Source organism: Patagioenas fasciata, chromosome 26 (assembly GCF_037038585.1).
Source record: "Patagioenas fasciata isolate bPatFas1 chromosome 26, bPatFas1.hap1, whole genome shotgun sequence".
In the NCBI taxonomy this organism is placed as follows: Eukaryota; Metazoa; Chordata; class Aves; order Columbiformes; family Columbidae; genus Patagioenas; species Patagioenas fasciata.
In genome coordinates this window covers 2,701,226-2,936,739 of record NC_092545.1, presented here as the reverse complement: position 1 = coordinate 2,936,739, position 235,514 = coordinate 2,701,226, and the positions used below count along the sequence as shown (strand labels likewise).

The 235,514-nt window shown below is 60.0% G+C and overlaps 18 protein-coding genes and 1 long non-coding RNA gene across 35 annotated transcripts; 6 read left to right on the top strand and 13 right to left on the bottom strand.

Moving 5' to 3' along the window:
• Nucleotides 1-2,577: 2,577 nt before the first annotated feature.
• On the top strand, nt 2,578-11,833 carry AEBP1 (AE binding protein 1). Its single transcript, XM_065856586.2, has 21 exons — nt 2,578-2,857; nt 2,955-3,401; nt 3,625-3,696; nt 4,214-4,285; nt 4,385-4,471; nt 5,274-5,372; nt 5,531-5,617; nt 6,274-6,354; nt 6,431-6,505; nt 6,588-6,697; nt 6,782-6,924; nt 7,011-7,095; nt 7,185-7,329; nt 7,422-7,510; nt 8,069-8,192; nt 8,264-8,460; nt 9,663-9,842; nt 9,914-10,256; nt 10,461-10,600; nt 10,676-10,775; nt 10,850-11,833. The coding sequence occupies exons 1-21, from the start codon at nt 2,626-2,628 to the stop codon at nt 11,416-11,418; spliced, it is 3,477 nt and encodes a 1,158-aa protein (XP_065712658.1). The 5' UTR covers nt 2,578-2,625; the 3' UTR covers nt 11,419-11,833.
• POLD2 (DNA polymerase delta 2, accessory subunit) lies at nt 11,780-19,270 on the bottom strand. Its single transcript, XM_065856589.2, has 11 exons — nt 19,148-19,270; nt 18,357-18,605; nt 14,849-14,970; nt 13,797-13,920; nt 13,612-13,726; nt 13,322-13,520; nt 13,156-13,236; nt 12,579-12,736; nt 12,335-12,462; nt 12,146-12,247; nt 11,780-12,068 (listed from the first exon to the last, which is right to left on the bottom strand). Exons 2-11 carry the CDS (start codon nt 18,574-18,576, stop codon nt 11,911-11,913), a joined length of 1,407 nt encoding a protein of 468 aa, XP_065712661.1. The 5' UTR covers nt 18,577-18,605; nt 19,148-19,270; the 3' UTR covers nt 11,780-11,910.
• Nucleotides 19,271-20,923: 1,653 nt separating this feature from the next.
• GCK (glucokinase) lies at nt 20,924-29,871 on the bottom strand. Of its 2 annotated transcripts, XM_065856588.2 has the most exons (10): nt 29,803-29,871; nt 26,292-26,454; nt 26,034-26,188; nt 25,725-25,844; nt 25,539-25,634; nt 25,160-25,259; nt 24,417-24,600; nt 24,044-24,199; nt 22,780-23,013; nt 20,924-21,214 (listed from the first exon to the last, which is right to left on the bottom strand). In XM_065856588.2, exons 1-10 carry the CDS (start codon nt 29,845-29,847, stop codon nt 21,070-21,072), a joined length of 1,398 nt encoding a protein of 465 aa, XP_065712660.2. In that variant the 5' UTR covers nt 29,848-29,871; the 3' UTR covers nt 20,924-21,069. The 2 variants fall into 2 exon arrangements, with proteins under 2 accessions (XP_065712660.2, XP_071655446.1); XM_071799345.1 differs by lacking the exons at nt 25,160-25,259; nt 25,539-25,634; nt 25,725-25,844; ... (1 more) ...; nt 26,292-26,454; nt 29,803-29,871 and having other exon boundaries at nt 24,427-24,516.
• A 1,426-nt stretch (nt 29,872-31,297) lies between these two features.
• On the top strand, nt 31,298-38,645 carry YKT6 (YKT6 v-SNARE homolog). 3 transcript variants are annotated; one of them, XM_065856711.2, is made up of 8 exons: nt 31,298-31,439; nt 32,704-32,825; nt 34,974-35,056; nt 36,394-36,494; nt 37,089-37,193; nt 37,302-37,367; nt 37,846-37,947; nt 38,255-38,645. In XM_065856711.2, the coding sequence occupies exons 2-8, from the start codon at nt 32,722-32,724 to the stop codon at nt 38,288-38,290; spliced, it is 597 nt and encodes a 198-aa protein (XP_065712783.1). In that variant the 5' UTR covers nt 31,298-31,439; nt 32,704-32,721; the 3' UTR covers nt 38,291-38,645. The 3 variants fall into 3 exon arrangements, with proteins under 3 accessions (XP_065712783.1, XP_071655468.1, XP_065712784.1); XM_071799367.1 differs by having other exon boundaries at nt 31,330-31,455; XM_065856712.2 differs by having other exon boundaries at nt 31,331-31,489.
• Nucleotides 38,646-40,051: 1,406 nt separating this feature from the next.
• CAMK2B (calcium/calmodulin dependent protein kinase II beta) lies at nt 40,052-58,837 on the bottom strand. Of its 9 annotated transcripts, none has more exons than XM_071799309.1 (21): nt 58,692-58,837; nt 56,346-56,440; nt 53,728-53,787; nt 53,165-53,219; nt 53,003-53,068; nt 51,243-51,315; nt 50,639-50,741; nt 49,763-49,846; nt 49,191-49,285; nt 48,757-48,879; nt 48,585-48,668; nt 48,132-48,174; nt 47,541-47,615; nt 45,492-45,532; nt 45,339-45,410; nt 43,762-43,806; nt 43,381-43,429; nt 42,291-42,366; nt 42,003-42,097; nt 40,607-40,841; nt 40,052-40,528 (listed from the first exon to the last, which is right to left on the bottom strand). In XM_071799309.1, exons 1-20 carry the CDS (start codon nt 58,754-58,756, stop codon nt 40,609-40,611), a joined length of 1,632 nt encoding a protein of 543 aa, XP_071655410.1. In that variant the 5' UTR covers nt 58,757-58,837; the 3' UTR covers nt 40,052-40,528; nt 40,607-40,608. The 9 variants fall into 9 exon arrangements, with proteins under 9 accessions (XP_071655410.1, XP_065712651.1, XP_071655411.1 ...); XM_065856579.2 differs by having other exon boundaries at nt 45,492-45,529; XM_071799310.1 differs by lacking the exon at nt 43,762-43,806.
• A 2,154-nt stretch (nt 58,838-60,991) lies between these two features.
• NUDCD3 (NudC domain containing 3) lies at nt 60,992-89,622 on the bottom strand. Its single transcript, XM_065856869.2, has 6 exons — nt 89,380-89,622; nt 87,059-87,345; nt 73,465-73,597; nt 68,274-68,417; nt 61,718-61,906; nt 60,992-61,196 (listed from the first exon to the last, which is right to left on the bottom strand). The coding sequence occupies exons 1-6, from the start codon at nt 89,575-89,577 to the stop codon at nt 61,086-61,088; spliced, it is 1,062 nt and encodes a 353-aa protein (XP_065712941.1). The 5' UTR covers nt 89,578-89,622; the 3' UTR covers nt 60,992-61,085.
• Nucleotides 89,623-91,526: 1,904 nt separating this feature from the next.
• On the bottom strand, nt 91,527-92,610 carry LOC139825648 (uncharacterized). Its single transcript, XR_011735851.1, has 2 exons — nt 92,157-92,610; nt 91,527-92,044 (listed from the first exon to the last, which is right to left on the bottom strand). It is a non-coding gene; the product is annotated as an uncharacterized lncRNA (long non-coding RNA).
• Nucleotides 92,611-96,227: 3,617 nt separating this feature from the next.
• NT5DC4 (5'-nucleotidase domain containing 4) lies at nt 96,228-100,200 on the bottom strand. The gene is given in 18 exon segments (XM_071799343.1): nt 96,228-96,844; nt 96,927-97,028; nt 97,163-97,339; nt 97,433-97,493; nt 97,573-97,624; nt 97,760-97,930; nt 97,998-98,064; nt 98,181-98,283; nt 98,285-98,382; nt 98,490-98,573; nt 98,644-98,697; nt 98,808-98,901; nt 98,996-99,053; nt 99,144-99,235; nt 99,338-99,433; nt 99,512-99,629; nt 99,703-99,776; nt 100,100-100,200. Coding segments are annotated over 18 exon segments (1,617 nt in total). The 5' UTR covers nt 100,165-100,200; the 3' UTR covers nt 96,228-96,793.
• A 1,305-nt stretch (nt 100,201-101,505) lies between these two features.
• On the bottom strand, nt 101,506-109,821 carry SLC20A1 (solute carrier family 20 member 1). Its single transcript, XM_065856610.2, has 11 exons — nt 109,691-109,821; nt 109,042-109,526; nt 108,803-108,943; nt 108,635-108,720; nt 107,172-107,268; nt 105,662-105,781; nt 104,033-104,284; nt 103,201-103,750; nt 102,934-103,119; nt 102,534-102,618; nt 101,506-102,159 (listed from the first exon to the last, which is right to left on the bottom strand). The coding sequence occupies exons 2-11, from the start codon at nt 109,355-109,357 to the stop codon at nt 101,998-102,000; spliced, it is 1,995 nt and encodes a 664-aa protein (XP_065712682.1). The 5' UTR covers nt 109,358-109,526; nt 109,691-109,821; the 3' UTR covers nt 101,506-101,997.
• Nucleotides 109,822-111,619: 1,798 nt separating this feature from the next.
• On the bottom strand, nt 111,620-116,782 carry CKAP2L (cytoskeleton associated protein 2 like). The gene is made up of 8 exons (XM_065856549.2): nt 116,662-116,782; nt 115,852-115,918; nt 115,219-115,285; nt 114,133-114,896; nt 113,522-113,732; nt 112,867-112,930; nt 112,506-112,650; nt 111,620-112,430 (listed from the first exon to the last, which is right to left on the bottom strand). The coding sequence occupies exons 1-8, from the start codon at nt 116,681-116,683 to the stop codon at nt 112,187-112,189; spliced, it is 1,584 nt and encodes a 527-aa protein (XP_065712621.2). The 5' UTR covers nt 116,684-116,782; the 3' UTR covers nt 111,620-112,186.
• A 434-nt stretch (nt 116,783-117,216) lies between these two features.
• Nucleotides 117,217-118,858, bottom strand: LOC136112229 (interleukin-1 beta-like). The gene is given in 6 exon segments (XM_071799356.1): nt 117,217-117,715; nt 117,804-117,949; nt 118,052-118,222; nt 118,331-118,591; nt 118,594-118,652; nt 118,739-118,858. Coding segments are annotated over 6 exon segments (891 nt in total). The 5' UTR covers nt 118,780-118,858; the 3' UTR covers nt 117,217-117,502.
• A 1,709-nt stretch (nt 118,859-120,567) lies between these two features.
• OGDH (oxoglutarate dehydrogenase) lies at nt 120,568-152,918 on the top strand. Of its 4 annotated transcripts, none has more exons than XM_065856789.2 (24): nt 120,568-120,675; nt 123,861-124,110; nt 129,287-129,475; nt 132,576-132,678; nt 136,774-136,818; nt 139,186-139,301; nt 141,788-141,942; nt 142,819-142,965; nt 143,306-143,396; nt 143,720-143,899; nt 145,334-145,462; nt 146,313-146,492; nt 147,007-147,159; nt 147,577-147,679; nt 147,830-147,958; nt 148,743-148,893; nt 149,226-149,353; nt 149,439-149,617; nt 149,744-149,815; nt 150,275-150,397; nt 150,848-150,920; nt 152,210-152,373; nt 152,452-152,606; nt 152,692-152,918. In XM_065856789.2, the coding sequence occupies exons 2-24, from the start codon at nt 123,889-123,891 to the stop codon at nt 152,810-152,812; spliced, it is 3,108 nt and encodes a 1,035-aa protein (XP_065712861.1). In that variant the 5' UTR covers nt 120,568-120,675; nt 123,861-123,888; the 3' UTR covers nt 152,813-152,918. The 4 variants fall into 4 exon arrangements, with proteins under 4 accessions (XP_065712861.1, XP_065712862.1, XP_065712863.1 ...); XM_065856790.2 differs by lacking the exon at nt 132,576-132,678 and adding an exon at nt 132,365-132,455; XM_065856791.2 differs by lacking the exon at nt 136,774-136,818.
• Nucleotides 152,919-153,700: 782 nt separating this feature from the next.
• ZMIZ2 (zinc finger MIZ-type containing 2) lies at nt 153,701-160,885 on the top strand. Of its 2 annotated transcripts, none has more exons than XM_065856820.2 (19): nt 153,701-153,846; nt 154,517-154,623; nt 154,721-154,835; nt 154,923-155,125; nt 155,208-155,400; nt 155,482-155,733; nt 155,810-155,983; nt 156,075-156,140; nt 156,214-156,385; nt 157,057-157,201; nt 157,788-157,998; nt 158,082-158,187; nt 158,890-159,047; nt 159,133-159,200; nt 159,290-159,358; nt 159,464-159,708; nt 159,789-159,964; nt 160,068-160,271; nt 160,385-160,885. In XM_065856820.2, exons 2-19 carry the CDS (start codon nt 154,592-154,594, stop codon nt 160,490-160,492), a joined length of 2,697 nt encoding a protein of 898 aa, XP_065712892.1. In that variant the 5' UTR covers nt 153,701-153,846; nt 154,517-154,591; the 3' UTR covers nt 160,493-160,885. The 2 variants fall into 2 exon arrangements, with proteins under 2 accessions (XP_065712892.1, XP_065712893.1); XM_065856821.2 differs by lacking the exon at nt 153,701-153,846 and adding an exon at nt 153,998-154,016.
• A 508-nt stretch (nt 160,886-161,393) lies between these two features.
• Nucleotides 161,394-163,622, top strand: PPIA (peptidylprolyl isomerase A). The gene is made up of 5 exons (XM_065856813.2): nt 161,394-161,552; nt 162,614-162,644; nt 162,755-162,843; nt 163,019-163,191; nt 163,306-163,622. The coding sequence occupies exons 1-5, from the start codon at nt 161,484-161,486 to the stop codon at nt 163,439-163,441; spliced, it is 498 nt and encodes a 165-aa protein (XP_065712885.1). The 5' UTR covers nt 161,394-161,483; the 3' UTR covers nt 163,442-163,622.
• Nucleotides 163,623-165,477: 1,855 nt separating this feature from the next.
• On the bottom strand, nt 165,478-167,784 carry LOC139825639 (uncharacterized). The gene is made up of 7 exons (XM_071799281.1): nt 167,697-167,784; nt 167,370-167,423; nt 167,180-167,278; nt 166,855-166,962; nt 166,575-166,637; nt 166,119-166,266; nt 165,478-165,590 (listed from the first exon to the last, which is right to left on the bottom strand). Exons 1-7 carry the CDS (start codon nt 167,782-167,784, stop codon nt 165,542-165,544), a joined length of 609 nt encoding a protein of 202 aa, XP_071655382.1. The 3' UTR covers nt 165,478-165,541.
• Nucleotides 167,785-170,487: 2,703 nt separating this feature from the next.
• CIMAP1A (ciliary microtubule associated protein 1A) lies at nt 170,488-172,874 on the bottom strand. The gene is given in 6 exon segments (XM_065856786.2): nt 170,488-170,574; nt 171,459-171,596; nt 171,793-171,914; nt 172,101-172,202; nt 172,467-172,667; nt 172,753-172,874. Coding segments are annotated over 6 exon segments (756 nt in total). The 5' UTR covers nt 172,859-172,874.
• A 6,583-nt stretch (nt 172,875-179,457) lies between these two features.
• LOC139825638 (uncharacterized) lies at nt 179,458-186,406 on the bottom strand. The gene is made up of 11 exons (XM_071799278.1): nt 186,334-186,406; nt 184,697-184,938; nt 183,858-183,911; nt 183,438-183,578; nt 183,109-183,219; nt 180,521-180,592; nt 180,355-180,426; nt 180,194-180,253; nt 179,793-179,864; nt 179,625-179,696; nt 179,458-179,519 (listed from the first exon to the last, which is right to left on the bottom strand). The coding sequence occupies exons 1-6, from the start codon at nt 186,404-186,406 to the stop codon at nt 180,581-180,583; spliced, it is 633 nt and encodes a 210-aa protein (XP_071655379.1). The 3' UTR covers nt 179,458-179,519; nt 179,625-179,696; nt 179,793-179,864; nt 180,194-180,253; nt 180,355-180,426; nt 180,521-180,580.
• An 84-nt stretch (nt 186,407-186,490) lies between these two features.
• Nucleotides 186,491-189,935, bottom strand: LOC139825652 (uncharacterized). The gene is made up of 12 exons (XM_071799358.1): nt 189,867-189,935; nt 189,706-189,765; nt 189,305-189,376; nt 189,137-189,208; nt 188,972-189,031; nt 188,782-188,880; nt 188,434-188,511; nt 188,249-188,344; nt 187,924-188,031; nt 187,644-187,706; nt 187,188-187,335; nt 186,491-186,658 (listed from the first exon to the last, which is right to left on the bottom strand). The coding sequence occupies exons 1-12, from the start codon at nt 189,868-189,870 to the stop codon at nt 186,610-186,612; spliced, it is 909 nt and encodes a 302-aa protein (XP_071655459.1). The 5' UTR covers nt 189,871-189,935; the 3' UTR covers nt 186,491-186,609.
• A 3,166-nt stretch (nt 189,936-193,101) lies between these two features.
• On the top strand, nt 193,102-194,741 carry DMAC2 (distal membrane arm assembly component 2). 2 transcript variants are annotated; one of them, XM_065856741.2, is made up of 6 exons: nt 193,102-193,155; nt 193,487-193,626; nt 193,883-193,963; nt 194,044-194,177; nt 194,255-194,417; nt 194,499-194,741. In XM_065856741.2, exons 1-6 carry the CDS (start codon nt 193,138-193,140, stop codon nt 194,659-194,661), a joined length of 699 nt encoding a protein of 232 aa, XP_065712813.1. In that variant the 5' UTR covers nt 193,102-193,137; the 3' UTR covers nt 194,662-194,741. The 2 variants fall into 2 exon arrangements, with proteins under 2 accessions (XP_065712813.1, XP_065712812.1); XM_065856740.2 differs by having other exon boundaries at nt 193,487-193,650.
• The last annotated feature ends 40,773 nt before the right edge of the window (nt 194,742-235,514 follow it).

Here is a 235,514-nt window from a genome sequence, read left to right as displayed (position 1 = left end):
GCACTGGGCGGCACTGGGAGCGCTGGGCGGCGCTGGGAGCGCTGGGCAGCACTGGGAGCACTGGGAGCACTGGGCAGCACTGGGCAGCACTCGGCGGCACTGGGAGCGCTGGGCAGCACTGGGCAGCACTGGGAGCGCTGGGCGGCACTGGGAGCGCTGGGCGGCGCTGGGAGCGCTGGGCAGCACTGGGAGCACTGGGAGCACTGGGCAGCACTGGGCAGCACTCGGTGGCACTGGGAGCACTGGGCAGCACTGGGAGTACTGGAAGCACTGGGAGCACTGAGCAGCACTGGGAGCACTGGGCAGCACTGGGAGCGCTGGGCAGCACTGGGAGCACTGGGAGCGCTGGGCGGCACTGGGAGCGCTGGGCGGCACTGGGAGCTCTGAGCGGCACTGGGAGCACTGGGCGGCACTGGGAGCACTGGGAGCACTGGGAGCGCTGGGCGGCACTGGGAGCGCTGGGCGGCACTGTGAGCTCTGAGCGGCACTGGGAGCACTGGGCGGCACTGGGAGCACTGGGAGTGCTGGGAGCACTGGGCGGCACTGGGAGCGCTGGGTGGCACTGGGAGCTCTGAGCGGCACTGGGAGCACTGGGCAGCACTGGGAGCACTGGGCGGCGCTGGGAGCACTGGGCAGCACTGGGCGCACTGGGAGCACTGGGAGGCACTGGGCGCACTGGGCAGCACTGGGCGGCACTGGGAGCACTGGGCAGCACTGGGAGCACTGGGAAGCACTGGGCAGCACTGGGAGCACTCGGCAGCACTGGGAAGCACTGGGCAGCACTGGGCAGCACTGGGCGGCACTGGGAGCGCTGGGTGGCACTGGAATCACTGGGAGTGCTGGGTGGCACTGGGAGTACTGGAAGCCCTGGGAGCACTGGGCAGCACTGGGAGCACTGGGCGGCACTGGGAGCACTGGGCAGCACTGGGCGCACTGGGAGCACTGGGAGGCACTGGGCGCACTGGGCAGCACTGGGCGGCACTGGGAGCACTGGGCAGCACTGGGAGCACTGGGAAGCACTGGGCAGCACTGGGAGCACTCGGCAGCACTGGGAAGCACTGGGCAGCACTGGGCAGCACTGGGCGGCACTGGGAGCGCTGGGTGGCACTGGAATCACTGGGAGTGCTGGGTGGCACTGGGAGTACTGGAAGCCCTGGGAGCACTGGGCAGCACTGGGAGCACTGGGCGGCACTGGGAGCACTGGGCAGCACTGGGCGCACTGGGAGCACTGGGAGGCACTGGGCGCACTGGGCAGCACTGGGCGGCACTGGGAGCACTGGGCAGCACTGGGAGCACTGGGAAGCACTGGGCAGCACTGGGAGCACTCGGCAGCACTGGGAAGCACTGGGCAGCACTGGGCAGCACTGGGCGGCACTGGGAGCGCTGGGTGGCACTGGAATCACTGGGAGTGCTGGGTGGCACTGGGAGTACTGGAAGCCCTGGGAGCACTGGGCAGCACTGGGAGCACTGGGTGGCACTGGGAGCACTGGGCGGCACTGGGAGCACTGGGTAGCACTGAGAGCGCCGGGCGGCACTGGGAGCGCTGCCCCCCCGCACAGGGCTGGGATGTGACTCACGGGACCCGCGTGTGATCGGAGCGGGGGGGCGGGCTGGGGTTGGTGGGGGGGGCTGAGCCGCCACGTGGCCACCGCGCGGCCCGGGGGAACCTGCGGGACCGGGGGCACAAACACCACCCCCCCACCCCCACTGCACCCCCGGACAGGGCCCGCCAACCCCGGCCGGGGGGTCACATGTGCAGTGTCAACCCCTCATGAAGTGTCCCCCCTAATGTGTAGTGTCCCCACATCTTAAGTGTCACCCCCCGCAATGTGCCGTATCCCCTCAATGTGCAGTGTCCCCCCTGTGCAGTGTACCCCGTTTGTGTTATCCCCCCCGTGCAGTGTCCCCTGTGCGATGGCCCCTCGTGCAATGTCCCCTGTGCAATGTCCCCCCGTGCAATGTCCCCTGTGCAGTGTCCCCTGTGCAGTGTCCCACCCCTGCAATGTCCCCCCGTGCAGTGTCCCCCCTGCGCAGTGTGGGCGCTGGTGCCGGTCCCAGCGCAGCGCTGCCGCGGTCGGACGGGGCTGCTGCAGTGCCAGTGCCAGTGCAGCCCCCATCCCAGGCAGTGCCAGGGCGGTCCCTGCTCTGTCGCTGCGGTGCCGGTCCCGGTGCAGTGAGTGCTCCCGGTTCAGTCCCGGTCCGTGCGGCCCCGTTCCCGTGCAGTGCCGGTGCAGCCCCGCTCTGTCAGTGCTGGTGCAGTGGGCGCTCCCGGTGCCGGTACCGGTGCAGTGCCGGTCGCGCTCTGTGCAGCCCCGGTGCCGGTCCCGGTTCAGCCCCGGTCCGTGCAGTGTCGGTCCCGCTCCCGCTCTGTGCAGCCCCGGTTCAGCCCCGCTCCGTGCAGCCCCATTCCCGTGCAGTGCCGGTCCCGCTCCCGCTCTGCGCAGCCCCGGTGCCGTGGGCGTTCCCGGTGCGTTCCCGGTCCCGTGTCCCCCCGGCCTCTCGGTGCCGCCTCCACCTCCTGCCCCCGCCCCCAGCCCATCCCTCCCCCCCCGGCCCATCCCGCCCCCCCATCCCATCCCATCCCATCCCGGCCGGGCTGTCGGTTCCGGGCCCGGGGCCGGTGCGATGGGGCCGCCCCGCTCCTGCCTCCTGCTGGCGGCCGCGCTGCTGCCGCTGCTGCCGCCCGGGGCCGAGCCCGAAGCCGCCGCCGCCCCCCCCGCGCTCACCGACGCCGAGATCGAAGAGTTTCTGCGCGGGTTCCTCGGGCCCCGGGAGGGGGGGGACGGCGACGGGGACGGCGACGGGGATGGCACCGACTTGGGCTTCATCACCGAGCTGGGAACCGGCACCGGCACCGGTGAGCAGGCGGCACCGGGGCTGGCCGGGGGGGCAGAGGGAGGTGGGGACGCCCCCAAAGCCGGCGGGGTGGCTGATCCCCCCTCACCCCCCCCCAGGCTCCCCGGAGCGGCTGCTGGAGCCCGAGAAACCCAAGAAAGGGAAGAAGGAAAAAGGTCCCAAACCCACCAAAAAGCCCAAAGAGAGACCTCGAGGCGCTAAGAAGGACAAGGACAAGAACAGGGACAGGGACAGGGACAGGGGCAAGGACAAGCCCCCCAAGAAGCCCAAGGAAAAGCCACCGAAAGGCTCCGAAAAAACCCTGAAAGGCTCTGAAAAAGCTCCAAAAGGCACCGAAAAACCTTCGAAAGGCTCCAAGAAGCCCAAGGAGAAGCCCCCCAAGGCCACCAAAAAGCCGTCTGGTAAGAAGACACCGGAGCCACCAACCGTCCCACCGGAGCCCCCCAGCCCCCCACAGCCGCCGCGGGGTGAAGATGACATGGGGACACCCCAGTTCCCGGAGCTGCCTCCGCCCTACGAGGAGGAGGAGGATGGAGGTGGCCAAGGTGAGTTTTGGGGGATATATGGTCACCACCAGCTGGGTTTAGGGGTGGAATTGTCACATCACGGTGTCACCTCCTGTCCCTGGTGGCACCCCATGGCTGGCTGGGCTTTGTCCCCCATGTGGGTCACCTCCCTTGTCCCCCCAGCCTTCCTCCCCAAGAGGGGGGTTTCTTTTGGCTGGGGGGGCAGGGGGCGCCGCCAGCCCCTCAGTGTCACTGTCCCCAGGGGAGCCAGAGGAGCCACCAAAGGAGCCCTGGGAGCCGGGACGGGAAGATTGGAGCCCCGAGCCGGAGCCTGGTGAGTGTCCTGTCCCCATGGACACCTCCCTGTCACTGCGGCCACCTCCCTGTCCCCAACACCTCCCTGTGCCTGCACCCACCTCCCTGTGCCCGGGAGCCACCTCCCTGTTCTCCAGTGTCACCTCCCTGCACCCCGATGTCACCTCCCTGCACCCCGATGTCACCTTCCTCCTCCCAAATGCCACCTCCGTGAGTCCCAGTGTCACCTCCTGGCATCTTGGGGCCACCTCTCTATCCCCAAGTGCCACCCCCTGTGCCCCAGGGCCACCTCCCTGAGTCCCGGTGTCACCTCCATGCACCCCGGTGTCACCTCCCTGTGCCCCAGGGCCGCCTCCCTGAGTCCCAGTGTCACCTCCATGCACCCTGGTGCCACCTCCCTGCACCTTGGGGTCACCTCCCTGAGTCCCAGCATCACCTCCTGGCATTTTGAGGCCACCTCCATATTCCCAAGTGCCACCTCCCTGCACCCCAGTGCCACCCCCTGTGTCCCTGCCCCACGTGTCACTTCCCCGCAGACGTCCCCGAGGAGCCGGAGCCACCGACCCTGGACTACAACGAGCAGCTGGAGCGGGAGGACTACGAGGACTGTACGGTGCTGGGGGGGACAGCTGGGGACAGAGGGGGTGTCCCCCACTTCCCCTCCACCTCGTGTCCCCAGGGTCACTGTCCCCCCTCTCTGTCCCCAGTCGAGTACATCCGGCGGCAGCAGAAGCCCCGCAAACCCCCCAGCAGGAAAAAGCCCGAGAGAGTCTGGCCCCAGCCCCAGGAGACGCGTCAGTGCGGTGACAGGGGGACAAGGGACAAGGAGGGGGGACAGTCCCCTTGGGGACCCGGGGGAGCGTCATTTCGGGGCACCCTGGAGCTGGGCTGGACGTGGGGACAGCGCAGAGACGTGGGGACAGCACAAGGGCTGCGGGGAACCCCATAGGGGTGTGGGGATCTCCTGGGGACATGGGGATCCCATGGGGACATAGAGGGGTCCTGTGGAGACATGGGGGACCCCACAGGGACATGCTGACCCCATAGGGACACAGGGGACCCCAATAGGGACACTGAGACCCCACAGGGACATGGGGATACGACAGGGACTTGTTGTCCCCATGGGGACACTGGGGACCCTAAAGGGAAATGGGGACCCCATAGGGACACTGGGATGCCACAGAAACACAAGGGACTCCCCAGGAATATGGGGACCCCATAGGGACACGGGGATCCCACAGGGACACAGGGGTCTCTTGGGGACACAGGAATCCCACGAGGACATAGAGGGGTCCTGTGGGGACATGGGGGACCTCATAGGGGCACAGGGGTCTCTTGGGGACATAGAGGGGTCCTGCAGGGACACAGGGGACCCCAATAGGGACACTGGGATCCCACAGAAGCACAGAGGACCCCATACGGACCCCACAGGGACATGGGGACACCCCAGGGACATGCTGAACCTGTGGGGACACAGGGGACTCTGCAGGAACATGAGGACCCTATAGGGGCTCAGGGGACCCCAATAGGGACACTGAGGCACGGGGACACCCCCATCCTCCCCCATCCCCATTCTGTCCCTTTCTCCCTCCCCAGCGAAGCCGGAGGTGCCACCCCCACAGCCACCCCCCCCACCCATCCCGGTGACCGAAGGGGACTACGATGACACCTTCGAGCCACCCGACTACGATGACCGTGAGTGACGAGCCGGGGGGGCTGGGGCAGCCCAGGACCCCCATCCCTGGGGGGCTTTGCCTCGGATCCCCTCCCTGTGCCCAGCTGGGCTCCGAGCGGTGCCACTCGCCCTCCCTTGTCCCCAGACGGGTGCCCCAGTCCCCCCTTTGTCCCCACAGTGGCGTACGGGCTGCCACCCCCCCCAAAGCCCAGGAAACACCCAGAGAAGGAGGAGATGGAGACAGACGAGGAGAAACTCAAACCTGGTGAGATGGGGCATGTCCCCAGGATAGGTGGCATGTCCCCAGGGCAGGTGGCACATCCCCGTGGTGGGTGGCATGTCCCTGTGGTGGGTGACACATCCCTGGGACGAGTGGCACATGCCGGGTGGCACATCCCCAGGTGGCACATCCCCAGGGTCAGTGGCACGTGTCCAAGGTGAATGGCACATCACCAGGGTGGGTGGCATGTCCCCAAAGCACGTGGCACATCCCCAGGGTCAGTGTCACATTCCTAGGGTTGGTGGCACTTCCCTGTGGGGGGTGGCACATCCCTGGGATGGTGGCAGGTCCCCAGGGGAGGTGGCACATCCCCAAGGTCAGTGTTACATCCCCAACATTGGTGGCATGTCCCTTGGCTAGGTGGCACATCAGCAGGGTGGGTGGCATGTCCCCAGGGTCAGTGGCACATCCCCGGGTGGGTGGCCTGTCCCTGGGGTGGGTGACATGTCCCTGGGATGAGTGGCACATCCCTGGCTGGCACATCCCCGGGTGGCACATCTCCAGTGTTGGTGGCACATTCCCATGGTGGGTGTCATGTCCCCAGGGTCGCTGGCACATCCCCATGTGGGTGACACATCCTGGGGTGGGTGGCATGTCCCTGGGTGGGTGACACATCCCCACCAACCACTGTCCCCACCCAGGGAAGCCCAAGAAGGGCGGTGGCAGCAAGGAGGAGGAGGAGGAGGATCCTTGGGCAGAGGAGAAGGGACGGGACCGCAAAGGTGGGTGCCACCCCCCGCTGTCCCCGCACCCTGTCCCCCCCAAGCTCTGTCCCCCCCTCACGTGTCCCTTTTCCAGGAAAACCCAAAAAACCGGGCGGGAAGAAGTGGGACCCGGACGAGGACGAATGGGCCCCCCCGGAGGAGAAGACAAGTGAGTGCCCCATTCCCAGGTGACAGCGGGCACCCCGCTGGGGGGCGATGCTCATAACCCCCTGTCCCCCCACTGTCCCCAGGATGTCCCCCCATCGGCCTGGAGTCCCACCGCATCGAGGACGACCAGCTCCTGGCCTCCTCCATGCTGCGCCACGGGCTGCACGCCCAGCGCGGCCGCCTCAACATGCAGGTGATGGTCACCCCCACACCTCCCACCCCCCTCAATGCCACCAGACCCCCCCCTGCAATGTCCCCATCCCTGTCCCCACCCCAGGCAGGTACCAACGAGGACGATTTCTTCGACGGGGCTTGGTGCGCCGAGGACGACAGCAGCCGGGCGCACTGGCTGGAGGTCGACACCCGCCGGGCCACCAAGTTCACGGGCGTCATCACCCAAGGACGCGACTCCCAGATCCAGTATGGGGACGAGCGGGAGGGGACAGATTTGGGGACACAGGCTGGGGGGACCACACCATCCCAACCTGCCCCCTTTCCTCCCGCAGCGAGGACTTTGTCACCAGCTTCTATGTGGGCTTCAGCAATGACAGCCAGAACTGGGTGATGTACAGCAACGGCTACGAGGAGATGGTGCGGGACCCCGAAATGGGCTGGGGGGAACGCGGGGACAATGGGGACCTTGTCACCCCCCCTCTGCTACATCTTGTCCCCCTCGGCAGATGTTTTATGGCAATGTGGACAAGGACACGCCGGTGCTGAGCGAGTTCCCCGAGCCCGTGGTTGCCCGGTACATCCGCGTCTACCCCCGGACGTGGAACGGGAGCCTCTGCCTGCGCCTCGAGGTGCTGGGCTGTCCCCTCTCTGGTAAGGGACACCCCCAAACAGCGGCTGGGGGGTCACAGCGGGTGGTGCCACCTCTACAGCCCCCGCCATGGTGTCCCTTGTCCCCTCTGCAGCCATCAGCAGCTACTACACCCAGCAGAACGAGGTGACGTCCAGCGACAACCTGGACTTTCGGCACCACTCCTACAAGGACATGAGGCAGGTGAGCACTGTCACTGGGATCTGCTCGGGGGGGATCCTGTGTGGGGTGGAATCCACGGTTGGGTGGGATCCTCCACAGGGTGGGACCCTCTCTGGGGTGGGATCTGGCATAGGGTGGGACCCTCTATGGAGTGGGATCCTTCACAGGGTGGGACCCTCTACATGATGGGACCCCCCAATGGGGTGGGATCCTCCACGGGGTGGAATCCTCTGTTGGGTGGAATCCTCCTTGGGGTGGGACCCTCTGTGGGGTGGGATCTGCTGTGCGGTGGGATCCTGTGTGCGGTGGGACCCTTCATGGAGTGGGCTCCTCCATGGGTTGGGTTTCTCCATGGAGTGGGCTCCTCCATGGGGTGGGTTTCTCCATGGAGGTGGCTCCTCCATGGGTTGGGTTTCTCCATGGAGTGGGCTCCTCCATGGGGTGGGTTTCTGCATGGGTTAGGATGCTCCATGGGATGGAAACCCCCATAGGGTGGGATCCTCTGTGGGGTGGGACCTTCTGTGGGGTGGGACCCTGGGTGGGGTGGGCTCAGCCCCCACCCGCGCCATGTCCCCGCAGCTGATGAAAGTGGTGAACGAGGAGTGTCCCACCATCACCCGCATCTACAACATCGGCAAGAGTTCGCGGGGGCTGAAGCTCTACGCCATGGAGATCTCCGACAACCCCGGCGAGCACGAGACGGGTGAGTCGGGGACACCGGGGGGACCCCGCGCGGGCGGGGGTGCGGGCAGCACCCTGACCCCCCGCCTGCAGGAGAGCCCGAGTTCCGGTACACGGCCGGGCTGCACGGCAACGAGGCGCTGGGCCGGGAGCTGCTGCTGCTGCTCATGCAGTTCCTGTGCCGGGAGTACCGGGACGGCAACCCCCGCGTGCGCAACCTGGTCACCGACACCCGCATCCACCTGGTCCCGGCCCTCAACCCCGACGGATACGAGCTGGCGCGAGAGGCGGTGCGGGCGGGGATGGTGGGGTGGGACAGGACAGGGGATGGTGGGATCATGGGATGGAGTGGTGGGACAGCGGGATGGGATGGGATGGGGTGGGATGGGATGGGGTGGGGTGGGGTGGGATGGGGTGGGGTGGGGTGGGGTGGGGTGGGGTGAGGTGGGGTGAGGTGGGGTGAGGTGGGGTGAGGTGGTGGGATGGTGGGACAGCAGGATGGGATGATTGAATAGTGGATGGGATGAGATGGGATGGGACGGGATGGGATGGGATGGGATGGTGGGATTGTGGGATGGGATGGTGGGACAGCAGGATGGGATGGTGGGATGGGATGGGATTGTGGGATGGCATGGTGGGACAGCAGGATGGGATGGGATAGTGGGACAGCAGGATGGGATGGTGGGATGGGATGATGACATGGGATGGGATTGTGGGATGGTGGGAGAGCAGGATGGGATGGTGGAATGGGATGGTGGGATTGTGGGATGGTGGGAGAGCAGGATGGGATGGTGGGACAGCAGGATGGGATGCGATGTTGGGATGGGATGGTGGGATGGTGGGACAGCAGGATAGGATGGTGGGATAGCGGGATTGGATGGTGGGATGGAGAGATGGGATGGTGGGATGGGATGGGCTGGCATGATGGGACAGTGAGACAGTGGGATGGGACAGTGGGATGGGATGGGATGGGATGGGACAGTGGGATGGGATGGGATGGTGGGATGTGGTGGAACAATGGGATGGGGTGGTGGGATGGGATGCGGGTCCATGGGATGGAATGGTGGGCTGGTGGGATGGGGTGGCTGGGCAGTGGGATGGAATGGTGGGACGGAACAGTGGGATGTGGTGGTGGGATGGGGTGGCATGGAGTGGTGGGATGAGGTTGTGAGGTGGGATGGGATGGTGGGCCTGTGGGATGGGATGATGGGATGGGATAGTGGGATGGGATAGTGGAACAGTGGGATGGGGTGGTGGGATTGTGAGACGGGATGGTGGGATGGGAGATTGGGACGGTGAGATGGGATGGCATATTGGGACAGTGGGATGCGATGGTGGGATGGGTTGGTGGGATGGGACACTGGGGCAGCGGGACAAGGCAGCAGAGGAGGAATGGGGTGACAGGGTGGTGGGATGAGGTGGTGGAGCAGGGGGGTGGGATGGGTGGGGGGTTGGGGTGCCCCCATCTCACCGCTGCCCCGGGCTCCCGCAGGGCTCCGAGCTGGGCAACTGGGCGCTGGGCCACTGGACGGAGGAGGGCTACGACCTCTTCGAGAACTTCCCTGACCTGGCCTCAGCGCTGTGGGCGGCCGAGGAGCGGCGCCTGGTGCCCCACAAGTTCCCCAACCACCACATCCCCATCCCCGAGCACTACCTGGCCGAGGACGCTGCGGTGAGGCGCGGGATGCGGCGCGGGGGGGGCCACGGGGCCGTGGTGGCTCACACCGCCGTGGCACCATGCAGGTGGCGGTGGAGACGCGGGCCGTCCTGGCGTGGATGGAGAAGAACCCGTTCGTGCTGGGAGCCAACCTGCAGGGCGGGGAGAAGCTGGTGTCCTTCCCCTTCGACACGGCACGGCCGCCCAGCGCCACGGCCGCCCCGCGCGTGACACCGCACGACGACTACGAGGACGACAACCCCGAGGTGCAGGAGACGCCCGACCACGCCATCTTCCGCTGGCTCGCCATCTCCTACGCCTCGGCACACCTCACCATGACCGAGACCTTCCGCGGGGGCTGCCACACGCAGGACGTCACCAACGCCATGGGCATCGTGCAGGGGGCCAAGTGGCACCCGCGGGCTGGCAGTAAGTGCGTGCGGCACCATGCAGCGTCAGTCTGGCCGTCCTGTGCTCCCTCCAGGTGTGAGCGAGCAGCTGGGTGGGCGCTTTGATTGTTTGTCCTGTGTGTCCGAACACCACACAGTGTCAGTCTGTCCAGCCCACGCTCCCTCCAGCACCCAAAGGTGCGAGCGAGCAGCTGGGTGGGCGCTTTGGCCGTCTGTCCCACAGGTCTGAATGACTTCAGCTACCTGCACACCAACTGCCTGGAGCTCTCCGTGTTCCTGGGTTGCGACAAGTTCCCCCATGAGAGCGAACTGCAGCAGGAGTGGGAGAACAACAAGGAGTCGCTGCTCACCTTCATGGAGCAGGTGGGGCGCGGGCAGGGTGCGGGCAGGGTGCAGGCAGCCACTTGTGACCCTTCATGTCCCCTTCTCCTCCGGCAGGTCCATCGCGGAATCAAGGGCTTGGTGACGGACCAGCAGGGAGAACCCATCGCCAACGCCACCATCGTGGTGGGGGGCATCAACCACAACGTGCAGACAGGTAGGGTGCAGGCAGGGCACGGGAGCGCGGCACGGGCAGCGTGTGCCGCCTCCTTCACCCCTTCCTGCCCGCAGCCAGCGGCGGGGACTACTGGCGCATCCTGAACCCCGGCGAGTACCGGGTGACGGCGCGGGCCGAGGGCTACAACCCCAGCGTCAAGACCTGCAGCGTGTTCTACGACATCGGGGCCACCCAGTGCAACTTCGTCCTCTCCCGCTCCAACTGGAAGCGCATCCGGGAGATCATGGCCATGAACGGCAACCGGCCCATCCGCCGCATCGTCCCCGGCCGCCCCATGACGCCGCGCGAGCGGATGCGGCTGCGGATGCGGCTGCGGCAGCGCATGCGGCTGCGGCAGCAGATGCGGCTGCGGCGGCTCAATGGCACCACGGCCGCCAGCGGCCCCACGGCCCCGCCGCCCACCACGGCCCTGCCGCCCACCACGGCCCTGCCCTTGGCCTTCAGCAGCACCACCTACGCGCCGTGGAGCCAAGAGCCGCCCACCGCTGGCACCTGGGAGATGGAAACCGAAACGGAGGTGGTGACCGAGCTGGTGACGGAGACAGAGGCCTGGGAGCTGGGGACGGGGACGGCGCAGCCGCTCACCACAGCCGAGACCTACACCGTGAACTTTGGGGACTAGGGGACGCTCGTCCCCTCGCTCCTGCCGCCAGCCGCGGCCGCACGCTCGCGGATGGTTTTGTTTTGCCCGCTGCAGGCTCCGGCATCTGCTTCCAAAGGCTCGCGGAGCCCCGCTCTGAGCCGGGGGGGTCCAGCCCCCCACCCACGCTGCACCCAGCACTGCAGGGCCCCCCATGCCGACACCCTGAGGGCTGGCGGCTGCCGAGGGTCCCCCTGAGAGGACGTGCTGCACCGTCCTGCGGGACGGGGAGCCTGGCAAGGGACAGGGGGACGCAGGACCCAGCCCTGTCCGTGTCCCCGTCCCCGCGGGGGTGGCCCCGCTCTCCAGGGCAGGGCCCGTATGGAGGGAGGCGCAGCCCCTCTCCCCTCCACACAGTTTTTTTATTACACAAATAAATCAGGTTATATTGGTACAAGCGTTTCATCTCTGCCGTGCCCCGGCAGGTCCGTGCCAGCCCCCCCGGGGGTGACACCAAGGTTTGTAGAGCCCTGCTCAGTGCCCGACCTCCATGTCCCCGCCATCGTCCTCGGCCCCGAAGCCAGAGAAGCTGATGGGTTGGCAGCTGAGGTCGCGCAGGTTGACCAGGCAGGCAGTCTGTGTGGCACTGAACGCCGGCACCGTCACCAGCAGCACCCGCTGCCCCTCGTCCCCTGCAAGTACAGGTGGGTGAGCCCCCCGGTGACACCCCCAGCGAGGATCGGGGGGCGACACGGGCTGTGGAACCCACCTTGGAGCAGCTTGGACTGGAAACGGGGAGCGTTTCCACAGAAGTAGACGTGAGGGCAGGCGGTGAGGATGAAAGGGTCCGATTTGTAAAAGGGGTAACAGCCTGGGAGGGACAGAAATGAGAAGGGAAACTCGCACCCGCACCCCTTTTTGGGGCAAACACCCCCCGCCTCGGCAGCCCCCACCTTACCCAGGGTGTCGGGGGCCGTGGGGCTGATGTGTCCCGCCCGCAGCGTCCACTCCAGGATCTCCAGGTAGTCGTCCATGCTGCTGTATTTGAATATATCGCTGATATTTTGCCCTGATGTCCCCAAAAACCTACATTTTTGAGGCAGAAAGGAGAGATTCAGACGCCTGTACTTGCCGTGATTTGCCCCACCACCCCGCGCTGGCGGCAGCTGTCACCGAGCTGGTGATAGGTGAGGTTTTGTCACCTGACACCGTCGATGTCGGCCTGGTAGGGGTTGGTGACGAGGTGCAGCGTGGCGTAGGCGCTGGCCAGGGGCAGCATGCAGCGGTGCAGCGGCTGCTGCGGCAGCGTGTAGTTGGTGGGGTCGAACTCGCCGGGCATCACATCCACGGGCACAGAGGTCTGCGGGCAGCACGGGGTCACCGGAGCGGCCAAACCCCCCGGCCTTACACGGGGCACGGAGCAAAGCCCTGGCTGGAGCTCAGTGCCGGCTCTGCCGCGCTTGGCGTCACCGCACAGAGGCGTTTTGGTCGGAAAAGCCCCTCGAGCTCATGGAGTCCAACCATAACCCACCCCTGGCACTGCCCCATGTCCTGAGAACCTCATGTCCGTCTGTCCAATCCTCCAGGGATGGTGACTCCAGCACTGCCCTGGGCAGCCTGTTCCAATGCCCCACAGCCCTTTGGGGAAGAAATCATTTCCCAATTCTAATCTAAAGCTCCCCGGGCGCTGCCAGCGTTGCCTCCCCAGCGTGGGAGCCGCTTTCCCTCCCAGAACGTCCCCAACTCCCTGGCCAAGCCCGTCCCGCTCTGAGCACTCACGCAGAGCTGCAGGAGGATCTCATCCAGCATCTTCACGGCCTCCACGCTCGCCGCCTGCGTCTTCTTGGTCAAGTACTTGGCCTGGGTGGGTGGGGAGACACTGAGAGAATGTCCCTATGTCCCCTCCAAACCCCAGCCGTGGCCACAGCCCCCGACCCCGCGGTACCTTGTTGATGGTGTCCCGGCTCTGGGTGTTCTGGCTCAGCAGGTTCCCGGCCAGGAGGACGCGGGAGATGTTGGCGGCGCAGCTCTGCCCGCCCTCGGCGCCCAGCTGCCCCGTCACCACGTCCACCAGCAGCTGGGTGCCCAGCAGGGACTCGCCGCTGCCGCTGCCCAACCCCAGCCCCGACACCAGCAGCACGAACCTGCACAGAGAGACGAGTCCCTGGCAGTGATTCCCCTTGGGACAAGGGACACACGGTCCCCAGGGCTCGGGGACACGGTGACAAGACTCACCGGTCCGCGCTGGGGCCGTTCCAGGGCAGCGGCGGCGGCAGGTTGGCGAAGCAGTGATCCTCCACCAGGAACTTGCCGTCGTCCTGCTCGCAGCCGTACAGGGCAAGGATGGTCCCTACGGCACAGAGCGCGCGGTGACATCCCCGGCCAGCGCCCGCTGCGTGGCTCCCACCGTTGTCACCTACCTGTCACCAGTTGCTGCACCTCGATGGCTCCTTCCAGCTTGACCCGCTGCAGCTCATCCTCCAGGATCAGCTCGTCCGAGGGGTGGATGTACTTGGGCAGGGGGGGCTGAGGCTCCAGGTTGTGCTGGGAGGGGACAGGGTGGGATGTGATGGGCACAGAGCTGCCCCAAGGTCCCTTTTCCCCCAGACAATCCCCCCACCCGTCATCTCCTGGTGAGAGTGTGGGGCTTTGCTCCCCAGGAACAAGCGCCAGGAGCAGAGGAAACGGCCTCAAGTTGCGCCAGGGGAGGTTGAGGTTGGATGTGGGAACAATTTCTTCCCCAAAGGGCTGTGGGGCATTGGAACAGGCTGCCCAGGGCAGTGCTGGAGTCACCACCCCTGGAGGGCTGGACAGACGGACATGAGGTTCTCAGGACATGGGGCAGTGCCGGGGGTGGGTTATGGGTGGACTCCGTGAGCTCGAGGGGCTTTTCCAACCAAAACGATTCTGTGATTCTGTGATTCTACGCTGCTGCTGTGAAGGGGACGCTCTGGAGGCCCCAGCAGCTCTCACCAGATGCTCACCACCCGGCCGAGCTGGTTTCACTTAATGCTTCCCCGCAGCGTCCTGGCAAAGCGAACACCAGCACAGCTCCCTGGCCGAGGGGGAAGCGGCTCAGCCAGGCTCTGGCTTCGCTTCGGGACACGTGTTTGCAATCACCGGCCAGGCCAGCGCTCCGCTGGCTTTGAACCCTTGTGCTGTGACAAACGGGTTCCAAACTCCCCAACGTGCTCCCCAGGAGCTGGCGGGAACGGATGGGCCCTGGGACAGCACGGGGACAGCAGAGCTGCCCCAGACACCCCCTCATCCTCCCCCTGTAGCAGGAAAGGGGTTTTGCTCTGCCAGCCCCACTGGGATTAAACTGATCAGCCTGGAGAACAGGAGCTGAGGGGAGACCTTCTGATCTCTGAACTGCCTGAAAGGAGCTTGGAGCCAGGGGGGTCGGGCTCTGCTCCCCAGGAACAAGCGCCAGGAGCAGAGGAAACGGGGAAGGGACCGTCCCCGGCGTTACCTCCTCGCTGATCTCCTGCAGGATGGACGGCTGGAGCTGCATCGCCTTGAAGAGCGTCCCCACCACGCAGCACTTCTCGCCCGCCTGCAGCTCGCAGAGCTTCCGCACCTGCACGTCCTGCCCTGCGGGACAAACGGGGCTCAGCACCTCGGGGACACCCACGAGGGCAGGCGAGGTGCCCAGCTTCTGCAAGTTAATATCCACCGGTAATAACTTATATCTTAATCAATGATACTCTATCTAGAACGAGGTTTTACAACTGCCTAAAAGGAGCTTGGAGCCAGGGGGGTCGGGCTCTGCTCCCCAGGAACAAGCGCCAGGAGCAGAGGAAACGGCCTCAAGTTGCGCCAGGGGAGGTTGAGGTTGGATGTGGGAACAATTTGTTCCCCAAAGGGCTGTGGGGCATTGGAACAGGCTGCCCAGGGCAGTGCTGGAGTCACCATCCCTGGAGGGCTGGACAGACGGACATGAGGTTCTCAGGACATGGGGCAGTGCTGGGGGTGGGTTATGGGTGGACTCCATGAGCTCGAGGGGCTTTTCTAACCTAAATGAGTCTGTGATTCTAAGTGCAAGGGCTGGAGCCTCATTCAGGGCAAACCCTGGTATCAATATGGGCTGGAGCAGCCCTGCAGAGAAGGACTTGGGGACACTGGGTGGGGACAGATTGGACACGACCCAGCCACATGCACCTGCAGCCCCCAAGGCCAATGGCATCTTCGGCTGCATCAAGAGAAATTCAATAAATTGTTGGCCCTGAGGGTGGTGAGAGCCTGGCCCAGGTGCCCAGAGAGGTGGAGGATGAACCATCCCTGGAGACATCCCAGGGCAGGCTGGACGGGGCTCTGAGCAACCTGAGCTGGTGAAGATGTCCCTGTCATGGCAGGGGGGGAGCTGGGGGGGCTGGGCAGGTCCCTTCAACACAAACCATCCTGTGATTCTGTGGTTCTGATTCCAAGGTTGGCCGGGACAGCTGGAAGGCCCTGAAGGTCCAGGGCAGCCAGAGGTGGAGGAGCCGCCGTGGAGCCGAACCCACATGTGTTGTGCAGATGGAGCCAGTGCCGCTGCGGCATTTCCTCCGCGGCGGGGAGAGCTGGGTCACGCCGGGGTCTGGGGGACCCACAGGTCACAGCCACCCCCGGGATGGGGTCAGGGCTCCCACCAGCCCCTCGGGTCCCGCTCTGCCCGGGAATGGGGGTGCAGGGTCCGGGATCAACCCCCGGGGCTGCTGCTCCTGCTCCCCAGGAAACTGGGGACCCCAACATCTTGCTTGGATGTGATGGGCAAGAGGGATCAGCACCACCCCCAGGTCTGAGCAGGGCCAGGGCCAGATCCTCCCCCAGGGATCTCCCTGGAACCCAGGATCCCTCCTGAAATCCAGAATCCTCCCAGAACCTGGGATCCCTCCTGGAACTCAGGATCCCTCCCTGCAACGCAGGATCCCCCCCGGAACCCAGGATCCCCATCGCCAGCCAGGCATTTGGGACGATCCCACCACAGGCGTGAGCAGGGACCGAAGGGATCTCCAGGAGGGAAACCCCTGCCTGCAGGGCCCGCTTTGGGGCGGGAGATCCCCGAAAGGCACAGGGCAGGGATCCACGGGGAGATCCAGGCCAAGGGAACCCACAAGACCCTCAGGAGGTGCGAACGGCGTCGCAGCCCCCACACTTCATCGCTTTTTGGCCGGGGAGCGTCTGCAAATAGCAATAAAACGCAGCTCCCTGAGCACGAGACATCTCACCCCATCCTCTGCGTGCCCGCAGGAATTGTCTTTCCCCCTCGCTTTGAATCAGCGGCCGGGCTCCTCTCCCAGAACAGCCCCACCGCGCCGGCTCCTCCGCCAGCTCATCCCTCCTGCCCTGGGGGGCATTTTTCTGCTTTCCCCCCCCTCAAAACTCCCCCTTTGCTCCTCACACGCGGGTGCAACGTGAGCGGACGCACCCGCTGCCATCACACACCCCAGGGCTGCAAACACGAGCTTCTCCAGCCCAGGAATGCAAACATTCCGAGTCCGAAAAAACAACCCGGTTTTAGCCTCTTATTCTTGGCTTTGACCCCCCAGCCGTCTGCGTGCAGGGGGAGGGCGGCTGCTCTCTCCAGTTTTGCCTGTGGATGTTTCTCGCTGGGAGACAAACCCCAGAAATCTCGTCCCATCCTGTGACTCAGGGATATGGAGCTTTATAAAACCGCCGGTTCCCGCCGCCCTCGCCAAAACTGAGGCTCACGGCCAAATAAAGCCCGGCGCGGGCTTTGCTTCCCCTTGGCTCCGCGCAGCCCACGGGGTCGAGAGAGAAGGAAAAACACGGATCCAGCCCAAAAAGCTCCATAGATGGGCAAAGGCGAAAGCTTGGCCGGGCTGAGAGGGGGAAATTTGGCTTTTGCCGCGCCAGGGCAGCCACGTGCCGGGCCGGGCAGAGCTGCTGCGCCTCGGCAGCACCGCTGCGCTGCAGGGAAACTCCTCGGTGTCGGGAAACGCTTCAGTGCCGGGATGACAGCCCCGACCGCTAACGCGCCCCCGGGGCGAGGGAACAGCCCCCAGCCCAAAAACATGGAGCTTCGACCCAGCACGGGGAGCAAAAGAAAAGGTTGATGTTTAAAGGTGATTTTAGAAATGTTGGCAGAGAAATCATCCCACAGAATCACCCCTGGGTTGTTTGGCCCCTCGTGTGCTTGTGAACTTAGGAAGTGATGGCTGGGACCTGCTGAAAAATGATCAAAGAGCTTCCAGCGGGCGCCGCGTCGGCTGCGCGGCTTTGACCCCTTCCCCAAAAAGGGAGGTTGTTCCTCAAACCAACAGCGGCTGAACGGGAGCCCAGGTGGCCAAGAGGCCACCAGCATCCTGGCTGGGACCAGCACGGTGTGGCCAGCAGGCCCAGGGTAGCTACCGAACCTGTGCTGGGACCTGGGGAGGAAAAACCTCGAGTCCTGGGGGCAGTTCTGGGCCCCTCAGCTCAGGGCTCAAAATGGCGGCACCAAAATCACCTCAGGGCTCAAAATGGCGGCACCAAAATCACCCCAGGGCTCAAAATGGTGGCACCAGGGGTGGCGGGATCACCTCATGAAAGCCCTTGAGGTGCTGGAGCGAGTTGAGAGAAGGGAACGGAGCTGGTGAGGGGCTGGAGCACAAGTGTGATGGGAGCGGCTGAGGGAGCTGGGGGTTCAGCTGGAGAACAGGAGCTGAGGGGAGACCTTCTGATCTCTGAACTGCCTGAAAGGAGCTTGGAGCCAGGGGGTCGGGCTCTGCTCCCCAGGAACAAGCGCCAGGAGCAGAGGAAACGGCCTCAAGTTTCCCAGGGGAGGTTGAGGTTGGATCTGGGAACAATTTCTTCCCCAAAGGGCTGTGGGGCATTGGAACAGGCTGCCCAGGGCAGTGCTGGAGTCACCATCCCTGGAGGGCTGGACAGATGGACATGAGGTTCTCAGGGCACGGGGCAGTGCCGGGGGTGGGTTATGGTTGGACTCCATGATCTCGAGGGGTTTATCCACCCAAAACACCACCTCCCCCACTCACCCCACTTCTCCCGCGCCCGCTGCTCCAGGCTGGGCCGCATCCCCATCAGCCGGGCCGCGTACACGTGCGCGTACTGGCGGGCGAAGCTGCGCTCGCCCAGGCTGAAGGGCTGCGAGCGGTCGTCGTACGCCGACACCGGCACCCGCGCGAAGGTGCCGGGCGGGGCGGCCGGGGGGGCCAGCAGGGCCTGCGCCGTGGGGGCCGCCTGCTCCCAGAACATGGCGGGGGCGGCGGGAGGGTCCGACGGGGCTGGGGAGGGAACGGAGGAATTAAGGATGGTGGTGAATGAGGGCACGGCGCTGAGCGCGGGGCACCCTGACCCCCCAAACTGCCCCCCCAAACTGCCCCAAAACACACACCAGCTAAGCCCCGTCCCCCAAACACCGGGACACCCCCAAACTCATCGTAGTGACCCAAAAACCACAGGACCCCCCGCAAGTTGCGCCCCAGAATCGTAACATAAAGCCCCCCCAAAACACACCCTGTGCACCAGACCACCCCGGGACCCCCCAAATGCACCGAGGGCCTGAACAGGCCCCCAGAGCCGCCGGCACAGTCCCCCAGGACACCCCCAAACACACCCCTGCCCCCCCCGAGCGCTCGGACCCCCCCAAACACCTCGTAGCACCAGGACCCCCACTAGGACACCGCCCCCAAAACAGCCCGGCCCGAGACCCGCCCTGGGGCGCCAGGACCCCCCCAACCAGCCCGCCCGGGCCCCTCAGACCCCCCAAACGGCACCAGCCCCCGGACCCCCGTTCTCAGCCGCCCTCCAGCCGCGGGTCACGTACGGGGTCAGAGGTCAGAGGTCGGGGCGCACCGCGAACCCGACATTCGCGGAGGGGGCGGGTAGAAGGAAAAGGCGCGAACGCCGCAAAGCCCGGAAGTCCCGTGGCCGCGGAACGGAAGTGACGTTAGGGCGGCCCATCGCCATGGCAATAGCAGATGGCGGCGGCGCGAAGGCGTTACCGTGGAAACGGGGGCGGGGCGGAAACCCCCGGGACCCCGGAGCGGGCTGTGGGGGGAACGGGGACACCGGACTGACCCTGGGGACACCGGGACCGACCCTGGGAACACCGGGACCGATCCTGCGGACACCGGACTGACCCTGGGGACACCGGGACTGACCCTGGGGACACCGGGTCCGACCCTGGGGACACCGGGTCCGATCCTGGGGACACGGAGACCGACCCCTGGGGAGACCGGACTGACCCTGGGGACACCGGGACCGATCCCGGGGACACCAGGAACCCCCCCCGGGACACCCTCAGCCAATCAGAGCACAGGGAACCCCCTTTTTTTGGCCCCAACCAATCAGAATGCAGGGAATTCCTTTTGTTTGGCCCTGGCCAATCAGAATGCAGGGAAATCCCTTTTTTTTTTTGGTCCCAGACAATCAGAGCACAAGGAGCCCCTTTATGTTCTTTGTAACAGCCAATCAGAATGCAGGGTATCCCCCCCCTTTGTTTTTTTTTGTCCCAACCAATCAGGGTACAGGGAATCCCTTTTTTTTTGGTCTCAGCCAATCCGAGCCCAGGGAATCTCTTTTTTTTGGCCCCGGCCAATGGGAACAAGGAGACTCCTGGCAGCTGAGGGCTGTCACCAATCAGAACTCAAGAATGTCTTTGCAGTGGCAGCCAATCAGAGTGCAGAGAATCAATTTCTGGCCAGGGCCAATGAGTGCAGTGCTGCTGCTTACTGCAGCCAATCAGAGCACAGGGAATCCTGCTGGCCGCAGCCAATCAGAGCACAGCCCCATCCCTTGGGGTGACTGGGACTCCAAGGGTGCTCCCAACACCCAGGGTGCCCCTGGTACCCAGAGGGACCCCAAGGGACCCCCCTCCCACCCAGGGGAAGCTCCCGGAGCCCCTGGGGATCCCCAACCTCTCCCATGCCCCAAACCTCCCGCAGAATCCAAACCCCTCGGGTACCCCACACCAAGAGGGTCCCCAACACCCCACGGTGTCCCCAGCCCCCCCTTTCCCCCCAGGGTGTCCCCATTTTTATCTCCTGGGGGGTCCCCAGCCACACTCACCCTCCCCCTGCAGCCCTGGGCTGGGGCTCCCCAAATTTTATCTCCCCTTATCATCCCGAGATAAATTTGGGGACAGATCCCGGTCCCCCAGGTGTCACCAAGAGAGGGTGACACTCTTTATCCTCAGGAATGGGACTGAGCTGTGACACTCGTGAGACCCATGGCGGTCACCGTGTGCCCCCACTTTGGGACCCCCTGGGTTTCAAGTGCTGCCCTTGGTGGGGGGGTCTGTGCCCCCTTTTTTGGGGGTCAGCACTGGGAGGGGGAGGCTGCGGGTGTCCCCAGGCTGTGCCCCCACCTTGTCCCTGGGAGGGGGGGACACAAGGCTGGAAGGGATCCCTGAAAACTGGGGACACCCCAATTCCCCCAGCCAGCCCCTCATCTCTCACCAACCCCCCTGGGGGGGTCTCACCCCAGTGAAAGGCCTGAGGGGATGACGTGGGGACCAGGTGGGGATACAGGGGACCAGGGGGAGGTGACACGCGTGGGGTGACCCCCCCCGGCGGGTGACAAGGAGCTCTGGTGGCCCCGGCAAAGTCCACACAAACCCCGGTTTATTGGGGGGGCCGGGAGCCGCCTGCGCCGGCGGCAAATCCCACGTGCGTCTGCGCTGCGAGCGGGACCGGCGGCCGCCCCCCCGCCATCCTCCTCCTCATCTTCCTCCTCTCCTCCTCCTCCTCACTGCCCCATCATGCAGGCCATCTTGCAGGCGACGGCGGAGATGAGGGCGGCCCCGCGCCCGCTGCCTTCCTCCGACTGGATGAAGGTGATGTCGCAGCCGGGCGTCAGCTGCCGCACCGCGGCGTGGAAGCGGTCCTTGAAACTGGGGGACACGGCAGGACGGGGGTCACGGACTGGGGGGCGAGGGGGAGGAGGGGGTGGTGGCAGGATGAAGGGGATGAAGGAGGAGGAGGAAGGGGATACAGGATGAGGATGGTGGGAGAAGGAAGGGGACAACGGTAGGAGAGGAAGAGGATGCAGGAGGAGGAGGAGGGTGGTGGCAGGAGAAAGAGGACAGTGGCGGGAGGATGGAGATGGCAGCAGGAAGAAGAGGACGATGGTGGGAGGAAGGGGATGGTGGTGGGAGGAAGAGGACGCAGGAAGAGGACAAGAATGGTAGCAGGAGGAAGGGGATGGTGGCAGGAGGAAGGGGATGGTGACAGGAGGGAGGGGATAGTGGTGGAATGATGGGGATGGTGGTGGGAGGAAGGAGATGGCAGCAGGAAGAAGAGGATGGTGTTGGGAGGAAGGAGATGGTGGTAGAAGGACGAGGATGGTGGTGGGAGGAAGAGGACACAGGAAGAGGAGGAAAAGAATGGTGGCAGGAGGAAGGGGATGGTGACAGGAGGAAGAGGATGGTGGCGGGAGGAAGGAGATGGGAGCAGGAAGAAGAGGATGGTGCTGGGAGGAAGGGGACGGTGGTGGAAGGACAAGGATGGTGGTGGGAGGAAGAGGACGCAGGAAGAGGAGGAAAAGAATGGTGGTAGGAGGAAGGGGATGGTGACGGGAGGAAGAGGATGGTGGCAGAATGATGGGGGTGGTGGTGGGAGGAAGAGGACGCAGGAAGAGGAGGAAAAGAATGGTGGCAGGAGGAAGGGGATGGTGACGGGAGGAAGAGGATGGTGGCAGAATGATGGGGGTGGTAGTGGGAGGAAGAGGATGGTGGCGGGAGGAAGGAGATGGCAGCAGGAAGAAGAGGATGGTGCTGGGAGGAAGGGGACGGTGGTGGAAAGACGGGGATGGTGCTGGGAGGAAGAGGATGCAGGAAGAGGAGGAAAAGAATGGTGGCAGGAGGAAAAAGATGGTGACAGGAGGAAGAGGATGGTGGTGGGAGGAAGGAGATGGCAGCAGGAAGAAGAGGATGGTGCTGGGAGGAAGGGGACGGTGGTGGAAGGATGGGGATGGTGGTGAGAGGAAGAGGATGCAGGAAGAGGAGGAAGAGAATGGTGGTGGAAGGATGGGGATGGTGGTGAGAGGAAGAGGATGGTGGTGGAAGGAAGAGGACAGTGGCAAGAGGAAGTGGATGCAGGAGGAGGAAGGGGATGGTGGTGGGAGGAAGGGGACAGGGGCAGGAGCAAGAGGACAGTGGTGGGAGAGGAAGGGGAAGGTGGTGAGAGGATGGAGATGGTGGTGGGAGGAAGAGGATGGCAGGCCGGAGGAAGAGGATGCAGGTGGAGGAGCAACGGGACAATGGTGGAAGAGGATGAGAGTGGAAGGAAGGAGGTAGCAGAAGGAGGAAGAGCGCAGTGGTGGGAAGAAGAGGACAGTGGAAGGAGGAAGGGGATGGTGGCGGAAAAGGATGCAGGAGGAGGAGGAGAGGGACAGTGGTGGGAGGAAGGGGACAATGACAGGAAGAAGGTGTCGGGAGGAAGGCTTGGGGCTCCTCACCTGGGGTGCAGCTTGTAGACGGAGCCATCGATGCCGACGGTGATCTTGAGCGTGTCCTGGCTGCGGCTCTCGCGCATGCGGTTGATGACGCCGGCCAGCCCGGCCGAGCACATCTGGGCCGCGCGCGTGGACACGCTCTCGCACACCATGCGCACGATGTCACAGTCCGTCCCCGACGGCAGCAGCTCGAACCCCGTCAGGATGTTGTAGATCTGCTTGCGGTCACCCGAGTCGCTGGGACGGGGACAGAGGGACACGTTGGACAGGGGATGGGGGTCATGGGGGGCATCGTGTGGGGCAGTTGGGGAGGGTGACAAGACAGGGGACCCCAATATGGGACAGTCAGAGCTGGTTGGTGTGAGGTGACAGGACACGGGGACACCAATACGGGTCACTGGCGTGGGGTGAGGGGACAAGAGACCCCAATATGGGGCTGGTGGGGGATGTTGGGACACAGGGACCGTGATTTTGGACATGCTGTTTTGGGGTGACAGGACATGAGGACCCCAATATTGGTCACTAATGTAGGGTGACAGGACAAGGGACCCCAATATGTGTCACTAGTATGGGGTGATGGGATGGGGGACCCCAATATGGGACTGTCAGAGCCAGTTGGTGTGAGGTGGCAGGACATGGGGACACCAATATGGGACACTACTGTGGGGTGATGGGACAAGGGACCCCATTATGGGACAGTAGTGTGGGGTGATAGGATGGGGGACCCCAATATGGGACACTAGTCTGGGGTGATGGGAGAGGGGACCCCAATATAGGACACTAGTGTGAGGTGAGAGGATGGGGAACCTCAACAGGGGACAGTCAGAGCTGGTTGGTGTGAGGTGACAGGACATGGGGACACCAACATGCGTCACTAGTGTGGGGTGATGGGACAGGGGACCCCATTATGGGACATTAGTGTGGGGAGATATGATGGGGGACCCCAATATGGGACACTAGTGTGAGGTGACAGGACAGGGGACCCCAATATGAGACACTAGTGTGGGGTGATGGGACAGGGGACCCCAATGCGGCACAGTTGTAGAGGCTTGGTGGGGGTGACGAGGAACCCCAACATGGGTCACTAACATGGGGTGACAGGACGGGGACCCCAATACAGCGCAGTCAGAGCTGGTTGGCCCGAGGTGACGGCACAGGGGACCCCCCGTGTGGCCCACCCCGTTGTGGGGTGACCACAGGGAGCCCCCCCTGCGCTGCAGCACTTTGAGGGTGCCACCCTCCATGGTGTGACCCCCTGTCCCCCCACCTCTCAATCTGGGACACGAATCGTGTCTCGAAGCTCCCGCGGGTCTTGAGCTTCTCGGAGGCCGCCCCGTTGAACAGCAGGTTCTCGTCCACCAGCCGCAGCAGCACCAGCCGCACGATCTCCCCCATGTACTTCCCCCCGATGATCTTCTCGTACCTGGGGACACGGGGACACCGGTGAGGGGGGGGCCACAACCCGTGACACCCCCTCTTCCCTTCCCCCCTCTTTGTGCATGCAGCCGGGGAGCAGCTTTGGGGGTACCTGCTGGGAGTCGCTCCTGCCTCAACTGCGCCCAGTGTGGCGTGGGGGACACGGGAGGGGACAAAGCGGGTGGGGACACCCCCAGAGGGACTGGATCTGTCCTAGTCCTTACAGTTGCTGACCGGGGTTAAGCGAGGTCTCGTCCACCACGCGGTCGTACTCCAGCAGGAACTCGTCCAGCTCCCCCGAGGCGCCGAACGCCCCCCACTCGGTGTTGACGCACATCCGGCCCTCGTCGCCTTCCACCAGCTCCACGTTCTGCATCTCCTCCATGTAGCAGGCGTTGCAGCCCGTCCCTGCCCGCGGGGACCGGGGATGGCACCGGGGGGTGGCAGGAGAGGGGACAGCGCTGACCCCCAGCACCCACCGCCCGTCCAAGCTGTGTGTCCCCATCCCCATGGGGACCGGGATGCTCAGCCCTCCCCACAGCTGCGTGTCCCCAGTGGGTGTTGGGGATGGTCGCCGTGGGGTCCCAGGGGCTCTGTGGCCCTATGGGTGACAGCGTGGGGCTTGGGGGTGGCAGGGGCTGCTCCTTGAGGGGGACAAAGGAGCCTGAGGGTCCCAAATTGTCCCCATCTCCCTGGTACCACCTTTTGTGGTTCCCCAGCCATAGCGAAGCCACCGGAGGGACAACATCCCTTGGGGACAGACTCATTATGGTGACAGACCCATTACGGTGACCACCACGGGTGCCACCAGCATCCCAACCCCAGGAGACGTCCTCATGGTGCTGCTGCCACCCCCCTGTCCTCACCATGTCCCCCCACAAAGGCAGTGGGGGGAGCAGGAGTGGGGCCATGGGGACAGTCCCCCCTCTCGCCCCATGCGTGTCCCTGCGGGAAGGGGACATCTTACCCACAATCATCCCAACCTCGCACCGGTGATCTTCGTAGTAGCAGGAGATCATCGTGGCCACCGTGTCGTTCACCATCGCCACCACGTCCATCTCGAAGTCCTGGCGAGGGGACAAGGGACTATCAGGCTGTCACCGGGGGGGGTCCAGGCTGGGGGGTCCCGAGGGTGAAGACGCAGACGTGTATAACGCACACACATATCACATATATATCACACACGTATCACAAACACGTGTGCACACGCATCACACACACGTGTGCACACGCATGGAATGACCCTTCCCGGGGACACGCAGGCCATCGTGTGCCTGTCACGGGGACACGTGGCGGTGTCGGGGTGTCTCCCCACTCTGGTACCGGCAAAATACTGCTCGTCTCACCCCTCGGCGTTTGATGGCGTCTCTCAGGAGCCCCACCACGTTGTTCCCTTCCGCGCCGGAGGCCTTGAAGCCCTTGGTCCAATTCAGAAGGATGCCCTGGGGTGAGAGGACGACAAAAACGGGGCTGGGGGTGCAGCTGGGACATGGGGACCCCTGAGTCCTTGTGCCACCCGGCCACCCCCTCACCTTGTCGATGTCCTCGTGTCGCACGGGGAAGGAGAAGGTGAAGCCCAGGGGCAGCTTTTTGTGCTTCATTTGGTGCTTGTCCAGGAAATCGGAGATGCACTCGGAGATGTAGTCGAAGAGCTGCAGGGGATGTCACCCCCCCACGGCTGGTCATCGTCCCCATCACCGCTCCCCCGCCACCCCCGGGCCTCTGCCATCCCCATGGATGGGTCCCCATGGCGTCCCCACCAAAGCACAGCACCGTGTGCCACCGCGCGGTGACGGGGACCACACAGGAGGGGACAGGGTGGCCCCGTGTCCCCCGCTCACCATCTCGGCCGTGCCCGTCATGGCGTCCTCGGGGATGGAGTACATCTGGTGCTTCGTCTTCACCTTCCACTGCCCTTCCTCCCCCTCGCCCACCTTCACCAGCATCACGCGGAAATTGGTGCCGCCCAGATCCAGCGAGAGGAAATCTCCCACCTCTGCAGAGCCGGGGAGGGGACACACAGGGTGACAATCTCAGGGGGGTCTCACTGAGGTCCAGGGAGGAGGTGACACTCAAAGGAGCGGGGGTGACACCCGTACCTGAGCCCTCGGGCGTGGAGCGGACGTACGTGGGCAGCATTTTGACGGAAGCTTCTTGGTGCGTCGCCAGCTTGAGCCCCCGGTCCATCTCCTTCTGCATGCGGTGCATCACCTTCTTCAGGTCCTCCTCCCGCAGCCGGAACTCCGCCAGGATCTGCTCCACCTGCGCCAGGACAGACGGCACGGCCTGGACATGGGGACCATGCTGCATGGGGGTGGCCCAGCCACCGTAAATCGTCCAAATTTGCTGCCTCTGGCTGTGGTTTTGCCCATTGGCACATGGACACCATAGAATCACAGATTTGTTTTGGTTGGAAGAGCCCCTTGAGCGCATGGAGTCCAACCATAACCCACCCCCGGCACTGCCCCATGTCCTGAGAACCTCATGTCCGTCTGTCCAGCCCTCCAGGGATGGTGACTCCAGCACTGCCCTGGGCAGCCTGTTCCAATGCCCCACAGCCCTTTGGGGAAGAAATTGTTCCCACATCCAACCTCAACCTCCCCTGGCACAACTTTTTAATTTGCTGCCTTATGTCTTTCAGTCCTAGGAGCTATTCCTCCAACTTTTTATAATTCTTTTTTAGGATCAATAGTAATGCTTATTTCATCACGGATTTAAGAAATTATGAGCTGCTGTTTTCACAAAACTTGTAATTCCAGCCTCGCCACGTCCTGTTTCTCTGCTCTCCGGCTGCCATTCGAGTGGATGCCCTGGAAAGGTGAGTTCTGGTTCCAAATCCTCGCTCACGGGACGCCCATGGTCAGTACAGGGTTCACAGAATCACAGGATCCCAGAATGTGAGGGGTTGAAGGGCCCTGGAAAGCTCATCCAGTGCAATCCCCCATGGAGCAGGAACACCCAGCTGAGGTTCCACAGGAAGGGGTCCAGGCGGGTTTGAATGTCTGCGGAGAAGGAGACTCCACAACCTCCCTGGGCAGCCTGGGCCAGGCTCTGACACCCTCACCAGGAACAAGTTGCTTCTCAAATTTAAGTGGAACCTCCTGTGTTCCAGTTTGCACCCATTGCCCCTTGTCCTATCACTGGTTGTCACCGAGAAGAGCCTGGCTCCATCCTCCTGACACTGCCCCTTTAGATCTCTGTGAACATGAATGAGGTCCCCCCTCAGTCTCCTCTTCTCCAGCTCCAGAGCCCCAGCTCCCTCAGCCTTTCCTCACACGGGAGATGCTCCACTCCCTTCAGCATCTTGGTGGCTGCGCTGGACTCTCTCCAGCAGTTCCCTGTCCTTCTGGAGCTGAGGGGCCACAACTGGACACAATATTCCAGGTGTGGTCTCCCCAGGGCAGAGCAGAGGGGCAGGAGAACCTCTCTGACCCACTGACCACCCCCTTCTAACCCACCCCAGGTACCATTGGCCTTCCTGGCCACAAGGGCCCAGTGCTGCCTCATGGTCACCCTGCTGTCCCCAGGACCCCCAGGTCCCTTTCCCCTACCCTGCTCTCTAATAGCTCATTCCCCAACTTACACTGAACCTGGGGTTGTTCCTGCCCACATTCAAGACTCTACACTTGCCCTTGTTCTATTTCATTCAATTTTCCCTGTTCCCCGCACCGTCGCCTTCAGCCGCTTCATCTTCCCCAGTCTCGGCTTTGAACGCGGTGCCGTTCCAGGCCCGGTGACCTGGGACATCCTGGTCACTTTGAACCTGGCGCCGTTTTGCAGGACTCGGGCTGGTGACGTGGGACATCCCGTCCTGCCGCATCCCGGGGTGACACCGGCGCCACCGTTCCAGAGCCCAGTCGAGGCCATGGGCTCCCTCCGTGTCTGTGACGAGGATCCTTCTCCCCAGATCCCCCTGAGGACCTCAGCAATCACTTTCCACCCATCGAATTCACCACGAGCCGCCGGCGGGGAGGACATGGAGGGCGTTATCGGGAAACGCCGCCGGGGAGGCGCGCAGGCCCCGCTCCAGGGAAGCGCCGGCCCGGCAGGACCGTGTTTACCCTTCACGTAGCAACCCCGGGCCGGGCGCCGGCACGGCCGCCATTACCCAGCACACGGAGCCGGGGATCAGCGGGGTCATTAGTCACCGGGGGCTGCTCCCGCCTGCGCTGTCGCCGGCACACGGACGTTTTCCTCCCGGCTGCCGCTGTTTCCCGAGGCGTTTCGGGGCGGGGGGTCCATAAAAGGCTTCGGAGAATCCCGACACAGGGCTCGGCCAAACCCGCGGCCGCTCGCCGTGATCGCCCCGGTGCATCTTCATAAATCCCCCGACCGCCGTCCCTCAGCCTCCTCCTGCCCCAAAGCTCCTGTCCCGTGCCCATGGGGCCTCAGCCGGCACCGCAGTCGGGGGACCCGGCGCCCTCCCCGGTGCCGAAGTCCAGGGGCTCTGCCAACCCTGAACCCCCCGAGGTGCCGCAGGATGAGACGTCGCTGTGCTGGGGGCGACACCGGCCCATGGCAGCCCCACGGTGGGTTTGCTGTGACCCTCAGGATGTCCAGCCGGGAAAATCCCTGCAGGAAAAGCACCGGATGTACTCGACCCTCGTGCCGGAGCCGGTGGTCACAGGGTGCTCCCCCACACAGAACCGTCCCGGTGTGCAAAGGCCAAATCCGTCACAGCTGCAGGGTCCCTGTCCCTGGGGCTGGCACCCGGGGACAGCAGCGGAGGGTCCGTGTTTCATTCCTCTGAGGTTTTGCTCCATCTCAGGCACCGTGGGTTACGACTCGGCCCTTCTCCCTCCTCCGGAATGGCAGGTCTGGCTCTTCCCGGCTGGATTCGGTGCTTCCCACACGGGCGACGCCGGCGCTCGGCATCCTGAGGAAACCGCTTGCTCCAACACATCCACGGTGGCCAGTGATGCCTGGCGTTGCTGGCCACAAGCTTCTACCCCCAGCACACGCTGTGTCTCCTCCTTGGGTGTCCGTGTCCCCTCGGTGTCCCCTCGGGCGTCCGTGTCCCCTCGGTGTCCCCTCGGGTGTCCGTGTCCCCTCGGTGTCCCCTCGGGCGTCCCTGTCCCCGCCGGCAGCACCATCCGTCCCAGAGCAGAGACGGGAGCAGCCGCCCCAACACCAGCGCTTGGCTGCGGATGAGCCGGGTCCCGCTGCGTGGCTCGCTGACAGCGGTGACAACCAGCCGAAGGAGGTGACAGGCCCTGTCTCACCCCAGGGACAGCGACCAAGGGCTGGCAGCAAGATGCTGATGGCGGCAGGATCGTCCCAGCCCGACACCACGGTCACACCAACACCCCCGGCTGTGTCCCCAGCCCTCGGTGGCCCTGGGGACCCTGTGACATGGCAGAAGGCAGAGCCCCGGCTCACAGCACCGTGTCCCCTCCCCAGGGGTGGCCTTGGGGACCCCCAGGGGACATCGGGGCTGGCTCTGTGCCGCACGGCCTTGTCCCCAGAGCTGGTGTCCCCCAGTGGGGACCTTGCCTGGTGGCAGACGCCATGGGGACACCTGGCAGCCTGGGGGGGCTCCTGCTGGATGTCCCCAACCCCATGTCCTCCCCACCCCCCAGGACCCCCCCAGGCCCCCCCGGATCTCCTCACCTTCTCCCTCCTGCCGCTCTCCATCCTGGCGCGCTGATCCAGCATGGGGACAGCCGTGGGGACCGGGTTTGTCCCCCTCCAAAATAAAACGCCCCGCACCCCCCCGCTGCCGCGGGTCCCCGTCCCCGCTCGTCCCCCCGGCGCCCGGTTGCTCCGTCCCTCGCTCCGCGTCAGCTCATCCGAGGGGGGGTCCCCGGTGTCCCCGTCCCCACCGCCGCACCCTCACGCGGAGGGACGCGGAGCGGGGCCCGGCGCCCCGGCCCCCTCCCCCCACATTTTGGGGGTGCTGCTCTTTGCGCCGGCGGGGGACACAGGTGACGCTGTCCCCTGTAAATGGATGTGGTGGTTGTCACCGTGACGAGGGGTCCCGGTGGGTCCCTGCGGGCGGTGGGGACGTCCCGGTGCGGTGACCAGGCTCGGCGGGACCCCTCCCCGCCGGGGGCCGCTGGCCCCGTCACACGAAGCACCACGCCCCGGGCCACCCGTGTCCCCGCTCGGGTTGTCATATCAACGGCTCGGTGTCTTGGTGGCGGTGACAAGCACTCCAGCGCTCCCATGGTGACCAGGCAGCCGGTGGCTTGGTGACAAAGGTTCTGGGGGTGACTGGGAAGTGCTCCCTGTCCCCAGGATGGGAAACGCTCCGGTGACACCGGGATGGGTGGTGGGGGATGCTGGGGACACCTGGCAGCTGTTAGTTTTGGGGGACAGGGATGTAGTGTCCCCCTCATAACCCCCAATTGGGGACATCAGCCAAGTGTTGGTGGCACCTGGGGTATGGGGTCCCTGGGGGGTTGAGGATGCTCTCATCACCCCAAAACCTCCTGGTGTCCCTCTGTGGTGGTGTCCCCTCAGACACGGGGCTGGGGGTGTCCCCTGGGTGGCTTCTGGGGGGGCCGGTGGCCCCCTGGGCGACCCAGGGGGCTCTGAGGGGGCACAGGGTCACCTCACGGCACCTTGTCCCCACCCTGTGCTGGGGGACACCCATGGGCTGGGGGGGGGCTCAGGTATCCCTGCCCCCACCATAGGTGTCCACCCCTATGGAGAGGCCCCCACCCCACTGGGGGTCCCGAACTCTCAGGGGTGCAGCTGAACCGCAGAGGGACCCCCCATAGAGAGACCCCCCATAGCGGGACCCCCCGCACAGAAAGACCCCGCACCCCATGGAGACAGGGCAGCCCCATAGAGAGACCCCCAGCCCCATCGAAGGACCCCCTATAGAAGGACCCACCAATGAGGGACCCCCAATAGAACAGCCCTTCACCCCATAGAAGGTCCCCCCCAAAACTGATGGGCTCCCCCCCACCCCCTGCGCAAAGCCCGCCGGGATACAGCGCCCCCCGCCGAACTCCCGCGGCAGAAGTCCCGCCCCCATGGCGTCAGAGCGGCGCTGATTGGTCAGTACGCTCGGGGGCGGGACGCGAAAGGCTGTGGGCGAGGCCGCAGTGAGAGTCAAGCGCTTATTGGTCAAGGGGTTGGGGGGCGGGGCAAAGTCGGCGCGTGCGCAGAGCGGGAGAGGCGCCGTGGCAATTGCCCCGGGACAGTGTCACTTCCGGTCGCTGCGGTGCTGTTTCCGGGTCGGGCTCGGTCCGCCCCGCCCCGCCGGCGCCGCCTCTGCTCGGGCAGTTCCGGAGCCGCCGGTACCGGGACGGGCGGGTCTGAGCACCGGGGGAGAGCTAGGCTGCGCTGGGTGGGGACCAGGCTGTTCTGGGGTGTACTGGGCTGTGCTGGGGTGGGGGGCTGGGTTGTACAGGGTTATACTGGGGTGTACCGGGTTGTGCTGGGTTTTACTGAGCTGTACTGGGTTGTACTGGGGTAGGTGGGTTATACTGAGAGGGGCTGGGTTATACTGGCGTGGGGGCCTGGGATGGGTGGGCTGTACTGGGTTTTACTGGGGTGGACTGGGGTAGGTGGGTTGTACTGGGCGGGGACTGGGTTATACTGGTCCCGGTTAGCTGCGTTATACTGGGTGCGGGGGCTGGGTTGGCTGGGTTATACTGGGAATGAGGGACTGGGTTATACTGGTCCTGGTTAGCTGTGTTATACTGGGTGTGGGGGCTGGGTTGGCTGGGTTATACTGGGAATGAGGGACTGGGTTATACTGGTCCTGGTTAGCTGCGTTATACTGGGTGCGGGGGCTGGGTTGGCTGGGTTATACTGGGAATGAGGGACTGGGTTATACTGGTCCCGGTTAGCTGCGTTATACTGGGTGCGGGGGCTGGGTTGGCTGGGTTATACTGGGAATGAGGGACTGGGTTATACTGGGGCAGGCTGGGTTAAACTGGGAACAGATTGGGTTATACTGGACCACATTAGGTGGGTTACCCTGCGCGGGCTGGTTTATACTGGGTAGAGGGGCTGTCTTAACTGGGTTATACTGGGAGTGGGGGTCTGGGTTATACTGGGGCAGGCTGGGTTGTACAGGGGTCTACTGGGATGTACTGGGGTTGGGGGCGTGGCCGGCTGGGATGGACTGGGGGTGCTGGGTTTTACTGGGTTATGCTGGGGGGGGATGGGTTTTACTGGGAGCGAGGGGGTGGTTTATACTGGGGGGGATGCTGGTTTATACTGGGGTGGGCTGGGTTATATTGGGGGATGTTGGGTTATGCTGGGACAGGCTGGGTTATACTGGGGGGGGATGCTGGGTTATACTGGGGGGATAGGTTATATGGGGGGGCTGGATTATGCTTGGGATTCTGGGTTATACTGGGGGGACTGGGCTAGTTTAGGTGCGGGGGGATTAGCCCAAGGTGGGGGGTTATTGCTGAGGTCAGGGTGAGGTTGGGGGTCAGGGTGGGCCCCGTGGGATCGGTGGGCGACACAGGGTGCTGGGTGCCACGTTTAGAAGCCAGGGAAGGGTTGGGGGGGTCTCCACCTCACCCCACCCCCGTCTCGTGCCCCCAGCCCCACGGAGCCGCCGGGATGCGGCTCTACAGCCTGAGCCTCCTCTACAAAGGGGACCCCAAAGTGCATTTGCTCAAAGCCGCCTACGACGTCTCCACCTTCAGCTTCTTCCAGAGGGCCAGGTGGGTGCCAGCCCCCCCGCGGGGGGAAATGTCCCTTGGGTGCCACAGGACACGGGTAGGACCTTGGGGACAGGCAGAAGCAGCTTTTTGTTGGGGGTTCCCTCCCCATTGTGCTCTGGGGACACGGTGACAGCGGGGAGAGGGATGAACCCCTGGAGATGCTCCCCGTGTGTGTTCAGTGCTGTCAAACCCCCTCGGAGTGTTTTGTCAGCCTCATTAATGGAGCAAAACCTCATTTTCCAGCAGCTTTGGATTCGGTAAATCCTCCACGGGTAAAATTGGGGTGCAGGGAAACATCGGGCGGCTGTTTCCCCGCGGCGAGTGCCAGAACCCGGAGTCACGGCGGCTCCTGGGTGCGCGAGGCGAGTGGGAGGAGGCTTGGCCTTGTGTCAGACTCACAAAACCTGCCCGGCGCCTCCTGGCACCTCGAGTTAAGCCTTTGCTTTCATCTGAAGCTCAACCCAGGCGCAAAGGCTCCGCTCGGGTTGTCCTGACGGTGTCGGGTGAGCCGGTTCAGCCCCAGACGCTGCTCCAGGCTCCCGGGCGTCCGAGGGGAGCTCCCAAAATCCTCCCAAAATCGTAAAATGAAGTGAAACTTCTTGTTTCCCAACCCGTGGCTTTACGAGATCCGCACCGAAAGGACGCGAGCTTTTCACCTTCTGTCCTTGCCAAGATTTTTCTGGAGCTTGCAACATGTTTGCTTCTGCAATTCCAGCGCTAAGGGGAAAATACCCATTTAAAATTGTCTTAAAAAATACTTCTTTAGGCCAAATAAGTGAGAGGGATGGAGGAGCTGTGCCGGCGCTGCCAGTGCAGGCGCAGTAGCCTCTCAGCAACCCAAATCGCTTCATGGTTGCAGCTCTCGCTTTCCCAAGTCCTGCGAGAGTTCCCGGCGTGGTTTTGCTGCCGGAGGAGCCGCTTCCTCGGTAGCAGTTTGTCTATTTTCAAAAAGTCTTTTGTTGGCTTTTGGGGCCAGCGATGGTTTTCTTGATGTGTCGGTGTTGCAGCTTTTTTGGTGTTTAATCCTCATCCTGAGCCGGTTCCCCTCCTGGCTGCGATACTTAAGCTGGGATTAATTTAAGTCTGGCTTAAAATCCTGCACGGATTCTGGGAAATGCTGGAATTTTGGTGCTTTACAGGGCTGTGTCCCCCTGTCGAGCTGTGTCACCGTCTCAGGGCCATGTCCCCTCACAGACTCAGGGTCCCCATTGCAGGGCTGTGTCCCCTCACAGGGCTGTACCCCCCCAGCAGACTCAGGTTCCCCCATAGAGCTGGGTCCCAGAGTGGTGTCCCCTCCACAGACTTGGGGTCCCCCTTGCCAAGCTGTGTCCCCGCACAGATGAGCCGTGGCCCCCCACAGGGCTGTGTCCCCTTGTTGAGCCGTGTCCCCATCTCAGGGCCATGTCCCCTCACAGGGCTGTGTCCCCTCACAGGGCCGTGTCCCCCCACAGAGCTGGTTCCCCTCTCAGATCCGCATCCCCTTGCAGAGTGGTGTCCCCCCCACAGACTTGGGGTCCGCTTTGCCAAGCTGTGTCCCCCCACAGGGCCGTGTCCCCTTGTCAAGCTGTGTCCCCATCTCAGGGCCCTGTCCCCTCACAGACTCTGGGTCCCCTATTGCAGGGTCACGTCCCTCCAGCAGACTTGGGGTGTCCCTTCTTGAAACCGTGTCCCCCTGCAGAGTGGTGTCCCCTCCACAGACTTGGGGTCCCCCTTGCCAAGCTGTGTCCCCACACAGATGAGCCGAGTCCCCTTGTCAAGCTGTGTCCCCATCTCAGGGCCCTGTCCCCTCACAGACTCTGGGTCCCCTATCGCAGGGTCACGTCCCCCCAGCAGACTAAGAGTGTCCCCTCTTGGAACAATGTCCCCCTGCAGAGTGGTGTCCCCTCCACAGACTTGGGGTCCCCCTTGCCAGGCTGTGTCCCCACACAGGACCATGTCCCCTCACAGACTCTGGGTCCCTCATCGTAGGGTCACGTCCCCCCAGCAGACTCGGGGTGTCCCCTCTTGGAACCACATCCCCCTGCAGAGCGGTGTCCCCTCCACAGACTTGGGGTCCCTCTGCAGACTTGGGGTCCCCCTGGCTGAGCCGTGTCCCCCGCAGGGCCGTGTCCCCTGGCAGCCGCGGGTGACACTGCCGTGTGTTCGCAGCGTGCAGGAGTTCATGACGTTCACCAGCCAGCTGATCGTGGAGCGCTCGCAGCCGGGCAGCAGAGCCTCCGTCAAGGAGCAAGGTGAGGGGACAGCGCGGGGACATCGGGCAAGGCCGTGTGTCCTTTGCTCTGTCTCCGTTTGTCACCAAGAACGAGACCTGACCACCTTGTCCTGGCAAGTGACGCCAAGGGCGGGAGCCACTGAGCAGGACCAGAGCCCGTGAAGAACAGGGACATCCCTGACCCCCGCCTGCCACCCTCAGGCTTTGTCACTCTCTGTGTCACCCAGAACTGTCCCTCTACTTGTCCCCGTGATATTGCAGCCACTCTCCCTTGTCCCCCAAACTCTCCCGGGCGACTCAGGGCTCTGTCCCCAAACCTCCACTCTGTGCCCAGCCCCTCTGTCCCCACGTGTCCCCTGCACCCCCAGACAGGCAGGGTCACCCCGGCATGGCCACCGCAGCCTCGTTAGTGCCACCCCAGCCTTTGGGCACTTGGTATTTATTGAAACCGGGCTCAGCGCTTTCCCCTCGGGGGTTCTGTGTTTTAACTCCGCTGCCCTGGACGATCAGCGGCGCGTCCCGTGTCCCGCCTCCTGCGTCCCGTGTCCCGCCTCCTGCGTCCCGTGTCCCGCCTCCTGCGTCCCGTGTCCCGCCTCCTGCGTCCCGTGTCCCGCCTCCTGCGTCCCGTGTCCCGCCTCCTGCGTCCCGTGTCCCGCGTCCCGCGTCCCGGCTGCGGTGACCTGGCCCGGCACGATTCGCGGGGACCTGGGGGCTCATTTTGATTTTGGCTTTGGGGATCATTTGGGGCCTTATTTTGATTTTGGGACTGATTTGGGGTTTTTTTAAGGCCTGATTTTGGGGCTGATTTTGGACCTGACTTTGTGAGACCAATTTTGGGGCTGATATTAGTTTTCTGGGCCAATTTGGAGCCTGGTTTGGGGTCTGACTTTAATTTTTGGGACTGGCCGTGGGCCTGATTTTGATTCTGGAGCTGATTTTGGGCCTAAACTTGCTTTTGGGGACTGTTTTGTTTTTTGGGGACGTGATTTGGGAGCCTGATTCTGATTTGGGAGCCTTGATTCTGATTTGGGAACCTCGTTCTGACTTGGGGGCCCGATTCTGACTTGGGGACCTCATTCTGACTTGGGGACCTCATTCTGACTTGAGGGCCCGATTCTGATTTTGGGGCTCGATTCTGATTTTGGGACCAGTTTTGGGCCTGATTTTGATAGCGGGGCTGATTTCAGGGCTGATTTTGCTCCTTTCTTGAGCTCTTCCCCTAATGAAATGGCCTTGAAACGCTGTCACTGGGTGAAACGTCCCCGGGCGGTTCGGGTACCCAGGAGGATCTGTGGGGTGGTGGGTGCTGGGGTCTCCGGCCCCTCCCGTGGTTTCTGACACGAATCCTGTGCCCAGAGTATCTCTGCCACGTCTACGTCCGCACCGACGGGCTGGCCGGGGTGGTGATCGCCGACACCGAGTACCCGCAGCGGGTTTGCTTCACCTTGCTGGACAAGGTGAGCGTGCGCGGGGGCGGCGCTGTCGTGACGTGGAAACGGGCCCTGTCGCGACATGACGGAGCTCGAGGCGCCGGAGCACGAGTGTGATGGGAGCGGCTGAGGGAGCTGGGGTGTCAGCTGGAGAACAGGAGCTGAGGGGAGACCTTCTGATCTCTGAACTGCCTGAAAGGAGCTTGGAGCCAGGGGGTCGGGCTCTGCTCCCCAGGAACAAGCGCCAGGAGCAGAGGAAACGGCCTCAAGTTGCCCAGGGGAGGTTGAGGTTGGATGTGGGAACAATTTGTTCCCCAAAGGGCTGTGGGGCATTGGAACAGGCTGCCCAGGGCAGTGCTGGAGTCACCATCCCTGGAGGGCTGGACAGACGGACATGAGGTTCTCAGGACATGGGGCAGTGCTGGGGGTGGGTTATGGGTGGACTCAATGAGCTCGAGGGGCTTTTCCAACCAAAATGATTCTGTGATTCTATGATTTTTTGATTCCTGCTCGGTCGAGGGCATCAAGGCTGAGAAAGAAGGAGAAAAATCTCCTTTTCTATGAGGAGAAGCCCGTGGAGCCGCCGGTCACCGCTGTCCCCACTGTCCCCTCTGCCCGCAGGTGCTGGACGAGTTCTCCCGCACGGTCAGCAGGGCCGAGTGGCCCTCGGGGTCCCCGGCCACTATCACCTACAGTGCCCTGGACGGGTACCTCAGCAAATACCAGGTACAGACCCCCCGGGACCGCCGCAGGGGTGGAGGTGGGAACGTGGGTGACACCCCAGGGGACAGGGCTGTCCCCGTGGCCGTGCCGACGCCGTTGTGTCTCTCCAAGAACCCCCGTGATGCCGACCCGATGACCCGAGTGCAGGCGGAGCTGGACGAGACCAAAATCATCCTGGTGAGGACGAGGAGGACCTGGGGACCGAGTGGCACATTGAGGGGTGGGGACATTCTTTTGGGGGGCTGGGACCCCCAGATGCTGTGTCCCTCCTGCCATCTGCATCCCCAGGGACATTCCTGGTGCTGCGGGACCTTCTGCTTCCTCCCCGTCCCTTCCAGGAGACACTGACCCCTCTGCGCGGTGTCACCTCCCTGCGCGGTGTCACCTCCTCACGCGGTGTCACCTCCCTGCGCGGTGTCACTCCCCAACACGGTGTCAGCCCCCTCCACGGTGTCACCTCCTTGTGCTGTGTCACCTCGTCACTCACCTGCTTCAAATGCCCCACGTGTCATTGTCACCTCTTCTCCCACTGGTTGCTGCCACTTTCACTGGAGCTGGGGTGGCTGTGGGGACACGGTGGCACCTCCACCTTCCAGGGGGACCAAGGGGGGGCAGCACAGGGGGGGGCAGTGCCCATTTATTGATTTTTGGGCAGCACAACACGATGGAGTCGCTGCTGGAGCGGGGGGAGAAGCTGGATGACCTGGTTTCCAAATCCGAGGTGCTGGGGGCACAGTCCAAAGCCTTCTACAAAACCGTGAGTGTCCCTTGTCACCCGGGGGGGGACACCCTGTCCTGAGGAGCACGGGGGAACCACTGGGGTACAGGATCCTATGGCTCTGGATGGGGGGGTGACCCAAACCCCACTGCGGGCGGGGGGTGACACTGGGTGACAGCGATTGTGGCTGGGGGGGCACCAGCTCTCGGTGCGGGGACACGGGGTCTTTGGCTTCATGGTGGGACCGTCCTTGGTGTCCTATGTGGGGACAAGGACCCTGGGGGGGCTCCAGTCCCCCGGGGTGGCCGCAGCCAATGTCACACGTGTTTTTTCTGTCCCCCCCCAGGCCCGAAAGCAGAATTCCTGCTGTGCCATCATGTGACGCGCAGCCGGGGGGCTCCTGCTCCGGACCCCCCCCCTAACACCCCCTCCGGACCCCACCTGGGGCAGAAGCGACCCCCCCAGGGAGGGTTCCCTGGGCTCAGCGTCCTCGGCCCCACCGGATTATGTGACTTTTTGTCATGGGGGGGCTGCCAGCAACGGTCGGGCCCCCCCAAGGTGGGGGAAGCTCCGGAGCCCCCCCTACTCTCATGGTTTGGAGCAGGGGTGCCGGTTGTGCCCCCCCCCCCGCCCTTGAACTTGTAATGGCTGCTGTGGCCCTGGGGGGGGCCTGAGAGGAGCTGGGGGGGTCACTGGTGTATTTGTGTCCTAAGAGTGAGCCCGGGGGGGTGGGATGGGGGGGAAGATGCTTTTCCCAGTTGCGGGGGGGGTCCCTGGGCAGCTCTTCCCAGTGCTGAACTGGGCGCTGTGGATCCGGTGCCAGGAGGGTGGGCAGGAAGGGGGGGCCCTTCTCTTGCTTTGGGGGTGGAATGGGGGGGGCTCAGGCAGCCCATGGCCCCCCTCGTCCCCCTGGCTGGTTTGGGGGGGTCTCTCCCCCCGTTTTGGGGACATCCCTGAGCCCCCCGCACGGTGACGGGAAGCGTGGGGGGGGGCTGGAAACTGGTGTGGGAGCAGGGCTGGGGGAAGGGGTTCATGGAGACCCCCCCATGTTCCCATCACTTCGGGGGGGGCGCTCAGCCCCCACTGCCTCTTTCTCCTGGGGGGGCCAAAGCTTTCGCTCGAGGTTGTATCGCGATTGGTGTCGCCCGTCGTGGGGGGGGGGATAAAGTTTTTTGGTGGTTGTAGCTGGTTCTGACTCTTGCCGTGCCTTCCTGAGGTGGGGGAATCACACCATGGGGGGGGGGGGGGGGGCAATTATATTTTTGCTCATTTAATTTTTTTCCATAATTTATTTGTAGTTTTCCCGAGACAAAAACGAACTCAGAGTCATCTTTTACACTTACAAGGCTCAGAAAGAAAAGACGAAGGGGTTGGAGTGGGGATGGGGGGGGGGTGGGAAATAATGCCGGGGGGGGCGGGATGGAAAAAATGAGAGAAAAAGGAGGGGGGGGGGGGGAAGAGAAAAAGTTTTGGCAACGATCCACCAGCATTCAGGGGACAGGGACAGCTCAGCTCCTCGACATACAGCGGTAGCGCCCGCGCAAAGGGCATGCAGGAAAATCATCGTCATTAACCAAAAGTTAATTATCTCCCACCCCCCACCCCCCCACCCCCCCCCCCCCCCGTAGCCAAAAACCAGCCCCCAGCAACACGCGGTTTGAGGGGGGAAAACCCCCGGGAGGGGGGAGATGGGGGGTGAGGGGATGTGGGGTCCCCCCCGAGCGCAGTGGGGGGGTTGGGGTGGGGAGGCGCACCCCGTGTGCTCAGGGCGGGGGGGTGGCAGCGCAGCCTGTGCCCCCTAAGAGACCCGTTCTCTTAGTCTAAAGTGCTTCCGATGCTGCCTCAGCGCTGGCCGGGCCCCCCCGGGCCCCCCCAGCCCAGTTCCGTGGCACCTGCGTTCCCCCCACCCCGAGCCCCCGCTTGGCCAGAACCTACAGCACCAGCACCCACCTGCCTGCTGGGGGGACAAGGGGGTGCTGGGGGTGGGGGGCACCATCCCAAATGCACCCCCCCGTCCACCCCGCAGGGATCAGCCTCAGCCCCCCGTGGGCACCAACCTTGGGGGCTTTTGGAGGGGGGGAATGGGATTGTCCCCCCCCATCTTGCACACCCCCCCCCCACCTCGCTTACCCCCCATCTCACTCACCCCCCCAAGGCCGGGCCCCCCCGGGAATTCAAAAATAAAGAGCTCTCTCTATGTACAGGGACAGCGAAGCCCAACGCACAACAGCCACCAGCGACAGCGAAACGCCACAAGCACAGCGGGGGGGGCACGGCGACCCCCCCGCCACCCCCCCAGGCAGAGACGGGCAGACGGGGTGGGGGGGGGGGGTCAGACCATGGGGTGCCCCCCCAGCCCCCCCTGCCTGTGGCCGAGCGGCCGGGTTGGTTTTTGGGTGTGTTTGGTTGGGGTTTGGTATTTTTTGCCTTTTTTTTTGTTGTTGTTATCGTTATTTTGGCTTTTTTTTTGTGGTTTTGTTGTTGTTGTTTTCTGCAAACACAGGCACTGGAAGGGGGGGGGGGAACGGAGCAATTTTGAGGAGGTGGGGGGGGGACAGGCATGCGGACGCGCGTGCTTCGGCCTCTCCATCGCCGTCTCCGTCGCGCTGCAACGACAGCTCTGCCGCGACACCGGGGAGCGGGCAATGAGCACAACTGGGGCTCCCCGACCCCGCCAACCCCCCCGAGCCCCCCTCACCTTCACTGCAGCGGGGCCACGGGCGCCCCCGAGCCGTGGAAGTGGACGTTCTGCCACTTGCCGTCGCGGCGGTGCCAGACGCGCGTCTCCTCGGACTGGCTGGTGCGCGGGCGGCCCTGGGCGTCCAGGTACTGGGTGAGGCGGATGTAGGCGATGCAGGCGGCCTCCTCCCCGATGACGTGGACGTGGGGGTTCAGGATGGTCGTGTGGATCGGCTTGTTGTTCTTGGAGAGCACTGCGGGGGGACGGGGGGGTCAATGGTGGCGGGATGGATGGTCAAGCGGGTACCGCGGTGGGATGCTGGGAGGGGGGTGGGATGGATGGGCAGGACGTGCAGGCAGGGACGGGGAGAGATGGTGTCAGGATGGAGGGCTGAGCGGGTACCAGGATGGGGTGAGGGATGCGTGGGTACCAGGATGGGGTGAGGGATGCAGGGATGGATGGGTAGGATATGCAGGCACGGAGGGATGGGTGGGCAGGGATGGGCAGAGACGGTGTCAGGATGGAGGGTTGAGTGGGTACCGGGATGGGGATGGGGTGAGGGATGCAGGGATGGGTGGGCAGGGATGGGCAGAGACGGTGTCAGGATGGAGGGTTGAGTGGGTACCGGGATGGGGATGGGGTGAGGGATGCAGGGATGAATGGGCAGGATGTGCAGGCAGGGATGGGCAGAGATGGTGTCAGGATGGAGGGATGAGTGGGTACCAGGATGGGGTGAGGGATGCAGGGATGGGCAGAGATGGTGTCAGGATAGAGGGTTGAGTGGGTACCAGGATGGGGTGAGGGATGCAGGGATGGATGGGCAGGACGCACAGGCAGGGAGGGGCAGAGATGGTGTCAGGATGGGGATGGGGTGAGGGATGCAGGGATGGATGGGCAGGACGCACAGGCAGGGAGGGGCAGAGATGGTGTCAGGATGGAGGGATGAGTGGGTACCGGGATGGGGTGAGGGATGCAGGGATGGATGGGCAGGTGTGACGTGCAGGCAAGACAGGCGAGAAGAGACAGACACAGGCAGGGGATGTGGATGGGCAGGCAGGCAGCAGACAGGATGGATGGATGGATGGACGGACAAGCAGGCAGACAGGAGGGACGGACAGGAATGGATGGGTGGGCGGGGGGATGCAGGGAGGGAGGGGTGCATGGACAGGCAGGAGAGCAGCAGCTGGGGACAGGCAGAGGCACAGCAGGGGGTGGGTGGGCAGGAAAAGGGCAGGTGGGGGGACAGGGTGGGCAAGCAGGCAGGGATGGGATGGGCAGATGACCGGACAGACAGGCAGGTAGGACAGAGGGACGGGCAGGATGGGGTGCACAGCGAAACAGGCGGGCAGGGCGGGCAGGAGAGGGGTGAGCGGGACAGGACGGACTGGGCCGAACGGGCAGGACCGGCACTCACAGTTCTCAAAGTAGAAGCGGTGGAAGTCCATCCCCTCCACCAGGTTTCCCAGGGCCTCGGGCTCGAAGGACGTGAGTCCCGGGTCGCAGATCTTCCTGCAGGGGGCGGGTGAGCGGCGGCCACGCCCTTCCGGCCACACCCAACCACACCCTGTACCACCCAACCACACCCTGCCCTACCCAACCACACCCTGCCCTACCCAACCATACCCAGCCCCACTCAACCACACCCAACCACACCCAGCCCCACCCAACCACACCCATCCCCGCCCGGCCCCGCCCCACTCACGCGTAGGCCTCGAAATCACCGTTGTTGACGGCCTCGATCAGCTGCTCCGTGATCTTGATGATCTCCTGCTTGCGGGCTGGGGGGACAGTGTCACCGCCCTGTCACCTCCCTGTCACCTCCCTGTCACCTCCCTGTCACCTCCCTGTCACCGCCCTGTCACCGCCCTGTCACCGCCCTGGCCCTGGCCCTGCGCTGGGGCCCCTGGGCGGGTGGACAGTGGTGGGGGGAGAGGGACAGACAGATGCCAAGGAGCAGGTGGGGTATTTGGGACGTGGGGACATGGAGAAGGGACACGTGGAGACAGAAGGACTGTGGGGCCAGGCACAGTGTCCCCGCAGCTCTGCCACACTGGTAGCAGTGTCCCCATGGCCCAGTGCCCTCTTAATATGTCCCAGTGCATCCCAGTGTTACCCCTGCATGTCCCAGTATAGCCCAGTACCATTCCAGTGCATCCTAATACATCCAGTTCCACATCAGTGCATCCCAGTGCCATCCCAGTGCATCCCAGTGCCACATCAGTGCATGCCAGTTCTATCCCAGTACATCCCAGGACCTTCTCAGTACATCCCAGTGCACCCCGATGCATCCCAGCTCCAAACCATTGCATCCCAGCTCCATCCCAGCAGCCTCCCAGTGCCATTCCAGTGCCATTCCAGTGCCATTCCAGTGCATCCCAGCTCCATCCCAGCAGCCTCCCAGTGCCATTCCAGTGCATCCCAGCTCCATTCCAGCAGCCTCCCCGCTCCATCCCAGCAGCCTCCCAGTGCCATTCCAGTGCCATTCCAGTGCCATTCCAGTGCATCCCAGCTCCATTCCAGCAGCCTCCCAGCTCCATCCCAGCAGCCTCCCAGTGCCATTCCAGTGCCATTCCAGTGCATCCCAGCTCCATCCCAGCAGCCTCCCAGTGCCATTCCAGTGCATCCCAGCTCCATCCCAGCAGCCTCCCAGTGCCATCCCAGTGCATCCCAGCAGCCTCCCAGTGCCCTCCCAGTGTATCCCAGCTCCCTCCCAGTGCATCGCAGCTTCATCCCAGTGCATTCCGCCTCCCTCCCAGTGCATCCCAGTGCCAGCCCCCCCGTGGCCCCGTCACCTTTGGTGTCCTCGTCCTCGATGGTGGTGTTGGTGCTATCAGACGATTCCTGCCAGCGGGACAGCACCAGATGGGGACACAAACAGAGTGGGTCAGAATTGGACCCGGGGGGGTCGGGGGGGACAGGGGGACGAGCCCTGGGGGGGCTCAGCAGGATTCTTGGAGGGGGGTGGGGACAGACACCCCCCCACTGTCACCGCGTCCCGTGCGCGCTCCTGGTCCTCGCCAGCACGTCAGCCCCCCCGCCCGCGCCATGGCTGATGCTGGGGGGGAGGATGGAGGCGGAAAGGGGGGGGGGGCCTGAATGACCCCAGGGGGGCCCTGAGCGACCCCCGGGGGGACCACGACCGCGGCGAGAGGGGAAGAGAGAAGCAGCGGTACCTTGGTGCCGTCCGCGGGGTTATGAATTACGGTAGTTTGAGGCTCCTAAGGGAGAGAGACAGCGGGGGGGGGGGGGCGGGGGGAAAGCGAGAGCCCGGGGGGGTCACACAACGGATTTGGGGGGGACGACGGAGCGAGCGACACGTGGACGGGGGCGAAGAGAGACCCAGACCGGGTGTGGGGGGCACAGGGGGGGAGAGAAGCAGAGAGTCGTTAGTGCAGCGCCAGGTTAATGGTTTAATTAACAGAGAGACAGGGGGCTGGGGGGGGACGCAGCGGGGACCCCGGGACGGCCAGGAGGAGCCGGGCGGGTCATGGGGGCAGCACCGTGCCCAGTTCTGTACTGGTCATACTGGTCCAGCAGCCCTGTGCCTGTATCCATACTGGCTGGTACTGGTCGGGCATCCCTGTGCCTGGATCTCTACTGGTTGTACTGGCCGTACTGGTCAAGCATCCTTGTATCCCGTACTGGGTGTACTGGTCCAGCGTCCCCATGCCTGGATCTGTACTGACTGTACTGGTCATACTGGTCCAGCATCCCTGTGCCTGGATCCTCATTGGCTGTACTGGTCATACTGGTCCAGCATCCCCGTGCCTGGATCCACACTGGCTGTACTGGTCCAGCATCCCTGTGCCTGGATCTGTACTGGCTGTACTGGTCATACTGGTCCAGCATCCCCATCCCTGGATCCACACTGGCTGTACTGGTTGGGCATCCCTGTGCCTGGATCTGTACTGGTTGTACTGGCCGTACTGGGCATGGGGCTCCGTGCCCGAATCCGCACTGGCTGTACTGGTCATACTGGTCCAGCATCCCCAGCCTGTATCCTGAACTGGTTGTACTGGTCAGGACCCCCATCCTGCACCCCCGTGCCCGGCAGCGCCCCCTGCCTGTCCCCACACGTACCTCATGTTGGTGTCACCGGCAGCGTCCACCTTGTCACCCCACGCTCACCCACCTCATTGTCCCCATGGTGGGGGTGTCCCCAGGGTCACATCCTGCACCCACATCATTGTCCCCATGGTGGGGGTGTCCCCACGGTGGGGGTGTCCCCAGGGTCACATCCTGTACCCACCTCATTGTCCCCATGGCGGGGGTGTCCCCAGGGTCACATCCTGCACCCACATCATTGTCCCCTTGGTGGGGATGTCCCCATGGTCATGTCCTGCACTCACCTCATTGTCCCCAAGGTGGGGACGTCCCAAAGGTCACATCCTGCACCCACCTCATTGATCCCATGGTGGGGACGTCCCCATGGTCACATCCTGCACCCACCTCATTGTCCCCATGGTGGGGGTGTCCCCATGGTTGTGTCCTGCACCCACCTCGCTGGTCACATCACCAGAGCCCCCGTGCACATCTCCTGCACCCACCTTGTCCTCGGGGGGGGGACACACACCCCGGTTCCTGTGTCCTTCACACCCCCTCCATCTCTGTCTCTGTGACACCCCCGATCCCCAGTGACACCAGGGACTGCGGGACAGACAGACAGACGAGGCAGGGGGCGCATGGCGATGGATGGGATGGGCTGGTGGGATGGATCCGGACGCGGGGGGGACCCGGGGGGGGCACCTACCAGTGCAGTGGGCGGGAGCGTCCCCTTGGGGCTGGTGACACCGGCGCTGCCTTTGGTGCTGTTGGTCTGGGGCTGGGGTGGGACAAAGTGGGGGGGCTCAGCGATGTGGGGGGGGCTGTGACCCCCCCCCAATGCCCCCCCCCGGCCCCTCACCTTCACACCATCCGCCTTCTTGTTCAATAAGCTCTTAGCTGCTGCGGGGGGGGAGAGAGCGTCAGTCACTGTCCCCTCCCTTGGGGACAAGGGACACGTATGTGTGTCCCCACCCTGACCCCCACCCGACCCCCCACCCTGGTCTCCCTTTGGGTGCCAGTAGCACCCGGCACCCTGGTATTGGGGGGACACACCCTGGGAAGGGGTTGTCCCCATCCTGGGGGTGTCCCCGTCCTGGGGGGGTGTCCCCATCCTAGGGGGTTGTCCCCAAACTGGGAGGGGGGATCCCCATCCTGGGAGGGGGGATCCCCATCCTGGGGGTGTCCCCGTCCTGGGGGGGTGTCCCCCACCTTAGGGGGTTGTCCCCAAACTGGGAAGGGGGATCCCCATCCTGGGAGGGTGTCCCCATCCTAGGGGGTTGTCCCCAACCTGGGAGGGGGGATCCCCATCCTGGGGGGGTGTCCCCCATCTTAGGGGTTGTACACACATGAGCTGGGGGGGGGGTTCCCATCCTGGTGGCCCCCGCGGGGGGGGCCAGGGCTGGCTTACCTTGGAGAAATGCAGAGAGGAAAGCGAGAGAGAGAGGGGGGGGCGAGAGAGAAACGGAGAAAAAGGAGGAAAAAGGGAAAAACATAAAGAAAAACAAACATAAAGAAGATGAGTTGAGTCCGGGGGGGGGCGGCCCCTGTGCCCCCCCCGTGTCAGCCTGGAGGGGGACGAGGACGGGGGGGGTGGGGAGCGTCTGCCCCTCCTATCGTCACCTCTGGTGTGGGGGTCGGGGACATGGGGGGAAAAAGTGGCCGGGGGGGGGGCTGTGTCACCTCGAGCATCCTCGTCACTCTTCTGGGCTTGGGGACCCCCCCGTCGGCATCACGGGGTGGGGGGGGCTGTGTGGTGACAAATTGGGTGGCACAGAGCAGCACCCAGTGTGGGGGGGACAGGGGATGCCCCCATGTCCCCCCCCCCGCCAGACCCACGTCCCCACGGGGTCCCTGGCCGGGTGTCCCCAAGGGTCCCGGTCCCTCCTCCGGAAGCAGGCGGGCGCTGGGGGGGGGTTTAAACCAGAGCCAAATTGGGGGGGCCAGGGGTTGATCCCCGGTGGGGGGGGGGCAGCTGTACCCCTGGGGGGGGACACGGTTTAAAACCCGCCGAGTGTTTCGCGGCACCACGAACACCGGCTGCGGCGAGCAGAAGCCATGCGGGGGACACGGGGGGGGACACGGGGGGACATGCGGCCAGTCTGCCCCCCCCACCATGCACCGGTGTCCCCCCCTGTGTGCGTGGGGAGGGGGGAATTGCTGTGGGGTGGGAGCGGTGGGGGGGAGCACCCAAAAATGATTCTATATCCCCCCCCAGCTCTACATTGCGGGGGCCCCGTGGGGGTGTCCCCATGGTGTGTGTGTCCCCCCCCCGGGACAAACACCCAAGCAGCCCCATGGGGATGGGGGGGCGCCCTAAAATTATTATTAGTATCCCCCCCTCAGCCAGGTCCTCATTGCTGACCCAGGTGAGGGTCCCTGGGGGTGTCACCATGGTGTGTGTGTCCCCCCCCCGGGACAAACACCCAGGCAGCCCCATGGGGATGGGGGGGCACCCTAAAGTTATTATTATCCCCCCTGGCCAGTTTGTCATTGCTGACCCAGACAGGGGGTCCCTGGGGGTGTCACCATGGTGTGTGTGTCCCCCCCAGGGACAAGCGCCCAAACAGCCCCACAGGGGTGGGGGGACAAGTGCAAAAGACCCCCCAGGGGCAGCCTGGGGGGTGACAGCAGAGTGGGGACAGTGACATCTCATGGGGGGAAGTTGCAGGGGGACAATGCTGGGGGCCGGGGGACAATGCGGGGCGGGGGGGGGGGGGTTCATGCGTTGTGGGGGGCGCCATGCCGGGGGGGGCCATGCGTGCGCTGCCATTTCCGAGGAGGGGACCCCACAACCCGTCGGGGTGAGGAGGAGGATGGTGAGGACGGGCGGGGTGAAGGATTTGGGGGGGGACACACAGAAACCAAGCGGGGCCAAGGGGGGGGCGGGGGGGGGCCGGGGGGGGTCTACCTTGTTCCACCAGCCCCAGGGGGGCCCCGGCGGCGGCCGCCGAGATGGTCGGAGGCGCGGTGGTCTGCCGGCCCACTGCGCGCAGGGCCGGAGCGGGAGAGAGCAGAGAGAGGGAGCGGAGCTCCTGTTAGCGGGGGGCACGGGGGGGGCCGGGCTGCAGGACCCCCCGCTTTTCCACTGCCCCCCCAAATGCACTCTCGGGGTGCCCAGCGCTGCGGCCTCAGGGCTGCGCCTGTCCGGCCTGCGGGTGGCGCTGCGGTGCTGTCCCCCCCCCCTCCCCGCAACGTGTGTCACCCCCCCCTCGCCAGACGTGGGAGTTGGGGGGGACACACACACGGGACCGGGCACTACCTGCTGCTGCGTGCCTGGGGCGGGGGGGGCGGGTCCTGCGCCCCCCCTTGGCTAAAACGCCCCCGTCCTCGCCGACAGGGAAAAAAATTGGGGGGGGGGGGGGTTTAAAGTTGGGGGGGGAGAAAGAGAGAAAGACAGCGACAGAGAGAGGGGGAGGGGACAGCGGCCTCGGCGGGGGCTGCGGGTGGGGGGGCTGTGGGCCCCCCCTGGCCCCCCCGGCCAGCGGGGCCCCCCCCTTACCTGAGAAGTTCCTGGTGGCCAACATGGTGGTGAGGATGGCGCCCTGCAAGGGGGGGCAGGATCAGGCCCTGGGGGGGTCAGGGGGGGCAGGATGGGGGGGTAAGATGGGGGGGGGGCAGGATGGGATCTGGTGCATGGGGATGGGGAGGGGGGGCAGGATGGGGGGCAGAATGGGGGGGCAGAATGGGGGGGCAGGATTTGGGGCAGGATGGGGTCTGGTACATGGGGATGGGGATGGGGAGACAGGATGGGGGGGCAGGATGGTGCGGGGGGCAGGATGGGGTCTGGTGCATTGGGGATGGGGGGCAGGATGGGGAGGTAGGATGGGGTCTGGTGCATGGGGATGGGGAGGGGGGGCAGGATGGGGTCTGGTACTCAGTGGGGGGTGCTGTCCTGGGGGGACACACCAGGCAGGGTGGGGGCCACCCCCCCTCTTTAATCCCCCCCCCTCACCTTGAGCTTCCTCCGGGCGTTGAACTTTTTCAGACACTCGACCGTCTCCTGCCTGTGCATCATGGAGGCCACGGTGGAGCGTTGCTGGGGGGACAGGGGGGTCAGCGGTGGCCACCGGGCCATGGGGACATCCCGAGGGGACACTGGCGGTGGGGGGGGACATGGTACTTACGCAGACCCACGGGTGCTTGAGGGCTTCGTGGGCTGTGATGCGCTTGGCGGGGTTGATGGTCAGCATCTGGTTGATGAGGTTTTTCGCTTCGGGGGTCACTGTGTCCCACTCGGGCGAAGGGAACTGTGTTGGGGGGGGGACACACAATGGGGTGACACGTCCCCATGTGTCCTCAACCAACTACGGGAGACACAGCCCAATACAAACCCCAGGCTCCACCTGGTGGCGATTAACCAGAGTGGCCCTCAGTAGGTTTCAGAGTTAACAGGGCAGCTGGCTGCAGCGCAGCGGGGTGACATCTGGGGAGGGGGCAGCCCCACGGTGCCTGTGTCCCTCCACCTCCCCACATGTCCCCAGCCAGCAGAGACGTGGCCCAATGCCATCCTGCCTGGTGGCCCTCAGTAGGTTCCAGAGTTAACGGGCCGGGTACTCACGTCGTAGGCACCAGCCTTGATCTGTTGGTAGAGTTTGTGCTGGTCCTCGTCCCAGAAGGGCGGGTACCCAACCAGCAGGATGTACAGGATGACGCCTGGCGAGGGACAGCGGGGTCAGCGCCGGGGGGACATGGGGACCCACGGCCTCCCTGGGGCTCCCCCAGCCCAGGGACAGCGGGGGGGGCCCAAGCGTGTCCGAGGTGTCCCCAGGGTGGCTGGTCCCCGTGTCGTGGGAACAGAGTGGGACCAGGATGAAGGGGACAGGACCAGGATGGGGACAGGGTGGGACCAGCATGGGACTGGGGTGGGGATCAGGGAACTGGGATGGAGCCAGACAGGGATCAGCAGGGATCAGGGAGGGATCAAGCAGGGATGGGGCAGGGAGCAGGCAGGGATTGGCGGGGATCTGGTGGGGACTGGGCAGGGATCAGCAGCAACCAGGCAGGATGGGCAGGGATTGGGAAGGGATTGAGCAGGGATCGGGAAGGGATTGAGCAGGGATCGGGAAGGGGTCAGCAGGGATCAGTGGGAATCTGGCAGGGACCCTGTAGGGATCAGGGGGGATCTCTTACCACAGGCCCATATGTCCACGGGTTTCCCATAGGCCTCCTTGCGCAGAACCTCGGGCGAGAGGTACCCGGGCGTCCCCGCGAAGCCTGGACAGACACGGGTGAGAGAGACCGCGCGGGGACGGGGATGGGGACAGGGATGGGGATGGGGACGGGGATGAGGATGGGGACAGGGATGGGGACGGGGACAGGGATGGGGACGAGGATGAGGATGGGGACGGGGACATGGTGGGCACAGGGATGGGGACAGGGACAGGGACAGGGACAGAGACAGGGACGGGGACGGGGACGGGGACGGGGACGGGGATGAGGATGAGGATGGGGACATGGTGGGCACAGGGATGGGGACGAGGATGAGGATGGGGATGGGGACATGGTGGGCACAGGGATGGGGACAGAGACGGGGATGGGGACAGGGACAGGGACGGGGACAGGGACGGGGACAGGGATGGGGATGGGGACGAGGATGAGGATGGGGATGGGGACATGGTGGGCACAGGGATGGGGACGGGGACAGGGACGGGGACAGGGATGGGGACAGGGATGGGGACAGGGACAGGGATGAGGAGGAGGATGGGGATGGGGACATGGTGGGCACAGGGATGGGGACAGGGATGGGGATGGGGAAATGGCGGGCACAGGGATGGGGACAGGGACGGGGACATGGAGGGAATGGGGATGGGGACAGGGACAGGGATGAGGAAGAGGAATGGGGACAGTGACGGGGACACGGCGGGCACAGGGCGGGATGCGATGGGCATGGGGACACAGATGTGGCAGGAGTGAGGACACCAGGCAGGGATGTGGTGGGTGTGGGACAGGGACAGGACGCGGTGGGCAGGGGACGGGACGCAGGGGACGGGACGCGGTGTCGCTCACCGAACCAGGCCTGCTGGTCCCCCTGCACCTCGATGGCCAGCCCGAAGTCCGCCAGCTTCACCGCAGCGCCCTTGCACTTGCTGGCCAGGAGCAGGTTCTCGGGCTGGGGGGGGCAGGAGGGGACGGGGGGACAGGGACAGCGGGGGGCAGGGACAGGGGGTGAGGACACAGCGGAGGACACGGGGGGGGACAGAAGGGGCTTTGCAGCCGCTTGTAGCGTCCGCCATGGGGCGGGTCCTGCCCGTCTGCCGGCCCCGCTGCCCCCCAGCTGCAGCCCCCCCAGCCCCCACATCCCCTTGGTTCGTGTGTCCCCCCCCCACTGCACCCCAACACAGGGGGTGTCACAGTGAACACCCCACTTGGCACAGGAGGGGTTGTGACTGGGGTGGGGGGTCACACACACCCCCAGAAAGGGGAGGTGGCAGCTGGGGACCCCCCAGTGCCAGGGGGAGCTCAGTGACCCCCCCATGAGACCCAGAGCCTTGGGGACCCACCAAATCAGGGCCACCCCTCCCAAAGCTGTGGGAACCCCGAGATTTGGGGGGAGGGGGAACCCCCATTGCAGGAGACGGACAGAGGGACACGGGAGGGGGGACACACTCACCTTGAGGTCCCTGTGCACGACCCCCATTTGGTGACAGTGCAGCACGGCCTCCAGGATCTGCTGGATGCAGTGGCTGCAAATGGCAGGGGGAGGGGGGTCAGGGGCACGCTGCCCCCCCCCAAATATCCCACACCTGCCTGGGGACACCCCCCAAACCACCCCCTGTGCCCTCGGGGAGACCCTGCAAAAACATCTCATACTGCGGGGGGTAACTCAGCACCCCCCGCCCCGTGTCCCTGCCTGGGGGGGTCACCCTTGGTGGGGGTCACCCCTGGGCATGGAGCCATGGGGGTCACCCTAATGATGCTGCTGTGCCCCCCCCCGCCCCACCATGGGGACTCCCCCCGGCCCTGCTGCCGCCCGGACGCCGGGGTCCCCCAGACAGGACTGACGGGGTGGGGGGGACGGGGGGGTGCGGGGACGGCAGATGGAGACGAGACAAGAAAGAAAGAGGGAAGGAGCGGGGGGATGAGAGGCTGAAATGGGGGTGAAGTGGGGGGGCCCTGCCCGGCTGGGGGTGCTGGGGCATGGGGGGGGGTGTGGAAACTCCCTGCAAAGGGGGGGGGTGTGTGCAAAAAAAGGGATGGGGGGGCAGAAAAAGGCGGGAGCCCCACAGCGGGGTCCCGGGAAGCGGGATGCTCCGGCGGGTGGGAGCAGCGCGGGGGGGGACGCCATGGCCCCCCCGGCCCCCCCCGGTTATACTGACCTGCGGCTCCCTCTGCACAGGGGCAAAGTGATGGGTGGGAGAAACGCGTGCGCATAGCTCATGGACACAGTGACTGCAAAACAAAACGGGGGGCGGGGAATGGGGGGCGGGGGCGGGACGGGGGGGCGGGATGGGGGGCAAGGGGAAGAGGGGGTAAAGGGGGGGGCAGGATGGGGGGAAGGGGGGAGAAAGATGGGGATAAAGGGGTGAGGAGGCAGGATGGGGATAAGGGGGGGCAGGATGAGAGGGCAGAGAGGGATAAAGGCGGGGCAGAATGGGGACAAAAGGGTGGGGGAGCAGGGTGGGGGGGCAGGATGAGTATAATGGGGGGGGCAGGATGGGGAGAAGGGCGTGGGAAAGGGGGAGTCAGGATGTGGGGCAAGGAGGGATAAGGGGGGCAGGATGGGGATAAAGGTGGGGGCAGGATGGTGGGAATGGGATGGGGGGGCAGGATGGGGAGGAGGAGGGTGGGGGGATACAGGGGTGGGGGGGCAGGTTTGGGGGGCAGGAGGTAAAACACAGGGAAGGGGTTTGCAGGGGTCGGGGGGGCGGGCAGCGAGCAGAGGGGACAGCGGTGGGACAGACGGACACACAGCCGGACACACGGACACGCACAGAGCCCGAGCGACGCGTGATGGGAGACGGGGCGGGGGACGGGATGGGGGGGAAAGACGGAGGGGGGGGCGGGAGATGGGGGGGGACGGGGACAGGAGATGGGGGGGAACGAGAGAGGGGGAGAAACAATGTTGTGACAGCCCAGAGACCACGGGGACGGGGACACGGCGGCACACAGGGCGGGGGGGCCCTCGCCACCAGCCCCCCCAGCACATGTGATGGGAGCGCCGGGCCTCAGCGGGGGGGCGGGGGGACCCCATTGAGCACCCGGCAGCAGGATGGAGCTGGCGGGGGGTGATTTGGGGGGGCACCCCCCCCACCCACTGGGTGCCCCCCTGCCTGCCTTGCGGGAGCTGCCCCATCCCTACAGCCCCGGGGGGCACGGGGAGGAGGGGGGGTTGGGGGTGTCCGGGGGGGTTTTGGGGGGCGCGGGGCTCACCTGGCGTCGGCCTCGCTGTAGTACTCCCGCGCCACGATGTCCTCGAACAGCTCGCCCCCGGTCACCCTGCAACGCAGCGGCCACCGCGTCACCCCGGGGGGATGGGACACCCCCCGGGACACCCTGACCACCCCCCCGGGACCCCAACCCAGCCACACTCACAGGTCGAAGACGAGGTAATGGAACCCCTCCTCTGAGATGCTGTCGTGGAGCCGCACTGCGGGGACAGGACGGGGACAGGATGGGGACAGGACGGGGATAGGACAGGGACAGGATGGGCACAGGACGGGGACAGGACGGGGACAGGATGGGGACAGGACGGGGACAGGACGGGGACAGGATGGGCACAGGCTCAGCCTTGGCCCCAGGAGCCCACAGCCCCCGTGCAGCCACCACGAGTGACACACGCGTGTCCGTGTCACCCGCAGCCCCACACCTGCAGCTGGCACGTCCCCGGGGGGGCAGGACCCAGAGTGTCCCTGGCGGGGGGACACCCAGCAGGACCCCAAGGGTGGGACCCCAAATGTCCCCAGGGTGACACCCAGCGTGTCCCTGGGGAGAGAACACCCAGTAGGACCCCAAGGGTGGGCCACCCCCATGGTGGCACCCAGCGTGTCCCCAGGGTGACACCCAGCAGGACCCCAGGGCTGTGACCGCCCCTGCCTCCAGGTGGCCCCCAGCGTGTCCCCGGTGTCCCCGCGGTGCCGCGTCCCGGTGCCGCTCACCGATGTTCGAGTGCTTCAGCAGCCGGCAGATCCGCGCCTCCCGCTCCAGCTTCTGGTGGTCTGGGGACACAGGGTCAGCCGGGGCACCCCCGTGTCCCCCCGCCACACCCCGCCCCACACACCCCAAAGCAGGTCACCTGTCCCTGTCACCTGTCCAGCCCCATCCCTGTTCCTGTGTCTGTCCCTGTGCCCATCCCTGTGTCCATCCCTATCCCCATTCCTGTCCCCATCCCAGTTCCTGTCACCCTTCTGTGTCCCCATTCCTGTCCCTGTCTCTGTCCCCATCCCTGTTCCTGTCCCCATTCCTGTGTCCATCCCTATCCCCATTCCAGCTCCTGTCACTCTTCTGTGTCCCCATCCCTGTTCCTGTCATTGTCCCCATCCCTATTCCCATCCCAGCTCCTGTCACCCTTCTGTGTCCCCATCCCAGTCCCTGTCTCTGTCCCCATCCCAGTTCCTATCACCCTTCTGTGTCCCCATCCCTGGCTGAGGGTCCCGCAGGTGTCCGCCTGTGCTGGGGGTGGTGCAGGTGTGCACAGTGTGTGGGTGTGCAGGGGTGTGTGTTTGGAGCTGTGCAGTTGTCCATGTTGGGGTGTGTATGAGCATGTGCGGCTGTACCTGCGGGTGTGCGGGTGTGGCTGGATGTGGGGTTGGCCATGCACGTGTTGGGGCTGGAACCTGCGCCTGTCCTTGTGCACGTGTGTGCAAGTGTGCGGCTGTACCCGTGTGTGCAGCTGTACATCCATGCGCTGTACGTGTGTGTCCGTGGCCACACCTGTGTGTGCAGCTGTATCTGTGCATGTGTGTGTATGTGTGTGCAGCTGTACCTGTGCGTGCAGCTGTAACTGTGTGTGCGGGTGTATGTGTGTGCAGGTGTACCTGTGCGTGCGGGTGTATGTGTGTGCGGCTGTACCTGTGTTTGCCACTGTCCGAGCGCGCAGCTGTACCTCCATGTGTGGCTGTACCTGCGTGTGCGTGTGTACTGGGGTGTGCAGCTGTACCACGTGCATGGCTGTACCTGTGTGTGCCGCTGTCCCCGTGTGTGGCTGTATCGGGGTGTGCAGCTGCACCTGAGTGTGGTTGTACATGTGTACCTGTTGTTGCCACTGTATGAGTGTGTGGCTCTACCTGTGTGTGGTTGTACCCATGTGTGGCTGTACCTGTGCACAGGCTGTGCCCAGCCCCACTGTGCCACAGGCGGCCTTGGGGGGTGTCTGGGTGGGGACAGGCAGGGACAGACACACGGACGGGGTGTGCACCGTGTGCACCTGCTCACAGCCCCTGCACACACACGTGTGAACACACACGTGTGCGGCCATGATCACACACATTCAGGAACACCCCACGGCTCATGTGTGTGCACACCCCCGTGTACACATCATATACCTGTGCATACACACACACAGTTACACACACCCTGTGCACACGGTTACACACACAGGCTGTTCACACCTGCACACACTCTTACGCATCTGTGCGCACACACACATGCACAACTGCACACACACAGTGTCACACACACCTGTGTGCACACACGCTGTTCACACCTGCACACACTCTTACACACGTGTGCACACACACTGCTACACAAACACACCCCCTGTGCACACACAGTCACACACACTGCTCACACGTGTGCACACACACACATTTGCACACACACACACATGAACACACTGATACACACGTGTGCACACACAGCGCACACCTGTGTGCACACAGCGCACACATTCACACTGTTACACGCGCACATGCAGCTCACACCTGCACACACACCCCTCTGCGCACACACCCTGTGCACACACACACGCACATCTCACACCTGCGCACACAGTTACACACACACAGTTACACACACAGTTACACACACACACTCTGTTACACACACATGCAGTTACACACAGTTACACACATAGTTACACACAGTCACACACACTCACACACACACAGTTACACACACACTGTCACACACACACTGTCACACACACACACTGTCACGCACACGCTGTCACACACACACACACACACACTTACACACGCACAGTCACACAGAGTCACACACACAGTTACACACGCACTAGTTACACACACAGTCACACACACACTGTCACACACAGTTATACACGCACTAGTTACACACACACAGTCACACACATGCTGTCACACCCACAGTTACACATGCACTAGTTACACACGCACAGTCACACACACACAATCACACACACACAGTCACACACACAGTTACACACGCACAGTCACACACACACAATCACACACACACAGTCACACACACAGTTACACACACACAATCACACACACGCAGTCACACACACACAGTCACACACACACAGTCACACACACTGTCACACACACTCACACACTGTTACACACACACTGTCACACACACACACGCAGCTGCTGACACTCGTGTCCCCCGGGGACACCGCGGGGAGCTGTTCCGCCCCACAGGGCCGCCCGGGGCTGGGGGGGACATCAGGACCATCGCACGGGGCTCCGGGGGGGACAATACAGACCCACCCCCACCCAGCTGCCACCACGGCTGTCACAGGTGTCCCTGTCCCCAGGGTCACCCAACGTGGGGGCTGGGGGGCTCCTACCTCTGGCCGAGAGCTTTTTGGTGTTGATGATCTTGGCCGCGTACTCATGGCCGGTGCAGAGCTTGACGCAGCGCCGGACCACGGAGAAAGCGCCCCTGGGGGGGACACGGGCTCAGCGCCCCCCCGGCGCCCCCCCCGCCCCGGGCTCCCACCCGTGACTCAGCACCCCCACGCTGCGCCCGCCGTGACTCAGCACCGGGGGGTGAACCCCGACACCGGGGGGGCCCCGACGCCGCTCGGCCCCGCCCGGCCATGGGTGGGGGTGCTGGGGGGGACGGGCTGGGGGGTCTCGGTGGGGTGGGGGACGCCGGGCCCGGCATCGCGGGGGGGGTCGCGGGGAGGATGTGGCACCGGCAGCCCGTTGCCATGGGGACGGCGGGTGGCCCGCATGGCGGCGGTGGCCATGGTGGCGGCGGTGGCGGCTGTGGTCGCGGTGGCGGTGGTGACAGCGGCCGCGGGCACGGGGGCACTGCGAGCCAGCGGGGACAGGGACAGGGATGGCGATAGGGGTGGGGACAGGGATGGGGACAGGGGTGGGGACAGGGATGGGGACAGGACAGCGCGGCCATGCCCCCCGGGCAGTGCCACCCCCTCCAAGTGCCACCACCTCCTGCCCCCCTCCAAGGACCAACGTCCCCGCCCGTCCCCTGCCCGCCAGGGTCCCCAGGGCCAGCGGGTGTCCCCACTGTGCTCACCCACAGACACAGCCCCCCTGAGTGAGTCTGGGGACACGGTGGCACCCCGGCCCCCCCACGCCAAGTATCCCACAGGGGACACGTGTGCCATGGGACAACTGGGGACACGCTGTCCCCTGACCCCACGCCAGGTCCCCACATCCCGGGACACCGAGAGCCCGGTGCTGGCTGGGACGAGGGGGGCGTTGCCACTGCCTGGGGACAAGGGGGACCCCCCGGGGCCTGGCACCCCTGTCCCCTCCCCAGGGACAGGGGGACACGGTGAGTGGCAGCTCCTGGGGGAGGGATGACTGTCAGGGACCCCCCCAGCTGTGCCTCAGTTTCCCCAGCAGCTGGGGACAGATGTCCCCGGTGATCCCGGTGTGGACGAGGGGACACGCACGGTGATGGGGACACGGAGGGATGGGGGCGGGGGAACCACGTTGCCATGGCAACCGAGACGGGCTGGATTTTGGGGAAGGTGAGGAAATCGCCCCCGATGGCACCACGTTCCCCCCCACCCCGGTACCCCCAAAGGGACCATCCCCCCCTGCAAAATGTCACCCTGCTATGGGGGGGGTCCTTGGGAGCAAATGAGCCCCCCCCCAACCAAGCTCCTCCTCAGCTCCCCCCAAAACCCTCCCCGGGGGGGGCATGGATGTGGGGGTTCTGGGGGGACAGAAGGATGGGGGGGGCAGGGGGTCCATAGGGACTGGGGGGGTCCGGAAGGTCTGGTGTCTATAAGGACCAGCATGGGGGGGCGAGCAAATTTGGGGAGTTATATAAGGCCCAGAGGGGTCTAACGGGGGCTGGGGGGGGCATGGAGGATGAGGAGGGTCTATAAGGATCGGAGGGGACATATGGATGGGGGGGTCTATAGAGATGGGGGCTCTATAGAGATGGAGGGGCAGGCTGGGGAGATCGGGGGATCCATGGGGGGGGGGGGGCTGGAGGATGGTGGGTCTGTAAGGAGCAGGTGCCTATAGGGACCCAAGGACGGGCTGGAGGATGAGGGGGGTCTATAGGGCTGGGGGGCTACAAGGATTTGGGGGGGGGTGTCTGTGAGGATTGAGGGGGTCTGGGGGGGCTATAAGGGCTGCGGGGGGGTCTGGAGGGATGCGGGGTCTACAAGGACCAGGGGATCTGAAGAGACGGGGAGAGGTCTGTGAGGATGGGGGGCCATAGGAGGGAGGGGGGGGCTATAAGGACTGGGGGGGTCTATAGGGATGGGTGATGGGGGGATGTGGAGGGACTGGGGGGGTCTGGGCTGAGCAGGGCTCAGAGAAGGATGTGAGGGGGTGTCAGGAAAGATTGGGGGGGTCCATCAGGATGGGGGGTCCCCGGGGAACAAGGGGCTGCAGGGGCTGGGGCCGCGAATGGGGATGGGACCCAAAGGAACTGGGGGGCCCGGAGGGGCTGTAAGGCCCGGGGTCCCCGCGGCCGGGCGGGGGTGGCAGGACCACACCGGGGGGGGGGCAGGGCCAGTACCGGGGGAGGGCAGCACGGGGGGGGCGGCTGGGCCGGTCCCGGGGGGGGGGGGGGCCGGTCCCGGTGGGGCGGGGGGGCGGGGGGGGGATGCGTCACGTCTGCACCGAGCGGCGGCCGGAGCCCCGGGCAGCGCCCCCGCCCCCCCCGCTCCGGTGCCCGGTCCCCGGTACCGGCGGCCACTTACTTGCCGATCTCCTCGTAGAGCTGGTACTCGTCGGTGAAGCGGGTGCAGGGCACGGTGGTGGCCATGCTGCCGCCGCGCCGCAATGAGCCGCCCCGGCACCGGCTCCGCTCCGGCTCCGGCTCCGCCTGGCGCGGGGGGGCGGGAGGAGGCGCTGCCGGGGCCGGGGGAGGCACCGGCCGGGGGAGGCACCAGCCCGGGCCGCCCACCGCCCCCAACCCGCCCCCGGATGGGATCCCCCCCCCCCCTCCCCCGAGCTGCCCCCGCGCTGGGGACCCCCCCACGATCGCCCCCGGATCGCCGGACCCCGCGGGGATCCCCGTGTGCCCAGCCCCGGGTGTCCCCAAGGGCCCCATAACCAGACACCCCCTTTATCCCCAATTCCCCCTCCAGGTGGGGGGCACCCGCATCCCCCCGCGTTCCCCCCACCCCCAATATCCCCATATCCAGCCTCTCCCAGAGATGCCACATCCCCCTCAAAGGACCCCAAAAGTGCCCCCCCGATCCCCCTTCCACCCCGCAAGACCCCAATATCCAGACACCCCCTCGAGGACCCCACATCCGCCTCCTCACCCTCCCCCGAGGATGCCTCCTATACCCCCCCAATACGGAGCCACCCCCAATGTCACCCCAAACAACCCCTAAAGGCTCCGTTCCCCCCCAAGCAAAACACCCAGGAGGGGTCTGGGGGGGGCAAAGGGCACCTTGAACCCCCCAATACCAGAGGCTTGCTGGGTGGGGGCTGGTTTTATTGGGGTGGGGGGGCAGGTTTTATTTGGGGACACACACATGAGGCCGCCCTGAAGGCCACCAGGGCCTGGCTGGGGGACACCAGGGTCTTTCCCCCCAGCCCGTGGGGACACGTCACCCGTGGGGTGGGGGCTCGTGGGGGGTGGGTGCCCCCACCCCGGGGTGCGGGTGGGCGGCTGGCGGCTGGCGCTGCCGTTGCCATGGGGACCGTGGGCGGCCGTGGGGGGGCACCGCGCCGAGCCCGCTGCTATTTGTGCATCCACGGAGAAATTTCGGCACCCGGCGCGGGGGGAGACGGCGGGGGGGGGGGGGAACAGCGGGGTGAGACCCCGAGGTCAGCACCCCCAAAACTGCCATGCACCTGGGGCCCACCCCACCAAATCCACCCCCCCAGGATCCCATATCCACCCCTCAATGGACCCCTAAATCCAACCCCCCCTGGATCCCATATGCACACCCCAAAATCCACCCCCCTCCCGGGATCCCACATCCACCCCTCAATGAACCCCTAAATCCAACCCCCCCTGGATCCCATATGCGCACCACAAAATCCACCCCCCCGGGGACCTGATATCCACCCCTCCCATGAACCCCAAAATCGAGCCCCCCCGCTTGGGGACCCCATATCTCCCCCTGCAAAGGACCCAAAAATCCAGCCTCCCCCTGGGGAGCCCATATCTACCCCCCAATGGACCCCAGAATCCACCCCCCGCCACCACACAGGTGGGGTGGGGACACAAGGGCCACTCGCAGTTGTCCCCAGATGTCCCTGTCCCCAGTTCAAGCAGGGCGGTGGTGTTGGGGGGGTCGCGACACACGTGTCCCCCCCCAGATGGTGGCACCAAATCACTCGCAGCCCCCGCCCTCCAGAAACGTGTTTATTGCAAACCAAGGGGAAGGGGGGGACGGGGAAGGTGACAGCTGGGGACCCCCCCCGCGCACCCCAGTGGGAAACTGGGCCTGGGGGGGGCCCCGTGTCCCCCCTCCCAGACCCCAAAGTGCTGTGTAAGGGAAACCCAGATGTTTTGGGTACGGGGGGGGCTGGCGGCCGTGCCGGGGTCCCCCAGCCCATGGTGTTGTGACAGCCCCCCGAGGAAACGGGGAGCAAACCCCAGGGGGTCCTGCCCACCCCGACCCCCCCAGTGATGGGGTGAACTGGGAGAACCCCCTCATGGTGCTGGATGGGGTCTGGGGGATTTGGGGGTGCGTGGCAGGCAGGGCACAACATCCCTCCCCATGGCCCCCCATCCTCACGGCCTCACCCTGTGCTGGGGTGGGATCCGCACCCCCAAAAATGAACATCCTGGGATCCGCACCCCCAGAGACCCCCACAAATAACCATCCCGAGGCACCAGAAGCGATGGTCGTGTCACCCAACGAGCCGCGGCTGTTCCAGCCGAGCGGGAGCAGGGTCCCCGGGTTGCCGTGGTGATGGGACGGAAAAGCTGCATTGGCCAGGTTTCCCCGCTCGGCACCGCGGTGACACGGAGCTGGCAGCGGGTGACACGGAGCTGGCAGCGGGTGACACGGAGCTGGCAGCGGGTGACAGGCACTGGGGGGGTCCCGGGTGGGTTTCTCCTCTCCCCGCTTTGCTTTTTGTGGTTTTTTTTTACATTTTTGGCTGGTTTATTGTTACTTTGGCCGCTGTCAGAACTGCACGGCGCCCGGGGAGATGTTGAACATGGAGGGGTCGAACTTCTGGCCGCGGAAGGGGGAGCCCTCGGTGTCCCAGCCCTTCTTCAGCATCTCGTGCACCTTCTGCAAAATGAGGTTCCCCGTGGGGTCTGGGTTCACCCCAAACCTTCACCCGTGTTCCCCGCCCTCCCCGATCCCCACCCCACAGGCATGGGAGGGGGCTGTGGTACCAAGGTGACGCGCCTGAGGGACCTGGGCAAGCTGGAGAAGTGGGACTGTGTGAACATCATGAGGTTCACCAAGGCCAAGTGCAAGGTCCTGCAGGTGGGTGGGGGCAACCCCGGTATCAATCCAGGCTGGGGATGCAGGGATGGAGCAGCCCTGTGGAGAAGGACTTGGGGACACCGGAGGGGACAGAAATCGTTGTCCCTGAGGGTGGTGAGAGCCTGGCCCAGGGTGCCCAGAGAGGTGGTGGATGAACCATCCCTGGAGACATCCCAGGCCAGGCTGGACGGGGCTCTGAGCAACCTGAGCTGGTGAAGATGTCCCTGTCATGGCAGGGGGGGCACTGGGGGAGCTGGGAAGGTCCCTTCAACACAAACCATCCTGCGATGCTCTGGTGACATGGGGGGGTTGTCACCTACCAGCTCGTGGCTCTGGGGCTTGCCCTGCAGCTTCTGGTGGTAGTCGAAGGTGAGCCGGTCCAGCACGGCGTGTTCCTCCTCGTCCACCGTGGCCATGGAGCGCTCCTTGTTGATCTTGTCGATGTCGATCTGCTCCTCGCCCTCCAGGATGGCGTTCCACCAGTACTCGTCCCCCTTGTTCAGGTTGATCTGGGGACAAGGTGTGGGTCAGAGGAGACCCCCCTGTGGGACGTGTCACCCCACACCGCCAGGGCGGCGGTGCCACCAGCTTGCGTTGTCACATCGCTCTGCAGCACGGCCGGGGCTTGGCCACCAGCAGAGGGTCCCACTCCAGGCTCAGGTTCCCCCCCATGGGTGACAGGGAGGGACAAACGCTTGTCCCTTCCTCCTTTGGCTGTCCAAGGGCTTTGCACAACCCCACCGTGGCTGAAATCCTGGCCCGTGCTGCAGCTGGTGACACCAGTCTAGGGGTGATGCCAGCCCAGGGGTGACACCAGCCAGTGGGTGACACCAGCCTGTGAGTGATGCCAGCCTGCGGGTGACACCAGCCCAGGGGTGACAACAGCCCAGGGGTGACACCAGCCCCTGGGTGACAACAGCCCCTGGGTGACACCAGCCCAGGGGTGACACCAGCCCGAGGGTGACGCCAGCCTGTGGGTGACATCAGCCAAGAGGTGATATCAGCCAAGAGGTGACACCAGCCCATGGTTGACAACAGCCCAGGGGTGACACCAGCCAGTGGGTGACAGCAGTCTGTGAGTGATGCCAGCCCGTGGGTGACACCAGCCCGTGGGTGACAACAGCCCCTGGCTGACACCAGCCCAGGGGTGACACCAGCCCATGGGTGACACCAGCCTGTGGGTGACATCAGCCAAGAGGTGACACCATCCCATGGTTGACAACAGCCTGTGGGTGACACCATCCCAGGGGTGACACCAGCCCATGGGTGACATCGGCGAAGAGGTGACACCAGTCTGTGGGTGATGCCAGCCTGTGGGTGACATCAGCCAAGAGGTGACACCAGCCCGTGGGTGACACCAGTCCAGGGGTGACATCAGCCTGTGGGTGACACCAGCTCCTGGGTGACACCAGTCCATGGGTGACACCAGTCTAGGGGTGACACCAGCCCAGGGGTGACAACAGCCCGTGGGTGACATCAGCCAAGAGGTGACACCAATCTGTGGTTGACACCAGCCCGCGGGTGACACCAGCCCGTGGTGACACCAGCCCAGGGGTGACACCAGCCCGTGGGTGACATCAGCGAAGAGGTGACACCAGCCCGTGGGTGACACCAGCCTGTGGGTAACACCAGCCCATGGGTGACACCATCCCAGGGGTGACAATGTCACCCGCTGCTCCGTGCCACCCCTGCTCACCACCACCTTGAGCCATGGAGGGCTGGCCTGAGGACAGGGGACACTCTGAGGACAGGGGACACCACGGGGACACAGGACACCCACACAGCTGAGGAGGCCGTGCCGGTGCCGGCGTCACCGTGGGGCCACCCCCTACCGGGAAGCCCCACTTGCTGCTTCCATTTTTTTGCTGGGAGAGGGGTGGGCTCCTTCCTCCTCTATTATCTGAGCAATAATCCCAGCAGCTCGGAAGATTTACGGCGTCCGTCGGGCCTCTCTGCAAAATCATCAATAAAGGCCGACAATACAATTTACTCAAACCTCCCTGGAAGCTCCAAACAGCTCTGGAGGGGAAAACACGGGCGGCCGCTCCCGTTCCCGCTCCGGTTCCCGTTCCCATTCCCGAGCCGAGCGTCTCTCCCCGGTGCAAAAAAAGGAACCAATTAATACGGGAGGGGGTGGTTGGGGCTTAATCCTCTGGGAGAGCAGAGCCGGGGGGAGGCGTTGGTTTTTCCAGCTAGACGGGCGTGCTTGTTCTGTGTTTAACACGATTCCACTTTCCAGGGGAGGAAAAGCCACCGAGGGTTTTGCTCGTGGGCTTCCCAAGCTTGGGTGGGCAGGGGGTATGGGAACATCCCCCCGAGTGTCGGCCCCTCGGAGCGGGGACAACCCCAAACCTGGGCCAGGAGCATCCTCAGGGCTCGCTGCTGCTTCTCCTCGGGGTTTGAAACAAGAGCGATGTCCCCACGGTGCCACCGGTGTGGCAGATGGGGTGTGCACGGCACCGTCACCCCTTGCGTCCCCAGCAGAGCCGGGCCGGCGGCAGAGGGACAAACGGACGCCCGAGGACCTTGTTGGTTGTCAGACGTCACCCACTGCCACCCCGAGCACCAGGGGAAGGAAAACTCATCCCTTCCCCCTTGCTCAGCAAATCACCGGCACCCACCTGGCGCAGACTCCGGGGAACCCCCACGAACCAGCTGGGGAATCCCCCCCCGAGCCCCAAATCTCCCCTGATTCACTAATCCCCCCCCGGTATGGCTGGCAGAGCTGCCGTGGGTGCCAGCCCGGGGATTCTGTCCCCCCCCGCCCCACGCGTGGCCCCGGTTTTATTTACCGCATGATGTTTCCCACCCTGCTGGGAAGAACAGAATTATTCATTTCCTCCCCAGCTTTTCGGTGCTGCGCAGCGCTCCAGCGCCGAGCGCTTCACAAACAATAATTAATTAACCTCTGCAGCCCGCCTCGCACGCACGGGGGGAATCTGCTCGATCCCCTTGATTCCAGGGGGAGAGACGCAAAAGAGGGAGCGAGACTCTGAAATGTCCATGGGTCGGGGTAAAACTCTCTCTACCGCCTGGAGTCTGGGGTTTTGTGGTGCAGGAGAAGTCACCGCTGATGGGTTCGACCTCCGGGATGGGGAGCGTGGGCTCAGGTTCATCTCGGACACGTTTCTGCCGATGGTTTTTGTGGATTCAGCCCAGCACTCAGCTGGGGACGTGGGCTAAGGGAGCTGGGGGTGATGGAGCTTCCCCAAGCTCTTGGGTGCAAGAATCTCTGCTGGGGAGCGGCTGAGGGACCTGGGGGTTCAGCTGGAGAACAGGAGCTGAGGGGAGACCTTCTGATCTCTGAACTGCCTGAAAGGAGCTTGGAGCCAGGGGGGTCGGGCTCTGCTCCCCAGGAACAAGCGCCAGGAGCAGAGGAAACGGCCTCAAGTTGCCCAGGGGAGGTTGAGGTTGGATGTGGGAACAATTTGTTCCCCAAAGGGCTGTGGGGCATTGGAACAGGCTGCCCAGGGCAGTGCTGGAGTCACCATCCCTGGAGGGTTGGACAGACGGACATGAGGTTCTCAGGACATGGGGCAGTGCCGGGGGTGGGTTATAGGTGGACTTGGTGGGCTCGAGGGGCTTTTCCAACCAAAATGATTCTTTGATTTTAAGAAGGTTGAGGTCCGGAGAGCTGAAGGCTGTGGCAGATCCCTGGGCTCAGCCCTCACCCACACATGGAGAACTCCAGTGTTTGACCACACGAGGCTGCTCCTCCCTCGGGGAGCGATCCAGGAACCCCGGGTGGGAGCAGGGATTATTTTTTCGCAAGGACACATCTCGACCTGATTCCGTTCAGACAAGACAAACACTTCGCTGCGCTACACGTTCCCCAGCCGACGGCTCAGCCCGGCCCTCTGGGGTCCCACAAATGCTGGTGGCCGTTGGCCAGCACAAGGATCGGGTCCCTGCGGTGTGTCCGGGCTCTCGGTCAAACTTCATCTCCGTTTCTAAGGCTGTGGGTTCCCCAAGGGCCTCCTGGGCTGTCGGAGATCTTCAACCACCTCCAAAAGGGGTCACAGCCCAGACGAGCGTTTTGGGGTGCACAAGGAGGCAGGAATGGTGGTTGGGAAGGTCACAACCATTAGCGGTTGCTTCTGGGCTTCTTCATCGCACGAGGTTTCTTCTCCGATCTGAAACGCTTCATTAGAGTTGGGGAGATGCTGCTGAGGGCTGTAAGTAGGTCTTGGAAAAACACACAGCTCACCAGGTGCTTTTCTCCTGGAACAGCAACCGTCACCCCAAAAGTCAGGGAGATGTTTAGGGGGTACGGCAGAGGCAGCAAAGGGAGAGCACCACAGATGACTACGAACTTGGCCTCGTGGCTCACGAGATGACAAACCGAAGCGTGTCATAGCTGTTCAAGGCAGAACTCTGTGACAAAAGCCCAAGCGTGGATAACAAACGCTGGAGAAGAGGAGAGAAAAGACAGGGAATGGGGGGAAAAAAGTCCTCCGCAACGAAAATAATCCCAAAACGTGTTGTGCACAACACCCAGTGGAGATTTCTAAAAACAGATCGTGCGGAGCTATTTTAATCTCGCTTTCGACAAGCAAGCGGGTGTGACGGAGAAGGGAGAGCGCAGGGATCGCACCCGGGCGCGGGGCTGCGGGACAGGGACACCATCCTGAGCGGGGGGAGCTGCGGACGGAGCTCACGTGGTGTGGGATCCGCTTCCAAAACGACGCGCGCTGGGTTTCCGCCGCGGCCGGGTTGTCGTGCGAATGGTGAGGGTGCCAAGGACAAGATGGGGAGCGCATTGGAAAGGCAGAGAGGTGTCGGAGGGCTGGGGAAGCCATAAGAGCAGCCGGGAGAGCGGAGGGATCCTGATGATCAACGAGTCCTGCAAGAGCGAACGGGACCCACCCTCTCTGCGCTGATCTGGGACTGAGCAAACGGGAGAGATTCCACCTCCTCGGCTCGAGCTCTGCCCACAGGGATTGCCTTGAGAAGAGGAAACGGCCTCAAGTTGCACCAGGGGAGGTTGAGCTTGGATCTGGGAACAATTTGTTCCCCAAAGGGCTGTGGGGCATTGGAACAGGCTGCCCAGGGCAGTGCTGGAGTCACCATCCCTGGAGGGCTGGACAGACGGACATGAGGTTCTCAGAACATGGGGCAGTGCCAGGGGTGGGTTATGGGTGGACTCGGTGATCTCGAGGGGCTTTTCCACCCAAAATGACGCGGTGATTCTAACTCACAGACCGTGACAACAAGAGCGCACGCAGGTTTTTCTCCCAACGGAGCTGCTGAGCTGCCCCGAGCAGTTACCAACGCACCAGGATCTCCTCACCGAGCCCCCACTGGCACTGGGTGCTTTAACCCTGCCTGGGGTCCCAGGTGGCAGGTGCCACCATGCAGCACGTCAGGGGACACAGACACCCCCGACTGCCACGCTCGGGGCTCACACGGAGCCGCACAACGTGTGGATGCACAAATGAGGTGCAGAACGGGGCCATCCGCCCCATCCGCCCTCCAAGCCGACCCAACCGGCTCCCGGCTGGCCCCACGCAGGCGCTTAACGAAGCAACTCATTAACTCATGGCTGGGTGTCGCCTGATGAATGAATCGGGAGGACTCGCAAACCACTTTTGGCTACTCGGCGCAGGGAAACCAGGAGATGCTCTTGGGCGAGAATTACTCACTCTGCTCCAGTTACCTTACAATTCTTTGGAGCGAAATCTCATCCCACCACCAATATGCTGGCAGCCAGCTGGAGATCCTCGGCACCTTGTGCTCGCGCTAATTTGAAGCGAGACCCAGCCCGAGGGTTGGAGGGAACAGGGTCGCTCCCTGTGGCCGCTCCAGAAGGCCCCGAGTCTCGCTCCGCCCGCGCCGTTCCCGTCCTGCTCCGAAATTCCCTCCCTTGCTGATCCTGGGAACGTCCCCAGGGGCTCCATCCACTCCTTGGGTCACCTCTGCATGGGTCTGCTCCTTCCCAGGATTGTTTCTCTTTCCAGGATTGTTCTTCTTCCCAGGATTGTTCCTCTTCCTGGCTGAGCTAGTTTTCCAGAAGCTTAAGAACACTGTAAAAACGCGGGTTAACGATGCCACCGCCTTTTTCACATCGTTTCAACGGCCTAAAGTAGTCGGAGAAGCTTCTCCCCGGGTGCAAAACAGCTTTGATTGCTCCCGAAACTTCTGGGAAAGCCTCTGGGTGGAAAAGGAGAGGGCGAAGGTGGCCAGAGGGGGAAAAACCTCACTCCCGGCACATTCCGGGTCCCAAAACTCACGCAGGAGTTTGGCAACTGTTTGCCACTCAAGACGCAGGCGGACGGGGAGCAACGCAAACCCCCAGGGCGGTTCCAGCTGCGACACGGCCCCGGGCGGCAGAGCTCCCACCCGCAGCCTGAGCACCCCCGAAACGAGTCCGCAGGCTGGGAACCCACCGGGAGCACACTGCGGGGGGGGAACAACCCCCAAACCACCTCGCCGGGGAAGACTGTGGGGTGCGAGCAGAGCGTGAGCCACGGGGTCTGATGGAGGCAAACGGAGACGCAGCCACAGCGACCGATTCCAAGAGGAGAAATAAACAACCTGAGGCAGGATGGAGAGGAATGGTGGGGACGGGCGTCTGCTGGGACGCTGGGGCCAGACGGGGACCAGGCGAGGCAAGGGGCAAAGGACACGGTGCCGTGTCACCAGCTCTCTCTGCCGATCAGGGGACGGCGAGCAGATGTGGTGGTACCACCGCAGCTTGGGGACCCTCCTCACCCAACCCCACGCTCCGCCAGAGCACACGGCGCACAGACTGAGCTGGACGTCGGACGGGGAAAGCCAGACACGTCTAGATCTGGCTGGTTAAGGAGTTTCTCCAGTTTTCCAGGCCAAGCCCAGCAATGGCAGGCGAGGAGACGCGGAGGCGCGGAGCAGCCTTACCAAAACGCACTTGCCAGGCTCCAGGCTCCAGAGGGAACTCTCCGTGTTGATCTTGTGGGTGAGTTTCCCTTCCATGAGGACGCGCTGGCTGTTCCCCTCCAGCACCGCCACGCGAATCGCGCCGCTGCTGATATCCACAGACACCTGGAAACACAGACAGAGAGAAATAACACGGCAGGTTCCTGCGTGTCCCCATGCTAAGCTGGGGCGTGGGGTCAAGTGCACTTGCTGGGGATGAGAGAGAGAGAAGAGCTTTCAGACCCACGTGGAAATCCCGCTGTCGTGTCAGAGCAAACGGCAACAACTCAGAAAAACGAAACCTCTCCGGGGATTGAACGGCAGCCCGAGCCCTACAAGGATTTGGGGCACCTGGTTCTGCCCCGTGCCTCAGTTTCCCCACTGAGAAAAGCAGCAAACCTACAGGGCTCCTCCATGGTTGGGCACTGAACTCTGCGACCGAACTCTTGAGGAGCGCGGCGGGTACCCGGCTGTCACCACGGGTGTGTGTGCTCCTGGGTGGTGCGAGCTGGAAATGGGAACAACTCGGGGATTTCCACAGCGACACGGGCAGCGGGGGCTCATCCCCTGTTCTGCCACGCGCACCAGAACCTCCTGAGCTCCGTTTCCCCCGTTGGAAGCGGCGCGGAGCCCAGCGCGGGCCTCCCGAGGCGGGGACGCTGCGGCACGGCTCCCGCTCTGCCGCCGCGGGGGCACGGGGCCGCGGCAGCTCCGTCCCCAGGAACGGGGCCAGGTCCCGCCTGCGGCAGCCATATGGGGAACCCTGCTCCAACCTGCCGCGGAGGTGACATGGCTGTCCCCTGGGGTGACGGAGGCCGGCTGCGCCTCGGCTGTGCCGCACGCGGTACCCTCGCTCTCCAGAGAGACCATATGTTCTGTTTTCTCCCCGCCGGCCCCGAGCACGAGCCAGCCCGGGGAGTTACAGGGGGAGCTGGGTGGAAAGGAGCAGGTTTGTGGCCCCCGGTGCTGCCCCGAGAGGAGGAGACTGCGGTGAGATTTGCCTGCATTCTCTCCCAGAGTTCCCCCAGATCTTCCTCCCGCTCTGCAGATCTCATTTGAAATGTTATTACATTATCCATTACCTAGGAGATTTCCAGCGGCTCACTAGCTCCACGCAGGCAAGAGACGGGCAGAGCCGCTCCAGCCGGGGAGGCACCGCGGCTGCGCCTGATGTCACCCAGATCATGTCCCCAAACCCACCACGTGTGACAAGGAGCAGAGGAGACCCAGCACACAGTGACACCGGCACTGAGCTGCGATGCGGGGAGCAGGGCTGTGGTCGCAGGGGGTCACAGAAGGGATGTTCTGGTTTTGTCAGACGGGAGAGGACAACAGGAGCAGAGGAAACGGCCTCAAGTTGCGCCAGGGGAGGTTGAGGTTGGATGTGGGGAACAATTTGTTCCCCAAAGGGCTGTGGGGCATTGGAACAGGCTGCCCAGGGCAGTGCTGGAGTCACCATCCCTGGAGGGTTGGACAGACGGACGTGAGGTTCTCAGGACACGGGGCAGTGCCGGAGTTGGTTATGGGTGGACTCAATGAGCTCGAGGGGCTTTTCCACCCCAAAATTGTGATTCTATGAGAGGACGCCCGGCTTTCACCCAGCACCTGCCTGCAGACGGCCGCTGAGATTCCTCCTGGATGGGAAACATCTCCAGAGAGGCTGCAGCACCAAGCAGCTTCCTTCGGCCATGTCTGAGGCTTCACCACAGGGACGAAGTGTGTGAATCACAGAATCACAGGATGGTTTGTGTTGAAGGACCTTCCCAGCCCCCCCAGTGCCACCCCTGCCATGACAGGGACATCTTCACCAGCTCAGGTTGCTCAGAGCCCCGTCCAGCCTGGCCTGGGATGTCTCCAGGGATGGTTCAGCCACCACCTCTCTGGGCACCTGGGCCAGGCTCTCACCACCCTCAGGGCCAACAATCTCTTGTATTTAACCTAAATCTCCCTCCTTCAGTTTAAAACCACCACCCCTTGTCCTATCACAACAGGCCCTGCTAAGAAGTCTGTCCCCATCTTTCTTCTTGGCCCCTCTTAAGCATGGGAAGGATCAGGCTCTGCTCCCTGTCACCGATAGTCCTTGTACCCAGCACAAGGACGGGGCTGGTGACACCAGGCTCTCAGCACAGCACGGGGTCTGCCCGGAAAGGGTCAAGGGTAAAAAAACAAGGTGATCCCCAAGTTTTTGGGGTATGGGGGCCAGGGATGCTGGAGATACAGACAGCATCTCAGCTGTGGGATCCACGGGGACAGGAGCAATCAAATAGGAGAGATGTTTCATTGCAAGGTGGCTGCAGGAGAGCTGGGGGATGAGGGACGTCCCCGAGGTGGCTCTGGGACCAGCAGGACACGAGGAGAGGGAGCGGAGAAACCCAAACGGCACCACCGATCCAAACCAGGCAGAGTTAACCCAGCCGCTTCGCAAAGCGATCGCAACGCCCGCATCTACCCGCAGCCAGCAAAAAGGCCACTCTTGGCACACCGGAGGTGACAGGGGACGTGGAGAGAAGTGTCCGTGAGGACTCACATGGTTCTGACCAGAGATCGCAGGGTTTGGCACAAGTGGCTCCTTCTCAGGTGCCGCGCTGGCAAAACCACTTCTGCTCGGTGTCCCTGCTCCGGTGGGAGGGTGACAGGCTCCGCGAGGGGCTGCCCGTCCTCCCTCCGTCCCCTGCGCCCCAAGTTGTCCCACCGCCCTGCGCTCACAGCCGGCACAACCGGGCTTTGCCAGAACCGGGCACGGACCGGGGAGAAAGAGCGCGATCCCATGGGAAACGCCGTCCCGGCAGCGCGGCCACAACCAGGGGCACCCCGGGTGCTCCCGGGCCGCCTGTCCCCCACCCCGCGCTCCCCACAAACCTCCCTGCACCCCCAAAAACCACCCGGTCCTCCCAGCGCTCGCAGGAAACGCAGCGCTCGGCTCGCTGCTGCCGAGCCTTTCCACCACAGTAATTTCTGTGCACACTAAAACGCCCACGCCCGCCCACGCGAATCAAACAAGCAAAACACAAACCTACGAAGGAACCGAGCTCATCTCCTCCGAGCCAGGCAAAAAAAAGAGGCTCGTTGTCATTATCTCTATTTAAGTGCTTGGGAAGTGCTCGAATCCACGGGCCCCTGTTGCGCCTCTAAGTAGATCAGAGAGGTGGAGACCACAGAGGAAGATGCTCCCACCTTCCCCATCGCCCGTTCCTGCTCCGCGGCCACTTTTTTGGAGCTCCATACAAGGAAAGTTGAAGCTCACCCGAGCGAAAATGTGCCATAGCAACAGCCTGAATCCAAAAAAGTGTCATAAGGAAGATTTTGAGCAGCATTAGAGCTGGGCGCGCTCTGCGCCCGGGGACCAAACGGGGGAGATTTTTAATCTCGCCTTGGCAGGCAGGAGCCAAAAAGCTGCTAATTTTTTAAAAAGATGAAGCTGTGTGGTGCACGGAGGGGAATGCACGACCCAGCAACAGCGTGTCCAGACTCCACCGAGCTTTCAAACGGCTCCGAACCTTCCTGCTTTGGTCTGTGACCCAGCCTATCTGCTTCCAGTCCCCCGAGGCTGGAAGAGGTGGAAATAAGCACTTTAAAATGAAAAGTCAGCCGCCAAGAGGGGTGGATGAAGCCAAGACCAGGAGACTCCTCACAAAGGAGAAGGGAAGGCCAATGTCTGAACAATCAATTGCCCCGAGAGGGAGGAAAGCAGGACCAGAGCTGCGTGGGAAGGAGCTGCCCTGATAATCATCCCCATCCACAGCCCAGGGCGGGCAAAGCCACGATGCTCTGGTTTTTTTGGCAAGGACACAAGTCCCCTGGCACAAAGGGCACTTCCCTGGGCAGGGAGAGGCAACGTGATCGCAGAGGGATGGAACATCCGTCTGGATGTCCCCAACTCCTTCCAAGAAACAGCCTGGGTTTGTTTCAGAGAGATGCAGCTCCTGGTCCCCTGCTGTCCCCCCGCAGCCGCTCGCTCCCTCGCCGCTCTGGTCCGGGTTGCTGCTGCCAACGATGCTCTCTTGGCACAACCGGGAGCTGTCGGGGCTGGAGGCGGTGGACAAACCCAAGTGGGATCATTTCAGCCACCCTGGAAGCAGAACGGGGGGTGGGGGAGTGCGGAGATCCCAAATGGAAAAATACTGGCTGAGTCGTGGGGAGGGCAGCACTCGGGAAAGAGCGATGGGGGAAGAGCAGCTGGAAAGCTGCCCGGCGGAAAACAACCTGGGGGTGTTGGTGACAGCGGCTGAACACGAGCCAGCCCAGGTGGCCAAAAAGGCCAATGGCATCCTGGTTGGGACCAGTAGTGTGTGGCCAGCAGGCCCAGGGCAGCGACCGTCCCTGTGCTGGGACCTGAGGAGGAAACACCTTGAATCCTGGGGGCAGTTCTGGGCCCCTCACGCCAAGAAAGGCCTTGAGGTGCTGGAGCGAGTTGAGAGAAGGGAACAGAGCTGGGGAAGGGGTTGAAGAAGGAGGAGAAGGTTGAGGTTGGATCTGGGAACAATTTGTTCCGCAAAGGGCTGTGGGGCATTGGAACAGGCTGCCCAGGGCAGTGCTGGAGTCACCATCCCTGGAGGGCTGGACAGACGGACATGAGGTTCTCAGGACATGGGGCAGTGCCAGGGCTGGGGGAATGGCTGGACTCGATTTTAAAGGTCTTTTCCAACCAAAATGATTCTGTGATTCTAAGGACAGGAAAGTTCATCTTCTGGTCGCACTAACCCCGGCTGTGGGGACGCCCCTCTCCAGGTGAGACCCCCCTGCCCACGCAGGCAGCGGGAGGGTCCCCAGATCCCTTCTGCCCCACATGGGCTGTGCAGAGGAGCCGTTCCAGCAGCTCCCACTTGCAAACAAAAGGCTCCAAGTCCACGGGAGCGAGCGGGGAAGGAGGATCCTTCATCCCCAGCCAGGCGCGGAAACCCACAGGGGAGTTTGCAGTCAGCGTAAGCGGAGAGAACAGCACAGAAAGCACCAGGGAGCCGCGCTGGGGCCAGAGAAACGGGACGCCACAGTCGTAAAGGGGACACGGCCACACTGGGACCATCAGTCCCCACCAGCGCTGGAGAAAAGGGCACAACCGCATCCTCCTCCTTGAGAAGGAAGGACAAGGAGCCTTCCCGTTCCAAACACAGCTTCCTGGGACACCCCGAGGGAAAGGGAGATGCCCAAAGACACGGTGTTAAGGCTGCCATACCTGTTTGCCTTTAAGGATGTGCTTGGGCACGGGGACCTTAATCTCCAGGTCGCTGTAGTCTTGGGACCAGGCGTAATTCTCTCGCACGGCTCCGTTGTAGCTGTCAGGGTCTGTCTGGAACTGCTCCTGCCTCCTGGGGAGGAAAAAAGGGGTGACATGCCAGATATTGGACAGATTCGAGACTGGAGAGAGCAGGAAAGCTGAGAGCGGGGGTACGAGAAGCAGAAGGGAGGGCAGAGCCATCCTGCGAGATCCCCAACGCTTCAGGCTGGTGCTCAGTCCCTCCCGTGCTGTTGGGTCTGTCTAGGAAGGGAGGAGGTTCATAGAATCATTTTTATTGGAAAAGACCCTCAAGCTCATCGAGTCCAACCAAAACCCACCCCTGGCACGAGGGACCCACAACTGACGCCAGGATTTGAGGTTTGGCCTCCCCAGCGCCCAGGACACCGCCACCTGGTGCACCAGGAGAAAACGGAGCTGGTTTATCCTCTTAATTCTATCACCAGCCGCCGTCGCAGCTGGTGACACAGGTGACAGAGCTGTGGAGCAGGACGCCTCAAGAGCCAGCCTGACGAGGCACTGCAAGGGGACAACTGGGTCACAAGTGACACTTGGAGCCAAAACCGGCCACTTCCAGCTGCGAAATCTCAGGAGAAGGATGAGGAGGCGGCCGTGAGGGCGGGATTGATCGGATCGATACGTGATAATCAAGACAGCATTTCCAGCCAACAGGGAGATCTGTGTCACCCCACTTCCCTTCAGCCTGCTGAGCATCTTCTCCATCGCACCCTCCCGGGGGGACTTTCCAATAAAATCAAGTTCTGCCTAAATATAGCTGCGGTGCTACCAAAACGCAGAGATGTTTAGAATGTTTCGACACACACCTGGTCCTCAATCCGGAGCTGGAGAAACACGGGGCCGCAGTAACTTATGTAAGGGGGGGGCAGTGACAAGTGGCCCCGGGGGGTGGCAGCTGGTGGCCCTGGGGACCGCCCTGCGCCCCATTGCCTCCCCAACACCCCCACAGCGCGGGGCCGTCGGCAGCAGCGGGCGGGGGTGGCTGCCAGCAGCGCGGCGCCCTGAGGATTATGTAAGATCCATCAATTTTAATTAAATTAGGCTCTAAGACGATCACAGGGTGTTGTCGAAGGGGTTGTGTGTACACCCCCCCCCCCCCGTTTCTTTTTTCATGGTGTTTTCACCTGCCTCATTACAACCACCCGCACCCCGGGGCGGTTTTGGTGCGGTTCCATGTGCAGCACCGGGGTCCGGCAGTGGCCGCAGGCTCCCGGCCTCGGGCCACTGATTTTTCAGGGCAACGGCATCACTATTTTTTTGGGGCATTTTGGCCTCTCCTGGCGGTCGCCCATTGGGTGCCCATCGCCATGGCAACGGGGTTGGCATGGCAGCGCCGAACCGCCGGCGCGGGTTGGTTCCAGCTGTCGGTTTTCCCAACCGCCCCCAGATTGTGGGAGTCGAGCAGGCTGGAGGGCGATGGGGGAACGGAGCGGGGACCGGGGGCCGCGGGTCACTGCGGGTGCCGCTCGCACCCTGCGCAGCCAAAGGGGTTCGAACAAGGGAGGGGGTGTCCCCGAGCATCGTCTTGGTGGCACCCAGTGATGCTCTGGGGACACGAGCCTCCCTGGGATCACGCTGTATGAGGCATAGGGAGGAAAAGGGACGTTTCTCCCTTGGTTTCACCCCCCTGTGCCCTCACAGGACGTGTCCCGGTGTGGGGACTCTGCTTGGGGACAGGCAGGGACGCGCTGCTCCTGCCGTGTGCCCCGACCCCTCGGGCTGGAGCGAGGGTGTTATGTGGCCGCATGGTGAAGCGGAGAACAAACCTGAGCGGGGTTTAAAACCTGCTGGGTTTCGGCCTCCTAAAAGAGGAATAATCCTCCTTCTAATCAGCGAGGAGCTGGGCAGAGCTCCCCATGCTCCTCACCAGCCAGGGGCGCGGGGACCGCGGCTCACTGGGAGTCACCAGCCCAAGTGTCGGCAGCTCCTGAAGAGCGAGGGGACAATCAGACAAGAAGCAGCAAATCGTAGAATCATTTTGGTTGACAAAGGCCTTTCAGATCACCGAGTCCACCCATAACCCACCCCCGGTACTGCCCCGTGTCCTGAGAACCTCATGTCCGTCTGTCCAGCCCTCCAGGGATGGTGACTCCAGCACTGCCCTGGGCAGCCTGTTCCAATGCCCCACAGCTCTTTGGGGAAGAAATTGTTCCCCACATCCAACCTCATCCTCCCCTGGCGCAACTTGAGGCCATTTCCTCTCATCCTAGAGAGCTCACGTACCCCCGCCAAACCATCCCCATGCTCCACATGGAAAATGATGTGACTAAAGCTCCCTTCAGCTGCCGCTGTCCATCCCGGGGACATGGGGACTGTCACTTCTCTGCTCCTTCCCCAGACCCAGCTCAGACCCCTCCAGCCCCTCGTGCACATCACCACCACCCACCCCTGCTCCGGCTTCACTCCCGACCTTCAAAACCCTCGGATGTGAAACTCAGGAGGCGACTTTGTGCCTCAAAACCAGATCACGAGGGGTTGGGAAACTCCTCTGCAAGTTCAACCACCTGCTCTTGCACAAAACGGAGGTGACAAACTCAAGGCTCATTAAGCGCCTCTGACAAATGGCTCCACCATCTCCTGGAGCAGCTCCTTTCCTGGAGGTTTTCCAGCCAAGATCCTCGCCTGGTCCAACTGTGCTTTGCACACCCCCCTTCACGCCGGGGGCACTCAAGAAATTGGGCTCAGCTCCCCGGTCGGGGGGCGGCTGCCGTCCTTGTCCACAGGAGATGGCCACAGCATGGAGAACTTGGCCAAATCCGCCCCTCGTGTCGCTTCGAGAGCTCCACACGCCGTAGGCAAGAGAATTTCCTGCAACACCGTCACCCGGAGAAATCCCCGGCCTCAGCGCCACCTGAAGCCAGAGCCCGCATCCAGCACACAGGGCGGTTGGATGGGGACTCTCCCGGCAGCCTCAGCGATAGCGCGGCTGCTCCCGGCGCGACGGGCAGCTCACCGCGGTGCCAAACGGCGTGCCGGGGCTGAGGGAGGGCGAAACAGCATCGGCTTTTAAACCCGAGGGTTTGGCACCGCGTGCACTTGGCTGCCGGGTGGCGGGGACGGTGTGGGTGGGTCTGTGTGTTCTGTCTTGTTCTATTTTTTGCGCACGATGTGTCATTTTGGGGGAGGTGAAACCTTGAACAATGCAGCGCCGAGAAGCAGCCGATCCGCTCTCCACATCGCGCGGCTGCGCTCTCAGCGGTCCCGGAGCCGCGGGGTCAGACCCCACGGCAGCAAGAGGGGGACCCCAAGGAGACGTGGTGGCACCTCCGGGAGATGCTGCTCCAGCGAGGGCCTGAGCCACACGTTAAGCCCAATATCCAGATTTCTGGGTGTTTCTTATCCCGTGATTTCCAGCCCTGTGGGTGCACGATGAGCCGAGCGACGCGGGAACAGCGACCACGCGATCCTCTCTGCGGCCACGGGGCTGGAGCCGCCTCCATCCCCAGAGCGCGACAGCTGCAGCACCTGCTCTGTAAAAGCAGCGCCGGACACAAACCGAGTGCAGGAACCAAACACCGAAGGATTTGGTTGAATGTTTTATACGAGGGCAGCCCATGGAGTTCCTCTTGAGTGAGGATTTTGATGTAAGAATGCAAAAGCTGAGGGAAAGATTGCCTGTAGCACGGGGTTAAGGACGGCTGGTGCTGTGAGGGGTGCAGAGCGGGGCGAGTGCCATGATACGGAGTTAACACGGGCCTAAACCCAATGGATTTGTTTCTTCCTCCATAAGAAAAGAAAAACATCCCAAGGATTTTCAGAACTACTTAAGGAAACCGATCCTCTCAGCCTGGAGCGCCTGTGCTTCCCCACCCTCGGGAAGCGGGCGATGGGTGTGCGGGACACGCCGCTTTTGCAGAGTCGAGCACGGTGCGACGGCTCAGCCGGCGCTGGTTCTTCGGTCGAGCGAAGCGCCGAGCTCAGGGTGGGGGTCTGCACCTCAACAGCACCGCTGAGCCCTCCAGTCACTTGGTATTCACCGAGAGCTTCTCTGGGACCGGCGCTGCTGTTTGCTCTTAGTCAAGGTGAATTATTTAGGCAGCTGCAAGGCAAACGTGTCAAGCCAGTTAAGTGATGTGGAGGCGGGTGGAGGAGAGAAACAACCTCGAGCCAAAGCTGAGTGAGCGGGACCGGTCGAGGCTGAAGAGGATGATGCACAGCAAAGCCTCATAGAATCACAGAATCGTTTTGGTTGGAAAAGCCCCTCGAGCTCATGGAGTCCACCCATAACCCACCCCTGTCCCTGCCCCATGTCCTGAGAACCTCATGTCCGTCTGTCCAGCCCTCCAGGGATGGTGACTCCAGCACTGCCCTGGGCAGCCTGTTCCAATGCCCCACAGCCCTTTGGGGAACAAATTGTTCCCACATCCAACCTCAACCTCCCCTGGGCAACTTGAGGCCGTTTCCTCTGCTCCTGGCGCTTGTTCCTGGGGAGCAGAGCCCGACCCCCCTGGCTCCAAGCTCCTTTCAGGCAGTTCAGAGATCAGAAGGTCTCCCCTCAGCTCCTGTTCTCCAGCTGAACCCCCAGCTCCCTCAGCCGCTCCCATCACACTTGTGCTCCAGCCCCTCACCAGCTCCGCTCCCTTCTCTCGACACAGAAATGCAGCCCCAGACCCACTCCCCGTCTGCTCCTGAAAGAATTTCTACCATTCCTGCCCTGCTCACACTCTGCCATCAACACCCCATCCCCATCAGGTCCCACTGGCACATCCCAACCACAAGAACAAGCTTCTCCCTTGTGCGACACCGTCCTCCTCCAGCGCGGGGAAGACGGGTGTTGCACAGTCACCCCCAGCTCCGCGTCCGAACCACCGACAGAGGCCCCGTGCGATGCACGAAACCTTCTTCAAGCTGGAGACGTTGCCAAGAATGGAAAGATCTCATTAAGTAATAATGAAGTTCTGAGCAAGCAGGAAAAGAGGAAAATCGGGCACAGCGCGGCCGTGTGCCCGACCCACATAACCATGCGGCGCGGGGCTGCCGGGGAGACGCCGCGCACGCCGTCGGTCCGGCCGGCGGTCATTGCCGTGATCAGACGGCTGGATGCAGGCGGTTGCTCCGTGACAGCAGCCCAGAGCGAGCGGCGCCCACCAGCGTAATTAATCCCGTGTCCCCGGCGCCGCCACGACTCAAGGAGGCACCGGTAAATTTTGGTAGAGAAGCTCTTGCTGAGATCAAGTGCCCCAGGGCTGCACCAGCGGCTTTTTCCCCTGATTTGGTTGGAAACGCCAGCCCCAGGGTGGGTTTCACTGAGTCAGATGCCTCCGTCACAGTTCGAAGTGCCAGAGTGTGGCCAAGAGGCCACCAGCATCCTGGCTGGGACCAGCACGGTGTGGCCAGCAGGCCCAGGGCAGCGACCGAACCTGTGCTGGGACCTGGGGAGGAAAAACCTCGAATCCTGGGGGCAGTTCTGGGCCCCTCAGCTCAGGGTTCAAAATGGCGGCACCAAAATCACCTCAGGGCTCAAAATGGCAGCACCAAAATCACCTCAAAACACACAATGGCGGCCCCAGGGGTGGCGGGATCACCTCATGAAAGCCCTTGAGGTGCTGGAGCGAGTTGAGAGAAGGGAACGGAGCTGGTGAGGGGCTGGAGCACAAGTGTGATGGGAGCGGCTGAGGGAGCTGGGGGTTCAGCTGGAGAACAGGAGCTGAGGGGAGGATCAGAGAATCATTTAGGTTGGAAAAGCCTCTCAAGATCATTGAGTCTCCCCCACCCCCGGCACTGCCCCATGTCCTGAGAACCTCATGTCCGTCTGTCCAGCCCTCCAGGGATGGTGACTCCAGCACTGCCCTGGGCAGCCTGTTCCAATGCCCCACAGCCCTTTGGGGAAGAAATTGTTCCCACATCCAACCTCAGCCTCCCCTGGCACAAGCTGAGCCCAAGCTCCTCTCCCCTGTGCTCACTGCACCCAGGCTGGCGATGTGGGGAGGGGGTTCCCCGTTTCAAGGTGCCCAGCGCAGCACCCACACCAGAAGATGCTTTTACCACTCGACCCATCAGCCGAACAGCAAATCCACCCAACCCACCGTGGTTGGAGTCCCACCCGTCCCCCACCACGGGACCAGACACCCGTCCCTCTCCCTGCCAGCTCAGAGCTTTGCTCTTTTCCAAGCTCATGCTCTTCAGGGCAGCTCTGAGCCTTCCCAAGTTATTTACGGAGCCATTCGATGGAGCCAATTTACTGACATTAGATGGGTTGAAATGCCAGCGCCAGCTCGCAGGAGAGTTTCGGAGCGTCGGCACCAGAGGGCTGGATTTCACTTACTGCTGGGATATTTAGGTCAAGGACGGCAGGACACGTCACCGTTCCGAAAAGCCCCCCTGGGATCTTACAGTGTTTGCATGGAGCTTATACAACCTTGGATTCCAGAGGTCTCCTCCAAGAGCCCCATGCACAGACAAACCAGGCCGGATTCAATGAAAGCTCCCCTGGAAAAAGGGGATCAAGCCCAAGAAATGTAAAGGGGATTGAAATTTGGGGAGCAGGGCACAAGGTGGCTTCTCAGAACCCCAAACCACAGACAGAACCTGGCCCAACCTCTCCCAGCACCCAACGGCACAACCGGGCCCAGCGCACCGGGTAGTTTTCCATATTATGCTGCTTCCTTTGGTGAACAAGGCGCTATTAAAACAAGCAAACAGATATTGCTTTTTTAAATAAGAACCAGGCACACGCTGTCCCTCGGCCTCCAGCCCTGGGATTTTTCTGCTTGTTAAGAGTAAAAATTTATAGGTTTTAATTTAGTTATTTTTGGTCCCGGGACCTAATTTTGGAGCTTGGTACCTTGGTAGGGCAAGCAAAGCCCTGAGCGATTCAGTGCGTGACAGGGGAACTGCTGCTCCGCTGCTGATCTCAGCAACGCCGAGTCCGATTCCTTGGGAAAAACGCCGGAAAATCGGGCCCTGACTGATTCCTCATCAGCCATGAGAAGGCTCGTTAGGGTCGAGGGCTCGTTACAGTCGAGGGCTGCACCAGACAGGGCTGGGGGGATCTCATCCTCGCCTCGAGCGTTTCAGCCCTTTGAAAAGATGCTTCCCAAGCAGCTGAGTTTCCACCGCCATGGGAGATGGTTTATGTGTTAAAATAATGCTCCCAGCAGGAAGCCGCAGCCGCTCTCCACTGCAAGAAGAAAGGCAGGGGAGGACTGAACTTCCAGAGAAGTTTCCCCGTTTCTCCCGGTTTAACCTGGGCACGTCCCTCCTCAAAACCAAACGTGACGGCGCCACAAATCCAGCACTGCAGCTCCCGAGAGCCAAAGAGCCTTTGCATGACTCCGTGAGCCAAGAACACGCTGCTGTTCCTCTCCTGGGCACGTCAGAGGATGGAGGTCTGGATGAAATTCGTGTTCCTGCTCGGCACGGGCTGCAGCTCCCGCCTGGAATGTCAGAGTTGGGAGGAAAAGGGTTTAAGTGATGCTGGTTGAGTTGGTGGGGGGGACTGTGTGGCTGGAAAAAGGTTTCTTGGCCTCACTGGGATGGCGGGGACAACCCAGAAGCAAAAAATGGGGTAAGAAGTGGAGAACCCTGATGGGTTCACACGCACGCAGAGCATGGGGACGCCCCGGTATCAACAAGGGATGTTGGAGGATGGTGTAGGACCAGGAGGAGCATGAGGATCCTTAAGGGAGAAACAACCAAACAAACAAGGCCTTTTCAGCCAAAAAATGGGTTGAAATGGGGAAAGGGATGTGATGGGAAAACCCTGCAGAGGGTGGAGAAGGAAACAGGGAACCGCTCGCTGCCTCTCCGCCCGCACACACGGGCTCCGGAGCTGCACGGCCATGAACCTGCTGCAGGACATCACCGTGGAGAGCCCAGGCCTGCGAGCGTTGAAACTCAGAGACAAAAGGGACAAAAATAACCCACCAAGCGACACGAAAGACCAAGCGTTCGCTCCGGCTCGTGGTGGCAGGGGGAAAAGCCGGAGGAAGCATCGCCGCACGGCTCGTTCTGTTCTTCTGCACTTCCCCGCGCGTCTGCTGCTGGTGGAGCCGGGACGCGGGGCCAGATGGAGCTCGGCGGCACCGGGTCGGGCCGCTCTGCGGAGACGCGTGTGGCTGCGGCTCGTGACGGGCCGGGGGAATTCCCTGTGCGGCACCTCTGCGCGGCACAGGAATCAGAACCAGGACACGCTCTCCGTTAAAAATACGGATGGGGATCAGCTCTCGTCTTTCTGGGTCAGGCTGGAAGAACGGCACGAACCCCGCGCTGCTGGGCGAGCTCAGCGGCAAAGCCCACGGGGACACGGGGGACAGAAACTGGTTTAAGTGGCTTCTGGGCCGGGCAGATCCCGGCCAGAGCTCCGCTCCCTTCCCGGCTTGTTCTGCTGGCAAAGGCTTCAGAGAAGAGACTTTGGGACAACACCGCCTCCAAATCAAACCAAACTGGCCCCAAAGCAGTGAGTGTGCAGCGATACCTTCTCTGCACAGCCCCGCGCCGGGTAACCAGCAGTGAAATTCCCTTCCCCGGCACCCCGAGGAGGACGAAGCCACCCGAGGAGGATGAAGCCGTGCCAGAAAGTCCATCCTGCACCTCGCAATGAAAAATAAATCCCATATGGGCCTCCAGCAAAGCCAAGCCGTTGCTAAGTCACATTAGATTTACACAAGAGCCTCAGAGAAATTTCCCAGGGTTATTTTGGGGATGCTCCCCAGCGCACCCCACAAAGGGTTAACCCTCGGCCGCAGGGGCTGGAGCTCAGGAAAGGCAGTTCAGCAGATTAACACATTTCAGTTCCAGTTTGTTCTGGGGGACAGCGAGCTGGAAAGTACACACGGGGGTTTTGTAGGACACGGTCGACCCTGACACCCCGTGACGGGGACAGCAAAGTGGGGAGCGGCTGGTGCTGGAGCAGAGAGCACCGGGACGGGGACAGGATGGCACGGGCAACGCTGCTGCCTGTGTGTTCCCTTCCCTGGTACAACCGCACCGGGAGCATCTCCCCCTGGTCACTCACGGCAAAAGACAAGCAGGGTCTGCTTTGAGGCCTGATCGGGCAGCAGTGCAGCCACCAACAGCCCCCTCCTCACCACAGTCCCCCCCTCCAGCCTCCTCTCCCCTCTCTGCGTGGGAAGAACCAGAGAATCAGAATCATTTTGGTTGGAAAAGCCCCTCAAGATCAGAGTCCACCCATAACCCACCCCTGGCACTGCCCCATGTCCTGAGAACCTCATGTCCGTCTGTCCAGCCCTCCAGGGATGGTGACTCCAGCACTGCCCTGGGCAGCCTGTTCCAATGCCCCACAGCCCTTTGGGGAACAAATTGTTCCCAGATCCAACCTCAACCTCCCCTGGCGCAACTTGAGGCCGTTTCCTCTGCTCCTGGCGCTTGTTCCTGGGGAGCAGAGCCCGACCCCCCTGGCTCCAAGCTCCTTTCAGGCAGTTCAGAGATCAGAAGGTCTCCCCTCAGCTCCTGTTCTCCAGCTGAACCCCCAGCTCCCTCAGCCGCTCCCATCACACTTGTGCTCCAGCCCCTCACCAGCTCCGTTCCCTTCTCTCAACTCGCTCCAGCACCTCAAGGGCTTTCTTGGCATGAGGGACCCACCACCACGTTCTGGGTAAATCCTTCACTATCAATCTGCTCCCAAAGATGCTTCTCTAGGAGCCCTCCCGGGTGGACAAACTGCTCTTCCCAGCGGATCATTATCCCAAGATCTGAGATGACCTCTACCAGAGCACCCCAAACAGCCCCGTCCTGAGCACTCCTGGAGAGACACAAGGGCTGGATGGTGAAACATCCGAAGGTGGGACCTTCACCACCACACACAGACTTCCAGAGCTGCCACCACCAACCTGCTGCCACCACCTCTTGCCCGCAGAGGAACCCCAAGGATGGGGCTCATGGAACAGGAGGAGAAGAGCGTTCCCCCCACTTCACACTGGGAGGAAGAGAGGAGCAGAGTGGAGGCAGCAGCAGAGTCATAAAGCGCAAGCCGAGCGCACAGGCCGGGCTGCCGGTGCCACACGTGGGCTGCTGGGCTCTATTTTAAATGCTGCAGAGCAAATCTATGCAGGACGAGATCCAGGCTGGGGGAGGGGGAGGGTGCTGGGCGGCGGGGGTGTTCAAAATTAGGAGCTGAGCTCAGGTGAGGACAATTTTGGGGACCAGAGCGGGGAAGAGCCGGAGCCTGCGCACACCTCCTGGGATCAGCAGCCCTGTGGTGGGGGACACGAGGGGGACACGAGGGGGACATGCTCCCCGCAAGAGGTGAGGACAGCCAGGGCGACCTCAAGCTGGGCTGAGGAGCCGGTTTTGTCTGTGGCACAAAGGAGAGAGCTGGGGTCCCCCTCTTGACGCATGGGTCACCCCAAAGTCACCGCAGTGCTCACGGGGCAAAAGGAACTGCGCCACCTGCATTTCACGGGCTTCAGGGACAACAAGGAACCTCCTTGCCCTCGGGCATCCATCTGCACCCACAAATCTGCCTTGGTTCTGTTCTCCCCTTCGAGATCGACCCCAAAAACGCTGCCGCTGTCTCGCCACGCTTGGCGCGATGCTCCCGAACGCACGGCGAGGCTCTGATGGGAGCTGGCAGATCTGGGATGGTACCTGCCCTACATTCACCGAGCAGTCAGGTTGACAGAATGAGCAAGTTTTTATATAGATTTCGGCGGCAGCGGTTTCTGTGGCGGGGGTGGGGGAAAGGAGATGGAAAATATTTTCATTTTAAGCTCTTTTCTGCATTCTTGCTGCTGGAGTCGCTCATTATTCATGCGCCCCTCGGAACCAGGCTGGTGGCTCTGGGTTTTGCTCGGAAGGGGCTGTGCAGAATTAAGCAGACGGTTAAATTATTAATAGGCTGTCGGGGGTGCCCAGGACACCCAGCTCCTGGTCTCGGCTGCTTGTCGGGGGTTCCAGTGCCCCCCAGAGGTACCAAAACCAACTACAGCCCTTTGACAAACCTGTTGGCTGCTCCTGCCCTACTTAAGAGTTCGCAGACACCTTGTTCTGGCCTGGAAAGAACCACGTCGCAAAACCTCCCTGGCTGGGTCCTCCTGCGCATGGTATCACAGAGTCATTTTGGTTGGAAGAGATGCTCAAAATCATTGAGTCGACTCATTTCCCCCACCCCCGGCACTGCCCCGTGTCCTGAGAACCTCATGTCCGTCTGTCCAGCCCTCCAGGGATGGTGACTCCAGCACTGCCCTGGGCAGCCTGTTCCAATGCCCCACAGCCCTTTGGGGAACAAATTGTTCCCAGATCCAACCTCAACCTCCCCTGGCGCAACTTGAGGCCGTTTCCTCTGCTCCTGGCGCTTGTTCCTGGGGAGCAGAGCCCGACCCCCCTGGCTCCAAGCTCCTTTCGGGCAGTTCAGAGATCAGAAGGTCTCCCATCAGCTCCTGTTCTCCAGCTGAACCCCCAGCTCCCTCAGCCGCTCCCATCACACTTGTGCTCCAGCCCCTCACCAGCTCCGTTCCCTTCTCTCAACTCACTCCAGCATCTCAAGGGCTTTCATGAGGTGATCCCGCCACCCCTGGGGCCGCCATTGTGTGTTCTGAGGTGATTTTGGTGCTGTCATTTTGAGCCCTGAGCTGAGGGGCCCAGAACTGCCCCCAGGATTCGAGGTTTTTTCTCCCCAGGTCCCAGCACAGGTTCGGTCGCTGCCCTGGGCCTGCTGGCCACACTGCTGGTGACACAAGCCAGGACGCTGCTGTATCACCCACCACCACGTTTGGGGCAGCCGGAGCAGGCGTGGGCAGGATGAGGAACGGGAGAAGCCACCAGGGCACCTGTATTTGGCTGCTGGCACCTTCTTTTCACAGCGGGAGAGCTGCCACACCGGGCTTAGTGCTCCACGCCACGGCCACAAAACAGCACCCGAGGACAGACCTGCGCTGTGAACCTGGCCGAGCGCGCGAGACCATTTTTCCCCACCTGTGGCAGAAACTGTCCCTATCAGACACGTCCTGCCCCGCATCGTCCTCGGCTCCCCTCCTAATCCCTACGGATTCCTTCCCACAGCCCTGCATCTGTTTTCAGGCAGATAAACACCAAGTTTCACGGGGCAGAACGCGACGGCCGTGGAGCGCAAGGGGACGCAGCGGCCAGGCTTTGCCAGCTCACGGCGTCCTGTCTCCCCCCCTCTTTTCCTTTTGGGATAAAGTCGGGATGCAAACACACACATCCGCGCCGTGGCCACGCAGCCCGGCCGGACAGACCTGTCACCTCCATCAGAGCCGTTTTCCGCTCGTTCATTTTGTGCCGGGAGAGGCGTCAGACCGCCAGCCCCGGGACAATCGCTCTCTCGCAGGACCGCTCCGGCACAGGCAAGCAGAACGTGGCTGTTCAGGTGAGTTCATTTTTGGCTTCTGGCTTATTTTTATCCCATGGGATGTGTGTCAGAGCGGTGGATTTAAGCACGAGTCCTTCTCCTCCTCCTCCCCATTGGATCGAGTTACTCGGTTGGCATTTTCCCCGGGCGCAGCCGGCACCTTCCCCGTCCATCCCAGAGCTGCCGCAGCCGTGCCCTCAGCTCCAGGCTCCCACTCCTGCCACTTATTGTCCCACTGTCCCCAAGATTTTGGTTCCCCTTCCACACACCAAGGGCTGACAGTCCCCAGATAACCTCTCTACCCCTCGAGAGCATCGGCCACCATGGTTCTGCTGGGACTTGGGGCTCTCCTGGCCGCTCGCTCTCCCCACTGATGTGTGTAAACCTGGCCCAGGGGAGGTGAGATAAAGCACCGACTTGGGCAGCAAGGAGACATGGGAGCTCGAAATGTAGGGGTGTGTGAGGCCCCAGGGGACAGGGAGACAACTCTGTGTCAGCTCAGGGACAAGGTGACATCAGGGAAGGACGAGCAGAACCTGCACAGGCCCTTGCACTCATGTAAATGGTTCATAAAGACCGCTGGAGCTCCCGCTGCTCTGTGACGGAGCCGGGCTGGAAGAGTCACAGATACGCTAGAAGGACCTTGATACAGGGACATTTTTTGTACAAATCAAGGCTGTTTCACCCCCCTTGAAAGTCTGGTTAAAGAACAGAGCTAAAGATAAAAATCTCTCCAGTGCTTGATTGATCTTCAAAGCTGCCCCTGCTCAGAGCACAGGGCTGGTCCAGGGGCCTCCAAATGTCTCCAGACCATTTTTTGGCATCCCTGTCTGACACCGTGGTCAGGCCTGCCCATGCCACCCGCAGGCACCGCAGCTCCCGGTGCGAGCTCCTGCCTGGCTGCCAGGATGTCAAAGCACAGCAGGAGGGTCCGACGCTGAATTTCTGTGACAAAAGGGTCACAGGATGGTGCTGGGGTGACCATCAGCCCGGCCCTGTAGGGCTGGGCACGGGGACATTCCACCTTCCCCACTCAGAGCAGAGGGGGAGCCACCAAAGTCCCTCTAGAACAACCCCCTCCCCTCCCACATGATGCCAGAAAACCTCATGGCCTCCCACAGGACTGAGTGCCCGCAGGAAAGAACCATCCCTCCCAAAAAGGGCTGTAGAGCAGGACAGCAACTGCCACCCCCGTGGTTTTGCCTCCCCCCTCACCAGAAACACGAAACAAACGGAGAGCCTTACGTGGGCAGCGCTGCCGGCTGCGGTTCTGCCGGGGCAGCGGCCCCGGGGGGCTCCACAGGGCTGGGGGCTGTGTCCTGGGGTACAGTCACCGACTCCGGCGTCCCCGCGACATCAGGTGGCAGCACAGGCTCTGCTGACGTCTCCACCTCCACCTCCTGCACCGCGGGGGACAGCTGCACCGCCACAGCGGCTTCCTCCTCCTCCTCCTTCTTCCTCAGCTTGGCTTCCAGCTCTCGGCGCCGCTTTTCGTCATCCTGCCGGGCCATTCGCTCAAACACTTTGAAGGCCTGAAAGAGAAAAAGTGAAGCGAGCGGGTAGTCGAGCTGCCAAGGAAAACTGGGGGAGAAGGAGAGGACAAACATCGCACTGTTGGGGCAGTTGTGACTGTCTCCCCACTCTCTGGACACCACACGTTCTCAATTCCCGACCCTGAGTTGCTTCAATCGCCAACAAAACCAGCCGTTGACTGTTTTAAAACTCACACGGCCATGTTAAACACTCCTCAGAAGGAAGCCTGAGTTCTTGGGAGCCGCTTCACAATCATTGAAATCCCTCTGCCGCTGGGAAAAAGGTTCCATGGAAAAGCAATGAGCTCTGACTCCTGGCTGGGAAGGGACTTGGAGGGCGTCATGGCCCCCCCAGCCACCTGTCCCAGCACCAAGGGGCCATATGTGATCCCAAAGCTCAGCCCAAACAGGACGAGCTGCCCCAGGAGAAGCTGCAGGACGGCTCACTGACCCAAACGGACTCCGAGCTCTCTCGGCCAGCACGGGAGAAGGAGCAGAGTCACCTCACGGCGGGTTTTGAGCCAGAATTGAGTGGTTCAGGTCAACAAAACACATGTGCTCAGAGGAAAACCATCCCTCCCTGCTCGCTGAGGTGCGGGGGGTGAGATGTAGGCCCAGCCTGTGGTTTGCTGCCTGCCGTGTCCCTCTGGCACAGCCCGGGGTGAAAAGTTAAACCCCAAAGTGAGGGAAGCAGCCGGGACCTGCGCCTGCTCCTCAAAGGAGCTGAAGCTTCTCTCACCCAACCACCAGGTCCTTTGTCACCATAAACACGCCCTGGAAAGGGAACGAGTGCAGAACGCAGCCCTCCCGTGCTTCCCGGGAAGATTTCGGAGCCAGTTTTGGTGCTTTCAGTGGGGTAGTGACCCTGATCCACGCACAAGCCTATGGTGCCGCTCGGTCGAGCCTTCCCCTGCACACGGGAGGTGTAACAGGAGCGGCTCTATCGCGCTGTGTGCTTGTGCTCCTCACAGTGGGCTTTCTCCCCACATGGGGACCGGCCCATGGGACAAGGATACGGGAGAGGAGAGTGCCGGGCACTGTGCCCCCAGTTCCGTTTGCCTCTTTCTCTGCACTCGCTTCTACCCTGTGTGAAGCCGCGGTGCCCGCTCCTGGCTCCTTCTCCGCAACCACAGCCCGAGCTCCGCACAGATCAGCACCTCAAACCCATGTCACCCCCTGGCTGTGGCCAAGCCAGGATGTGGGACAAGTCCCTTCCAAAGAGCCCCCGCACTCCAGGGCCCTGCGGCTGCAGCTCTGAGGCCGCCCTGGCCAACACCTTTCTGGGGAACGAACGCTGTGGCCACAGTGCTGTCCCCCCCTCCTTATGCCCAGGCCCAAAATGGTCCCCAGCAGGGACACGTTTGTCACCATCACTGCCCCAAGGCTGAGTGGTTTGGGCTCCGTGTTCCCCCCTCAGCAGCCTGAGATCCCCCAGCTCCCCGCTTGCCTGCAGAGCCCAGTGCCCCCCGCCACGGGGGTGAACCCTGGGACACAGGGGGTGACAAGGAACCCCCTGGTGCCACAGACCACCCCAGCGACAGGGATCTCCTGCCAACCTGTGTGACCCCAGCCAGCCAGGGAAACTCCCCCGCTCTGGGCTGATCAACACCCCAAATCCAGCCTTACCCCCACTTTTATGAGCTTGTTTCCACCCTGCTAACAAAGCTGAGTGACAGCGCTGAGTCACAGAGCACCCAGTGACACGCTGGGGCTTCTGTCACCTCACCCGTGACTGAAGTGACCCCAAACCAGCTCCCCCAGCCGCGGTTCCCCTCTGCAGTCTCCCCGGAGCCCCAGCCCCTGTCTGTCCCCGGGTGACACCCCCGGGCAGGGCCGGTTACCGCCTCTCGTTCCCGCTCTCCCCGGTTCTCCCCCGGCTGCCAGAACGGGCCGTCCCACTGCCAAACACCCGCCAGCCCCGGGGACACGGAGGGGACAAACACCGGTACGACCGAGCGACAACACCGGCGCCTCCCGCATGACAACCGGCACAGCGCGGCGGGCCCCGCGGCCCCGGGAGCCCCCGAGCGGTACCTGCAGCGCCATGGCCTGCGCCGCGCCGGGTGGGAAGCCCAGGCGGTCCCCGGGCCGCAGGAGGAGGCGGTAGAAATCGGTCTTGCGGTAGAGGAAGCCGAAGAGGATGCGGAGAAACTCCTCCACGTTCCCGACGTGCTGCAGGATCCCCAGCAGCGCCTGGTCGTACATATCGGTGAGCGCGGCCGCGGCCTCCATGGCGGCTCGGACCCGCTGTCACGGCAACCGCGCTTCCGCTTCCGGGCCCGCCCGGAAGTCGCCCCGCACCGCCGCGTTCCGGCCGCCAGGGCGGGCCCGACCCGGTGTCAGCGGGGCCGCGTCCTCCCGGGTGTCTCGGGGTCCCGGCGGTACCAGGCGGACACGCGTGTGGCCGGTGGCTTTTGGCAGGGCGGAGACTCTGGGGGAGGTTGGAGCTTTTTTCGAAGTGCCCCATGGTGGTCGTGGCGGGAAATGGGAATTTTTCTGGTGTGTGTGACACGGCCGTGCCCCCTGTCCCCGCCCGAGGCCCTGGATGGAGAATCAGTTTGGTTGGTAAAGACCTTTAAAATCATCAAATCCACCCATAACCCACCCCCGGCACTGCCCCGTGTCCTGAGAACCTCATGTCCGTCTGTCCAGCCCTCCAGGGATGGTGACTCCAGCACTGCCCTGGGCAGCCTGTTCCAATGCCCCACAGCCCTTTGGGGAAGAAACTGTTCCCACATCCAACCTCAACCTCCCCTGGGCAACTTGAGGCCGTTTCCTCTGCTCCTGGCGCTTGTTCCTGGGGAGCAGAGCCCGACCCCCCTGGCCGCAGCATTTTGACACCGCAGTGAGTCGGGGGCCGCATCCCAGCGCCGTGAGACTCCCCAAAATCTCATCGCTCCTTTGTCGTTCCCCCCACCAGCCCACAGAGCTGCAGATGATGCTTTGGCCGTTCTGGATGTGGCTTTGTTAAAGAGGTGATGGGCAAGCAGCAGCAGCAGCAGCCCCAGGCTGATCGCTCACGGTGTTGCTGCCCAACAGCACAGCAGAGATGCAGCCACAGGAACAGCTGTTCTGGCTCCCCCAGCACGCCGGTCTCTCCAGCAGATAAGACACGGGGGGTTCAACAAGCCCTCACCTGGGGGACGCGTGCCCACTAAATCCGATTTCCAGAGAATTTCCCCAATGCTTGGGGCCATCTCTCCTATTTCAGCTCCTACAAGCGAGTCTCCTTCCGCTGTGCAGCCCCGTCCCCCAGCACAGCAGCTCATCCCCTTGTGCCCGGCACAGAACCAGGGACCGTCAGCAATGCAGAACGGCTCGGGGGGTGTCCCTGGTGGGCCCCCCCACCCAGCACGGCTCCCACCTGCCCACGCAGGGCTGCAGAGGCCTCCGTGCGGCTGCTGCTTTGATCCCCGCAGCTTCCACATCCAGGGGACAAACACCAACCCGCTGCCACCAGCCACCCCCACACTCGGCCATGGTGCCGCTTCTCTGCGGGTGCTGCCCTGTGGGATCCTGGGGGGCTTTGGGGGGGAACCCCCTGGCCTGGGCAGCCCCTGGGACCCCCAGCACCAACCGCAACACTTGACACCCTACAGCCCTCAGGGGAGAGCGGTGTCCCCAGTACCCTGGGGCTGTCCCTGTGCGTCCCCAGCACCTGGAGGGACAGTTTGCAAGGCTGAGCCTTCACAACACAGACACCCCTGTGGGGACAGTCCCCGGGGCAGTGATGTCCCCCTGGGCAGTGATGTCCCTGGGGCAGTGATGTCCCCCCGGGCAGTGACATCCCTCCAAGCCACTGTGCTGCCTCACACACCCAAGCCGCTGAGGACCCTCAGGCCACCTTCCCCTGCTGAAGCAGATGCTTCAGGATCGCTCCCTGGACCCAGGATGGTCCCAGCAGTGTCCCCAAGCCCGGGGACCCTGGTGGCAGTGGCAGAGCCAACCCCGACCACGTCAGCTCATTCTCCCTGCCCATGGAGCCGCTCACCCCCAACTCATCCCACAGACCACCGACACGGTCCTGAGCGCAGGAGCCGCGGTGGGACGCAGGGAGGGACCTGCCACCACCTCAGGGTGGCATGTCCCAGCCTGCCAGGGGGACAATCAAAAGTGGGGGGGGAAGCAGAGGAGGACCCGGCCAAACCCACCCAGCAAGCGCAGGGCTCTGGCAGCCAGCATGAGGGACAGCGGGGGAGAATATATATATTTTTTTTTCTCTTTTCCATTAAAAGCCATTTCTCCAGAACCACTCGGTGTCTGTGTGGGGGGAGGGAGCATGGGGGGCACTGGAAAATGGCCCCAAGAGCTGCAAAAGCCCTGCTGAGCCCCAAATCAGAGCCCGTGAGCCCCAAAGGGCACCGAGCCAAGTCAACATCGCAGGCAATGGTGGAGGGTCCCCTGTCCCCTTCCCCAGGGGAAGCAGCGCTTTGGTGGGTGGACAAGGACAGATGGCTCCCAGCAGGACTCACGGACACAACCCCACACAGGAAGCAGCACAGAACCCCTGGGACAAGGACTTGGGGAGCAGGAGGGGGACACACAGGTGACAACAAGGGCTGCAATGCCTTCAACTGGAACATGAGCAGCGTCCCCTCCTGCGGGGACAGGGCTCTGGCAAAGCCCTTCAGAGCCTCAGGACAATCAGGCCCTTCCTGGCGTCCCACTGTGCTCAGCTCCAGAGCCCAGCTTTGCCTCCCTGCCACAGCAAAATAACCCCAAATCACCCAAGAGTGGCGAGGGAGGGAGTGGGGGGTGGGCAGGGACCCTCCTGCCCTGGTCTGGCTGCTCCTTGGACTGCGAGAACTGACCGCAGCTCCTGCTTCATCCCGTTTGTCTCTTGTACTGGCTGCGCTGGCTGGAGGGCACGTTCCTCTCTCCTCCACAGGTCCGTGTCCTCAGCACAGAGCTGCCTGAAGGACTGGGACAGGGCTGGGATGGGACTGGGGTGGGACTGGGATGGGACTGGGATGGGATTGGGATGGGACTGGGATGGGATTGGGACGGGACTGGGACAGGACTGGGATGGGATTGGGTTGGGATTGGGATGGGACTGAGATGGGACTGGGACAGGACTGGGATGGGACTGGAATGGGATTGGGTTGGGATTGGGATGGGACTGGGATGGGACTGGGACGGGACTGGGATGGGACTGGGTTGGGATTGGGATGGGACTGGGATGGGACTGGGACGGGACTGGGATGGGACTGGGTTGGGATTGGGATGGGACTGGGACGGGACTGGGACAGGACTGGGATGGGACTGGGGTGGGACTGGGGTGGGCCTGGGATGGGACTGGGGTGGGACTGAGACGGGACTGGGATGGGATTGGGTTGGGATGGGGGTGGGACTGAGATGGGACTGGGACGGGACTGGGATGGAACTGGGGTGGGACTGGGACGGGACTGGGACGGGACTGGGATGGGATTGGGATGGGACTGAGATGGGACTGGGACGGGACTGGGATGGGATTGGGTTGGGATTGGGATGGGACTGGGACAGGACTGGGATGGGATTGGGTTGGGATTGGGGTGGGACTGAGATGGGACTGGGACGGGACTGGGATGGAACTGGGACAGGACTGGGACAGGACTGGGACGGGACTGGGACGGGACTGGGATGGGACTGGGATGGAAATGGGACAGGACTGGGACGGAACTGGGACAGGACTGGGACGGGACTGGGATGGGACTGGGGTGGGACTGGGATGGGACTGGGGTGGGACTGGGACGGGACTGGGATGGGACTGGGACGGGACTGGGATGGGACTGGGACGGGACTGGGGTGGGACTGGGACGGGACTGGGATGGGACTGGGACGGGACTGGGATGGGACTGGGACGGGACTGGGATGGGACTGGGACGGGACTGGGGTGGGACTGGGACGGGACTGGGATGGGATTGGGTTGGGATTGGGATGGGACTGGGACAGGACTGGGATGGGATTGGGTTGGGATTGGGGTGGGACTGAGATGGGACTGGGACGGGACTGGGATGGAACTGGGACAGGACTGGGACAGGACTGGGACGGGACTGGGACGGGACTGGGATGGGACTGGGATGGAAATGGGACAGGACTGGGACGGAACTGGGACAGGACTGGGACGGGACTGGGATGGGACTGGGACGGGACTGGGATGGGACTGGGGTGGGACTGGGATGGGACTGGGGTGGGACTGGGATGGGACTGGGATGGGACTGGGACGGGACTGGGATGGGACTGGGACGGGACTGGGGTGGGACTGGGACAGTCTTGCAGCCAGGAGCGGAGCTGCGTTTTCAACCTCTGCCCGTTCCAGGCAATGCAGACGTTGAACTGTCCCCAGGCATCCAGGGCCAGCGGCCACTGGCTGTACCGCTCGTGTCCCCACATCCCCATCTCCTTCCGCCACACTCTGTCCCAGCTGCAAAGTCCCCAGCAGCCCCAAGCCCACCAATGTGACCATCAGACAAGTCATTGTCACCCGGGGGTTCTGCAGGAGACAATGATTTCGCATGGTGCCAAGGACCCAGTCCCGAGCATGGTGGAGAAGACAAGGAGCAGGGGACGCGGTTCTGCTGCACAAGCCCCTCCTGCTGCAGAGGCTGGTGCCCAACTCGTGCTCGCAGAGACACGAGGGTATCTGATGGAGCCCAAACTCTGCTCTGTCTCTTCGGTGTGTTACCAGCAATGGCGGGAGCTCCGTGCAGGAGGGCGAAAGCAAAAGGACTTGTCGATGCAGACAGAAAACTGAAATCCCTGCTTGTAGAGGCCATCGGAGAGCGGGATGGGTGTGAGATCTCGCCCTGTGTCATAGCGAAGAGTCAGAGATGGGGCAGAGAAGAGACCGGGGACAACTGGGAGTGGTCCATGGAGGGCAGAGCGGCACGGCGGCAGCGTTAAGGCTGAAGGCCCCAGCACAGCCGGTGGTGATGGCGCTGGAGCCCATGGACAGGCTGTGGGGAGGCCTGGGGGTCCCGCTGGCCCCCGGCGGGAGGAGGAACCACCTCTGGAGTGGTGCAGGTGACGTGAACCAGAGCCATCCCGGCGGTTCCTCCTGCAGTCGGTCACAGAATCCCAGAATGTCAGGGGTTGAAGGGACCTGGAAAGCTCATCCAGTGCAATCCCCCATGGAGCAGGAACACCCAGCTGAGGTTCCACAGGAAGGTGTCCAGGCGGGTTTGAATGTCTGCAGAGAAGGAGACTCCACAGCCTCCCTGGGCAGCCTGGGCCAGGCTCTGACACCCTCACCAGGAACAAGTTTCTTCTCAAATTTAAGCGGAACCTCCTGTGTTCCAGTTTGCACCCATTGCCCCTTGTCCTGTCGCTGGTTGTCACCAAGAAGAGCCTGGCTCCATCCTCCTGACACTGCCCCTTTAGATATCTGTGAACATGAATGAGTCCCCCCTCAGTCTCCTCTTCTCCAGCTCCAGAGCCCCAGCTCCCTCAGCCTTTCCTCACACGGGAGATGCTCCACTCCCTTCAGCATCTTGGTGGCTGCGCTGGACTCTCCAGCAGTTCCCTGTCCTTCTGGAGCTGCCCCACTCCTGACCCGCCATCTCTCAGCCTGTCGGTTCTGAGAGGGCTCTCGTCCCGCAGCGGGTGGTTCTGAGCACTCACCCTGTGCCGTGCCGCCCTTCCCGGTGGGGGAGGCGGGTGTGTGCCCGGTGTGTGTGGCACCATGAGCTCTCTGCGCCCCGCGAAGGGGCAGGGATCTGATGGGGCCCACGGGGGCGGCGGGGCCTGCGTTGCCATGGAGACGCGGCCGCCAGGCCCGGCGCGGGGCGGACTACAGCTCCCAGCATGCCGCGGGCTCCGCGCATGCGCACTACGCCGGGCGGCGCCGCGCGTTGAGCGACCTCTGCGGCCCCGCAGCGCCCCCTGCCGGCTGGGGGCTGGGTGCTGCGCGGATGGCGGCCCCGTCGCCAGACGGACCCGGGGCTCTGCCGGTGACACCCGAACCGCACCTCCAGAGCGTGCGGGTGTGTTCCTGCGGAGGGGCTGGGTCTACAGCCAGGGCCAAGACGGAATGTGTCGCTGCCTTGTAGCGCCCTGCCACCATAAAACTGTAGAATCACAGAATCACTTTGGGTGGAAGAGACAACTCATGGAGTGCACCCATAACCCACCCCCGGCACCGCCCCGTGTCCTGAGAACCTCACGTCCGTCTGTCCAGCCCTCCAGGGATGGTGACTCCAGCACTGCCCTGGGCAGCCTGTTCCAATGCCCCACAGCCCTTTGGGGAAGAAACTGTTCCTAAATCCAACCTCAACCTCCCCTGGGCAACTTGAGGCCGTTTCCTCTGCTCCCGTTGCCCGTGTGGCTGAGGCCGATGGTACCTGGGGCACGAGGACAAGCGTGAGCAGCAGGTCAGGGGTTCGTGTTCCCCCTCCGCTCTGCCCCGTGAGGCCACGGCTGCAGAACTGGGTCCAGTGCTGGGCTCCCCAGCTCAAGAAGGACAAAGAATGACTGGGGAGAGTCCCGTGGGGACACAAAGGGGCCGAGGGGTCTGGAGCACCAGGAAAGGCTGAGAGAGCTGGGGCTGCTCAGCCTGGAGAAGCGAAGGCTGAGAGGGAGCTTATTGATGATGTAAATATCTCAAGAGGAAGGACCAGACTCTTTTCAGCAACCAGATGAGGGGCAACGGGCACAGACTGAAACACAGGAGGATCCACCTCAATATGAGGAGAAACTTCTTCCCTCTGCGGTGCCACAGCCCTGGGACGGGCTGCCCAGAGCATTCCGGGGCCCACATCTCAGAAAACACTCAAAACCCACCTGAGATCCTGCGCGACCTGCTCTGGTGACCCAGTGTTAGCCGGATGATGTCCAGACATCCCTTCCAACCCCGACCATCCCAGGATGCTGTGATTTCCACCTCCTGACACAGCCACCAGCAGCGCTGGGCTCAGCATCTTTATTGAGAACCCTCCACGCCGGGACACCTCTCCGAGCAGGAGCTGGGTGTCCTGGCCCCGCTCTGGGGACCGTGGTGGCCCTGGTCCCCTCCTCCTGGTGGTTGGCAGAGCCGGGCGGTCAGGGTGGCCCAGGATTTGGGAACTGCCCTTTGCCTCCCAGGCTCAGGGACAAAGCCGTTTTCCTTTATAAACAGCTAATTTTACATCTCTGCGGTGCCAGGAGTTGGAGTATCTTTCATAAATAGAAAATGGAAGAGGGTAAAAGGGATTTTTGGGGAGCAGCGGCTGCCCCCAGAGCTCGGATGCGGTTGGGGCAGGAGCTGCTGGGACCACCGGCCGGGCAAACTGGGCTCCCAGCATCGCCTTGGGGGGTCATGGGTGAAACTGGGGGTGCTGACCAGACCAGGGGCTCTGGGGGGACCCTCTCCTGGCACCGCATGGGGAGACGTGTGGCACAGCCAGGGCCACCACCCATCCTGCGGCCACTGGAGGTGGTGGCAGTGCCAGTGGCCCAGGGGCCACCGAACGCCCTTGTTGGCGCTGGGGTGGGCTCAGGCTTCTCCATCATCCTCCTCCTCCCCGTTGGAGTCCTCCCCAGCAATCTGAGACGGAGACGGGGGGCTCAGTGGGCACAGGATCCCCCGGCATCGTGGTGCTGGGAACCCTCTGTCCCCTGTCACCCACCTGCTGGTCGGGGTGGCCGTGCTGGGCCAGCCAGGGTGCCAGGGCCGTGCCCCCGTCCCCGGTGTCCAGGTGGCTGTGCTCCACTGCCAACTCGTGTGCCATCTGCGGGGGGACAGGGCCGTGGCAGAGGGGACGGCGCCCTTGGGTGCCCACCGAGCGCCTCCATCCGCTGCCTCACGCAGGGAGGGAAACTGAGGCACGGCGGGCAAGCAAGGGGGGGCCGGGAGCAGCGTTACCAGGACGGGGGATGCGCGGAAGAGGTAGCTGAAGGGGTAGTAGAGGAAGTTGAGGAAGGAGGCGGCGTAGAGGTCGGCGTAGCGCATCAGCTGGCTGGCGAACAGCGTCTGGCGCGAGCCGCAGCGGAACAGGCTGCCCATCTTCCCGTAGCACATGTCCATCTCGTGGGTGACCTTCTGTGGGGACAGCGGGGACGCTCAGGACACCCCATGTCCCCCCTCCCCATGGCGGGGATGTGGGGGGTTGAGCTTTGTGTCCCCGAGCGTCACCTGGATCCGACGCTTGATGGAGCTGATGTCCGGGCGCTCGCTGCTGCCGCTGTCCAAGTGCCTGGAGAGGGGGGGACACGGCTGGGGGTCACCTGGAGGGTCCCCCATTGGTGTCTGTAGCCCCCACCGGTGCCACTTACTGGTACAGCTCCGCCAAGAAGAGGTCCAGGCTGCGCAGCTCTTCAAACAGCTCTGCAAGGACACGGGGCGTCGGAGCACGTCCCGGTGGATGGGACGGTCACAGAGGGGGACAGGGGGCTCCGGGACACCCCCCAGCTGGGCTGGGCTGTGTCCCCATCCAGGAGGGTCCCTGTCACCGCTGCTCACCGCTCTTCTCCGTCCAGACCTGCAGCTCGCGCGCCAGCTCGGGCACAACCAGGAAGGTTCTCCAGCCCTGCCGCTTCTTGGACTTGAGGATGTCCCCAAAGATGTGGTCCCCCATGTACAGGATGTCTTTGCCCTTCACGCCCAGCAGGTCACACACCACGTCCGAGGAGCCTGTGACATCCAGGCGTCAGGGACACCGTGGGGATGGGGACACATCCCCCCCACGCCAGACACTCACCCCCGGAGTAGACGGCGCAGTGCTGGAGCGGCCCCGTGTACGTCCCGATGCGCAGCTTCCCCGTGTCCTGTGGGACAAAAGGACCCCGGGGACAGTGGCTACTGTCACCTGTGCCCACCCGACGGCAAATCCGTCCCCCCCCGTGCCCAAACGGTGCCCCCGCGGTGCCGGGGGGGTCCCCACCGTGTTGACTTGGCGCAGCACGGTGCCCTCGGCGAAGAAGAGCGGCTTGCGGGTGTCCACCACGATGAGGTCGAAGTAGGATCGCCAGGGCCGCTGCGGGTGGGGGGTCAGCGAGGGGGTGCCCGTGGCACCCTGCACCCCCCAGCGGGGTCACACCCACCTTGTCCCCATCGCCAAAGTCAAACAGGTAGGACATGATGGCCTGCGGGGACGCCCGGTGTCACTGCCGCTGTCCCCAGGGAGGGCAGAGCCCCCGCCTGCCGAGCTGAACCCAGGGCCGGGGGGGACAGACACAGCCCCCCTACTCACATCGGTGTAGTTGTAGTCGCTGTTGGTGGCCAGAAAGACCTTCCCCACCTCCCTCATGCGGCTCAGCAGCAGCGGCACGCGGGGCTGGTGGGGGCAAATCAGCGTGGGGGGACACGGGGGGCGCGGGGGGGCCGTGGGGTCTGCGGACACTCACGTCCTTCACCACGTATTTCTCCAGGTTCTCCAACGTCTTCTCCTTCAAGCAGCCCTGCGGGAGGGATGGACGGGCTGGCTGGGGGGGGGGGCAGCCCCAGCACCCTCAGCATCACCCCCCCTAGAAAAACACCCCACGCGGACTGGGGGCCCCACGGCACCCACCGAGAGGTGCACGCTGTCCATGGCCTCGCGCACGTCCTGGAACATGCTGCGGAAGGACATGAAGAGGTTCCCGTGCTTGTAGCCGGTGTCGCAGCTGCAGGGTGGGGAAAAATTGGGGGGGGTGAAGGGGGTGAAGATCCCCCCACCCCAAATCCACCAGGTCCAACCGCCCCCCATCTCCATCTTACTTGATGTATCGGGAGCAGTTGGTGAAGAAGTCCACGAGGCAGGCGTAGAGGTGGGCTTCTGCGGGGGGGCGAGCGGGGACATGGGGACAGAACCCCCAATGGGGTGGGGGGGGGATGGAGGAGACCGAGGGGGTGGAATTTTACTCACCTGTGAGGTTGAAGAGGGTGTTGAGGATGTGGAAGCGTTTCATGTCATCCCGCTGGATGAACTTGTTGGGGTAATAGTGGAGGATTTCAGCCCTGGGGAGGGAACGATGGAGCCGCAGCTCACGCTGAGGGTGTTTCCCCCCCCACGCTGGGTGTCTGTGTCCCCACCCGGGGTTGGGGGGTCCCCAAACTCACCCCTTGAGGAAGCGGAACCCGTGGGCGCAGACCAGCAGGTTCCCGTGAGAATCCACCTTCAGCAGGTTCCCGAACAGGGCGTCGAACACCAACCCCCTGCGCCCCACAGCCCGTCAGCGGGGGGGTCCCACACACACCCCTGTAACGCCCCCCCCCAAAAAGAACCCAACTCACCGGGTGGGGAAGGTGGGGTCGTACTTGTAGGCGAGGATCTCGTGGGGGTACCCGATGGACACCAGGTGCTCCAGCAACAGAGCGAACGCCAGCTCCTCGTAATCGGGGGACTTGTACACTGGGGGGGGAACAGGGCTTGGGGGGGTCCCGTCACCCCCACCCTGCCTCAGTTTCCCCCCGAAGAAACGCACTGGCCAGCGTGTAGTCCATGTCGAAGCCAAAGCATTTGATCTTCTCCAGCGCCAGGCTCCGGTTGACGAAAATCCTGGGGGTGATCGGGGTGGGGGGTGAGCTGGGGGGCTCTCGGGCACAAAGGAGGGGATGGGGACTGTCCCCCTGGCCCCTGTCCCGGGGGGGCTGCGCACCCGCCCTGGCCCAGGGGCCCCACAGTGAGTTATTGGAGCAGAAAAACGGGCTTTTGAGCTGGAAATGGAGCTGGGGGGGGCAGGGCAGGCAGGGGGGTGCTCAACACCCTGGGGGGGGCACGTCCACGGGGGGCGTTCTCAGGGCCCCTCACCCCCCGAGTGGCCCCGCACGGGGCCCCTCCCAGGTCCTCCCCCCCGGGTTCCCCCCTGCCCCCGGCCCCACCGGTGCTGACGGTCCCTGCGCAGCGCCCGCGCGTCCCCCGGGCCCCGCTCGCCCTCGCTGCCCATCGCTGCCGCCTCCGGCCGCCGCCTCCGGCCGCCGCTTTAACGGGGCCCCACGGGACCGCCCCGACCGGCCCCCCCGCCCCGACCGGCCCCCCCGCACCGGCCCGGCCCCCCCCGGGGCCCAACAGCCGCGACGGGGCGCCCGGCGTGGGGATCCCCAAAATAAGGCGGTGGTTCCCCCCGCTACGTGTCCCCTCCAAAATGGGGCAACACCCCCCCAAGATGCACTTCGACATGGGGCGATTTCCCCCCCGAATGAGACAAAAGCCCCCCCCAGGGTGCGCCCCAACATGGGGCAATGCACCCCCAAATGGGGCGAAACAATACCCCCCAAGGTGCACCCCCCCACGGGGCAGCGCACCTCCATAGACCCCCACAAGTGGGGTGGCGCACCCCCCTAAAGGGGCTCCCTCCCTCCCCGGACTGTGCCCCCCAGGGCAGTGTCCCCGGGCCCCACCCCGCGGTGCCCGCATCCCCCAAACGGGGCCGTGCCCCCCAGGAGCGGCTCCCTCCCCCCGGACGCGCCTCCCACGGCCCCGGTCCCACCAGCAGCCCCCCCGCCCCCGAGCCCCGGGGCCGCTGTTTGCCCAGCGGGGCCACTGGCAGCACCCGGGGGCGAATCATTAACCCGGGTCAAGGACCAGCCCCGACCCCCCGGTGAGGGGCGGGGGGGTCCAGCGCCAGGGGCCACCCCTGCAGGTCACAGCAGAGGGACGGGGACAGGAGGGGGCACCCACAGCCCGCGGGACGCAGCCCAGGCCCGGTGGGAAATGTCCCCATCCCCACAGGGCCCACCCTGGCGGATCACATCCCCCAGTGTCACCTCCAAACCCCACAGGGGACATGTCCCCATGCCCGTGGGGCCCATCCTAGCGGGGCATATCCCCCTTGCAGTGTCACCAGGCCCATCCCATGTCCCAGGGGACACGTCCCCATCCCTGTCCCCCCAGCCATGGCTCAGCCCCCCAAGAAGCCGCAGGCATCCCCCCACCCTGGCCCAGCGCCAGGTCCCACTGCAATCGCCTGTGGCTCTTGCACCACCCCCAGTGCCACCCACTGACGTGTCCGGCCTTGACCAGAGCCAGCCCCCCAGGACAGGAGCATCACTGAGACAGCCTGGGGACACAGAGGGGACAGCAGGAGGGCACAGGGCTGGGAACAGGGCCAGGAACTGCCCCCCACCCCCAGCTGTAGGGTGCTGATAACACCCCCATGCAGGGCTGGGGTGCCAGTCCCATGACACGTGAGGACACGTGGGGCTCTTATCAGCTGCCCCAGGCCCAGCTGCCACCCGGGGCATGTGACAAGGGACAGGGCCCCCCAAACACACAGGCAGCACTGGCATACGAAGGAAATCTTTATTATTATCGAGTCCGAGGTAGCAGCAGTGAGGGGGAGCTGGGGGCTGCCCCCCAGGAACCCCCCCGGGATGGTTGGGCAGCGATGGAGGCAAAGCCGAACGCAGCACAGCCCGTGATGGGGGGAACACCCCACAGGCCCCCCGAAAGGGGCAAGGACCAGCCCCGGTCCTTACCCAAGGAGGGATCACCGCCGGGGGATCTTAATTAAGTTGTTAAAAATAAGAGTGGCCACCCATAACTGCTAACCTACAGCTACAGCGCAGCAAGGGGTCACCCCTGGGGGGCAGGCAGAGCCTCGGCGCTGTCCCCCCGCTCTAGAAACTGAGCGCCAAGACATTTATATTAAAATAAAAAGATACTTCAGTGACAACACTACGCAGAACTGAGGAAGCCCCAGAGATGACGGCAGCCCCATCCCGCTGTGGGACGAGTCCCCGGCTCGGAGGGGGCAGCGGGAAGCGGGAGCCCGGTGTCCTCACACCCTCAGCAGGGCGAACTTGAAGACGGCCATGATGGCGGTGCTGATGAGCCCCGAGATGGGCACGGTGACGAACCAGGCCATGAAGATGTTGCGGAAGAGGCGCCAGTCCACGGCCTTCCTGGAGCGCAGCCAGCCCACCGAGACCACCGAGCCCACCTGCGCGGGGAGGGGACACGGCTCAGCACCCCCGGCCTGGGGACAAGGGTCTGACCGCAGCCCTCGGGACCCCAGGCAAGGAGCCACCGTCCTGGAGCAGTTCCCATGGCCACTTGGCAAAGCCCCCGATTCCATCAAAGGGCTTTTGTTCTCCCAGTGTCCCCTGGCCCAGGGACACCCCCCAGGCAGGGCAGCCGCTGTCACCCCACATTGAGATGCAAATGGCAGAGCTGGGAGCAGAGGGACAGCCAGCTGCCCCCGGCTTTGGGGACCTCCCGCACAGCTCAGCTTTGTTAGCACCCGGATTAGCGGGCGGCCAAGCTTGCGCTGAGCCAGCGCCACCCCCCTCCTGCCACCCCCGTCCCCAAATCTACCTTGCAGTGGGTGGTGCTGATGGGGAGCCCGACGTTGGAGGCGATCACCACCGTCAGCGCAGACGCCAGCTCGATGCTGAAGCCGCTGCAGAGACACAAAGTGTATGAGAACACAGGCACTGGACCCCCCTGTACCACCCAGCGGGCCAGCCTGGCTCAGCCTAAGCCAGACCTGGGATTGCTCCCCCAGGGTAGACCCTGCACCGCGGGGGCAGCTCCTCGTCCAGCCCCCCAGGGTGACCCCCACACCCTAGCAAGGGATGCAGGGAGGTGTTATGGGGCCACACACCCCCCAGCTCCGTCACCCGAACAATAAAACCTCCAAGAGAACACAGAGAGCAGCTCCAGGAGCAGGATCCAGCTCTAGGACTGCCTAAACCTGCCCCAAGTCAGACCTTACCTGGACGGCGTGATGGGAGTCAGGTCCTTCCCCATGGTCTGGATGACCCTCCGTCCCCAGACCCACAAGCCGGTGCAAATCCCCACACCTCCGTAGAGCAACAGCCAGATGGGAGTTGCCACCTTGGTGGCCACGTCACCTGTCTGGTAGACGAGGTAGAGGGCGACCAGGGGCCCGATGGCGTTGCTGGAAGGGAAAAGAGAGCTGGGCTGCGAGCTCGGGGCAAAGCGGCCACCAAACCCCCCCGATCCCGCTGCCCCAGCTGACCTGACGTCGTTGCCGCCGTGAGCGAAGGAGCCGAAGCAGGCGGTGAGGATCTGCAGGAACTGGAAGAGCAGGGACACCTCGGCTTTGTCCTGGTCCTGCCACTCTTCCAGGGAGCCGCTGCTGCCCTTGCGGTCGCTGACGCCCATCTCCACCCGCGCCGTGTTCAGATCCACGTCGGCGGCCGGGTGGGCGTCCGCCACCGCGTTGCAGTAGCTGGTGTAACTGTCCATGCGGGCCCTCTTCTTGGTGTCCGCCACGGGCCAGCTCAGCTTCTCCGCCTCCTCGGCGTCCCTGGGGCGCAGGGAGTCCAGGGGCATGCCGCAGATGGCCATGGTGTAGGAGGTGTAGCTGTTGTTCCGCCGCAGGGGTTTGTCCCCGGAGTCCCCCATGCAGTCCCCCATCTTGGCCAAGTGCAGCTTGTGCAGCAGCTCCTTGTAGAGGCCGGAGTCCTTGTGCACTGTGTGGTACTGGTACTGCCCGCTGGAGCTCAGCTGGTGGCCCAGGGACTGGTTGAACTGGACCAGGTTGCCGTTGGGCAACCGCACAGCTCCTGCCAACAGAGGTGGTGGGGGGTTAGTACCTGGAATTGTGGGGGAGACACCCCAGCACCCCCGTATTGAAGAATGAGGGGGATGGTTTGTGTTGAAGGGACCTTCCCAGCTCCCCCCCTGCCATGACAGGGACATCTTCACCAGCTCAGGTTGCTCAGAGCCCCGTCCAGCCTGGCCTGGGATGTCTCCAGGGATGGTTCAGCCACCACCTCTCTGGGCACCCTGGGCCAGGCTCTCACCCCCCTCAGGGCCAACAATCTCCTCCTCACGTCCAGCCTCACCGCTGTCAATGCTGGTTTCCTTCACCTCGAGGCTGGGGACCGTCTCCTGCTCCGGCGTCTCCTCCAGATCCCCCAGGTTGAAGGACACTGTCCTCTCCTCCACCGCCGCCCGGTGCTGGGCCACAACCGACCCCGCGTCCCCAACGGGGCTCTTGGCATCACCCAGGGCCACCTTGGGCTCCTCGTGCTCCTCCTTGGGGCTGACGTTCTTCTCCATCAAGGGGCTTTCCGAAGGGCTGGATTTGATTTCTCCTGCAGAGGGGGGGAGGCGGCTGCCATCAAACCCCTTCCCACCACCAGGAACAAGCCCGCACCCCTCACCACTCACATTTATGGCAGCTAAATAAACATTTACAGCTTCTCCCCCCCACAATCCTGAACTTTGGAAACTTGGGCAGTCGCACCTTGTCCTGGGCACAGCGGCCAGACCGTCACCAGCCAGCTCATCTCCTATTTTTAGAGCCCTCCACCCACGCTGGGTGTGGCGAGCACCATTATGGGGCTTTTACACCCACTTTTCCTGCAGCAGAGGTTCCTCTTGGAGCCCAGGGGATGCTCAGAACCTGATTTTTCGGGGGGGTTGTGACCCCTGAGTTGAAGCCCAGAAGAGAGCAGCTCATCAGCTCCAGCCCTCAGGGGAATGGGCTCCTCTCCAGCTGCCACCGCCGGGTGACAAACGGTGACAAACCCAAACAGCAGCCACTTCCCACCTCCCCGGTGCCGCCCGGTTTCCTGTCCCGCCAGCGCGGCCAAACCGGCGGCACCGAGCCCGTTACTCCCCCTCTACCGGGAAATCAATCCTGTTTTTCTCTAGGTGAAAACATGAGGTCAGCGCCTTCAGAAGCGCCCTTGTCACAAACACCTCCCAGCAGCCCCGGTGGCTGCTGCGCCGTGCACCCCCCGCCCGGCGCGGGGCCCCCCAGCCATGCTCTGCAGCAGGAGCAGCTTCGCCAGCGAAGCCCAAGCTGCAAACAGCTGGAAGAACATCAAGGGCGGCCATAAAGCCGTTTGTCAGTCACACCCCAGTTACACCAGCCCCACGAGGACACTGGTTATCCCCTCATCTCCAACATCCTTAAGCGCCCCGGACTGCACCCAAAATTTATATGCGAGACCACACACGAGCCGCCTGCGCTTTTGGGAGGCAGAACTCCAGACTGCTCTTTTGGATGCCTTTCAATAGCTTTTTCGCTACAGGATTTCATCAGCTCACAGAGCTTCCAGCTTGTGATCCGCATCTGCCGGGCCAAAGATTGATCAGCAGGTACGCGGAGGATTAAAGGTTACGCCGGTCAACAGGCGCGTTGTCTCCTTTCTTCTATTAAAAACAGGCTGGGAAGCGTTTTTAAGTATTGCTTGTTGGCCTGTGTGGCTTAAGGAGAGATCACCCTGAGATATCCACCGCACAACAGCTCTCCAGGGGGGTTATTTTGGGGTGTTTTAGGTCCCGGGGAGCAGCTTTCGCCCGCCGCAATGTGCCCGGTGACTCAGGGTTTGCAGAGTGGCTTAAGCAACACTGGGCGCTGAGGATCCCTGCTCATCAGAGCCCTGCGGCTCACGAGCTCTCCGGGAAGGAAAGGAGCTGGTTAGTTCCCCCAAGGGCTGCGAGGGTGAGGGGCGGTTACTTACGTTCGATTTTCTTCTTCATCCGCGGACACACAAAGAACCAGACGACAAGAGCACAGACAACAGCGCTCCCCGCCGAAATGAGGAGGATACCCCACAGAGGAAGTTTGTCAAAGCCCAGCACTAGGAAATAAAACAACGGATCTTTGAAAACCCTCCGGGCAGATAAAAACCCTCCTTGACGTCCGACTGTTGCTCCCCCCGGCACGGGGATCCCATCGCCTGCGACACCCCTGAGCCACCGTGCCTGCCGGGGAACCATCGCCACGCACAGAAGCCCCCCAGTTATAATTATCCCCATCAAAAGCTAATCAACCCCCCCAGGGACCGGAACGTGCCCTGAGCAGGGACCAGAGCCTCCTCACTTGCTGCAACGTCAAGGAAAAAAGAATTAAGTAAAATATAAGGAAAGCCAGCCAGCACGGCTGCGGCAGCGACAGTGACAGCGACAGCCCCGCGCGCCACTCGGGGGGGACAGGCAGGACCAGGGGGCTCCTATGGCTCTGTGGGTCCCTCCAGCTCAGGTTTCAAGGTACCCGAGCTGTTCCGTGACCCATTTCCAGGGATTCTCCCATGCAGCGAGACTTTCGGCATTAAAGACGCCGCTCGCGGTATCAGGTGCTTGTGACTCCTGCGACCGCTCGGCTCCCGCGCCTGCTGCTGCAGGCGGCTCCTAACGCACCACCAGCAACACCACACACGTACCTCGCTATTTTTCTTTAAGCCTGGCTGAAGGTTACAAACCTGCGCTCGAGCACCAGCGCCCGCCAGCCCTACCGCAGCCAACAACTCAGGATAACACCAACCCGCTTTGCGGGGGTGAAGCCACAACGTGATTTTCGGAGCACCCCCAGCGGGCTGCGAAGCCAAGGGGAAGCTGACATCCCTCCCCCAAAATGTTTTCCAGCCGCTGTTTACAGAGCGAAGCCTGCAGAGCCGAGTGCCCGCAACTCCTCCGCAACAGGAAAGCCGCGCTCAGACCGAAAAACAGCTCCCGAGTCACCCCGGGGTCACGGCAAAGCCACCGTCCCTCGCCTGCCTCTGACCTGGCCCCTGCGCGGCAGCCAAACAACCATTTCCATTTGGTTTTTCACACTCAGACTCCTCTTCGTGGCAGGAGGTGCCGGCTCTTTTTTGCCAGGGATAATTAGTTTATTCTTAGGGAGGAGGTGACTCAGGAGGCACAAACTCCGTCCCTGCTCCCAGCGCCTCTCCAGCAGCAGCCGGGTACCTGAGCTCTAGCACAGATAAGGGGACGGCACGTTATCTGCCAAGTGCTGTGGAGTCTAAGGAGAAAGGTCTGGAGGGGTTTAGTTTGAGCAGGTCTCTTTGGTTGGGCAACTATAGCCCAGAACTCAGCGCACGCTAGCCTGCCGCCTTCCGAAACCGGCACAGGCCAGCCGCCTTCTAGGAGATTTCAGCCCTGTAAAGCAAAAAAGGGGTAAATCGTGCATTTAATGGAGGTCTTGTAAAGAATTTTCAAATTCAGGTTGAAGTATTGAGGCGTACTTACGGGGCGCACCGGTGTACATGATGGAGAAGAGGTTGATGCCCACGGTGCAGGCGTAGAAGATGGGCAGAGCTCGCAGGCCGTTGGGAACGGGATCCGCCTGCAAGACACGGGAAACCGGAGCTCAGGGACCGCGGAGCAGCCAAAGGGCCCCTTCCCAGAAGGGGGTTTGCGCCCTCGGTTGCCAACAGCGGCTCCGGCGCCGCCAAGAGCCGGAGCTCCAATGGCTTTCACAGACTCATCCATGGGGGTGGCAGAGGAGCCACCACTGTGAGACACCCCAGGGTGGTTTGGGGGGCAGAGAAGAGGCAGAACACCCCACAGCCCCCCCAGGGCAGCGCCAGCCGTGCATCCCCCCATCCACAGGTTCCAAAGCCCCAAACCACAGCCCCCCCGCACGTGTTTTCCAGCTCCCCAGGTGCTTTCAAAACAAAACCACTTGTCAAACAAAGCTTTTTCCCTCTTTACAGTTGACTTGGGCAAAATTAAAGAGCCTCGTTACTCCCAAAGCAGCTTATTTGACCACGTACCTGCCCTCAGCGAGCAGCAGGAGCACTTAATCTCCACTGCTGCCCGGCAATGGGTACAAACACTGAGCAGGGGAGAGCAGCCGGGCTGCTCGGCGCTGGAACGGAGCGAGACGGGGCCGGTTACACAAGGTTACCCTGACAGCGGCGACGCTGAGTTGTTTTAAAGGGCTGCTCGGTAGAAACCGGCAGCGATAAGATCCTAACGTCTCTCGGAGCAGGAATAGTTAGAGCTAAGAGCTGAAATAATCCGAGTTAACCTCAGCCATGCAGAAGAAGGTGGCGGGTTGCTCCGCACAGCTGGGCACCGCTGCTCTGCGCTCCAGGGTCACTGTCACCTCCGATGGACAAGTTCTAAAGCTGCCACCTCCATTTCAAGCACTTTCGGGTGCCCCATCCCTCTTCCTGGGCTTTCAGACACCCCCCCAACAGTGGGTGCACATCCCCGAAGGCAGCCTGAGCACCCCTCGGTTTGTCTGGGGCTCCAGATGGGAGGAAAACGTGCAGCTTCCACAGCACCAGGGACAATTCTGGCCCCCTTGGCTTCAAAAAAAAGCCCGTGGTTGCTGGGTGATCACCCTGACGTGCAGGCTGACCCAAGGGGAGTTCCAGGCTTGCAGCAGAAGCTTGGAAAAGCCCCGCTCTTATCAATTCTGGGCTATTTCACTACTTGGAAGTTGCAGCTGTTTCTGCTGAGGGCAGGCAGGACAGAGCTGGCCCAGATGTCGTGCAGGAGGTGAACAAAGCCTCCTCAACCCCCCAGCTCCACTCTGCGGGGTTTTTCCGCCTGTGTTTTCCATCCCTTTGGCTCCTGAAGAGCTCACCCAAGCATCAACACAAGGACTGATGTGCCTGGAGAAGCTGGGGTGCACACAAGCCAAGCAACATGGAACACCCAGGAGCCTCAAAGTGTCAGAAAAGGGGGCGACCAGCACTCACCTTAGAGAGGATGAACCTCCGGACGAGGAAGAACAGGATCGCAGACATGATACCCGAAAGGAGGGGTGAGATGAACCAGGACAACACTAGGAGAGAAGAGACGTGATGAGCAGGGCGCTGCTGGAAGGAGAAGCACCAGCCCCGGGTGGCAACGCGAGCTGGACTCACCGATCTTCAGCAGCTCAGACCACCTGACGCCTTCTTGCCCTTGGGCCACCAGCGAAAAGCCGATGGTCGCCCCGACGATGCAGTGGGTACCAGAAATAGGGAGCTTCAAGAATGAAGCCACCAACTGCCACACAGCAGAGCCTGGGGGGGTCAAAAAGGAGAAGCCTGGTAAGAAAACCATCACCGGGACACCTCGAGCTGCCCCCCAAATTTTGACACCCCCCCCGCCGGTTTCTCACCAAACATGGCGCTGATGGAACCGGCCATGAGCAGCTCCCGTGTGGAGTTGTACATCTCCACGTCGATCAGCCCCTTGCGGATGGTCTCGCTGACTTTGGCCCCCAGGAGGACGGAGCCCACGGTCTCGAAGACGCTGGCCAGGACGCAGGCCTGGCGCAGGGTCACCACCCCCGAGCCCACGGCCGTGCCGAACGAGTTGGCCACGTCGTTGGCGCCCACGGAGAAGGCCAGGATGAAGGCGATGATGAAGCCCAGGATGAGCATCCAGAGGAAGCCCGTCATGGCGACGGGGGGCACCGTGGGGGTCGGGTCCATGATGTTGGGGGCGGGGAGGCGGGGCGTCAATAAATTAGGGATGAAGTTAATTAAATAAGGGTCGGGGGGTGTCGCTATAGGGCACGGGGGGGCTGCGCCATCCTAAAGCCCCGTCGAGGGCAGGAACCGGGGGTCGCATGTCGCGCCATGGCCTGGGCCGCTCTTCATCCTGCGGGAGAGACGGGGAAGGGGGGTCAGCGTGGGGGGGTAGTACCGGATAACGGCCCTTCCCGCGCGCCGGTAACGGTCGCTCCCGCGCGCGCCACCGCCGCCATGTGTCCGCCCCGCCCCTGCACCCCTAGGCCGCCGCCGCCGCCCAAGGGCACCGCTCACCGACAGGGCCGGGCCGCGCTGCGCTCGCCGGGAAAATCCGCTCCGTTCCGCCCCGCTCCACCCCGGGCCCGCTCCGCTCCCCGCCGCCTCCAACTGGCGCGGCCACCCGCCGCCTCCCGCACTTTAACACCGCCCGCCGCCCCACGTGACCTCCGCCCCGCCTGACGCGCGCCACCGCCCGCGGCGCCCATTGGCCCGCTCGCCGGCGGGGGGGGCGAGGCCGTGTCGCCATTGGGCAGCGACGAGCACTGCGCCCCCCGGGCCCCGCCCCGCCGGCTGCCGCGCCCCCGCGCGGGCAGCGCGCCCCGGCACCACGTGCGCGCTCGGAGGCGGCCCCGGCGGGACTGAGGGAGCGGGCGGGACCGGCGCAGCGGCTGCGGCCCGGCCCGGCCCGGCGCGGCTTGGCCCCGCTTAGCTCCAGCCAGGTCGGTTTGGCCCGGCCTGGCTCAGCTCATCTCAGCCCGGCTCAGCTCGGCCTGGTGCCGTTCAGCTTGGCCGGGCTTGGCTTGGCCCGTTTCAGTTTGGCTTGGCCCAGCCCGGCTCGGCTCAGCCCGGGTTGGCTCAGCTCAGCCCAGTTTGGCTCAGCCCACTTCGACTCAGCCTGTCTTGGCTCAGATCTGTTCCACTCAGCCCAACACGGGTGTGGGCTTTGCCGTGGCACAGTCTGGCACAGCCTGGCACGGGTGTGGGCTCAGCTCTGGCACGGTCCAGCACAGCTTTGGTCCGTGTGGGTCTGGCTCAGGTCTGGTACGGCACTGACCTCAGCCCCAGCACAGCACCGGCTCAGGGGGACGTGGAGCCGCAGAGCACCGGGCTGGCACCGCAGTGCTGCGGCTCTGGATCGGCGTCACGCACGGGCCTGGTGCCGGCACCGGTGCCCAGCAGGAGCACCAGCGCCGGGGGCATCCGGCCCTGGGGGGGGCACCCACCTCACCCCGGCACCGGGGCAGCCCAAGTTTCTGCGGTTGTGGGGACTGAAACTGGTTCGAACCAGGACCACCCATGGCACCAGCACCCACAGCCGGGCGAGTGTAGTCTGGGGGGACCCTTTGAGGTGCATTCACCAACCCCCCCAGGCCGGGTGGCACAGCTGGGGCAGACAGCCCCGCACGCTGCTGGTGCACATGTACACGCGCAGCCCCCATGTGCACACGCAGCTGCACACGTGTTTTCCTGGGGGGGTCAGGCACCTCTGCCTGTTCCTGCCCCGGGTGACCCTTGCCCAGCAGGAACTGCGGCTCGGCAGGCAGAGGGGCTGGCCCAGCCCCGGGACAGCGGGTCGCCCCGGTCACCCTGGCGCAGGAAGCTGAGGTGTCCGGCCAGCACACGGGTCACCAGCTCAGTGCCGGCCAGGTCTGGGCCATCATGGGCCACCGCGTCACTGGGCCACTGGTGACGTGGGTCTGCCGATGGCACCCGGTGGGGGGGTAGGAAGTGGCCTGAACCCACTGTCCTGCTGACCCATGTCACCAGGCCAGAGTCCACCCAGTGTCCCCTACAGCGCTGTGTCCCCGGCCACACGCAGCACTGGGGGTGCAGAGCCACAGCGTGGCCTCAGGCATCACAGAATCGTTTTGGGTGGAAAAGCCCCTCGAGCTCATGGAGTCCACCCACAACCCACCCCTGGCACTGCCCCATGTCCTGAGAACCTCATGTCCGTCTGTCCAGCCCTCCAGGGATGGTGACTCCAGCACTGCCCTGGGCAGCCTGTTCCAATGCCCCACAGCCCTTTGGGGAAGAAATTGTTCCCAGATCCAACCTCAACCTCCCTGTCGCAACTTGAGGCCGTTTCCTCTGCTCCTGGCGCTTGTTCCTAGGGAGCAGAGCCCGACCCCCCTGGCTCCAAGCTCTTTTCAGGCAGTTCAGAGATCAGAAGGTCTCCCCTCAGCTCCTGTTCTCCAGCTGAACCTTGCACACAATGCACCAGGCTGTGCTGCACATACATAGCAAAATTTTATTTCTCTATTGAAAACAGTGCTTATATACATTTTGTATATTTAAAAAAAGCTTATAATTATAAAACAAGCTGGAGAAGTGGGCCCATGTGAACCTCATGAGGTCCAACCAGGCCAAGTGCCCTTAGGTTAAGGCAGCCCCTGGTATCGATCCAGGCTGGGGATGGAGCAGCCCCGCAGAGGACTTGGGGTGCTGGGGGATGGAAGGCGGGACAGAGCCGGCAACGTGCGCCTGCAGCCCAGAGGCCAACGGTATCCTGGGCCACGTCACCAGCAGCGTGGGCAGCAGGTTGAGGGAGGGGATTCAGCACAGACACACAGGGACCTGCTGGAGAGGGGCCAGAGGAGCCACAGAGATGACCGGAGGCTGGAACAGCTCTGCTGTGGGACAGGCTGAGAGCTGGACTGGGCGAGTTGGGAAGGTCCCTTCAACCAAAGCGTTCTGTGATTTTATGTGCCACCCCATCATATTCACATGGGTACAGAAGCCAGTGGAGCACACGCGCAGGAGAGCCAGCAGACCCATCCCACCGCGAGTCGCTCAGCGTTGCTCCAGGGGATACGAACTCAAATCCTCCAGCTCCGGCACCTCTGGCAAAGCCTTGTTTTTCCGGTAAAAGAACCGAGTCTCTTCCTCGGCCTCCAGGATTTCGCTGAGGGACGACACCACCGTGTCGTGCTCCTGCAGCATGTCCGGGTAGCAGCTGCAGCCCCACTCTATGCGCTGCGAGCGCCGCACTGGGGTCACCAGTTTCACCTCCTGGCCTTCCTGCAGCTCCTTCGCCCTGCGGGGTGGACGAGCGCCTGTCGGTGGGTCCTGCAGGGGACACGCAGGGTGCCCCATGCCCGCTCAGCCTTACCTGGATGCAGACTTAACCAGTAACTTGATAGAGCTGGGGAGGGTCCAGGACCCCCCTGCCATGCAGGGAGTCACTTCCACGTGCTGCCTCTTGCTCTGACAAGGCGTTTTGGGCTCCCAAGGAATGGGCTGCTCAGTATTTTCACCTGATGGGAGAAGAAAAGGGCAGAGTAGTTGCAGAAAGCGGCAGCTGGGGAGGTGTGAGGGGCTGGGACAGCCCTGCCAGAGGAATCCTGCCCCGTTTTTGAGATGAGGATTGCAGACTTTTACAAGACTTGGTCTCCAAAGTCAACAGGGACACGGGGTGCTGGGCCAGACTGGAAACCACACGGCTCCCCTGCCCGCCCCCACCTGCACGTTACCTTCCGATGTCCGGTATCCAGCCCTCGACACATCAGAGGGAAATTCTTTGAGCTCCTGGATGGGCTGCAGGGAAAGCAAAACAGAGGTGAGGCCAGGTCTGGCTTGCAAACAGAGACCAGAGCTGCAAATCAATAGGAGAAAAGGTTTTTGGTGCACTAAGACACCCCATGCGGGAGACGGTGGTAAAAGGGCGGCAAAATTTCCCTTCTTGTTGAGAGAAGGGAACGGAGCTGGTGAGGGCTGGAGCACAAGTGTGATGGGAGCGGTTGAGGGAGCTGGGGGTTCAGCTGGAGAACAGGAGCTGAGGGGAGACCTTCTGATCTCTGAACTGCCTGGAAGGAGCTTGGAGCCAGGGGGGTCGGGCTCTGCTCCCCAGGAACAAGCGCCAGGAGCAGAGGAAACGGCCTCAAGTTGCGCCAGGGGAGGTTGAGGTTGGATCTGGGAACAATTTCTTCCCCAAAGGGCTGTGGGGCATTGGAACAGGCTGCCCAGGGCAGTGCTGGAGTCACCATCCCTGGAGGGTTGGACAGACGGACATGAGGTTCTCAGGACATGAGGCAGTGTCGGGGGTGGGTTATGGGTTGGATTTGATGATTTTAAAGGTCTTTTCCAACCAAAACGATTCTGTGATCTATGATGCTCTGTGACTCTCACCTCTTCAACACGCTTCAGACACTCAGTTAATATGTTGTTCATCTTCTCCAGGGAGAGCTGCTCTGGTTCCTCCTGCTTCTCCAGTTCCTCTTGCTTCTTTTTCTCCTTGACATTTCTGCAGGGCAGCTTCACCGCAGTTTTCTGAAGCATCACCATCGGTGGCCGCTTGTACACCCTGCCTTTGGCTGCCACCCACGCCTCCAGCTCTTTCCTGTTCAAGGAGACCAAGAGGTCACTGTCACCACCCAACAGACCCCCAGCACTTGGAATCTCCCTCTGGCCACTTCAGCTGCTCTGGAATAACCAGTTCAAGTGTCCTAAAAACGCATCCGAACTCTAGGCTGGGGAAAAATACCCAAACCTCTCAAGTTTCAAGGTGCCTTGAAGATAAAACAGGAGAGTGGCCACATGCTGCCCTCCAGCTTGGTGAAGCGGTGGGAGAGGAAGCCAAAGTATCCCCAGATCTCATCCCCACCCTGTGTTTTGGGGCATCACGCTCATTGCTAGAGGGCCCCTGTTTCCAGCACTTTGATGCTGGTTCTCCCAGTTAAACTCTTCAAGCTCTGCTGTCCCTTGAATGTGAGGACAAAGTCGGCCAAGCTGCTACTTACCTGCGGTTGGCGGCCCGGGGGGTCTTGGGAACGCGCCCATCCTGAACTCCACTTGCCCATGGCAGCCTTGGCTTAAACCCCTCTTTTCTACTCCTAAAATCGCTGTTAATTTGCGGAGTTTCGGAGCCGTGTGTGCCACGAGGCCGGTTTTGGGGGGCTGGCACTCGAGATGCTGCCGCGTGTCTGGGAGGCGCCACCTTCACCTCCTTCCTATCAGCCGCCCCGTTCGCCGCCGGGTTTTGCCATCGCACCGCAGCACCCTCTTGTAGGCTGGATTTCGGGTTTAGGGTCCCCTGGGGTCTCCTGGAGGCCGGCGGCTTTGGGGGAGATCTTTGCAGCTGGGGGGGTCGGCTGCTGTGCTTGAGAGCCGCCCCTGGAACTGCGCCGAGCGGCTTTCTTGCCGTGTCCGTTTTTTCCTGGTTTGCCCCTGGTTTTTTATGCAGCAAATTAGCGGAAGCACCAAATAACTGAGGGGGCTGCAGCGGGTGAGTTTTGGCACTTGGTTTTTGTGATGCGCTCTTTGAGCTTGGAGCGTTTCTCCAGAATTTATCCTGAATCAGCTTCTCCCCACCCTGGTAGCTCTTAACCCTGCCCCTCGGGCCCGCGGCGGCTCCCCACATTGGCTGTTTCGGCACCGCGGCCGCGCTCTGGGTCGGCCCCAGGGATTTGTGCCGAGCGGCGTGTCCAGCGTGCTCTGTGGATTTGGCACCGCCCTGAGCGCCCTTCTCCGCGTTTTTGGGAACGTCCTTCTTGTTCCTGTCGACCTGGAGACACAAAGCAAAACCCCAGCCCTGAGCAGAGCTCAGCTGGGTCAAACCCTGATGTCCGAGGGACATCCCCGCGAAGGTCTGTGGTGACAAAGCGCTTGTCAGTGGGCCACCAGCAAAACCCCCACCAGCACCTGGGCAGAGGATGAGTCTCTCACACTAATTTCCTCTGAAAAATAATGAGTTGACTTATTGCCAGCTCTTCAGCGATCTGTTGGCTGCGCCCCATGGGGTCAGGAACTCCCTGCCCTGGTCTGGGTGCTCAGGCTTCGCTTTGAGCACGAAATATAAAACTTAGACTCAAAAGATTTCTGCTTACCTGCTCTAGTTTAGAAACGAGTTCTGAGGGTTGATTGAGACGATTCGTCTGGTCCTTTAGAAAGGGTCTGTAGGAAGGCAAATAAGGTATCAGGTTATTTAACGGCAAAGGTTCAGTGTCTAAAACTCTGCTGGTTGTCTCCATCACAGCTTTTGGAAATCAAAGAGATGTCAGGGAAGTACCACATCATATTAATTCTTTTACTTTTGAGTAGCAACAGAGTAGAAACACAAAACATTGACATCCACGGTTGTCATAATGTTATGGCTTCCACCATCAGAGCAGCTCAGCGTTAGGGAAGATCAATGCCCGCGTGATTATTCTTCTGTAATGAGAAAGTCTGGAGAGTTGGGATATTGTCCTCTATTCTACACAAGTGCAGTACTGAGCCATAAAGAGACATCGTGAATCTTCTCTTTTCTACTATATTAGCGAGAAAGTTTCACAGGGACTCAGAAGACACCCAGAAGAGCCAATATCAACCAGTAGGGCATGTCAACACTCATCCTGCTGCTGGTAACTCCACAGAGCGCTGTCGAGCCCGGAATTCGGCTTTACCTCCAGGAACCGCTGCGTGATTTGGGTCAGAAGGGCCCTTACAAATCACCTCTTCCAAGTATCCTCCCGACTTACTTTGCGCTGAAGCATTTCAGAGTTTTTCGGGCTGCTCGGTTCTGCTGGAGCCACCTCCTCTGCTCCTCTGGGAAGAGATGGGAGGGAAATTCAGCACAGGCACCACAACCTCAGCATTTGGAGTGTGGATAAGAGTTTTATTTTACATTCTCTGACATTCACGGCTCTCCCCCGCTCCCCACATGAGCCTGGCGATGCTGTTCCCAGGATTTCCCAGAGCGTTGCCACACGTTATGTTGCCCAGAGGGGGAACAGGTGGGAAAAGTGAGGAGTGTCTCAACATGGGAGGGATCAGACACCCCCAGTTTGGCCGTGGGGCATCTCATGGTAGGGACAGCCCCGTCCCCAGTGACTGTCACACCCCCAGGTGACAGCCCACACACCCCGGGGGCACCTCAGTCTCCCCCCAAACCTCCCCCTTGCCTTTGATGCTGCACCCCAAAACTGCCACTGACCCCCCAGCACAGCAACAGGGCACCCCGAGCGCCCCCAGTCCCCCTACTCCACATCAGTGCCCTCACTTCGTGGGTACCTCCCTGCACGGACACGACAGCCTCACCCCCCCAGCGCTCCCCAAAGTCCCAGCGACCCCCCGGGACACGGCCACCCCCGCCCATGGCCACCTAAACCCATCCGGGATCACCCCCTGTCACCACAGGGTCCCCACAGGTCCCTCCCAGCGGGGCGGCCCCACACCACAGGCTCTCCCGCCCCGCAGGAGCCGCTGTTCCCCGTCCCCTTCCGCCCCGCACGGCCCCGGGCGCTCCCCTCGCCCGCACCCCCCACCCCATGGGGCCCCCAGCTCCTCACCCGCCGCCCCCGCCCGCTCCATGTGCCGATCGCTCAGCCCCAGCGCGGCCGAGAGGCTCCGAGCACAGAGCGGCGGCTCCGCGACCCGCGTCCTTCAAACCGGAGCGGCAAACGGTCGGGGCCGAGGGGGAGGGGCCAGGGGGCCAGGAGAGAGCTGTGATTGGCCAGAGGCGGCAAAGGGGGCGGTGACAACGTGCCCGCTCCGACAGCCCTATTCGCTGCGGGGCGAGGCGGGGGCGGGGAGGTGGGCGGGGAAGTGGGCGGAGAGGGGGCGGGGCCTGGGGCGGGAAAGGAGGAGATGGTGCCAGCGGCTGCCCCGTTAATTAAACCCAGTTCCGTCAATCAGCGTGTGTGGCCGCAGCTGGCGTGGCTGAGGTGGTTCTCAGGGACATGGGGTAGCGGTTGGACTCGATGAGCTTGAGGGGCTTTTCCAAGCAAAATGATTCTCGGAACCAGCGGGATTTTCCCCTCCATAACCCCCCTCACACCAGAAACCCCTATGAGAGTAACGACCTGAGCAACGTCATCCTGGGAAACCTTTTATTTCCATCTCCATCATCTACAAATACCCGCATTCCGATCACAAAAACCACAGTATTTCCAGTAAAATGTATATAGGTTAAAGACAAGAGGTGGGCACAATAAATAATTATAAAGGCACTGGCCAGACACAATAAATAAGGATAAATCGGGGTGACTCGGGCCCACGGGGCCCAGAGCTGCTATTTCACCTGAAATAGATGGGGAGAAAGGGGGGTCCCAGCTCGAGGGGTTTGTACTCGGTACATACAGCCTGAAAACCGGTGACTGCCGGTTGTGTTGGGTTGGGCGCGGGGGCTCCTCAGTGCCTGCTCAGCGCGTAGGTGGCGATGTTGACCTGGTCGGGCTTGTCAGTGATGCCGACGGGCTGGCGGGGCTGCAGGGACGTGCAGATGAACCAGCCGGGGAAGGCGGCCGACTCGAAGCGGGTCGTCCCCTCGGTCGGGCTGTCCAGGCGGTAGAAGATGAAGCGGGTCAGCTCCACGTTCTCAATGTCCCTCCTGATGTCGGCTTCCTGCAAGTGAGGGGGTGGAAACGGGGTTCAGGGTGGGATGGCACCCCACTAGTGCCGTGGGACGGAGCCGGTGGGACCCCACGCTCACCTCCAGCTGCAGCACGGGCTCAGCGCCGCTCAGCACACACGACATGTAGAGCTGGTAGCCTTTGATGCCCAACGCCACCGGCACCCGCCCGCTCCCCAGGCCGTCCTGCGATGACCGGGGACGGTACAGAGCGATGTTGAGCTTCACTGCAGAGAGACCGGACAGGTTAACGGGTGGTCCCGGGGCTGTGGGGTGGCTCCCAGGTGGCCTTGGGACAAGGACATTGGCTCAGGACAGTGTCCCCTCACCTTTCTGCCCAGCGGAGGGTCCCTGCAGGTGCAGAGCCACCAGCTGGGTGGGTGACTCCAGCACGAAGCACTTCTGGGCGATGTCAAGGATGTCGAAGGACTGGGAGCGGGTGTAGCGGTAGACGGGCGCCCCAGCGTAGCTGCTCTCGATCCGGTGGAAGGAAACAGGCTCTGCAGGCACAGAGACGGTCAGGGGGATACCAAGACACACGGGTCCAAGTGCATCCTCCAAGAGCATCTCCTGGCTGGGGTGACATCCCTGACACCATTCCCTCCTACCAAAGATATCATCCAGGAAGTCCCCAAGGTCACTGTCGGCAAAGTCCTTGTGCACCGGCCGCTTCAGGAGCTTGGTGACGGCCACCATGAGGACAGCGGCGCGGCGAAAGGTCCCAGTGGGGTGTCCCTTGGTCGCCATCACCTCGATGCCCACCCCAGGTGATGTCACCTCCAAATCCAGGCGGGGTTTCTGGGGAGGGAAGGGGACACGCGGTGAGACCCCGGCTTCACCATCAACGGGTCCCAGGGCCATTCCCACCGGCCCAGCATTACCTTCTGCAGGCAGAGGCAGTTTGGGCCATAAAATGTCTCTTCAGTCAGGCTGGAAGGAAAGGAGAGATGGTGATGCCAGGGCCACTATGGGTGGTATTGCGTCCCCAGCATCCCCTCCAGCACAGCCACGCTTACCTGCTGCTCTCCAGTGTGTCCAAATCGGGGACAAACGCCATTTCCAGTGCTGACTGCGAAAACCTGCACAGAAACCTGCTGGTGCCTGTCGAGTGTTGCGGCGCTGGGCTGCCTGCTCCTGCCTGCTCCTGCCTGCAGCGTGGCTCGGGCGCGCTCTGATCCGGCAGCGGCACGGCGGGTTTTCAAGAGCTGCTGGAAGGAAGCGCCGTCAGCGCGGGATTTCCACCTTTCGCAACACCCGGGTTCGCCCAGTTCCTCTAGCGAGATAGGGAGAGATGGGGGCCTGGATGCCCCCGTGCAGCACTGTGGGGCTGGGCATGGGGCAGAGCAGGGGGACGTTTGGGGCAGAGCAGGGGGATGTTTGGGGTCAATGTGTGGGGCGGATATTTGGGGCTAACATTTGGGGCAGAGCAGGGGGATGTTTGTGGCCAACATGTGGGGCAGAGCAGGTGGATGTTTGGGGTAAACATGTGGGGCAGAGCAGCAGGATGTTTGGGGTTGATGTGTGGGGTGGGCGGGATATTTGGGGTTAACATATGGGACAGAGCAGGGGGATGTTTGGGGTCAATGTGTGGGGCAGAGCAGGGGGATGTTTGGAGTCAACGTATGGGGCAGAGCAGAGGGATGTTTGGGGTCAATGAGTGGGGCCAGTGCTCGCATGCTGACCCTTGGTGGCCGCGCTGACCCAGCCCCATCGCGCGGGGGCCACGATGACGCCCGCCCTCGTCACCTCCCCAGGGCTGGGGACCGCAGCTGCCCCGGAAGGGGCCGGTGGCGCAAGCGTGGCCACCCCACCATTTCCCAAAGCTTCCTCCTGCGCTGCCCAGGCTGGTGGCACCGCTGTCCCTCCGTCACCCTTCCTGTCCCAAATATCCGAGGGTACAGGACCCCACTGTCCTCTTGGTCCCTTGTGCCCACCCGCACTGCCCTGGGGATGCAGATTTGGGGACAGTCCTTGTCCCCGCTCTGCAGGACGACCCATGTCCACCCGGGGTGCTGGTGGTTGCGCCACGTTGGCCATGCCGGGTACGTGCGTGGCCAGGCTTGCGTGGCCCCGGGCTGTCGGGGTGTTTTCCTGGCGCCCGTTTCACTTCCCGAAAGCGCCGTCCGGACCCGTGCCGACTCTCGGCTGCTACGGCCGTGACTCACCCGGCAGGAAATTGCCACCAACCCCAAAACTGGGCCCCTCCTGCTCGCCCAGCCCAGCTCTGCCTGCCCCCTGCACAGGGGTGAGGCCTGACAGCTGTCAGCTGTGCCAGGATGTCCCTGAAGGCCTGAGGTCCCCCAGGTCATGGAGTCTGCCATGCCAGGGGGTCCCCAAGCCATGGTGGGGTCCCTAGGTCATATGAAGGTCCCCAGGCCATGGCGGGGTCCCCAGGTCATATGAAGGTCCCCAGGCCATGGCAGCGGTCTCCAGGTCATGGTGGGGTCCCCAGGCCACTGCAGTGGTCCCCAGGCCATGGTGGGGCTCCTCAGGGCGTACTGGCGTTCCCAGGCCATGGTGATGAACCTCAGGTGACAACAAGAGGTCCCCAGGCCATACCAGGCATCCCCAGGCTGTGGTGTGTGTCCCCAGGCTATGGCGGTGGTCACCAGGCCATGGTGGGGGTCCCAAGGGCACTGCAGGGTCCCCAGGTGATAGCAGAAGGTCCCCAGGCCACTCGGGGGGTCCCCATGCCCGAGGCGAACGCCGCGCCCAGTAACCATGGCGACCGTCCCACTCTGGTCCCCACGGCTCAAACCACGCCCCCGGTCTTGGCCCCGCCCCGCGCGCGGCCGCGCAGGCGCTTTGGGAACGGCTGGAAGGGGGCGTGGCGGCAGGCGGGGGCGTGGCGACGCGGTGACGCAGAGTTCGGGGCGGGGCGAGGCTGGGCGGCAGCCTGCGGTTGGGGACCGCTGTCAGAGCCGGGCCACGAGCGGGGCGGACGGACGTACAGGTAGGAGCCGCGGTGGGACCGGGTCCAGCGGCGGGACAGGGCCGGGCTGGACCGGGGCGGACCGGGGCGAGAGCCAGGGGCGGAAGAGAGCGGGGGCCGCGCCGGGCTAGGCGGGCCGCGGCCGCTCCCCGGTGTCCTTGGCGCCGCCGCCCGGGCGCCTCAGGGCGGGGGAAGGGCGGGACTACCTCTAGAAGGGCAGCTCGGCTCAGCCAATAGGAAGGCGGCTGGGCGCTTCACGCAGCTCCTATAGGCGGCGAGGGGCGCGAAGCCCGGGCGGTGGCCGCGGGTGCTGATTGGCGGGCGTTGGAGCGGGGGCGGGTCCGTCGCGCGTTCTTGTGTGTGTGGGGTCGCGCGCGGCGGGCCGGGGTTCGTTGCCCCATTTTCCGCGCCCGCCCGCCCGCACGTGGGGCCCCCCCAGCGCTCCCCTGGGCCCCGCCGCCCGCCCGCCCGGCGGGTGGATCCGCCGCTCCCACCCGCTGGGGCCGCCCGGGGGGATCCCGGAGGGCTCAGGCGGCCGCGGGGGTTCGAGGGGTTCGACCGTGCAGCCCCGGAGAGGGTCAGCGCCGACCTCCCGCTGCTCCGGGGCCTGGTGCTGGAGCGGCTGGGCCAGCAGCCCGGGGGCAGCACCAACCCCACTGCTTCCATTAGCCCTGAATTTCTTCCTATTTTAACCCAAAATAAAGCACAATTCCACCGTAACTGCCCTCTGGAGCAGGTGTCACGGATTCTGGCTGCTGGGGGTCAAATTTAGTACCTTAATCTGTTCAACAGTACGCTCCCGCCTCTCCCAGCCATTAACCTCTTACGAATATTCCTGTTGTTTGGTGCAATTTGGGCTGCGATCCAACTGTCACTGCGAGAACTTCCCCTCCCGAACTCTCCTCGGCTGTAACTCCTGCACGAGCTTTGTGTTCCCGGGCCACCCTGGTTATCTCAGCCCTTGGTTTCCTACGCCCTTGGTCCCGGTCGTTGCGCTTTCATTATGATTTTATCTCAGAATCATCCTGCTCCTGCTCCGCAGCGCCCTGGCCCGCGCCTTCGCCAAGCCAACTCCTGCGAAAGGCCCTCAAAGAACCAGGCGGTTCTGCTCCTTTTGGGCCAAACGCTGGTATGAACCCACCTATTTTTCCAGAGAGGTCACCGGGACTCTGCTGAGCAGCAGAGCTGAAATCAGATACCGAAGCCCAAGGCGCCGCCAACACTTTCGTCCTAAAGCTCTTTCCCCGCCGCGCGCGTGCCTGCGTGTGACACCCGCTTCGGTCGGCGATCTAAAATATCTGCGTGTGTTTTGCCACTTTAAATCTGAGGAGGGTAAGCTGGGAAAATGCCGCGCTCGCCGTCCTGCACCTGCCTCCTGCCATTTCTTACCTGTTCCGCTCAGGGTTTGACTGCGGGCAGAAGCGAGCGAAGCAGGGTGGGAAGCACGAGCGCTTTTCCTTTCTTCTCCTGGAGAAATCCGTGAAAATTCTTGGCTGAATTAGAGCGATCCCAGCTTTTCCTTGCGTTCTTTGGACCACAGTCTTGCGTTTGGAGGCAGGAAGCGTAGCTGAGTGGCCACAACTAGATTCAGCAAGGCGTATCTGGAAGCCTGGCTGATGAAACACCGATAATGAAAGTGTAAATTTTTTTCTGCTGCAAATATTAATTTTAATCTGGTGAACGCACGATAGCTGCTTTGACATTGGGCTGCTGCTCGTTAAACTGGTCGGGGATGTGGAGCCCGGCCAGCTGGGTCAGGTCCAGCCTCGGGTGCTGCCTCTGGCGGGAGGAGGCGGCTGGGAAGGGCCGCTCCGAGAAGAGCTGGATCCGAGCGCCGGCGCTTCCCGGAGATGATCTGACCCCAACGCTTCCCCTCGGGTTCGGATGCACGTAACAAGGAGCATCGTTAACCCCAGGACATGCAGAGCTGCGAGGTGGAGGTTGCTGGGGGACCTTTGAGAGGTTTCGCACCACTCTGGGTTATTTTTCTGGGTTCTCTGGGCAGGTGTAAACTCTTTGGGTCGTCTGACTCCGTCACCTTCTTGGGTCTGAGTTTTTAAGGAGAAACAATGGAGCGGTTTGTCCTGGAGCCACATCTCAGGTGCTTTGCACCACCCTCTGTTTTGTGAGGGATCTTCCCCATCAACGGTTTCTTCACAGCTTTGTTGTGGCGCATGTAACACGCAAACCTCAGCTGAACAGAGTGGCCACGGGGTGAGTAATGCAGCAAAAACCGAAGCCGAGACCTTCCACGTGGGAGAAGGAGCAACAGGAAAACCTTCCGAATTGGGCTGGTGTGATGAGAGTTTTCCTGGAGCTGGGGGAGTGTCCCCCACTACTCTGGATCAGCTCGATGTGAGGGAGAATGTGACATTCAGCATTAAAATCCAGCTGATAACCAGTTTTTTCCGGTACCGTTCTGGGCACGGTGCTTGTCTTTCAACTTGTCCGTCGCTGCAAATGGGAGCTCCAAGGGCCAAAGTGTCCACCGCCTACTGGAATCTGAGTTTTGTCGAGAGGATTTTCCTGTTTAAAACAAACAAAGAGGATTCTCGGAGGAAGAATCAAAAAATCAGAGGACATCAAAGCATCCTTTGTGAATTTATCAGCAGAAAAGGAGATGACGCCGGCTAGGAACTAAAGAGGAAAGCGCTGGGGGAACATGATGTGTTATACTCTTAATTTCGCCGTGGAACATGCCGTATTTTGTATGAAGGTGCACATGTATAAACAATATAAAGATACACAATTAATATAAAGATGTAAGAAGGTGCGTGTGGCTTTGATGTGTGTTGTTTGAGGCTGGTGTTGGGTACCACAGGATGTCCCTGAAGGCCGGAGGTCCCCCAGGCCATGGGGTCTGCCATGCCAGGGGGTCCCCAGGCTATGGTGGGGTCCCTAGGTCATATGAAGGTCCCCGGGCCATGGCTGGGTCCCCAGGTCATATGAAGGTCCCCAGGCCACTGCAGTGGTCTCCAGGTCATGGTGGGGTCCCCAGGCCACTGCAGTGGTCCCCAGGCCATGGTGGGGCTCCTCAGGGCAAACCTGTTTTTCACCCCCATGTCAGGGCAGGTGACGCCACCCAGCATTTCCCCTCAATCTGAACTTAAAGCTGATCCTGAGCCTGGTTCTCGTGCTCAGGGTGGTCTCCGCTCTGCGCTCTCCTGCTATTATTTCTAACCCGCTTTTCCCTTCTCTCCTAACAGGAAAACCGCGTGGGGCGACGGGACAAACATGCTTAACTTAAGGACTTGTGCGGCAAAGCTGAGGCCGTTGACGGCCTCGCAGACTGTAAAGACAATTTCCCAATACAGGCTGGCAGCACCCAGGACGTTTCAACAAATCAGGTGCTACAGCGCACCGGTGGCTGCCGAGCCTTTTTTGAGCGGGACTAGTTCAAACTACGTGGAGGAAATGTATTATGCGTGGCTGGAAAATCCCAAAAGTGTACATAAGGTAAGGAGCAACCTCGCCAGGAGATTTTATTGCCTTCGCTCCTCTCTGTGTCCGAGTGGCGGGTGCAGGTAAGTGCGACGTCCCGAGGAGGATCTGCGGATCGCCCTTCTGCCTCGTGTTGCCCAAAAGAAACGTCAGCGATTCCTCGAGCAAGAGCCAAGAGGAGTTTTTCCGTTCCAGAGGGGACGCCGGGGCTTGCGGCAGCGTCCTGGATCGCAAGCGGATACAAGGATCTCCTGGGAATCCACCTTTAACGAGCTCCTGATGCTTTGTTTCTTCCAGCTCCAATGGCTCGTTGGGATTATTCAGAGCAGTGGGGGGAGGCAGGGGGGGTATTTTTCGCATCTTGACTGGTTTCCTGTGTGCTTCTGGTGTTGGATGTTTGGGGTGGATGGGCTGTAGTTAAGCTTGACTTTGAGTTGGAGTGTGTCAAGCCAGCTTGCTGACCTGCAGCTGGCTCTGGTGGCAGAAATGTCAGTGTTTCTCAAGGAAAACATTCCTCTACTGACTACATTTCAGCGTTACCCGGGGGGGTTTAAGGCGTTTTCATACAGAGCGGGGATTTTCATTGTGCACGAGCCGTTTGCAAACCAGGACGCGATGGTTGAAGGAGCAGCGGAGGGCGGGCAAGGGATCTCACGCCCCGGCGCTGAGCGTGTTTGTGGTGGCACCGATCCAAAAGGCCTGGCCTGTAGGGTGCTGGAAAGGTCTTGGGGTAGGATCAGAGCTGGATTTTCACACAAAGTGTTGACTTTCCGCTGCTTTCGAGGCAAACGGGCGGCTGAGCCAAGCAATACCGACTTAGCGAAAGCAAACTGTGTCGGTTTGGGTTGCGCCTTTTGTCAAATAGAGGCGTGAAGCCTCCCCGGGCGTGGTTGAACCCCGTCCTGCAGCGGCGGGATGTTGAGTTAAAAGCCGTGCTGGAGTCTAAATTCAAAATGAGTTGGGGTTCACCACCCTTGTCCCTCTGACAGGCCCCGGTTGGGTCTTTGACAAAGAGTCTTCATGGTTAGATCTGCAGGCCCTGCTCGGTCTGGAGCAGATGAACCATCAAGACTGAGCGGGGCAGCTGGTTGGGAGGTGGATTTCGGGCTCTTCTGTGTCTTTTCTAGTCTTATGTCCCCTTTAACGTGGCCACCGTGGCTCCACCGTGCGGAGGTGGGCAGAGCTCGGCAGGCTGAAGATACTGGAGGAGAATTTAGGTTGGAAGGAGCGTCTGGAGCTCCTGGCCTGGCTGCCGTGGCGGTGACACCGCCTTGGGGTGACAGCCGGCTCTGCGGGGCTGGTGCGGTGGCGTTCCCAGCGGCTCCAGTGCATCACCGCTCCCCGGGAGCGCTGGTGCCCGGCCCGTTGGGCACAGGGCCAGGCCTGAGGGCGGGGGGGCCAAACCCAGCCGGGCCTGGCCAGGGCTCCTGTGGGGCCTGCGCGGGGCAGAGACCGCGGGGCCGGGCCCGCTCCTCTGGCCCTCTTGGCTTTGTCTTTCGGTTTTGCTTTGGTTTCTTCCCCATTTTTTTTTTCCTGTGTTTATTTTTTTTTCCTGTTTTTTTTTTTCTTCCTCTTGTCTTTTTTGTTTGTTTGTTTGTTTTCTCCCCCCCCCCTTTTTTGCCCCCCCTTTTTTGCCCCCCCTTTTTTGCCCCCCCTTTTTTGCCCCCCCTTTTTTGCCCCCCCTTTTTTGCCCCCCCTTTTTTGCCCCCCCTTTTTTGCCCCCCCTTTTTGCCCCCCCTTTTTGCCCCCCCTTTTTTCCCCCCTTTTTTTGCCACCCTTTTTTCGCCACCTCTTTTTTGCCACCCCCTTTTTTGACCCCCCTTTCCCCCCCTTTCCCCCCCCTTCCCCCCCTTTCCCTCCCTTCCTCCCCCTTTCCCCCCCCTTTCCCTCCCTTCCTCCCCCTTCCCCCCCTTTCCCCCCCTTTCCCCCCTTTCCCCCCCTTCTCCCCCTTCCCCCCCCTTCCCCCCCCTTCCCCCCCCTTCCCCCCCCTTCCCCCCCCTTTCCCCCCCCTTCCCCCCCTTTCCCCCCCCCTTCCCCCCCTTCCCCCCCCTTTCCCTCCCTTCCCCCCCTTCCCCCCCCTTTCCCCCCCTTTCCCTCCCTTCCTCCCCCTTCCCCCCCCCTTCCCCCCATTTTTTTCTTTTCGTTTTTTTCCCTTTTTTTTTGTTTTTTCCACTTCCCCTCCCCTTTTTTTTTCCCCCGTGTCCCTGTGGGGTTTTTTTGTTTTTTTCCCCTTTTTTTGCTTTTTTCCCCTTTTTTTGTTTTTTTCCCCGTTATTTTATTTTTCCCCTTTTCCCCCCTTTTTTCCCATGTGTTTTTTCTGTGTTTTCCTTTTTTCTGTGAATTTTCCTTCTGTATTTTTTCCTCTGCTGTTTTTTTCCCTTCCCTTTTCCCCTCTCCTGTTTTGTGTTGGTTTTTTTCCCGTGTTATATTTTCCCTGTTTGTTTCCTCTTTTCTGTCTGTTCCTTTCCTTTCCCCTCCCCGCTGGGTTCCCGTGGGTCCCGCCCAGGTCAGCCCCTTCTCCCAGGGCAGATCCAGGACCCCACTGCCCGTCCCCAGCGAGCAAACCCCATGAATTCCCCGTGGTTTGAACTGCGGACACACCGGGGGGTTTGTCTGGAGAGGGGAAGGTTGGGGAGAAAGGGAAAGCACAGAATAAGCAGGCTCTGTGTTTAGGTTGAAGAGATGTACGGGGGGGCAGCTCTCTGTACATACCTACATCAAACAGTCCTTCATGTGCACTTCCTAATACACCAGTGCTTTGATTTTGATTTTTTTTTTTTAATATTGAAGGTTTTTTTTGACCGCGATGCGCGCAGAACATGTTGTGTAACCTTTGGCTTCGCCATCCCTGTGCTGGGACCTGGGGAGGAAAAACCTCGAGTCCTGGGGGCAGTTCTGGGCCCCTCAGCTCAGGGCTCAAAATGGCGGCACCAAAATCACCTCAGGGCACCAAAATGGTGGCACCAAAATCACCTCAGGGCTCAGAATGGCAGCCCCAGGGGTGGCGGGATCACCTCATGAAAGCCCTTGAGGTGCTGGAGCGAGTGGAGAGAAGGGAACGGAGCTGGTGGGGGGCTGGAGCACAAGTGTGATGGGAGCGGCTGAGGGAGCTGGGGGTTCAGCTGGAGAACAGGAGCTGAGGGGAGGATCAGAGAATCATTTAGGTTGGAGAAGACCCTCAAGATCATTGAGTCTCCACCACCCCCAGCACTGCCCCATGTCCTGAGAACCTCATGTCCGTCTGTCCAGCCCTCCAGGGATGGTGACTCCAGCACTGCCCTGGGCAGCCTGTTCCAATGCCCCACAGCCCTTTGGGGAAGAAATTGTTCCCCACATCCAACCTCAACCTCCCCTGGTGCAACTTGAGGCCGTTTCCTCTGCTCCTGGCGCTTGTTCCTGGGGAGCAGAGCCCGACCCCCCTGGCTCCAAGCTCCTTTCAGGCAGTTCAGAGATCAGAAGGTCTCCCCTCAGCTCCTGTTCTCCATGTCACCTGGATTAAGGTAAAATCCCCCTCCCCGCCATGAAGCAGAACAACTGTTGGGGCCGTTCAGCGTCTCCCAGGGGATTCATGAGCTCCCCAGGCACCTCCCTGGGTCACCAGAAACGCCAGAGGTGACTCTTGAATTCCAAACCACGTCAGCAACTCAAAAGCTGATGTTTTTATAGCGTTTATCAGCGAGCCTGAAATACTCTGTAATTACGTTGGGCAATAAAGCGTTCAGGGAAAGTGCCCGAGCCGCCCCAGCCGCGGCCGCACCTTGTTTGCAGAGCTTAAATGGACTTTTTCTTTCAGGACAGAAGCGAATTGCGTGTCCAAGAGGTGAATATTGTTGAATGTCAGAAGGGGGGGATTATAAAGGCAACACCTCTGTCTCCTTGCTCTGCCCCGTCCCCCCATCTCCGTGGGGTCGCAAATCCTCCCTTTTCTTCCCTGTCTTTATTTTCCGCTACATTAAACAACCTTAAACCACCGAGCAAAGCAGCCACACAGGTTCCTCCCCATCTCAGGGTTCTCATCCCTTCTCTTCACAGGTGGCTTCTGGGACAACGGTGGCCCTGGGCACAGGGCCTGGGCCGCCCTCGCCACCGGCCACGAGTGGGGGTGGTACAAAAAGCAGCTTTTCCCCTTTTCCTTCTGTCATTAGCGCACAACAATCACAACGAGGTTGGGTGTTTTCTGTCTTGGCTGCTTTTTTTCATTTGAATCCTTTGGCGGAGCTATTGTTTATCAGTCACGGTGCCAAATTGTTCCTGGATTTTATTTCTGTTCCTTCAGCGTGACCCGTTTCTAAATTTAATCACCTTGCGCAGCCACGCCGTTGGGTAAATCCAGGCTGGAAATAGTTGTCCTGGGGCATGTGATGGGTGCTGGAGCCGGAGGAGCCCCAGCCAAGGCGGGGAGCTGCTGCTCCCCCAGCAAAGGTCGGGTTGTCAGTCCCTTCCACCTTGCAAAATCTGCCTTTTCTGCCCCAAAACACCACTGCAGCTCCTCGCGTGGCTCTTTTGGTTTCAACACGCAGAGATGGGGCTCAGGGTGCTGGGCTCTCTTGGGCTGAAACCAAGGGGCAAACCTGCGGCTGTTGGTCTGGGTACGTGGGGGTACGCCGGCGTCGCTTTTGCCGTCGTCCCCTGCGATGGCTCAGCGCACGTGGGAGGGGACGGGCTGGGAGCGTGAGGGGAGGACGTGGTTTGGACTTCGCTCCTGCCGGTCTCTCCCCCTGCTCGTTACAGCCTCTCCAATTAGCGTTTTGCCCAGGATGCTTTCGGGCAGTGTTGGATAAGCACCACAAAGCGACACCAAGTTTGTCAGGCGCTGTTTTGGGGGGTTTGCTCTGTATTTTTGACACGGACGGGAGCGGAGGTGACATCTGCCTCGCTAGGGACGCGGGGGAGCTGGCACGGCGCTGTCTGCTTAGCGCCGGCGTTGCCCATAGGGAGGGGAGCGCTCAGGATGGGCTCATGCCAAGAGAATTAACCCAAATGGATGTGAAGGAGGATAATGGTGTAACTGGGATAGCGGGAGAGTTTATTCATGGCAGGCAGGTGCCTTTTGCATGGAGCTGGGGCGCGGGGGGCACAGCTCTGCTCTCCCCATAGTGACAATAAAGCTGAGACCCCCGTCACCTCAAGCGGGAAGGTGTTTGAGTCGCGGGTACTGACCCTGTCCCCTCCCTTCTTCCCCTTTTCCTAGTCGTGGGACATCTTCTTTCGCAACGCCAACGCCGGAGCTGCTCCAGGCACCGCTTACCAAAGCCCCCCGCCCCTGAGCACCAGCCTTTCCACCCTGTCCCAAGCCCAGTTCCTGGTTCAAGCCCAGCCTAACGTGGATAAGCTGGTCGAGGACCATCTCGCAGTGCAATCGCTCATCAGGGCGTATCAGGTAAGGTGACGGGTATGTTTTTGCGTGCATGTGCCTGGCTTTAAACGGGAGCTGCTGATCTGTTGGGGCAGGAGCTCAGCTGATGCTTTGCTGGATAATAGGAAGATTAAAGCTATTGTCACCCGTTCGGGTGGCAGGGAGGGGGAGGTCTTGTCCACACGGGGTGGTTTCCTGGCTTCTGGAGTGATGCTCTCGTGCTCGGGCTCCTGCCACGCTCAGCAGTGACATTGGACACGTGTCCTGCTTCCCCCGCCTTGCTGAGAGAACTTCTGAGGTCCTAAAATAAAAGGTCATAAAACATTTCCCTGCGATTTGGGAGCGAAATGAGGGCTGTGGCGTTGCTGGGCTGCACCTCGGAACGATGCTGCCAGAGTCAATGTGACAAAGAAGGAGACATCCTGTGGCCAGGGGATGGCCAGCTGATATTTTAACTAAAGAGAGCATTTAAATGTTTCTACATCTGTGTCATCCTGTCACCTGTGGTTGCACCCTGGTTTGTCAAGTGTGAGAGCTTTAATTGGGGCTGCGGTGGAGGTGTCGTCTGCTCACCTATTACTGCAAAGAAGCATCCGCTCCAGGTCATGTTCCTGTTCAGGTACAGGGAAAATCCAGTGTACGAGGCCACAGGTTAAGGCAAGAACTGCAGCGCTGGACAAGTCCAAAGGTCTGTCCGGCCTTGGCCGCGCTCTCTGGCTTGAGGAACATGGCCCAGCCCTGCCCTGACCTTATCAGCCAAGGCACTGACGTCAGCGCTGGGGCACTGCCCTGCTTTTCTTGAAGGAGGAGAAGCTGGGACGTGTTTGTGGGACCTGAGCATCCGGGCAGCTCTGTCCAGCTTGGGCAGATCCTGGCGAGTTGTTTCTAAAGGCCGTGGGGCTCTCGCCGCTGGAACACGCGAGCGGACGCCAAGTTCAGACAAGAGGCGATTGATGTAGTTGGAGGCAACAGCTTCAAGTTATAGAATCATTTTGGTTGGAAAAGCCCCTCAGGATCATGGAGTCCAACCATAACCCACCCCGGCACTGCCCCGTGTCCTGAGAACCTCATGTCCGTCTGTCCAGCCCTCCAGGGATGGTGACTCCAGCACTGCCCTGGGCAGCCTGTTCCAATGCCCCACAGCCCTTTGGGGAAGAAATTGTTCCCAATGTCCAAAGTCAGTGATTCAAACACAAAATCTGTAACCTCTTCTGCATCCCCATCGCTTCCTCGGGCTCCAAACAGCAGCACAGGGGGGTGGTTACTCCTGGACGTATTTTTCCAAGCTGTCTGCAGTGAAAATTCCACCTCCATCCCTGTGCTGGTGTCACTGCAGGGCTGTAGCTGCTGTGGGGTGTCCAAAAGAGTAGGAAGTCAGAAGGAAAATCTGCCTGTGATGGATAAGCTACTTAAAACACCAAGCAATTAATTTCTTAATTGGCTCAAGCTGCGTTGTTCCTGTAATTATAGGTGAGCAGCAACCCTGCTCTGCCTGGCTTGTGTTGCACGTGGAGAATAAGAAACCGCGCGGCTCCTGCGGGGGAAGAGACCTTCCCCTCGCTCCCACGGCCGTCTCAGGGTTCGCTGTGTACCTGCAACTGCGGAGCTGACCTCAAACCACCGGATATCCAGAGCTCAAAGCTGTTTGCCGGACAAAGTGTGGCGTCCTGGTCCCAATGAGACCGTCCTGGTCCCGGTGAGGAACAGCACACTGAGCTTGTCCTGCTGAATGACGGCCCGGTCTGCGTTTTGTTGCAAGATGGACAAGGAAATAGATCCCAGACAAAGCCGGTCCAGAAGAGCTTTCCTTGTGGCCACTGGTGCTTGTGGCCACTGTCATCTGGCCCTGCAAAGAGCGTTTGCCTTAACATCAGTGGCTGATTTCAGGCTCTTTGGCTGGTAAAACCACCAAAATCCTTTCCTAAAATCCCCTTGGGATACTCTGAGTAGGAACGCCTTGCTGGAAAATAAGGTCATATCGGTACGTCTGGTTTGCACAAGAGGTTTAGTGATTTTTAAATGAGCGATGTTTCTAACTGGTAACAGATTTGATGGCCGGGCGTCTGGTTTTCACAGCACAAAGCAGGCGCCGCACCCCGCACGAGCTGAGCCTGGAGCTTCCAGGCCGGGAGCTGTCGAGAAACGAGCTGTGACTTGGCCAACCGGAGAGCGCCGAGGTGGCCTGAATTTGCCCAACGAGGCGTCTGTGGGCACCTCCTCCTGTGACGGCAGAAAGCAAAACTCCTCGTTAACCTCTCGTTGTTCTCTGGGGCTCCTGATGAGGATTCAAGCCCAGTGTGGTGACTCCTGGCCTGGCGGCTGCCACCGTGAGCCATCAAAGCTTTCTTGGTGCCAAAGCTCTTTGGTACTTTCACATCTGCGTGTCCCAAAAGAGCAACACGAGTGTTCCAAGTCCTGCTGTGGGCTTCAGAAGACGCTGTGAGCTGCCAAGCCCTCATCACATAGTCAGGCAGATGTTCCTCACGCGCGTTCCTCTGCATTTGAGGAGCTACCACCGCTGGTGGCAACGTGTTCTCTGTGCCGTGTTGGCCGGAGAGCAGCTGGATTTGCCAACATTGGGAGAATTGCCTCTTTATTTGGAAGAAACCATTGGTGTGGAGTTACTGCATCTGTAGAGAGGAGGCGCGCGGGTTGGACACCAGGAAAGTGGCGGAAGACCCTCAGACCTCAGTTTTGGAAGGGGATCGCTCACCTTTGCCCTGCCAAAGCCCGTCTTGGGCAGAGCTCCGCGGTCCTCGAAATTAAACCCAGCTCCTCCAGCCTTTAGTTGGAGAAATTGAGGTGGCTCTGCAGAAAATGTAAACTGTGCATTACTTTTATTTTTTAATTTTTTTTAAGGAATGTCCCTTCAACTGACTTGTGTTACTGACTAATCTGTGTTGTTGCTTCCAGGTCAGGGGTCATCACATTGCAAAGCTTGATCCTCTCGGCATTAGTTGTGTAACTTTTGATGATGCGCCTGTAACTGTTTCTCCAAACGTTGGTGAGAATTACTCTGCAAATTAATCCTAATGTAATTTAACTTTTTTACCCCTCCCCTCTTTTGTTTCTCTCCCTTTCCCCCTCTACCTGTTCTCCTTTCCATTCCTGGCCCATTTCATAGATTCGAGGGCATCACGTAGCACAACTCGACCCACTGGGCATCTTGGATGCAGATCTGGACTCCTCCCTTCCAGCCGATATTATCACATCCACTGATAAACTGGGTGAGGGCTTTGAGAGCAGTTAGTGCTGCATCGCTTGAGCTCCTCTCTCTCTCACGGCTTTCTAGGTAGATCGCTTCACCCGTAACAGGGGAAAGGTCTTAAGTTTCCTTAGTAATGATCACTCTATAAATTTATAGCCGAGCGGCCGCCGTGGAGCAGTTCTGCCCCCCTCCGGCTGTCGCGGCGTGGGGCTCGTGCCAAGAACCCGCTTGCTCGGCTCATGTTTCTCCTCCGACTGCTGCCAATTAATTATGTCACTGAACTCGCTCATCCAGGGGTGGAAGTGATTGTGTCTTCTGGAAAGGCAAAGCAGGGAGGTTTTGCGCTGGGGAGAGCTGGAGGTTTGTTCCCTCAGCTCCCCTTGCTGTTCTTGGGGACCCCGAGAACACTGGGGACCGGGCTGGTTTCGTCTCCGCGGGGCTGAGGACGCCTCTTGGCGTGCCCCTGCGACAGTGCCCTCCCCTCCTTCGCTCCCAGTTTGCCGCAGCATCTGGAAAACCCTTAATTCCCCCCTTTTATCCGAGACTGAGCTATGAGTCCCTGCCGGTGATCATAACAAGGAAGCTTTGGGATGCGTTCCCATCCGAGTCGAGTGGTGGAAACCCTGGTGCCATTGAGCGAAAGATGCATGAGTGTTGCCCAGAAGCGTGTGTGCTGCTCAGGACTTGAAATCCTAATCTGAAAGTGCTTAAACTCAGCACCTCTCTGTGTGCTTTAGGCCTGATCTCTGTAGTCTGCTGCCATTCTTCTTGCTCGGGCGCCGTCGTGGCGCTGAGCTCTCTCACCTTGCTGGTGCTTTCCGAGGGCCGTGACTCTCCGAGCGCGATGGGCATGCTTCTAACCTAGAGCAGAGCGGCGGTGATGATTACTAACCTCGCACAGCTCCAACGGCCGATCAGAGCGAACGCTGCATGTCAATGATCTTCATTCCTCGTTCAGCTGCCGGCACAGGGACGCCGGCCCTGGACCTGTTGGACCATCATACGGGATGGTGTGTACCGGGAGGGGTAGGGAAGGATTAGGTTGTCTCAGGTCGCTGGATGATGGGGAAGCTGCTTTATACTGAGGTCTGGATTTCTGAGGTGCTTGTCCGGAGGATCGAGCCCTGGCTGTGCTTCAGGAGCCGGTTGGCTCTGGGATGGAGCGAGCGCCGAGCCTGGGAGGCTTTGATGGGAATCACAGAATCGTTTTGGTTGGAAAAGCCACTTGAGATCATGGAGTCCAACTATAACCCACCCCCGGCACTGCCCCATGTCCTGAGAACCTCATGTCCGTCTGTCCAGCCCTCCAGGGATGGTGACTCCAGCACTGCCCTGGGCAGCCTGTTCCAATGCCCCACAGCCCTTTGGGGAAGAAATTGTTCCCACATCCAACCTCAACCTCCCCTGGCGCAACTTGAGGCCGTTTCCTCTGCTCCTGGCGCTTGTTCCTGGGGAGCAGAGCCCGACCCCCCTGGCTCCAAGCTCCTTTCAGGCAGTTCAGAGATCAGAAGGTCTCCCCTCAGCTCCTGTTCTCCAGCTGAACCCCCAGCTCCCTCAGCCGCTCCCATCACACTTGTGCTCCAGCCCCTCGCCAGCTCCGTTCCCTTCTCTCCACTCGCTCCAGCACCTCAAGGGCTTTCATGAGGTGATCCCGCCACCCCTGGGGCCACCATTTTGTGTTTTGAGGTGATTTTGGTGCCACCATTTTGAGCCCAGAGGTGATTTTGGTGCCGCCATTTTGAGCCCTGAGCTGAGGGGCCCAAAACTGCCCCCGGGATTCAAGGTTTGACCTCCCCAGGTCCCAGCACAGGGGGACATCATCATAGCTGTGACAAGATCTGGATAAAGGGGTAGAAGCTCCATTGTTCCCGTGGTCCCGAGCGCAGCACCGTGGCCCAGCCTGACTCCCCGCGCTGGGACCCGCTCGGGCACGGCTGCTCCGTGGGCATCGGCTGCAGCAGAATCTCAGCCGCCATTTCCGAGTCTGAGCCAGGCGTTAAGTTTCATTTCTCTTCCTTTGTGGCTTTCACACCGAGATCTCTGTCATTGCAGTTCCTGGTCTTGATTTGATCACCAGGAATCCGTGAATTTGTAGGAAATCATGAGTCCCGGGAACACGCTCCGGCGGTATCAGCTGCTGGCGTTGTGTCCCTTGGTGGGACCCCAGGCTGAAATGGCTGGGACTCATCAAAGGACACTTTATTCTCTTACTGTAAGTATTATTTATGACAAAATAGACTTTCCCCTGGTATCTTCCTCCTGGAAAACCTCATCCGATCAATCTTAACAGACAATCTGTGGAAGGCGGTTGGTGCAGATCTCTGGCCAAGCCTGAGATCGGGTCTCGTCTGCTCGTGGCAGAGAAAGCCGATTTCAAAGCAGATCCTGCTGGCTTTTATTTATTTATTATTTCTTTGAAAGAGTATTTTTTTAACGCTTGGCAGAAGACTTAATAACGGGAGTGGGTTTGGAACTTGGAAACAATCTGGTTTCCTCTTTCCGAGCAGCGAAATCCTCGAAGGTCAGTGTTTGTGGTGTGAGCTCTGCTGGCAGCAGCTTCAGGAGGAGGAGCTGCACGGTTCATCTTGGAAATTCATCTTTCTCCTCAATTGCCTTTTGTTTAACGACTGGTTTGTGTCTGGGTTGGAAGCTCTTTTTGGATTAAGCAGCGTGAGCTTTGGGAGAAACCCCCATGGGGCGCTCGGTCTGAGGCGGCGGTGGGGCTGGAGCCACCAAATTCCTCCTTCTCTTGTCTTTTCTTTAAAAAAAACGACAAATTAATGTCATCCGCATCCTCTGCTGTGGCTGATCTGGCGTGGTAAGTGGTGTAAAACAGGGACAAGATGACTGCACGGACTCAGTGTGGCCTGACCAAGGAAATTCAACCTTAGGAGCTGAAATGGAGGAGGCGCATGGAAGGTGGTGTGTGTGTGAGCATCCTCCCGTCTGTCTGTCTGTCTGTCCCTCCGTGGAAGGCAGCTTCTCCTGCCTCTTGCCCAGGGAAATGGATGGGAATGACCCCCATGTCAGGCAGAGCCGGGTGCTCCCGGGGGCGATGGGCTGGGAGCGCTGCCGCTAACTGGGGAGCGCTGGGCCCTCGCTAACCGAACATCTCACCTCAACATCTGAGGGGTTTTTGGGTTTTTTGTATATATATATATATTTTTTTTTTTTTCCCTGCTCACCAAAAGCAGAAATTTTCCCAAAACCATTCTAGTAACCCAGGTGAGATTGAGACACTCGGGTCACCTCACCCAGCCAGGGAGCGCTGACCGCGTAGCACCTCACAGTCACTGTGGTTCGAAAAGACCTTGAGAATCATCGAGCCCACCCATAACCCACCCCCGGCACTGCCCCGTGTGCTTAGACCCTCACGTCCGTCTGTCCAGCCCTCCAGGGATGGTGACTCCAGCACTGCCCTGGGCAGCCTGTTCCAATGCCCCACAGCCCTTTGGGGAAGAAATTGTTCCCACATCCAACCTCAACCTCCCCTGGTGCAACTTGAGGCCGTTTCCTCTGCTCCTGGCGCTTGTTCCTGGGGAGCAGAGCCCGACCCCCCTGGCTCCAAGCTCCTTTCAGCAGCTCTGCCACCATCCCACCTGTGCCGAGCGTCCTCAGGAGACCGCCGGCATTAGGTGTGCTGCCTCACCATTGCATTCCTCATTAAACTCCCGCTCGTTACCACCCTGGCAGCAGCGGTTCCTCCTTGGGGGTGACCTTGGGATCTTCCAGCCGATCCAGCCCCTCGGGTGCATTGCGGCTGCTCCCGTGATGCAGCTGCTGGGAAGATGCTCTTTGGTGGCGGCTCCGTGCCGGTGAGAGGAGATCTCAAACCATGCAGCCCAACTGCTCCCCAGGCTCCGATGCCCCACTTTCCTCCCTTCTCCTCCCTCTCACCAGATTTTCCACCGGGATTTCTTTCCCTCCTAGTGCGTAGTCATCCATCCCAACCCTTCCGCCTCCGACTGTATTTAAAATACTGTATATTTTTTGACTTGCGCTTTCCATGACTCGTTTTCACGGTTCCCCGGTTTGTTTTGTTCTTTTTATAACTAACTTTGACTGCGTCTCTCTATCTTCTCCCTTTCTGCACCCCCCTCCCTGCCCACCCCAGACCTCGCAGTGTTCAAGGAGCGGCTGAGAGTGTTAACAGTAGGAGGTATGCAATTAATGAGCCTTTAACCCTCTGGAGTGCAGGACTCTCTTTGAATAGGTTATTCTGGGCATGAACCAAGCCGGTAAAGCGGTTCCCTCCCGTCTCGTACCACTCTTGAGTTTTGTACCATCTTTATTTAATTTATCCCGCTAAAAGTCTGGATGTAGGTGCTCGGTTAGTGATGCTTCACCTATAGAAATCCCCAATTTAGAGCCTCGCTGGCCTTTTCCATAGTGCGTGTTTGCATGCCCGCCTCGCTGGAGTATACGTTTTGTTGTGAATATTCATTCGACAAAGCCTCAATCTCCCCGATCCGTTTGAATCTTCTAAAAATCCAAGCTCTCTTCTCCTTAACTCTGCCCTGGTTTTGTGCCACTGAAAATTTGGCAGCTCCTCCCTTGCCTTTCCCCCCATCCGATGGTATAAATGCCGTCCAAAAAAGCTGGCAGGCTGCAGCAAAGCAGAAGCAGAGACGTTTAGAGCCCTGAAAACCCTCTCGTAAAATCCGATACCCCCACAGATTGCGCTTGAGGCTTCAAACTGTGGTGCCACAGCCCTGTGCCACGGGGCCACGGCAAATTACCGGGGTTTCCCTAAAGCCTCCAGCCAGCAGCTTCTCTGGGATGCTCCGGTTAATGTCACCTCGCCCGGGGACATCTGGGACAGGGACTGCAGGGGAGTCCTGGAGACGCGGGGCCAAACCCTCAGCTCCTGCCCACTCAGCTCCCCAAAGCCTGGCTTAGCTCCTTCCCCTGGGACTGGCAGCATCCAGGAGGGTGATGTGGGCAGAGCAGGGGATGGATGGTGCTGCCAACCAGCAAAACCTCCACTCTGGGTTTGCTAGGGGTGTCTCCAGCCTCTGGCAAACACCGGAGAATCATTTAGGTTAGAAAAACCCTTTAAAATCATTGAGTCCACCCATAACCCACCCCCATGTCCTGAGAACCTCATGTCCGTCTGTCCAGCCCTCCAGGGATGGTGACTCCAGCACACCCTGGGCAGCCTGTTCCAATGCCCCACAGCCCTTTGGGGAAGAAATTGTTCCCACATCCAACCTCAACCTCCCCTGGTGCAACTTGAGGCCGTTTCCTCGACGCTGCGCAGGGAAGCGCCGTGACCGGCCCTGTCTCCGGCTCTTCCTCCGTTCCTGACCACCGAACAAGGGCCAAACTCTTTTCAGATGAAGTTCAAGGTTGGCCACCGCCAGAGGGGCCAAATTTTGCCTCCTTTTGCCTGGAGGAGGGTGGGAGGCACGGGGGTAACGCTGCCTCCTCCCTTGGGTTAGAAAACACCTCGAAACCCGGCTCTGGTGGGAGTTTTGGGGGGATGAACCCCATTTCCAGCCCAGCTCCTGCTTCTGAAGGGTCTTGGGGACCCCGCAGTCCCCATCCCGGCTCTGCTTCTGCCTTGCTGCATCGCTTGGGCGAGTGCATTGTCCCTCCTCCGTGCCTCAGTTTCCCCAAATACAACCGTGAGCTTCGGCGGTCGCTGAGGCGCCTCCAACGCCATCAGAGGATGTTTATCGATATGGTGGTGTGTGCTTTATATATAAAAATATAGATGTATATTAAAATATATATAAATACATATAGTTTTATATGTACCGTGAAGCTGGTGCCAATGCTGTGACAGCCGCAGGTGGTTGGGGGGGTCACCTGCAGCCCTAAAATCCGACGTTTGGCACCTTCTCCATGTAAGTCAGAGCCACCTATGAACCCCGAGGTGCCAGCGCCACAAAGGGGTTTGCTGAGCAGCGCTGGGCTAAACCTCTGATTAAAAGGCTGTTAATTGGGGCTGGCTGCCCTGCTCCCGGGCTGAGCTATTCAGGAGAGTCCGTCGCCGAGCCCTGATGCCGTTTTCTTTCTCTTTCTCTCCCTTTTTGGGGTTTGTTTTGTCTGTTTTAACTGTTCTTTCTCTGTGTTGACTCTTCATTTTTGATTCCCACCCTGTGGCAACCCCTCCCTTGTGCTCGGTCACTCCCCGGTTCCTCTGGTCCTTTTCTTTCCTCTGTTATAATTTGTGGTGTGTTTTTTGTCTTCTTGGGGCTACAAACTTCCCGACTCTCACCCTGGGTTTTAATTGCCAATTTACATGCCTATATATATTGCTTTGCGTTTTGTTTGCTGCATTACCTTTCATCATAACCTTGTTGTTCTGTGCTTAACGTCTTTTTGTTTAATTACCGCTCGGTTTTTACCCATATAAACCTCCTTCATGCTTATTTTTTGGGTTTATGCTGCTTTTTCTTTTGGCCCTTCCCCACCTTTCCCAAACGCACCCGGTCCCTGTGTGACGGTGTCCCCCCCTCGGCCCCTTTTCCTTCCTTCTCTCTCTTGCTTCCGCTTGTCCCACCCATGAAAAATCCCACAGGCTTTTACGGGCTGGACGAATCCGACCTCGACAAGGTTTTCCATTTGCCCACAACCACTTTCATCGGTGGGAACGAATCGGCTCTTCCGCTGCGGGAAATCATCCGGCGCCTGGAGGTGAGGGGACAGGGGGAGCTGTACAGGACCCGTTTGCAGAGAAGTTGTTTTTTGGGGGCAGAGAAGTTGGGTTTTTGGGAGGTGTTGGGCGCTGCTGCTGCCCACAGCTGGGGCCAAGCTGTGGATTTTAAGTTCTTCAGGTTGGGAGCTGCTCCTCGGCGCTTGTCCCCCTCATTACCTGCTCATCTCTTACCTCCAGCTTCACGTTTGGTCTCCCCAAGGTGGAGCAAACCCCAGACAACTCAATATTCATAGAATCACAGAATAGTTTGGGTTGGAGGGGCCGTCCCAGCCCCCCCCAGTGACATGGGACATCTTCACCGGCTCAGGTAGCTCAGAGCCCCGTCCAGCCTGGCCTGGGATGTCTCCAGGGATGGTTCATCCACCATCTTTCTTGGCCTCCTTTAAGTATTTGAAATATTGTATTTTTGGAAACCTCGCCAGCTACATTTTCAACTTTAAAGCAGCAAACGGCGCTAGGGGAGCAGAGGAGGCGCTGGAGGTGGGTGATCCCCCCTCCGGGTGGTTCTGCACAGCCTGGGGGTCCCTTGGGGTGTCTCGGTGCGGGATCAGCTCCCACCCAGGGCTGGGGGGGTTACAGCTCCTGCAGCCGATTCCCCTTTTCTGCCCAATTTCATACCTGGTCCGAGAGCAGCCGGCTCCTGGGCAGCTGCAGCATCGCTCAGATGCTCTCTGCCGAGACAGGGTGACCTTGGCAGAAGCAAAACTGCGTCAGTGTCTTGGATGAGCTGCAAGAACAGGCTCAGTATTTGTTGGGCGAGGTGGTTTTGCTGATGTTCTGAAGTGAGGTTGTGGATCTGATCACAGCCGGTGCCACCAAGGGGGGAAAACGCCCCCCTGAGGTGGATGTGAAGGACTCGAGGGTTTGATCCTGCGCCCCTCAGGGAAAGGGGGATAAACGTTTTGATGCTGGGTTATGTGTGGTGTCCCAGCTGCCCCGTGGCATCCTGGGGTGTCCCAGGGGCTGTCCCCTTTTTTGGGAAAACAGCTCAAACCAGGTGCCCAGAACGGGGCTGGTGCAGTGCTGGCTGCTTGTGGGACCCCCGTGTTCAGGCAGCACTTGCCGGTAAAATCAGAGAATGATTTTGGGTGGAAAAGCCCCTCAAGATCATCGAGTCCAACCATAACCCACCCCTGGCACTGCCTCATGTCCTGAGAACCTCATGTCCGTCTGTCCAGCCCTCCAGGGATGGTGACTCCAGCACTGCCCTGTTCCAATGCCCCACAGCCCTTTGGGAGAGAAATTGTTCCCACATCCAACCTCAACCTCCCCTGGCTGCAACTTCTTTATTTGCTGCTTTGTCTTTTGGTCCTAGGGAGCTACTCCCCCAAGCTGGGAGGAGTGGTGACACTGGAAGCTGTGCTGCCATCCAGAGACCTGGACAGGCTGGAGAGTTGGGCGGGGAATAACCTGATGAAATTTAACAAGGGCAAGTGTAGAGTCCTGCATCTGGGCAGGAACCACCCCAGGTTCAGTATAGGTTGGGAAATTACATATTAGAGAGCAGTGTAGGGGAAAGGGACCTGGGGGTCCTGGGGACAGCAGGGTGACCATGAGCCAGCACTGGGCCCTTGTGGCCAGGAAGGCCAGTGGCATCCTTGGGTGTATTACAAGGGGGTGGTCAGTAGATCGAGAGAGGTCCTCCTTCCCCTCTACTCCGCCCTGGTGAGACCCCATCTGGAATATTGTGTCCAGTTCTGGGCCCCTCAGCTCCAGAAGGACAGGGAACTGCTGGAGAGAGTCCAACGCAGGGCAACAAAGATGCTGAAGGGAGTGGAGCATCTCCCGTGTGAGGAAAGGCTGAGGGAGCTGGGGCTCTTTAGTTTGGAGAAGAGGAGACTGAGGGGTGACCTTATTAATGTTTATAAATATATAAAGGGTGAGTGCCATGAGGATGGAGCCGGGCTCTTCTCAGCGGCAAACAATGATAGGACAAGGGGCAATGGGATCAAGCTGGAACACAAGAGGTTCCACTTAAATTTGAGAAGAAACTTGTTCTTGGTGAGGGTGTCAGAGCCTGGCCCAGGCTGCCCAGGGAGGTTGTGGAGTCTCCTTCTCTGCAGACATTCAAACCCGCCTGGACACCTTCCTGTGGAACCTCAGCTGGGTGTTCCTGCTCCATGGGGGATTGCACTGGATGAGCTTTCCAGGGCCCTTCCAATCCCAAACATACTGTGATACTGTGAACCTATTATTTGTTTTTAGGATAAATACTAATGCCTATTTCAACATGAATTTAAGAAATAAGCTGCTGTTTTCACAAAACTCTTAATTACAGCCACCATAAAAATGGAAGAGGAGTGCCTTTAGGTTCTGAAATGTGTTAGTGAACACAAATAAACTCTTCTCTGGGTGGGAATGAAGGAACCCCCGGCCCCATGGTCCCGTACATCTCTGAGGGGGCAGGAGCGGGTGTTGGAGGCCTGGCTGCCGTCTCACGGGTCTTTTTTCGTCCCCGGTGCAGATGGCGTACTGCCAGCACATCGGCGTGGAGTTCATGTTCATCAACGACCTGGAGCAGTGCCAGTGGATCCGGCAGAAGTTTGAGACCCCGGGCATCATGCAGTTCACTAACGAAGAGAAACGCACGCTGCTGGCCAGGCTGGTCCGCTCCACCAGGTACCCGCGGGCGTCCTCACCTTCCCTTTGCCTTCCCTTGCTCCCGGGGGAAGGTTTGGTCCCAACCGGAGCGATGCCGTCACCACCTGAGTCACATCTTGACGTCAACTGTCTCGCTCGGTTTAATCAGCAGAGTGATGGCAGTGAGCTGGCAGGCTCAGGTGCTGGCGAACAGCCCAAACCCATGGATGATCTTGAAAGAATAAGGTCTAAAAGGAATATTTAAGTGTGGCCCAATGTCGTGAGGTGGGGGGAGCGGCCAGCCGGGCTCAGCAGGAGCAGCCTGGGGTGACCAGGAATCATAGAATCACAGAACAGTTTGGGTTGAAGGGACCTTCCCAGCTCCCCCAGCTCCCCCCCTGCCATGACAGGGACATCTTCACCAGCTCAGGTTGCTCAGAGCCCCGTCCAGCCTGGCCTGGGATGTCTCCAGGGATGGTTCATCCACCACCTCTCTGGGCACCCTGGGCCAGGCTCTCACCACCCTCAGGGCCAACAATTTCTTATATCCAGCCTAAATCTCCCCTCCTTTAGTTTCAAACCATCACCACTTGTCCTGTGTCAACAGGCCCTGCTAAAAAGTCTGCCCCCATCTTTCTTATCAGCCCTTTTAGGTACAGAAAGGCCACACTAAGGTCTCCCCAGAGCTTCTCTTCTCCAGGTTGAACAGCCCATCTCTCTCAGCCTGTCCCACAGCAGAGCTGTTCCAGCCTCGGATCATCTTGGTGGCCTTGAGAAGGCTGTCAGGGTGCTGTGTGACACCTGCTCCAGTGTCCTGTGGTGCTGTGGCTCCCTTGGTGCTGTCCCCGTCCCTCCTCTGGTTTCTCCCCTCGTCTGAAGCCCTGACTCTCACCCCACTCTCCCTTTGCCTTCCAGGTTTGAGGAATTCCTCCATCGGAAATGGTCTTCGGAGAAGCGTTTTGGTCTGGAGGGCTGTGAAGTGTTAATCCCCGCCTTAAAGACCATTATTGATAAGTCGAGTGAGAAGGGAGTGGATTATGTGATCATGGGGATGCCCCACAGGTAACCCTGTCCCCCTTCTTGGGGGTGTTTGGTTCGGTACTGGGGGACACTTTGGTTTCTGCCGTCCTCTAACTGGTCTCGGCTCGTGGTAAAACTCAGCCAGAGAGCCCAGGCTGCTCTCCCGCTCATCGCGGTTCAGAAATTCATCTGGGGAGGGGTGGCAGAGCTGGAATCGCAGAGCAGGATTTGCTGAGGGGTGACACCTCCTCAGGTGACACCACAGAGCCCCCCCGCACTGGTCCCACCTCCTCTGCGTGACACTGGGGTGACAGGTCACCGTCAGCGCTCGGTGGCAGGCTGGCACTGCTGGTTGCCAACGAACCACCTCATTGTTTTGCAGGGGACGGCTGAATGTTCTCGCCAACGTGATCAGGAAAGAGCTGGAGCAGATCTTCTGCCAGTTCGACTCCAAGCTGGAGGCGGCTGATGAGGTGAGTCCCTCCTCTGCCTGTGGCCGGTTGCTGTCACCTGTCCCCGTGCGGTCCCTGAGGCTGTAGCTGTGCAGAGCGAGCTGGATTGTGCCACCGCTTGTTCTGTCACTTGGTGCTGTAAGGATTTCCATGTCGCACGCACAGCCGTGCGACTGAAGCCTTTGTGTTGGTGCCAGGGCTGGGCTGTCCCTGCCCGCCCCAGGGGTGACACATGCCCTGGTGTCCCCAGCACAGGCTGGGGGGCCAGCATCTCTCCAGCCTCAGGTCTCTTTCCATGCCCCCAAAGCTGCTCACATTCCTGGGCTGACTCTTCTCTCCATCAGGGCTCCGGTGACGTGAAGTACCACCTGGGAATGTACCACCGGCGGATTAACCGCGTCACCGACAGGAACATCACCCTTTCCTTGGTGGCAAATCCTTCGCATTTGGAGGCGGCTGATCCTGTTGTTCAAGGCAAGACTAAAGCGGAGCAGTTTTACTGCGGGGACACAGAGGGGAAGAAGGTGAGTGGTGCTGAGACAGTGAAGTGGCCTCGGCTGGACAGGTTTTGGTGGAAAAACAAGGAAACTCAGCTGTTTTTTTTGCTGTGCTGCTTCCCTTGCTGTCAGCCTGACTTTGCTCCCCCATCACTGAATCAGAGAATCATTTTGGTTGGAAAAGCCTCTCGAGATTATTGAGTTCACCCATTCCCCCCCGGCACTGCCCCACGTCCTGAGAACCTCATGTCCGTCTGTCCAGCCCTCCAGGGATGGTGACTCCAGCACTGCCCTGGGCAGCCTGTTCCGATGCCCACAGCCCTTTGGGGAACAAATTGTTCCCCACATCCAACCTCAACCTCCCCTGGCGCAACTTGAGGCCGTTTCCTCTGCTCCTGGCGCTTGTTCCTGGGGAGCAGAGCCCGACCCCCCTGGCTCCAAGCTCCTTTCAGGCAGTTCAGAGATCAGAAGGTCTCCCCTCAGCTCCTGTTCTCCAGCTGAACCCCCGGGTCCCTCAGCCACTCCCATCACACTTGTGCTCCAGCTCCGTTCCCTTCTCTCAACTCACTCCAGCACCTCAAGATCTTTCTTTGCGTGAGGGGCCCAAAACTGACCCCAGAATTCAAGGTTTGGCCTCCCCAGTGCCCAGTCCAGGGGAGGTGCCACTGGATGCTGCGAGGAGCAGTAGCTGCACAAACCCCTGGTTGGAAAACAGGCAAATGAGGGACGTTTTGACAGCCAACCTGAGCGTCACAGCCTGGAGGGCTCAGCAGTAGAAGCCTCATGCCGCAGGATCTCGGTGTGACTGGGGGAACCATTCCTGGGGCTGGGAAAGCTGGAGCGGCAGCAGGAGGCAGCTCTCCACACCCAGGGGGGGTTTACTTGCCGTCTGATTCATCGCAGACCTGTCTGCAACACCGAGAAGTGGAAGGGTGAGATGAAAAGTGCTTCCCATCCTCCTCCATCCTAAGGGCTGTATATAAATAGAGAAACTGTCCTTGTCTGACAGGTGACATCCTCAGCCAGCCCTGGGAACGATGGCAAAATAACGTCACCGGAGCTGGTGAGAGCTCCCAGCCTGGCTGCTGCCCAAAAACTCTTCTGGGGTGAAAGCTTGAGGGAAAGGGGCATTTTTCTCGTCTTCCTCCAGTTAGGAAAAGGCTTTGTTTTGGGAACGGGACTCGCCTCCCGAGCGCTGTGCACCGGGTGCCATCCTGCTGCCCGAGCGAGGTGCCCCGAGCATGTGGCACTTGCACAGGGGAAAACTGATGGCCACATCCCTCTCCCTGGTGGCCATGGGCTTCACTCCCACCCCCTGAGAAAGCATCAGATGTCTTGACAAGCTGCTTCTTGTTCTTTCTGGGATGCTGAAGACTCATGGGGGTGAGACACAGCCCCTATTCTGGTGGCTGTCCCTGCTGCTGTGCCCGCAGCTGATTGTGGTGGCTTCCCCTCTCCCAGGTGATGTCCATCCTCCTGCACGGAGACGCTGCGTTCGCCGGCCAGGGCATCGTGTATGAGACGTTCCACTTGAGCGACCTGCCCTCCTACACCACCCACGGCACCGTCCACGTCGTGGTGAACAACCAGGTGAGGAGCAAATCTCCCGCCTCCCTGGGGCATCTCTGCTGGCTCAGGTCTGGGTGGCAACTGTTTCCCAGCCAGTATTCCCAGTATGAGCCATAACCATGGGGTCAGCAGCAGGAATTTTATACCCAACAGCTTTTGAGTCCAGCCTGGTGCTGAGACGGTGCAACCTGATGCTCAGCGTGCAAGATCATTGAATCACTTTGGTTGGAAAAGCCCCTCAAGCTCACTGAGTCCACCCATAACCCATCCCTGGCACTGCCCCATGTCCTGAGAACCTCATGTCCGTCTGTCCAGCCCTCCAGGGATGGTGACTCCAGCACTGCCCTGGGCAGCCTGTTCCAATGCCCCACAGCCCTTTGGGGGAGAAATTGTTCCCAGATCCAACCTCAGCCTCCCCTGGTGCAACTTGAGGCCGTTTCCTCTGCTCCTGGCGCTTGTTCCTGGGGAGCAGAGCCCGACCCCCCTGGCTCCAAGCTCCTTTCAGGCAGTTCAGAGATCAGAAGGTCTCCCCTCACCTCCTGTTCTCCAGCTGAACCCCCAGCTCCCTCAGCCGCTCCCATCACACTTGTGCTCCAGCCCCTCACCAACTCCATTCCCTTCTCTCCACTCGCTCCAGCACCTCAAGGGCTTTTTTGGCCTGATGGGCCCAAAGCCGAACACCATATTTGAGGTCACACAGGGCTGCTCTGTCCTGCCCCCACACAAACCAGTTCTCACTGGGACGTGCCCAGGGCGCAGGGGATGGACAAGATGGGAACCCCCAGCTCAGCCGCAGCACCCTCAAAGCTACATGTGCCACTTTCCAAATTCTTACCCCTGTGCTGGTCCTGTTCCCTCTCACCCACTACAGATCGGCTTCACGACAGACCCCCGGATGGCCCGTTCCTCCCCATACCCCACCGATGTCGCCCGTGTGGTCAACGCCCCCATTTTCCATGTCAACGCAGACGACCCGGAGGCCGTCGTCTACGTCTGCAATGTGGCAGCCGAGTGGCGAAGCACCTTCCACAAGGACGTGGTGGTGGATTTGGTAAGAAACGTGGCACGAGGCTTTACCTGAAAGCCATGGCTTTGGTGTGGATGCTCAGTGATACCTCTCGGGTTGTATTTTCTGAAAGCTGAGGCCTCTTCTCTCCCCACTTCATCTCCCCTTTCTCTCCTCTCTCTTCTCTCCCCTTCCCCCTTCCTTCTTCCGTTTTCCCCCTTCCCTTTTCCCTCTTCCCTTTTCCCCCTTCCCTTTTCCCCCTTCCCTTTTCCCCCTTCCCCTTTCCCCCTTCCTTCTTCCCCCTTCCTCCTTCTCTTTTTTGACACAATGGGAGGGAGGGGGTTGTGTAAATCAAGTCAATGAGGCTGCAGTAGCACACAGAGAGGAGACGCTGTCTCCATATGGTGCCCTCCCTTGCCTCCCACATCGAGGACGACACGCTTGGGTCCCTCCTGGGTTGTTCGGACCCTTCTGGCACAGACACCCTGTTATCTCCGACTGCTTTTGGAGCTGCAGGTTGCAAGCAGCTGCTTTCAAAGGCTCTTCCCTTCCCTGGCAGGTTTGTTACAGGCGCAACGGTCACAACGAGATGGACGAACCCATGTTCACACAACCCCTGATGTACAAACAGATCCGGAAACAGAAACCGGTGCTGCAAAAATACGCGGAGCTGCTGATTTCCCAGGGGGTGGTAAATCAGCTGGAGTACGAGGTACAGTCCACTGGGAGGAAAACTGCGGGAAAAACTACTTGTTTGGTTCAGATCTGGGTGTGCAGGATGTGACAGGGCCTGTGCTTGTCACCTGGAGGTGGCAGAGCTGCGCTGGGGTTGGGCAAGCGCTGCAGCCCTGGCAGCGATTCGCCCTCGGGCTGTGCCAGCGCTGAGCAGCGCAGGAACATCGAGTTCAAAGATCGTTCTGTGATCAGTGCCGCACAGGCCAGATGGGCTTGAATACGAGTTGTTGGTTCGGATGGCAGCAGAGATGTCCCCTGGCGGACAGGGACTCCCAGGCTGAGCTGTGGGGACCAGCTGTGACCCTTGCAAGCTCACACCGAGGTCCCCAGGCTTGGCACCCTTGACTGGAGACCTCTTGCTAAGAATTTTCTGCCTCCTTGTTCTGCCTTTCAGGAGGAAATTGCCAAATATGATAAGATCTGTGAGGAGGCCCATGCAAGATCCAAGGATGAAAAAATCTTGCACATCAAGCATTGGCTGGACTCCCCCTGGCCTGGTAAGTCACTAGGAACATTTTGGAGGTGACTAACAAAGAACTGGGCTTCTTGAGAGCCGTGGCGGCTATTTTCTAGTAAATCAGCCCAGTGAGGAGCTGGGGTGATGCTCTCTGCTCCCCCAACGTGCTGGACTGCTCCTCCTCCTGCAGGTTTCTTCACTCTGGACGGCCAACCTCGGAGCATGACCTGCCCTTCCACCGGCCTGAACGAAGAGGATTTGACGCACATCGGGCAAGTGGCCAGCTCGGTGCCGGTGGAGGATTTCACTATCCACGGAGGTAGGAGCTTTAGAAGCTGTGCCGGACGAGATGTTTGTTCCGCAGAAGATGTGGGGTTGGGTTGGAAACATGGCCTGGAAGGAAGGGACCTGTGACAGAGCTTGGATATGGGTGGCCAGGGGACTCCCCCCTCTAGTCCACTCTCCTGAGACCTCCCTGGAGCTCTGGATCCAGCTCTGGGTCCTCAGCCCAGGACAGACCTGGACCTGCTGGAGAGGGGCCGGAGGAGCCACAGAAATGATCTGAGGCTGCAACAGCTCTGCTGTGGGACAGGCTGAGGGAGCTGGGGTGTTCAGCTGCAGAAGGGAAGCTCCGGGGAGACCTTAGTGCAGCCTTTCTGTGCTTAAAAGGAGCCGATAAGAAAGACGGGGACAGGGGCCTGTTGCAATAGAACAAGAGGTGATGATTTTAAACTAAAGGAGGGAGATTCAGACTGGATATAATGAAATTGTTGGCCCTGAGGGTGGTGAGAGCCTGGCCCAGGTGCCCAGAGAGGTGGAGGATGAACCATCCCTGGAGACATCCCAGGCCAGGCTGGACGGGGCTCTGAGCAACCTGAGCTGGTGAAGATGTCCCTGTCATGGCAGGGGGGGAGCTGGGGGAGCTTTGAAGGTCTCTTCAACCCAAACTATTCTATAGTTCTGTGATTCATCCCTCCAGCAGAGCTGGATCCATTCTTGTGCCCCAGGCATTTGTGGTCTGTCGCTCTGTGGGCAGGTTGTAGAACAAACACGGCGTTGCTGGAGCTCCCGTGCTGGCTACAAACCCGCTCCTGTGCTGGCAGGTCTGAGCCGCATTCTGAAAACCCGCGGGGAGATGGTGAAGAACCGGACGGTGGACTGGGCCCTGGCAGAGTACATGGCGTTCGGCTCCTTGCTCAAGGAGGGCATCCACATCCGCCTGAGCGGCCAGGATGTCGAGAGGGGGACGTTCAGGTAAAGTTGGGCTTTTGGTGGCTGTAAAGGGGGGTTGTTCAGGTAAAGCCGAGCTTTTGGTGGCTATAAAGGGACATTCAGCTAGACCTGAGTTTTGGTGCCCGTAAACGGAGGATGTCCAGGTAAAGCCGTGCTTTTGGTGGCTGTAAAGGGACATTAAGGTAAAGCCGAGCTTTTGGTGGCTGTAAAGACAAGGCATTTAGGTAGAGCCGAGCTTTTGGTGGCTGTAAAGAGGGGATGTTCAGGTAAAGCTGGGCTTTTCATGCCTGTAAAGGTTGATTCTGGCCTTCCCAGATGGCTGATGATGGAGTTAACGCCTTCATCTCTTGCAGCCATCGCCACCATGTCCTGCATGACCAGAACGTGGACAAGAGGACCTGCATCCCCATGAACCATCTCTGGCCCAACCAGGCTCCTTACACCGTCTGCAACAGCTCGCTGTCGGAGTACGGTGTCCTCGGTGAGCGAGAGCTCTGCGCCTGCCGTCCTGGCTGTGTGAGCCCTCTCTGGAGATTAACCCCCTCGTTTCTCTCCCAATCCCTCAGGATTTGAGCTGGGTTTCGCCATGGCAAGCCCCAACGCCCTGGTGCTTTGGGAAGCTCAGTTCGGGGATTTCCACAACACCGCTCAGTGCATCATCGACCAGTTCATCTGCCCCGGCCAGGCCAAGTGGGTCAGGCAGAACGGCATCGTCCTGCTGCTTCCCCATGGCATGGAGGGCATGGTAAGGAACCCTGCGGATCACGGGCACCCCGGCGTGCATGTCGCCTACACCAGAAGCAAAGCCAAGCTCAGCAGTGGCCGGTAGCCTTGTCCCCTGCTCACCGCCCTCCCTCCTTGGTCCCCGCAGGGTCCCGAGCACTCCTCTGCGCGCCCGGAGCGATTCCTGCAGATGTGCAACGACGATCCTGACGTCTTCCCTGTGAGTGAACCGCAGAATCACAGAATAATTTGGGTTGAAGGGACCTTCCCAGCCCACCCAGTGCCACCCCTGCCATGACAGGGACATCTTCACCAGCTCAGGGTGCTCAGAGCCCCGTCCAGCCTGGCCTGGGATGTCTCCAGGGATGGTTCATCCACCACTTCTCTGGGCACCCTGGGCCAGGCTCTCACCACCCTCAAGGGCACGAATCTCTTCCTCATGTCCAGCTTCAGTTGCAGCTGCACTGAGCTCAGCCCAGTTCTCCCTGTGGCCACCCCACCGTGGGGGCACAGACCTGCAGCCTCTCCTGGGTCTCTGTGGGACTCTGGGTGCTCTGTGGGGGGGAGAGAAGGGAGAGGGAGGGGCTCTGGGTGCTGCTTTCCTCCCGCTGCTGGAGCTGCGAGGTCAAGAAGCATCTTGTGTTTTTGAAATCCCCCTGGCCCGTGCTGGTCGAGGCAGAAACTGGACGATTTTGACGTGCGCCAGCTCTACGACTGCAACTGGATTGTCGTCAACTGCTCCACTCCGGCCAACTTCTTCCATGTCCTGCGGCGCCAGATCCTCCTGCCCTTCCGCAAACCGGTCAGTGCCGCAGCTCCGCGCCCCTGCCGAGCCTGGGGACACACAGGGACTCGGGGTGGGCTTGTTCCTGGCAGCAAACACGGGCATTTCGCTTCTGCCTGGGCCAAGGACCTCGTGATGCTCGGGCTGGCTCGGTACAGGACGTGCTGCCGTGGCTGCCGCCCCTTGCACTCTGTGGGAACGTCAGAGATTTTGGGCCTGGTGGTTATTGGCAAATAACCCGCTCCAGCTGCTCGCCTTCAGCTCCGCGTGCGACAGGCAGCTCCATGGCAGCACCTCAGCCTCTTCCCCGGGGAAAACCCAGACTGGGAAAGCTGGAGCTGTTGGAAAGCGGTGCCCAGCCTGGCAGAGCACGGAACAAATCTCTGTGTTTGGGCGGGGGGAGCAGGTGGGTGCTTTGTTGGCTGTTTCTGGTGAGACTGACCCCCTTGCTCTGCCTGTTCCCCCCAGCTGATCATCTTCACTCCGAAGTCGCTGCTGCGTCACCCCGAAGCCCGCTCCAGCTTCGACGACATGCTGCCAGGTGCGAGCAGCGGGGGGCTTGTGTTCCCCCAGCACCGCTCTGTGGGATGAAGGGTGAAGGGCAGGAGCTGATCACTTGGGGTAAAGTCCGCCTGGCAGCGGGAGAGCGGCCAAGCGAGGCCGATGGCATCGGCACCGGCGCCAGGAGCTCGGTGCCGCCATGGCACGTGTCCTGCTGTCCCCTCCAGCACCGGGGTGGCATGTTTGTCCCTGCCATGGCCAGGGTGTTGTCCATAGACCAGGGTTCTTCACCTGGTGTGCGTGCAAGTGAGTGAAATCCTGCACATAGACACAAGACCAGGAGGAAACGACCTCAAGTTGCACCAGGGGAGGTTGAGGTTGGATGTGGGAACAATTTCTTCCCCAAAGGGCTGTGGGGCATTGGAACAGGCTGCCCAGGGCAGTGCTGGAGTCACCATCCCTGGAGGGCTGGACAGACGGACATGAGGTTCTCAGGACATGGGGCAGTGCCGGGGGTGGGGGAACGGGCGACTCGATGAGCTCGAGGGTATTTCCACCCAAATTTTGTGTTTCTATATTAGTTTTATTAGAGAGTTGTACAAGTCTGGATGCCGGATCAAACCAGCGTCCCAGCAATACAAAATTCTCAGTCATTGATCCAAAATCTCATTACTATACAATATTTTCACACAAATCCAATAACATTCTTCTTACTACGCACGCTCAGTGAGTGGGGTCTTGTGGAGCTGTGGGTTTGGATTAAGATGAGCTGATAATGAGCAAAGTTTAAGTGAAGCTCATCCACAAAATTCAGCACTAATCACTAGATAATCAGCTCTCAATGGTTGACGTCTCAATTCCAGGGTAGCGTTTGTTCTACTATTAAAAATGAGTTGCTGATAGCTTGTTTATTATTTGTATTAAAGTTAAGCTGTGCTAGACATTTCACTCATTATTAGTCTAAAATTAACTGGCGAGAAGGCCTCATGGTCAGGTCAGGTCTGATTGAGTTCGGCAATGAATCCAAATTCTGTAAGTACACAGCTAATTGGAATGTCGCGTGTATTTGGTTGGTGCAAAAGTAATTGCGGTTTTGGTCCGTGAATTTTCGAGCGTTAGAACTATGCTCGAGCACATCTTTCTTAATCAAAATGGGAACCGCTATGTATTCCAGTGCAAAAACCACGGTTAGTTTGGCACCAACCTAACAGCAGTTTTGTACTGGGAACCAGACCCAGTACTGAGGGGTCTGTGGGGGCTCTGGGGGGTTTGGTGGGGCTGGGGGGTCCCGGGCAGCGGCCGCTGACGGCGCCGTCCCCCCTTTGCCAGGCACCCACTTCCTCCGCGTCATCCCCGACGACGGCCCCGCGGCGCAGAGCCCCGAGCGGGTGAAGCGCGTCCTGTTCTGCACCGGCAAAGTTTACTACGACCTGACGCGCGAGCGCAAGGCCCGGCAGATGGAGGCGGACGTGGCCATCACCCGCGTGGAGCAGGTGAGCGGGGTCTCCCCCGCGCCGGGGCTGCCACAGCCCCCGTGACGCCGCCGTGACACCGTCCCCTGTCCCCCGCAGCTCTCCCCGTTCCCCTTCGACCTCCTCCAGCGAGAAGCCGAGAAGTACCCGGCGGCCGAGCTGGTGTGGTGCCAGGAGGAGCACAAGAACCAGGGCTACTACGATTACGTCAAACCGCGGCTCCGCACCACCATCAACCGCGCCAAGCCCGTCTGGTAGGGACCGCGGGGAGCGGCTGTGATGCTCTGGGGGGGTTTGTGGGTGCAGACCCCCCCTCACCCCCTCCCTTCTCCCCGGCAGGTACGCGGGGCGGGAGCCGGCGGCCGCCCCCGCCACTGGCAATAAGAAGACGCACCTGACGGAGCTGCAGCGGCTGCTGGACACGGCCTTCAACCTCGACGCCTTCAAGGACCTGGCCTGAGCGCCAGCGCGGCGGCAGCAGCATGTGCCCGCCCGTCCGTCCGTCTGTCTGTCTGTCCCACGCTCGTCCCCCCTCCCTCCTCAACTACAGACCTTGTACAACCCAACACTGGTGCCTGAGTCCTTGTCCTGCTCGGGCCGGGGTCAGTGCAGCCGCCCCGAGGGAAAAGGGACCATGCGGTGTCCCCCCCATCTCCCAGGGGCGTGCTGGTCCCTGGGGGTGTCCAGTGGGTCCAGCCCCCTCCCAGTTCCTCCCAGGGTTGTGTCGCAGTGGCCCCTGCAGCCACTGCCTCTGTTGGGGGGCTCAGGCAGGTCTGGGGTTGCTGGTCCCTCCCATCTGGAGCCCCCCCAGCTTCCTGAGCACCTGTGGGGGGTTCGCCCATCCCGGGGGGCACCGTCCCCCTACCCACCCTCACGAACACTTAGCAGCACCATGTTCCACCCATGGGGGTCCTGGGTTGGGGTACGGAGGGGTGACCCCCAAATATAGAGTGCCCCCCGGTGCCACTCGGGTCTCCCCACCGTGGGGGGTGCACCCCCCACCCCCCGGCAGTTTGCACATCGTGTCACCGGCACACGCGGGTCCGTGTCCCCGCACACGTTGTCACACGCGGCTCTGGGTCCCGCCCCCGCTGTCAGCGCCGCCCGTCACGCTGTCACACGCCGGGTCACCCCCGCGCACACGCGGGTTGGCACACGCGCGGTCACACACGCACCCCCACCCCCTCCCCCGTGTCACGACAAACCCCCCCTTCCCCCCCGCTCTCCCGCTCGGTGCTCGACTGCCCGCGCCTGGCGAGGGGGCGGGGCCGTGCACACCGATGAGCTCGCGGCCCCATTGTGCGCGGCGGCCCGAGCTCGGGTGGGGGGCCCGGCCCGGTTCGGCTCCGCGCGCCCCGCCCCGCCCCCGCCGCGTGGCCCCGCCCCCGCCGCCATGGAACCGGGGCCGCGCGCGGGCTGAAAATCCCGCGCAGCTTCCGCGCAGCCGCGCGCGCCCGGCGCCGCCAGGGCCATTTTGGGGCCGTTTCGGCAGCGGTGAGTCCGGGAGCGCGGGGCGGGCGGGGCCCTGCGCGCAGCCACGAGCGGGCCCGCTCCGCTCCGCTCCCGCCGCCGTGCCCGGGGGTGGCGGGAGCAGTTGCCATGACAGCGGCGGGGGGGCCCGGGCCCGTCCCTGCGGTGCCGCCGGGCCCGGAGCGCGGAGCGGGGTTCGTCAGCACCGGCGGGCGGTGGCAGCTCCCGGGGGCCGCGCAGGCCCGGCTCCCGCCGCGGGTCAACGGCCCCGGCCGCGCCGCCCTCCGGGCTGGAACCGAAAGCGCCGGGGTGACCCCGCGGGCCCCTCCACGGCTGCTGGGCCGCGCTGGAAATACCCCGGGCGGAGCCGGGGGCGGGGGACGGGGCTGGGGGGGGCCCAGAAAGTCCCCGCGGTTCCCCCCACCCGGAGGCGGGACTGGGGGGGGTGTCTGTGCCCGCGGGGATTTTGGGGAGAAGCACGTGGGGGGGTTCCCTGGGGGGACACGGATCCCCCACCCCCGGCGGGGCCGGTTCCCGGTGCCGGCCGCGGGCAGCACACCCGGTCCCGCTGCTGGAGGCCGGGGGGGCCGTGCAGGCTCCGGGTCACCCCCTCCCTGGCCTGGGCCCCACCGGGGTCCCTGGTCCCCTCCTGGGGATGGCCGCCCCTCACCCGCCGGTTCCTCCTCTCCCGCAGCCCCGGTGACGGTGACACCGACGCTGTCCCGCTGCCGCCGCCTCGGAAGCCCCGTGGTGCGCCCGGCCGCTGCCGATGAACTCCATGAACCCCATGAAATCCTCCGGGTGAGCCCCTGCTCCCCCGGGACCTGCTGCCACCCCAGCCAGTGGCCTCCCGGTGTCCTTCTGTCCTTCGGCTTAATTAATTTGTTTTTCTTTCTAGTGATGGTTCATTTGCATACGAGGCTGTTCCTTGGCAACCGAGCACCAATCAGCCGGCGGGATCCCTCTCCGTGGTAACCACCGTCTGGGGTGTCAGCAACACCTCCCAGAGCCAGGTACCCGCAGCATCCCCGGCCCCCACTCCGGGGACCCCCCCAGGCCCCCCTGACCCGCTGCCGAACCCCCATCCCCGCACCCTCCAGGTTTTTGGCAGCCCCATGGGCCCTGGGGGGAGCGGCTCCAGCACCCCGCTGCTGCCCGGCATGGCTGGCACCGGCTCGGGGATGAACTCGCCGCCGTTCCTGCCGCAGCAGCCGTTCACCGAGGGGGCACCTGGCAAGGGCTACGTGCAGCCGGGTGTCTATGGCCGCGGCGCCTACCCCGGCGCGCCGGGCTTCACCGCCAGGTAAGGCTGGTCCTGTGCCCTCCCGTTGTGGCCCGTGCCGTGGGGCCACCGCACGCCCCTGCCCCGTCTCTCTGTCCTCCAGCTACGCCAGCAGCCCCGGTGGCCCCGGCGGGATGGGGCTCCCGTCGCACGCTGGCCGCCCCCCCGCCGACTTCACCCAGGCGGCCGCCGCTGCCGCCGTCGCTGCTGCTGCCGCCACTGCCACGGCCACGGCCACGGCAACGGTGGCGGCGCTGCAGGAGAAGCAGAGCCAGGAGCTGAGCCAGTACGGCGCGGTAAGAGCGCGGCCGCGGTAGAGCTGGGGCGCTGGTGGCCGCCCCTGCCCCGCTGTGACCGCCCCCTCTCTCCCACTGCAGATGGGCGCCGGGCAGCCCTTCAGCAGCCAGTTCCTGCCGCACGCCGGCCCCCGCAGCCCCGCCATGAGCCCGGCCGGCATGGCGAGCGTCATGGCTCCCTCCGGCGTCTCCCCCGTTGGCATGAGCCCTGTGCGGGCGCCCGGCGCAGGGCCCCTGTACGGGGGGCAGCGGCTGCCCCAGCACAGCTACTCTGGCCCCCCCCCGAGCCAGCAGCTGCCCCGCCAGGGCCTCAAGCGGGCGTATTCCACCGAGGTGAGCGTTCATGCCCGGGTACCGTGCTGTGCTGGGACCGGCCCCTACCGCCAGCACTGACCCCCCGGCCCCACAGGGCTACCCGGCGCAGCCGTATCTCCAGGGCGGGCAGTACGCCGCGGCGGGGGCCCAGTACCCCCTCAGTGCCCCCCAGTCCTCCGCTCCGTCCCCCTCCTACCCCGGGCACAGGCTGCAGCAGGGCATGGGCCAGTACCTCTCCGCCTCGGGCAACACCGGACCCTATTACAAGGTACTGGAGGGGGGACAGCGGGCACAGGGCGGGGGTGCCGGGTGGCTGCTGTCCCCTGGTGCCACCTGCGGGGACGTTCCTCCTCCCGCAGCCGGCTGAGCAGTTCAACGGGCAGAGCGGTGGCTTCGGCGGCTACAGCCAGGCGGCCGTTAACGGGGTGAGTCCCGGCGGCAGGTGGGGCGGGGGGACGGGCCCTGGCCGGGCGCTGAGGGTGCGCGGTGCCTCCGCAGCCAGGCCGGTCGCTGCCGGGGTACCCCAGCTCGCCGCTGGCCGGGAACCCCACGCCCCCCATGACGCCGGGCAGCGGGATCCCGTCCTATGTGTCCCCGGGTCAGGACGTGAAGTCGCCCTTCCTGCCAGACACGAAGCCCAGTGTCGCCTCCCTGCACCCGTCCCCCGCGGGTAGGTGGGGGTGAGGGGCTGTCGGGGGGGGCCACATCGCAGAGTTGTCCCGCCCAGGCTCTGGGGTGGGCCCCACCATGTCCTCCCGTATCCGTTGCCCCTTTAAGGGCAGGGTGCTGTGGGGAGGAGATGGAGGAAAAGGGCGGGGCTTCAGCCCAGGGGGCGTGGCCACTGCTAGGGGTTTGTGGGGAGGGGTTGGAGGGGACCTTGAAGCTGTTGCCCAATGAGAGAGCAGATAGAGGCAGTAGGAGGGGCTTTCTGGGAAGGGGGAGGGGCTATGTGTAGTGGGAGGGGCTTTTGGAAAGGGTGGAGCCTCGGTGGGAGGGGCTTGAGGCAGGACAGTGGTTCTGGTGGGAGGGGCTTCCACTAGGAGGGTGGGGCCTCCTGGGGTGGGCAGGGCTTCTGGCATAGGGGTGGGGTGTCCTGAGTGGGAGGGGCCTTTGGACAGTGGGAGGGGCAGCCGGTGGGAGGGGCTTCTTGCATTGGATGGACCTCTGAGTGGGAGGAGCTTCTGCCACAGGGGTGGAGCCTGTGAGTGGGAGGGGTTTTGCACCCTGGGGTGTGGTGTCAGGGTGGGGCTCTGTGGGGCGGGGCTTCCTTCAGGGTGGGGTCTTGGTGGGCGGGGCTTCAGCGGGTGCAGCCAGGGGGTCCCTCTGACGCTGCCCCCGCAGGGCCGGCCCCCGGCGAGGAGCTGCGGTTGACATTCCCGGTGCGGGACGGGGTGGTGCTGGAGCCGTTCCGCCTGCAGCACAACCTGGCCGTCAGCAACCACGTCTTCCAGCTGCGCGACTCCGTCTACAAGACCCTCATGATGAGGTGGGGCTGGCGGGGGGCGGTCAGAGCGCGGTGGCTCCCCGGCTGTCACACGGCGCCGGTCGCCGCTCAGCGTTGCGTGGCGCGGTGCCGCGTTACAGCGCGCGGCGGTGCGTGGCGCGGTTCGGCTCAGCGCGGTGCCGCGTGTGGGGTGCGTGGCACGGTGCGGTATGGCGCGGTGCCACATGGCGTGTCTTGGCGTGGCGCTGTGTGGCACAGCACTGCACGGCACAGCTTGGCACAGCACGGCACAGCTTGGCACAGCACGGCGCTGCGCGGTGTGACGTGGCACGGTTTGTCATAGCACTGTACGGCATAATGGCGCTCGGCACAGCGCAGCGCTGCGCGGCACGGTGCGGTGGTACCCGGTGCGGTGGTACCCAGTGCAGTGGTACCCGGTGTGGTGGTAACCAGTGCAGTGGTACCCGGTGCGGTGGTAACCAGTGCGGTGGTGCCCGGTGCAGTGGTACCCGGTGTGGTGGTAACCAGTGCAGTGGTACCCGGTGCGGTGGTGCCCGGTGCGGTGGTGCCCGGTGCGGTGGTACCCGGTGGGGTGGCTCTTGTCAGACACCCCCTGCCCACCCCCCAGGCCCGACCTGGAGCTGCAGTTCAAGTGCTACCACCATGAGGACCGGCAGATGAACACCAACTGGCCGGCGTCCGTGCAGGTCAGCGTCAACGCCACGCCGCTCACCATCGAGCGCGGTGACAACAAGACCTCCCACAAGCCGCTCTACCTGAAGCACGTCTGCCAGCCCGGCAGGAACACCATCCAGATCACCGTCACCGCCTGCTGCTGCGTGAGTCACCGCGGGGTCCCCGGGGCGGGGGGTGTGGTGGCGGTTCGGGCCGTGGCTCAGCCCCCCCTCCCATCTCTCCGCAGTCCCACCTGTTCGTGCTGCAGCTGGTGCACCGGCCCTCAGTGCGCTCCGTGCTGCAGGGGCTCATCAAGAAGCGCCTGCTCCCCGCCGAGCACTGCATCACCAAAAGTGAGCGCCACCGCCGGCCCCCAAAGCCTGCGTGGGGTTGGATGTCCCGATCCAGGGGCTCCAGCACAGCGAGGGGGGGACACCCTGGTCTGGGGGCTCCAGCAATGGTTTGGGGGGACACACCCTGATCCAGCGGCTCTGGTATGGCTGGGGAAGACACTCGAGTCTGGGAGCTCCAGCACGGTGGCGGGGGGACGCCCCAGTCCAGGGGCTCCAGCACAGTGAGGGGGGGACACCCCGGTCTGGGGGCTCCAGCAATGGTTTGGGGGGACACACCGTGATCCAGGGGCTCTGGTATGGCTGGGGAAGACACTCAAGTCTGGGAGCTCCAGCACGGTGTGGGGGGGATGCCCTGATTCAGGGGCTCTGGCATGGTTGGGGGGGACACCCCAGTCCTGGGTGTCCAGCACAGTGAGGGGGGAACACACCCCAGTCCTGAGGCTCTGGCATGGTTGGGGGGGACACCCCAGTCCTGGGGCTCCAGCACAGTGCAGGGGGGCCACCCTGGTCCAGGGGCTCTGGCGTGGTTTGGGGGGACATCTCGGTCCTGAGGCTCCAGCAATGGGCTGAGGGGGACACTGGTCCAGGGGCTCCAGCGTGTTGGGGTGATAGGGCACCGTGCCCGGATGCCACCACAGTGCCCCCCACCCCGTCCCTGCATCCCAGTTCTGACTCTCGGTGCCTCCCCTTTCTCCCCCCAAGTCAAGCACAACTTCAGCAGCGGGACCATCCCGGGGACCCCGGGGCCCAATGGTGAGGACGGGGTGGAGCAAACGGCCATCAAAGTGTCCCTCAAGTGTCCCATCACCTTCCGGAGGATCCAGCTCCCGGCCAGGGGCCACGACTGCCGCCACATACAGGTGGGGGGGGTGGTGGCAGGAGGCTGGGGAGCGTCCCCCGCCCCGTGGCCCCTCCAGCTGGCTCAGCCGCCGCTCTCCCCCGCAGTGCTTCGACCTGGAGTCCTACCTGCAGCTCAACTGCGAGAGGGGGACGTGGCGCTGCCCTGTCTGCAAGTGAGTGGGGGCCCAGTGGGGCTGCGCCTCAGTTTCCCTGCCTGGGTGGGGGGGTTCCCTGCCCTCACCCTGCCTCTCCCTGCCTGCAGTAAGACGGCTCTGCTGGAGGGACTGGAGGTGGACCAGTACATGCTGGGCATCCTGATCCACATCCAGAAGTAAGTGTCCCTGCTCCGGCTGTCTGTGGCCAGCGCTGTGCCACCCCCGGGGGGCTGTGCAGCTGACCCCCCCAACCTGACCCCTCCGCCCTGTGCCGTCCTCAGCTCGGAGCACGAGGAGATCACCATCGACCCGACCTGCAGCTGGAAACCCGTCCCCGTCAAACCCGATGTCCATGTGAAGGAGGAACCGGAGGGGCCGGCGCTGAAGCGGTGCCGGACGCTCAGCCCCACGCACATGGTGCTGCCCAACATCATGGAGATGATCGCAGCCCTGGGGCCCGGCTCCGCACCCTTCCCGGCGCTGCCGCCACCCCCCACGGGCGCCGCTGCCGACTACGCCGCCCCGGGTACGGGAAGGACCCGTGGGGCATGGAGACAGGCCCTGTCGTGTTCCAAGCCCCCCAAATCGTCTCCTTTCCTCCCCCAGGTTCCACCTTTCCGGGACCCGGGGGCTTCCCCGAGCCCTTCCCCCCTCCCGGTGCCCCCGGCACGCCGACGCTGAGCGACTTCACGCCAGGACCCCCCCCCATCTCCTACCAGTCCGACATCCCCAGCGGCCTCCTGGCCCCCGAGAAGCCCCCTGTGCCCCCTCTCCCCGCACAGGTCAGCTGGGCTGTGGGTGGGGGGCTCCCTCCCCCCCAGCCCCCCTGTCTCCAAGGGGGTCCCGACTAGGGCAGGGTCTCACCACTGCGCTCTCCCCCCCCAGTTGCCCCCGCCGGGGCGGATAGAGCCGTCCCACCCCCCAGTGCAGCCTGGGCTGCACAACCCCGCGCTGGGCAGCCAGCCGGCACAGCCCCTGCACCACCGCAGCGCCCCAGCACGGCCCCCCCTGGGCCCCCCCGGCCCGGCACACGCCACCGACCTCGCCTTCCCCCCCGCGCCCAGCGACGGGTCGGAGCCGGCCCTGGACGTGAGTACCGTGTGGGGAGGGGGCGGGGGGTCCTGCCGTGGGACCCCCGGCCGCCGTGGGGTGGGTGGGTGGGGAGGAGCTGGGGGGCCGGTGCTCACAGGCGCTGCCCCCAGCTCCTGCCTGAGCTGACCAACCCAGACGAGCTGCTCTCCTACCTGGGCCCCCCCGACCTCCCCAGCAGCAGCAACGACGACCTCCTCTCCCTCTTCGAGAACAACTGAGCCATCCCCACCCCCCGGCGGGGCTGGGGGGGCAGCGCCAGCGTGACCCTGACCCTGCAGAGCTGGGACCCCTGCACCCCCAACACGGGGTTTTCCCTGGATGGGACAGACAGATGGGCTCAGCCCCCCCAGAAGCACAAGGCTGTACATAGTGTAAAAACACTACTGTGTGTTTGTGTGTGTGTCCCCGAGACAGCCCCCCCCCATTTAAAGGCAAGTGCTTTGCTGCGGGGCCTGTGCCCCCTGTATAAATGTGCAGATGCTGCTTCCCCGTGTAACAGACGCGCCCAGCAGGGGTGTGGGGTCAGCCCCTCCGTTTCCCCATGCCCCCCCAGCTGTGGAGCTCCCCGGACCGTCCCCTCGTTTCTGGCTATTAAAGGATTTTGTCTCGGCGGGGCTCTCGCGTGTTGCTGGGCAGGTGCCACCCCCCGCGTGTCCCCCTCGGCCCTTTGTCGCCCCCTGGGCGGGCGGGTGTCCCCAGGTGGCGCGGGACCGTGCGCGCCGCCATCAACCATTAACCGCAGAGCAGCGTGGCCGGGGCTCCTCGCCCCGTGCTGCGGGGGGGCGGCCCCCGGGCTTCTCCCAGGCGGGAGCTGCGGCTCGGGGCTGCCCGGGCGCCCCAATGAAGGCCCCATGGGCCGGTCCCGCATGCCGGGCCATCCCTGGCCCAGCTCTGCGCGCCGGGCCCGCACCAACCCCGCTGCCGCCATCCCCCCTTCCCCCCAAACCGCAGGCAGCGCGCACGCGCGCCGCGCCCTTCCCGCCCCCGCCTTTCCCCCCCTGTTTCAAACGCGTCGCCACCGATTGGCCGCTCGCCCCGCCACTCCGCCACAAGGCCAGCGGCCGTTGGCCGGTGCCGCGGGGGAGGCGGGCTTTCCCCGGCCCTATATAGAGGGCGGCGGGGAGCTCCGCGCCTTCTGCTGCGCCGCGCCCGCCGCACGGAGTTGTCGCTGCCGCCGCCTTCCCCCTCCCCGCTCACGCCGCGCCCGCCATGGCCAACCCCGTCGTCTTCTTCGACATTGCCGCCAACGGCGAACCCCTGGGCCGCGTCACCTTCGAGGTGGGGTGGGGGTGAGGTGGGGGGGCGCGGTGCCGCCATTTCCCCGCGGGGGCCGTTGCGGAGGGAGGGGCGGGGGGGGCTGCGCCTGCGCGGCCGGGGGGGCGGCGGGGAGCCCGCGCCACCTCCACGTGGCTCCCGCGCCTGGGGGGGCGATGGGGCTGGGGGGCGGTGGGGCTGGGGGGCTGGGGGGCGGTGGCGGCGCGCCGGTCCCGGGCAGGGAACAAAGGAGCCGGCGCGGCTCCGCGGTGGAGGATGCGGCTGCGGAGCCAGCCCGGGGCGTGCCCGCGGGATCCCCGGCCCTCCGCACCTGCGGGCGTGCCCGCCGGGGCCGCCTTTCGCCGGCGGGGGATCCGCTCCGCCCCGGGGGTTTGGCCGCGGCGCCTTCCCCCGCCGCAGCATCGGGGCCGCGGCTGCTGCCCGCGCCGCCATTTTGTCCCCGTCCCCCCGGCTCGGAGCAGCGCAGCGAACCGCATCCCCCTCCCCCGGGAGATGCTCCCGTTGCGCTCCCGGCGGGGAGCGGGAGCGGCCGCAACCCGATCCCCGGGGGATTGTCGCCGGAAGGCGCAGCACGTTCGCGCCCCGCCAAGCGGCCGCCCCGGGGGGGTGAAGCATCCTCGGCACGGCCGGGGCTGCGCTCCAGCTCCGGGCAGGGCCCGCGGGGATGGCGCTCGCCGCGCAGATGGCGCTCGCCCGCCCGCAGTCCCCCCAGAGGCAGCGGGACGGAGGCGGGGGCTCTACTGGGGAGGGCAGGAGTCAAATAGGGTGGCTTTTTGTTGGTTTTAATTTATTGCCGAGCAGCAGAACGAATGCGCATCTGCGCCGCTGGTGAGGCGTGCAGCATATTTAAACTCGTTCGGATGCCATGTCTGTTAGTTCAGAGTTTCCAGATGACAGCGGGAGGTGGGGAGCGCTCTGCGGGCGCGGCCAGGATCCAGCTCCCGAAGGGGTTCCCTGGGCTCTGAGCAGCGAGGGGGGGAGATCCCCGAAAGCTGGGGGTGCCCCCGGGGTGGGGGCGGTCGGTCTCCCCCCAGCCTGACTAACAGCCTCTCCTCTCTTTGCAGCTCTTTGCAGACAAGGTCCCCAAGACAGCAGGTTGGTAAAGCAGTGCTGGCAGCACCATGGCCGCACCAAACGCGGGTGCTCTCCTGAACTCGGGCCAAAATGAGCCATTCACAGCGGTTTTCCTCTCCGTTTCTTTTCAGAAAACTTCCGTGCCCTGAGCACCGGTGAGAAGGGATTTGGCTACAAGGGGTCCTGCTTCCACAGAATCATTCCTGGGTTCATGTGCCAGGTGCGTGGTGCTCGTGCTGCAGCGGGGAGGTGGGCGGGTGAGATCTGATGCTGCTTCTGGGTTTCGGAGTTGGGTGTTGGCAGATTTGGGGTGGGAAGGCGGCTCTGCCTGCAGGGTCTGTGCGCCCGGTTTGGGAGTCGGTGACGTGAAATGCCGTGAAACGCCGCTTTTGCAGGGTGGCGACTTCACGCGCCACAACGGCACCGGCGGCAAATCCATCTATGGGGAGAAGTTCCCCGATGAGAACTTCATCCTGAAGCACACGGGCCCTGGCATCCTGTCCATGGCCAACGCTGGCCCCAACACAAATGGTTCCCAGTTCTTCATCTGCACTGCCAAGACCGAGTGGTAAGCGGAGGCCTGTGGGGAGGGCGAGCTCGAGGGTCCCCCCGCAGGGAGGTGACAACATGGTCCTTGAGTGGGGACGGCGGGTGGCAGATGCGATCGGTGCTCCTCCTGCAGGTTGGATGGCAAGCACGTCGTCTTTGGCCGCGTCAAGGAGGGGATGAACGTGGTGGAGGCCATGGAGCGCTGTGGCTCCAAAGATGGCAAAACAAGCAAGAAGATCACCATCACCGACTGCGGGCAGCTCTCGTGAGCCCTCCTCTCAACAGCTGACCATTCCTCGGCAGCCCGGGCACCGTGCCCCGCTGCAGCTCACCCCATCCTGCCCCGCTCCTGACGTACTGCTGCGTTTCTACTGGGTCTCAGCCCCATGTGCATGGTCCAGCCGGGCCTCAATTACCTTTATGAGTCTAAATAAAACGAGTTAAACCACAGTTGGCCCCCTTCTCTCTGCCTCACCGGGGTGGGTGGTGTGTAGGGCTGGTGGAGAGGGAAGGAGGTTGGTGCTGGGGTGGCTTGAGGATCCTGTGCAGTGTGGTTACAGAAGGTTGTCAGTAGGATCCAGAGTGAACAGGCGCTGGCAGTGGGTCCTGGTGCAGAGCCAATCCCTGGGGTTCTCAGTGCTGCAAATTGGGAAGGGACCCCCCCCCCCCCCCACTGCCAGGGCTCCCCCTGCAGCCGCAGGGCTGCAACAAGCCCCTGCCCTACACATTGGAGGGGTGGTGTCCCCCCACTTGAGGAGGCCTTGTGGTCTGTGTCAACCAGTGACCCTGCTGGGAACACTGTGGTCCAAGAGGTCCTAGTGAGGGAGAGGATTCAGTTCGCAGAGGATCCCAGTACTCCCGGTTTAAACACCACAGTTTTGGGGGAGAGATCCCTGTGGGGAACCCCAGCTCTCTGAAGATTCCTGGTTTGGCAGAGTTCTGCTTCAGGGTGGTTGGTGCTCCCAGTTCAAGGGTGCCCAGCTCTAGGGTGATCCCAGTGCTTCCAGTTTGAGGACACCTGGGTGGGGGTGGGCTCCAGTACCCTGTGGGCCCTGTAAGGTGGGGTCGGGCGCCCACCCCTGTGGGTGCACCGAGAGCTGCAGCACTGTGTGCAGGGTCTGTGAGCCTGGCTCTGCTGTGGGTGAAATGCCAGAGGAATCGACACTGGCCAGCAGGCCCAGGGCAGTGACCGTCCCTGTGCTGGGACCCGGGGAGGCCAAACCTGGAATCCCACAAGCAGTTTTGGGCCCCTCAGCTCAGGGCTGTAAATAGCAGCACCAAGGTGGCGGGGTCACTTCAGCACAGAAAATAGTGGGACCAGGAGCACTAGAATCACCTCAAAACACAACATGTTGGCCCCAGGGGTGGCGGGATCACCTCATTAAAGCCCTTGAGGTGCTGGAGCGAGTGGAGAGAAGGGAACGGAGCTGGAGAGGGGCTGGAGCACAAGTGTGATGGGAGCGGCTGAGGGAGCTGGGGGTTCAGCTGGAGAACAGGAGCTGAGGGGAGACCTTCTGATCTCTGAACTGCCTGAAAGGAGCTTGGAGCCAGGGGGGTCGGGCTCTGCTCCCCAGGAACAAGCGCCAGGAGCAGAGGAAACGGCCTCAAGTTGCACCAGGGGAGGTTGAGGTTGGATGTGGGAACAATTTGTTCCCCAAAGGGCTGTGGGACATTGGAACAGGCTGCCCAGGGCAGTGCTGGAGTCACCATCCCTGGAGGGCTGGACAGACGGACACGAGGTTCTCAGGACATGGGGCAGTGCCGGGGGTGGGTTATGGGTGGACTCGATGAGCTCGAGGGGCTTTTAATGGCAGAATGATTCTCCGATTCCAGGAAGCGCAGATCTCTGGTGTCGGCAGAGCTGCCGAGGGGAGGGCCAGCAACAGCTTTGGGTGCTGCCACCTTCTGTCTGGGAGCCCAAGGTGAGGAGTGGCCTTTCTGGGCTCTGTTCCAGGTGCGGTGATGGTGGAGCAGGCGAGGCAGCTGGTCCTGGCCCCAGGGGAATGGAGGTGACATCGGGGAGGGCCTTTCAGCATCATCAGGAGGAAGCTCGGGGAAAGCAACTCGGTGCTGCAGCCGGGCAGGAAGCGGGAACTGGTGTGTGCATCACTGGGTCAGTGAGGGCGAAGCATTGGAAGCAGGGTGGCAGGGGAGATGGGGGCAGATCCTGGAGGCCCCCACAGCTCTCCCTCCTGGCCCAGCTCCGCAGGCCGGTCCCACCAGGGAAGCTGTGTCCCCCCAGCCGACGGAGGGTCCCCCGCCCAGCTCCCTGCCCGCTGGCACCGCGGCATCCAGCTCCCCGCGTGCCCCGACATGGAGTTCGGCGCAGAACTGGTGAGTTCCCAGACAATTGTGCTGCTCAACTGTGTTTATTGCTGTGCCGCGTTCCCAGCTGCCTTGGCCTTGGCTTCGCGGCGCCTGCGGAGAGAAGAGGCTGCTGAGGCCCCGCCGTGGCCGCGGTGCCGGGGGGTGCGAGGCTGCGGGGCAGCGCTGGGCGCCCATGGGGTGCAGGCACCCGGCTGCACGGGGGAGCAGCGGTCGGAGCTGCAGGGACACCCTGGCCGAGGTGAACATCTGGGATTTACAGCAGCACCCAACAGGGTGATTTCTGCTGGTAGGAACACGTCACTATTGTGCTTCTCACTTTCCATGGCAATGTTGTCTCTCATTTTTCCTCCTGCCCTTGCTCTGCCTACGTCTGTTGCTGGGTCAGCTCTTGTTGAGGCAGAGCCACTTTTAAATAACACTTGGAATAGCGAGAGCAGGTTTTGTTAAAGAGCGCCCAGGAGCTGAGCGGCCAGTTAAACCATCCTTGAGCAGGAGCCTCCGTGGAGTTTGGGCAGTGAGTAACCGGGCACTTCAGAGTACCCTGGCTCTAAATGTTTCAAGGCCAATGGCCGCCATCTGATACAGGAGTTTGGCAACACCCCCTGCTCAACAACTCACTTTAGTATCCTCCTCTTGCACAGCCAGCATACACAAAACAGCACTATCCCAAACAGGATGGAGCCCAAGACCCCCGCGACGGCTTCTAAGCAGCGGTTCTTGTAGGTCGCGGAGTCTGTAGTATTGTTGTTCTTCTTGGTGCTCCAACCTGCATGAACAATTCTGTACCTTAGTGTTTCCTGCACACTACCGGTGATCTCACACGAGGTCTGACAGCGGTTTGAACAACTGTCCCTTGGAGCGAGACAGACAAAAACCGTCCCTGTGTCAGGGAATGCCACCCCCAGCTCTCCCTCCCTGGGGGACCCACACCCCAGGAGGACAGAGTCCGGCCCATGGGGAGACACCTGAACCTCTCTCCCCGCTTTGCCTTTGCTCCAGCACGGGCAATGCTTGCATGCCCCCAGCCTTCAGGCCTTGTCTCCCACTTCTGGCCCCTGCAAGGCTGCTCTGTACCTGGAATCTTGTCAAGGAGGCCGTTGATTCCAGCCTGGCGGGCTTCCCCAGGGTTGGGCAGCTCTGCCAAGAATCAGAGAAAGGTAAAGGCTCAGCAGAGGATGCAGGAGGACGGGGCAGGGTCCCCCTAAGCAGCACATCCCTTTGGACCTCAGTGCACAGGAGGGATCCCCTCCCTTGTGCCTGGGGGAGCACTCAAGGCAAGAGTTTGGCTGCTGAAGAGCCTGCAGACACAGGGATTTTGGTTCATGACGCTGCATGACCAAAGGACAGCAATTACCTGGCATGCCTCGTGATTTCATTGCCCAAGTCCCGTCATCGTAGATCGGCACTACCTGATCGCCTCTTTTCTGCATCGCCACTTTCTCCCCAGTGTCATGGCTCAGGTCTTTAGAAAGAAATGGAGTCAGTTTAATGAGAAGTAACCTCTTCAAGAACCAAGATCTTCAGGAGGCAATACTTCTCAGAATACATTGATAACACTCAGAAACAAAGCCAGGGCATTTGAGGGTGTCAGTTCAGTTGGGGAAAGCGCCTTTCTGAGGAGCACGTGTATCTAAACCTCCACTTCCCAAGTCTTCTGCTATAGAGCGATATATACCCACCGTGCTCTACTTTGTCCAGTTCCTCCAGGACTTGGTTGAGGACGGATTTACGCTGGGAAGATTTTCGTCTTAATACCTTAGGCTTTGTTCTTTGAGGACCTTTATGGAAAGCATAAAGTTAAATTCCTGAGAAATAATGTACTGAACACGAGTGCTTATCCCATGAAGTCAGCCAAGGCTGAGCACTCACCCTCGCGGTGCCGAGTGAGCTGCGATGCCGGAAAAGCTCTCTCTGTGTTCACACCTGCACCCGAACAGCCACGAGAAGTTTCCATCACACACTGTGATCCCCTCATCACTGAACAGCTTTGAGCTGGCAGCTCCCCAAGGAAGTCAAAAGCCACGACGTACCCATGAGAGTGCCCCGAGTGTCAGCCCTGGGACCCAGTTGGTACCCTGCACTTCCATTGCGTCCAGCCGTGTCTGCAGAGACACAACAGAGAAGCTCCCAGGAAATATTTCATCGGACATCTTCAGAATATTAAACTCTAAATGCTCACTGGTTCAAGTAACAGACCTGAGGGATTGCCGTGATTCTCCCGGACAAGGGCCGGGAGAGGAGTCGCAAGGCCATCGGCTACAGGCACATCTGGAATCAAGCACATTCCGTTAGATCTTGTCATCTGCTTCTTTCTCAGTGACCTGCGGTGACTGGAGGGGGGGTCAGGTAATGATGTGGGACCCAGACGTGGGGGGAGGTTTCCAAGCTGCAGAGAAGCCATGGTGACCTGTTTGCTGGCACCTGGCAGCTCTCAAAATACTGTTTCCAGGCCGTGTGCAACAGCCGTCAAGGGCTGGGTGGACAAACACATGGATCCTCAGGGATTTCTTGCTGGAAATTTCTGTGCTGGGTGCCCAGCCCCCTGCCCGCCTACCAGTTCTCCAATCTCCATACGGGGCTGCCGTGACCTCCTGGGCTTGCAGAGCCAGGAGGAGGAGGATAAAGAGGAGCGAGGGGGTGATGGCCCCCCAGCCCTGCATTGTGGCACTGCCACTAGCTCTGCCAAAAATACTGCTGCTGCTGCTGTGACCACTGCCGCTGCTGCAGCAAATGCTGCTACTGCCACTGCTGCTGCTGCTTTGGCCACTGCTGCCGCCGCTGCAAATGCTGGTGCTTCTGCTTCAGCTGCTGCTGCTGCAAATGCTGCTGCCGCTGCAAATGCTGCTGCCGCCGCTGCTGCCGCTGCCAGCACTGCCAGAGCGGTGTCCGTGCACAGCTCTGCACACCAGGGTGTGACACAGAGGGGCTCTGTGACCTCACAGCCCAAGGTGCAGCCCAGGATACCATGGGCCTTCTGAGCTGCCAGCTCACAATGTCGACTCCCGTCCAAATTTTCGTTCCCCAGAGCTATTCCCTCGTCTCAGAAGCCGTGCAGACATTGGAATGGTTGAAGTCCCCGAGCAGGACAAGAGCCTGCAAGCGCAATGGTCGCATTTAGATATTTGGAATATGTCTGTGATCTTAGATCTGGGCAGTTTTATTACATGAGCTTTACAGTAGTCATGAGTTTTCCTTTCTTCACGCCTCATTTCAGTATGATATAGATGTATAGATGCCATATTTCAAATGGAGTAAAACTTTTAGGAATTGATGCTCCTTAGTTCATATTCAAGCCACAGAGTGGAATGTCCCATTGTACAGAAACGTCCTCATTGCTCTGGCATCCTTAAAAATGCTCTTTTCTTGTGTTGGTAGATGGGGACTTAAGTCAGACAAAACCAGATCCAGTGACCCAAAGGCCTTAGCAAGCGGGGCTGCATAGTGTGGTATAGATCAGTGTCATGGTATAGATCAGTGTCATGGTATAGATCAGTGTCATGGTATAGATCCACTTCGTCCCTGCTTTTCAGAAAAGAAAGTTTTGTGCAGGCTGGTAGAGAAGTTTGCTGGTAACATCCGATGAATTTGTCACTTTTCCCCAGGAACAAGCGCCAGGAGCAGAGGAAACGGGCTCCAGATGCACCTGGAGAGGTTGAGGTTGGATGTGGGGAACAATTTGTTCCCCAAAGGGCTGTGGGGCATTGGAACAGGCTGCCCAGGGCAGTGCTGGAGTCACCATCCCTGGAGGGCTGGACAGACGGACATGAGGTTCTCAGGGACACTGGGTAGTTCATCCAGGCTTAACTGGCCTGTGTGCTCTCTCGGCAAAGGCAACTTGCAGGAATCCTTTTGCAATTTGTAATTCATCTTTTCCCTGATCATCGGAGTATCTCTAGATCTTAAACATAAAAATAAAAATATTTAAACATTTCCCATTAAGCTCAGGAGTTTGAAACATGGGAAGCCAAGGCGCATGAACCTCAGGTGAGGTGTCTCTACCCCAGGGCTGCCTGAGGCAGTGGATGTTCTCAAATGTCTTGAGTTTGACCTGGACACTGGCAGAGGACACGAACTGGAGCTGTCTCGGGCTCCTGCTGCCTGTGCTCCCAGGTTGTGCCCATGTTTCCAGGTCGTGTGTGTGTTTCCAGGTTGTGCCTGTGCACAGTTTGCACAGAGTTTGCTGGCACTTGGCGTTTGCTGGTGCTGGAACAAAGGCTCCGATGTGCAAAGCACCAATTTCCCCTGCAGACACTTGTCTGTGTCTCCCATCGCGTATCCCAGGAGAAAGCTCTAATGATTGCGAACATGCAGCCTTGTACGAGCTGGTTCAGAGCAAGAGTGCTTTGGGCAGCCCTGGTCTGACACCTGGAATGTGTCTCTGGTCAAAGAATGTCCTTCAATGACATAGGATTAGTGACCAAAATCAAAGTGTTACTGTCCAAAGTCATAGCTATGTAATTGAGCCTCCAAGACACATCATTGCAAACCTATAAAAAATATCCCGCATCACCCAGGAGAAATCCTTGCTGTATCACTACTTTTTGCCTTTTCAAACAGGAATTAGTGATTATTTTTCCTGAGCTGTCCCCAGGATGCTCTGCTCTCTGCTGAGAGCGTGCAGGCAACGACCCGGCTGCTTTTGCAGTGCAGCATTCAGCTCCAGTCGCACTGTGTGGATTGTATCTGTCCTCAGCCAGGTGCACAGCACGTTTCAGAGGAAGAACAAGACAAGTCCAGGGCACAGTGAGGAATCAGGATCCTCACTGGGTTGTGTTTAGGGCAATCAGGAGAAAATGTGCAGTTAGAGCTGTCTACGTCGCTTCCTCTTAGGATTTCAATGCTCTCCAGTCTGATTCTTATAGTGTTTTAGCTGCTTGTAGGGTTAAGCAGAGCAAGCAGCTCTTCCTCACCCACAGAAGCCCCCTCCCCTTGTCTCAAGGTAAAGATAAAGCATCTCTGAGCAACACGTTGTTTTATTCAACACATCTCATATGTCGAGGATCAGGGGAGCGGTGTACACGGAATGGCGCAGTCCAAATGTGGCTGCAGGCGCCTGGGGCTTGATCAGCTCCACCTGGAAGAGGTAAAGGAGAAAAAGGTGACCATAGGTACTTGTCATGGCTTGTCTGGGTGCCTGTTGCCCTGCCCGTCCCCCTGAGCCCAGTGACATTTCTGGACAGTCGCTCTGCATCTCTTCTCTCCGTGCCTCTGTTTGGTCAGGGCTGGCTGTGGGTGCAGCGCAGTTCAGCGTTCTGACCCAGCAGACTTGTCCTCAGCGCTGGCCGTCTGCCAGAACAAGGGTGCCGATGTGCACCGGCCGCTCCTCGTCGCACACCGCTGTTCGTGTGCCTTGCAGCCTCCAGCTCGCTGCTCCTATTCGTGCAGCACACTTGTTGGAAACCTCAAGTATGAGCAGAGCACTCGAGATGTTCTGAGGCTGTGATTCATTGCATTTCCTTCTCGTTTTGGGGGACGTAGGTGAAAAAAAGAGAAAACCAGTTTAGCAGCAGGTAAAAGACATCCATTGACTTTGTTTTTCAGGATAGTAAAACAAAAATCTGGTTTTCAGCAGCAAACAGACTGAAAAGGTCATCACAGCTGGTGTGGAAAGCTGAGCTGAGCTGAGCTGGGGCTGAGTCCAGAGGACGTCGAGCTCCAGCCAGACTTTGCTGGATTCCCCTCCCCTCCAAATTCATCTTCCCTGCACTAGGAAGGCAGGGACTTGTGTCTGCTTGTCCCTTCTGAGGAATGGCCTCCTGAAGAGCTCGCAATGTATGAGCCCAATACATTTACTGGCTGAGACAGCCTTCCCTCTGCTGGGCTGGGGACAAGGGAAGGGACAGGAGGGCTGTCCTGCAGCTTGTCACTGCAGCAGGACACTGTGCAGCTCAAGGCAGCCCCAGTGGAAGAGGAGATGCTTTGGCAAAGCCGCACAGGAGCAGAAGGCGGCTGCCGTACCCTTCCCGTGGGGTAATCCGCCGGCCCCGGTTTGACCGTCTTGTCTCGGAGCTGAGTTCAGGTTCCCATGGTGTACCCGGGAGCCCTGGTTTTGTAAACGTCCAGCTCGATCTTCGGGAGCACCGCAGGGCCTGGGGTCTGTAAGAGTCAGGGGAGCTGCTGGGTGAAAGTGGCCGGTGTTTGTTGTTACCCCTTCCCGCCACAGGATGCTCCAGTTCAGTGAGCTGGGTAAAGGATTTGGGAACCACACAGCCCTTCTAGTGCAAGTTGGTGGAGGTGTGGGCAGCGATTTTTCTCTTTGTGTGTTTTTGCGGCCCCTGGATGTGACTCTCACCTTGGGGAGATCGGCATCGTAGCGATCCTGCTGACTCCTGCTCTTCATGGAGTAGCACGGGCTGGCAGACGTGTGCGCCGTGTTGGGGCCCAGCACCCTGGGCAAGATGTAGGTGCCGGGACCTGTAAGAGGAACGGGAAGAGAAGAAACCTTGGGGGCAGAGATGGGCACCCTGCAAAGCCTGCTCAGGGCAGCAGGAAGGATGTCTGCCCCCTCTCCCAGTTGACTCTGGTTGAAAAGCTGAGCAGCAGATTGTCACTAGAGGCCACCCCAGCTGCAAGGGTTTCCGTCTCCCTGTGGTCGCGTACCTGGAGTGAAGTCGGTTTTGACTCCCCTGGTCCGGAAGCCCATGGATGGCTCAGGCGGGCACTTAAAGATGTGTCGGTTGGACTTCTCCGGGCTGTAATCGCCTGGGGCAGAGGAGAACAGCACAAAAGCGGTGAAGTTCTGGCATTTTTCTCAAGCCAAGGAGGCAATTTCACCAAGAGCTGCTCTCCCTAACAGTTGCACAAGTGCCAGATGCCGAGAAACATCAGCAACTCATTGAAAGGGTGAGCTGAGCCTTTTGTACCCCTCTGTCTTTTGTACCCATCTGTCTTTTGTGCTGCTATGGCAGGGAAATGTGAAAACATATTTACCCTGTCTGAACAAACAACTGGAGAAATGTTACTCACTGGGTCCAGATGTGATCTCCGTCTTTATCCTGGGAAGTCCAGTGATGGCGTAGGCTGGAGCCACGTGCTTCCCAGTCCTGGTCATGGAGGGCTCCACGTAATAGCGAGGGCCTGGGGAGCAGCCGCCTTCCGCAGGAGCTTTTGCCCCTCTGCAGGTGTACGCGGGGGCTTTGACTTTGGTGGGGTTGTGGTTGATGTAGCCTGGAAGAAAAGGGAAGTGGGTTTGTAGCTGATTTTGTGACGGGTGTGCTCACCGTGCCACGCACCGCTCTGATCCTTGTCTTACCCGTTGTCCCCTGGATTGAGTATCTGGGTCCAGGGCTGGTGAACTGGGCCGAGATGAGGCCCCGTGGGCGATGAGGTCTCCAAGTGCCCACGAAAGCTCCGTCCATGGTAGGAGATGCTCTGAAAGCCTGAGGAAAAAGCAGAAATGGGTCTTGGTACTTTTGTTTGTGTCTTAGTAGTTTTGAATCAGTGTTCAAACGATTGTGCTGCACATTACTAGTGAACCTTGCTGTGGAACTTTGTTCAGTTGCATTTTTCCGGCATCTTATTAAAACCACTTTTACTAATATCTTTGACAGTGATTCTTTAAACGATCTCAGTCACCCGTTGGTGACATCTTGGTCCTGTACCATGCAAGTCTTTTCTCACCAGAGAACACCAGAACTCTTGATAACAGATCTTATGATGAGGGTGTTGAGACCCCTTGCTCAGAGCAGTTGTGCATTTCCCCCGCTGGATTTGTTCAAGGCCTGGGGATGCAAATCCCAACGTGCACAATGGAGCTCATGGCCAACACTGAACTATGGCAGGGAGGCAGGAGCCTGAGACTTCACCTGTCTCAGCCGCGGCAGTCGAAAGGGATGAGAACGACAATGTCTGCGTCTGCTTCGCCTCTGCAGCACAGAGCGTGGCGAGCAGTGAGAGCAGCCAGAGATGTGGCAAGAGAGGTTGCCAGTGAGGGCAGCCAGAGATCTGGCAAGTGAGGTTGTGGTGGCAGCAGCCAGGGGACCCTGGGGACAGCCTTGGATCGTCCTGGAAATGCTCTGTGACATCGGGAGGCTGTGCGATCGCATCAGCTGGTGATGTGGGACTGGGGACGTCTGGCCTGCCGGGCCAGACCTTCCTGAGATCTGCTTGTCCTGTCTCCATGTGTATTTTCAGGGTGCACACGAGACAGATTTGAACATCACAGAGACTGGGGGAGCTTTCCAAAGCACCTGGTTTTACACTGTCCAGCACTCAGTGACAGAGGTGACAAGTGACACAGCAGTCACACGGCACTGCTGGGTACCAGAGGCTTCGTTACTCTAAGACTGTTGGAGGGGGATTTGGGCTTCAATAGCATTTCCAGTACAGAACCTCAGCCGCCACATCTCTGATTGTCCATGTCAGGGACCCACAAACTGTGTTGGAAAAAATGTGACAGCTATAAAAAGTATCCTATCCTCCCCAAATCGTTGTGTCCCTCGCACCCTCAGATCACCACAGGAATAATCTTGCTCTAGTGACCAAGTCCAACCCTCAGCACAGGTGTCTGGATTCTCAGTCCCCTGTGACTCCCAAGATGCAGACTCAGTATTTTCCTTTGCAGTCTGTTCAGTAACAGCGATTACCCCAAAACATGTGTCTGACTTTGAGCAGGGAACCTGCAAACAGCTCTGATGAAGCGCTGTGTGGTTAAATGAATATTCGGATCTCCTGCAGTTGGGTTTCCCTTGGTTTAAGGCACAAGTTCGTGCACATGTGGCCAGCAGGAGGGAGCAGAGCTGCATGGAGTGAGAGACGCAGCTTTACTCACTGCATTTCACATCATAAATTTGGGGGTTTTAAAAAGAAATCCCATCAGCATCACAGGTGTGTATTTGTTGCTGTGAGAAGTTTCATTGGTTTGTTAAGTAGCTGATGTTTCCTTTCCTTTCACTGATGTACGTTTGGCATTAGAACACACATACCGGTGCTAAAATGTTCCAGTCTCTGCTGGAAAGGGAGTTCAATAGAGAAATGCCAATAGCAAGGCGGAGCAGGGCATGACAAGAGCTGAAGGTTCTGTTGAGATGGTATTTAATGACTATCAACAAAGTGAAAATTCCTCCTCAGCTTTGGTTCTGGCCTCTTTCTGTCATATTCAGTCTCAGCCTGAGTAGAAGGAAAAATGATGGTGTGTAAGGGGAGTCCAAGAACTTGCGTAGAGCAAAAGGCAGGAGATGAGCAGCAGCTGAGAGATTGTACTTGTGCAGATAAGAATCCATTTGCAGCGGACTTTTTTAATAGGAACTTTCCAGCCTTTACTAATTACTTTTGAAAATTCACATCAAACTTTAGAGCGGACATAGACTATGGGTTTTTTTGCAAAAAACCTTAGAGTCGACAAAGTAAATAAAAGCCCTTGTACCTTCCAAAATGTGCTCTAAGGTACCATGGAGCCATAGAGTGCACCAAAGTACAGGTGCCAAATACAACATTGCCCCTGGAAATGGTTTTACAATAAGTAGGCAATTCCATCCTGTGGGTGTCTGTTACTTTAGGTGGCAACAATAACTTTTTTCAGCTTACCTCAACTCATTTTCTGTGGTGTAAATTCTTCCTGAACGCCGTGCTTGTTCAGTTAGGGAGGGTCATGGATGCTTGGGCTTTTGTGTCCCGTTGGTCAGTTTCCTTTGGTGTGCGAACTGTGGCAGAGAATCACTGTAAAGGTTCCGGAATGACTTGCCAACCGCACTTTATTTAAAGGAATAGTGATTTTGCTGTATAAAGTCCCCGTGGGCGGTCCCGCGAGCGCGGCGCAGGGCAGGGGCAGCGGCGGCGGGAGGCGCGGAGGGGCCGCCGGGCCCTGAGGGGAGAGAAACGGGCGGGACGAAGGGCGGGAAGAGGCGGCTGAGGCGGCGGCGGGGCCGGGGCTGCTGCGCCGCAGGGACCCGCAGGGGCGGCCCCGCAGTTGTCGCCTTCCCGCTGCCTTCGTTTACAGTAGTTTAAGGATTTTTTTTCGCAAAAGACTCTTGTTAGATGTCTTGTTGGTGATTCCAATGAGAATATCTAGTTTTCTGCTTAAAACAAACCAAAATTCCCTCAGAGATCAGGTTGTCTCAGCATCCTGAATGTGAGAAAAGCAGCACAGCAGAACTGAGGAGAAAGTCCTGAGGCTTTGTAATGCGAACGGGTGGCCTTTGGAATTGAAAGGACCGTTTCGATTAAACGAGGAAGGGTGAAGAGCTGTGTTTTCCAGGCAGCCCGAGTTCCTGAAGTGATGGTTGTAGATGATGGAGTTGTGTTTAGTGGTAAAGCTCGGGCCCGGTTCTTGTTGAGCAGGATCTTTTCTTGGAAGGTGAGCGGCTCCACATTCTGCGCTGTTAAGAATATCTATAGATCTACATCAGCCATGGAGAGTTTGAGAGTCCCAGCATTGCCGTCTCTTCAGGTTCACCAGAGCCTTTGCTGTCGTGTCTCTGCTCAGCAATCTCTTTTTGAACCCCCTTCTCCTCCTCAGCAGTCTACATTTGAATCCATTGAAATCTGAGTAATTATTATCATTGTGAAATGTCATGAGAGCCCGGTCAGTGCAAGAAAACAGCCAGAATGTGATATGACAATTAAATTCCTGTGGTCTGTAAGCAGCAAACACTTTGCTTCCTTGGTTAGCACTGGAATATGGGATTTCCTTCCGACAGACCACTCAATGCTCAGAAACTCATTTTGATCCTTATTGTGAATGTATGAGATTTAATCACCAACTATGCGGGCACAAAAAGTTCTGCTTTCCTGTTGGACCAATACTGCAGCGCTCTGACACACGACACTTCACATATGTGAAAACAGACTAATAAAATATGGTAGTAAATAGCATCAAATTAATATGTCAAGTCTCCAGGAAATTACTTTGAAGCAGTGGTAACAAAGCCTCTGTGTTTCAGTGAAACAGAATAGCGTTGAAAAATTTAGAAAATCAGCAGACTGACAGGAAATGACTTTATTTGGATGAAACTTTATTTCAATGAAAATGTTTCAGTTAGTGAATAAAGCTGAATAAAGCACTCCATGCCTGCAGAAATTAGCATGGCCTGTGATGTAAACATAACTTGGACTTCCTTCATGAGTTTAAACTTTTCACACACATACATATTCATTGATCTGGAATCTAAGAAAGGCAATTCCTCAGGTCTCTTGCTCCATACATTGCAATTACTGACAAAGAAATCGCAGCTCATACAAAGAAATGGCAGCACGTGGTTCAGCAGCACGTGGTTCAGCAGCAGTTTCCTGTCTTCTGTAAAGCTTTAATGGTTACTGTAGGACATGTGGTTAATTTAAGATTTGTTGGAATAAAAAAGCTGGGAGAGGTATGAAGCATCACGATGTGTTATGTGATGGTAAAAGTGGGAATTGGTGGGCATGAGGTTGAAGTCATTTTGTGAAAAGCCCCCCATGTTTCCTCTCTCTGCAGCTCTCCCTCCTGGCCCAGCTCCGCAGGCCGGTCCCACCAGGGAAGCTGTGTCCCCCCAGCCCGACGGAGGGTCCCCCGCCCAGCTCCCTGCCCGCTGGCACCGCGGCATCCACCTCCCCGCGTGCCCCGACATGGAGTTCGGCGCAGAACTGGTGAGTTCCCAGACAATTGTGCTGCTCAACTGTGTTTATTGCTGTGCCGCGTTCCCAGCTGCCTTGGCCTTGGCTTCGCGGCGCCTGCGGAGAGAAGAGGCTGCTGAGGCCCCGCCGTGGCCGCGGTGCTGGGGGGTGCGAGGCTGCGGGGCAGCGCTGGGTGACCCGTGGGGTACGGGCACCCGGCTGCACGGGGGAGCAGCGGTCGGAGCTGCAGGGACACCCTGGCCGAGGTGAACATCTGGGATTTACAGCAGCACCCAACAGGGTGATTTCTGCTGGTAGGAACACGTCACTATTGTGCTTCTCGCTTTCCATGGCAATGTCGTCTCTCGTTTTTCTTCCTGCCCTTGCTCTGCCTACGTCTGTTGCTGGGTCAGCTCTTGTTGAGGCAGAGCCACTTTTAAATAACACTTGGAATAGCGAGAGCAGGTTTTGTTAAAGAGCGCCCAGGAGCTGAGCGGCCAGTGAAACCATCCTTCAGCAGGAGCCTCAGTGGAGTTTGGGCAGTGAGTAACCGGGCACTTCAGAGTACCCTGGCTCTGAATGTTTCAAGGCCAATGGCCGCCATCGGATACAGGAGTTTGGCAACACCCCCTGCTCAACAACTCACTTTAGTATCCTCCTCTTGCAGAGCCAGCATACACAAAACAGCACTATCCCAAACAGGATGGAGCCCAAGACCCCCGCGACGGCTTCCAAGCAGCGGTTCTTGTAGGTCGCGGAGTCTGTAGTATTGTTCTTCTTCTTGGTGCTCCAACCTGCATGAACAATTCTGTACCTTAGTGTTTCCTGCACACTACCGGTGATCTCACACGAGGTCTGACAGCGGTTTGAACAACTGTCCCTTGGAGCGAGACAGACAAAAACCGTCCCTGTGTCAGGGAATGCCACCCCCAGCTCTCCCTCCCCGGGGGACCCACACCCCAGGAGGACAGAGTCCGGCCCATGGGGAGACACCTGAGCCTCGCTCCCCGCTTTGCCTTTGCTCCAGCACGGGCAATGCTTGCATTCCCCCAGCCTTCAGGCCTTGTCTCCCACTTCTGGTCCCTGCAAGGCTGCTCTGTACCTGGAATCTTGTCAAGGAGGCCGTTGATTCCAGCCTGGCGGGCTTCCCCAGGGTTGGGCAGCTCTGCCAAGAATCAGAGCAAGGTAAAGGCTCAGCAGAGGATGCAGGAGGACGGGGCAGGTTCCCCCTAAGCAGCACATCCCTTTGGACCTCAGTGCACAGGAGGGATCCCCTCCCTTGTGCCTGGGGGAGCACTCAAGGCAAGAGTTTGGCTGCTGAAGAGCCTGCAGACACAGGGATTTTGGTTCATGATGCTGCATGACCAAAGGACAGCAATTACCTGGCATGCCTCGTGATTTCATTGCCCAAGTCCCGTCATCGTAGATCGGCACTACCTGGTCGCCTCTTTTCTGCATCGCCACTTTCTCCCCAGTGTCATGGCTCAGGTCTTTAGAAAGAAATGGAGTCAGTTTAATGAGAAGTAACCTCTTCAAGAACCAAGATCTTCAGGAGGCAATACTTCTCAGAATACATTGATAACACTCAGAAACAAAGCCAGGGCATTTGAGGGTGTCAGTTCAGTTGGGGAAAGCGCCTTTCTGAGGAGCACGTGTATCTAAACCTCCACTTCCCAAGTCTTCTGCTATAGAGGGATATACACCCACCGTGCTCTACTTTGTCCAGTTCCTCCAGGACTTGGTTGAGGACTGATTTACGGGAAGACTTTCTTCTTAACGCCTTAGGCTTTGTTCCTTGAGGACCTTAACGGAAAGTAGAAAGTTAAATTCCTCACATAAAATCCTGAAAACGAGTGCTTAGCCCGTGGAGTCAGCCAAGGCTGAGCACTCACCCTTGCCATGCCAGGTGTGCTGTGGCACGGGACCCACGCGAGGAGCTGGAAAAGCCCTCCCTGTGCTCACACCTGCACCTGAACAGCCACGAGAAGTTTCCATCAGACCTTGTGACACACACCACAGAACAGCTCGTTCTGCAGGCTCATGGCCCAGGTCTTTAGAAAGAAATGGAGTCAGTTTAATGAGAAGTAACCTCTTCAAGAACCAATATTTTCAGAAGGAGGTATTTCTCAAAGTACATGGACAACACTCAGAAACAAAGTCGGAGCATTTGAGGGTGCTAGTTCAGTTGGGGAAAACGCCCTTCTGAGAAGCACTTCAGCTGAAGGGCGATATATACCCACCATTTACTACTTTGTCCATTTCCTTGAGGACTTTGTTGAGGACTGAGGGATGCCGGGAAGCTTTTTGTCTTTCTGCCTTAGGCTTTGCTTTTTGATGACCTTAATGGAAAGTATAAAGTTAAATTCCGGAGAAATAAAATACTGTCCACAAGTGCTTATCCCGTGAAGTCAGCCAAGGCTGAATACTCACCCTTGCGATGCCAGGCAAGCTGTGATGCTGGAAAAGCCCTCCCGGTGTTCACACCTGCACCTGAACAGCCACGAGAAGTTTCCATCACACACCGTGATGCACACCATCGTCACTGAACAGCTTTAAGCTGGCGGCTTCCCAAGGAACTAAGAAGCCACGACCTACCCATGAGACGGCGTTGAGTGTCAGCTCCGGAAGCCAGTTGGTACCCTAGAAATCCCTTGCGTCCAGCCGTGTCTGCAGACAGACACAACAGAGAAGCTCCCAGGAAATATTTCAATGGACGTCTTTAGAATATTAAACCCTGAATGCTCACTCGTTCAAGCAACAAACCTGAGGGATTGCCGTGATGCTCCCGGACAAGAGCCGGCTGTGGAGTCCCGAGGCCATCGGCTACAGGCTCATCTGGAATCAAGCACATTCCGTTAGATCTTGTCATCTGCTTCTTTCTCAGTGACCTGTGGTGACTGGAGGGTGGACAGGTGGGACCCAGATGTGGGTGGAGGTTTCCAAAGCTGCTGAGGGGCCGAGATGACCTGTTTGCTGGCACCTGGCAGCTCTCAAAATACTTTTTCCAGGCCGTGTGCAACACCCCTCACGGGCTGGATGGTCAAACACACGGATCCTCGGGGATTTCTTACTGGGAGATCTCTGGGCTGGGTGCCCACCCTCGACTGTACGCCTACTGAACACGAGAGCTTAGCCCGTGAAGTCAGCCAAGGCTGAGCACTCACCCTTGCGATGCCAGGCGAGCTGTGATGCTGGAAAAGCCCTCCCTTGATTCACGCCTGCAACTGAACACCCAAAAGACGTTTCCAGCACACCCTGTGATCCCGTCATCACTGAACAGCTTAGAGCTGGCAGCTCCCCAAGGAAGCAAAAAGATACGACCTACCCATGAGACTGCCCTGAGTGTCAGCTCCGGAAGCCAGTTGGTACCCGAGAAATCCCTTGCGTCCAGCCGTGTCTGCAGAGAGACACAACAGAAGGTCCCAGGAAATATTTCAACGGACATCTTCAGAATATTAAACTCTAAATGCTCACTGGTTCAAGTAACAGACCTGAGGGATTGCCGTGATTCTCCCGGACAAGGGCCGGGAGAGGAGTCGCAAGGCCGTCGGCTACAGGCACATCTGGAATCAAGCACATTCCGTTAGATCTTGTCATCTGCTTCTTTCTCAGTGACCTGCGGTGACTGGAGGGGGGGTCAGGTAATGATGTGGGACCCAGACGTGGGGGGAGGTTCCCAAAGCTGCAGAGGGTCCATGGTGACCTGTTTGCTGGCACCTGGCAGCTCTCAAATACTGTTTCCAGGCCGTGTGCAACAGCCGTCAAGGGCTGCATGGACAAACACACAGATCCTCGGGGATTTCTTACTGGAAATCTCTGGGCTGGGTGCCCACCCCCGCCTGCCCGCCTACCAGTTCCACGTTGTCCGCAAGGCGCTGCTCCGGCCTCCTGGAGTTGCAGAGCCAGGAGGAGGAGGATAACGAGTGAGGTGACCCCCCACCCCTGCATTGTGGCACTGCCACTAGTCTGCTAAAAATACTGCAGTTGCTGTGACCACTGCAGCTGCTGCAAATAACTGCTGCTGCTGTGACCACTGCCGCTGCTGCTGTAAATGATGCTGCTGCTGTGACCACTGCCGCTGCTGCTGCAAATGATGCTGCTGCTGTGACCACTGCCGCTGCTGCTGCAAATGATGCTGCTGCTGTGACCACTGCCGCTGCTGCTGCAAATGCTGCTGCTGCTTTGGCCACTGCCGCCACTGCTGCAAATGCTGGAGCTTCCGCTGCTGCCGCTGCAAATGCTGCTGCCGCTGCAAATGCTGCTGCCGCCGCTGCTGCCGCTGCCAGCACTGCCAGAGCGGTGTCCGTGCACAGCTCTGCACACCAGGGTGTGACACAGAGTGGCTCTGTGACCTCACAGCCCAAGGTGCAGCCCAGGATACCATGGGCCTTCTGAGCTGCCAGCTCACAATGTCGACTCGCGTCCAAATTTTCATCCCCCAGAGCTATTCCCTCGTCTCAGAGGCCGTGCAGACATTGGAATGGTTGAAGTCCCCGAGCAGGACAAGAGCCTGCAAGCGCAATGGTCGCATTGAGATATTTGGAATATGTCTGTGATCTTAAATCTGGGCAGTTTTATTACATGAGCTTTACAGTAGTCATGAGTTTTCCTTTCTTCACGCCTCATTTCAGTATGATATAGATGTATAGATGCCATATTTCAAATGGAGTAAAACTTTTAGGGATTGATGCTCCTTAGTTCATATTCAAGCCATAGAGTGGAATGTCCCATTGTACAGAAACGTCGTCATTTCTCTGGCATCCCTAAAAATGCTCTTTTCTTGTGTTGGTAGATGGGGACTTAAGTCAGACAAAACCAGATCCAGTGACCCAAAGGCCTTAGCAAGCAGGGCAGCATAGTGTGGTATAGATCAGTGTCATGGTAGAGATCCACTTCATCCCTGCTTCTCAGAAAAGAAAGTTTTGTGCAAGCTAATAGAGAAGTCAGCTGGTAACATCCGATGAATTTGTCATTTTTCCCAAGGAACGAGCATCAGGACGAGAGGAAAGGGCCTCAGGTTGTGCCAGGGGAGACTGAGGTAGGATCTTGGGAACAGTTTCTTCCCCAAAGGGCTGTGGGGCATTGGAACAGGCTGCCCAGGGCAGTGCTGGAGTCACCATCCCTGGAGGGGTTGAACAGCCGCAAAAGTGAAAATCCCTCCTCAGCTTTGGTTCTTGCCTCTTTCTGTCATATTCAGTCTCAGCCTGAGTAGAAGGGGAGCAGATGGTGTGTAAGGGGATTCCAAGAACTTGTGTAACAGCAAAAGGGAGATGAGCAGCAACAAACTCCTGTCTGTCTCCTCTGCAGGGACTGGTGTGTGCTCATGCAGGGAATTCAGCTGCTTTGTCCTGAGATGGGCCAAAGTGAATCTGTCTCCTCCCCAACTGCTGCAGAATAGACCTCTGGGGATGGGTGGGAGGGGAACAGAAACTGTGGGATGTTGCATGGCTGGTGTTCTGAGAGAGAGATTTGTACTCACTGGGTAACCCAGGGCACCCTGCCACTTTCATTAGAACAGAGGAAATACAGGACTCCAGGGACAACTCTCTGGCCGAAGACAAATGTGATCACACGTGTTGGTTGTGTTTGACCCTTCAGACCCTGAACATCAAAGAACAGAATGCAGCACGATCAGTGCCTTGGCCCATGGGATGCTGTGCATGTTCCTGTGTCGGGATGGTGACTCGGTGTTTGGTGTTTTCCTCAGCAGTGTATTTAGTGCAGGCTTTTCCTCCCCTGGGTGACTCTGGGGCCCTTGGCAAGCGCCGAATTCAGCTCCTGCGGCAGATGTTCCTGAGGGAGTCCAGGTGCCGGGAGGCTAAAGAGAACAACCTGCCAACCTAAACCTGCTCAGAGAAAACCGTCCCCGTGGCCAAGTCCCAAGCAACGTTACTGCTCAGAACAACAGTCCTGCCGCTTGGAAAATCTCATCTTCTAACAAAGGAAAAGCACAGGGAAGCTCGATGAACTCCAGGGTAAAGACGTGGGGAGCCAGAATGAGTGGGATTGACATTGAATTTATCTGTAACACTGCAGACCCATGAAAACGCCACACGGCAAGCATCCTGTTTGATCTCACCTGGAAGCCCTGAACCACTGTGGGGAACGTCTCAAAGGTGGGGAGCAGGTTTCTGTTCATTTGGGAAATGATGCAAATTCCTTGGGACATCAGTTCGGTTGCAATAAAGCCCTGGAAAATAAAGTTATTCACAACTAGGAATTCAGTTTTTCAATAATTAAGATTGGAATTAAAATTGCATTCAAAAAGTCATAAATGCAGAGAGCTTTTCCCTCAAACTTGGACTGAAAATGTTAAGACTAAAGAAACAAGTCCTGTATTTTAGTCAGCTTTAGCAGAGCTCGTCTTCCCTGTGCATTTTCTGCACAAGCTTGCTCCTTGCCGCTCACCGTGTTGAAGTTCCAAATGGTTTTCCATGGCCCAAATTCGCTCCTTTGCTCGACAGTGACCACACGCAATTCCGGGTTGATGCTCAGGAATTGGATACCGCCATTAACCCTGATTTCCCTGGTGACTTGCTGGTTCTGAAACTGGAACACACAATGAAAAAACACTTTAGACTTGCAAGTTAGTCAGATATCTCCCCAAAGCTCTAGAAAATCACTGCTATAACAGAAGAAACGTGGGTTCACTGTAAGCGCCTACAGTGACCAGAGACAAATGGTCGTCTGGAGATTTGAGAGGTTTATGCATGAAAGACAGTGCATATTTCTCTGTGCCCAAGGGATGGGACAGAAGCAAGGAAAGCTCCAGCAGCAGGGCCCAGAGAAACAGCGGCAACGTGTGTGAGAGCTGGTCCCTGTACTCACGTATTCAGCGAGGGCTGGAGTCAGCAAGAGTCCGAGCAGGACGGTGGTCACAACCTGGAAGGAAAAGCAAAACCAAGAGTGTAACTGCAGCTCTGGCTGACACAGCTGGTCAGGAGAATCCCAGGGCCATTTTCCTTTTTCCTTGCTCCAGGTGTGCAAGGAAAAAGGAAAATGGACATGGGTTAGGCTTCCTGTAGATGGAATAATGTGCAGTTCAACCTTTAACAAAATCCTTACCTCCTGGTCTGATCAGTGTAACGGGGTCTGAGTTGCTCACTGTGGAGGACAAAACCCTCCCCAGAGAATTCCCTTTTGCTAGAGACACTTGGCTAAAGACACTTCAGAGAGAGAAAGGCAATGGTGTTGAATCAAAGTTGTAGTTTATAAGGAGGAAAGCCGCATACTCACGGTGAGTTTACTAATTACTTTTGAAAATTCACATCAACTTTAGAGCAGACATAGACTATGGGTTTTTTTGCAAAAAACCTTAGAGTCGACAAAGTAAATAAAAGCCCTTGTACCTTCCAAAATGTGCTCTAAGGTACCATGGAGCCATAGAGTGCACCAAAGTACAGGTGCCAAATACAACATTGCCCCTGGAAATGGTTTTACAATAAGTAGGCAATTCCATCCTGTGGGTGTCTGTTACTTTAGGTGGCAACAATAACTTTTTTCAGCTTACCTCAACTCATTTTCTGTGATGTAAATTCTTCCTGAACGCCGTGCTTGTTCAGTTAGGGAGGGTCATGGATGCTTGGGCTTTTGTGTCCCGTTGCTCAGTTTCCTTTGGTGTGCGAACTGTGGCAGAGAATCACTGTAAAGGTTCCGGAATGACTTGCCAACCGCACTTTATTTAAAGGAATAGTGTTTTGCTGTATAAAGTCCCCGTGGGCGGTCCCGCGAGCGCGGCGCAGGGCAGGGGCAGCGGCGGCGGGAGGCGCGGAGGGGCCGCCGGGCCCTGAGGGGAGAGAAACGGGCGGGACGAAGGGCGGGAAGAGGCGGCTGAGGCGGCGGCGGGGCCGGGGCTGCTGCGCCGCAGGGACCCGCAGGGGCGGCCCCGCAGTTGTCGCCTTCCCGCTGCCTTCGTTTACAGTAGTTTAAGGATTTTTTTTCGCAAAAGACTCTTGTTAGATGTCTTGTTGGTGATTCCAATGAGAATATCTAGTTTTCTGCTTAAAACAAACCAAAATTCCCTCAGAGATCAGGTTGTCTCAGCATCCTGAATGTGAGAAAAGCAGCGCAGCAGAACTGAGGAGAAAGTCCTGAGGCTTTGTAATGCTAACGGGTGGCCTTTGGAATTGAAAGGACAGTTTCAATTAAACGAGGAAGGGTGAAGAGCTGTGTTTTCCAGGCAGCCCGAGTTCCTGAAGTGATGGTTGTAGATGATGGAGTTGTGTTTAGTGGTAAAGCTCAGGCCTGGTTCTTGTTGAGCAGGATCTTTTCTTGGAAGGTGAGCGGCTCCACATTCTGCGCTGTTAAGAATATCTATAGATCTACATCAGCCATGGAGAGTTTGAGAGTCCCAGCATTGCTGTCTCTTCAGGTTCACCAGAGCCTTTGCTGTCGTGTCTCTGCTCAGCAATCTCTTTTTGAGCCCCCTTCTCCTCCTCAGCAGTCTACATTTGAATCCATTGAAATCTGAGTAATTATTATCATTGTGAAATGTCATGAGAGCCCGGTCAGTGCAAGAAAACAGCCAGAATGTGATATGACAATTAAATTCCTGTGGTCTGTAAGCAGCAAACACTTTGCTTCCTTGGTTAGTACTGGAATATGGGATTTCCTTCCGACAGACCATTCAATGCTCAGAAACTCATTTTGATCCTTATTGTGAATGTATGAGATTTAATCACCAGCTATGCGGGTACAAAATGTTCTGCTTTCCTGTTGGACCAATACTGCAGCGCTCTGACACACGACACTTCACATATGTGAAAACAGACTAATAAAATATGGTAGTAAATAGCATCAAATTAATATGCCAGGTCTCCAGGAAGTGACTTTGAAGCAGTGGTAACAAAGCCTCTGTGTTTCAGTGAAACAGAATAGCGTTGAAAAATTAAGAAAATCAGCAGACTGACAGGAAATGACTTTATTTGGATGAAACTTTATTTCAATGAAAATGTTTCAGTTAGTGAATAAAGCTGAATAAAGCACTCCATGCCTGCAGAAATTAGCATGGCCTGTGATGTAAACATAACTTGGACTTCCTTCATGAGTTTAAACTTTTCACACACATACATATTTATTGATCTGGAATCTAAGAAAGGCAATTCCTCAGGTCTCTTGCTCCATACATTGCAATTACTGACAAAGAAATCGCAGCTCATACAAAGAAATGGCAGCACGTGGTTCAGCAGCACGTGGTTCAGCAGCAGTTTCCTGTCTTCTGTAAAGCTTTAATGGTTACTGTAGGACATGTGGTTAATTTAAGATTTGTTGGAATAAAAAAGCTGGGAGAGGTATGAAGCATCACGATGTGTTATGTGATGGTAAAAGTGGGAATTGGTGGGCATGAGGTTGAAGTCATTTTGTGAAAAGCCCCCCATGTTTCCTCTCTCTGCAGCTCTCCCTCCTGGCCCAGCTCCGCAGGCCGGTCCCACCAGGGAAGCTGTGTCCCCCCAGCCGACGGAGGGTCCCCCGCCCAGCTCCCTGCCCGCTGGCACCGCGGCATCCACCTCCCCGCGTGCCCCGACATGGAGTTCGGCGCAGAACTGGTGAGTTCCCAGACAATTGTGCTGCTCAACTGTGTTTATTGCTGTGCCGCGTTCCCAGCTGCCTTGGCCTTGGCTTCGCGGCGCCTGCGGAGAGAAGAGGCTGCTGAGGCCCCGCCGTGGCCGCGGTGCCGGGGGGTGCGAGGCTGCGGGGCAGCGCTGGGTGACCCGTGGGGTACGGGCACCCGGCTGCACGGGGGAGCAGCGGTCGGAGCTGCAGGGACACCCTGGCCGAGGTGAACATCTGGGATTTACAGCAGCACCCAACAGGGTGATTTCTGCTGGTAGGAACACGTCACTATTGTGCTTCTCGCTTTCCATGGCAATGTCGTCTCTCATTTTTCCTCCTGACCTTGCTCTGCCTACGTCTGTTGCTGGGTCAGCTCTTGTTGAGGCAGAGCCACTTTTAAATAACACTTGGAACACGAAGAGCAGATTTTGGAAAAGAGCGCCCAGGAGCTGAGCGGCCAGTGAAACCATCCTTCAGCAGGAGCCTCCGTGGAGTTTGGGCAGTGAGTAACCGGGCACTTCAGAGTACCCTGGCTCTAAATGTTTCAAGGCCAATGGCCGCCATCTGATACAGGAGTTTGGCAACACCCCCTGCTCAACAACTCACTTTAGTATCCTCCTCTTGCACAGCCAGCATACACAAAACAGCACTATCCCAAACAGGATGGAGCCCAAGACCCCCGCGACGGCTTCCAAGCAGCGGTTCTTGTAGGTCGCGGAGTCTGTAGTATTGTTGTTCTTCTTGGTGCTCCAACCTGCATGAACAATTCTGTACCTCAGTGTTTCCTGCACACTACCGGTGATCTCACACGAGGTCTGACAGCGGTTTGAACAACTGTCCCTTGGAGCGAGACAGACAAAAACCGTCCCTGTGTCAGGGAATGCCACCCCCAGCTCTCCCTCCCTGGGGGACCCACACCCCAGGAGGACAGAGTCCGGCCCATGGGGAGACACCTGAGCCTTGCTCCCCGCTTTGCCTTTGCTCCAGCATGGGCAATGCTTGCATTCCCCCAGCCTTCAGGCCTTGTCTCCCACTTCTGGCCCCTGCAAGGCTGCTCTGTACCTGGAATCTTGTCAAGGAGGCCGTTGATTCCAGCCTGGCGGGCTTCCCCAGGGTTGGGCAGCTCTGCCAAGAATCAGAGAAAGGTAAAGGCTCAGCAGAGGATGCAGGAGGACGGGGCAGGTTCCCCCTAAGCAGCACATCCCTTTGGGCCTCAGTGCACAGGAGGGATCCCCTCCCTTGTGCCTGGGGGAGCACTCAAGGCAAGAGTTTGGCTGCTGAAGAGCCTGCAGACACAGGGATTTTGGTTCATGACGCTGCATGACCAAAGGACAGCAATTACCTGGCATGCCTCGTGATTTCATTGCCCAAGTCCCGTCATCGTAGATCGGCACTACCTGGTCGCCTCTTTTCTGCATCGCCACTTTCTCCCCAGTGTCATGGCTCAGGTCTTTAGAAAGAAATGGAGTCAGTTTAATGAGAAGTAACCTCTTCAAGAACCAAGATCTTCAGGAGCCAATACTTCTCAGAATACATTGATAACACTCAGAAACAAAGCCAGGGCATTTGAGGGTGTCAGTTCAGTTGGGGAAAGCGCCTTTCTGAGGAGCACGTGTATCTAAACCTCCACTTCCCAAGTCTTCTGCTATAGAGGGATATATACCCACCGTGCTCTACTTTGTCCAGTTCCTCCAGGACTTGGTTGAGGACTGATTTACGGGAAGACTTTCTTCTTAACGCCTTAGGCTTTGGTCCTTGAGGACCTTAACGGAAAGTAGAAAGTTAAATTCCTCACATAAAATCCTGAAAACGAGTGCTTAGCCCGTGGAGTCAGCCAAGGCTGAGCACTCACCCTTGCCATGCCAGGTGTGCTGTGGCACGGGACCCACGCGAGGAGCTGGAAAAGCCCTCCCTGTGCTCACACCTGCACCTGAACAGCCACGAGAAGTTTCCATCAGACCTTGTGACACACACCACAGAACAGCTCGTTCTGCAGGCTCATGGCCCAGGTCTTTAGAAAGAAATGGAGTCAGTTTAATGAGAAGTAACCGCTTCAAGAACCAATATTTTCAGAAGGAGGTATTTCTCAAAGTACATGGACAACACTCAGAAACAAAGTCGGAGCATTTGAGGGTGCTAGTTCAGTTGGGGAAAACGCCCTTCTGAGAAGCACTTCAGCTGAAGGGCGATATATACCCACCATTTACTACTTTGTCCATTTCCTTGAGGACTTTGTTGAGGACTGAGGGATGCCGGGAAGCTTTTCGTCTTTCTGCCTTAGGCTTTGCTTTTTGATGACCTTAATGGAAAGTATAAAGTTAAATTCCGGAGAAATAAAATACTGTCCACAAGTGCTTATCCCGTGAAGTCAGCCAAGGCTGAGCACTCACCCTTGCGATGCCAGGCGAGCTGCGATGCTGGAAAAGCCCTCCCGGTGTTCACACCTGCACCTGAACAGCCACGAGAAGTTTCCATCACACACCGTGATGCACACCATCGTCACTGAACAGCTTTAAGCTGGTGGCTTCCCAAGGAACTAAGAAGCCACGACCTACCCATGAGACGGCGCTGAGTGTCAGCTCCGGAAGCCAGTTGGTACCCTAGAAATCCCTTGCGTCCAGCCGTGTCTGCAGAGAGACACAACAGAGAAGCTCCCAGGAAATATTTCAATGGACGTCTTTAGAATATTAAACCCTGAATGCTCACTCGTTCAAGCAACAGACCTGAGGGATTGCCGTGATGCTCCCGGACAAGAGCCGGCTGTGGAGTCCCGAGGCCATCGGCTACAGGCTCATCTGGAATCAAGCACATTCCGTTAGATCTTGTCATCTGCTTCTTTCTCAGTGACCTGTGGTGACTGGAGGGTGGACAGGTGGGACCCAGATGTGGGTGGAGGTTTCCAAAGCTGCTGAGGGGCCGAGATGACCTGTTTGCTGGCACCTGGCAGCTCTCAAAATACTTTTTCCAGGCCGTGTGCACCACCCCTCACGGGCTGGATGGTCAAACACACGGATCCTCGGGGATTTCTTACTGGGAGATCTCTGGGCTGGGTGCCCACCCCCGACTGTACGCCTGCTGAACACGAGAGCTTAGCCCATGAAGTCAGCCAAGGCTGAGCACTCACCCTTGCGATGCCAGGCGAGCTGTGATGCTGGAAAAGCCCTCCCTTGATTCACGCCTGCAACTGAACACCCAAAAGACGTTTCCAGCACACCCTGTGATCCCGTCATCACTGAACAGCTTTGAGCTGGCAGCTCCCCAAGGAAGCAAAAAGATACGACCTACCCATGAGACTGCCCTGAGTGTCAGCTCCAGAAGCCAGTTGGTACCCGAGAAATCCCTTGCGTCCAGCCGTGTCTGCAGAGAGACACAACAGAAGGTCCCAGGAAATATTTCAACGGACATCTTCAGAATATTAAACTCTAAATGCTCACTGGTTCAAGTAACAGACCTGAGGGATTGCCGTGATTCTCCCGGACAAGGGCCGGGAGAGGAGTCGCAAGGCCGTCGGCTACAGGCACATCTGGAATCAAGCACATTCCGTTAGATCTTGTCATCTGCTTCTTTCTCAGTGACCTGCGGTGACTGGAGGGGGGGTCAGGTAATGATGTGGGACCCAGACGTGGGGGGAGGTTCCCAAAGCTGCAGAGGGTCCATGGTGACCTGTTTGCTGGCACCTGGCAGCTCTCAAATACTGTTTCCAGGCTGTGTGCAACAGCCGTCAAGGGCTGGATGGACAAACACACGGATCCTCGGGGATTTCTTACTGGAAATCTCTGGGCTGGGTGCCCACCCCCGCCTGCCCGCCTACCGGTTCCACGTTGTCCGCAAGGCGCTGCCCCAACCTCCTGGAGTTGCAGAGCCAGGAGGAGGAGGATAGAGAGTGAGGTGACCCCCCACCCCTGCATTGTGGCACTGCCACTAGTCTGCTAAAAATACTGCAGTTGCTGTGGCCACTGCAGCTGCTGCAAATGCTGCTGCTGCTGTGACCACTGCCGCTGCTGCTGTAAATGATGCTACTGCTGTGACCACTGCCGCTGCTGCTGCCAATGCTGCTGCTGCTTTGGCCACTGCCGCCACTGCTGCAAATGCTGGAGCTTCCGCTGCTGCCGCTGCAAATGCTGCTGCCGCTGCAAATGCTGCTGCCGCCGCTGCTGCCGCTGCCAGCACTGCCAGAGCGGTGTCCGTGCACAGCTCTACACACCAGGGTGTGACACAGAGGGGCTCTGTGACCTCACAGCCCAAGGTGCAGCCCAGGATACCATGGGCCTTCTGAGCTGCCAGCTCACAATGCCGACTCCCGTCCAAATTTTCGTTCCCCAGAGCTATTCCCTGGTCTCAGAAGCTGTGCAGACATTGGAATGGCTGAAGTCCCCGAGCAGGACAAGAGCCTGCAAGAGCAATGGTCGCATTGAGATATTTGGAATATGTCTGTGATCTTAAATCTGGGCAGTTTTATTACATGAGCTTTACAGTAGTCATGAGTTTTCCTCTCTTCACACCTCATTTCAGTATGATATAGATATATAGATGCCATATTTCAAATGGAGTAAAACTTTTAGGGATTGATGCTCCTTAGTTCATATTCAAGCCATAGAGTGGAATGTCCCATTGTACAGAAACGTCGTCATTTCTCTGGCATCCCTAAAAATGCTCTTTTCTTGTGTTGGTAGATGGGGACTTAAGTCAGACAAAAGCAGATCCAGTGACCCAAAGGCCTTAGCAAGCAGGGCAGCATAGTGTGGTATAGATCAGTGTCATGGTATAGATCAGTGTCATGGTATAGATCAGTGTCATGGTATAGATCCACTTCGTCCCTGCTTCTCAGAAAAGAAAGTTCTGTGCAAGCTGGTAGAGAAGTTTGCCGGTAACATCTGATGAATTTGTCACTTTTTCCAAGGAACAAGTGCCAGGAGCAGAGGAAACGGCTTCGAGTTGCGCCAGGGGAGGTTGAGGTTGGATGTGGGAACAATTTCTTCCCCAAAGGGCTGTGGGGCATTGGAACAGGCTGCCCAGGGTGTGCTGGAGTCACCATCCCTGGAGGGCTGGACAGACGGACATGAGGTTCTCAGGACATGGGGTAGTTCATCCAGGCTTCGCTGGCCTCTGCGCTTTCTCTGCAAAGGCAACTTGCAGGAATCCTTTTCCAATTTGTAATTCTTCTTTTTCCCTGATCATCAGCATACCTCTAGACCGTAAACATATATATAAAAATATTTAAACATTTCCTATTAAGCTCTGGAGTTTGAAACACGGGAAGCCAAGGTGCATGAGCCTCAGGTGAGGTGTCTCTACCCCAGGGCTGCCTGAGGCTCCTGCTGCCTGTGCTCCCAGGTTGTGCCCATGTTTCCAGGTCGTGTGTGTGTTTCCAGGTCGTGTGTGTGTTTCCAGGTTGTGCCTGTGCACGGTTTGCACAGAGTTTGCTGGCTCTTGGTGTTTGCTGGGGCTGGAACAAAGGGTTCAATGTGCAAATCGCCAATTTCCCCTGCAGACACTTGTCTGTGTCTCCCATCGCGTATCCCAGGAGAAAGCTCTAATGATTGCGAACATGCAGCCTTGTACGAGCTGGTTCAGAGCAAGAGTGCTTTGGGCAGCCCTGGTCTGACACCTGAAGGGTGACCTGCGGTGACTGGAGGGGGGGTCAGGTAATGATGTGGGACCCAGACGTGGGGGGAGGTTTCCAAGCTGCAGAGAAGCCATGGTGACCTGTTTGCTGGCACCTGGCAGCTCTCAAAATACTGTTTCCAGGCCGTGTGCAACAGCCGTCAAGGGCTGGGTGGACAAACACATGGATCCTCGGGGATTTCTTGCTGGAAATTTGTGTGCTGGGTGCCCACCCCCCCTGCCCGCCTACCAGTTCTCCAATCTCCATACGGGGCTGCCGTGACCTCCTGGGCTTGCAGAGCCAGGAGGAGGAGGATAAAGAGGAGCGAGGGGGTGATGGCCCCCCAGCCCTGCATTGTGGCACTGCCACTAGCTCTGCCACCAATGCTGCAATTGCTGCTGCTGTTCAAAGACTACAGAACTACTTTTCAACTGGAATCCAACCCATTATTAAAAAAAAGAGGGGTTTTAATATATAAACGTCCCTTCTAAGCAGTCCTGTAAGTGCAGCATCTGCTTAAATCTGGTCCCAGTTTCACCGAGTCCGCAAGTCCAAAGGGGCATTTTTGATACAGACTGCGACACCAAACGTTGGTTATATTCTTAGTCCTTTAGAAGCAGCAGCGCTTGTATGGATTTGTGCGGGAAAAGAAAGGTTTGAGCGTGGGCTCAGAACAGCCCGCACTCGCTTTCACTGGCGTTTGGCGCCGCTGGAGAGCGACACAAATCCCGCAGAGGAACGTGAACGCTGACCCCCCCGGCAGCTCGGCAGGAATGAGGCGCCCACCGTGCCCAGGGGAGCTCCGGCTGCCGAGCGGGAGGAGCCGCGGGCGGCGGCGGGAACGGGGGGCGGGAACGGGGGGCGGGAACGGGGGCCGGGAACGGGGGGCGGGAACGGGGGGCGGGAACGGGGGGCGGGACGCGCCGGCTGTTGTCACGTGACGCGTCCAGGATGGCGGCGCTGAGGGCGGTAGGTGGTGCCCGGTGTCGCCTTGGAGACCCCTCCTGGGGCCCTCAGTGACGGGGGGCAGTTTTGGGGGGGGTCTGTGTGCTCCCGCAGGACCCTAAAGCGGAGCCAGACCGGGCGGCACCCCCGCTGGCCCCCCACGAATCCCCGCAGCGGGGGTGGGGGCACGAGTGGGGCCCATGTCCCCCCTTTGGGAGCAGCTTTTTGCCCCCCCTCCCCCCGCATTAATTAAATCGCGATGCGTGCCCCCGACTGGCAGCCCCGGAGCCTGTTTGGGGGCGCAGGGACGGGAGAAACTGAGGCAGGAGCTGAGGCTCCCCCGTCCCCCCCGCAGGTGCTGAGGTGCCGGGGGGGCCCGGCCCCGCTCCCCCCACCCCGGCAGAGCCGTGGGGCGGCGGGGGGGCTCCTGCAGCGCCTGGGCCGCTGGTTCTACGAGGCGGAGGTGGCGGCGGAGTGGGGGGAGCGGCTGCGGCGGTACCGGCTGCGGAGCAGGAACGCGTGCGTGGGCCGGGGGGGGGTTGGTTGGGCCCCCCCATTGTGGGGCGGAGTGGAGGGGCTGGGTCAGGCCCCCCCCGATTTGTGGGGAGCAAGGGGAGGGGCTGGAGCCGGCCCCACACATGTGGGCTGCGGGGGGGGGTGCATTTTGCAGTGCGCGAGGAGGGGCTGGTTCAGGACCCCTCTTTTGGGTTGCAAGAAGTTGGGCTGGTTCAGGCCCCCCCTCCCTCCCCAGGTACTGCAGTTCGCTCAGGGACACACATGGGGACGATGTGGCAGCCGCTGTCTTCACCCTGTCCTGTGGCGGAGGAGTCAGGTGAGCCCCTGCCCCACTTTGGGGGTGTCCCCCTGTCCCGCTGCATTTGGGGGGCTTGCCCTGATGCACCCTTCCTACAGATTTGATGGGCAGCAGCACTGGATGCGGGGGGGGCCCCGTGAGCACCCAGAGCTGCTGAGCTTCCACAAGGTCCCCGTGGTGGCCCTGGACCTCAGTGGCTCCCCCATCACCTACGATGGCTTGGACAACCTGGGTGAGCCCCAAGACCCCCTAGAGATGCCCCGCAAACCCCTTGGGGACCCCTCTAACCCCCCTTCTCCCCCCGCCCAGTGCCGCTGACCCAGCTGCAGCACCTGGACCTGAGCAGGTGCCCCCACCTGGACGACTGGGCACTGGGGCGGCTCCATGTCTTCAGGGACACTTTGCAGGAGCTGTCAGTGGCCTGGTGTCCCGGTGTCACCGAGCGGGGCCTGGCCACCCTCCACCACCTCCGGTGAGCGTGCAGGGTGGGGACACAGCGGACAGTGGGGATGTCCCCCGGGTGTCACCCCCTCAATCTCCGTTCTCCCCCCAGGGCGCTGCGGCGGCTGGACCTGACGGGGCTGCGCGTCCCCAGCCCCGGGCTGGTGCAGATCCTGCTGGAGGAGGCGCTGCCGGGCTGTCAGATCCTGGGCTTGGACCTGGGGGACAGCGTGGGGACGGGGACAGCACTGAGGGGGGCAGAGCCCCCTGCCTGAGGCCAACAAGGTTATGGGGTGTAGAGGGAGCCCCCCCAGAGCATTAAATGGCTGCATGCTGCCTCCTCTCCCCACCTGGATTTGGTTTTTTTTAGCAGTGATCAATGGATTTCTCAGGTTTTTGCCCCATTTCGAGTGGTGCTGCACCCCCACACACCCTCCCTGGTGTTCCAAGCTTGAAAGTGGCTGATTTGGGGCCCCCAGCCCCCAGAACAGTCCAGTGGGTGTCAGGGAAGGGGTGGCTAATCCCCCTCAAGGGGGTTAATTCCCCCCTCCAGATGGTGAATTCCTCCCTCTAGGGGTTTAATCCCTCTCCAGGGTGGGTTAATTCCTCCCCTGAGGGGGCTGTTTCCCCCTTCCGAAGGGGTTTATGCACCTCAGGTGGGTTAATTGCCCTCTCCCCCCCACCCCCTGCCAAGGATTTAATCCCTGCACAGGCAGTTTAACCCCTCCTCGAGGAGGTTAATTCCCCCCACCAAAGGGGTTAATCCTCCCCCAAACAGAGTTAAATCCCCCTCCAGGGGGGCTAATCCCCCTCATAGGAGTGGTGATTCCTTTCCCAAGAGTTTTTAAATCCCCCCACCAAGATTAATTGCCACCTCGAGGAGTTTAATCTCCCCCCAAAATGGGGGTTTAATCCCCTCTCCAAGGAGATTAATGACCCCCTCAAGGGGCTTAATTCCCCCCAAAGTGGGGCTAATCCCCGCAAAGGGGCGGTTAATCCCCTGCAAAGGATTCCAAAGGGGATTTAACCTCCCCATAAAGGATTAATCGCCCCTCAAATAAACTAAATTCCCTCTCCAAGGGGATTAATCCTCCTTCAAGGAGTTTAATTTCCTACAAAGAGGATGATTAACTCCCCCAAAGGGCTTAATTCTCCCCCCAAGGGGCTTAATCCCTCCCAAATCTGGGTTAATCCACCCCAAAGGGGGGGCTATTTCCCTCTTCCAATGGGGCTAATCCCCCCAGAGGGACTCATTCTACCTCCAGAGGGATTAATCATTCCTCAAGGAGTTTAATCCCCCCAAAGGGGGTTTATCCCCCCAAATCCTAGGGAACACTCTCCCGAAGGTCCCAAGGGTGCTTCCCCAAAATCCCAGGGTTTCCCCTCCCCAAAATCCCTGGGATCCCTCCTCAGAATCCCAGGAATTCTCCCCCAAAATCCCAGGGATCCCTCAAAAATCCAGGGACCCCCTCCCCAAAATCCCTGGGATGGCCTTCCACAAAATCCCAAGGATCTCCCCAAAATGCCCAAGATCTCCCTCCCCGAAATTCCAGGTATTCTTTCTCAAAATCCGTGGGATCTCCCTCCCCCAAATCCCAGGAATCTCCCCCTCCCCGGGATCCCCGGTACCATGTGGTGGGTGTTCTTCCTCCAGCCCTTCTCCCCTTTATCCCACCAGCCATGGTTCATGTAGAGCCGCAGGCAGGAGATGGGATGATCCTGCTTGTCCCAGTGATTCACCTCGTCCACTGAGCTGTCGTGCTGTGGTACCCAATTCTGAGGGTGAGGAGGCAAAAAAAAACCCTTAAAAATGTGAATTTTGGGTGCGAGGGTCCTGTGGGCGCTGGGGTGACTGGTGGGTAATGGCCTCGAAGAGGACAGCGGGTTCTCGGCCACAGCACAGTGCCAAACCTCTTTGGTGGCATCGTACATGGCAAAACCGCCATGGATGGACAGCAGGGTGTAGCCAGGTGCACCCCTAACTGCCCCCCCCCAAAAAAAAAAAACCCAAACCCTCCAAAATCCCCTAACTCCCCCAAACACACCAAAATGCCCCTCCCCAAATGCCCCAAACCTTCCAACAACCCCAAAACCCTCCACAGAACCCCAGAATGTGAGGGGTTGAAGGGCCCTGGAAAGCTCATCCAGTGCAATCCCCCATGGAGCAGGAACACCCAGCTGAGGTTCCACAGGAAGGTGTCCAGGCGGGTTTGAATGTCTGCAGAGAAGGAGACTCCACAACCCCCCTGGGCAGCCTGGGCCAGGCTCTGACACCCTCACCAGGAACAAGTTTCTTCTCAAATTTAAGTGGAACCTCCTGTGTTCCAGTTTGCACCCATTGCCCCTTGTCCTGTCACTGGTTGTCACCAAGAAGAGCCTGGCTCCATCCTCCTGACACTGCCCCTTTAGATCTCTGTGAACATGAATGAGTCCCCCCTCAGTCTCCTCTTCTCCAGCTCCAGAGCCCCAGCTCCCTCAGCCTTTCCTCACACAGGAGATGCTCCACTCCCTCCAGCATCTTGGTGGCTGCGCTGGACTCTCTGCAGCAGTTCCCTGTCCTTCTGGAACTGAGGGACCACAACTGGACACAATATTCCAGGTGTGGTCTCCCCAGGGCAGAGCAGAGGGGCAGGAGAACCTCTCTGACCTACTGACCCCCCCCTTCTAACCCACCCCAGGTACCATTGGCTTCCTGGCCACAAGGGCCCAGTGCTGGCTCATGCTCACCCTGCTGTCCCCAGAACCCCCAGGTCCCTTTCCCCTACACTGCTCTCTAATAGCTCATTCCCCAACTTACACTGGAACCTGGGGTTGTTCCTGCCCACATTCAAGACTCTACACTTGCCCTTGTTCTATTTCATTCAATTTTTCCCGCCCAGCTCTCCAGCCTGTCCAGGTCTCTGATGGCAGCACAGCTTCCAGTGTCACCACTCCTCCCAGCTTGGTGTCATCAGCCCCTGCACCCCCTCAGCTGCTGGTCTGGCACTGCCAGAATCCCCAGTGGACCCAGCATCCAGGGAAACACCTGAACGCTGGTGGCTGCTGTCTGGCGACCTTTGCTGCAGAGAGAAGCTGCGTTGTTCAAGGGTTCATCAGCTTCCTCGCGGGCAGCTCCTGGTTCCCAAAACCAGCTCCTGGGGAAGCTTCTGCAGGGCCGTGGCACCGCGTGTCACAGCTCGCACACCCCAGTGCTGAGCTGGAGACAAAACAGCGCTGGCAGAAGAGCAGGAGCAGCAAAGCCGGCACTTGCACAAAATGCTTCACTTTGGAACTTGCTGATCAAATGTAAGCTTTAATTTCAAGACCAGAAGCTTTCAGAGACCTGTTTCCAAACCTCTCATTCATACATGCTCCACATGTTTTGATTCAAGGAGGTTTGATGACTGAATATGTGTTTCCAGAAATAAAAGCACCATTTAAGTCACCTGGGGTGAAAACATCACCCATGATCACAGCATTTTGCTGTTCCACGCCACCCACCAGGATGCTCTTGTAGAAGATGACAAGTGGCAACGTCTACCCTGGTCCGGGTGATGCAGCTGTCTCCATGCTGGCTGTAAGCTGGAGGCGCTGGCGGCACTTCTTTTGGGGTCACAGGTGTCACGGGGTCGGGGCACTTCTCAAAGGGAGGGGGTGCAACTAGAGGTGACACCCCCGAGGAAGAGGTGTCCGTGGTGTGGTTGGTAGTACAGAAGGGGGAGGTTTCAGGGAGCTGCAACAGGAAGAAAGAAAAGCATTCTCATCAGTCTGACACTTTCTCTGTGTGCGATTCTGGAGGAGGAGCTGGAGAAAGCAGACAGCACGTACAGAACCTCCGCCACCTGCGTGAAGCTGCAGGGGGATTCTGTGCCTCCAGAAAGAAGTGATCACTTAATTCCTTTCACCGTTTTAATGAAAACTTATTTCCGATTCGCTGTGCCAGACCCTGCGCCGCTGGCTTTGCCCCTGGAGCAGGCCAGGATGGGGCTGTGGGCACCATCCAGGGACTGGGACAGAGCTGGGGACACCGCGGCACCGCCGCTCCCGCACCAGCTCAGAGCCTTTCCGGGAGTGACCGTGCACACCCCTCCCTGTCTGCCCCTTCTAGAATATTCATTCCTCGATGGAAACTGCTCCCTCTTTCCCCTGCTCCTCAGGGTTTTGCCTTTCTCTTCACCTGTCTTCTTCAAAACCCACTGAGAGGATCGTCCCTCTCCAACTTGCTTATTGAAATCCCGGTAACAACTGCTCCAGCTCAACAGTTTAAACCGTTTCTGGATGCCAGTGTCCAGCACCTCAGGCTTCAATTGGTTCAAGAACATGTAGTACAACTTAATTTGAAATATCCAGAAGCCAAACCACGGTATGACAGTCCCCAGCACAACAGCCCTAAAAAGGGCTTCAGCAATCCAGCTGCACAGTTCAGGTCGAAAGGGCAGAGTCCACAGGAAAGAGCTCCCTGGGAATGGAACGGAGCCCAGGCAAGGCTGGCGAGCTCTGACCTTATGTGCCTCTCGCCCTGCTCTGCCTTCCCCAGAATTAGGCTGGGCTTATGCAGACGAGCTTTCCCCTCCCCAAAAACGCCTTTCCCAGAGCTCAGGCACAGCTTTGGCACAGCCCGTCCTGGGGGTCGCTCAGCTGCTACAAACTTCCTTCTGCAGCTGAGCAGGCTGCCAACAAACCTGAACCCAAACCTGGGACATTCCGGTAGGAAATGACGAGCTGTTGAGCTTATTCCTCTGCAGCTGACCCCTTCTCCTTCATTTGGTTTTGTTTGGGGGCTTAGAAATCCTCTGGTCCACCTTGCTGCCGGGAGCCAGCGCGATGCTCAGGCTCCTCACCCTCTCCCCACAGGCTCAAAGCCGGAGATGCTGCTCGCCTGCCCCGGCCCCCTCGAAAAGCACAAGGAGGGACTGCAAGAAAAATCAACCTCTTGCTTCTCCAGGGCCTCACCGAACCCCAAGCACTGCCGGGCACCGCAGGAACATCTGTTTCCAGGGAAGGAGAGCTTTGGTCTGCCTTGGATCTCGGCAGCGGAGATTGCGCGAAACTCCTGACTGGATGGCTTCCGTTTTCACACATTTATTTCTAGAGTCCCTCCGTTCCACTCTGAGCAACGCTCCGGTCAAGACCCAGCGCCTGAGGCCGCCAGCAGCGTCTGCAGCCTCGCACAGGCTGTTTGCGCTGGAAACTGCGCCCAGGCCCCACCTCTGCTGAGGCTCCTCGGGCAGTCGGTGGCAGTGACGATGGTGACCGCGCTGTCCCCAGAGCCCGCGCCAGAGCAGGTCTGGGCTGCGCTTTGATGGGGGTGCTGTGGGCGATCACCCCGGAGCCCATGAACGGCCTAGGGGAGAAAAGAAAGTGCAGCAGCTGGGAAGAGAAAGCAGAACAGAGCTGGGCTGAGCAAAGCTGCCGCTTGCTTCAAAGATCTGATGTATTCTTTTGTGTTCCTGTCTCAAGTGGGCTATTGTTTTCACTTCTTCCTCGTTGTTTACAGGATTTATTGCTCACAAGGACAAAACCTTATTGACCCAGCGTCCCGCCAGCTGCAAGGCCAAAGCCAGGGCTCGTGCCCCATGTCACAAACCAGACTCCTGGGCAGTCTTCAGGTGTCAGACTCGCTTGCCAGGGAATGCCCGATGGTGAACCTGCTGTGTTCACTCTCCAAGGGATGAGGGACAAGTCAGAGCCACAGCAGCTGCTCCCCCGAGGGCTCCCGGTCCCTGCGACACGAGGCAGCTCCAAACCTGCTCCATCTCCATCAGTGAAAGGGAACGCAGGGCCACACACCGGGCAAAGGTCCTCAAAAGGCAAATTCATCCCCTGCTGCAAATTCTTCTGACTCAATAAAGATGCCACAAGTACCGCTTTTTCTCTAAGAGTCTAACCAGACACACACGCACACACTGTGCTCCCCTTGGCAGCGATTTGCAACCCCTTTATCTCTGGACCTGTAGGATTTGTGGCTTTAGGAACCCTAACCCTAAAACCATAACCCTAAGAGAAGCGTGGATCTTGAGCTGTGGTCCTCATAAGCATTGATGGCCCTGGCGAGCAAAGTGTGCAGGGATCAACGCTGAAGCAGTGCTGTGCTCTTCTTGGTATACCCTTTGTAGCCCCAGTGTCCCTGAAGCTGTAGGATTTGTGGTTCTTGGAACACTAACCCGACCCCTTACCCCTCACCCTTAACTGAGCTCAGTGATGGGGAGCAGATCCTCACCTGTATGGGTGGCCCAGATGAGGAAGGTGTGCAGGGAGCACTATTGGTGCAGTGCCGTGCTCTCCTTGGCATTTTTGCAACCCCTTTCTTTCTGGAGCTGTAGGATTTGTGGCTTTCAAATCTGTAACCATAACCTTACCCTTATGCCTAACTGTACCCAGGAAGGGGGCACAGGTCCCCACCTGTGTTGGGGGCCCAGGTGAGAAAGGTGTTCAGGGAGCGATGTCGGTGCAGTGCTGTGCTCTCCTTGACAAGCCTTGTGCAGCCCCCGTGTCACTAGAGCTGTAGGATTTCTAATCCTATCCCTGCACCAACCTCTACCCAAATGCTGGCACTGACAGGGCACAAGCCCCGCCTGCGTGAGCCACCCAGGTGAGAGAGGTGTGCAGGGAGCAATGCTGGTGGTGAGCCATGCACTACTTGGGATGCCTTTTGCAGCCCCCGTGTCCCTGGAAGTGCACGGTTGGTAGTGGCTGGAACCCTAAAACCAACCCTACCCCATCACTAACTGCGCCCAGTGCCGGGGCGCAGCTCTTCACGCGTGTGGCCCAGCTGGGAAAGGCGTGCGGTGGCAACGCTGGCGCGGTGCTGTGCTCCAGCTGGCGTGCCCTTTGCCGCCTCAGTCCCTGGAGCTGTAGGGTTTGTTGCTCTCCGAATCCAAAACCTATCCCTACTCCTACATCTACCCCTAAACGCTGCCAATGACGGGGCGCAAGTTCCAACACGCGCAGGCGGCCCGGTTGAAAAAGGTGTGCGAGGAGCAATGTTATTGCAGTGCTGTCCTCTTCTTCACATGCGTTTTATGGCCCCAGCGTCCCTGGAGCTGTAGGATTTGTGGCTCTCGGAACCTGAAACCTAAACCTACCCCTAACCCTAAACTACCCGCTGCCAGTGATGGGGCAAAAGTCCCTACCTGTATGGGTGGCCCTATACCTACTCCTACCCGTGCCTCTAAGTCCTGACAGTGACAAACGTGGGTGGCCCAGGTGAGAAAGGTGTGCAATGCTGGTGCAGTGCTGTGCACTCCTTGGCAGGCCTTTTGCAGCCCCAGCGCCACTAGAGCTGTAGGATTTGTCGCTCTCTGAACCCTAAAGCCAACCCTGCTCTTACCTGCACATCTCAATGCTGCCAGGGACTGGGCGCAAGCCCTCACACGTGCAGGTGACCCAGGTGAGAAAGGTGTGCAGGGAGCAATGTCGGCGCCGTGCTCTCCTTGGCAGGCCTTTTATAGACCCAAGTACCTGGAGCTGTGGGATTTGCGGCTCTTGGAGCCCTCATCTTAACCCTGTCCCTCTCTGACAACAAAGCCAGAACGCACACTCTCAATGGGACAAACTCCACTTGTGCAGATCCCCATACATGAAATACTGTCAACAGAGATGGGGCTCTCGATGAGCACGACACCTGCACGAAGGCCAGAAGAGAGCTGTACTGGCCTCCAGGGTCATGCGAACAGCCACAATCTAAGTATGAAATGCAAAGAGTAAATTAATTTTCATTACCTTGCTAACTTGCAGGCCGAAGAAAAAGCACCTGAGCACCTGGGCAGAGGCGCACAACTGGAAATGCAGGCGTCGCAGAGCTCAGTGCTTGCCAGAAGATCCCCAGGCCTGTTGGTTTCGCCTGTGTATCGGGGATTCACGCAGGTGCAGTTTGCTGCCCCAGACCAAGGCAAGCTGTGCTACAAGAGCTTTGGTCCTCCCTGGTGTCCATGGAAAGCCAGAAATGGCATTATCACCATCAAACTCCTGTGGGATGTAAAGAAATCTTGGCAGTTGCATCCTGCTGTGTAGGCTTTGAATTAGCCCTGGGGAAAAGGGGCATCAGCATTCGTGGTAGGTAAGAAAAGGTTCCTATGTAAGCACAGCCTTGCAGAGATGCACTGTGACCTCAGCTACACAAGCGGGTCTGTTGTTAGGAGACACCAGACGGAGATCAGCTGAAAGTGGCAAAGTTGCGACAAAATAGTGCAAACTCAGCTAATAAATATGCATTGTGTGCTTGTGCAAGGGGTTCTTGTGAACAGATACTCGAAAGTGAATGGTAACAGGCAACCTCATGGCCAAACCAATAGGTTTTTTAGACTGTAAAAATGAATATGTGTAACAGAAACTCAGAAGTACAGTTCGTCCTTTGGTAGCCATCATCTGTGGGCCAGAAGTCCTCCCAGCCCTCCCCAAAACTGGCTGTTGGTTGCCTGGCAGTCATTGTCCATGGACCACAAGTCCTCCATCCCTTCATTCCCACCTGCTCACCAGAAACGAGTCGGACCACACCAGAAGTGACACTGCCTGGCCTGTAGGAGGCACAGGAGACCAGAAATGGTGGTTTCAACACCAAACCCATAACACAGTCCACCAGAACAGCCCTGAGGTGCTGCAGTTGGCCGTGTTGGCTCCCAGGGCTTGCTCGGAGCTGCAGTCCCGAGCTGCAGGTGGCCATGCTGGTCTCAGGAGGCGCCGTGTGTGCTCTGGCCATGGCTTTGCTGAGTGAGGGCTGGGGGTGATGGTGGGGAACTCCAAACCACCCAGTGCGATGGGCTCCTGGTCACCTGGAGCCGAGCCAGCCCAGGGGTGACCCCAGCGCTGGGGAGAGGAAGGAGATGGAGACCCCCCCCCAATCACAGCTGACACAACCTATAAAGTCGTCAAACTTTACAACTCACACGGTTATAAAGCAGGGGTGTTTATTTGACACCGGGCGCAAGGGGATCGTTCCACCATTCACGCGCAACTTCCAACACTATGAGGGGTGTTTAAATACAGTCAGGTGTTACATATTCATAATGACCCCAGGACCGCCCATACATATTCATAACCTTTCCTGCTTCTTATTAAAAGGAGTCCCAGGTAACCATTTCCACAGCCTCCTCCTTGGCCCCTCCCTGTTCGCCTGCCCAGCGCCACCTGGTGGTCCGAGGAGGGGTCTTTGGGGTCTGTGGATGAGGCTCCTTCAGCTTCGGCACTGTGGGCTTTGTACCTTTGGCTCATTAGGTTGAATTCACTGGAACCCGAGCTGCCAAGTCGATTGAAACCAGACTGGTGCCCCCTTCTGCTGTAAATCTTGGTTATCTCGTCCCCTCAAGGTTACAGCTGGTGCTGTAAAACTTCTCATCTTGGCATTCGATGGGGTTCTGTTTTTTCTTACCACAAAGCTCTAAACTAGGTGCTCATTATGTGGCTGACCCTTAGAGTGTTAGTTCGTTAGTAGGCACTCATTATGTGGTTGGTTAACCCTTAAAATGTGAGTTCCCTCTGGGCACCCTGACTCCCTGAGCCCCCTGAACCACCCCAGCACTTTTAGTTGCCGCAATACTCAGAGTCGTGCATCTTTCTGTTGACTCTTACAGGGCTTCCACCACAACCGCTCTGTCCAGGACTGCTAATGCTCAGCTGCGTTGGAATCATTTCTGTTCAAGCCTCGTTTCCCTTGCTAGGAAACACTTCACTTTCAAACACATCCTTGCGTCTGCAAGATCCAGGCAGCCAGGATTGCTCCCTGTTGGGAGCAGACTGGTGAAACCACCTCCCTGTGAGTGTTCGGCCGGTGGTTCCGCAGGTGCCACCAGCCCGGCCGGGAGCTGCTGTGTCACCGCTGTCCCTCGGTGCACCGTTCTGTGCAGGCCTGTGCTGGAAATGTGGGTGATTCTCTGTGCCATAACCGGGACTGGTGACAGCTGGGCGGGTGGGAAGGTTTGTCACCGCAGAATCAACTTCCTGCAGATGCTGTGCCACGTACGTCAGGATTAAACAGCTCTTTGCTGGTGACATCAAACTGGAGGAGTGGTGACACTGGAAGCTGTGCTGCCATCAGAGACCTGGACAGGATGGACAGTTGGGTGGGAAAAATTGAATGAAATAGAACAAGGGCAAGAGTAGAGTCTTGAATGTGGGCAGGAACAACCCCAGGTTCCAGTGTAAGTTGGGGAATGAGCTATTAGAGAGCAGGGTAGGGGAAAGGGACCTGGGGGTCCTGGGGACAGCAGGGTGACCATGAGCCAGCACTGGGCCCTTGTGGCCAGGAAGCCAATGGTACCTGGGGTGGGTTAGAAGGGGGTGGTCAGTAGGTCAGAGAGGTTCTCCTGCCCCTCTGCTCTGCCCTGGTGAGACCACACCTGGAATATTGTGTCCAGTTGTGGCCCCTCAGCTCCAGAAGGACAGGGAACTGCTGCAGAGAGTCCAGCGCAGCCACCAAGATGCTGAAGGGAGTGGAGCATCTCCCGTGTGAGGAAAGGCTGAGGGAGCTGGGGCTCTGGAGCTGGAGAAGAGGAGACTGAGGGGGGACCTCATTCATGTTCACAGAGATCTAAAGGGGCAGTGTCAGGAGGATGGAGCCAGGCTCTTCTCGGTGACAACCAGTGACAGGACAAGGGGCAATGGGTGCAAACTGGAACACAGGAGGTTCCACTGAAAGAGGAGAAGCAACTTGTTTGGGGTGAGGGTGTCAGAGCCTGGCCCAGGCTGCCCAGGGAGGTTGTGGAGTCTCCTTCTCTGCAGACATTCAAACCCGCCTGGACCCCTTCCTGTGGAACCTCAGCTGGGTGTTCCTGCTCCATGGGGGATTGCACTGGATGAGCTTTCCAGGTCCCTTCAACCCCTGACATTCTGGGATTCTGTGATTCTGGTCGTTTGCTGCCATTGAGCGCTACCGAGTGCGCGGGAAGGTGCTGGGTTCCTCCTGCCTGCCGTTGTCACTGGTACTGTAAGGAACAATCATCACACGCTTTTACTAAAACACGATGTCACGATTCACACTCGATTGGTTTGTTGTTAACTGGTTTTATTACTGATGGCATTAACTTTGTTAAAGACGTTGCTTTCTGCCTGCTCGCTAAAACCCCTGCACTCCCTTCCCCGGGACACGGTAACCGGAGCTGATCACGCACACAGGGAGCCGCCAGTCCCGAGGGGCCATGGAGGGAAAAAGGACACGTGGTGGTGGGAAAAGGACACGTGGTGGCGGGAAAAGGACACGTGGTGGCGGGAAAAGGACACGTGGTGGCGGGAAAAAGGACACGTGGTGGCGGGAAAAAGGACACGTGGTGGCGGGAAAAGGACACGTGGTGGTGGGAAAAGGACACGTGGTGGCGGGAAAAAGGACACGTGGTGGCGGGAAGCCCAGCGCGTGTGCTCTTGGCTGCAGTGTAAGCACGACTTGGGAGCGGTGTGGACACTGTGATGTGTTTAATGCGTAACAGCCGCGGCTGCACCGCGTGGCCTGTTCCTGCGCCTCACCCATTCTCCACCTTGCAGAGCAACACATTCAGAATATCGAAACGTGCTCTTTTTATCGCTGTTAACACTCAAAACTCTCATTTTGTCCTGGTCAGCGAGCTATGTGGAAAACATCACTGTTGTATTCTGACGATACAATAAGGTCCTGTCCTCCCCCTACCGCCCCAGCTGTGCAGGATCCAGACCTTTTCCCCTGCCCGCCATGTCCATCCATTTTGCTCCCTCACACCACGAAGGCAGCAAACAAGTGAGATGTGCTCTGTGTGCTCCAGGCCACAGCGTTCTAAATAGTCCCAGTTTATTTTAGGCGGCCATGCAGCCGTGGTACGTTTGGAAGGAGCTGGAACGATGTATCAGAAGTGGAAATGAGATGATATTGGTAGAGGTTTATTCTCAGTCCCTGCTTTGGGAAAGAACGTACTCAAACATTCTAAAATACCGAACTGCTAGATGACAATTGAGTGCAAGGTAACGAGCATCATGCCACGTTTATCGCTAAATATGTCTCTTCACTTCATTCAGACTAGGAAGTGAAGATCGTACCTGCAGAAGGATTCAAATCGCTGTCTTATTCCCCAGAGTGCGCACACAAGGACTGCAGGATCAGAACTTCTCAATGCAAGTGGAACCTCCTGTGTTCCAGTTTGCACCCATTGCCCCTTGTCCTGTCACTGGTTGTCACCCAGAAGAGCCTGGCTCCATCCTCCTGACACTGCCCCTTTCCATATTGATCACCCTGCTCTGGGTGGCAAAACCCCAGGGGAAGACAAACAAAACCCACTTCTTCAGTTACAGCTCTGCTTAATATTCTTGTCAGAAGAAAGGCCAATGGTGTCCTGTCCTGTACCCAAACCAGCGTGGTCAGCAGGACAAGGGCAGTGATCCTTCCCCTGTGCTCTGCATTCGTGAGGCCACACCTGGAGTGTTGTGTTCAGTTCTGGGCCCCTCAGGTCAGGAAAGAGATTGAAGTGCTGGAGGGGGTCCAGAAAAGAGCAACAAGACTGGGGAAGGGACTTGAACACAAGAGCTATGGGGAGAGGCTGAGGGAGCTGGGCTTGTTCAGTCTGGAGCAGAGGAGGCTTAGAGGTGAGCTCAGCACTCTCTAGAACGACCTGAAGGGAAGTTCTAGCCAGGGGGGATTGGGCTCTTCTCCCAGGCATCAGCAATAGGACAAGGGGGCAGGGGCTTCAACTCTGCCAGGGGAAATTGAGGCTGGAGATTCGAGAGCAATTCTGTGCAGAGAGAGTGGTCAGCATTGGAATGGCTGCCCAGGGAGGTGCTGGACTCACCGGCCCTGGAGGTTTTAAACTGAGATTGGCCATGGCACTTAGTGCTGTGATCTGGTCAATGGACTGGAGTTGGACCAAGGGTTGGACTGGATGAGCTCTGAGGACTTTTCCAACCCAGTCCATTCTGGGATTCTGTGTGTGATTTAGGGGAGCAAGATTGTGGGGTGCAGGGCTTTGGGGTGAAGGGTTTGGTAGGGCAGGATTTGGGGCGCAGGGTTTGGGGGAGCAGGATTTTGGGGTTCAGAACCTGGGGGTCCAGAGTTTGGGGGTGCAGAACCTGGGGGAACAGGGTTTAGGGAGGCAGAATTGGGGACGCAGGGTTTGGGGGTGCAGGGTTTCTGGGGGCAGGATTTTGGGTGTAGGGTTTTGGGGCGCAGGGTGTGAGGGTGCAGGGTTTGGGTGCAGGATCTGGGGGTGCATTCTTTGGGGTGCAGTATCTGGGGTGCAGGATTGGGTGGTCCAGGGTTTCAGGGTTAAAGTTTTTGGGGACAGGATTTAGGGCTGAAGAGTTTTGGCTGGCAGGGTCTTGGGGTGCAGGGTTGGGGGCAGAAATTGGGGTGCGGCTTTGGAGGGCTAGAGGGGTCAGGGGGTGGGATTTTGGGGTGCAGGGTTAGAAAGTGGAGGATATTGGGGTGCAGAATTTCGGGGTGCAGGGTTTAGGGTGCAAGTTTAGGGATGGCAGGATTTCAGGAATACGGTTTGGGGGTGCAGGGTTTTGGGGGGCAGGATTTGGGGGTGCAGTGTTTGTGGGGCAGAATTGGGGGGTGCACGTTTGGAGTGTTCAGGAATTTGGGGAGTGCGTTTCTACAGCAGAATTGGGGGTGCAGGATTTGGAGGTTGAGGGTTTAGGGGAGCAGGAGCTTGGGGTGAAGGGCTGGGTAGGGTAGGGTTTGGGGGTGCAGGGTTTGGGGTTCAGGGTTGAATGCAGCAGGACCTTGAAGTGCAGGGTTTGGGGTGAAGGGTTTGAGAGGGAAGGATCTGGGGGTTCAGGGATTGGAGGTGCAGGGTTTGGGGTGCAGGGTTCAAGTCTTTAGGAACTGGGGGTGCAGGATTACAGGGAGCAGGGTTTAGGGGGGCAAGGGTCTGGGGTGCTTGGTTTCAGGGGGCAGGATTTGGGGGTTCTAGGGTTTTGGGTGCAGTGTCAGGGGTGGAGTATTAGTGGGTGCAGAGTTTAGGGACACAGGGTCTGGGGCCGCAGGATTTGGGTGTTCACGACGTGGGGGTGGAGGATTTGGGGGTGCAGGTTTGGGGGTGCAGGTTTGGGGGTGCATGGGTTGGGGGTTGAAGGTTTGCGGGTTCGTTGTTTGGGGGGCAGGATGAGGAGGTGCAGGGTTTAGGGTTGCAGGGGTTTGTTGTCAAGATTTGGAGGTGCAGGGTTTAGGGGTCAGGATGTGGGGCTGAGATATTTGGGGGGCTGGGTTTTGGGGGTGAAGGGTTTGGGGGAAGGATCTGGGGTGCAGGATTAGGGGGTTGAGGGTTTGAGGGTTCAAGTGTGTTGGGGACAGAATTTCAGGGTGCAGGATTTTGGGGTGCAGGGTTTGTGGGTGCAGTGCTCTGGGGTGCAGGGTATTGGGGTGCAGGGTTTGGGGTTGTAGGAGGCAGGATCTGGGGCGCAGCTTTTGAAGCTGCAGGTTTTGGGAGTGCAGGATCTGGAGAGTCAGGATTTGGGGGTGCAGTGTTCAGGGTGCACGGTTTAGGGTGCACATGTTCTGGGCGTGCACGATTTGAGAGTGCAGGGCTTGGGGTGCAGGGTTTTGGGGTGCAGGGTCCTGGTCTTCAGGTTTTGGGGGTGCAGGGGTTTGGGGGGAAGGATCAGGGGTGCAGGATTTTGGGTGCATTGTTTTGGGTGCAGGATTTGGGGGCAGGATTTAGGGGTTCAGGGTTTGGTGTGCAGGGTGTTGGGGAGAAGGATTTGGGGGTGCAGGGTTTGGGGGTGAATGGTTTGGAGGTGCACGGTTCTGGGGGTGCAAGATTGGAGAGTGCGGGGTTTTGGGGTGAGGGGTTTTGGGGTGCTGGTTTGGGGGTACAGGGTCGGGGGGTTTACAGGGGTTTGTTGGCAAGATTTGGGGTGCAGGGTTTAGGGGTGCAGAGTTTGGGAGATCAGGGTTTGGGGTGCAGGGGTTTGGGGTGGAAATTTAAGGCGGCAGAGTGTGGGTTGCATTGGTTCTGGGGCAAAGGATTTGGGGGTGCGGGGTTTGGGGGTCAGGATCTGGGTTGAGATATTTGGGGTGCTGGGTTTTGGGGGTGAAGGGTTTGGGGGAAGGATCTGGGGTGCAGGATTAGGGGGTTGAGGGTTTGGGGCTTCAAGTTTGTGGGGGACAGAATTTTGGGGTGCAGGATTTCGGGGTGCAGGGTTTGGGGGTGCAGGGTTTGTGGGGCAGAATTTGGGGGTGCAGGGTTTGGGCAGAAGGGTTTAGAGGAGTAAGATTTTGGGGTTCAGGGTTTTGGGGTGCAGGATCTAGGAGGGCAGGATCTGGAGGTGCAGGGTTGGGGGGGTGGGTACTGGGGTGCAGGGTTTGGGTGCAGGATATGGGGTGCAGCGTTAGGTAGGATTTTGGGGTGCAGGGTTTGAAGGTGCAGGGTTTGTGGGGGTTGGATATTGGGGTGCAGGGTTTGGGGGTGCAGGCTTTTGGGGGACAGAGTTTGCAGGTGCAGGGTCTGGGGGTGCAGGATTTGCGTGTTTAGGATCTGAGGGTGCAGGATTTGGGGTTCAGGGTTTGAGGGTGCAGGGTTTGGGGTGCAGAGTCTAATGGGGCAGGATGTGGGGGGGCAGGATATGGGAGAGGAGGGTTTGGGGGTGCAGAACCTTGTTGTTTAGGGTTTAGAGGCAGGATCTGGGGGTGCAGGATTTGGGGTGAGGGTTTGGGGGTGTCGGGTTTGGGGGGTAAGCATCTGAGGGTACAGGTTTTGGGGGTGCACAGTCTGAAGGTTCAGGACCCGAGGTTGCAGGATTTGGGGGTGCAGGGTTTGGGGGTCAGGATGTGGGGGTGAGATATTTGGGGTGCTGGGTTTTGGGGGTGAAGAGTTTGGGGGAAGGATCTGGGGTGCAGGATTAGGGGGTTGAGGGTTTGGGGGTTCAAGTTTGTGAAAGACAGAATTTCAGGATGCAGGATTTTGGGGTGCAGGCTTGGGGGGCAGATTTTGGGGGTGCAGGGTTTGGGCAGAAGTGTTTAGGGGAGCAGGATTTGGGGGTGCAGGATTTGGGGGTGCAGTGTTGGGCAAGGAAGGATCTGAGGGTGCAGGGTTTGAAGGTTCAGGATGTGGGGGTGCAGGATTTGGGGGTACAGAATTAATGGGTGTAGGGTGTTTGGGGGAAGGATTTGGGGTGCAGAGTTTGGAAGTGCAGGGTTTAAAGGGGCAGGATATGGGGTGAATGGTTTGGGGGTGCCCATTTTTTGGGGGTGCAAGATCTGAGAGTGCAGGGTTTGGGGTGAGGGTTTGGGGGGGAAGCATCTGAGGGTACAGGTTTCGGGGGTGCAGGTTTTTAGGGTGCAACTTGTGGGGGACAGCAGTGGGGGTATCGTGTTTTGGGGTGCAAGGTTTTGGGGTGATGGACTTGGAGGTCAGGACACGAGGGTGCAGGATTTGAGGGTGCGTGCTGTGGGGGTGCAGAGTTTGGGGGGCAGATTTGGGGTTGCAGGGTTTTAAGGTGCAGAGTTTGGGAGATCAGGGTTTGGGGGTGCAGGGGTTTGGGGGGGAATTTAATGTTGTGGAGTGTGGGTTGCATTGGTGTTGGGGTGAAGGATTTGGGGGTGCAGGGTTTGGGGGTCAGGATCTGGGGGTGCAGGGTAGTGGGGATCTGCTGGATCTCATCCTCACTAACAAAGAGGGTCTGGTCGAAGCAGTAAAGGTTGAGGGCTGCCTGGGTTGCAGTGACCACGAGATGGTGGAGTTCAGCATCTTGTGTGGCAGGAACAGAATAGCAAGTAGAATTGCAACCCTGGACTTTGGCAGGGCTAATTTCGGCCTTTTCAAGCAATTGCTGGGGGAAATCCCATGGGCAAGACTGCTTGAAGGAAAAGGGGCCCAAGAGAGCTGGATTGCATTCAGAGATTGCTTCTTCCATGCTCAGGATCAGAGCATCCCCACACGTAGGAAGTCGAGGAAGGGAGCCAGAAGGCCTGTGTGGTTGAATAGGGATCTGTTGGGTATGCTCAAGCGGAAGAGGAGAGTTTACAGGTCATGGAAGCAGGGGCTGGCCACTTGGGAGGAATATAAGGCTGCTGTTAGAGGATGCAGGAGGGCAGCTAGGGTAGCCAAGGCCTCCTTAGAATTACAGCTGGCGAGAGGGGTCAAGGACAGCAAGAAGAACTTTTTCAAATACATAGCAGATAAAACTAATACCAGAGGCAATGTAGGCCCACTGATGAATGAGGTGGGTGCCCTGGTGGCAGAAGACACAGAGAAGGCAGAATTGCTGAATGCCGCCTTTGTCTCTGTCTACTCCGCTGGAGGCTGTCCTGGGGAGCCCTGTACCCCTGAGACCCCGGCTGAAGCCAGGTCAATGGAGGAGTTTGCTTTAGTCGATGAGGACTGGGTTAGGGAACAATTAAATAGTCTGGACATCCATAAATCCATGGGTCCAGATGGGATGCATCCGCGGGTGCTGAGGGAGCTGGCTGAGGTCATTGCTGGACCGCTCTCCATCATTTTTGCCAAGTCTTGGGAAACGGGAGAGGTGCCCGAGGATTGGAGGAAAGCAAATGTCACTGCAGTCTTCAAAAAGGGCAAGAAGGAGGACCCGGGTAATTATAGAGCGGTCAGCCTCACCTCTGTCCCTGGGAAAGTAATGGAACAGCTTATCCTTGGTGTCATCTCAAGGCACATCAGGGATAAGAGGGTCATTAGGGGCAGTCAGCATGGCTTTACCAAGGGTAAGTCATGCTTGACCAACCTCATAGCCTTTTATGAGAATGTACCGAGGTGGATGGATGATGGCAGAGCGGTGGGTGTGGTCTACCTTGACTTCAGTAAAGCCTTTGACACAGTCCCTCACAGCATCCTCACAGCTAAATTGAGGAGGTGTGGTCTGGACAATAGAGTAGTGAGGTGGGTTGCAAACTGGCTTAAAGAGAGAAGCCAGAGAGTGGTGGTCAATGGTGCGGAGTCCAGTTGGAGGCCAGTATCTAGTGGAGTGCCTCAGGGGTCAGTACTGGGGCCAATATTATTCAATATATTCATTAACGATTTAGATCAGGGAATTGAGTGTACTATCAGCAAGTTTGCTGATGACACTAAGCTGGGAGGAGTGGCTGACACGCCAGAAGGCTGTGCTGCCATCCAGCGGGACCTGGGCAGGCTGGAGAGTTGGGCGGGGGATAACCTGATGGAATTTAACAAGGGAAAGTGTAGAGTCCTGCATCTGGGCAGGAACAACCCCAGGTTCAGTATAGGTTGGGGAATGAGCTATTAGAGAGCAGTGTATGGGAAAGGGACCTGGGGGTCCTGGGGACAGCAGGGTGACCATGAGCCAGCACTGGGCCCTTGTGGCCAGGAAGGCCAATGGCATCCTCGGGTGTATTACAAGGGCGGTGGTCAGTAGATCGAGAGAGGTTCTCCTTCCCCTGTACTCCGCCCTGGTGAGACCCCATCTGGAATATTGTGTCCAGTTGTGGCCCCTCAGTTCCAGAAGGACAGGGAACTGCTGCAGAGAGTCCAGCGCAGGGCAACAAAGATGATTAAGGGAGTGGAGCATCTCCCTTATGAAGAAAGGTTGAGGGAGCTGGGGCTCTTTAGTTTGGAGGAGACTGAGGGGTGACCTTATAAATGTTTATAAATATATAAAGGGTGAGTGCCACGAGGATGGAGTCGGGCTCTTCTCAGCGGCAAACAATGATAGGACAAGGGGCAATGGGATCAAGCTGGAACACAAGAGGTTCCACTTAAATTTGAGAAAGAACTTCTTCATGGTGAGGGTGACAGAGCACTGGAACAGGCTGCCCAGGGAGGTTGTGGAGTCTCCTTCCCTGGAGACATTCAAACCCGCCTGGACACCTTCCTGTGCGACCTCTCCTAGGTGTTCCTGCTCCAGCAGGGGGATTGGACTGGATCATCTTTTGAGGTCCCTTCCAATCCCAAACACACTGTGATACTGTGATACTGTGATCTGGGGGTGCAGGGTAGTGGGGAAGGATCTGGGGATGAGATATTTGTGGTGCCAGGTTTGGGGGTGAAGGATTTCAGGGTGCAGGCCTTGGGGTGAAGGAATTGGGGGGCAGGGTTGGGTGGGATATGGGGCTGCAGGGTCAAGCGTGCAGGATTTTGGGGTGTAGGGGTTTGGGGGAGCAGGTTTTGGGGGCACCAAGGTTAGAGGGGATTTGGGGCAGCAGTGATTTAGGGTGCAGGGTTTAGGGGTGCAGCGTTTTAGGGGCAGGATTTGGGGTACAGGGGTATGGGGCTGCAGGCTTTGGGAAGGAAGGATTTGGGGTGCAGGGTTTGGGGGGTAGGATTTGGGTTTTCAGTGTTTGGGGGTGCAAGGCTTTGGGGTGCAGGATCTGGAGGTGCAGCATGTGGGGTTTAGGGGGCACGATTTGGGGTACAGGGTTTGGGGTGCAGGATTTAGGGGTCAGGCTTTCGGGGGGCAGGGTTGGGAGGGATGATTTGGGGGGAAGGGTTTAAGGCAGCAGGATCTTGGGGTGAAGGGGTGTGGGGTGCAGGGTTTGAGGAGGCAGAATTGGGGTTCAGGGCATTGGGGGAAGGATCTGGGGTTGCAGGATTTGGGGGTGTAGGGTTTGAGGGTGCAGGGTTTGGGGGGGCAGGGTTAAGGGTTTTAGGATTTTGGGGTGCAGGGTTCTGGGGTGCAGGGTTTGGGGGGACAGGGTTTTGGGAGGCAGGGGCTGAAGTGTTTGGGGGTGCAGGGTATTGTGCGAAGGATCTGGGGGTGCAAGACTGGGGGGGCATGGTTTGGGGGTTCAGGGTCTGGGTGTGCAGGGTGTTAAGGTGCAGGATCTGGGGGTGCAGGGTGTCGAGGGGAAGAATTTGGAGGTGCAGTGTTTGGGGGGCAGGGGGTCCATGGTTCTGGGGTGCTGGGTTTTGGAGAGAAGGATTTGGAAGTGCAGGATTTGGGGTGCAGGGTTTGGGGTGCAGGGTCCGTGGGTGCAGGATCCAGGGATGCAGGATTTGGGGGTGCAGCATATTGAGTGGAACTTTTTGGGGGAATTGATTTTGGGGTGAAGGGTGTGGGATGCAGGGTTTGGAGGGGATGCATTTGGGGTGCAGTGTTATCGGGGTGCAGGATTTGGGGGTGCAGGGTTTGAGGGGATGGATTTGTTGGTGTAGGTTTTCGGGTAAAGGGTTTTGGGGTGCAGGGTTTCGGGGTGGAGGATTTGGGGGTAGAGGGTTTGGGGGTGTAGGGATAAGTGGGTGGAGGATTAGGTGGTGCAGAATTCGGGGGTGCAAGGCTGGGGAGGCAGGGTTTTGGGGACCTGATTTGGGGATACAGGGTCTGGGGGTGCAGGTTCCGGGGGTTCAGTATTTGGGGGTTCAGGGCAGTAGGATCCTTGAGTGCAGGAGTTTGGGGCCCACGATTTGGGGGTCCAGGATTGGGGGAAGGAGGATATGGGGGTGCAGGGTTTGGGGGTGAAGGTGTTTGGGGGTATAGGGTTTCGGGGTGCAGGGTTTGGGGGTGAAGGTGTTTGGGGGTGCAGGGTTATGAGGTGCAGGGTTTGGGGGTGAAGGTGTTTGGGGGTACAGGGTTATGGGGTGCAGGGTTCGGGTGTTCAGGACTTGGGGGGTGCAGGACTTGGGGGTTGGAGGATTTGGGGTGCACAGTTTGGGGTGACGGATTTCAGGGTGCTGGGTTTGGGGGGTGAAGGATCTGGGGTACAGGTTTTGGGGGTGCAGGCTTTTAGGGTTCAACTTGTGGGGTGCAGGGTTTTAGGGTATAGGGTTTTGGGGTGCAGAGTTTTGGGGGCAAGGATTAGGGGAGTAGGGTTTCGGGGTGCAAGGTTTAGTGGTGCAGGATGTGGGGGTGCAGAGTTTGGGGGTGCAAGGTGTTGGGGGAAGGGTAGGGGGTACAAGATTTGGGGTGCAGGGTTTTAGGAAGCAGGGTTTGGGGGAGCAGGATTTTAGGGTGAAGGCCTTGGGATGAAGGGTTGGGCAGGGCAGGATTTGGGGGTGCAGGGCTTTGGGTCTGCAGGTTTTGGGGGGCGGCGTTTTGGGTGTAGGGTCTGGGGTCAGGATTTGGGGGTACAATGTTTAGGGGGCAGGATCTTGGGGTGTATGAGTTTTGGGGGTGGGATTTGAAGGAAAATGATTTGGGGGCGCAAGGTTTTGGGGTGCAGGGTTTGGGGGGCAGGTTTTGCGTGTTCAGAACTGGGGGTGCAGGATTTTGCATTGAAGGGCTCTGGGGTGCCGGGGGTGGCTGCAGGGTTTGGGGTGCAGTATTCTGGGGTGCAGGGGTTTGGGTTTTGGGACCTGGGGGTGCCGGGTCTTAGGGAACGGGATTTCGGGGTGTGGGATTTGAGGGGCCATTGGGGGCCTTGAGGATGAAGGATTTGGGAGTGCAGGGTTTGGGGGTGCAGATTTGGGGTGCAGTGTTTAGGGGGTGTAGGGCTGTGGAGGGGCAGGATATTGGGGTGCAGGATTCAGAGGTGCCGACGTTTGATTGGCAGGAATGGGGGGGCAAGGATTTGGGGCTTCAGGGTTTCGGGGTGCAGGTTTAAGGCTGTAAGATTAGGGGGTGGAGGTTTGGGGGTACAGACTTTTGGGGTGCAGGATCTGCGGGGTATGTGGCGCAGGGTTTGCGGGTGCAGGGTTTGGAGGGGCAGGATTTGGGGGCAGAATTGGCAATTGTAGGGTTGTGGGGTGCAGAGTTTGGGGTGCATGATTTGTGGGGGAAGGGATTTAGGTTGCAGGAATTGGGGGTGCAGTGTTCATGTGCTTGGGACCTCGGGGTGCAGGATTCGGGGGGTCAGGGTTTGAGGGTGCAGACTTTGGGGTGCAGGGTCTAATGGGGCAGGATCTGGGGGGGCAGGATATGGGGGAGCAGGGTTTGTTTGCAGAACCTTGTTGTTCAGGGTTTAGAGGCAGGATTTGGGGGTGCAGGGCTTTGGGGTGAGGGGTTGGGGGTGCAGGGTTCAGATGTTCAGGACTTGGGGGTGCAGGATCTGGGGGTACAGGATTAATGGGTGCAGGGTGTTTGGGGGAAGGATTTGGGGGTGCAGGGTTTTGAAGTGCAGGGTTTAAAGGGGCAGGATATGGGGTGAATGGTCTACGGGTGCCCATTTTTTTGGGATGCAAGATCTGAGAGTGCAGGGTTTGGGGTGAGGGTTTGGGGGTGCTGGGTTGGGGGGGAAAGCATCTGACGGTACAGGTTTTGGGGGTGCAGGTTTTTAGGGTGTAACTTGTGGGGGGCAGCAGCGGGGGTATCGTGTTTTGGGGTGCAAGGTTTGGGGGAGGATTAGGGGAGCAGGGTTTTGGGGTGCAAGGTTTAGTGGTGCAGGGTTTGGGAGGGAAGGATCTGGGGGTACCAGATTTGGGGTTGCTGGGTTTTGGGGAGCAGGGTTTGGGGGTGCTGGGTTGGCAGGTTCAGGACGTGGGGATGGAGATTTGGGGGGCAGGGATTGGGCATGCAGGATTTAGTGGTGCAGGGTTTTAGGGTGCAGAGTTTGGGAGATCAGGGTTTGGGGGTGGAAATTTAATGTTGGGGAGTGTGGGTTGCATTGGTGTTGGGGTGAAGAATTTGGGGGTGCAGGATTTGGGGTGCAGATTTTTAGGGTGCAACTTGTGCGGATCAGTGTTTTGGGGTAGGGGGTTCTTGGGTGCAGAGTTTTGGGGGGGAGGCTTAGGGGAGCATGGTTTCAGGGTGCAACGTTAGTGATGCAGGATTTGGGGGTGCAGGGTGTTGGGGGAAGGATCTGGGGGTACCAGTTTTTGGGTAGCAGGGTTAGGGGTACAGGGTTTGGGGGTGAGGGATTTAGGGGGCAGGCTTTTGGGGGGCAGGGTTTGGGGGGGGCAGGGTTGGGAGGGATGATTTGGGGGTATAGGGGTTCAGGGCAGCGGGATCTTGGGGTGAAGGGCTGTGGGGTGCAGGGTTTGAGGAGGCAGAATTGGGGCTCAGGGTGTTGGGGGAAGGATCTGGGGTTGCAAGATTTGGGGGTGTAGGGTTTGAGGGTGCAGGGTTTGGGGGCGCAGGGTTGGGTGCCAGCATTAGGGGGTGCAGGGTTTAGGGTATCAGGATCTTGGGGTGAAGGGTTTGGGTAGGGCAGGATTTTGGGGGGCAGGGTTTGGGGTTCACGTTTTGAGGATGCAGGGGTTTGGGTGCAGAGTTTGTGGGACAGATTTGGGTGTGCAATATTTGGGGGTGCAGCGTTCTGGGGTGCAGGGTTTGTGGGGGAAGGGATTTAGGTTGCAGGATTTGGGGGTGCAGTGTTCGTGTGTTCGGGACCTCGGGGTGCAGGCTTTGGGGGTTCAGGGTTTTGGGGTGCAGGGTTAGTTGGGATCTGGGGGTGCAGGGTTTAGCGTAGCATGATCTTGGGGTGAAGGGTTGGGTAGGACAGGACTTGGGGGTGCAGGGCTTTGGGCTGAGCGTTCAGGGGTGCAGGGTTTCATGTTTAGGAACTGGGGGTGCAGGATTTGGGGGTGCAGGGTTGGGGGAAGTTTTGGGGTACAGGATTTGGGGACACAGGGGTTAGGGTTTCAGGATGTGGGGGTGGAGGATTTGGGGGTTCAAAATTTTGGGGGTTGAGGGATTGGGGGTGCAGGGTTTTGGGGTGCAGGGTTTGGTAGGGCAGGATTTGGGGGTGCAGGGTTTGGGGGAATGGATTTGCTGGTGCAGGTTTTCAGGTAAAGGGTTTTGGGGTGCACGGGTTCAGGGTGGAGGATTTGGGGGAAAGAGTCTTGGGCGGTGCAGGGTGTTGGGGGACGGATCTGTTGGTTCAAGATCTGGGAGTGCAGGATTTTGGGGTGCAGATCTTGGGGGTGCAGGATTTGGGTTTCAGGGTTTGGGGGTGCAGTTTTGAAGTGCAGGGTTTGGAGGGGAGAGGTTTTGGGGGTGCAAGATTTGGTGGTGCAGGTTTTGGGGGTGCAGTGATAAGGGGGTGGAGGAGTAGGTGGTGCAGAATTCAGGGGTGCAAGGCTGGGGGGGGAGGGTTTTGGGGGACCTGATTTGGGGCTACAGGGTCTGGGGGTGCAGGTTCACGGGGTTCAGGATTTGGGGGTTCAAGGTTTAGGGCAGTAGGATCCTTGAGTGCAGGAGTCTGATGCACAGGGTTTGAGGGCCAGGATTTGGGGGTGCAGGATATGGGGTTTTAGGGTTCTGGGGTGCCAGGTTTTGGGGTTCAAGGTTTTGGGAGGGCAGGATTTGGGGGTGCAAGATCTTGAGGTGTTCAAGCTTTGGCTGTGGGATTTAAAGGATTTGGGGGTGCAGGGACTGGGGGTGTCAGGTTTTGGGGTTGCTGGTTTTGGAGATTCAGGCCGTGGGGGTGCAGAATTTGGGTGCAGGATTTGGGGGTGTAGGGTTTTGGGGTGAGGGATTTAGGGGTCAGGACATGGGGGTGCAGGATTTGAGGGTGCGTGCTCTTGGGGGGGCAGATTTGGCGGGTGCAGAGTTTTAAGGTGCAGGGTTTGGGGGTGCAGAGTTTGGGAGATCAGGGTTTGGGAGTGCACAGGTTTGGGGGGGAAATTTAATGTTGTGGAGTGTGGGTTGCATTGGTGTTGGGGTGAAGGATTTGGGGATGCAAGGTTTGGGGTCAGGATCTGGGAGTGCAGGGTAGTGGGGAAGGATGTGGGGGTAGAGATATTTGTTGTGCCAGGTTTGGGGGTGAAGGGTTTGGGGCAAGGATTAGGGGGTTCAGGGTGGGAGGGTTAAGTTTGTGGGGGAGAGAATTTTGGGGTCCAGGATTTGGGTGGATGGGATTTTGGGGGTACAAGTTTTGGGGGTGCAGGATTTGGGGGTGCAAGATCTTGGGGTGTATGAGCTTTGGGTGTGGGATTTGAAGGAAAATTATTTGGAGGGGCAGGGGTTGGGGGTGCAGGGTTTTGGAGAATCAGGATGTGGGGGTGGAGGATTAGGGGGATCAGGGTTTTGGGGTGCAGGGTTTGGAGAGGTAGAATTGGGGTTCTGTGTTCGGGGTGCAGGGGGTTGGGAGTAAAGATTTGGGGATGAAGGATTTGGGGTGCAGGATTTAGAGGTGCAGGTTTTGGGGGGAAGAAATGGGGATGCAGGGCTTTTGGGGGCATATTCTGGGGGTGCAGGATTTGGGGCTGCAAGGTTTAGGGGTTCAGGATTTGGGGCTGCAGGATTTGGGGGGGCAGGGTTGGGGGACGCAGGATCTGAGGGTGCAGTGTTTGGGGGTGCAGAGTTACAGGCTGCAGGATCTGGGAGTGACGGTTTGGAGGTGCAGCGTTTGGGGGTGCATGATTTTGGGGTGCAGAATTTGATGGTGCAGGGTTGTGGAGTGCAGAGATTTAGGGGTGCAAGATCTGGGCTTGTACGGTTTCGAGGTGCAGGTCATGGGGGTGCAGGGTTTGGGAATTCAAGGTTTGGGCTGCAGGATTTGGGGGTGCAGTGTGAGGGGGTGAATGTTTTGGGGATGAAGGGCCTGGGGGTGCAGGATCTGGGGGCAAAGGATTTCGGGGTTTAGGGTTTGGGGTGAAGGAATTGGGGGTAGTGTTGGGTGGGATATGGGGCTGCAGGGTCAAGCGTGCAGGATTTTGGGGTGTAGGGGTTTGGGTTGGAGGGTTTGAGTAGCAGCATCTTGGGGTGCAGGGTTTGGGGGGCCAAGGTTAGAGGGGATTTGGGGCTGCAGTGATTTAGGGTGCAGGGTTTAGGGGTGCAGCATTTCTAGGGAAGGACTTGGGGTACAGGGGTATGGGACTGCAGGCTTTGGGACTGAAGGATTTGGGGTGCGGGCTTTGGGTGGGTAGGATTTGGGTTTTCAGTGTCTGGGGGTGCAGGATCTGGAGGTGCAGCATTTGGGGGTGCAGGGTTTAGGGGTGCAGCATTTCCAGGGAAGGATTTGGGGTACTGGGTTTTGGGGTGCAAGATCGTGGAGTTCAGAATTTGGTGATGTGCAGTGTTTTGGGTGAATGCTTTTCCAGAGCAGGATCTGGGGTGCAGGGTTAGGGGGGCAGGGTTTGGGTGCAGGGGTTGGAGGTTTGTGGGTGCATTGTTTGGGGGGCAGGATGAGCAGGTGCAGGATTTAGGGTTGCAGGGCTTTGTTTGCAAGATTTGAGGGTGCAGGGTTTAGGGATGCAGAGTTTGGGAGATCAGGCAGAGTGTGGGTTACACTGGTTTTGGGGTGAAGGGTTTGGGGGTGCGGGGTTTGGGGGGAAGGGTTTGGGGGTCAGGATCTGGCGGTGAGATACTGGGGTTCAGGTTTTGGGGGTGAAGGCTTTGGGGGGAAGGATCTGGGGGTGCAGGTTTGGGTGCCGTGTTTGCGGGGCAGGTTTGGGGTGATCACTGATCTGCACACACCTGCTCTCTCTCTGTTCACCTCCACTCCTGCTCCTCCATCTCCCACTGTTCTCTCCATCTTCTCTCTCCTTGTTTCCATCCCACTCCTGACACAGCCCTGACCCACTGAGAATGCTCCAAAACACGCTGCTCCAAAGCCCGGGGTTACCTTGGGGCTCTGTGGCAATGGCACAGAATCCAGAATCCTTTTGGTCGGCAAAGCCCTTGGAGATCAGCGAGTCCAAGCACAAACCCCCCGGCACTGCCCCACGTCCCTCAGCAGCTGCTGTGGAAATCCCTCCAGGGATGGCGCCTCCAGCCCTGCCCTGGGCAGCCCGTTCGGTGCCCGACAGCCCGTGCGGGAGGAAAAGTTTCCCGTTAGCAGCCAGACCCTCACCTGGCACCACTGGGGCCGTTTCCTCCGCTCCTGTCGCTCGTTTCCGGGCGCTCTGCGGGCGGCTCCTGCCCCGCCGCTCCCGCACTCCGCGCTGTCTCTCGCCCGCAGGCTCAGGCGGGAACGGCCGCTGCGTCCCCACGGCGACCGCTCGCACTCCCGCGCGGCGGCGCGCGGCACCCGGCCGGCCAATCGCAGCTCGCCGCCTCGGCCCCGCGCGCCGCCGGACGTTGCCCGCCCCCCCCCCCCATCCCCTCAGCGGCGGAGCCGCCCCCGGTATCGGTTAATTCTGAGTTTATCAACGAATATGCGCACAGTGCTCTATAAAACACCTTGTGTGCACACAGAGCACCTAAAACCGTCCAACTTCTGCAAGTTCTGAGTTGTTTTTTCTCAAGAGAGCGTGTTCTTGTGTCTGTGTGGTTTTGTTTGGTGGGGGGTGCTTTGTTTTGTTTATGGTTTTGTTTTGCTTATGTTTTTCTTTTGGGTTTTATTTGTGCAAGGTTGTGAGGGGAATTACGGAGGGCTCCATGCAGGCTGGAGGCTGCAGAGTGTGTTTTGGGGCAGGTTTTGAGCCGTGCTCCAGGCAGACTTTAAGTGGCCACTCTGTCCCTGACACACGCCAGGGTGCCCTTGGCCACCTGGGCACACGCTGGCCCGCGTTCGGCCGCTGCCACCAGCGCCCCCAGCGCCCCTTCCAGCCGCTCCTCCCCCGCTGCAGCGTCCATGGGGCTGTTGTGGCCCCGGAACTTTCCTTTGGCGAACCTCAAAGAAGCCAAAAACAAATGACTGACAAAGAGCCTTGAAAACGTGTAAAAACGCACCTGAAAACAACCAGCTGGGAACAGCGAAGCTCAACCAACCGGCAGCCTGCTCCATGCCGTGGGCAACCAGGTCTCCATTTCCACTGGGCAGGACCCACGCTTTCCCCACTCATCCTTTTATCACCCGCGTCCCCGGAGATGCACAAAGACGCCTCCTTTGCCGTTCGGATCGTTTGCAGGTGCTTTCAGGTTTGCTGTTTTGTGCGGTTGCTTCTGGGTTGTTGGTTGAGGTTGGTTGGTTGAGTTCAGCTTGTAATAGATGGTGCAGCTAAGCGAATTTGCTACTCAAACCCAGACCAGCTCATTTTGCTCATTTATCTTTAATAGAAGTTATTTTCGGTTGCTTTGAGTCGTATTTGACTGTAACACCCACTACAGCCACAAACAAGGATCGAGCCCAGGTCAAGCTGGGAAGCCAGAAGCGAGGCCTCCCCGTAAACCAGAGATTGCCCTGTTGCATTGACCCTGGTAACCAGATGGAGGATCTGAGATCGTTCCCATATCTTTTGAACATCTGTTTCTCCTGATTAATAGATGAACAACGACTTTGTTGCTCCCCCAGAGCTGGTGTGTCTGTGTTGAGCTGAAAAGTCAGTGCTCTGGGTGTTAAAATTACACCCGCCTAAAGGTTTTATATAGAAAATACTTAAAAATATTTCTATAATATTTAATATTTCTGTAATAAGCACATAAACGTTTTTCCTCACAATTTTTTGTCTGCAGTTAATAAATGTTAATGTTTGATCTTTATATGATGTTTGAGCTTTGTATAATATTCAATATTTCCATGATAAGTATATACACTTTTTCCCACCAATTTTCATTTTGAGTTAATGTATTTTAATAATTGATCTTTAAATAATAATTGAGCTTTATATAATATTTAGTATATAATATTAATATTTCAATATCAATGATACATACTTTTTATGACATATTGTCTGGAGCGAATATATTTTAACATTACATCATTATATCATATTTCATTAGTATTTGATCTTAATATCATATTTGAGCTTTCTATAATATTTAATATATATACAGTACGAATATCAAATTTTGCAACCATTTTTTTCTGGATTTAATGTATTTTCTCATTTGACTTTATATCCTATTTAGTCTTTATATAATATTTATTACTTCTATCAAAGTATATAAACTTCTGCACTAATCTTTGTCTGGAGTCAATATATTTTCATGTTCTTTATATCCAATTTAATATTTATATTTGATATTTCTATAAAAGTACATTAACCTTTCCTCTAATTTTTGCCTGGAGTCAATATATCTTAATTTTTTATCTTTATATCATGTTTGATTAGTATTTGCGCTTTATAAAATATTTAACATTTATATAATAATATAGAAACTTTAGCCCACTAGTATTTGTCTGGAGTTAAAATGATTTGATCTTTGTATCCGATTTAATCTTTATATAACATTTGCTATTTATATAATAAAGATATAAATTTCTCCCATGAGTTTTTGTCTGGAGTGAATGTATTTTGATATTTGATCTCTGTATCATATTTAATCTTTCAGCAGGGTGACCATGAGCCAGCACTGGGCCCTTGTGGCCAGGAAGCCAATGGTACCTGGGGTGGGTTAGAAGGGGGTGGTCAGTAGGTCAGAGAGGTTCTCCTGCCCCTCTGCTCTGCCCTGGGGAGACCACACCTGGAATATTGTGTCCAGTTGTGGCCCCTCAGCTCCAGAAGGACAGGGAACTGCTGCAGAGAGTCCAGCGCAGCCACCAAGATGCTGAAGGGAGTGGAGCATCTCCCGTGTGAGGAAAGGCTGATGGAGCTGGGGCTCTGGAGCTGGAGAAGAGGAGACTGAGGGGGGACCTCATTCATGTTCACAGAGATCTAAAGGGGCAGTGTCAGGAGGATGGAGCCAGGCTCTTCTCGGTGACAACCAGTGACAGGACAAGGGGCAATGGGTGCAAACTGGAACACAGGAGGTTCCACTTAAATTTGAGAAGAAACTTGTTCGGGGTGAGGGTGTCAGAGCCTGGCCCAGGGTGCCCAGGGAGGTTGTGGAGTCTCCTTCTCTGCAGACATTCAAACCCGCCTGGACACCTTCCTGTGGAACCTCAGCTGGGTGTTCCTGCTCCATGGGGGATTGCACTGGATGAGCTTTCCAGGCCCCTTCAACCCCTCACATTCTGGGGTTCTGTGTCCTCAGGGGCTGGAGGGGCTGTCGGCTCAACCCGTCTCTCCAACATGACCCATCGCCCTGGAGGGGCAGCAGCTCATCCCCAGCCATCCCAGGCCCGTCCCAGCTGCAGGAGCTCGGGGAGAGCTGAAGGCAAAGGGCAGCGAGGCAGAAGCCGTCCCAGCGCCCCAGTCGCACACATGGACCTGCAGTTCTGTGGAACAGGTTCTGCTCTGCTTCACGCTTTCCGTTTCAGGATTTCTCTTGGAACTGGGCCACTTAGACACAGACTTTACAACAACTTCTTCATGCCGTCCTTCTCTCTTGGGCCACTGATTTCCGCAGCAAGTTACCGCAAAAGAAAACAGCTGCGAGCATTCCCATCTTTTTGCCATTGTCTGTCTCTTGGCGTTTTTTCCTCCTGGCCTCACAGCCGGTACCTGGTTGGGCTCTGAGCACCTGAGCTGGTGACGACGTCCCTGCTCATGGCAGGGGTGGCGCTGGGGGTGACGCGGAAACAACTTTACAACCTATAAAGTCATCAAACTTTACAACTCACACGGTTATAAAGCAGGTGTGTTTATTTGACACCGGGCGCAAGGGGATCGTTCCACCATTCGCGCGCAACTTCCAACACTATGAGGGGTGTTTAAATACAGTCAGGTGTTACATATTCATAATGACCCCAGGACCGCCGATACATATTCATAACCTTGCCCGCTTCTTATTAAAAGGAGTCCCAGGTAACCATTTCCACAGCCTCCTCCTTGGCCCCGATGGGAGCAGGTACAGCGCATGTGGCACGTGGGATTAATGGGCTCCAGTTCTCACCCAGCAGGGCATCCCCAGCTCACTCGTGGCAGGGCCGTGTGTGCGCAGAGCAGCCTTGGTGCGTGCGGGAAGAGTTCAGCAGCAGCTGAAGCGTGGGCCAAACCATCTGGGCTGCCAGGAAGAAAATGAGCTCCGTCCCAGCCACAGCCAGAAGAGACGGCACTCGGGAGGGGCTCATGCACCCACAGACCTGCAGCCCCGTGTATTGCACCTGCCCAACCACAGCAAACCCCAAACCCCACCTGCCCCAACACGCCCGAAGGAGCAGAGACACGTGGGAGCAGGGACAGACGGATTTCTGGAGAAGGGCTGGCGAGAAAGGGATGACTGTTTCCAGCTCACGAGGGGAGATGTCTCTGCCCAGCTGTGCCGTCTCCCTGCTGGTGTCACAATGCAGCCTGAAATGATGCGGGCTGATGTCACAAGGGATCCCCCACATCACAGGGAGGTCTCCCCAGCGCTGCGGTGGTGCCGGCACTTGGCAGAGAGGTCTGGGTGCTGCTGGGCACTGCTCAGGGGCTCCCACTGCTGCCTTCGGAGCTGATCCACAGCCAGGGGGACTCTTGCTGACTGGCAGGAACCTTCCTGACAAACCTGACCCATCCTGACAGACAGGACCCATCCTGACAGACAGGACCCTTCCTGACAGACAGGACCCTTCCTGACAGACAGGACCCATCCTGACTGGCAGGACCCATCCTGACTGGCAGGACCCTTCCTGACAGACAGGACCCATCCTGACTGGCAGGACCCTTCCTGACAGACAGGACCCTTCCTGACAGACAGGACCCATCCTGACTGGCAGGACCCATCCTGACTGGAAGGACCCTTCCTGACAGACAGGACCCATCCTGACTGGCAGGACCCATCCTGACTGGCAGGACCCTTGCTGACAGGCAGAGCAGCAGGGGCACATTGCAGAGGAGTTTGAGCGAGGAGCGGCACAGAGCATCCCTTTCACTGAGCTGAGGGCAAGCGCAAGCGCCATGGAGGGCTGCTGCACCGTGCCCGTCAGCTTGGAGCTGAGATGCTTGTTCCCCAGGCTGCTGCAGCTCTCTCCCACGGGTAAGGGTTTTGGGAGCTCCTTCCCAGAGGGACACACCAGCAGTGTCCTTGTCAGAAGCTGCGGCTGCGGGGCTGTGGGGTGGCTGAACAGGGCCTTCCGGGATCTGGCTCTGGGATGGAAAGGGGTCCTGCGTCCTGGGGGCCGGGGTGTCCCGCAGCTCTCACAGGGCTCTCAGGAGCCGGCTGGAAGGGGCTGTGCTGTGACCCGGCCCTTTCCCTTGAAGCGGCCGCCTTTAGGAGGCCTCTGCTCCTTCCCACGGGATCCTCTGGTGCTGCCAGGCTGGCAGATCATGTCCTGGGCTCTGAGCTCCATCCCTTGCTGGGGCTGAGATGGCCACAGCCTTGGTCCTGGGCCCTTCCCACGTCCCCAGATCTGCTCCAGCTCTGCCCCGGCAGCACAGTAAGGCTGCCAGTCCTAAACCGGGCGCTGCAGCTGCGCAGCCGGGGCGATGTTTGCCTGGGCTGCCTGTGGACACCTGCGTGTGTCACCCTGGGTGAGGAGATGCTGAGAGGCTGTGAGCTGGCTGGGCTGGAGCCTGACACCTCCTGCCCTTGCTTTCCAGAGGTTGTGGCCATCTGGGATGCTGTGTCTGCGTACATCCTGGGACAGCTGAAGCTGGACAAGGTGGGCTGGCGTCTTGGTCCCCTTTACCCTGCAGAGCCTTTGAGGAGGGCAAGAGAAGAAATGGAGAACACGAGCCTTTTCCCAAGCTCTGCCCTTTCCCATCTCTGAAGTGCTCAGGCAGCAGCCTTTCTGTCTGTTTCCTGGACAGGGTGTCCTGCTCCCGGGACTCGGGACCTTCGCCACGGTCCATGAGGAATTCCACGGCCAAGACGAGGTGTATGTGGTTCGCAGACCCGTCTTCCGTCCGGAGATGGATAACTCACTGCTGCAGGAGCTCGTGTTCCCCACAGTGGTTATCCCTGGTGAGAAGGCAGTGGCCACCCTCCCCTCTCCCCTTCATGTCTGGGGCTGGGTGCGTGCTCTCTGCTCTTTGCAAAGGGCTGGCAGAAGCAGAGAGTTGCCTGCAAAGGTGCGGAGATGGCTTGAGCTCCCCCAGACAAAGCACTCCCCAAAAGCTCTTTCTGCAAGGCACCTTTTCCCTGGCCTTTTGTTATGAATCTCACAGGGACATGTGGCACTGACCACGTTCCTCCTCCTTGCAGGCGATGTCAAGATCAACCCGCTCAACTACAAGTGGCTGTCGCGAGCCACCTCCTTGCCAGCAGACGTGCTGGAGGACTGTGTGCAAGAGACCATCCTCTTGTACAGCTTCCAACTGCGGAACAGGCAGCGCCTCGCCTTCTCCTTCAAGGACATTGGCGTTCTGTCCTGCAAAGACGACGTCCTGTGCATGCGTTTTTATTACGCCTGCGTCACAGGGCTGGAGAGCAAGGCCAGCCGCATCGCACTGCTGCACACTGTGAGTCGGTCAAGGGTTTGAGGGCTGCTTCAGTGGGTTGGGAAGCCCAGTGAAGGGCGAGCATTTGGGAGAGAGGTTTGCAGCAGTGGCCTCTTTTGGAGCGGGAGGCGGGTGTGCTTCCTTTGGGAGCCAAGAGAACACCGTCCTGGCCACCCTCTGCGAGCTCTGTGTCCCTTTGCAGAGGCTCTGGATGCCAGCTGCAGCTGTTTGCACGGGAGCGACCACTGCTCAGGGGATGCCGGCTGCTCCTGCCCACGCGTTTCCCAGGTGAGTGCGTTTGCTCTGCAGCCCTGGGCAGAGCGAGCGGGCGGCTTCCCAGCTCCTGCTCAGCAGTGGCCGTTGTTGGGGCTGACGCTCGGCATCGAGTCAGGGGCCAATCCTGAAACGACTGCTCTGTGGTCACCAACGCGGAGCTGGGGCTGCACGTGTGTTCCGCAGTGACTGGGCACGGCCACTGTGTGTTTCTCACGCCCAGCCTGCCATCGTTCCCAGCAGAGAGAAGCAGCGGCAGACGCAGAGGACTTGAGGCTTGGTTGCCACCCTTCTTCAAGCCCGCGTCCCCCTCTGCTTTGCAGGTTTCAGCTCACGGTGCTCAGCAGAAGAGCGGTGGCCAGGGCTTTCTCCGCCTGGCACAGCAAGGCTGCAGAAAAGCAGGCGATGGGAGGAGGTAGGGGAGCGCGGCCCTGCTGTCCAGGCGGGTCCTGCCCCACGCTGCGTGAGCACAGCCACTTCCAACGCACTGCGCACGGGGCTGCTCTGAAGAGCCTCCTCCTTTCCCAGGTGCAGAGGGCTGTCCTGGCAAGCTGCTGCAGAGCCGGGGAAAGCGTTCCCTGCCCGTGCTGCCAAAGCAGGGGGCCAGGAGCTGGGCAGCAAGACACGGCGAAGAAGCCTTCTGCCCGGTGAGACCCTGGTGGGAAGGGCTGAAAGGGAACCTTGCACCCGTGGAGGAGAGGCATCCCCAGCCGCGGGGTTTCAGGAAGCTCCCTGACACATGCCGGCTGCAAAGGGGAGAGCAAAGTGCCCCGTGCTGGTGCTGACGCCTCCTGCTGTCTCTTTGCAGGGCGCTCCCGCCATGTCCAGGCAGCTCCCGCAGGACGAAGGAGGCAGGCAGGCAGGAGCCAGCTCCTCCAGCCAGGCCTGCCGCTGCACTCCCATCCTCTGCAGACTGCAGGAGAGCGCTGCAGGTACCTGCAGGAGACACTTTGTTCTGGCCAGGGGCTGTGGAGAACGGACAAGTCCCTTCTGGGTCTCTGGTCACTCAGCTGTGCCTGGCGTGAGCTGAGGAGCCTGGCGGGACTCCATGGCCCCTGATCTGTTGGGGCCCAGCGCTGCCGACTGAGCGGCTGAGGCGCGGGGCAGCAACGCAAGGCAGAGCCCGAGGAAGCCCCTCCAGGAGCCCAGGCTGACCCTGCCTGCTGCTGCGTTCCCGTCCCCTCCAGGAGGTGCGGCAGCTGTCTGCAGAGTGGGAGCAAGGGAAGACGCGGTGCCAAGAGCAGCTGCGGCGAGCCAAGGCGGAATGGGTAGCGTGGGAAGCCTGGTCTGCAGGGGAGGAGCCACAGCTGCCCCAGGTACGGTCACTGATGGACAGCGCAGGGAGCAGCAGCGACGCTCTCTGCCGGGCACCCAGGGCGGCAGGTCTGCAGGGCTGTGAGCAGCACTGACACCCGGCTGCAGGCCAGGGCTTTGCCTGCTCATCCTGGGAAGGAGAGAGCGGCAGCGGCATCCCGGGGGAAAAAGCAACCGTCAGGGTGACGGAGAGCACGCGGCGCTGAGTCTGCCAGCTCCCGGGTCCTGCTGCCGGCTCCTTTCAAGAGCTCCTCTGGGAAACGGCACCTGTTTGCCATCTGGTTTGCTGAGAGCGTCTCCTCCTTGGCAGGCACTGGGCGCTGGGGGCCCTTGGACTCCCCACCCTCCAGCCCAGCCCAGGACAAAGGAGCTCAGCAAGAGGTGGAGAAAGGCTGTGAAGCCTCTGCCGGCAGAGGACGTGGTAGCAGCAGCAGCCCAGCTGGGGAGAGCCCAGCCTGAGTAAGTGTGCCCCGCTCTGGACACAGCCTGGGCCATTGGAGCAGCCGTGGCCTCGCAGAGGTGCCCAGGACCCCCATCCCTGCGTCCTGGGCTTGCACAGGACAGCCTCTGTGTCTCCTGCCGTGGGCATGCCACGGCTCACCCCCAGAGCTGAGGCCCAAAGCCCAGCACAGGGTGAAAGGGTGGGTGCGGGGCTGGGCGAGGGCAGAGGCAGACGGGGTCTCTGTCACAGGCTGAGGGATGACGTTTCCCTGTTGTTCAGCCACCCTTCCCCACGAGCCGTCCAGGTCCTCCAAGGGCTGCAGCCGCATCAGGCACGGAGCTTCATCTTCAAGCACGTCGCTGAGAACAACAGACGGCACCAAGAGCAGCAGAGGCAGCTCCCCTGGTATCTGTCTGTGCTCCCACCTCACAGACCCCTCCAGGCTCTGTCGCAAGCACATCCCTTCACAGCAGGCTGAGCTCAGCCTGCAGGATTTCTCTGCCTTCTCCCTGCCCATGCCATCATACTCTTCTCTTTCTTCCTCCCCAGCACTCAATGCCGGTCCCGCAGCAGAGGGGAAGGTGCCCCGAGCAGCAGCTGCAGCAGCGGCTGTGAGCAAAGGGGCTGGGAGGCTCCTGAGCTGCCGAGATCCACCTGCAAATAGAAAATAAAGAGCTCCGGGCTCTTCCCAGATGGACTGACTGGTCTGTGCCTGCCGATGGATCCGTCTCAAGGGATCATACACACCCCATGGGGATCCCAGCAGCGCCTGTCGGGGCGGGAGGGAACACAGTCCCAGGGCTGGGAGCGGAGCGGCTTGTGGGCGACCAACGTGGTGCCGTGACAGCAGGGATCTGCTAGGGGCCTCCTGTTCAGAAGGAAGACGGAGATGAGGCCTTCTGCAAACAAGCGGAAGGAGCCTCTCGTTCATCCGCCCCGGTTCTCCTGGAGGGCTGAGCCACCCTGGTACCTGCTGGAAGAACAATCCAGCGGGGCTCAGCAATCTGGGACAGGTCTAGAGGGCATTTCCTGGCACGGGTGATGGAGGAACCACCAAGGAGAGGTGCTCTGCTGGAGACCAAGGAAGACCTGGTTAAGGATGAGGCTTCCAGGAGAGCAGACTTCCACCCTGTCAGGAAACCCGGTTCTGCTCCCTCTTCTGGCCAGGCCCGGCCTTGGGAAGCAGCCCATTGCACCCAGGACACGCAGCAAGGCGGGGGACGAGTGTGGCGGAGAGGCACGGCCCTACCTCTGGCTGGGGTCGGGGCAGCCTGCCCAAAACAGACATGGAACTGCCTCCCCGTGCCTTCCCTCCATCCCTGCCTCCCAGCATCCTCCATGAATCAGGCAGCCTCAGGTCCAGCTGTGCTCTGCCCCTCACCCTTGTCCTTGAGCTACAACAGCTGGGGAAGCCCCGAGTATCCCAGCGCCTTCAGCCCTCAGCTGAGCAAACTTCTCCTCCCAGCCCTCCTTCCTTGCTGGAAAGCCCTTCCCCATCTCTGCTCCAGGGCTGGGCTGGGGGGCCAGGGGAGTGTGGGAAGGCAGGAAACCTGTCACAATTGGGCAGGACCCTGCAATGCAGGTGGGTTGGTCCTGGCTCTGCTGGGATTCCTGCCTGAGCTTTTGACAGCAGCCACAGGGACAGCCACATGTGAGCAAGTCACCCCCGGCGTCTTTTCTGCCCTCAGAGCGGGGAACGTCCCGCAGCCCAGTCGCTGGGTCCCAGCACCCCAAGAGCTTTCCCCCCGCCCCAGACCTCCATGCACAGGCAGTGCGTGGGGACCTGTCACGTCCCACCACGGTGGGGTGGCAAAAGGAGACCGTGCAGCTTGTCCATGCCCTCGGGGCCACGGCCGCAGGATTGGGGCTGTGCTGTCCTGCGGCCCCTGGGGCACTGTGCCCTGTGGGGGCTGCTCCTCACCTCGTGGCCAGTGTCACACGTTTCCCTCCAGCCCTCCCAGCCCAGCCCACACCTTGCTCCTCTCCCAGGACGGGCCAGGAGGGGCTGCCTGGGGGAGCCGAGGTCTCAGGGTGATGCTTCTCTCTGTTCGCAGCAGACTCTGCTCTGTCTTCAGGCGCTGTTGATGCTCCCGCTGTCACAAGAGCCAGGAAGACTGGGTGGCAAGCAGAGCTCAGCCCCTTTGAGATGTTGCCTGCTGGACTCTTCCCGCTCCACACAACTTTAATTCCTTTATTATAATTACACCATGGGCAGTGCAGCCTAGACTGTGTTTCCCGATCTTTGGTTTTGGCCATGCGAGGGAACATCCCACGCCTTCCCTCAGCCGCAGATACCAACAGGGACAGCCCTGCAGCAGGACATACTGCTGGGGGTGGAGATACCACCGGAGATGCGGATGCCCCTGCAGATTCCTTTCCAGATGGGTGATCTGTTCCCAATAGCAGTGCAGATGCGGGTGCTGTTGCAGATGCCCTTGGAGATGCAGATACAGCAGCAGAACATTCAGCTGCAGAGAGATAGCATTGCAGACACCTTTACAGACGCCACTACCGATGCAGATGTCATTGCAGACGCAGAATCCACGCACAGATGAAGATGGAGATTCTGAATGAAATCAGAAATAAAAAGAGACTTTACCGACTGTGGAGAAAAGCGCTGGCTACTTATGAAGAATTTGTGGAAACAGCTTGGTCGTGTAGGAAAAAAAATCAAGGAAACAAAAGTGCAATTTGAAGTTAATTTGGCCAGTTCCATCAGGGATAATAAAAAGTCCTTCTTCAAATATATTAATAACAAAAAGAGGGGCAAGGAAAACCTCCATTCTCTGTTGGACTTTGAGGGAAATATAGTTAACAAAGATCAGGAGAAAGCTGAGGAACTTAATACCTGCTTTGCCTCAGTTTTTACCAGTGAGACAGGTGGCCCTCAGCACAACTCATCTCTGGAGGTGGTTGACAGAGATAGGAAGCCAAACAGACCCCTCGTATTCCAGGAGGAAATAGCTGGTGATTTACTGAGCCATCTGGATCCTCACAAGTCATTGGGATCAGACGGGATCCATCCTAGGGTGATGAGGGAGCTAGCAGAAGAACTCGCCAAGCCGCTCTCCATCATCTTCCAACAGTCCTGGCTCGCTGGGGACGTCCCATACGATTGGAAATTGGCCAATGTTACCCCAGTGCACAAAAAGGGCTGCAAAGCTGACCCTGGCAACTCCAGGCCTGTCAGCCTGACCTGGGTGCCTGGCAGGGTTATGGAGCAGATCATCCTGAATGCAATCACACAGCACCTCCAGGATGGACCAGGGATCAGACCCAGCCAGCACGGGTTTAGGAGGGGCAGGTCCTGTCTGACCAACCTGATCTCCTTTTATGACCAGGTGACCCACCTGGTGGACGAGGGGAAAGCTGTGGATGTGGTCTATCTGCACTGCAGCAAGGCCTTTGACACTGTCTCCCATCATATACTCCTGCAAAAGCTGGCAGCCCATGGCTTGGACAAGCGCACTCTCTGCTGGGTTAAGACCTGGCTGGAGGGCCGGGCCCAGAGTGCTGGTGAACGGGGCCTCATCCAGCTGGCGGCCAGTCACTAGTGGTGTCCCCAGGGTCAGTGCTGGGTCCAGTCCTGTTTACCATCTTTATTGACGATTTAGATGTGGGGATTGAGACCATCATCAGCAAATTTGCTGTTGACACCAAGTTGGGAGGGAGTGTGGAGCTGCTGGAAGGCAGGAGGGCTCTGCAGAGGGATCTGGATAGACTGGAAAAATGGGCTGATTCCAATGGGATGAAGTTCACCAAGGCCAAGTGCTGGGTCCTGCACTTTGGCCACAACAACCCCTGCAGCGCTCCAGGCTGGCACAGAGTGGCTGGAGAGCAGTCATGCAGAAAGGGACCTGGGGGGACTGATGGACAGGAAACTCAACATGAGCCAGCAGTGTGCCCAGGTGGCCAAGAAGGCCAATGGTGTCCTGTCCTGTATCCAAACCAGCGTGGTCAGCAGGACAAGGGCAGTGATCCTTACCCTGTGCTCTGCATTGGGGAGGCCACACCTGGAGTATTGTGTTCAGTTCTGGGCCCCTCAGGTCAGGAAAGAGATTGAAGTGCTGGAGCGGGTCCAGAGAAGAGCAACGAGACTGGGGAAGGGACTGGAACACAAGCCCTATGGGGAGAGGCTGAGGGAGCTGGGCTTGTTCAGTCTGGAGCAGAGGAGGCTTAGAGGTGAGCTCAGCACTCTCTAGAACGACCTGAAGGGCAGTTCTAGCCAGGGGGGATTGGGCTCTTCTCCCAGGCAGTCAGCAATAGGACAAGGGGGCAGGGGCTTGAACTCTGCCAGGGGAAATTGAGGCTGGAGATTCGAGAGCAATTCTGTGCAGAGAGAGTGGTCAGCATTGGAATGGCTGCCCAGGGAGGTGCTGGACTCACCGGCCCTGGAGGTTTTAAACTGAGATTGGCCATGGCACTTAGTGCTGTGATCTGGTCAATGGACTGGAGTTGGACCAAGGGTTGGACTGGATGATCTCTGAGGACTTTTCCAACCCAGTCCATTCTGTGATTCTGTGATACCACTGCAGCTTCCCCTGTGGATACAAACACCCCTGCAGGTGGCACTGCAGAATGAATGAGCATTGCAGAGGCTGCTGCAGACACTTGGTAGTTGCAGAATCCATGGCCCAGAGCATTGTTGATGCAGATTCCAATGCAAACAGCACTGCATATGCAGATGCCACTAAAGATACCTTTGCAGACACAGATATCCTTGAGGGTGTGTATACCTCTGAAAAAGTCAATTCTATTGCAGATAAAAGACAGCACTGCAGACACCTTTGCAGACGCCATTGCAGAAGCAGATGCTGCTGCAGATGCAGATTCCATTGCAGATGCACAGACTGTTCCCCATGGCAACACAGAACGAGTGAGCATCGCAGCCACCTCTGCAGACGCATGAGCAACACAGACAGTTCCAGGCACAGCTGCAGCTACCCCGGGAGACACGGAGGCTGGCACCGTCAGAAACACAGGTTCTGGTGCCGTCGGCCAGAGCGGTATCGTCAGACGCTGTTGTGAGCCCAGAGCTGTGGCCTGTCCAGCACCGCGTGTCCTGCCAGCAGTGACAGCCACAGAGGAGCACGGGAACGTGGAACTGCTGCCTCGTGTTGCTGCAAGAGGGATCAGAGCTCAGCAGCCACAGGGCCAGCTCGGCCCAGTTCTTCACCCAGCAGTGCACCCACAGCTCCAGCACAAGCAGAGGCAGCTCCAGGCTCTGTGGCAGCGCAGGGGCCGCGGGCGCAGGGCGGCTCTGTGAGGAGAGCCCGGGGCTGCCCCGCCCGCCCAGCCAGAGCTGGCCTGCTCCCGCCCGCCCGGCAACAGCAGCGCCATTGGCCACGGCTGAGCCAATCAGGGCAGCCAGAGGGGCCTGTGAGTGCCAGCCAGCCTGGCCCAGGGGCCTGAGCAGAACCAAGGCAGAGATGGGGTGGGGGCAGCCGGGGTGAGGGGGCTGGGGCTCTGCTGGGGCAGGTGTCCTCTGGCACGGAGCGGCCTGGGGAGCCTGGGCACCCCAGTGCCCACAGGCCTGCCTATGCCACGAGGAGGCAGTTCCATGTCTGTTTTGGGCAGGCTGCCCCGACCCCAGCCAGAGGTAGGGCCGTGCCTCTCTGCCACACTCGTCCCCCGCCTTGCTGCGTGTCCTGGGTGCAATGGGCTGCTTCCCAAGGCCGGGCCTGGCCAGAAGAGGGAGCAGAACCGGGTTTCCTGACAGGGTGGAAGTCTGCTCTCCTGGAAGCCTCATCCTTAACCAGGTCTTCCTTGGTCTCCAGCAGAGCACCTCTCCTTGGTGGTTCCTCCATCACCCGTGCCAGGAAATGCCCTCTAGACCTGTCCCAGATTGCTGAGCCCCGCTGGATTGTTCTTCCAGCAGGTACCAGGGTGGCTCAGCCCTCCAGGAGAACCGGGGCGGATGAACGAGAGGCTCCTTCCGCTTGTTTGCAGAAGGCCTCATCTCCGTCTTCCTTCTGAACAGGAGGCCCCTAGCAGATCCCTGCTGTCACGGCACCACGTTGGTCGCCCACAAGCCGCTCCGCTCCCAGCCCTGGGACTGTGTTCCCTCCCGCCCCGACAGGCGCTGCTGGGATCCCCATGGGGTGTGTATGATCCCTTGAGACGGATCCATCGGCAGGCACAGACCAGTCAGTCCATCTGGGAAGAGCCCGGAGCTCTTTATTTTCTATTTGCAGGTGGATCTCGGCAGCTCAGGAGCCTCCCAGCCCCTTTGCTCACAGCCGCTGCTGCAGCTGCTGCTCGGGGCACCTTCCCCTCTGCTGCGGGACCGGCATCGAGTGCTGGGGAGGAA

Excerpts from the sequence above, each read along its gene's own strand:
- AEBP1 (XM_065856586.2), top strand. The coding sequence starts at position 2,626 with ATGGGGCCGCCCCGCTCCTGCCTCCTGCTGGCGGCCGCGCTGCTGCCG. Across the intron at positions 4,472-5,273 it reads GCCCCAGCCCCAGGAGACGC|CGAAGCCGGAGGTGCCACCC; the intron begins GTCAGTGCGGTG and ends CTCCCTCCCCAG. Across the intron at positions 7,096-7,184 it reads GCAACGGCTACGAGGAGATG|ATGTTTTATGGCAATGTGGA; the intron begins GTGCGGGACCCC and ends CCCCCTCGGCAG.
- POLD2 (XM_065856589.2), bottom strand. The coding sequence starts at position 18,576 with ATGTTCTGGGAGCAGGCGGCCCCCACGGCGCAGGCCCTGCTGGCCCCC. Across the intron at positions 14,971-18,356 it reads GCGGGCGCGGGAGAAGTGGG|GGCAGGACGTGCAGGTGCGG; the intron begins GTGAGTGGGGGA and ends TTTGTCCCGCAG. Across the intron at positions 12,737-13,155 it reads AGATCCTCCTGCAGCTCTGC|ACCTCTGTGCCCGTGGATGT; the intron begins GTGAGTGCTCAG and ends TGCTGCCCGCAG.
- GCK (XM_065856588.2), bottom strand. The coding sequence starts at position 29,847 with ATGCTGGATCAGCGCGCCAGGATGGAGAGCGGCAGGAGGGAGAAG. Across the intron at positions 26,189-26,291 it reads CTCCACGCCCGAGGGCTCAG|AGGTGGGAGATTTCCTCTCG; the intron begins GTACGGGTGTCA and ends CCGGCTCTGCAG. Across the intron at positions 25,635-25,724 it reads GACACGAGGACATCGACAAG|GGCATCCTTCTGAATTGGAC; the intron begins GTGAGGGGGTGG and ends CTCTCACCCCAG.
- YKT6 (XM_065856711.2), top strand. The coding sequence starts at position 32,722 with ATGCGGCTCTACAGCCTGAGCCTCCTCTACAAAGGGGACCCCAAAGTG. Across the intron at positions 32,826-34,973 it reads AGCTTCTTCCAGAGGGCCAG|CGTGCAGGAGTTCATGACGT; the intron begins GTGGGTGCCAGC and ends GTGTGTTCGCAG. Across the intron at positions 35,057-36,393 it reads AGCCTCCGTCAAGGAGCAAG|AGTATCTCTGCCACGTCTAC; the intron begins GTGAGGGGACAG and ends TCCTGTGCCCAG.
- CAMK2B (XM_071799309.1), bottom strand. The coding sequence starts at position 58,756 with ATGGCCACCACCGTGCCCTGCACCCGCTTCACCGACGAGTACCAGCTC. Across the intron at positions 53,220-53,727 it reads GCTGAAGCACTCGAACATCG|TGCGGCTCCACGACAGCATC; the intron begins GTGAGCGGCACC and ends CTGTCCCCGCAG. Across the intron at positions 51,316-53,002 it reads TACAGCGAGGCCGACGCCAG|CCACTGCATCCAGCAGATCC; the intron begins GTGAGCCCCGCG and ends TGCCATTTGCAG.
- NUDCD3 (XM_065856869.2), bottom strand. The coding sequence starts at position 89,577 with ATGGAGGCCGCGGCCGCGCTCACCGATATGTACGACCAGGCGCTGCTG. Across the intron at positions 68,418-73,464 it reads ACATCCTTAAAGGCAAACAG|GTGTCTGTGGATATCAGCAG; the intron begins GTATGGCAGCCT and ends CTGTGTTTCCAG. Across the intron at positions 61,907-68,273 it reads AGCCTGGCAAGTGCGTTTTG|ATCAACCTGAACAAGGGGGA; the intron begins GTAAGGCTGCTC and ends CCTTGTCCCCAG.
- SLC20A1 (XM_065856610.2), bottom strand. The coding sequence starts at position 109,357 with ATGGACCCGACCCCCACGGTGCCCCCCGTCGCCATGACGGGCTTCCTC. Across the intron at positions 104,285-105,661 it reads GATGAAGAAGAAAATCGAAC|GAGAAATCAAATCCAGCCCT; the intron begins GTAAGTAACCGC and ends CCCCCTCTGCAG. Across the intron at positions 102,160-102,533 it reads TCAGCACCACCCACTGCAAG|GTGGGCTCGGTGGTCTCGGT; the intron begins GTAGATTTGGGG and ends CTCCCCGCGCAG.
- CKAP2L (XM_065856549.2), bottom strand. The coding sequence starts at position 116,683 with ATGGAGCGGGCGGGGGCGGCGG. Across the intron at positions 113,733-114,132 it reads CCCCGGGCCGCCAACCGCAG|GAAAGAGCTGGAGGCGTGGG; the intron begins GTAAGTAGCAGC and ends CTCCTTGAACAG. Across the intron at positions 112,431-112,505 it reads CTGGTTAAGTCTGCATCCAG|GGCGAAGGAGCTGCAGGAAG; the intron begins GTAAGGCTGAGC and ends TCCACCCCGCAG.
- OGDH (XM_065856789.2), top strand. The coding sequence starts at position 123,889 with ATGCTTAACTTAAGGACTTGTGCGGCAAAGCTGAGGCCGTTGACGGCC. Across the intron at positions 124,111-129,286 it reads ATCCCAAAAGTGTACATAAG|TCGTGGGACATCTTCTTTCG; the intron begins GTAAGGAGCAAC and ends CCCTTTTCCTAG. Across the intron at positions 147,959-148,742 it reads GGATTTCACTATCCACGGAG|GTCTGAGCCGCATTCTGAAA; the intron begins GTAGGAGCTTTA and ends CTGTGCTGGCAG.
- ZMIZ2 (XM_065856820.2), top strand. The coding sequence starts at position 154,592 with ATGAACTCCATGAACCCCATGAAATCCTCCGG. Across the intron at positions 159,965-160,067 it reads TGCCCCCTCTCCCCGCACAG|TTGCCCCCGCCGGGGCGGAT; the intron begins GTCAGCTGGGCT and ends CTCCCCCCCCAG. Across the intron at positions 160,272-160,384 it reads GGTCGGAGCCGGCCCTGGAC|CTCCTGCCTGAGCTGACCAA; the intron begins GTGAGTACCGTG and ends CGCTGCCCCCAG.
- PPIA (XM_065856813.2), top strand. The coding sequence starts at position 161,484 with ATGGCCAACCCCGTCGTCTTCTTCGACATTGCCGCCAACGGCGAACCC. Across the intron at positions 162,645-162,754 it reads CAAGGTCCCCAAGACAGCAG|AAAACTTCCGTGCCCTGAGC; the intron begins GTTGGTAAAGCA and ends GTTTCTTTTCAG. Across the intron at positions 162,844-163,018 it reads TTCCTGGGTTCATGTGCCAG|GGTGGCGACTTCACGCGCCA; the intron begins GTGCGTGGTGCT and ends CCGCTTTTGCAG.
- LOC139825639 (XM_071799281.1), bottom strand. The coding sequence starts at position 167,784 with ATGTGCTTGATTCCAGATGTGCCTGTAGCCGATGGCCTTGCGACTCCT. Across the intron at positions 166,963-167,179 it reads ACTGGACAAAGTAGAGCACG|ACCTGAGCCATGACACTGGG; the intron begins GTGGGTATATAT and ends TTCTTTCTAAAG. Across the intron at positions 166,638-166,854 it reads GAAATCACGAGGCATGCCAG|AGCTGCCCAACCCTGGGGAA; the intron begins GTAATTGCTGTC and ends GATTCTTGGCAG.
- LOC139825638 (XM_071799278.1), bottom strand. The coding sequence starts at position 186,406 with ATGGGGGGCTTTTCACAAAATGACTTCAACCTCATGCCCACCAATTCC. Across the intron at positions 184,939-186,333 it reads TTACCATCACATAACACATC|GCAGCGGGAAGGCGACAACT; the intron begins GTGATGCTTCAT and ends CTGTAAACGAAG. Across the intron at positions 183,912-184,696 it reads CTTTAAATAAAGTGCGGTTG|GTTGTGACCACCGTCCTGCT; the intron begins GCAAGTCATTCC and ends TTTTCCTTCCAG.
- LOC139825652 (XM_071799358.1), bottom strand. Across the intron at positions 188,512-188,781 it reads AATGGACAAAGTAGTAAATG|GTGCAGGTGTGAGCACAGGG; the intron begins GTGGGTATATAT and ends GTGGCTGTTCAG. Across the intron at positions 187,707-187,923 it reads GAAATCACGAGGCATGCCAG|AGCTGCCCAACCCTGGGGAA; the intron begins GTAATTGCTGTC and ends GATTCTTGGCAG.
- DMAC2 (XM_065856740.2), top strand. Across the intron at positions 193,651-193,882 it reads CGGCTGCGGAGCAGGAACGC|GTACTGCAGTTCGCTCAGGG; the intron begins GTGCGTGGGCCG and ends CTCCCTCCCCAG. Across the intron at positions 194,178-194,254 it reads CGATGGCTTGGACAACCTGG|TGCCGCTGACCCAGCTGCAG; the intron begins GTGAGCCCCAAG and ends CCCCCCGCCCAG.